Source organism: Festucalex cinctus, chromosome 20 (genome assembly GCF_051991245.1).
Source record: "Festucalex cinctus isolate MCC-2025b chromosome 20, RoL_Fcin_1.0, whole genome shotgun sequence".
Lineage (NCBI taxonomy): Eukaryota > Metazoa > Chordata > Actinopteri > Syngnathiformes > Syngnathidae > Festucalex > Festucalex cinctus.
In genome coordinates, this window is record NC_135430.1 from 19,631,337 (window position 1) to 19,858,749 (window position 227,413).

General features: G+C 34.9%; 5 protein-coding genes across 7 annotated transcripts; 2 read left to right on the forward strand and 3 right to left on the reverse strand.

Annotated features, from left to right (window-relative positions):
• Nucleotides 1-108,064: 108,064 nt before the first annotated feature.
• mtrr (5-methyltetrahydrofolate-homocysteine methyltransferase reductase) lies at nucleotides 108,065-134,730 on the reverse strand. Of its 2 annotated transcripts, none has more exons than XM_077509543.1 (15): nucleotides 133,109-134,730; nucleotides 132,613-132,757; nucleotides 132,325-132,478; nucleotides 132,110-132,227; nucleotides 131,178-131,583; nucleotides 130,835-130,948; nucleotides 130,553-130,709; nucleotides 130,305-130,393; nucleotides 129,107-129,287; nucleotides 125,947-125,989; nucleotides 122,584-122,764; nucleotides 121,155-121,273; nucleotides 114,738-114,830; nucleotides 111,314-111,508; nucleotides 108,065-109,615 (listed from the first exon to the last, which is right to left on the reverse strand). In XM_077509543.1, exons 2-15 carry the CDS (start codon nucleotides 132,754-132,756, stop codon nucleotides 109,471-109,473), a joined length of 2,139 nt encoding a protein of 712 aa, XP_077365669.1. In that variant the 5' UTR covers nucleotide 132,757; nucleotides 133,109-134,730; the 3' UTR covers nucleotides 108,065-109,470. The 2 variants fall into 2 exon arrangements, with proteins under 2 accessions (XP_077365669.1, XP_077365668.1); XM_077509542.1 differs by having other exon boundaries at nucleotides 132,865-134,729.
• On the forward strand, nucleotides 133,395-137,010 carry cct5 (chaperonin containing TCP1, subunit 5 (epsilon)). Its single transcript, XM_077509544.1, has 11 exons — nucleotides 133,395-133,648; nucleotides 134,034-134,094; nucleotides 134,204-134,368; nucleotides 134,571-134,769; nucleotides 134,860-135,052; nucleotides 135,133-135,282; nucleotides 135,355-135,474; nucleotides 135,747-135,932; nucleotides 136,024-136,161; nucleotides 136,255-136,435; nucleotides 136,523-137,010. The coding sequence occupies exons 1-11, from the start codon at nucleotides 133,544-133,546 to the stop codon at nucleotides 136,648-136,650; spliced, it is 1,626 nt and encodes a 541-aa protein (XP_077365670.1). The 5' UTR covers nucleotides 133,395-133,543; the 3' UTR covers nucleotides 136,651-137,010.
• cmbl (carboxymethylenebutenolidase homolog (Pseudomonas)) lies at nucleotides 135,583-141,619 on the reverse strand. Its single transcript, XM_077509715.1, is given in 8 exon segments — nucleotides 135,583-138,386; nucleotides 138,389-138,530; nucleotides 138,623-138,640; nucleotides 138,642-138,683; nucleotides 138,685-138,716; nucleotides 138,798-138,930; nucleotides 140,288-140,355; nucleotides 141,541-141,619. Coding segments are annotated over 8 exon segments (537 nt in total). The 3' UTR covers nucleotides 135,583-138,363.
• LOC144009701 (uncharacterized) lies at nucleotides 140,988-142,977 on the forward strand. The gene is made up of 3 exons (XM_077509547.1): nucleotides 140,988-141,117; nucleotides 141,596-141,777; nucleotides 142,655-142,977. Exons 2-3 carry the CDS (start codon nucleotides 141,618-141,620, stop codon nucleotides 142,858-142,860), a joined length of 366 nt encoding a protein of 121 aa, XP_077365673.1. The 5' UTR covers nucleotides 140,988-141,117; nucleotides 141,596-141,617; the 3' UTR covers nucleotides 142,861-142,977.
• Nucleotides 142,978-143,048: 71 nt separating this feature from the next.
• On the reverse strand, nucleotides 143,049-226,591 carry LOC144009695 (rab effector MyRIP-like). Of its 2 annotated transcripts, none has more exons than XM_077509541.1 (17): nucleotides 226,495-226,591; nucleotides 219,990-220,249; nucleotides 192,970-193,191; nucleotides 171,556-171,692; nucleotides 164,196-164,282; nucleotides 162,935-163,032; nucleotides 162,247-162,327; nucleotides 161,831-161,992; nucleotides 159,952-160,120; nucleotides 158,273-158,808; nucleotides 156,700-156,834; nucleotides 154,067-154,804; nucleotides 150,320-150,508; nucleotides 149,070-149,231; nucleotides 148,897-148,992; nucleotides 148,766-148,826; nucleotides 143,049-146,293 (listed from the first exon to the last, which is right to left on the reverse strand). In XM_077509541.1, exons 2-17 carry the CDS (start codon nucleotides 220,097-220,099, stop codon nucleotides 146,250-146,252), a joined length of 3,027 nt encoding a protein of 1,008 aa, XP_077365667.1. In that variant the 5' UTR covers nucleotides 220,100-220,249; nucleotides 226,495-226,591; the 3' UTR covers nucleotides 143,049-146,249. The 2 variants fall into 2 exon arrangements, with proteins under 2 accessions (XP_077365667.1, XP_077365666.1); XM_077509540.1 differs by having other exon boundaries at nucleotides 150,320-150,511.
• Between the last annotated feature and the right edge of the window lie 822 nt (nucleotides 226,592-227,413).

The following is a 227,413-nucleotide window of genomic DNA, read 5'->3' on the forward strand; positions in this document are numbered from 1 at the left end:
TCGGAAAAAAAAGCCTTACTATACATGGTCGTTTTTTTGTCGGAAAAAAAAGCCTTACTATACATGGTCGTTTTTTTGTCGGAAAAAAAAGCCTTACTATACATGGTCGTTTTTTTGTCAGAAAAAAAGCCTTACTATACATGGTCGTTTTTTTGTCGAAAAAAAAGCCTTACTATACATGGTCGTTTTTTTTGTCGGAAAAAAAAGCCTTACTATACATGGTCGTTTTTTTGTCGGAAAAAAAAGCCTTACTATACATGGTCGTTTTTTTGTCGGAAAAAAAGCCTTACTATACATGGTCGTTTTTTTGTCGGAAAAAAAAAGCCTTACTATACATAGTCGTTTTTTTGTCAGAAAAAAAGCCTTACTATACATGGTCGTTTTTTTGTCGAAAAAAAAGCCTTACTATACATGGTCATTTTTTTTGTCGGAAAAAAAAGCCTTACTATACATGGTCGTTTTTTTGTCGAAAAAAAAGCCTTACTATACATGGTCGTTTTTTTTGTCGGAAAAAAAAGCCTTACTATACATGGTCGTTTTTTTGTCGGAAAAAAAAGCCTTACTATACATGGTCGTTTTTTTGTCGGAAAAAAAGCCTTACTATACATGGTCGTTTTTTTGTCGGAAAAAAAAGCCTTACTATACATGGTCGTTTTTTTGTCAGAAAAAAAGCCTTACTATACATGGTCGTTTTTTTGTCGGAAAAAAAAAGCCTTACTATACATAGTCGTTTTTTTGTCAGAAAAAAAGCCTTACTATACATGGTCGTTTTTTTGTCGAAAAAAAAGCCTTACTATACATGGTCATTTTTTTTGTCGGAAAAAAAAGCCTTACTATACATGGTCGTTTTTTTGTCGAAAAAAAAGCCTTACTATACATGGTCGTTTTTTTTGTCGGAAAAAAAAGCCTTACTATACATGGTCGTTTTTTTGTCGGAAAAAAAAGCCTTACTATACATGGTCGTTTTTTTGTCGGAAAAAAAAGCCTTACTATACATGGTCGTTTTTTTGTCGGAAAAAAAAGCCTTACTATACATGGTCGTTTTTTTGTCAGAAAAAAAGCCTTACTATACATGGTCGTTTTTTTGTCGAAAAAAAAGCCTTACTATACATGGTCATTTTTTTTTGTCGGAAAAAAAAGCCTTACTATACATGGTCGTTTTTTTGTCGGAAAAAAAAGCCTTACTATACATGGTCGTTTTTTTGTCGGAAAAAAAGCCTTACTATACATGGTCGTTTTTTTGTCGGAAAAAAAGCCTTACTATACATGGTCGTTTTTTTGTCGGAAAAAAAAGCCTTACTATACATGGTCGTTTTTTTGTCAGAAAAAAAGCCTTACTATACATGGTCGTTTTTTTGTCGAAAAAAAAGCCTTACTATACATGGTCGTTTTTTTTGTCGGAAAAAAAAGCCTTACTATACATGGTCGTTTTTTTGTCGGAAAAAAAAGCCTTACTATACATGGTCGTTTTTTTGTCGGAAAAAAAAGCCTTACTATACATGGTCGTTTTTTTGTCAGAAAAAAAGCCTTACTATACATGGTCGTTTTTTTGTCGAAAAAAAAGCCTTACTATACATGGTCGTTTTTTTTGTCAGAAAAAAAAGCCTTACTATACATGGTCGTTTTTTTGTCGGAAAAAAAAGCCTTACTATACATGGTCGTTTTTTTGTCGGAAAAAAAGCCTTACTATACATGGTCGTTTTTTTGTCGGAAAAAAAAGCCTTACTATACATGGTCGTTTTTTTGTCAGAAAAAAAGCCTTACTATACATGGTCGTTTTTTGTCGGAAAAAAAAGCCTTACTATACATGGTCGTTTTTTTGTCGGAAAAAAAAGCCTTACTATACATGGTCGTGTTTTTGTCGGAAAAAAAAGCCTTACTATACATGGTCGTTTTTTTGTTGGAAAAAAAAGCCTTACTATACATGGTCGTTTTTTTGTCGGGAAAAAATGCCTTACTATACATGGTCGTTTTTTTGTCGGAAAAAAAAGCCTTACTATACATGGTCATTTTTTTATGAAAAAAAAAGCCTTACTATACATGGTCATCTTTTTATGAAAAAAAAAAAGCCTTACTATACATGGTCATTTTTTTATGAAAAAAAAGCCTTACTATACATGGTCATTTTTTTATGAAAAAAAAAGCCTTACTATACATGGTCATTTTTTTATGAAAAAAAAAAAAGCCTTACTATACATGGTCATTTTTTTGATTAAAAAAAGCCTTACTATACATGGTCATTTTTTAATGAAAAAAAAGCCTTACTATACATGGTCGTTTTTTTGTCGCAAAAAAAAGCCTTACTATACATGGTCGTTTTTTTGTCGCAAAAAAAAGCCTTACTATACATGGTCGTTTTTTTTGTCGGAAAAAAAAGCCTTACTATACATGGTCGTTTTTTTTGTCGGAAAAAAAAGCCTTACTATACATGGTCATTTTTTTTGTCGGAAAAAAAAGCCTTACTATACATGGTCGTTTTTTTGTCGGAAAAAAAAGCCTTACTATACATGGTCGTTTTTTTGTCGGAAAAAAAAGCCTTACTATACATGGTCGTTTTTTTGTCAGAAAAAAAAGCCTTACTATACATGGTCGTTTTTTTCTCGAAAAAAAAGCCTTACTATACATGGTCGTTTTTTTTGTCGGAAAAAAAAGCCTTACTATACATGGTCGTTTTTTTGTCGGAAAAAAAAGCCTTACTATACATGGTCGTTTTTTTGTCGGAAAAAAAGCCTTACTATACATGGTCGTTTTTTTGTCGGAAAAAAAAGCCTTACTATACATGGTCGTTTTTTTGTCAGAAAAAAAGCCTTACTATACATGGTCGTTTTTTTGTCGAAAAAAAAGCCTTACTCTACATGGTCATTTTTTTTGTCGGAAAAAAAAGCCTTACTATACATGGTCGTTTTTTTGTCAGAAAAAAAGCCTTACTATACATGGTCGTTTTTTTGTCGAAAAAAAAAGCCTTACTATACATGGTCGTTTTTTTTGTCGGAAAAAAAAGCCTTACTATACATGGTCGTTTTTTTGTCGGAAAAAAAAGCCTTACTATACATGGTCGTTTTTTTGTCGGAAAAAAAGCCTTACTATACATGGTCGTTTTTTTGTCGGAAAAAAAAGCCTTACTATACATGGTCGTTTTTTTGTCAGAAAAAAAGCCTTACTATACATGGTCGTTTTTTTGTCGGAAAAAAAAGCCTTACTATACATGGTCGTTTTTTTGTCGGAAAAAAAAGCCTTACTATACATGGTCGTTTTTTTGTCGCAAAAAAAAGCCTTACTATACATGGTCGTTTTTTTTTTGTCGCAAAAAAAAGCCTTACTATACATGGTCATTTTTTTATGAAAAAAAAAGCCTTACTATACATGGTCATTTTTTTATGAAAAAAAAAAAAAGCCTTACTATACATGGTCATTTTTTTGATTAAAAAAAGCCTTACTATACATGGTCATTTTTTAATGAAAAAAAAGCCTTACTATACATGGTCGTTTTTTTGTCGCAAAAAAAAGCCTTACTCTACATGGTCATTTTTTTGTCGGAAAAAAAAGCCTTACTATACATGGTCGTTTTTTTTGTCGGAAAAAAAAGCCTTACTATACATGGTCGTTTTTTTTGTCGGAAAAAAAAGCCTTACTATACATGGTCATTTTTTTTGTCGGAAAAAAAAGCCTTACTATACATGGTCGTTTTTTTGTCGGAAAAAAAAGCCTTACTATACATGGTCGTTTTTTTGTCGGAAAAAAAAGCCTTACTATACATGGTCGTTTTTTTGTCAGAAAAAAAGCCTTACTATACATGGTCGTTTTTTTGTCGGAAAAAAAGCCTTACTATACATGGTCGTTTTTTTGTCGGAAAAAAAAGCCTTACTATACATGGTCGTTTTTTTGTCAGAAAAAAAGCCTTACTATACATGGTCGTTTTTTTGTCGAAAAAAAAGCCTTACTATACATGGTCGTTTTTTTTGTCGGAAAAAAAAGCCTTACTATACATGGTCGTGTTTTTGTCGGAAAAAAAAGCCTTACTATACATGGTCGTTTTTTTGTCGGAAAAAAAGCCTTACTATACATGGTCGTTTTTTTGTCGGAAAAAAAAGCCTTACTATACATGGTCGTTTTTTTGTCAGAAAAAAAGCCTTACTATACATGGTCGTTTTTTTGTCGAAAAAAAAGCCTTACTATACATGGTCATTTTTTTTGTCGGAAAAAAAAGCCTTACTATACATGGTCGTTTTTTTGTCAGAAAAAAAGCCTTACTATACATGGTCGTTTTTTTGTCGAAAAAAAAAGCCTTACTATACATGGTCGTTTTTTTTGTCGGAAAAAAAAGCCTTACTATACATGGTCGTTTTTTTGTCGGAAAAAAAAGCCTTACTATACATGGTCGTTTTTTTGTCGGAAAAAAAGCCTTACTATACATGGTCGTTTTTTTGTCGGAAAAAAAAGCCTTACTATACATGGTCGTTTTTTTGTCAGAAAAAAAGCCTTACTATACATGGTCGTTTTTTTGTCGGAAAAAAAAGCCTTACTATACATGGTCGTTTTTTTGTCCGAAAAAAAAGCCTTACTATACATGGTCGTTTTTTTGTCGCAAAAAAAAGCCTTACTATACATGGTCGTTTTTTTTTGTCGCAAAAAAAAGCCTTACTATACATGGTCATTTTTTTATGAAAAAAAAAGCCTTACTATACATGGTCATTTTTTTATGAAAAAAAAAAAAAGCCTTACTATACATGGTCATTTTTTTGATTAAAAAAAGCCTTACTATACATGGTCATTTTTTAATGAAAAAAAAGCCTTACTATACATGGTCGTTTTTTTGTCGCAAAAAAAAGCCTTACTCTACATGGTCATTTTTTTGTCGGAAAAAAAAGCCTTACTATACATGGTCGTTTTTTTTGTCGGAAAAAAAAGCCTTACTATACATGGTCGTTTTTTTTGTCGGAAAAAAAAGCCTTACTATACATGGTCATTTTTTTTGTCGGAAAAAAAAGCCTTACTATACATGGTCGTTTTTTTGTCGGAAAAAAAAGCCTTACTATACATGGTCGTTTTTTTGTCGGAAAAAAAAGCCTTACTATATACATGGTCGTTTTTTTGTCAGAAAAAAAGCCTTACTATACATGGTCGTTTTTTTGTCGAAAAAAAAGCCTTACTATACATGGTCGTTTTTTTTGTCGGAAAAAAAAGCCTTACTATACATGGTCGTTTTTTTGTCGGAAAAAAAAGCCTTACTATACATGGTCGTTTTTTTGTCGGAAAAAAAGCCTTACTATACATGGTCGTTTTTTTGTCGGAAAAAAAAAGCCTTACTATACATAGTCGTTTTTTTGTCAGAAAAAAAGCCTTACTATACATGGTCGTTTTTTTGTCGAAAAAAAAGCCTTACTATACATGGTCATTTTTTTTGTCGGAAAAAAAAGCCTTACTATACATGGTCGTTTTTTTGTCGGAAAAAAAAGCCTTACTATACATGGTCGTTTTTTTGTCAGAAAAAAAGCCTTACTATACATGGTCGTTTTTTTGTCGAAAAAAAAGCCTTACTATACATGGTCATTTTTTTTGTCGGAAAAAAAAGCCTTACTATACATGGTCGTTTTTTTGTCGGAAAAAAAAGCCTTACTATACATGGTCGTTTTTTTGTCGGAAAAAAAAGCCTTACTATACATGGTCGTTTTTTTGTCAGAAAAAAAGCCTTACTATACATGGTCGTTTTTTTGTCGGAAAAAAAAGCCTTACTATACATGGTCGTTTTTTTGTCGGAAAAAAAAGCCTTACTATACATGGTCGTTTTTTTGTCGCAAAAAAAAGCCTTACTATACATGGTCGTTTTTTTTTGTCGCAAAAAAAAGCCTTACTATACATGGTCATTTTTTTATGAAAAAAAAGCCTTACTATACATGGTCATTTTTTTATGAAAAAAAAAAAAAGCCTTACTATACATGGTCATTTTTTTGATTAAAAAAAAGCCTTACTATACATGGTCATTTTTTAATGAAAAAAAAGCCTTACTATACATGGTCGTTTTTTTGTTGCAAAAAAAAGCCTTACTCTACATGGTCATTTTTTTGTCGGAAAAAAAAGCCTTACTATACATGGTCGTTTTTTTTGTCGGAAAAAAAAGCCTTACTATACATGGTCGTTTTTTTTGTCGGAAAAAAAAGCCTTACTATACATGGTCATTTTTTTTGTCGGAAAAAAAAGCCTTACTATACATGGTCGTTTTTTTGTCGGAAAAAAAAGCCTTACTATACATGGTCGTTTTTTTGTCGGAAAAAAAAGCCTTACTATACATGGTCGTTTTTTTGTCAGAAAAAAAGCCTTACTATACATGGTCGTTTTTTTGTCGAAAAAAAAGCCTTACTATACATGGTCGTTTTTTTTGTCGGAAAAAAAAGCCTTACTATACATGGTCGTTTTTTTGTCGGAAAAAAAAGCCTTACTATACATGGTCGTTTTTTTGTCGGAAAAAAAGCCTTACTATACATGGTCGTTTTTTTGTCGGAAAAAAAAAGCCTTACTATACATAGTCGTTTTTTTGTCAGAAAAAAAGCCTTACTATACATGGTCGTTTTTTTGTCGAAAAAAAAGCCTTACTATACATGGTCATTTTTTTTGTCGGAAAAAAAAGCCTTACTATACATGGTCGTTTTTTTGTCGAAAAAAAAGCCTTACTATACATGGTCGTTTTTTTTGTCGGAAAAAAAAGCCTTACTATACATGGTCGTTTTTTTGTCGGAAAAAAAAGCCTTACTATACATGGTCGTTTTTTTGTCGGAAAAAAAGCCTTACTATACATGGTCGTTTTTTTGTCGGAAAAAAAAGCCTTACTATACATGGTCGTTTTTTTGTCAGAAAAAAAGCCTTACTATACATGGTCGTTTTTTTGTCGAAAAAAAAGCCTTACTATACATGGTCATTTTTTTTGTCGGAAAAAAAAGCCTTACTATACATGGTCGTTTTTTTGTCGGAAAAAAAAGCCTTACTATACATGGTCGTTTTTTTGTCGGAAAAAAAGCCTTACTATACATGGTCGTTTTTTTGTCGGAAAAAAAAGCCTTACTATACATGGTCGTTTTTTTGTCAGAAAAAAAGCCTTACTATACATGGTCGTTTTTTGTCGGAAAAAAAAGCCTTACTATACATGGTCGTTTTTTTGTCGGAAAAAAAAGCCTTACTATACATGGTCGTTTTTTTGTCGGAAAAAAAAGCCTTACTATACATGGTCGTTTTTTTGTCGGAAAATAAAGCCTTACTATACATGGTCGTTTTTTTGTCGGAAAAAAAGCCTTACTATACATGGTCGTTTTTTTGTCGGAAAAAAAAGCCTTACTATACATGGTCGTTTTTTTTATGAAAAAAAAGCCTTACTATACATGGTCATTTTTTTATGAAAAAAAAGCCTTACTATACATGGTCGTTTTTTGTCGCAAAAAAGAGCCTTACTATACATGGTCGTTTTTTTGTCGCAAAAAAAAAGCCTTACTATACATGGTCGTTTTTTTGTCGCAAAAAAAAGCCTTACTATACATGGTCATTTTTTTATGAAAAAAAAGCCTTACTATACATGGTCGTTTTTTTGTCGGAAAAAAAAGCCTTATTATACATGGTCGTTTTTTTGTCGGAAAAAAAAGCCTTACTATACATGGTCGTTTTTTTGTCAGAAAAAAAGCCTTACTATACATGGTCGTTTTTTGTCGGAAAAAAAAGCCTTACTATTCATGGTCGTTTTTTTGTTGGAAAATAAAGCCTTACTATACATGGTCGTTTTTTTGTCGGAAAAAAAAGCCTTACTATACATGGTCGTTTTTTTGTCGAAAAAAAAAGCCTTACTATACATGGTCGTTTTTTTTATGAAAAAAAAGCCTTACTATACATGGTCATTTTTTTGATTAAAAAAAGCCTTACTATACATGGTCATTTTTTTTATGAAAAAAAAGCCTTACTGTACATGGTCATTTTTTTGTCGCAAAAAAACGCCTTACTATACATGGTCGTTTTTTTTATCGCAAAAAAAAGCCTTACTATACATGGTCGTTTTTATGTCGGAAAAAAAAGCCTTACTATACATGGTCGTTTTTTTGTCGGAAAAAAAAGCCTTACTATACATGGTCATTTTTTTATGAAAAAAAAGCCTTACTATACATGGTCGTTTTTTTGTCGGAAAAAAAAGCCTTACTATACATGGTCGTTTTTTTGTCGGAAAAAAAAGCCTTACTATACATGGTCGTTTTTTTGTCAGAAAAAAAGCCTTACTATACATGGTCGTTTTTTGTCGGAAAAAAAAGCCTTACTATTCATGGTCGTTTTTTTGTCGGAAAATAAAGCCTTACTATACATGGTCATTTTTTTGTCGGAAAAAAAAGCCTTACTATACATGGTCGTTTTTTTGTCGGAAAAAAAAGCCTTACTATACATGGTCGTTTTTTTTATGAAAAAAAAGCCTTACTATACATGGTCATTTTTTTATGAAAAAAAAGCCTTACTATACATGGTCATTTTTTTGATTAAAAAAAGCCTTACTATACATGGTCATTTTTTTAATGAAAAAAAAGCCTTACTATACATGGTCATTTTTTTGTCGCAAAAAAACGCCTTACTATACATGGTCGTTTTTTTATCGCAAAAAAAAGCCTTACTATACATGGTCGTTTTTTTGTCGGAAAAAAAAGCCTTACTATACATGGTCATTTTTTTGTCGGAAAAAAAAGCCTTACTATACATGGTCGTTTTTTGTCGGAAAAAAAAGCCTTACTATACATGGTCATTTTTTAATGAAAAAAAAAGCCTTACTATACATGGTCATTTTTTTATGAAAAAAAAAAAAGCCTTACTATACATGGTCATTTTTTTGATTAAAAAAAAGCCTTACTATACATGGTCATTTTTTAATGAAAAAAAAGCCTTACTATACATGGTCGTTTTTTTTGTCGGAAAAAAAAGCCTTACTATACATGGTCGTTTTTTTGTCGGAAAAAAAAGCCTTACTATACATGGTCGTTTTTTTGTCGGAAAAAAAAGCCTTACTATACATGGTCGTTTTTTTTGTCGGAAAAAAAAGCCTTACTATACATGGTCGTTTTTTTGTCGGAAAAAAAGCCTTACTATACATGGTCGTTTTTTTTGTCGGAAAAAAAAAGCCTTACTATACATGGTCGTTTTTTTGTCGCAAAAAAGAGCCTTACTATACATGGTCGTTTTTTTGTCGGAAAAAAAAGCCTTACTATACATGGTCGTTTTTTTGTCGGAAAAAAAGCCTTACTATACATGGTCGTTTTTTTGTCGGAAAAAAAAGCCTTACTATACATGGTCGTTTTTTTGTCGGAAAAAAAAGCCTTACTATACATGGTCGTTTTTTTGTCGAAAAAAAAGCCTTACTATACATGGTCATTTTTTTTGTCAGAAAAAAAAGCCTTACTATACATGGTCGTTTTTTTGTCGGAAAAAAAAGCCTTACTATACATGGTCGTTTTTTTGTCGGAAAAAAAGCCTTACTATACATGGTCGTTTTTTTGTCGGAAAATAAAGCCTTACTATACATGGTCATTTTTTTGTCGGAAAAAAAAGCCTTACTATACATGGTCGTTTTTTTGTCGGAAAAAAAAGCCTTACTATACATGGTCGTTTTTTTTATGAAAAAAAAGCCTTACTATACATGGTCATTTTTTTATGAAAAAAAAGCCTTACTATACATGGTCATTTTTTTAATGAAAAAAAAGCCTTACTATACATGGTCATTTTTTTGTCGCAAAAAAACGCCTTACTATACATGGTCGTTTTTTTATCGCAAAAAAAAGCCTTACTATACATGGTCGTTTTTTTGTCGGAAAAAAAAGCCTTACTATACATGGTCATTTTTTTGTCGGAAAAAAAAGCCTTACTATACATGGTCGTTTTTTGTCGGAAAAAAAAGCCTTACTATACATGGTCATTTTTTAATGAAAAAAAAAGCCTTACTATACATGGTCATTTTTTTATGAAAAAAAAAAAAGCCTTACTATACATGGTCATTTTTTTGATTAAAAAAAAGCCTTACTATACATGGTCATTTTTTAATGAAAAAAAAGCCTTACTATACATGGTCGTTTTTTTGTCGCAAAAAAAAGCCTTACTATACATGGTCGTTTTTTTGTCGGAAAAAAAAGCCTTACTATACATGGTCGTTTTTTTGTCGGAAAAAAAAGCCTTACTATACATGGTCGTTTTTTTTGTCGGAAAAAAAAGCCTTACTATACATGGTCGTTTTTTTGTCGGAAAAAAAGCCTTACTATACATGGTCGTTTTTTTTGTCGGAAAAAAAAAGCCTTACTATACATGGTCGTTTTTTTGTCGCAAAAAAGAGCCTTACTATACATGGTCGTTTTTTTGTCGGAAAAAAAAGCCTTACTATACATGGTCGTTTTTTTGTCGGAAAAAAAGCCTTACTATACATGGTCGTTTTTTTGTCGGAAAAAAAAGCCTTACTATACATGGTCGTTTTTTTGTCGGAAAAAAAAGCCTTACTATACATGGTCGTTTTTTTGTCGAAAAAAAAGCCTTACTATACATGGTCATTTTTTTTGTCAGAAAAAAAAGCCTTACTATACATGGTCGTTTTTTTGTCGGAAAAAAAAGCCTTACTATACATGGTCGTTTTTTTGTCGGAAAAAAAGCCTTACTATACATGGTCGTTTTTTTGTCGGAAAAAAAAGCCTTACTATACATGGTCGTTTTTTTGTCGGAAAAAAAAGCCTTACTATACATGGTCGTTTTTTTGTCAGAAAAAAAGCCTTACTATACATGGTCGTTTTTTTGTCGGAAAAAAAAGCCTTACTATACATGGTCGTTTTTTTGTCGAAAAAAAAGCCTTACTATACATGGTCGTTTTTTTTGTCGGAAAAAAAAGCCTTACTATACATGGTCGTTTTTTTGTCGGAAAAAAAAGCCTTACTATACATGGTCGTTTTTTTGTCGGAAAAAAAAGCCTTACTATACATGGTCGTTTTTTTGTCGGAAAAAAAAGCCTTACTATACATGGTCGTTTTTTTGTCAGAAAAAAAGCCTTACTATACATGGTCGTTTTTTGTCGAAAAAAAAGCCTTACTATACATGGTCGTTCTTTTTGTCGGAAAAAAAAGCCTTACTATACATGGTCGTTTTTTTGTCGGAAAAAAAAGCCTTACTATACATGGTCGTTTTTTTGTCGGAAAAAAAGCCTTACTATACATGGTCGTTTTTTTGTCGGAAAAAAAAGCCTTACTATACATGGTCGTTTTTTTGTCAGAAAAAAAGCCTTACTATACATGGTCGTTTTTTGTCGGAAAAAAAAGCCTTACTATACATGGTCGTTTTTTTGTCGGAAAAAAAAGCCTTACTATACATGGTCGTTTTTTTGTCGGAAAAAAAGCCTTACTATACATGGTCGTTTTTTTTGTCGGAAAAAAAAAGCCTTACTATACATGGTCGTTTTTTTGTCAGAAAAAAAGCCTTACTATACATGGTCGTTTTTTTGTCGAAAAAAAAGCCTTACTATACATGGTCGTTTTTTTTGTCGGAAAAAAAAGCCTTACTATACATGGTCGTTTTTTTGTCGGAAAAAAAAGCCTTACTATACATGGTCGTTTTTTTGTCGGAAAAAAAAGTCTTACTATACATGGTCGTTTTTTTGTCGGAAAAAAAAGCCTTACTATACATGGTCGTTTTTTTGTCGGAAAAAAAGCCTTACTATACATGGTCGTTTGGTTTGACTCAGCCTGGGATCGAACCCACAACCTCAGTGTCAGACTGTAGACACTCTACCACTAGACCACGGGGCTGTTAGTCTGTTTACTGGAAAGAGGAGCAATGAGTTGAGTAATTATGACTAGGAATTTAAAAAAAAATAAAAAAAATAAAAAATCCTTACTATGCATGGTCGTTTTTATGTCGGGAAAAAAAGCCTTACTATACATGGTCGTTTGGTTTGACTCAGCCTGGGATCGAACCCACAACCTCAGTGTCAGAGTGTAGACACTCTACCACTAGACCACGGGGCTGTTAGTCTGTTTACTGGAAAGAGGAGCAATGAGTTTAGTAATTATGACCAGGAAAAAAAAAAAAAAAAAAAAAAAAAAAAAAAATCCTTACTATACATGGTCGTTTTTATGTCGGAAAAAAAAGCCTTACTATACATGGTCGTTTTTATGACTTAAAAAAAAGCCTTACTATACATGGTCGTTTTTTTGTCGGAAAAAAAAGCCTTACTATACATGGTCGTTTTTTTGTCGGAAAAAAAGCCTTACTATACATGGTCGTTTTTTTGTCGGAAAAAAAAGCCTTACTATACATGGTCGTTTTTTTGTCGGAAAAAAAAGCCTTACTATACATGGTCGTTTTTTTGTCAGAAAAAAAGCCTTACGATACATGGTCGTTTTTTTGTCGAAAAAAAAGCCTTACTATACATGGTCATTTTTTTTGTCGGAAAAAAAAGCCTTACTATACATGGTCGTTTTTTTGTCGGAAAAAAAAGCCTTACTATACATGGTCGTTTTTTTGTCAGAAAAAAAGCCTTACTATACATGGTCGTTTTTTGTCGGAAAAAAAAGCCTTACTATACATGGTCATTTTTTTATGAAAAAAAAGCCTTACTATACATGGTCATTTTTTTATGAAAAAAAAAAAAGCCTTACTATACATGGTCATTTTTTTGATTAAAAAAAGCCTTACTATACATGGTCATTTTTTAATGAAAAAAAAGCCTTACTATACATGGTCGTTTTTTTGTCGCAAAAAAAAGCCTTACTATACATGGTCGTTTTTTTGTCGGAAAAAAAAGCCTTACTATACATGGTCGTTTTTTTGTCAGAAAAAAAGCCTTACTATACATGGTCGTTTTTTGTCGGAAAAAAAAGCCTTACTATACATGGTCGTTTTTTTTGTCGGAAAAAAAGCCTTACTATACATGGTCGTTTTTTTGTCGGAAGAAAAAGCCTTACTATACATGGTCGTTTTTTTGTTGGAAAAAAAAGCCTTACTATACATGGTCGTTTTTTTGTCGGAAAAAAAGCCTTACTATACATGGTCGTTTTTTTGTCGGAAAAAAAAGCCTTACTATACATGGTCGTTTTTTTGTCAGAAAAAAAGCCTTACTATACATGGTCGTTTTTTGTCGGAAAAAAAAGCCTTACTAATCATGGTCGTTTTTTTGTCGGAAAATAAAGCCTTACTGTACATGGTCGTTTTTTTGTCGGAAAAAAAAGCCTTACTATACATGGTCGTTTTTTTGTCGGAAAAAAAGCCTTACTATACATGGTCGTTTTTTTGTCGGAAAAAAAAGCCTTACTATACATGGTCGTTTTTTTGTCAGAAAAAAAGCCTTACTATACATGGTCGTTTTTTGTCGGAAAAAAAAGCCTTACTATACATGGTCGTTTTTTTTGTCGGAAAAAAAGCCTTACTATACATGGTCGTTTTTTTGTCGGAAAAAAAAGCCTTACTATACATGGTCGTTTTTTTGTTGGAAAAAAAAGCCTTACTATACATGGTCGTTTTTTTTGTCGGAAAAAAAAGCCTTACTATACATGGTCGTTTTTTTGTCGGAAAAAAAAGCCTTACTATACATGGTCGTTTTTTTGTCGGAAAAAAAAGTCTTACAATACATGGTCGTTTTTTTGTCGGAAAAAAAAGCCTTACTATACATGGTCGTTTTTTTGTCAGAAAAAAAGCCTTACTATACATGGTCGTTTTTTTGTCGAAAAAAAAGCCTTACTATACATGGTCGTTTTTTTTGTCGGAAAAAAAAGCCTTACTATACATGGTCGTTTTTTTGTCGGAAAAAAAGCCTTACTATACATGGTCATTTTTTTATGAAAAAAAAAGCCTTACTATACATGGTCGTTTTTTTGTCGGAAAAAAAAGCCTTACTATACATGGTCGTTTTTTTTGTCGGAAAAAAAAGCCTTACTATACATGGTCGTTTTTTTGTCGGAAAAAAAAGCCTTACTATACATGGTCGTTTTTTTGTCGGAAAAAAAGCCTTACTATACATGGTCGTTTTTTTGTCGGGAAAAAAAGCCTTACTATACATGGTCGTTTTTTTGTCGGAAAAAAAAGCCTTACTATACATGGTCGTTTTTTTGTTGGAAAAAAAAGCCTTACTATACATGGTCGTTTTTTTGTCGGGAAAAAATGCCTTACTATACATGGTCGTTTTTTTGTCGGAAAAAAAAGCCTTACTATACATGGTCATTTTTTTATGAAAAAAAAAGCCTTACTATACATGGTCATCTTTTTATGAAAAAAAAAAAAGCCTTACTATACATGGTCATTTTTTTATGAAAAAAAAGCCTTACTATACATGGTCATTTTTTTATGAAAAAAAAAGCCTTACTATACATGGTCATTTTTTTATGAAAAAAAAAAAGCCTTACTATACATGGTCATTTTTTAATGAAAAAAAAGCCTTACTATACATGGTCGTTTTTTTGTCGGAAAAAAAAGCCTTACTATACATGGTCGTTTTTTTTGTCGGAAAAAAAAGCCCTACTATACATGGTCGTTTTTTTTGTCGGGAAAAAAAGCCTTACTATACATGGTCGTTTTTTTGTCGGAAAAAAAAGCCTTACTATACATGGTCGTTTTTTTGTCGGAAAAAAAAGCCTTACTATACATGGTCGTTTTTTTGTCGGAAAAAAAAGCCTTACTATACATGGTCGTTTTTTTGTCAGAAAAAAAGCCTTACTATACATGGTCGTTTTTTTGTCGAAAAAAAAGCCTTACTATACATGGTCGTTTTTTTTGTCGGAAAAAAAAGCCTTACTATACATGGTCGTTTTTTTGTCGGAAAAAAAAGCCTTACTATACATGGTCGTTTTTTTGTCGGAAAAAAAGCCTTACTATACATGGTCGTTTTTTTGTCGGAAAAAAAAGCCTTACTATACATGGTCGTTTTTTTGTCAGAAAAAAAGCCTTACTATACATGGTCATTTTTTTTGTCGGAAAAAAAAGCCTTACTATACATGGTCGTTTTTTTGTCAGAAAAAAAGCCTTACTATACATGGTCGTTTTTTTGTCGAAAAAAAAGCCTTACTATACATGGTCGTTTTTTTTGTCGGAAAAAAAAGCCTTACTATACATGGTCGTTTTTTTGTCGGAAAAAAAAGCCTTACTATACATGGTCGTTTTTTTGTCAGAAAAAAAGCCTTACTATACATGGTCGTTTTTTGTCGGAAAAAAAAGCCTTACTATACATGGTCGTTTTTTTGTCGGAAAAAAAAGCCTTACTATACATGGTCGTTTTTTTTGTCGGAAAAAAAAGCCTTACTATACATGGTCGTTTTTTTGTCGGAAAAAAAGCCTTACTATACATGGTCGTTTTTTTTGTCGGAAAAAAAAAGCCTTACTATACATGGTCGTTTTTTTGTCGCAAAAAAGAGCCTTACTATACATGGTCGTTTTTTTGTCGCAAAAAAAAGCCTTACTATACATGGTCGTTTTTTTGTCGGAAAAAAAGCCTTACTATACATGGTCGTTTTTTTGTCGGAAAAAAAAGCCTTACTATACATGGTCGTTTTTTTGTCGGAAAAAAAAGCCTTACTATACATGGTCGTTTTTTTGTCGAAAAAAAAGCCTTACTATACATGGTCATTTTTTTTGTCAGAAAAAAAAGCCTTACTATACATGGTCGTTTTTTTGTCGGAAAAAAAAGCCTTACTATACATGGTCGTTTTTTTGTCGGAAAAAAAGCCTTACTATACATGGTCGTTTTTTTGTCGGAAAAAAAAGCCTTACTATACATGGTCGTTTTTTTGTCGGAAAAAAAAGCCTTACTATACATGGTCGTTTTTTTGTCGGAAAAAAAGCCTTACTATACATGGTCGTTTTTTTGTCGGAAAAAAAAGCCTTACTATACATGGTCGTTTTTTTGTCAGAAAAAAAGCCTTACTATACATGGTCGTTTTTTGTCGGAAAAAAAAGCCTTACTTGTATGGTCGTTTTTTTGTCGGAAAAAAAAGCCTTACTATACATGGTCGTTTTTTTGTCGGAAAAAAAAGCCTTACTATACATGGTCGTTTTTTTGTTGGAAAAAAAAAGCCTTACTATACATGGTCGTTTTTTTGTCGGGAAAAAATGCCTTACTATCCATGGTCGTTTTTTTGTCGCAAAAAAAAGCCTTACTATACATGGTCGTTTTTTTGTCGGAAAAAAAAGCCTTACTATACATGGTCGTTTTTTTGTCGGAAAAAAAAGCCTTACTATACATGGTCGTTTTTTTGTCGGAAAAAAAAGCCTTACTATACATGGTCGTTTTTTTGTCGGAAAAAAAGCCTTACTATACATGGTCGTTTTTTTGTCGGAAAAAAAAGCCTTACTATACATGGTCGTTTTTTTGTCGGAAAAAAAGCCTTACTATACATGGTCGTTTTTTTGTCGGAAAAAAAAGCCTTACTATACATGGTCGTTTTTTTGTCGGAAAAAAAAGCCTTACTATACATGGTCGTTTTTTTGTCAGAAAAAAAGCCTTACTATACATGGTCGTTTTTTTGTCGAAAAAAAAGCCTTACTATACATGGTCATTTTTTTTGTCAGAAATAAAAGCCTTACTATACATGGTCGTTTTTTTGTCGGAAAAAAAAGCCTTACTATACATGGTCGTTTTTTTGTCGGAAAAAAAGCCTTACTATACATGGTCGTTTTTTTGTCGGAAAAAAAAGCCTTACTATACATGGTCGTTTTTTTGTCGGAAAAAAAAGCCTTACTATACATGGTCGTTTTTTTGTCAGAAAAAAAGCCTTACTATACATGGTCGTTTTTTTGTCGAAAAAAAAGCCTTACTATACATGGTCGTTTTTTTTGTCGGAAAAAAAAGCCTTACTATACATGGTCGTTTTTTTGTCGGAAAAAAAAGCCTTACTATACATGGTCGTTTTTTTGTCGGAAAAAAAGCCTTACTATACATGGTCGTTTTTTTGTCGGAAAAAAAAGCCTTACTATACATGGTCGTTTTTTTGTCAGAAAAAAAGCCTTACTATACATGGTCGTTTTTTTGTCGAAAAAAAAGCCTTACTATACATGGTCGTTTTTTTTGTCGGAAAAAAAAGCCTTACTATACATGGTCGTTTTTTTGTCGAAAAAAAAGCCTTACTATACATGGTCGTTTTTTTTGTCGGAAAAAAAGCCTTACTATACATGGTCGTTTTTTTGTCGGAAAAAAAAGCCTTACTATACATGGTCGTTTTTTTGTCGGAAAAAAAAGCCTTACTATACATGGTCGTTTTTTTGTCGGAAAAAAAAGCCTTACTATACATGGTCGTTTTTTTGTCAGAAAAAAAGCCTTACTATACATGGTCGTTTTTTTGTCGAAAAAAAAGCCTTACTATACATGGTCGTTTTTTTTTGTCGGAAAAAAAAGCCTTACTATACATGGTCGTTTTTTTGTCGGAAAAAAAAGCCTTACTATACATGGTGGTTTTTTTGTCGGAAAAAAAGCCTTACTATACATGGTCGTTTTTTTGTCGGGAAAAAATGCCTTACTATCCATGGTCATTTTTTTGTCGGGAAAAATAGCCTTACTATACATGGTCTTTTGGTTTGACTCAGCCTGGGATCGAACCCACAACCTCAGTGTCAGACTGTAGACACTCTACCACTAGACCACGGGGCTGTTAGTCTGTTTACTGGAAAGAGGAGCAATGAGTTGAGTAATTATGACTAGGAATTTAAAAAAAAAATAAAAATAAAAAAAAATCCTTACTATGCATGGTCGTTTTTATGTCGGGAAAAAAAGCCTTACTATACATGGTCGTTTGGTTTGACTCAGCCTGGGATCGAACCCACAACCTCAGTGTCAGAGTGTAGACACTCTACCACTAGACCACGGGGCTGTTAGTCTGTTTACTGGAAAGAGGAGCAATGAGTTTAGTAATTATGACTAGGAAAAAAAAAAAAAAAAAAAAAAAAAAAAATCCTTGCTATACATGGTCGTTTTTATGTCGGAAAAAAAAGCCTTACTATACATGGTCGTTTTTATGTCTTAAAAAAAAGCCTTACTATACATGGTCGTTTTTTTGTCGGAAAAAAAAGCCTTACTATACATGGTCGTTTTTTTGTCGGAAAAAAAGCCTTACTATACATGGTCGTTTTTTTGTCGGAAAAAAAAGCCTTACTATACATGGTCGTTTTTTTGTCGGAAAAAAAAGCCTTACTATACATGGTCGTTTTTTTGTCAGAAAAAAAGCCTTACTATACATGGTCGTTTTTTTGTCGAAAAAAAAGCCTTACTATACATGGTCATTTTTTTTGTCGGAAAAAAAAAGCCTTACTATACATGGTCGTTTTTTTGTCGGAAAAAAAAGCCTTACTATACATGGTCGTTTTTTTGTCGGAAAAAAAGCCTTACTATACATGGTCGTTTTTTTGTCGGAAAAAAAAGCCTTACTATACATGGTCGTTTTTTTGTCAGAAAAAAAGCCTTACTATACATGGTCGTTTTTTGTCGGAAAAAAAAGCCTTACTATACATGGTCATTTTTTTATGAAAAAAAAGCCTTACTATACATGGTCATTTTTTTATGAAAAAAAAAAAAGCCTTACTATACATGGTCATTTTTTTGATTAAAAAAAGCCTTACTATACATGGTCATTTTTTAATGAAAAAAAAGCCTTACTATACATGGTCGTTTTTTTGTCGCAAAAAAGAGCCTTACTATACATGGTCGTTTTTTTGTCGCAAAAAAAAGCCTTACTATACATGGTCGTTTTTTTGTCGGAAAAAAAAAAGCCTTACTATACATGGTCGTTTTTTTGTCGGAAAAAAAAGCCTTACTATACATGGTCGTTTTTTTGTCGGAAAAAAAAGCCTTACTATACATGGTCGTTTTTTTGTCAGAAAAAAAAGCCTTACTATACATGGTCATTTTTTTTGTCAGAAAAAAAAGCCTTACTATACATGGTCGTTTTTTTGTCGGAAAAAAAAGCCTTACTATACATGGTCGTTTATTTGTCGGAAAAAAAGCCTTACTATACATGGTCGTTTTTTTGTCGGAAAAAAAAGCCTTACTATACATGGTCGTTTTTTTGTCGGAAAAAAAAGCCTTACTATACATGGTCGTTTTTTTGTCAGAAAAAAAGCCTTACTATACATGGTCGTTTTTTTGTCGAAAAAAAAGCCTTACTATACATGGTCGTTTTTTTTGTCGGAAAAAAAAGCCTTACTATACATGGTCGTTTTTTTGTCGGAAAAAAAAGCCTTACTATACATGGTCGTTTTTTTGTCGGAAAAAAAAGTCTTACTATACATGGTCGTTTTTTTGTCGGAAAAAAAAGCCTTACTATACATGGTCGTTTTTTTGTCAGAAAAAAAGCCTTACTATACATGGTCGTTTTTTTGTCGGAAAAAAAAGCCTTACTATACATGGTCGTTTTTTTGTCGGAAAAAAAAGCCTTACTATACATGGTCGTTTTTTTGTCGGAAAAAAAAGCCTTACTATACATGGTCGTTTTTTTGTCAGAAAAAAAGCCTTACTATACATGGTCGTTTTTTTGTCGAAAAAAAAGCCTTACTATACATGGTCGTTTTTTTTGTCGGAAAAAAAAGCCTTACTATACATGGTCGTTTTTTTGTCGGAAAAAAAAGCCTTACTATACATGGTCGTTTTTTTGTCGGAAAAAAAAGTCTTACTATACATGGTCGTTTTTTTGTCGGAAAAAAAAGCCTTACTATACATGGTCGTTTTTTTGTCAGAAAAAAAGCCTTACTATACATGGTCGTTTTTTTGTCGGAAAAAAAAGCCTTACTATACATGGTCGTTTTTTTGTCGGAAAAAAAAGCCTTACTATACATGGTCGTTTTTTTGTCGGAAAAAAAAGCCTTACTATACATGGTCGTTTTTTTGTCAGAAAAAAAGCCTTACTATACATGGTCGTTTTTTTTGTCGGAAAAAAAAGCCTTACTATACATGGTCGTTTTTTTGTCGGAAAAAAAAGCCTTACTATACATGGTCGTTTTTTTGTCGGAAAAAAAGCCTTACTATACATGGTCGTTTGGTTTGACTCAGCCTGGGATCGAACCCACAACCTCAGTGTCAGACTGTAGACACTCTACCACTAGACCACGGGGCTGTTAGTCTGTTTACTGGAAAGAGGAGCAATGAGTTGAGTAATTATGACTAGGAATTTAAAAAAAAAAAAAAAAAAAAAAAAAAAAAAATCCTTACTATGCATGGTCGTTTTTATGTCGGGAAAAAAAGCCTTACTATACATGGTCGTTTGGTTTGACTCAGCCTGGGATCGAACCCACAACCTCAGTGTCAGAGTGTAGACACTCTACCACTAGACCACGGGGCTGTTAGTCTGTTTACTGGAAAGAGGAGCAATGAGTTTAGTAATTATGACTAGGAAAAAAAAAAAAAAAAAAAAAAAAAAAAAAATCCTTACTATACATGGTCGTTTTTATGTCGGAAAAAAAAGCCTTACTATACATGGTCGTTTTTATGTCTTAAAAAAAAGCCTTACTATACATGGTCGTTTTTTTGTCGGAAAAAAAAGCCTTACTATACATGGTCGTTTTTTTGTCGGAAAAAAAGCCTTACTATACATGGTCGTTTTTTTGTCGGAAAAAAAAGCCTTACTATACATGGTCGTTTTTTTGTCGGAAAAAAAAGCCTTACTATACATGGTCGTTTTTTTGTCAGAAAAAAAGCCTTACTATACATGGTCGTTTTTTTGTCGAAAAAAAAGCCTTACTATACATGGTCATTTTTTTTGTCGGAAAAAAAAGCCTTACTATACATGGTCGTTTTTTTGTCGGAAAAAAAAGCCTTACTATACATGGTCGTTTTTTTGTCGGAAAAAAAGCCTTACTATACATGGTCGTTTTTTTGTCGGAAAAAAAAGCCTTACTATACATGGTCGTTTTTTGTCGGAAAAAAAAGCCTTACTATACATGGTCATTTTTTTATGAAAAAAAAGCCTTACTATACATGGTCATTTTTTTATGAAAAAAAAAAAAGCCTTACTATACATGGTCATTTTTTTGATTAAAAAAAGCCTTACTATACATGGTCATTTTTTAATGAAAAAAAAGCCTTACTATACATGGTCGTTTTTTTGTCAGAAAAAAAGCCTTACTATACATGGTCGTTTTTTTGTCGAAAAAAAAGCCTTACTATACATGGTCGTTTTTTTTGTCGGAAAAAAAAGCCTTACTATACATGGTCGTTTTTTTGTCGGAAAAAAAAGCCTTACTATACATGGTCGTTTTTTTGTCGGAAAAAAAAGTCTTACTATACATGGTCGTTTTTTTGTCGGAAAAAAAAGCCTTACTATACATGGTCGTTTTTTTGTCAGAAAAAAAGCCTTACTATACATGGTCGTTTTTTTGTCGGAAAAAAAAGCCTTACTATACATGGTCGTTTTTTTGTCGGAAAAAAAAGCCTTACTATACATGGTCGTTTTTTTGTCGGAAAAAAAAGCCTTACTATACATGGTCGTTTTTTTGTCAGAAAAAAAGCCTTACTATACATGGTCGTTTTTTTTGTCGGAAAAAAAAGCCTTACTATACATGGTCGTTTTTTTGTCGGAAAAAAAAGCCTTACTATACATGGTCGTTTTTTTGTCGGAAAAAAAGCCTTACTATACATGGTCGTTTGGTTTGACTCAGCCTGGGATCGAACCCACAACCTCAGTGTCAGACTGTAGACACTCTACCACTAGACCACGGGGCTGTTAGTCTGTTTACTGGAAAGAGGAGCAATGAGTTGAGTAATTATGACTAGGAATTTAAAAAAAAAAAAAAAAAAAAAAAAAAAAATCCTTACTATGCATGGTCGTTTTTATGTCGGGAAAAAAAGCCTTACTATACATGGTCGTTTGGTTTGACTCAGCCTGGGATCGAACCCACAACCTCAGTGTCAGAGTGTAGACACTCTACCACTAGACCACGGGGCTGTTAGTCTGTTTACTGGAAAGAGGAGCAATGAGTTTAGTAATTATGACTAGGAAAAAAAAAAAAAAAAAAAAAAAAAAAAAAAATCCTTACTATACATGGTCGTTTTTATGTCGGAAAAAAAAGCCTTACTATACATGGTCGTTTTTATGTCTTAAAAAAAAGCCTTACTATACATGGTCGTTTTTTTGTCGGAAAAAAAAGCCTTACTATACATGGTCGTTTTTTTGTCGGAAAAAAAGCCTTACTATACATGGTCGTTTTTTTGTCGGAAAAAAAAGCCTTACTATACATGGTCGTTTTTTTGTCGGAAAAAAAAGCCTTACTATACATGGTCGTTTTTTTGTCAGAAAAAAAGCCTTACTATACATGGTCGTTTTTTTGTCGAAAAAAAAGCCTTACTATACATGGTCATTTTTTTTGTCGGAAAAAAAAGCCTTACTATACATGGTCGTTTTTTTGTCGGAAAAAAAAGCCTTACTATACATGGTCGTTTTTTTGTCGGAAAAAAAGCCTTACTATACATGGTCGTTTTTTTGTCGGAAAAAAAAGCCTTACTATACATGGTCGTTTTTTTGTCAGAAAAAAAGCCTTACTATACATGGTCGTTTTTTGTCGGAAAAAAAAGCCTTACTATACATGGTCATTTTTTTATGAAAAAAAAGCCTTACTATACATGGTCATTTTTTTATGAAAAAAAAAAAAGCCTTACTATACATGGTCATTTTTTTGATTAAAAAAAGCCTTACTATACATGGTCATTTTTTAATGAAAAAAAAGCCTTACTATACATGGTCGTTTTTTTGTCGCAAAAAAAAGCCTTACTATACATGGTCGTTTTTTTGTCGGAAAAAAAAGCCTTACTATACATGGTCGTTTTTTTGTCAGAAAAAAAGCCTTACTATACATGGTCGTTTTTTGTCGGAAAAAAAAGCCTTACTATACATGGTCGTTTTTTTTGTCGGAAAAAAAGCCTTACTATACATGGTCGTTTTTTTGTCGGAAAAAAAAGCCTTACTATACATGGTCGTTTTTTTGTTGGAAAAAAAAGCCTTACTATACATGGTCGTTTTTTTGTCGGAAAAAAAGCCTTACTATACATGGTCGTTTTTTTGTCGGAAAAAAAAGCCTTACTATACATGGTCGTTTTTTTGTCAGAAAAAAAGCCTTACTATACATGGTCGTTTTTTGTCGGAAAAAAAAGCCTTACTAATCATGGTCGTTTTTTTGTCGGAAAATAAAGCCTTACTGTACATGGTCGTTTTTTTGTCGGAAAAAAAAGCCTTACTATACATGGTCGTTTTTTTGTCGGAAAAAAAGCCTTACTATACATGGTCGTTTTTTTGTCGGGAAAAAAAGCCTTACTATACATGGTCATTTTTTTATGAAAAAAAAAAAAGCCTTACTATACATGGTCATTTTTTTGATTAAAAAAAGCCTTACTATACATGGTCATTTTTTAATGAAAAAAAAGCCTTACTATACATGGTCGTTTTTTTGTCGCAAAAAAAAGCCTTACTATACATGGTCGTTTTTTTGTCGGAAAAAAAAGCCTTACTATACATGGTCGTTTTTTTGTCAGAAAAAAAGCCTTACTATACATGGTCGTTTTTTGTCGGAAAAAAAAGCCTTACTATACATGGTCGTTTTTTTTGTCGGAAAAAAAGCCTTACTATACATGGTCGTTTTTTTGTCGGAAAAAAAAGCCTTACTATACATGGTCGTTTTTTTGTTGGAAAAAAAAGCCTTACTATACATGGTCGTTTTTTTGTCGGAAAAAAAGCCTTACTATACATGGTCGTTTTTTTGTCGGAAAAAAAAGCCTTACTATACATGGTCGTTTTTTTGTCAGAAAAAAAGCCTTACTATACATGGTCGTTTTTTGTCGGAAAAAAAAGCCTTACTAATCATGGTCGTTTTTTTGTCGGAAAATAAAGCCTTACTGTACATGGTCGTTTTTTTGTCGGAAAAAAAAGCCTTACTATACATGGTCGTTTTTTTGTCGGAAAAAAAGCCTTACTATACATGGTCGTTTTTTTGTCGGAAAAAAAAGCCTTACTATACATGGTCGTTTTTTTGTCGGGAAAAATAGCCTTACTATACATGGTCGTTTGGTTTGACTCAGCCTGGGATCGAACCCACAACCTCAGTGTCAGACTGTAGACACTCTACCACTAGACCACGGGGCTGTTAGTCTGTTTACTGGAAAGAGGAGCAATGAGTTGAGTAATTATGACTAGGAAAAAAAAATAAAATAAAATAAAAAAAAATCCTTACTATGCATGGTCGTTTTTATGTCGGGAAAAAAAGCCTTACTATACATGGTCGTTTGGTTTGACTCAGCCTGGGATCGAACCCACAACCTCAGTGTCAGAGTGTAGACACTCTACCACTAGACCACTGGGCTGTTAGTCTGTTTACTGGAAAGAGGAGCAATGAGTTTAGTAATTATGACTAGGAATTAAAAAAAAAAAAAAAAAAAAAAAAAAAAATCCTTACTATACATGGTCGTTTTTATGTCGGAAAAAAAAGCCTTACTATACATGGTCGTTTTTATGTCTTAAAAAAAAGCCTTACTATACATGGTCGTTTTTATGACGGAAAAAAAAGCCTTACTATACATGGTCGTTTTTTTGTCGGAAAAAAAGCCTTACTATACATGGTCGTTTTTTTGTCGGAAAAAAAAGCCTTACTATACATGGTCGTTTTTTTGTCAGAAAAAAAGCCTTACTATACATGGTCGTTTTTTGTCGGAAAAAAAAGCCTTACTATACATGGTCGTTTTTATGTCTTAAAAAAAAGCCTTACTATACATGGTCGTTTTTATGACGGAAAAAAAAGCCTTACTATACATGGTCGTTTTTTTGTCGGAAAAAAAGCCTTACTATACATGGTCGTTTTTTTGTCGGAAAAAAAAGCCTTACTATACATGGTCGTTTTTTTGTCAGAAAAAAAGCCTTACTATACATGGTCGTTTTTTGTCGGAAAAAAAAGCCTTACTATACATGGTCGTTTTTTTGTCGGAAAAAAAAGCCTTACTATACATGGTCGTTTTTTTGTCGGAAAAAAAAGCCTTACTATGCATGGTCGTTTTTTTGTTGGAAAAAAAAGCCTTACTATACATGGTCGTTTTTTTGTCGGAAAAAAAAGCCTTACTATACATGGTCATTTTTTTATGAAAAAAAAAGCCTTACTATACATGGTCATCTTTTTATGAAAAAAAAAAAGCCTTACTATACATGGTCATTTTTTTATGAAAAAAAAGCCTTACTATACATGGTCATTTTTTTATGAAAAAAAAAAGCCTTACTATACATGGTCATTTTTTTATGAAAAAAAAAAAAGCCTTACTATACATGGTCATTTTTTTGATTAAAAAAAGCCTTATTATACATGGTCATTTTTTAATGAAAAAAAAGCCTTACTATACATGGTCGTTTTTTTTGTCGGAAAAAAAAGCCTTACTATACATGGTCGTTTTTTTGTCGGAAAAAAAAGCCTTACTATACATGGTCGTTTTTTTGTCGGAAAAAAAGCCTTACTATACATGGTCGTTTTTTTGTCGGAAAAAAAAGCCTTACTATACATGGTCGTTTTTTTGTCAGAAAAAAAGCCTTACTATACATGGTCGTTTTTTTGTCGAAAAAAAAGCCTTACTATACATGGTCATTTTTTTTGTCGGAAAAAAAAAGCCTTACTATACATGGTCGTTTTTTTGTCCGAAAAAAAGCCTTACTATACATGGTCGTTTTTTTGTCGAAAAAAAAGCCTTACTATACATGGTCGTTTTTTTTGTCGGAAAAAAAAGCCTTACTATACATGGTCGTTTTTTTGTCGGAAAAAAAAGCCTGACTATACATGGTCGTTTTTTTGTCGGAAAAAAAGCCTTACTATACATGGTCGTTTTTTTGTCGGAAAAAAAAGCCTTACTATACATGGTCGTTTTTATGTCTTAAAAAAAAGCCTTACTATACATGGTCGTTTTTATGACGGAAAAAAAAAGCCTTACTATACATGGTCGTTTTTTTGTCGGAAAAAAAAGCCTTACTATACATGGTCGTTTTTTTGTCGGAAAAAAAGCCTTACTATACATGGTCGTTTTTTTGTCGGAAAAAAAAGCCTTACTATACATGGTCGTTTTTTTGTCAGAAAAAAAGCCTTACTATACATGGTCGTTTTTTGTCGGAAAAAAAAGCCTTACTATACATGGTCGTTTTTTTGTCGGAAAAAAAGCCTTACTATACATGGTCGTTTTTTTGTCGGAAAAAAAAGCCTTACTATACATGGTCGTTTTTTTGTTGGAAAAAAAAGCCTTACTATACATGGTCGTTTTTTTGTCGGGAAAAAATGCCTTACTATACATGGTCGTTTTTTTGTCGGAAAAAAAAGCCTTACTATACATGGTCATTTTTTTATGAAAAAAAAAGCCTTCCTATACATGGTCATCTTTTTATGAAAAAAAAAAAGCCTTACTATACATGGTCATTTTTTAATGAAAAAAAAGCCTTACTATACATGGTCATTTTTTTATGAAAAAAAATGCCTTACTATACATGGTCGTTTTTTTGTCGGAAAAAAAAGCCTTACTATACATGGTCATTTTTTTATGAAAAAAAAAGCCTTCCTATACATGGTCATCTTTTTATGAAAAAAAAAAAAAGCCTTACTATACATGGTCATTTTTTTATGAAAAAAAAGCCTTACTATACATGGTCATTTTTTTATGAAAAAAAAAGCCTTACTATACATGGTCGTTTTTTTGTCAGAAAAAAAGCCTTACTATACATGGTCGTTTTTTTGTCGAAAAAAAAGCCTTACTATACATGGTCATTTTTTTTGTCGGAAAAAAAAGCCTTACTATACATGGTCGTTTTTTTGTCAGAAAAAAACCCTTACTATACATGGTCGTTTTTTTGTCGAAAAAAAAGCCTTACTATACATGGTCGTTTTTTTTGTCGGAAAAAAAAGCCTTACTATACATGGTCGTTTTTTTGTCGGAAAAAAAAGCCTTACTATACATGGTCGTTTTTTTGTCGGAAAAAAAGCCTTACTATACATGGTCGTTTTTTTGTCGGAAAAAAAAGCCTTACTATACATGGTCGTTTTTTTGTCAGAAAAAAAGCCTTACTATACATGGTCGTTTTTTTGTCGAAAAAAAAGCCTTACTATACATGGTCATTTTTTTTGTCGGAAAAAAAAGCCTTACTATACATGGTCGTTTTTTTGTCGGAAAAAAAAGCCTTACTATACATGGTCGTTTTTTTGTCGGAAAAAAAGCCTTACTATACATGGTCGTTTTTTTGTCAGAAAAAAAGCCTTACTATACATGGTCGTTTTTTGTCGGAAAAAAAAGCCTTACTATACATGGTCGTTTTTTTGTCGGAAAAAAAAGCCTTACTATACATGGTCGTTTTTTTGTCAGAAAAAAAGCCTTACTATACATGGTCGTTTTTTGTCGGAAAAAAAAGCCTTACTATACATGGTCGTTTTTTTGTCGGAAAAAAAAGCCTTACTATACATGGTCGTTTTTTTGTCGGAAAAAAAAGCCTTACTATACATGGTCGTTTTTTTGTTGGAAAAAAAAGCCTTACTATACATGGTCGTTTGGTTTGACTCAGCCTGGGATCGAACCCACAACCTCAGTGTCAGACTGTAGACACTCTACCACTAGACCACGGGGCTGTTAGTCTGTTTACTGGAAAGAGGAGCAATGAGTTGAGTAATTATGACTAGGAATTTAAAAAAAAAAAAAAAAAAAAAAAAAAAAAAAAAAAATCCTTACTATGCATGGTCGTTTTTATGTCGGGAAAAAAAGCCTTACTATACATGGTCGTTTGGTTTGACTCAGCCTGGGATCGAACCCACAACCTCAGTGTCAGAGTGTAGACACTCTACCACTAGACCACTGGGCTGTTAGGCTGTTTACTGGAAAGAGGAACAATGAGTTTAGTAATTATGACTAGGAATTTAAAAAAAAAAAAAAAAAAAAAAAAAAAAAAAAAAAAAAATCCTTACTATACATGGTCGTTTTTATGTCGGAAAAAAAAGCCTTACTATACATGGTCGTTTTTATGTCTTAAAAAAAAGCCTTACTATACATGGTCGTTTTTATGACGGAAAAAAAAGCCTTACTATACATGGTCGTTTTTTTGTCAGAAAAAAAGCCTTACTATACATGGTCATTTTTTTATGAAAAAAAAAGCCTTACTATACATGGTCATCTTTTTATGAAAAAAAAAAAAAGCCTTACTATACATGGTCATTTTTTTATGAAAAAAAAGCCTTACTATACATGGTCATTTTTTTATGAAAAAAAAAGCCTTACTATACATGGTCATTTTTTTATGAAAAAAAAAAAAGCCTTACTATACATGGTCATTTTTTAATGAAAAAAAAGCCTTACTATACATGGTCGTTTTTTTGTCTGAAAAAAAAGCCTTACTATACATGGTCGTTTTTTTTGTCGGAAAAAAAAGCCCTACTATACATGGTCGTTTTTTTTGTCGGAAAAAAAAGCCTTACTATACATGGTCGTTTTTTTGTCGGAAAAAAAAGCCTTACTATACATGGTCGTTTTTTTGTCGGAAAAAAAAGCCTTACTATACATGGTCGTTTTTTTGTCGGAAAAAAAAGCCTTACTATACATGGTCGTTTTTTTGTCAGAAAAAAAGCCTTACTATACATGGTCGTTTTTTTGTCGAAAAAAAAGCCTTACTATACATGGTCGTTTTTTTTGTCGGAAAAAAAAGCCTTACTATACATGGTCGTTTTTTTGTCGGAAAAAAAAGCCTTACTATCCATGGTCGTTTTTTTGTCGGAAAAAAAGCCTTACTATACATGGTCGTTTTTTTGTCGGAAAAAAAAGCCTTACTATACATGGTCGTTTTTTTGTCAGAAAAAAAGCCTTACTATACATGGTCGTTTTTTTGTCGAAAAAAAAGCCTTACTATACATGGTCATTTTTTTTGTCGGAAAAAAAAGCCTTACTATACATGGTCGTTTTTTTGTCAGAAAAAAAGCCTTACTATACATGGTCGTTTTTTTGTCGAAAAAAAAGCCTTACTATACATGGTCGTTTTTTTTGTCGGAAAAAAAAGCCTTACTATACATGGTCGTTTTTTTGTCGGAAAAAAAAGCCTTACTATACATGGTCGTTTTTTTGTCGGAAAAAAAGCCTTACTATACATGGTCGTTTTTTTGTCTGAAAAAAAAGCCTTACTATACATGGTCGTTTTTTTGTCAGAAAAAAAGCCTTACTATACATGGTCGTTTTTTTGTCGAAAAAAAAGCCTTACTATACATGGTCATTTTTTTTGTCGGAAAAAAAAGCCTTACTATACATGGTCGTTTTTTTGTCGGAAAAAAAAGCCTTACTATACATGGTCGTTTTTTTGTCGGAAAAAAAAGCCTTACTATACATGGTCGTTTTTTTGTTGGAAAAAAAAGCCTTACTATACATGGTCGTTTTTTTGTCGGGAAAAAATGCCTTACTATACATGGTCGTTTTTTTGTCGGAAAAAAAAGCCTTACTATACATGGTCATTTTTTTATGAAAAAAAAAGCCTTACTATACATGGTCATCTTTTTATGAAAAAAAAAAAAGCCTTACTATACATGGTCATTTTTTTATGAAAAAAAAGCCTTACTATACATGGTCATTTTTTTATGAAAAAAAAAGCCTTACTATACATGGTCATTTTTTTATGAAAAAAAAAAAAGCCTTACTATACATGGTCATTTTTTAATGAAAAAAAAGCCTTACTATACATGGTCGTTTTTTTGTCGGAAAAAAAAGCCTTACTATACATGGTCGTTTTTTTGTCAGAAAAAAAGCCTTCTATACATGGTCGTTTTTTGTCGGAAAAAAAAGCCTTACTATTCATGGTCGTTTTTTTGTCGGAAAATAAAGCCTTACTATACATGGTCGTTTTTTTGTCGAAAAAAAAGCCTTACTATACATGGTCATTTTTTTTGTCGGAAAAAAAAGCCTTACTATACATGGTCGTTTTTTTGTCGGAAAAAAAAGCCTTACTATACATGGTCGTTTTTTTGTCGGAAAAAAAGCCTTACTATACATGGTCGTTTTTTTGTCGGAAAAAAAAGCCTTACTATACATGGTCGTTTTTTTGTCAGAAAAAAAGCCTTACTATACATGGTCGTTTTTTTGTCAGAAAAAAAGCCTTACTATACATGGTCGTTTTTTTGTCGAAAAAAAAGCCTTACTATACATGGTCGTTTTTTTTGTCGGAAAAAAAAGCCTTACTATACATGGTCGTTTTTTTGTCGGAAAAAAAAGCCTTACTATACATGGTCGTTTTTTTGTCGGAAAAAAAGCCTTACTATACATGGTCGTTCTTTTGTCGGAAAAAAAAGCCTTACTATACATGGTCGTTTTTTTGTCAGAAAAAAAGCCTTACTATACATGGTCGTTTTTTTGTCGGAAAAAAAAGCCTTACTATACATGGTCGTTTTTTTGTCGGAAAAAAAAGCCTTACTATACATGGTCGTTTTTTTGTCAGAAAAAAAGCCTTACTATACATGGTCGTTTTTTTGTCGAAAAAAAAGCCTTACTATACATGGTCGTTTTTTTTGTCGGAAAAAAAAGCCTTACTATACATGGTCGTTTTTTTGTCGGAAAAAAAAGCCTTACTATACATGGTCGTTTTTTTGTCGGAAAAAAAGCCTTACTATACATGGTCGTTTTTTTGTCGGAAAAAAAAGCCTTACTATACATGGTCGTTTTTTTGTCAGAAAAAAAGCCTTACTATACATGGTCGTTTTTTGTCGGAAAAAAAAGCCTTACTATTCATGGTCGTTTTTTTGTCGGAAAATAAAGCCTTACTATACATGGTCGTTTTTTTGTCGAAAAAAAAGCCTTACTATACATGGTCATTTTTTTTGTCGGAAAAAAAAGCCTTACTATACATGGTCGTTTTTTTGTCGGAAAAAAAAGCCTTACTATACATGGTCGTTTTTTTGTCGGAAAAAAAGCCTTACTATACATGGTCGTTTTTTTGTCGGAAAAAAAAGCCTTACTATACATGGTCGTTTTTTTTGTCAGAAAAAAAGCCTTACTATACATGGTCGTTTTTTGTCGGAAAAAAAAGCCTTACTATACATGGTCGTTTTTTTTGTCGGAAAAAAAGCCTTACTATACATGGTCGTTTTTTTGTCGGAAAAAAAAGCCTTACTATACATGGTCGTTTTTTTGTCGGGAAAAAATGCCTTACTATACATGGTCGTTTTTTTGTCGGAAAAAAAAGCCTTACTATACATGGTCATTTTTTTATGAAAAAAAAAGCCTTACTATACATGGTCATCTTTTTATGAAAAAAAAAAAAAGCCTTACTATACATGGTCATTTTTTTATGAAAAAAAAAGCCTTACTATACATGGTCATTTTTTTATGAAAAAAAAAGCCTTACTATACATGGTCATTTTTTTATGAAAAAAAAAAAGCCTTACTATACATGGTCATTTTTTTGATTAAAAAAAGCCTTACTATACATGGTCATTTTTTAATGAAAAAAAAGCCTTACTATACATGGTTCTTTTTTTGTCGGAAAAAAAAGCCTTACTATACATGGTCGTTTTTTTTGTCGGAAAAAAAAGCCTTACTATACATGGTCGTTTTTTTTGTCGGAAAAAAAAGCCTTACTATACATGGTCGTTTTTTTGTCGGAAAAAAAAGCCTTACTATACATGGTCGTTTTTTTGTCGGAAAAAAAAGCCTTACTATACATGGTCGTTTTTTTGTCGGAAAAAAAAGCCTTACTATACATGGTCGTTTTTTTGTCAGAAAAAAAGCCTTACTATACATGGTCGTTTTTTTGTCGAAAAAAAAGCCTTACTATACATGGTCGTTTTTTTTGTCGGAAAAAAAAGCCTTACTATACATGGTCGTTTTTTTGTCGGAAAAAAAAGCCTTACTATACATGGTCGTTTTTTTGTCGGAAAAAAAAGCCTTACTATACATGGTCGTTTTTTTGTCAGAAAAAAAGCCTTACTATACATGGTCGTTTTTTTTGTCGGAAAAAAAAGCCTTACTATACATGGTCGTTTTTTTGTCGGAAAAAAAAGCCTTACTATACATGGTCGTTTTTTTGTCGGAAAAAAAAGCCTTACTATACATGGTCGTTTTTTTGTCAGAAAAAAAGCCTTACTATACATGGTCGTTTTTTTGTCGAAAAAAAAGCCTTACTATACATGGTCATTTTTTTTGTCGGAAAAAAAAAGCCTTACTATACATGGTCGTTTTTTTGTCGAAAAAAAAGCCTTACTATACATGGTCGTTTTTTTTGTCGGAAAAAAAAGCCTTACTATACATGGTCGTTTTTTTGTCGGAAAAAAAAGCCTTACTATACATGGTCGTTTTTTTGTCGGAAAAAAAGCCTTACTATACATGGTCGTTTTTTTGTCGGAAAAAAAAAGCCTTACTATACATGGTCGTTTTTTTGTTGTAAAAAAAAGCCTTACTATACATGGTCGTTTTTTTGTCGGGAAAAAATGCCTTACTATACATGGTCGTTTTTTTGTCGGAAAAAAAAGCCTTACTATACATGGTCATTTTTTTATGAAAAAAAAAGCCTTACTATACATGGTCATCTTTTTATGAAAAAAAAAAAAAGCCTTACTATACATGGTCATTTTTTTATGAAAAAAAAGCCTTACTATACATGGTCATTTTTTTATGAAAAAAAAAGCCTTACTATACATGGTCATTTTTTTATGAAAAAAAAAAAAGCCTTACTATACATGGTCATTTTTTAATGAAAAAAAAGCCTTACTATACATGGTCGTTTTTTTGTCTGAAAAAAAAGCCTTACTATACATGGTCGTTTTTTTTGTCGGAAAAAAAAGCCCTACTATACATGGTCGTTTTTTTTGTCGGAAAAAAAAGCCTTACTATACATGGTCGTTTTTTTGTCGGAAAAAAAAGCCTTACTATACATGGTCGTTTTTTTGTCGGAAAAAAAAGCCTTACTATACATGGTCGTTTTTTTGTCGGAAAAAAAAGCCTTACTATACATGGTCGTTTTTTTGTCGGAAAAAAAGCCTTACTATACATGGTCGTTTTTTTGTCGAAAAAAAAGCCTTACTATACATGGTCGTTTTTTTTGTCGGAAAAAAAAGCCTTACTATACATGGTCGTTTTTTTGTCGGAAAAAAAAGCCTTACTATCCATGGTCGTTTTTTTGTCGGAAAAAAAGCCTTACTATACATGGTCGTTTTTTTGTCGGAAAAAAAAGCCTTACTATACATGGTCGTTTTTTTGTCAGAAAAAAAGCCTTACTATACATGGTCGTTTTTTTGTCGAAAAAAAAGCCTTACTATACATGGTCATTTTTTTTGTCGGAAAAAAAAGCCTTACTATACATGGTCGTTTTTTTGTCAGAAAAAAAGCCTTACTATACATGGTCGTTGTTTGTCGAAAAAAAAGCCTTACTATACATGGTCGTTTTTTTTGTCGGAAAAAAAAGCCTTACTATACATGGTCGTTTTTTTGTCGGAAAAAAAAGCCTTACTATACATGGTCGTTTTTTTGTCGGAAAAAAAGCCTTACTATACATGGTCGTTTTTTTGTCTGAAAAAAAAGCCTTACTATACATGGTCGTTTTTTTGTCAGAAAAAAAGCCTTACTATACATGGTCGTTTTTTTGTCGAAAAAAAAGCCTTACTATACATGGTCATTTTTTTTGTCGGAAAAAAAAGCCTTACTATACATGGTCGTTTTTTTGTCGGAAAAAAAAGCCTTACTATACATGGTTGTTTTTTTGTCGGAAAAAAAAGCCTTACTATACATGGTCGTTTTTTTGTTGGAAAAAAAAGCCTTACTATACATGGTCGTTTTTTTGTCGGGAAAAAATGCCTTACTATACATGGTCGTTTTTTTGTCGGAAAAAAAAAGCCTTACTATACATGGTCATTTTTTTATGAAAAAAAAAGCCTTACTATACATGGTCATCTTTTTATGAAAAAAAAAAAAGCCTTACTATACATGGTCATTTTTTTATGAAAAAAAAGCCTTACTATACATGGTCATTTTTTTATGAAAAAAAAAGCCTTACTATACATGGTCATTTTTTTATGAAAAAAAAAAAAGCCTTACTATACATGGTCATTTTTTAATGAAAAAAAAGCCTTACTATACATGGTCGTTTTTTTGTCGGAAAAAAAAGCCTTACTATACATGGTCGTTTTTTTTGTCGGAAAAAAAAGCCCTACTATACATGGTCGTTTTTTTTGTCGGAAAAAAAAGCCTTACTATACATGGTCGTTTTTTTGTCGGAAAAAAAAGCCTTACTATACATGGTCGTTTTTTTGTCGGAAAAAAAAGCCTTACTATACATGGTCGTTTTTTTGTCGGAAAAAAAAGCCTTACTATACATGGTCGTTTTTTTGTCAGAAAAAAAGCCTTACTATACATGGTCGTTTTTTTGTCGAAAAAAAAGCCTTACTATACATGGTCGTTTTTTTTGTCGGAAAAAAAAGCCTTACTATACATGGTCGTTTTTTTGTCGGAAAAAAAAGCCTTACTATACATGGTCGTTTTTTTGTCGGAAAAAAAGCCTTACTATACATGGTCGTTTTTTTGTCGGAAAAAAAAGCCTTACTATACATGGTCGTTTTTTTGTCGGAAAAAAAAGCCTTACTATACATGGTCGTTTTTTTGTTGTAAAAAAAAGCCTTACTATACATGGTCGTTTTTTTGTCGGGAAAAAATGCCTTACTATACATGGTCGTTTTTTTGTCGGAAAAAAAAGCCTTATTATACATGGTCATTTTTTTATGAAAAAAAAGCCTTACTATACATGGTCATCTTTTTATGAAAAAAAAAAAAAGCCTTACTATACATGGTCATTTTTTTATGAAAAAAAAGCCTTACTATACATGGTCATTTTTTTATGAAAAAAAAAGCCTTACTATACATGGTCATTTTTTTATGAAAAAAAAAAAAGCCTTACTATACATGGTCATTTTTTAATGAAAAAAAAGCCTTACTATACATGGTCGTTTTTTTGTCTGAAAAAAAAGCCTTACTATACATGGTCGTTTTTTTTGTCGGAAAAAAAAGCCCTACTATACATGGTCGTTTTTTTTGTCGGAAAAAAAAGCCTTACTATACATGGTCGTTTTTTTGTCGGAAAAAAAAGCCTTACTATACATGGTCGTTTTTTTGTCGGAAAAAAAAGCCTTACTATACATGGTCGTTTTTTTGTCGGAAAAAAAAGCCTTACTATACATGGTCGTTTTTTTGTCAGAAAAAAAGCCTTACTATACATGGTCGTTTTTTTGTCGAAAAAAAAGCCTTACTATACATGGTCGTTTTTTTTGTCGGAAAAAAAAGCCTTACTATACATGGTCGTTTTTTTGTCGGAAAAAAAAGCCTTACTATCCATGGTCGTTTTTTTGTCGGAAAAAAAGCCTTACTATACATGGTCGTTTTTTTGTCGGAAAAAAAAGCCTTACTATACATGGTCGTTTTTTTGTCAGAAAAAAAGCCTTACTATACATGGTCGTTTTTTTGTCGAAAAAAAAGCCTTACTATACATGGTCGTTTTTTTGTCAGAAAAAAAGCCTTACTATACATGGTCGTTTTTTTGTCGAAAAAAAAGCCTTACTATACATGGTCGTTTTTTTTGTCGGAAAAAAAAGCCTTACTATACATGGTCGTTTTTTTGTCGGAAAAAAAAGCCTTACTATACATGGTCGTTTTTTTGTCGGAAAAAAAGCCTTACTATACATGGTCGTTTTTTTGTCTGAAAAAAAAGCCTTACTATACATGGTCGTTTTTTTGTCAGAAAAAAAGCCTTACTATACATGGTCGTTTTTTTGTCGAAAAAAAAGCCTTACTATACATGGTCATTTTTTTTGTCGGAAAAAAAAGCCTTACTATACATGGTCGTTTTTTTGTCGGAAAAAAAAGCCTTACTATACATGGTCGTTTTTTTGTCGGAAAAAAAAGCCTTACTATACATGGTCGTTTTTTTGTTGGAAAAAAAAGCCTTACTATACATGGTCGTTTTTTTGTCGGGAAAAAATGCCTTACTATACATGGTCGTTTTTTTGTCGGAAAAAAAAGCCTTACTATACATGGTCATTTTTTTATGAAAAAAAAAGCCTTACTATACATGGTCATCTTTTTATGAAAAAAAAAAAAGCCTTACTATACATGGTCATTTTTTTATGAAAAAAAAGCCTTACTATACATGGTCATTTTTTTATGAAAAAAAAAGCCTTACTATACATGGTCATTTTTTTATGAAAAAAAAAAAAGCCTTACTATACATGGTCATTTTTTAATGAAAAAAAAGCCTTACTATACATGGTCGTTTTTTTGTCGGAAAAAAAAGCCTTACTATACATGGTCGTTTTTTTTGTCGGAAAAAAAAGCCCTACTATACATGGTCGTTTTTTTTGTCGGAAAAAAAAGCCTTACTATACATGGTCGTTTTTTTGTCGGAAAAAAAAGCCTTACTATACATGGTCGTTTTTTTGTCGGAAAAAAAAGCCTTACTATACATGGTCGTTTTTTTGTCGGAAAAAAAAGCCTTACTATACATGGTCGTTTTTTTGTCAGAAAAAAAGCCTTACTATACATGGTCGTTTTTTTGTCGAAAAAAAAGCCTTACTATACATGGTCGTTTTTTTTGTCGGAAAAAAAAGCCTTACTATACATGGTCGTTTTTTTGTCGGAAAAAAAAGCCTTACTATACATGGTCGTTTTTTTGTCGGAAAAAAAGCCTTACTATACATGGTCGTTTTTTTGTCGGAAAAAAAAGCCTTACTATACATGGTCGTTTTTTTGTCAGAAAAAAAGCCTTACTATACATGGTCGTTTTTTTGTCGAAAAAAAAGCCTTACTATACATGGTCATTTTTTTTGTCGGAAAAAAAAGCCTTACTATACATGGTCGTTTTTTTGTCAGAAAAAAAGCCTTACTATACATGGTCGTTTTTTTGTCGAAAAAAAAGCCTTACTATACATGGTCGTTTTTTTTGTCGGAAAAAAAAGCCTTACTATACATGGTCGTTTTTTTGTCGGAAAAAAAAGCCTTACTATACATGGTCATTTTTTTGATTAAAAAAAGCCTTACTATACATGGTCATTTTTTAATGAAAAAAAAGCCTTACTATACATGGTCGTTTTTTTTGTCGGAAAAAAAAGCCTTACTATACATGGTCGTTTTTTTGTCAGAAAAAAAGCCTTACTATACATGGTCGTTTTTTTGTCGGAAAAAAAAGCCTTACTATACATGGTCGTTTTTTTGTCAGAAAAAAAGCCTTACTATACATGGTCGTTTTTTTGTCGAAAAAAAAGCCTTACTATACATGGTCATTTTTTTTGTCGGAAAAAAAAAGCCTTACTATACATGGTCGTTTTTTTGTCCGAAAAAAAGCCTTACTATACATGGTCGTTTTTTTGTCGAAAAAAAAGCCTTACTATACATGGTCGTTTTTTTTGTCGGAAAAAAAAGCCTTACTATACATGGTCGTTTTTTTGTCGGAAAAAAAAGCCTTACTATACATGGTCGTTTTTTTGTCGGAAAAAAAGCCTTACTATACATGGTCGTTTTTTTGTCGGAAAAAAAAGCCTTACTATACATGGTCGTTTTTATGTCTTAAAAAAAAAGCCTTACTATACATGGTCGTTTTTATGACGGAAAAAAAAAGCCTTACTATACATGGTCGTTTTTTTGTCGGAAAAAAAAGCCTTACTATACATGGTCGTTTTTTTGTCGGAAAAAAAGCCTTACTATACATGGTCGTTTTTTTGTCGGAAAAAAAAGCCTTACTATACATGGTCGTTTTTTTGTCAGAAAAAAAGCCTTACTATACATGGTCGTTTTTTGTCGGAAAAAAAAGCCTTACTATACATGGTCGTTTTTTTGTCGGAAAAAAAGCCTTACTATACATGGTCGTTTTTTTGTCGGAAAAAAAAGCCTTACTATACATGGTCGTTTTTTTGTTGGAAAAAAAAGCCTTACTATACATGGTCGTTTTTTTGTCGGGAAAAAATGCCTTACTATACATGGTCGTTTTTTTGTCTGAAAAAAAAGCCTTACTATACATGGTCATTTTTTTATGAAAAAAAAAGCCTTCCTATACATGGTCATCTTTTTATGAAAAAAAAAAAAGCCTTACTATACATGGTCATTTTTTTATGAAAAAAAAGCCTTACTATACATGGTCATTTTTTTATGAAAAAAAATGCCTTACTATACATGGTCGTTTTTTTGTCGGAAAAAAAAGCCTTACTATACATGGTCATTTTTTTATGAAAAAAAAAGCCTTCCTATACATGGTCATCTTTTTATGAAAAAAAAAAAAGCCTTACTATACATGGTCATTTTTTTATGAAAAAAAAGCCTTACTATACATGGTCATTTTTTTATGAAAAAAAAAGCCTTACTATACATGGTCGTTTTTTTGTCAGAAAAAAAGCCTTACTATACATGGTCGTTTTTTGTCGGAAAAAAAAGCCTTACTATACATGGTCGTTTTTTTGTCGGAAAAAAAGCCTTACTATACATGGTCGTTTTTTTGTCGGAAAAAAAAGCCTTACTATACATGGTCGTTTTTTTGTTGGAAAAAAAAGCCTTACTATACATGGTCGTTTTTTTGTCGGGAAAAAATGCCTTACTATACATGGTCGTTTTTTTGTCTGAAAAAAAAGCCTTACTATACATGGTCATTTTTTTATGAAAAAAAAAGCCTTCCTATACATGGTCATCTTTTTATGAAAAAAAAAAAAGCCTTACTATACATGGTCATTTTTTTATGAAAAAAAAGCCTTACTATACATGGTCATTTTTTTATGAAAAAAAATGCCTTACTATACATGGTCGTTTTTTTGTCGGAAAAAAAAGCCTTACTATACATGGTCATTTTTTTATGAAAAAAAAAGCCTTCCTATACATGGTCATCTTTTTATGAAAAAAAAAAAAGCCTTACTATACATGGTCATTTTTTTATGAAAAAAAAGCCTTACTATACATGGTCATTTTTTTATGAAAAAAAAAGCCTTACTATACATGGTCGTTTTTTTGTCAGAAAAAAAGCCTTACTATACATGGTCGTTTTTTTGTCGAAAAAAAAGCCTTACTATACATGGTCATTTTTTTTGTCGGAAAAAAAAGCCTTACTATACATGGTCGTTTTTTTGTCAGAAAAAAAGCCTTACTATACATGGTCGTTTTTTTGTCGAAAAAAAAGCCTTACTATACATGGTCGTTTTTTTTGTCGGAAAAAAAAGCCTTACTATACATGGTCGTTTTTTTGTCGGAAAAAAAAGCCTTACTATACATGGTCGTTTTTTTGTCGGAAAAAAAGCCTTACTATACATGGTCGTTTTTTTGTCGGAAAAAAAAGCCTTACTATACATGGTCGTTTTTTTGTCAGAAAAAAAGCCTTACTATACATGGTCGTTTTTTTGTCGAAAAAAAAGCCTTACTATACATGGTCATTTTTTTTGTCGGAAAAAAAAGCCTTACTATACATGGTCGTTTTTTTGTCGGAAAAAAAAGCCTTACTATACATGGTCGTTTTTTTGTCGGAAAAAAAGCCTTACTATACATGGTCGTTTTATTGTCGGAAAAAAAAGCCTTACTATACATGGTCGTTTTTTTGTCAGAAAAAAAGCCTTACTATACATGGTCGTTTTTTGTCGGAAAAAAAAGCCTTACTATACATGGTCGTTTTTTTGTCGGAAAAAAAAGCCTTACTATACATGGTCGTTTTTTTTGTCAGAAAAAAAGCCTTACTATACATGGTCGTTTTTTGTCGGAAAAAAAAGCCTTACTATACATGGTCGTTTTTTTGTCGGAAAAAAAAGCCTTACTATACATGGTCGTTTTTTTGTCGGAAAAAAAAGCCTTACTATACATGGTCGTTTTTTTGTTGGAAAAAAAAGCCTTACTATACATGGTCGTTTGGTTTGACTCAGCCTGGGATCGAACCCACAACCTCAGTGTCAGACTGTAGACACTCTACCACTAGACCACGGGGCTGTTAGTCTGTTTACTGGAAAGAGGAGCAATGAGTTGAGTAATTATGACTAGGAATTTAAAAAAAAAATAAAAAAAAAAAAAAAAAATCCTTACTATGCATGGTCGTTTTTATGTCGGGGAAAAAAAGCCTTACTATACATGGTCGTTTGGTTTGACTCAGCCTGGGATCGAACCCACAACCTCAGTGTCAGAGTGTAGACACTCTACCACTAGACCACTGGGCTGTTAGGCTGTTTACTGGAAAGAGGAACAATGAGTTTAGTAATTATGACTAGGAATTTTAAAAAAAAAAAAAAAAAATCCTTACTATACATGGTCGTTTTTATGTCGGAAAAAAAAGCCTTACTATACATGGTCGTTTTTATGTCTTAAAAAAAAGCCTTACTATACATGGTCGTTTTTATGACGGAAAAAAAAGCCTTACTATACATGGTCGTTTTTTTGTCGGAAAAAAAGCCTTACTATACATGGTCGTTTTTTTGTCGGAAAAAAAAGCCTTACTATACATGGTCGTTTTTTTGTCAGAAAAAAAGCCTTACTATACATGGTCGTTTTTTGTCGGAAAAAAAAGCCTTACTATACATGGTCGTTTTTTTGTCGGAAAAAAAAGCCTTACTATACATGGTCGTTTTTTTGTCGGAAAAAAAAGCCTTACTATACATGGTCGTTTTTTTGTTGGAAAAAAAAGCCTTACTATACATGGTCGTTTTTTTGTCGGGAAAAAATGCCTTACTATACATGGTCGTTTTTTTGTCGGAAAAAAAAGCCTTACTATACATGGTCATTTTTTTATGAAAAAAAAAAGCCTTACTATACATGGTCATCTTTTTATGAAAAAAAAAAAAGCCTTACTATACATGGTCATTTTTTTATGAAAAAAAAGCCTTACTATACATGGTCATTTTTTTATGAAAAAAAAAGCCTTACTATACATGGTCATTTTTTTATGAAAAAAAAAAAGCCTTACTATACATGGTCATTTTTTTTATTAAAAAAAGCCTTACTATACATGGTCATTTTTTAATGAAAAAAAAGCCTTACTATACATGGTCGTTTTTTTTGTCGGAAAAAAAAGCCTTACTATACATGGTCGTTTTTTTGTCGGAAAAAAAAGCCTTACTATACATGGTCGTTTTTTTGTCGGAAAAAAAGCCTTACTATACATGGTCGTTTTTTTGTCGGAAAAAAAAGCCTTACTATACATGGTCGTTTTTTTGTCAGAAAAAAAGCCTTACTATACATTGTCGTTTTTTTGTCGAAAAAAAAGCCTTACTATACATGGTCATTTTTTTTGTCGGAAAAAAAAAGCCTTACTATACATGGTCGTTTTTTTGTCCGAAAAAAAGCCTTACTATACATGGTCGTTTTTTTGTCGAAAAAAAAGCCTTACTATACATGGTCGTTTTTTTTGTCGGAAAAAAAAGCCTTACTATACATGGTCGTTTTTTTGTCGGAAAAAAAAGCCTTACTATACATGGTCATTTTTTTGTCGCAAAAAAACGCCTTACTATACATGGTCGTTTTTTTATCGCAAAAAAAAGCCTTACTATACATGGTCGTTTTTATGTCGGAAAAAAAAGCCTTACTATACATGGTCGTTTTTTTGTCGGAAAAAAAAGCCTTACTATACATGGTCGTTTTTTTTGTCGCAAAAAAAAGCCTTACTATACATGGTCGTTTTTTTGTCGCAAAAAAAAGCCTTACTATACATGGTCATTTTTTTATGAAAAAAAAGCCTTACTATACATGGTCGTTTTTTTGTCGGAAAAAAAAGCCTTACTATACATGGTCGTTTTTTTGTCGGAAAAAAAAGCCTTACTATACATGGTCGTTTTTTTTATGAAAAAAAAGCCTTACTATACATGGTCATTTTTTTATGAAAAAAAAGCCTTACTATACATGGTCGTTTTTTTGTCGCAAAAAAGAGCCTTACTATACATGGTCGTTTTTTTGTCGCAAAAAAAAAGCCTTACTATACATGGTCGTTTTTTTGTCGCAAAAAAAAGCCTTACTATACATGGTCATTTTTTTATGAAAAAAAAGCCTTACTATACATGGTCGTTTTTTTGTCGGAAAAAAAAGCCTTACTATACATGGTCGTTTTTTTGTCGGAAAAAAAAGCCTTACTATACATGGTCGTTTTTTTGTCAGAAAAAAAGCCTTACTATACATGGTCGTTTTTTGTCGGAAAAAAAAGCCTTACTATTCATGGTCGTTTTTTTGTCGGAAAAAAAAGCCTTACTATACATGGTCGTTTTTTTGTCGGAAAAAAAAGCCTTACTATACATGGTCGTTTTTTTTATGAAAAAAAAGCCTTACTATACATGGTCATTTTTTTATGAAAAAAAAGCCTTACTATACATGGTCATTTTTTTGATTAAAAAAAGCCTTACTATACATGGTCATTTTTTTTTATGAAAAAAAAGCCTTACTATACATGGTCATTTTTTTGTCGCAAAAAAACGCCTTACTATACATGGTCGTTTTTTGTCGGAAAAAAAAGCCTTACTATTCATGGTCGTTTTTTTGTCGGAAAATAAAGCCTTACTATACATGGTCGTTTTTTTGTCGGAAAAAAAAAGCCTTACTATACATGGTCGTTTTTTTGTCGGAAAAAAAAGCCTTACTATACATGGTCGTTTTTTTTATGAAAAAAAAGCCTTACTATACATGGTCATTTTTTTATGAAAAAAAAGCCTTACTATACATGGTCATTTTTTTGATTAAAAAAAGCCTTACTATACATGGTCATTTTTTTTATGAAAAAAAAAGCCTTACTATACATGGTCATTTTTTTGTCGCAAAAAAACGCCTTACTATACATGGTCGTTTTTTTATCGCAAAAAAAAGCCTTACTATACATGGTCGTTTTTATGTCGGAAAAAAAAGCCTTACTATACATGGTCGTTTTTTTGTCGGAAAAAAAAGCCTTACTATACATGGTCGTTTTTTTTGTCGCAAAAAAAAAGCCTTACTATACATGGTCGTTTTTTTGTCGCAAAAAAAAGCCTTACTATACATGGTCATTTTTTTATGAAAAAAAAGCCTTACTATACATGGTCGTTTTTTTGTCGGAAAAAAAAGCCTTACTATACATGGTCGTTTTTTTGTCAGAAAAAAAGCCTTACTATACATGGTCGTTTTTTGTCGGAAAAAAAAGCCTTACTATTCATGGTCGTTTTTTTGTCGGAAAATAAAGCCTTACTATACATGGTCGTTTTTTTGTCGGAAAAAAAAGCCTTACTATACATGGTCGTTTTTTTGTCGGAAAAAAAAGCCTTACTATACATGGTCGTTTTTTTAATGAAAAAAAAGCCTTACTATACATGGTCATTTTTTTATGAAAAAAAAGCCTTACTATACATGGTCATTTTTTTGATTAAAAAAAGCCTTACTATACATGGTCATTTTTTTTATGAAAAAAAAGCCTTACTATACATGGTCATTTTTTTGTCGCAAAAAAACGCCTTACTATACATGGTCGTTTTTTTATCGCAAAAAAAAGCCTTACTATACATGGTCGTTTTTTTGTCGGAAAAAAAAGCCTTACTATACATGGTCATTTTTTTGTCGGAAAAAAAAGCCTTACTATACATGGTCGTTTTTTGTCGGAAAAAAAAGCCTTACTATTCATGGTCGTTTTTTTGTCGGAAAATAAAGCCTTACTATACATGGTCGTTTTTTTGTCGGAAAAAAAAGCCTTACTATACATGGTCGTTTTATTGTCGGAAAAAAAAGCCTTACTATACATGGTCGTTTTTTTTATGAAAAAAAAGCCTTACTATACATGGTCATTTTTTTATGAAAAAAAAGCCTTACTATACATGGTCATTTTTTTGATTAAAAAAAGCCTTACTATACATGGTCATTTTTCTTATGAAAAAAAAGCCTTACTATACATGGTCATTTTTTTGTCGCAAAAAAACGCCTTACTATACATGGTCGTTTTTTTATCGCAAAAAAAAGCCTTACTATACATGGTCGTTTTTATGTCGGAAAAAAAAGCCTTACTATACATGGTCGTTTTTTTGTCGGAAAAAAAAGCCTTACTATACATGGTCGTTTTTTTTGTCGCAAAAAAAAAGCCTTACTATACATGGTCGTTTTTTTGTCGCAAAAAAAAGCCTTACTATACATGGTCATTTTTTTATGAAAAAAAAGCCTTACTATACATGGTCGTTTTTTTGTCGCAAAAAAAAGCCTTACTATACATGGTCGTTTTTTTGTCAGAAAAAAAGCCTTACTATACATTGTCGTTTTTTGTCGGAAAAAAAAGCCTTACTATTCATGGTCGTTTTTTTGTCGGAAAATAAAGCCTTACTATACATGGTCGTTTTTTTGTCGGAAAAAAAAGCCTTACTATACATGGTCGTTTTTTTGTCGGAAAAAAAAGCCTTACTATACATGGTCGTTTTTTTATGAAAAAAAAGCCTTACTATACATGGTCGTTTTTTTTATGAAAAAAAAGCCTTACTATACATGGTCATTTTTTTATGAAAAAAAAGCCTTACTATACATGGTCATTTTTTTGATTAAAAAAAGCCTTACTATACATGGTCATTTTTTTATGAAAAAAAAGCCTTACTATACATGGTCATTTTTTTGTCGCAAAAAAACGCCTTACTATACATGGTCGTTTTTTTATCGCAAAAAAAAGCCTTACTATACATGGTCGTTTTTATGTCGGAAAAAAAAGCCTTACTATACATGGTCGTTTTTTTGTCGGAAAAAAAAGCCTTACTATACATGGTCGTTTTTTTTGTCGCAAAAAAAAAGCCTTACTATACATGGTCGTTTTTTTGTCGCAAAAAAAAGCCTTACTATACATGGTCATTTTTTTATGAAAAAAAAGCCTTACTATACATGGTCGTTTTTTTGTCGGAAAAAAAAGCCTTACTATACATGGTCGTTTTTTTGTCGGAAAAAAAAGCCTTACTATACATGGTCGTTTTTTTGTCAGAAAAAAAGCCTTACTATACATGGTCGTTTTTTGTCGGAAAAAAAAGCCTTACTATTCATGGTCGTTTTTTTGTCGGAAAAAAAAGCCTTACTATACATGGTCGTTTTTTTGTCGGAAAAAAAAGCCTTACTATACATGGTCGTTTTTTTTATGAAAAAAAAGCCTTACTATACATGGTCATTTTTTTATTAAAAAAAAGCCTTACTATACATGGTCATTTTTTTGATTAAAAAAAGCCTTACTATACATGGTCATTTTTTTTATGAAAAAAAAGCCTTACTATACATGGTCATTTTTTTGTCGCAAAAAAACGCCTTACTATACATGGTCGTTTTTTTATCGCAAAAAAAAGCCTTACTATACATGGTCGTTTTTATGTCGGAAAAAAAAGCCTTACTATACATGGTCGTTTTTTTGTCGGAAAAAAAAGCCTTACTATACATGGTCGTTTTTTTTGTCGCAAAAAAAAAGCCTTACTATACATGGTCGTTTTTTTGTCGCAAAAAAAAGCCTTACTATACATGGTCATTTTTTTATGAAAAAAAAGCCTTACTATACATGGTCGTTTTTTTGTCGGAAAAAAAAGCCTTACTATACATGGTCGTTTTTTTGTCAGAAAAAAAGCCTTACTATACATGGTCGTTTTTTGTCGGAAAAAAAAGCCTTACTATTCATGGTCGTTTTTTTGTCGGAAAATAAAGCCTTACTATACATGGTCGTTTTTTTGTCGGAAAAAAAAGCCTTACTATACATGGTCGTTTTTTTGTCGGAAAAAAAAGCCTTACTATACATGGTCGTTTTTTTAATGAAAAAAAAGCCTTACTATACATGGTCATTTTTTTATGAAAAAAAAGCCTTACTATACATGGTCATTTTTTTGATTAAAAAAAGCCTTACTATACATGGTCATTTTTTTTATGAAAAAAAAGCCTTACTATACATGGTCATTTTTTTGTCGCAAAAAAACGCCTTACTATACATGGTCGTTTTTTTATCGCAAAAAAAAGCCTTACTATACATGGTCGTTTTTTTGTCGGAAAAAAAAGCCTTACTATACATGGTCATTTTTTTGTCGGAAAAAAAAGCCTTACTATACATGGTCGTTTTTTGTCGGAAAAAAAAGCCTTACTATTCATGGTCGTTTTTTTGTCGGAAAATAAAGCCTTACTATACATGGTCGTTTTTTTGTCGGAAAAAAAAGCCTTACTATACATGGTCGTTTTATTGTCGGAAAAAAAAGCCTTACTATACATGGTCGTTTTTTTTATGAAAAAAAAGCCTTACTATACATGGTCATTTTTTTATGAAAAAAAAGCCTTACTATACATGGTCATTTTTTTTTATTAAAAAAAGCCTTACTATACATGGTCATTTTTTTGTCGCAAAAAAACGCCTTACTATACATGGTCGTTTTTTTATCGCAAAAAAAAGCCTTACTATACATGGTCGTTTTTATGTCGGAAAAAAAAGCCTTACTATACATGGTCGTTTTTTTGTCGGAAAAAAAAGCCTTACTATACATGGTCGTTTTTTTTGTCGCAAAAAAAAAGCCTTACTATACATGGTCGTTTTTTTGTCGCAAAAAAAAGCCTTACTATACATGGTCATTTTTTTATGAAAAAAAAGCCTTACTATACATGGTCGTTTTTTTGTCGGAAAAAAAAGCCTTACTATACATGGTCGTTTTTTTTATGAAAAAAAAGCCTTACTATACATGGTCATTTTTTTATGAAAAAAAAGCCTTACTATACATGGTCATTTTTTTGATTAAAAAAAGCCTTACTATACATGGTCATTTTTTTTATGAAAAAAAAGCCTTACTATACATGGTCATTTTTTTGTCGCAAAAAAACGCCTTACTATACATGGTCGTTTTTTTATCGCAAAAAAAAGCCTTACTATACATGGTCGTTTTTTTGTCGGAAAAAAAAGCCTTACTATACATGGTCATTTTTTTGTCGGAAAAAAAAGCCTTACTATACATGGTCGTTTTTTGTCGGAAAAAAAAGCCTTACTATACATGGTCGTTTTTTTGTCGGAAAAAAAAGCCTTACTATACATGGTCGTTTTTTTTTCGGAAAAAAAAGCCTTACTATACATGGTCGTTTTTTTGGTCGGAAAAAAAAGCCTTACTATACATGGTCGTTTTTATGTCGGAAAAAAAAGCCTTACTATACATGGTCGTTTTTTTGTCGGAAAAAAAAAGCCTTACTATACATGGTCGTTTTTTTGTCGTAAAAAAAAGCCTTACTATACATGGTCGTTTTTTTGTCGCAAAAAAAAGCCTTACTATATATACATGGTCGTTTTTTTGTCGGAAAAAAAAGCCTTACTATACATGGTCTTTTTTTTATGAAAAAAAAAAAGCCTTACTATACATGGTAATTTTTTGATGAAAAAAAAAGCCTTACTATACATGGTAATTTTTTTATGAAAAAAAAGCCTTACTATACATGGTCGTTTTTTTATCGCAAAAAAAAGCCTTACTATACATGGTCGTTTTTTTGTCGGAAAAAAAAGCCTTACTATACATGGTCATTTTTTTGTCGGAAAAAAAAGCCTTACTATACATGGTCGTTTTTTGTCGGAAAAAAAAGCCTTACTATACATGGTCGTTTTTTTGTCGGAAAAAAAAGCCTTACTATACATGGTCGTTTTTTTGTCGGAAAAAAAGCCTTACTATACATGGTCGTTTTTTTTTTCGGAAAAAAAAGCCTTACTATACATGGTCGTTTTTTTTCGGAAAAAAAAGCCTTACTATACATGGTCGTTTTTTTGGTCGGAAAAAAAAGCCTTACTATACATGGTCGTTTTTATGTCGGAAAAAAAAGCCTTACTATACATGGTCGTTTTTTTGTCGGAAAAAAAAGCCTTACTATACATGGTCGTTTTTTTGTCGGAAAAAAAAGCCTTACTATACATGGTCGTTTTTTTTGTCGCAAAAAAAAGCCTTACTATACATGGTCGTTTTTTTGTCGCAAAAAAAAGCCTTACTATATATACATGGTCGTTTTTTTGTCGGAAAAAAAAGCCTTACTATACATGGTCTTTTTTTATGAAAAAAAAAAAGCCTTACTATACATGGTCATTTTTTGATGAAAAAAAAAGCCTTACTATACATGGTCGTTTTTTTTTCGGAAAAAAAAGCCTTACTATACATGGTCGTTTTTTTGTCGGAAAAAAAAGCCTTACTATACATGGTCGTTTTTTTGTCGGAAAAAAAGCCTTACTATACATGGTCGTTTTTTTGTCGGAAAAAAAAGCCTTACTATACATGGTCGTTTTTTTTGTCAGGAAAAAAGCCTTACTATACATGGTCGTTTTTTGTCGGAAAAAAAAGCCTTACTATACATGGTCGTTTTTTTGTCGGAAAAAAAAGCCTTACTATACATGGTCGTTTTTTTGTTGGAAAAAAAAGCCTTACTATACATGGTCGTTTTTATGTCGGAAAAAAAAGCCTTACTATACATGGTCATTTTTTTGTCGGAAAAAAAAGCCTTACTATACATGGTCGTTTTTTTGTCGGAAAAAAAAGCCTTACTATACATGGTCGTTTTTTTATGAAAAAAAAAAGCCTTACTATACATGGTCATTTTTTTATGAAAAAAAAGCCTTACTATACATGGTCGTTTTTTTTGTCGCAAAAAAAAAGCCTTACTAATATACATGGTCGTTTTTTTGTCGCAAAAAAAAGCCTTACTATACATGGTCATTTTTTTATGAAAAAAAAGCCTTACTATACATGGTCGTTTTTTTGTCGGAAAAAAAAGCCTTACTATACATGGTCGTTTTTTTGTCGGAAAAAAAAGCCTTACTATACATGGTCGTTTTTTTGTCAGAAAAAAAGCCTTACTATACATGGTCGTTTTTTGTCGGAAAAAAAAGCCTTACTATTCATGGTCGTTTTTTTGTCGGAAAAAAAAGCCTTACTATACATGGTCGTTTTTTTGTCGGAAAAAAAAGCCTTACTATACATGGTCGTTTTTTTTATGAAAAAAAAGCCTTACTATACATGGTCATTTTTTTATGAAAAAAAAGCCTTACTATACATGGTCATTTTTTTGATTAAAAAAAGCCTTACTATACATGGTCATTTTTTTTATGAAAAAAAAGCCTTACTATACATGGTCATTTTTTTGTCGCAAAAAAACGCCTTACTATACATGGTCGTTTTTTTATCGCAAAAAAAAGCCTTACTATACATGGTCGTTTTTTTGTCGGAAAAAAAAGCCTTACTATACATGGTCATTTTTTTGTCGGAAAAAAAAGCCTTACTATACATGGTCGTTTTTTGTCGGAAAAAAAAGCCTTACTATTCATGGTCGTTTTTTTGTCGGAAAATAAAGCCTTACTATACATGGTCGTTTTTTTGTCGGAAAAAAAAGCCTTACTATACATGGTCGTTTTATTGTCGGAAAAAAAAGCCTTACTATACATGGTCGTTTTTTTTATGAAAAAAAAGCCTTACTATACATGGTCATTTTTTTATGAAAAAAAAGCCTTACTATACATGGTCATTTTTTTTATTAAAAAAAGCCTTACTATACATGGTCATTTTTTTTATGAAAAAAAAGCCTTACTATACATGGTCATTTTTTTGTCGCAAAAAAACGCCTTACTATACATGGTCGTTTTTTTATCGCAAAAAAAAGCCTTACTATACATGGTCGTTTTTATGTCGGAAAAAAAAGCCTTACTATACATGGTCGTTTTTTTGTCGGAAAAAAAAGCCTTACTATACATGGTCGTTTTTTTTGTCGCAAAAAAAAAGCCTTACTATACATGGTCGTTTTTTTGTCGCAAAAAAAAGCCTTACTATACATGGTCATTTTTTTATGAAAAAAAAGCCTTACTATACATGGTCGTTTTTTTGTCGGAAAAAAAAGCCTTACTATACATGGTCGTTTTTTTTATGAAAAAAAAGCCTTACTATACATGGTCATTTTTTTATGAAAAAAAAGCCTTACTATACATGGTCATTTTTTTGATTAAAAAAAGCCTTACTATACATGGTCATTTTTTTAATGAAAAAAAAGCCTTACTATACATGGTCATTTTTTTGTCGCAAAAAAACGCCTTACTATACATGGTCGTTTTTTTATCGCAAAAAAAAGCCTTACTATACATGGTCGTTTTTTTGTCGGAAAAAAAAGCCTTACTATACATGGTCATTTTTTTGTCGGAAAAAAAAGCCTTACTATACATGGTCGTTTTTTTGTCGGAAAAAAAAGCCTTACTATACATGGTCGTTTTTTTATGAAAAAAAAAAGCCTTACTATACATGGTCATTTTTTTATGAAAAAAAAGCCTTACTATACATGGTCGTTTTTTTTGTCGCAAAAAAAAAGCCTTACTATACATGGTCGTTTTTTTGTCGCAAAAAAAAGCCTTACTATACATGGTCATTTTTTTATGAAAAAAAAGCCTTACTATACATGGTCGTTTTTTTGTCGGAAAAAAAAGCCTTACTATACATGGTCGTTTTTTTGTCGGAAAAAAAAGCCTTACTATACATGGTCGTTTTTTTGTCAGAAAAAAAGCCTTACTATACATGGTCGTTTTTTGTCGGAAAAAAAAGCCTTACTATTCATGGTCGTTTTTTTGTCGGAAAAAAAAGCCTTACTATACATGGTCGTTTTTTTGTCGGAAAAAAAAGCCTTACTATACATGGTCGTTTTTTTTATGAAAAAAAAGCCTTACTATACATGGTCATTTTTTTATGAAAAAAAAGCCTTACTATACATGGTCATTTTTTTGATTAAAAAAAGCCTTACTATACATGGTCATTTTTTTTATGAAAAAAAAGCCTTACTATACATGGTCATTTTTTTGTCGCAAAAAAACGCCTTACTATACATGGTCGTTTTTTGTCGGAAAAAAAAGCCTTACTATTCATGGTCGTTTTTTTGTCGGAAAATAAAGCCTTACTATACATGGTCGTTTTTTTGTCGGAAAAAAAAGCCTTACTATACATGGTCGTTTTTTTGTCGGAAAAAAAAGCCTTACTATACATGGTCGTTTTTTTTATGAAAAAAAAGCCTTACTATACATGGTCATTTTTTTATGAAAAAAAAGCCTTACTATACATGGTCATTTTTTTGATTAAAAAAAGCCTTACTATACATGGTCATTTTTTTTATGAAAAAAAAGCCTTACTATACATGGTCATTTTTTTGGCGCAAAAAAACGCCTTACTATACATGGTCGTTTTTTTATCGCAAAAAAAAGCCTTACTATACATGGTCGTTTTTATGTCGGAAAAAAAAGCCTTACTATACATGGTCGTTTTTTTGTCGGAAAAAAAAGCCTTACTATACATGGTCGTTTTTTTTGTCGCAAAAAAAAAGCCTTACTATACATGGTCGTTTTTTTGTCGCAAAAAAAAGCCTTACTATACATGGTCATTTTTTTATGAAAAAAAAGCCTTACTATATACATGGTCGTTTTTTTGTCGGAAAAAAAAGCCTTACTATACATGGTCGTTTTTTTGTCAGAAAAAAAGCCTTACTATACATGGTCGTTTTTTGTCGGAAAAAAAAGCCTTACTATTCATGGTCGTTTTTTTGTCGGAAAATAAAGCCTTACTATACATGGTCGTTTTTTTGTCGGAAAAAAAAGCCTTACTATACATGGTCGTTTTTTTGTCGGAAAAAAAAGCCTTACTATACATGGTCGTTTTTTTAATGAAAAAAAAGCCTTACTATACATGGTCATTTTTTTATGAAAAAAAAGCCTTACTATACATGGTCATTTTTTTGATTAAAAAAAGCCTTACTATACATGGTCATTTTTTTTATGAAAAAAAAGCCTTACTATACATGGTCATTTTTTTGTCGCAAAAAAACGCCTTACTATACATGGTCGTTTTTTTATCGCAAAAAAAAGCCTTACTATACATGGTCGTTTTTTTGTCGGAAAAAAAAGCCTTACTATACATGGTCATTTTTTTGTCGGAAAAAAAAGCCTTACTATACATGGTCGTTTTTTGTCGGAAAAAAAAGCCTTACTATTCATGGTCGTTTTTTTGTCGGAAAATAAAGCCTTACTATACATGGTCGTTTTTTTGTCGGAAAAAAAAGCCTTACTATACATGGTCGTTTTATTGTCGGAAAAAAAAGCCTTACTATACATGGTCGTTTTTTTTATGAAAAAAAAGCCTTACTATACATGGTCATTTTTTTATGAAAAAAAAGCCTTACTATACATGGTCATTTTTTTGATTAAAAAAAGCCTTACTATACATGGTCATTTTTTTTATGAAAAAAAAGCCTTACTATACATGGTCATTTTTTTGTCGCAAAAAAACGCCTTACTATACATGGTCGTTTTTTTATCGCAAAAAAAAGCCTTACTATACATGGTCGTTTTTATGTCGGAAAAAAAAGCCTTACTATACATGGTCGTTTTTTTGTCGCAAAAAAAAGCCTTACTATACATGGTCATTTTTTTATGAAAAAAAAGCCTTACTATACATGGTCGTTTTTTTGTCGGAAAAAAAAGCCTTACTATACATGGTCGTTTTTTTGTCGGAAAAAAAAGCCTTACTATACATGGTCGTTTTTTTTATGAAAAAAAAGCCTTACTATACATGGTCATTTTTTTATGAAAAAAAAGCCTTACTATACATGGTCATTTTTTTGATTAAAAAAAGCCTTACTATACATGGTCATTTTTTTTATGAAAAAAAAGCCTTACTATACATGGTCATTTTTTTGTCGCAAAAAAACGCCTTACTATACATGGTCGTTTTTTGTCGGAAAAAAAAGCCTTACTATTCATGGTCGTTTTTTTGTCGGAAAATAAAGCCTTACTATACATGGTCGTTTTTTTGTCGGAAAAAAAAGCCTTACTATACATGGTCGTTTTTTTGTCGGAAAAAAAAGCCTTACTATACATGGTCGTTTTTTTTATGAAAAAAAAGCCTTACTATACATGGTCATTTTTTAATGAAAAAAAAGCCTTACTATACATGGTCATTTTTTTGATTAAAAAAAGCCTTACTATACATGGTCATTTTTTTTATGAAAAAAAAGCCTTACTATACATGGTCATTTTTTTGTCGCAAAAAAACGCCTTACTATACATGGTCGTTTTTTTATCGCAAAAAAAAGCCTTACTATACATGGTCGTTTTTATGTCGGAAAAAAAAGCCTTACTATACATGGTCGTTTTTTTGTCGGAAAAAAAAGCCTTACTATACATGGTCGTTTTTTTTGTCGCAAAAAAAAAGCCTTACTATACATGGTCGTTTTTTTGTCGCAAAAAAAAGCCTTACTATACATGGTCATTTTTTTATGAAAAAAAAGCCTTACTATACATGGTCGTTTTTTTGTCGGAAAAAAAAGCCTTACTATACATGGTCGTTTTTTTGTCAGAAAAAAAGCCTTACTATACATGGTCGTTTTTTGTCGGAAAAAAAAGCCTTACTATTCATGGTCGTTTTTTTGTCGGAAAATAAAGCCTTACTATACATGGTCGTTTTTTTGTCGGAAAAAAAAGCCTTACTATACATGGTCGTTTTTTTGTCGGAAAAAAAAGCCTTACTATACATGGTCGTTTTTTTAATGAAAAAAAAGCCTTACTATACATGGTCATTTTTTTATGAAAAAAAAGCCTTACTATACATGGTCATTTTTTTGATTAAAAAAAGCCTTACTATACATGGTCATTTTTTTTATGAAAAAAAAGCCTTACTATACATGGTCATTTTTTTGTCGCAAAAAAACGCCTTACTATACATGGTCGTTTTTTTATCGCAAAAAAAAGCCTTACTATACATGGTCGTTTTTTTGTCGGAAAAAAAAGCCTTACTATACATGGTCATTTTTTTGTCGGAAAAAAAAGCCTTACTATACATGGTCGTTTTTTGTCGGAAAAAAAAGCCTTACTATTCATGGTCGTTTTTTTGTCGGAAAATAAAGCCTTACTATACATGGTCGTTTTTTTGTCGGAAAAAAAAGCCTTACTATACATGGTCGTTTTATTGTCGGAAAAAAAAGCCTTACTATACATGGTCGTTTTTTTTATGAAAAAAAAGCCTTACTATACATGGTCATTTTTTTATGAAAAAAAAGCCTTACTATACATGGTCATTTTTTTGATTAAAAAAAGCCTTACTATACATGGTCATTTTTTTTATGAAAAAAAAGCCTTACTATACATGGTCATTTTTTTGTCGCAAAAAAACGCCTTACTATACATGGTCGTTTTTTTATCGCAAAAAAAAGCCTTACTATACATGGTCGTTTTTATGTCGGAAAAAAAAGCCTTACTATACATGGTCGTTTTTTTGTCGGAAAAAAAAGCCTTACTATACATGGTCGTTTTTTTTGTCGCAAAAAAAAAGCCTTACTATACATGGTCGTTTTTTTGTCGCAAAAAAAAGCCTTACTATACATGGTCATTTTTTTATGAAAAAAAAGCCTTACTATACATGGTCGTTTTTTTGTCGGAAAAAAAAGCCTTACTATACATGGTCGTTTTTTTTATGAAAAAAAAGCCTTACTATACATGGTCGTTTTTTTGTCGGAAAAAAAAGCCTTACTATACATGGTCGTTTTTTTTATGAAAAAAAAGCCTTACTATACATGGTCATTTTTTTATGAAAAAAAAGCCTTACTATACATGGTCATTTTTTTGATTAAAAAAAGCCTTACTATACATGGTCATTTTTTTTATGAAAAAAAAGCCTTACTATACATGGTCATTTTTTTGTCGCAAAAAAACGCCTTACTATACATGGTCGTTTTTTGTCGGAAAAAAAAGCCTTACTATTCATGGTCGTTTTTTTGTCGGAAAATAAAGCCTTACTATACATGGTCGTTTTTTTGTCGGAAAAAAAAGCCTTACTATACATGGTCGTTTTTTTGTCGGAAAAAAAAGCCTTACTATACATGGTCGTTTTTTTTATGAAAAAAAAGCCTTACTATACATGGTCATTTTTTAATGAAAAAAAAGCCTTACTATACATGGTCATTTTTTTGATTAAAAAAAGCCTTACTATACATGGTCATTTTTTTTATGAAAAAAAAGCCTTACTATACATGGTCATTTTTTTGTCGCAAAAAAACGCCTTACTATACATGGTCGTTTTTTTATCGCAAAAAAAAGCCTTACTATACATGGTCGTTTTTATGTCGGAAAAAAAAGCCTTACTATACATGGTCGTTTTTTTGTCGGAAAAAAAAGCCTTACTATACATGGTCGTTTTTTTTGTCGCAAAAAAAAAGCCTTACTATACATGGTCGTTTTTTTGTCGCAAAAAAAAGCCTTACTATACATGGTCATTTTTTTATGAAAAAAAAGCCTTACTATACATGGTCGTTTTTTTGTCGGAAAAAAAAGCCTTACTATACATGGTCGTTTTTTTGTCAGAAAAAAAGCCTTACTATACATGGTCGTTTTTTGTCGGAAAAAAAAGCCTTACTATTCATGGTCGTTTTTTTGTCGGAAAATAAAGCCTTACTATACATGGTCGTTTTTTTGTCGGAAAAAAAAGCCTTACTATACATGGTCGTTTTTTTGTCGGAAAAAAAAGCCTTACTATACATGGTCGTTTTTTTAATGAAAAAAAAGCCTTACTATACATGGTCATTTTTTTATGAAAAAAAAGCCTTACTATACATGGTCATTTTTTTGATTAAAAAAAGCCTTACTATACATGGTCATTTTTTTTATGAAAAAAAAGCCTTACTATACATGGTCATTTTTTTGTCGCAAAAAAACGCCTTACTATACATGGTCGTTTTTTTATCGCAAAAAAAAGCCTTACTATACATGGTCGTTTTTTTGTCGGAAAAAAAAGCCTTACTATACATGGTCATTTTTTTGTCGGAAAAAAAAGCCTTACTATACATGGTCGTTTTTTGTCGGAAAAAAAAGCCTTACTATTCATGGTCGTTTTTTTGTCGGAAAATAAAGCCTTACTATACATGGTCGTTTTTTTGTCGGAAAAAAAAGCCTTACTATACATGGTCGTTTTATTGTCGGAAAAAAAAGCCTTACTATACATGGTCGTTTTTTTTATGAAAAAAAAGCCTTACTATACATGGTCATTTTTTTATGAAAAAAAAGCCTTACTATACATGGTCATTTTTTTGATTAAAAAAAGCCTTACTATACATGGTCATTTTTTTTATGAAAAAAAAGCCTTACTATACATGGTCATTTTTTTGTCGCAAAAAAACGCCTTACTATACATGGTCGTTTTTTTATCGCAAAAAAAAGCCTTACTATACATGGTCGTTTTTATGTCGGAAAAAAAAGCCTTACTATACATGGTCGTTTTTTTGTCGGAAAAAAAAGCCTTACTATACATGGTCGTTTTTTTTGTCGCAAAAAAAAAGCCTTACTATACATGGTCGTTTTTTTGTCGCAAAAAAAAGCCTTACTATACATGGTCATTTTTTTATGAAAAAAAAGCCTTACTATACATGGTCGTTTTTTTGTCGGAAAAAAAAGCCTTACTATACATGGTCGTTTTTTTTATGAAAAAAAAGCCTTACTATACATGGTCATTTTTTTATGAAAAAAAAGCCTTACTATACATGGTCATTTTTTTGATTAAAAAAAGCCTTACTATACATGGTCATTTTTTTTATGAAAAAAAAGCCTTACTATACATGGTCATTTTTTTGTCGCAAAAAAACGCCTTACTATACATGGTCGTTTTTTTATCGCAAAAAAAAGCCTTACTATACATGGTCGTTTTTTTGTCGGAAAAAAAAGCCTTACTATACATGGTCATTTTTTTGTCGGAAAAAAAAGCCTTACTATACATGGTCGTTTTTTGTCGGAAAAAAAAGCCTTACTATACATGGTCGTTTTTTTGTCGGAAAAAAAAGCCTTACTATACATGGTCGTTTTTTTTTCGGAAAAAAAAGCCTTACTATACATGGTCGTTTTTTTGGTCGGAAAAAAAAGCCTTACTATACATGGTCGTTTTTATGTCGGAAAAAAAAGCCTTACTATACATGGTCGTTTTTTTGTCGGAAAAAAAAAGCCTTACTATACATGGTCGTTTTTTTGTCGCAAAAAAAAGCCTTACTATACATGGTCGTTTTTTTGTCGCAAAAAAAAGCCTTACTATATATACATGGTCGTTTTTTTGTCGGAAAAAAAAGCCTTACTATACATGGTCTTTTTTTTATGAAAAAAAAAAGCCTTACTATACATGGTAATTTTTTGATGAAAAAAAAAGCCTTACTATACATGGTAATTTTTTTATGAAAAAAAAGCCTTACTATACATGGTCGTTTTTTTATCGCAAAAAAAAGCCTTACTATACATGGTCGTTTTTTTGTCGGAAAAAAAAGCCTTACTATACATGGTCATTTTTTTGTCGGAAAAAAAAGCCTTACTATACATGGTCGTTTTTTGTCGGAAAAAAAAGCCTTACTATACATGGTCGTTTTTTTGTCGGAAAAAAAAGCCTTACTATACATGGTCGTTTTTTTGTCGGAAAAAAAGCCTTACTATACATGGTCGTTTTTTTGTCGGAAAAAAAAGCCTTACTATACATGGTCGTTTTTTTTTCGGAAAAAAAAGCCTTACTATACATGGTCGTTTTTTTGGTCGGAAAAAAAAGCCTTACTATACATGGTCGTTTTTATGTCGGAAAAAAAAGCCTTACTATACATGGTCGTTTTTTTGTCGGAAAAAAAAGCCTTACTATACATGGTCGTTTTTTTGTCGGAAAAAAAAGCCTTACTATACATGGTCGTTTTTTTTGTCGCAAAAAAAAGCCTTACTATACATGGTCGTTTTTTTGTCGCAAAAAAAAGCCTTACTATATATACATGGTCGTTTTTTTGTCGGAAAAAAAAGCCTTACTATACATGGTCTTTTTTTATGAAAAAAAAAAAAGCCTTACTATACATGGTAATTTTTTGATGAAAAAAAAAGCCTTACTATACATGGTAATTTTTTTATGAAAAAAAAGCCTTACTATACATGGTCGTTTTTTTATCGCAAAAAAAAGCCTTACTATACATGGTCGTTTTTTTGTCGGAAAAAAAAGCCTTACTATACATGGTCGTTTTTTTGTCGGAAAAAAAGCCTTACTATACATGGTCGTTTTTTTGTCGGAAAAAAAAGCCTTACTATACATGGTCGTTTTTTTGTCGGAAAAAAAAGCCTTACTATACATGGTCGTTTTTTTGTCGGAAAAAAAAGCCTTACTATACATGGTCATTTTTTGATGAAAAAAAAAGCCTTACTATACATGGTCGTTTTTTTTTCGGAAAAAAAAGCCTTACTATACATGGTCGTTTTTTTGTCGTAAAAAAAAGCCTTACTATACATGGTCGTTTTTTTGTCGGAAAAAAAGCCTTACTATACATGGTCGTTTTTTTGTCGGAAAAAAAAGCCTTACTATACATGGTCGTTTTTTTTGTCAGGAAAAAAGCCTTACTATACATGGTCGTTTTTTGTCGGAAAAAAAAGCCTTACTATACATGGTCGTTTTTTTGTCGGAAAAAAAAGCCTTACTATACATGGTCGTTTTTTTGTTGGAAAAAAAAGCCTTACTATACATGGTCGTTTTTATGTCGGAAAAAAAAGCCTTACTATACATGGTCATTTTTTTGTCGGAAAAAAAAGCCTTACTATACATGGTCGTTTTTTTGTCGGAAAAAAAAGCCTTACTATACATGGTCGTTTTTTTATGAAAAAAAAAAGCCTTACTATACATGGTCATTTTTTTATGAAAAAAAAAGCCTTACTATACATGGTCATTTTTTTATGAAAAAAAAAGCCTTACTATACATGGTCATTTTTTTATGAAAAAAAAAGCCTTACTATACATGGTCATTTTTTTATGAAAAAAAAGCCTTACTATACATGGTCATTTTTTTATGGAAAAAAAAGCCTTACTATACATGGTCATTTTTTGATTAAAAAAAAAGCCTTACTATACATGGTCATTTTTTTATGAAAAAAAAAAGCCTTACTATACATGGTCATTTTTTTATGAAAAAAAAGCCTTACTATACATGGTCATTTTTTTTATGAAAAAAAAAGCCTTACTATACATGGTCATTTTTTTATGGAAAAAAAAGCCTTACTATACATGGTCATTTTTTTATGAAAAAAAAAGCCTTACTATACATGGTCATTTTTTTAATGGAAAAAAAAGCCTTACTATACATGGTCATTTTTTATTAAAAAAAAAGCCTTACTATACATGGTCATTTTTTTATGAAAAAAAAGCCTTACTATACATGGTCATTTTTTTTTATGAAAAAAAAAGCCTTACTATATATGGTCATTTTTTTTTTATGGAAAAAAAAGCCTTACTATACATGGTCATTTTTTTATGAAAAAAAAGCCTTACTATACATGGTCATTTTTTTATGAAAAAAAAAAAGCCTTACTATACATGGTCACTTTTTTTTATGAAAAAAAAAGCCTTACTATACATGGTCATTTTTTTTATGGAAAAAAAAGCCTTACTATACATGGTCATTTTTTGATTAAAAAAGAAAAGCCTTACTATACATGGTCATTTTTTGATTAAAAAAAAAAGCCTTACTATACATGGTAATTTTTTTATGAAAAAAAAAGCCTTACTATACATGGTCATTTTTTTATGGAAAAAAAAGCCTTACTATACATGGTCATTTTTTGATAAAAAAAGAAAAAACCTTACTATACATGGTCATTTTTTTATTAAAAAAAAAAAGCCTTACTATACATGGTCTTTTTTTTATGAAAAAAAAAAGCCTTACTATACATGGTCATTTTTTTATGGAAAAAAGCCTTACTATACATGGTCATTTTTTTAATGGAAAAAAAAGCCTTACTATAAATGGTCATTTTTTGATTAAAAAAAAAGCCTTACTATACATGGTCATTTTTTTTATGAAAAAAAAGCCTTACTATACATGGTCATTTTTTTAATGAAAAAAAAGCCTTACTATACATGGTCATTTTTTTATGGAAAAAAAAGCCTTACTATACATGGTCATTTTTTTTATTAAAAAAAAAAAAGCCTTACTATACATGGTCGTTTTTTTGTCGGAAAAAAAAGCCTTACTATACATGGTCGTTTTTTTGTCAGAAAAAAAGCCTTACTATACATGGTCGTTTTTTGTCGGAAAAAAAAGCCTTACTATACATGGTCGTTTTTTTGTCGGAAAAAAAAGCCTTACTATACGTGGTCGTTTTTTTGTCGCAAAAAAAAGCCTTACTATACATGGTCATTTTTTTATGAAAAAAAAAAAAGCCTTACTATACATGGTCTTTTTTTTTTATGAAAAAAAAAGCCTTACTATACATGGTCATTTTTTTATGAAAAAAAGCCTTACTATACATGGTCATTTTTTTAATGGAAAAAAAAGCCTTACTATAAATGGTCATTTTTTGATAAAAAAAAAAAAAGCCTTACTATACATGGTCATTTTTTTTATGAAAAAAAAGCCTTACTATACATGGTCATTTTTTTTATGAAAAAAAAGCCTTACTATACATGGTCATTTTTTTATGGAAAAAAAAGCCTTACTATACATGGTCATTTTTTTTATTAAAAAAAAAAAAGCCTTACTCTACATGGTCGTTTTTTTGTCGGAAAAAAAAGCCTTACTATACATGGTCGTTTTTTTGTCAGAAAAAAAGCCTTACTATACATGGTCGTTTTTTGTCGGAAAAAAAAGCCTTACTATACATGGTCGTTTTTTTGTCGGAAAAAAAAGCCTTACTATACATGGTCGTTTTTTTGTCGCAAAAAAAAGCCTTACTATACATGGTCGTTTTTTTTTGTCGCAAAAAAAAGCCTTACTATACGTGGTCGTTTTTTTGTCGCAAAAAAAAGCCTTACTATACATGGTCGTTTTTTTGTTGGAAAAAAAAGCCTTACTATACATGGTCTTTTTTTTATGAAAAAAAAAAAAGCCTTACTATACATGGTCATTTTTTGATGAAAAAAAAGCCTTACTATACATGGTCATTTTTTTATGAAAAAAAAAAAAAGCCTTACTATACATGGTCATTTTTTGATGAAAAAAAAGCCTTACTATACATGGTCATTTTTTTATGAAAAAAAAGCCTTACTATACATGGTCGTTTTTTTGTCGGAAAAAAAAGCCTTACTATACATGGTCGTTTTTTTGTCGGAAAAAAAGCCTTACTATACATGGTCGTTTTTTTGTCGGAAAAAAAAGCCTTACTATACATGGTCGTTTTTTTATGAAAAAAAAAAGCCTTACTATACATGGTCATTTTTTTATGAAAAAAAGCCTTACTCTATACATGGTCATTTTTTTATGAAAAAAAAAAGCCTTACTATACATGGTCATTTTTTTATGGAAAAAAAAGCCTTACTATACATGGTCATTTTTTTATGAAAAAAAAAGCCTTACTATACATGGTCATTTTTTTATGAAAAAAAAAGCCTTACTATACATGGTCATTTTTTTATGGAAAAAAAAGCCTTACTATACATGGTCATTTTTTGATTAAAAAAAAAAGCCTTACTATACATGGTCATTTTTTATGAAAAAAAAAAAGCCTTACTATACATGGTCATTTTTTTATGAAAAAAAAGCCTTACTATACATGGTCATTTTTTTATGAAAAAAAAAAGCCTTACTATACATGGTCATTTTTTTATGAAAAAAAAAGCCTTACTATACATGGTCATTTTTTTATGAAAAAAAAAGCCTTACTATACATGGTCATTTTTTTAATGGAAAAAAAAGCCTTACTATACATGGTCATTTTTTTTATTAAAAAAAAAGCCTTACTATACATGGTCATTTTTTTATGAAAAAAAAAGCCTTACTATACATGGTCGTTTTTTTGTCGCAAAAAAAAGCCTTACTATACATGGTCGTTTTTTTTTGTTCGCAAAAAAAAGCCTTACTATACGTGGTCGTTTTTTTGTCGCAAAAAAAAGCCTTACTATACATGGTCATTTTTTTATGAAAAAAAAAAAGCCTTACTATACATGGTCTTTTTTTTTTATGAAAAAAAAAAGCCTTACTATACATGGTCATTTTTTTATGAAAAAAAGCCTTACTATACATGGTCATTTTTTTAATGGAAAAAAAAGCCTTACTATAAATGGTCATTTTTTGATTAAAAAAAAAGCCTTACTATACATGGTCATTTTTTTAATGAAAAAAAAGCCTTACTATACATGGTCATTTTTTTAATGAAAAAAAAGCCTTACTATACATGGTCATTTTTTTATGGAAAAAAAAGCCTTACTATACATGGTCATTTTTTTTATAAAAAAAAAAAAAGCCTTACTATACATGGTCGTTTTTTTGTCGGAAAAAAAAGCCTTACTATACATGGTCGTTTTTTTGTCAGAAAAAAAGCCTTACTATACATGGTCGTTTTTTGTCGGAAAAAAAAGCCTTACTATACATGGTCGTTTTTTTGTCGGAAAAAAAAGCCTTACTATACATGGTCGTTTTTTTGTCGCAAAAAAAAGCCTTAATATACATGGTCGTTTTTTTTTGTCGCAAAAAAAAGCCTTACTATACGTGGTCGTTTTTTTTGTCGCAAAAAAAAGCCTTACTATACATGGTCGTTTTTTTGTCGGAAAAAAAAGCCTTACTATACATGGTCTTTTTTTTATGAAAAAAAAAAGCCTTACTATACATGGTCATTTTTTGATGAAAAAAAAGCCTTACTATACATGGTCATTTTTTTATGAAAAAAAAGCCTTACTATACATGGTCGTTTTTTTGTCGGAAAAAAAAGCCTTACTATACATGGTCGTTTTTTTGTCGGAAAAAAAGCCTTACTATACATGGTCGTTTTTTTGTCGGAAAAAAAAGCCTTACTATACATGGTCGTTTTTTTATGAAAAAAAAAAGCCTTACTATACATGGTCATTTTTTTATGAAAAAAAGCCTTACTATACATGGTCATTTTTTTATGAAAAAAAAAAGCCTTACTATACATGGTAATTTTTTTATGAAAAAAAAAAGCCTTACTATACATGGTCATTTTTTTATGAAAAAAAAAAGCCTTACTATACATGGTCATTTTTTTATGAAAAAAAAGCCTTACTATACATGGTCATTTTTTTATGGAAAAAAAAGCCTTACTATACATGGTCATTTTTTGATTAAAAAAAAAAGCCTTACTATACATGGTCATTTTTTATGAAAAAAAAAAAAAGCCTTACTATACATGGTCATTTTTTTATGAAAAAAAAGCCTTACTATACATGGTCATTTTTTTAATGAAAAAAAAGCCTTACTATACATGGTCATTTTTTTATGGAAAAAAAAGCCTTACTATACATGGTCATTTTTTTATGAAAAAAAAAGCCTTACTATACATGGTCATTTTTTTAATGGAAAAAAAAGCCTTACTATACATGGTCATTTTTTTTATTAAAAAAAAAGCCTTACTATACATGGTCATTTTTTTATGAAAAAAAAGCCTTACTATACATGGTCATTTTTTTTATGAAAAAAAAAGCCTTACTATACATGGTCATTTTTTGATTAAAAAAAAAGCCTTACTATACATGGTAATTTTTTTATGAAAAAAAAAGCCTTACTATACATGGTCATTTTTTTAATGGAAAAAAAAAGCCTTACTATACATGGTCATTTTTTTTATTAAAAAAAAAGCCTTACTATACATGGTCATTTTTTTATGAAAAAAAAAAGCCTTACTATACATGGTCGTTTTTTTGTCGCAAAAAAAAGCCTTACTATACATGGTCGTTTTTTTTTGTCGCAAAAAAAAGCCTTACTATACGTGGTCGTTTTTTTGTCGCAAAAAAAAGCCTTACTATACATGGTCATTTTTTTATGAAAAAAAAAAAGCCTTACTATACATGGTCTTTTTTTTTTATGAAAAAAAAAAAGCCTTACTATACATGGTCATTTTTTTATGAAAAAAAGCCTTACTATACATGGTCATTTTTTTAATGGAAAAAAAAGCCTTACTATAAATGGTCATTTTTTGATTAAAAAAAAAGCCTTACTATACATGGTCATTTTTTTAATGAAAAAAAAGCCTTACTATACATGGTCATTTTTTTAATGAAAAAAAAGCCTTACTATACATGGTCATTTTTTTATGGAAAAAAAAGCCTTACTATACATGGTCATTTTTTTTATAAAAAAAAAAAAAAGCCTTACTATACATGGTCGTTTTTTTGTCGGAAAAAAAAGCCTTACTATACATGGTCGTTTTTTTGTCAGAAAAAAAGCCTTACTATACATGGTCGTTTTTTGTCGGAAAAAAAAGCCTTACTATACATGGTCGTTTTTTTGTCGGAAAAAAAAGCCTTACTATACATGGTCGTTTTTTTGTCGCAAAAAAAAGCCTTAATATACATGGTCGTTTTTTTTTGTCGCAAAAAAAAGCCTTACTATACGTGGTCGTTTTTTTTGTCGCAAAAAAAAGCCTTACTATACATGGTCGTTTTTTTGTCGGAAAAAAAAGCCTTACTATACATGGTCTTTTTTTTATGAAAAAAAAAAGCCTTACTATACATGGTCATTTTTTGATGAAAAAAAAGCCTTACTATACATGGTCATTTTTTTATGAAAAAAAAGCCTTACTATACATGGTCGTTTTTTTGTCGGAAAAAAAAGCCTTACTATACATGGTCGTTTTTTTGTCGGAAAAAAAGCCTTACTATACATGGTCGTTTTTTTGTCGGAAAAAAAAGCCTTACTATACATGGTCGTTTTTTTATGAAAAAAAAAAGCCTTACTATACATGGTCATTTTTTTATGAAAAAAAGCCTTACTATACATGGTCATTTTTTTATGAAAAAAAAAAGCCTTACTATACATGGTAATTTTTTTATGAAAAAAAAAAGCCTTACAATACATGGTCATTTTTTTATGAAAAAAAAAAGCCTTACTATACATGGTCATTTTTTTATGAAAAAAAAGCCTTACTATACATGGTCATTTTTTTATGGAAAAAAAAGCCTTACTATACATGGTCATTTTTTGATTAAAAAAAAAAGCCTTACTATACATGGTCATTTTTTATGAAAAAAAAAAAAAGCCTTACTATACATGGTCATTTTTTTATGAAAAAAAAGCCTTACTATACATGGTCATTTTTTTAATGAAAAAAAAGCCTTACTATACATGGTCATTTTTTTATGGAAAAAAAAGCCTTACTATACATGGTCATTTTTTTATGAAAAAAAAAGCCTTACTATACATGGTAATTTTTTTAATGGAAAAAAAAGCCTTACTATACATGGTCATTTTTTTTATTAAAAAAAAAGCCTTACTATACATGGTCATTTTTTTATGAAAAAAAAGCCTTACTATACATGGTCATTTTTTTTATTAAAAAAAAAGCCTTACTATACATGGTCATTTTTTGATTAAAAAAAAAGCCTTACTATACATGGTAATTTTTTTATGAAAAAAAAAGCCTTACTATACATGGTCATTTTTTTATGGAAAAAAAAGCCTTACTATACATGGTCATTTTTTGATAAAAAAAAAAAGCCTTACTATACATGGTCATTTTTTTATGAAAAAAAAGCCTTACTATACATGGTCTTTTTTTTTATGAAAAAAAAAGCCTTACTATACATGGTCATTTTTTTATGAAAAAAAGCCTTACTATACATGGTCATTTTTTTAATGGAAAAAAAAGCCTTACTATAAATGGTCATTTTTTGATTAAAAAAAAAGCCTTACTATACATGGTCATTTTTTTTATGAAAAAAAAGCCTTACTATACATGGTCATTTTTTTATGAAAAAAAACCTTACTATACATGGTCATTTTTTTATGGAAAAAAAAGCCTTACTATACATGGTCATTTTTTTATGAAAAAAAACCTTACTATACATGGTCATTTTTTTATGGAAAAAAAAGCCTTACTATACATGGTCATTTTTTTTATTAAAAAAAAAAAGCCTTACTATACATGGTCGTTTTTTTGTCGGAAAAAAAAGCCTTACTATACATGGTCGTTTTTTTGTCAGAAAAAAAGCCTTACTATACATGGTCGTTTTTTGTCGGAAAAAAAAGCCTTACTATACATGGTCGTTTTTTTGTCGGAAAAAAAAGCCTTACTATACATGGTCGTTTTTTTGTCGCAAAAAAAAGCCTTACTATACATGGTCGTTTTTTTTTGTCGCAAAAAAAAGCCTTACTATACGTGGTCGTTTTTTTGTCGCAAAAAAAAGCCTTACTATACATGGTCGTTTTTTTGTCGGAAAAAAAAGCCTTACTATACATGGTCTTTTTTTTATGAAAAAAAAAAAAGCCTTACTATACATGGTCATTTTTTGATGAAAAAAAAGCCTTACTATACATGGTCATTTTTTTATGAAAAAAAAGCCTTACTATACATGGTCGTTTTTTTGTCGGAAAAAAAAGCCTTACTATACATGGTCGTTTTTTTGTCGGGAAAAAAGCCTTACTATACATGGTCGTTTTTTATGAAAAAAAAAAAGCCTTACTATACATGGTCATTTTTTTATGAAAAAAAGCCTTACTATACATGGTCATTTTTTTATGAAAAAAAAAAAGCCTTACTATACATGGTCATTTTTTTATGAAAAAAAAAAAGCCTTACTATACATGGTCATTTTTTTATGATAAAAAAAAAGCCTTACTATACATGGTCATTTTTTTATGAAAAAAAAGCCTTACTATACATGGTCATTTTTTTATGGAAAAAAAAGCCTTACTATACATGGTCATTTTTTGATTAAAAAAAAGCCTTACTATACATGATCATTTTTTTATGAAAAAAAAAAAGCCTTACTATACATGGTCATTTTTTTATGAAAAAAAAGCCTTACTATACATGGTCATTTTTTTTATGAAAAAAAAAGCCTTACTATACATGGTCATTTTTTTATGGAAAAAAAAGCCTTACTATACATGGTCATTTTTTTATGAAAAAAAAAGCCTTACTATACATGGTCATTTTTTTAATGGAAAAAAGAGCCTTACTATACATGGTCATTTTTTTTATTAAAAAAAAAGCCTTACTATACATGGTCATTTTTTTATGAAAAAAAAGCCTTACTATACATGGTCATTTTTTTTTATGAAAAAAAAAAGCCTTACTATACATGGTCATTTTTTTAATGGAAAAAAAAGCCTTACTATACATGGTCATTTTTTTATGAAAAAAAAAGCCTTACTATACATGGTCATTTTTTTATGAAAAAAAAAAAGCCTTACTATATACACATGGTCATTTTTTTATGAAAAAAAAGCCTTACTATACATGGTCATTTTTTTATGAAAAAAAAAAAGCCTTACTATACATGGTCATTTTTTTATGAAAAAAAAAAGCCTTACTATACATGGTCATTTTTTTATGAAAAAAAAAGCCTTACTATACATGGTCATTTTTTTATGAAAAAAAAGCCTTACTATACATGGTCATTTTTTTATGGAAAAAAAAGCCTTACTATACATGGTCATTTTTTGATTAAAAAAAAAAGCCTTACTATACATGGTCATTTTTCTATGAAAAAAAAAAAGCCTTACTATACATGGTCATTTTTTTATGAAAAAAAAGCCTTACTATACATGGTCATTTTTTTTTATGAAAAAAAAGCCTTACTATACATGGTCATTTTTTTATGAAAAAAAAGCCTTACTATACATGGTCATTTTTTTATGAAAAAAAAAGCCTTACTATACATGGTCATTTTGTTATGAAAAAAAAAAAAGCCTTACTATACATGGTCATTTTTTTATGAAAAAAAAAAAAGCCTTACTATACATGGTCACTTTTTTTTATGAAAAAAAAAGCCTTACTATACATGGTCATTTTTTTTATGGAAAAAAAAGCCTTACTATACATGGTCATTTTTTGATTAAAAAAAAAAGCCTTACTATACATGGTCATGTTTTGATTAAAAAAAAAGCCTTACTATACATGGTAATTTTTTTATGAAAAAAAAAGCCTTACTATACATGGTCATTTTTTTATGGAAAAAAAAGCCTTACTATACATGGTCATTTTTTGATTAAAAAAAAAAAGCCTTACTATACATGGTCATTTTTTTATGAAAAAAAAAAAGCCTTACTATACATGGTCTTTTTTTTATGAAAAAAAAAAGCCTTACTATACATGGTCATTTTTTTATGAAAAAAAGCCTTACTATACATGGTCATTTTTTTAATGGAAAAAAAAGCCTTACTATAAATGGTCATTTTTTGATTAAAAAAAAAAGCCTTACTATACATGGTCATTTTTTTTATGAAAAAAAAGCCTTACTATACATGGTCATTTTTTTAATGAAAAAAAAGCCTTACTATACATGGTCATTTTTTTATGGAAAAAAAAGCCTTACTATACATGGTCATTTTTTTTATTAAAAAAAAAAAAGCCTTACTATACATGGTCGTTTTTTTGTCGGAAAAAAAAGCCTTACTATACATGGTCGTTTTTTTGTCAGAAAAAAAGCCTTACTATACATGGTCGTTTTTTGTCGGAAAAAAAAGCCTTACTATACATGGTCGTTTTTTTGTCGGAAAAAAAAGCCTTACTATATATGGTCGTTTTTTTGTCGCAAAAAAAAGCCTTACTATACATGGTCGTTTTTTTTTGTCGCAAAAAAAAGCCTTACTATACGTGGTCGTTTTTTTGTCGCAAAAAAAAGCCTTACTATACATGGTCTTTTTTTTTTATGAAAAAAAAAAAGCCTTACTATACATGGTCATTTTTTTATGAAAAAAAGCCTTACTATACATGGTCATTTTTTTAATGGAAAAAAAAGCCTTACTATAAATGGTCATTTTTTGATTAAAAAAAAAGCCTTACTATACATGGTCATTTTTTTTATGAAAAAAAAGCCTTACTATACATGGTCATTTTTTTAATGGAAAAAAAAGCCTTACTATACATGGTCATTTTTTAATGGAAAAAAAAGCCTTACTATACATGGTCATTTTTTTTATTTAAAAAAAAAAAGCCTTACTATACATGGTCGTTTTTTTGTCGGAAAAAAAAGCCTTACTATACATGGTCGTTTTTTTGTCAGAAAAAAAGCCTTACTATACATGGTCGTTTTTTGTCGGAAAAAAAAGCCTTACTATACATGGTCGTTTTTTTGTCTGAAAAAAAAGCCTTACTATACATGGTCGTTTTTTTGTCGCAAAAAAAAGCCTTACTATACATGGTCGTTTTTTTTTGTCGCAAAAAAAAGCCTTACTATACGTGGTCGTTTTTTTGTCGCAAAAAAAAGCCTTACTATACATGGTCGTTTTTTTGTCGGAAAAAAAAGCCTTACTATACATGGTCTTTTTTTTATGAAAAAAAAAAAGCCTTACTATACATGGTCATTTTTTTACGAAAAAAAAGCCTTACTATACATGGTCGTTTTTTTGTCGGAAAAAAAAGCCTTACTATACATGGTCGTTTTTTTGTCGGAAAAAAAGCCTTACTATACATGGTCGTTTTTTTGTCGGAAAAAAAAGCCTTACTATACATGGTCGTTTTTTTTATGAAAAAAAAAAGCCTTACTATACATGGTCATTTTTTTATGAAAAAAAGCCTTACTATACATGGTCATTTTTTTATGAAAAAAAAAGCCTTACTATACATGGTCATTTTTTTATGGAAAAAAAAGCCTTACTATACATGGTCATTTTTTGATAAAAAAAAAAAGCCTTACTATACATGGTCATTTTTTATGAAAAAAAAAAGCCTTACTATACATGGTCATTTTTTTTATGAAAAAAAAGCCTTACTATACATGGTCATTTTTTTTTATGAAAAAAAAGCCTTACTATACATGGTCATTTTTTTATGGAAAAAAAAGCCTTACTATACATGGTCATTTTTTTATGAAAAAAAAAGCCTTACTATACATGGTCATTTTTTTAATGGAAAAAAAAGCCTTACTATACATGGTCATTTTTTTTATTAAAAAAAAAAAGCCTTACTATACATGGTCATTTTTTTATGAAAAAAAAGCCTTACTATACATGGTCATTTTTTTTATGAAAAAAAAAAGCCTTACTATACATGGTCATTTTTTGATTAAAAAAAAAGCCTTACTATACATGGTAATTTTTTTATGAAAAAAAAGCCTTACTATACATGGTCATTTTTTGATAAAAAAAAAAAAGCCTTACTATACATGGTCATTTTTTTATGAAAAAAAAAAAGCCTTACTATACATGGTCTTTTTTTTTATGAAAAAAAAAAGCCTTACTATACATGGTCATTTTTTTATGAAAAAAAGCCTTACTATACATGGTCATTTTTTTAATGGAAAAAAAAGCCTTACTATAAATGGTCATTTTTTGATTTAAAAAAAAGCCTTACTATACATGGTCATTTTTTTTATTAAAAAAAAGCCTTACTATACATGGTCATTTTTTTAATGAAAAAAAAGCCTTACTATACATGGTCATTTTTTTATGGAAAAAAAAGCCTTACTATACATGGTCATTTTTTTATGGAAAAAAAAGCCTTACTATACATGGTCATTTTTTTTATTAAAAAATAAAAAGCCTTACTATACATGGTCGTTTTTTTGTCGGAAAAAAAAGCCTTACTATACATGGTCGTTTTTTTGTCAGAAAAAAAGCCTTACTATACATGGTCGTTTTTTGTCGGAAAAAAAAGCCTTACTATACATGGTCGTTTTTTTGTCGGAAAAAAAAGCCTTACTATACATGGTCGTTTTTTTGTCGCAAAAAAAAGCCTTACTATACATGGTCGTTTTTTTTCGTCGCAAAAAAAAGCCTTACTATACGTGGTCGTTTTTTTGTCGCAAAAAAAAAGCCTTACTATACATGGTCGTTTTTTTGTCGGAAAAAAAAGCCTTACTATACATGGTCTTTTTTTTATGAAAAAAAAAAAAGCCTTACTATACATGGTCATTTTTTGATGAAAAAAAAAGCCTTACTATACATGGTCATTTTTTTATGAAAAAAAAGCCTTACTATACATGGTCGTTTTTTTGTCGGAAAAAAAAGCCTTACTATACATGGTCGTTTTTTTGTCGGAAAAAAAGCCTTACTATACATGGTCGTTTTTTTATGAAAAAAAAAAGCCTTACTATACATGGTCATTTTTTTATGAAAAAAAGCCTTACTATACATGGTCATTTTTTTATGAAAAAAAAAAGCCTTACTATACATGGTCATTTTTTTATGAAAAAAAAAAGCCTTACTATACATGGTCATTTTTTTATGAAAAAAAAAAGCCTTACTATACATGGTCATTTTTTTTATGAAAAAAAAGCCTTACTATACATGGTCATTTTTTTATGGAAAAAAAAGCCTTACTATACATGGTCATTTTTTGATAAAAAAAAAAAGCCTTACTATACATGGTCATTTTTTTTATGAAAAAAAAAAAGCCTTACTATACATGGTCATTTTTTTATGAAAAAAAAGCCTTACTATACATGGTCATTTTTTTTATGAAAAAAAAGCCTTACTATACATGGTCATTTTTTTATGGAAAAAAAAGCCTTACTATACATGGTCATTTTTTTATGAAAAAAAAAGCCTTACTATACATGGTCATTTTTTTAATGGAAAAAAAAGCCTTACTATACATGGTCATTTTTTTTATTAAAAAAAAAGCCTTACTATACATGGTCATTTTTTTTATGAAAAAAAAAGCCTTACTATACATGGTCATTTTTTTTATGGAAAAAAAAGCCTTACTATAGATGGTCATTTTTTTATGAAAAAAAAAAGCCTTACTATACATGGTCATTTTTTTATGAAAAAAAAAAAGCCTTACTATACATGGTCATTTTTTTATGGAAAAAAAAAAAGCCTTACTATACATGGTCATTTTTTTATGAAAAAAAAAAAGCCTTACTATACATGGTCACTTTTTTTTATGAAAAAAAAAGCCTTACTATACATGGTCATTTTTTGATTAAAAAAAAGCCTTACTATACATGGTCATTTTTTTATTAAAAAAAAAAGCCTTACTATACATGGTCATTTTTTTATGGAAAAAAAAGCCTTACTATACATGGTCATTTTTTTATGAAAAAAAAGCCTTACTATACATGGTCATTTTTTTATGAAAAAAAAAGCCTTACTATACATGGTCATTTTTTTATGGTAAAAAAAGCCTTACTATACATGGTCATTTTTTTATGAAAAAAAAAGCCTTACTATACATGGTCATTTTTTTTATGAAAAAAAAAAAGCCTTACTATACATGGTCATTTTTTTTATGAAAAAAAAAGCCTTACTATACATGGTCATTTTTTTATGAAAAAAAAGCCTTACTATACATGGTCATTTTTTTATGAAAAAAAAAAGCCTTACTATACATGGTCATTTTTTTATGAAAAAAAAGCCTTACTATACATGGTCATTTTTTTATGGAAAAAAAAAGCCTTACTATACATGGTCATTTTTTTATGGAAAAAAAGCCTTACTATACATGGTCATTTTTTTATGAAAAAAAGCCTTACTATACATGGTCATTTTTTTATGGAAAAAAAAGCCTTACTATACATGGTCATTTTTTTATGAAAAAAAAAAGCCTTACTATACATGGTCATTTTTTATGAAAAAAAAAAAGCCTTACTAACCATGGTGATTTTTTTTTATGAAAAAAAAAGCCTGACTATACATGGTCATTTTTTTTTAATAAAAAAAAAAAAAAGCCTTACTATACATGGTCATTTTTTGATTAAAAAAAAAAGCCTTACTATACATGGTCATTTTTTGATTAAAAAAAAAGCCTTACTATACATGGTCATTTTTTTATGAAAAAAAAGCCTTACTATACATGGTCATTTTTTTAATGAAATAAAAGCCTTACTATACATGGTCATTTTTTCATGAAAAAAAAGCCTTACTATACATGGTCATTTTTTTATGAAAAAAAAGCCTGACTATCCATGGTCATTTTTTTTTATGGAAAAAAAAGCCTTACTATACATGGTCATTTTTTTATGGAAAAAAAAAGCCTTACTATACATGGTCATTTTTTTATGGAAAAAAAAGCCTTACTATATATACATGGTCATTTTTTTATGAAAAAAAAGCCTTACTATACATGGTAATTTTTTATGAAAAAAAAAAGCCTTACTATACATGGTCATTTTTTTATGAAAAAAAAGCCTTACTATACATGGTCATTTTTTTAATGGAAAAAAAAAGCCTTACTATACATGGTCATTTTTTGCTTAAAAAAAAAGCCTTACTATACATGGTCATTTTTTTATGAAAAAAAAAGCCTTACTATACATGGTCGTTTTTTTTTGTCGCAAAAAAAAGCCTTACTATACGTGGTCGTTTTTTTGTCGCAAAAAAAAGCCTTACTATACATGGTCATTTTTTTATGAAAAAAAAAAGCCTTACTATACATGGTCTTTTTTTTTTATGAAAAAAAAAAGCCTTACTATACATGGTCATTTTTTTATGAAAAAAAGCCTTACTATACATGGTCATTTTTTTAATGGAAAAAAAAGCCTTACTATAAATGGTCATTTTTTGATTAAAAAAAAAGCCTTACTATACATGGTCATTTTTTTTATGAAAAAAAAGCCTTACTATACATGGTCATTTTTTTAATGGAAAAAAAAGCCTTACTATACATGGTCATTTTTTTAATGGAAAAAAAAGCCTTACTATACATGGTCATTTTTTAATGGAAAAAAAAGCCTTACTATACATGGTCATTTTTTTTTATTTAAAAAAAAAAAGCCTTACTATACATGGTCGTTTTTTTGTCGGAAAAAAAAGCCTTACTATACATGGTCGTTTTTTTGTCAGAAAAAAAGCCTTACTATACATGGTCGTTTTTTGTCGGAAAAAAAAGCCTTACTATACATGGTCGTCTTTTTGTCGGAAAAAAAAGCCTTACTATACATGGTCGTTTTTTTGTCGCAAAAAAAAGCCTTACTATACATGGTCGTTTTTTTTTGTCGCAAAAAAAAGCCTTACTATACGTGGTCGTTTTTTTGTCGCAAAAAAAAAGCCTTACTATACATGGTCGTTTTTTTGTCGGAAAAAAAAGCCTTACTATACATGGTCTTTTTTTTATGAAAAAAAAAAAGCCTTACTATACATGGTCATTTTTTTATGAAAAAAAAGCCTTACTATACATGGTCGTTTTTTTGTCGGAAAAAAAAGCCTTACTATACATGGTCGTTTTTTTGTCGGAAAAAAAGCCTTACTATACATGGTCGTTTTTTTGTCGGAAAAAAAAGCCTTACTATACATGGTCGTTTTTTTTATGAAAAAAAAAAGCCTTACTATACATGGTCATTTTTTTATGAAAAAAAGCCTTACTATACATGGTCATTTTTTTATGAAAAAAAAAGCCTTACTATACATGGTCATTTTTTTATGAAAAAAAAAAGCCTTACTATACATGGTCATTTTTTTATGAAAAAAAAAGCCTTACTATACATGGTCATTTTTTTATGAAAAAAAAGCCTTACTATACATGGTCATTTTTTTATGGAAAAAAAAGCCTTACTATATACATGGTCATTTTTTGATAAAAAAAAAAAAAGCCTTACTATACATGGTCATTTTTTATGAAAAAAAAAGCCTTACTATACATGGTCATTTTTTTTATGAAAAAAAAGCCTTACTATACATGGTCATTTTTTTTATGAAAAAAAAGCCTTACTATACATGGTCATTTTTTTATGGAAAAAAAAGCCTTACTATACATGGTCATTTTTTTATGAAAAAAAAAGCCTTACTATACATGGTCATTTTTTTAATGGAAAAAAAAGCCTTACTATACATGGTCATTTTTTTTATTAAAAAAAAAAAAGCCTTACTATATACATGGTCATTTTTTAATGAAAAAAAAGCCTTACTATACATGGTCATTTTTTTTATGAAAAAAAAAGCCTTACTATACATGGTCATTTTTTGATTAAAAAAAAAGCCTTACTATACATGGTAATTTTTTTATGAAAAAAAAGCCTTACTATACATGGTCATTTTTTGATAAAAAAAAAAAGCCTTACTATACATGGTCATTTTTTTATGAAAAAAAAAAAGCCTTACTATACATGGTCTTTTTTTTTATGAAAAAAAAAAGCCTTACTATACATGGTCATTTTTTTATGAAAAAAAGCCTTACTATACATGGTCATTTTTTTAATGGAAAAAAAAGCCTTACTATAAATGGTCATTTTTTGATTTAAAAAAAAGCCTTACTATACATGGTCATTTTTTTTATGAAAAAAAAGCCTTACTATACATGGTCATTTTTTTAATGAAAAAAAAGCCTTACTATACATGGTCATTTTTTTATGGAAAAAAAAGCCTTACTATACATGGTCATTTTTTTTATTAAAAAATAAAAAGCCTTACTATACATGGTCGTTTTTTTGTCGGAAAAAAAAGCCTTACTATACATGGTCGTTTTTTTGTCAGAAAAAAAGCCTTACTATACATGGTCGTTTTTTGTCGGAAAAAAAAGCCTTACTATACATGGTCGTTTTTTTGTCGGAAAAAAAAGCCTTACTATACATGGTCGTTTTTTTGTCGCAAAAAAAAGCCTTACTATACATGGTCGTTTTTTTTCGTCGCAAAAAAAAGCCTTACTATACGTGGTCGTTTTTTTGTCGCAAAAAAAAGCCTTACTATACATGGTCGTTTTTTTGTCGGAAAAAAAAGCCTTACTATACATGGTCTTTTTTTTATGAAAAAAAAAAAGCCTTACTATACATGGTCATTTTTTGATGAAAAAAAAAGCCTTACTATACATGGTCATTTTTTTATGAAAAAAAAGCCTTACTATACATGGTCGTTTTTTTGTCGGAAATAAAAGCCTTACTATACATGGTCGTTTTTTTGTCGGAAAAAAAGCCTTACTATACATGGTCGTTTTTTTATGAAAAAAAAAAGCCTTACTATACATGGTCATTTTTTTATGAAAAAAAGCCTTACTATACATGGTCATTTTTTTATGAAAAAAAAAAGCCTTACTATACATGGTCATTTTTTTATGAAAAAAAAAAGCCTTACTATACATGGTCATTTTTTTATGAAAAAAAAAAAGCCTTACTATACATGGTCTTTTTTTTATGAAAAAAAAGCCTTACTATACATGGTCATTTTTTTATGGAAAAAAAAGCCTTACTATACATGGTCATTTTTTGATTAAAAAAAAAGCCTTACTATACATGGTCATTTTTTTATGAAAAAAAAAAAGCCTTACTATACATGGTCATTTTTTTATGAAAAAAAAGCCTTACTATACATGGTCATTTTTTTTATGAAAAAAAAGCCTTACTATACATGGTCATTTTTTTATGGAAAAAAAAGCCTTACTATACATGGTCATTTTTTTATGAAAAAAAAAGCCTTACTATACATGGTCATTTTTTTAATGGAAAAAAAAGCCTTACTATACATGGTCATTTTTTTTATTAAAAAAAACGCCTTACTATACATGGTCATTTTTTTTATGAAAAAAAAGCCTTACTATACATGGTCATTTTTTTTATGGAAAAAAAAGCCTTACTATAGATGGTCATTTTTTTATGAAAAAAAAAAGCCTTACTATACATGGTCATTTTTTTATGAAAAAAAAAAAAGCCTTACTATACATGGTCATTTTTTTATGGAAAAAAAAAAAGCCTTACTATACATGGTCATTTTTTTATGAAAAAAAAAAGCCTTACTATACATGGTCACTTTTTTTTATGAAAAAAAAAGCCTTACTATACATGGTCATTTTTTGATTAAAAAAAAGCCTTACTATACATGGTCATTTTTTTATTAAAAAAAAAAGCCTTACTATACATGGTCATTTTTTTATGGAAAAAAAAGCCTTACTATACATGGTCATTTTTTTATGAAAAAAAAGCCTTACTATACATGGTCATTTTTTTATGAAAAAAAAAGCCTTACTATACATGGTCATTTTTTTATGGTAAAAAAAGCCTTACTATACATGGTCATTTTTTGATTAAAAAAAAAGCCTTACTATACATGGTCATTTTTTTATGAAAAAAAAAAGCCTTACTATACATGGTCATTTTTTTATAAAAAAAAAAGCCTTACTATACATGGTCATTTTTTTATGAAAAAAAAAGCCTTACTATACATGGTCATTTTTTTATGAAAAAAAAAAGCCTTACTATACATGGTCATTTTTTTATGAAAAAAAAGCCTTACTATACATGGTCATTTTTTTATGGAAAAAAAAGCCTTACTATACATGGTCATTTTTTTATGGAAAAAAAGCCTTACTATACATGGTCATTTTTTTATGAAAAAAAGCCTTACTATACATGGTCATTTTTTTATGAAAAAAAAGCCTTACTATACATGGTCATTTTTTTATGAAAAAAAAAAGCCTTACTATACATGGTCATTTTTTATGAAAAAAAAAAAGCCTTACTAACCATGGTGATTTTTTTTTTATGAAAAAAAAAGCCTGACTATACATGGTCATTTTTTTTTAATAAAAAAAAAAAAAAGCCTTACTATACATGGTCATTTTTTGATTTAAAAAAAAAGCCTTACTATACATGGTCATTTTTTGATTAAAAAAAAAAGCCTTACTATACATGGTCATTTTTTTATGAAAAAAAAGCCTTACTATACATGGTCATTTTTTTAATGAAATAAAAGCCTTACTATACATGGTCATTTTTTCATGAAAAAAAAGCCTTACTATACATGGTCATTTTTTTATGAAAAAAAAGCCTGACTATCCATGGTCATTTTTTTTTATGGAAAAAAAAGCCTTACTATACATGGTCATTTTTTTATGGAAAAAAAAAGCCTTACTATACATGGTCATTTTTTTATGGAAAAAAAAGCCTTACTATATATACATGGTCATTTTTTTATGAAAAAAAAGCCTTACTATACATGGTCATTTTTTTATGAAAAAAAAAAGCCTTACTATACATGGTCATTTTTTTATGAAAAAAAAAGCCTTACTATACATGGTCATTTTTTTAATGGAAAAAAAAAGCCTTACTATACATGGTCATTTTTTGCTTAAAAAAAAAGCCTTACTATACATGGTCATTTTTTTATGAAAAAAAAAGCCTTACTATACATGGTCATTTTTTTAATGGAAAAAAAGCCTTTCTATACATGGTCATTTTTTTATGAAAAAAAAAGCCTTACTATACATGGTCATTTTTTTATGAAAAAAAAGCCTTACTATACATGGTCATTTTTTTATGGAAAAAAAAGCCTTACTATACATGGTCATTTTTTTATTAAAAAAAAAGCCTTACTATACATGGTCATTTTTTTATGGAAAAAAAAGCCTTACTATACATGGTCATTTTTTTATGAAAAAAAAGCCTTACTATACATGGTCATTTTTTTTATGAAAAAAAAAAAAAGCCTTACTATACATGGTCATTTTTTTTATGAAAAAAAAAGCCTTACTATACATGGTCATTTTTTTTATGAAAAAAAAAGCCTTACTATACATGGTCATTTTTTTATGAAAAAAAAAAAAAGCCTTACTATACATGGTCATTTTTTTATGAAAAAAAAGCCTTACTATACATGGTCATTTTTTTTTATGAAAAAAAAAGCCTTACTATACATGGTCATTTTTTTAATGGAAAAAAAGCCTTTCTATACATGGTCATTTTTTTATGAAAATAAAAGCCTTACTATACATGGTCATTTTTTTATGAAAAAAAAAGCCTTACTATACATGGTCATTTTTTAATGGAAAAAAAAAGCCTTACTATACATGGTCATTTTTTGATTAAAAAAAAGCCTTACTATACATGGTCATTTTTTGATTAAAAAAAAAAGCCTTACTATACATGGTCATTTTTTGATTAAAAAAAAGCCTTACTATACATGGTCATTTTTTTATGAAAAAAAAGCCTTACTATACATGGTCATTTTTTTATGAAAAAAAAGCCTTACTATACATGGTCATTTTTTCATGAAAAAAAAGCCTTACTATACATGGTCATTTTTTTATGAAAAAAAAGCCTGACTATCCATGGTCATTTTTTTTTATGGAAAAAAAAGCCTTACTATACATGGTCATTTTTTTTATGGAAAAAAAAAGCCTTACTATACATGGTCATTTTTTTATGGAAAAAAAAGCCTTACTATATATACATGGTCATTTTTTTATGAAAAAAAAGCCTTACTATACATGGTCATTTTTTTATGAAAAAAAAAGCCTTACTATACATGGGCATTTTTTTATGAAAAAAAAAGCCTTACTATACATGGTCATTTTTTTAATGGAAAAAAAAAGCCTTACTATACATGGTCATTTTTTGCTTAAAAAAAAAAGCCTTACTATACATGGTCATTTTTTTATGGAAAAAAAAGCCTTACTATACATGGTCATTTTTTTATGGAAAAAAAAGCCTTACTATACATGGTCATTTTTTTATTAAAAAAAAAAGCCTTACTATACATGGTCATTTTTTTATGGAAAAAAAAGCCTTACTATACATGGTCATTTTTTTATGAAAAAAAAAAAAGCCTTACTATACATGGTCATTTTTTTATGAAAAAAAAAGCCTTACTATACATGGTCATTTTTTTTATGAAAAAAAAAAGCCTTACTATACATGGTCATTTTTTTTATGAAAAAAAAAGCCTTACTATACATGGTCATTTTTTTATGAAAAAAAAAAGCCTTACTATACATGGTCATTTTTTTTTATGAAAAAAAAAAGCCTTACTATACATGGTCATTTTTTTAATGGAAAAAAAGCCTTTCTATACATGGTCATTTTTTTATGAAAAAAAAAGCCTTACTATACATGGTCATTTTTTTATGAAAAAAAAAGCCTTACTATACATGGTCATTTTTTAATGGAAAAAAAAAGCCTTACTATACATGGTCATTTTTTGATTAAAAAAAAGCCTTACTATACATGGTCATTTTTTTATGAAAAAAAAAGCCTTACTATACATGGTCATTTTTTTATGAAAAAAAAGCCTTACTATACATGGTCATTTTTTTATGGAAAAAAAAGCCTTACTATACATGGTCATTTTTTGATTAAAAAAAAAGCCTTACTATACATGGTCATTTTTTTATGAAAAAAAAAAAGCCTTACTATACATGGTCATTTTTTTTATGAAAAAAAAAAAGCCTTACTATACATGGTCATTTTTTTATGAAAAAAAAAGCCTTACTAACCATGGTGATTTTTTTTTATGAAAAAAAAAGCCTGACTATACATGGTCATTTTTTTTTATTAAAAAAAAAAAAAGCCTTACTATACATGGTCATTTTTTGATTAAAAAAAAAAGCCTTACTATACATGGTCATTTTTTGATTAAAAAAAAAAGCCTTACTATACATGGTCATTTTTTAATGAAAAAAAAGCCTTACTATACATGGTCATTTTTTTTAATGAAATAAAAGCCTTACTATACATGGTCATTTTTTCATGAAAAAAAAGCCTTACTATACATGGTCATTTTTTTATGAAAAAAAAGCCTGACTATCCATGGTCATTTTTTTTTATGGAAAAAAAAGCCTTACTATACATGGTCATTTTTTTATGGGAAAAAAAAGCCTTACTATACATGGTCATTTTTTTATGGAAAAAAAAGCCTTACTATATATACATGGTCATTTTTTTATGAAAAAAAAGCCTTACTATACATGGTCATTTTTTTATGAAAAAAAAAAGCCTTACTATACATGGTCATTTTTTTAATGGAAAAAAAAAAGCCTTACTATACATGGTCATTTTTTTATGAAAAAAAAGCCTGACTATCCATGGTCATTTTTTTTTATGGAAAAAAAAAGCCTTACTATACATGGTCATTTTTTTTATGGAAAAAAAAAGCCTTACTATACATGGTCATTTTTTTATGGAAAAAAAAGCCTTACTATATATACATGGTCATTTTTTTATGAAAAAAAAGCCTTACTATACATGGTCATTTTTTTTATGAAAAAAAAAGCCTTACTATATATGGTCATTTTTTTATGAAAAAAAAAAGCCTTACTATACATGGTCATTTTTTTAATGGAAAAAAAAAAGCCTTACTATACATGGTCATTTTTTGCTTAAAAAAAAAAGCCTTACTATACATGGTCATTTTTTTATGAAAAAAAAAGCCTTACTATACATGGTCATTTTTTTAATGGAAAAAAAGCCTTTCTATACATGGTCATTTTTTTATGAAAAAAAAAGCCTTACTATACATGGTCATTTTTTTATGAAAAAAAAGCCTTACTATACATGGTCATTTTTTTCATGGAAAAAAAAGCCTTACTATACATGGTCATTTTTTTATTAAAAAAAAAAGCCTTACTATACATGGTCATTTTTTTCATGGAAAAAAAAGCCTTACTATACATGGTCATTTTTTTATGAAAAAAAAGCCTTACTATACATGGTCATTTTTTTTATGAAAAAAAAAAAAGCCTTACTATACATGGTCATTTTTTTATGAAAAAAAAAGCCTTACTATACATGGTCATTTTTTTTATGAAAAAAAAAAGCCTTACTATACATGGTCATTTTTTTTATGAAAAAAAAAGCCTTACTATACATGGTCATTTTTTTATGAAAAAAAAAGCCTTACTATACATGGTCATTTTTTTATGAAAAAAAAGCCTTACTATACATGGTCATTTTTTTATGAAAAAAAAAAAGCCTTACTATACATGGTCATTTTTTTATGAAAAAAAAAAGCCTTACTATACATGGTCATTTTTTATGAAAAAAAAAAAGCCTTACTAACCATGGTGATTTTTTTTTATGAAAAAAAAAGCCTGACTATACATGGTCATTTTTTTTTATTAAAAAAAAAAAAAGCCTTACTATACATGGTCATTTTTTGATAAAAAAAAAAAGCCTTACTATACATGGTCATTTTTTTATTAAAAAAAAAGCCTTACTATACATGGTCATTTTTTAATGAAAAAAAAGCCTTACTATACATGGTCATTTTTTTAATGAAATAAAAGCCTTACTATACATGGTCATTTTTTCATGAAAAAAAAGCCTTACTATACATGGTCATTTTTTTATGAAAAAAAAGCCTGACTATCCATGGTCATTTTTTTTTATGGAAAAAAAAGCCTTACTATACATGGTCATTTTTTTATGGGAAAAAAAAAGCCTTACTATACATGGTCATTTTTTTATGGAAAAAAAAGCCTTACTATATATACATGGTCATTTTTTTATGAAAAAAAAGCCTTACTATACATGGTCATTTTTTTATGAAAAAAAAAAGCCTTACTATACATGGTCATTTTTTTAATGGAAAAAAAAAGCCTTACTATACATGGTCATTTTTTTATGAAAAAAAAGCCTGACCATCCATGGTCATTTTTTTTTATGGAAAAAAAAAGCCTTACTATACATGGTCATTTTTTTTATGGAAAAAAAAAGCCTTACTATACATGGTCATTTTTTTATGGAAAAAAAAGCCTTACTATATATACATGGTCATTTTTTTATGAAAAAAAAGCCTTACTATACATGGTCATTTTTTTTATGAAAAAAAAAGCCTTACTATATATGGTCATTTTTTTATGAAAAAAAAAAGCCTTACTATACATGGTCATTTTTTTAATGGAAAAAAAGCCTTTCTATACATGGTCATTTTTTGCTTAAAAAAAAAGCCTTACTATACATGGTCATTTTTTTATGAAAAAAAAAGCCTTACTATACATGGTCATTTTTTTAATGGAAAAAAAGCCTTTCTATACATGGTCATTTTTTTATGAAAAAAAAAGCCTTACTATACATGGTCATTTTTTTATGAAAAAAAAGCCTTACTATACATGGTCATTTTTTTATTAAAAAAAAAAGCCTTACTATACATGGTCATTTTTTTCATGGAAAAAAAAGCCTTACTATACATGGTCATTTTTTTATGAAAAAAAAGCCTTACTATACATGGTCATTTTTTTTATGAAAAAAAAAAAAAGCCTTACTATACATGGTCATTTTTTTATGAAAAAAAAAGCCTTACTATACATGGTCATTTTTTTTATGAAAAAAAAAAGCCTTACTATACATGGTCATTTTTTTTATGAAAAAAAAAGCCTTACTATACATGGTCATTTTTTGCTTAAAAAAAAAAGCCTTACTATACATGGTCATTTTTTTAATGGAAAAAAAGCCTTTCTATACATGGTCATTTTTTTATGAAAAAAAAAGCCTTACTATACATGGTCATTTTTTAATGGAAAAAAAAAGCCTTACTATACATGGTCATTTTTTGATTAAAAAAAAGCCTTACTATACATGGTCATTTTTTTATGAAAAAAAAAAGCCTTACTATACATGGTCATTTTTTTATGAAAAAAAAGCCTTACTATACATGGTCATTTTTTTATGGAAAAAAAAGCCTTACTATACATGGTCATTTTTTGATTAAAAAAAAAGCCTTACTATACATGGTCATTTTTTTATGAAAAAAAAAAAGCCTTACTATACATGGTCATTTTTTTTATGAAAAAAAAAAGCCTTACTATACATGGTCATTTTTTTATGAAAAAAAAAGCCTTACTATACATGGTCATTTTTTTATGAAAAAAAAAAAAGCCTTACTATACATGGTCATTTTTTTATGAAAAAAAAAAGCCTTACTATACATGGTCATTTTTTATGAAAAAAAAAAAGCCTTACTAACCATGGTGATTTTTTTTTATGAAAAAAAAAGCCTGACTATACATGGTCATTTTTTTTTTATAAAAAAAAAAAAAAGCCTTACTATACATGGTCATTTTTTGATTAAAAAAAAAAGCCTTACTATACATGGTCATTTTTTGATTAAAAAAAAAAAGCCTTACTATACATGGTCATTTTTTAATGAAAAAAAAGCCTTACTATACATGGTCATTTTTTTTAATGAAATAAAAGCCTTACTATACATGGTCATTTTTTTCATGAAAAAAAAGCCTTACTATACATGGTCATTTTTTTATGAAAAAAAAGCCTGACTATCCATGGTCATTTTTTTTTATGGAAAAAAAAGCCTTACTATACATGGTCATTTTTTTATGGGAAAAAAAAGCCTTACTATACATGGTCATTTTTTTATGGAAAAAAAAGCCTTACTATATATACATGGTCATTTTTTTATGAAAAAAAAGCCTTACTATACATGGTCATTTTTTTATGAAAAAAAAAAGCCTTACTATACATGGTCATTTTTTTAATGGAAAAAAAAAGCCTTACTATACATGGTCATTTTTTGCTTAAAAAAAAAGCCTTACTATACATGGTCATTTTTTGATTAAAAACAAAGCCTTACTATACATGGTCATTTTTTTATGAAAAAAAAAGCCTTACTATACATGGTCATTTTTTTATGAAAAAAAAGCCTTACTATACATGGTCATTTTTTTATGGAAAAAAAAGCCTTACTATACATGGTCATTTTTTGATTAAAAAAAAAGCCTTACTATACATGGTCATTTTTTTATGAAAAAAAAAAGCCTTACTATACATGGTCATTTTTTATGAAAAAAAAAAGCCTTACTAACCATGGTGATTTTTTTTTATGAAAAAAAAAGCCTTACTATACATGGTCATTTTTTTATGAAAAAAAAGCCTTACTATACATGGTCATTTTTTTATTAAAAAAAAAAGCCTTACTATACATGGTCATTTTTTTCATGGAAAAAAAAGCCTTACTATACATGGTCATTTTTTTATGAAAAAAAAGCCTTACTATACATGGTCATTTTTTTTATGAAAAAAAAAAAAGCCTTACTATACATGGTCATTTTTTTATGAAAAAAAAAGCCTTACTATACATGGTCATTTTTTTTATGAAAAAAAAAAGCCTTACTATACATGGTCATTTTTTTTATGAAAAAAAAAGCCTTACTATACATGGTCATTTTTTTATGAAAAAAAAAAGCCTTACTATACATGGTCATTTTTTTTTATGAAAAAAAAAGCCTTACTATACATGGTCATTTTTTTAATGGAAAAAAAGCCTTTCTATACATGGTCATTTTTTTATGAAAAAAAAAGCCTTACTATACATGGTCATTTTTTAATGGAAAAAAAAAGCCTTACTATACATGGTCATTTTTTGATTAAAAAAAAGCCTTACTATACATGGTCATTTTTTTATGAAAAAAAAAAGCCTTACTATACATGGTCATTTTTTTATGAAAAAAAAGCCTTACTATACATGGTCATTTTTTTATGGAAAAAAAAGCCTTACTATACATGGTCATTTTTTGATTAAAAAAAAAGCCTTACTATACATGGTCATTTTTTTATGAAAAAAAAAAAGCCTTACTATACATGGTCATTTTTTTTATGAAAAAAAAAAGCCTTACTATACATGGTCATTTTTTTATGAAAAAAAAAGCCTTACTATACATGGTCATTTTTTTATGAAAAAAAAAAAAGCCTTACTATACATGGTCATTTTTTTATGAAAAAAAAAAGCCTTACTATACATGGTCATTTTTTATGAAAAAAAAAAAGCCTTACTAACCATGGTGATTTTTTTTTATGAAAAAAAAAGCCTGACTATACATGGTCATTTTTTTTTATAAAAAAAAAAAAAAGCCTTACTATACATGGTCATTTTTTGATTAAAAAAAAAAGCCTTACTATACATGGTCATTTTTTGATTAAAAAAAAAAAGCCTTACTATACATGGTCATTTTTTAATGAAAAAAAAGCCTTACTATACATGGTCATTTTTTTTAATGAAATAAAAGCCTTACTATACATGGTCATTTTTTTCATGAAAAAAAAGCCTTACTATACATGGTCATTTTTTTATGAAAAAAAAGCCTGACTATCCATGGTCATTTTTTTTTATGGAAAAAAAAGCCTTACTATACATGGTCATTTTTTTATGGGAAAAAAAAGCCTTACTATACATGGTCATTTTTTTATGGAAAAAAAAGCCTTACTATATATACATGGTCATTTTTTTATGAAAAAAAAGCCTTACTATACATGGTCATTTTTTTATGAAAAAAAAAAGCCTTACTATACATGGTCATTTTTTTAATGGAAAAAAAAAGCCTTACTATACATGGTCATTTTTTGCTTAAAAAAAAAGCCTTACTATACATGGTCATTTTTTGATTAAAAACAAAGCCTTACTATACATGGTCATTTTTTTATGAAAAAAAAAGCCTTACTATACATGGTCATTTTTTTATGAAAAAAAAGCCTTACTATACATGGTCATTTTTTTATGGAAAAAAAAGCCTTACTATACATGGTCATTTTTTGATTAAAAAAAAAGCCTTACTATACATGGTCATTTTTTTATGAAAAAAAAAAGCCTTACTATACATGGTCATTTTTTATGAAAAAAAAAAAGCCTTACTAACCATGGTGATTTTTTTTTATGAAAAAAAAAGCCTGACTATACATGGTCATTTTTTTTTATTAAAAAAAAAAAAAGCCTTACTATACATGGTCATTTTTTGATTAAAAAAAAAAGCCTTACTATACATGGTCATTTTTTGATTAAAAAAAAAAAGCCTTACTATACATGGTCATTTTTTAATGAAAAAAAAGCCTTACTATACATGGTCATTTTTTTAATGAAATAAAAGCCTTACTATACATGGTCATTTTTTTCATGAAAAAAAAGCCTTACTATACATGGTCATTTTTTTATGAAAAAAAAGCCTGACTATCCATGGTCATTTTTTTTTATGGAAAAAAAAGCCTTACTATACATGGTCATTTTTTTATGGGAAAAAAAAGCCTTACTATACATGGTCATTTTTTTATGGAAAAAAAAGCCTTACTATATATACATGGTCATTTTTTTATGAAAAAAAAGCCTTACTATACATGGTCATTTTTTTATGAAAAAAAAAAGCCTTACTATACATGGTCATTTTTTTAATGGAAAAAAAAAGCCTTACTATACATGGTCATTTTTTGCTTAAAAAAAAAGCCTTACTATACATGGTCATTTTTTTATGGAAAAAAAAGCCTTACTATACATGGTCATTTTTTTATTAAAAAAAAAAGCCTTACTATACATGGTCATTTTTTTATGGAAAAAAAAGCCTTACTACACATGGTCATTTTTTTATGAAAAAAAAGCCTTACTATACATGGTCACTTTTTTTATGAAAAAAAAAAAAAGCCTTACTATACATGGTCATTTTTTTTATGAAAAAAAAAGCCTTACTATACATGGTCATTTTTTTTATGAAAAAAAAAAGCCTTACTATACATGGTCATTTTTTTTATGAAAAAAAAAGCCTTACTATACATGGTCATTTTTTTATGAAAAAAAAAAGCCTTACTATACATGGTCATTTTTTTTTATGAAAAAAAAGCCTTACTATACATGGTCATTTTTTTAATGGAAAAAAAGCCTTTCTATACATGGTCATTTTTTTATGAAAAAAAAAGCCTTACTATACATGGTCATTTTTTTATGAAAAAAAAAGCCTTACTATACATGGTCATTTTTTAATGGAAAAAAAAAGCCTTACTATACATGGTCATTTTTTGATTAAAAAAAAGCCTTACTATACATGGTCATTTTTTTATGAAAAAAAAAGCCTTACTATACATGGTCATTTTTTTATGAAAAAAAAGCCTTACTATACATGGTCATTTTTTTATGGAAAAAAAAGCCTTACTATACATGGTCATTTTTTGATTAAAAAAAAAGCCTTACTATACATGGTCATTTTTTTATGAAAAAAAAAAAGCCTTACTATACATGGTCATTTTTTTTATGAAAAAAAAAAGCCTTACTATACATGGTCATTTTTTTTATGAAAAAAAAAGCCTTACTATACATGGTCATTTTTTTTATGAAAAAAAAAAAGCCTTACTATACATGGTCATTTTTTTATGGAAAAAAAAAGCCTTACTATACATGGTCATTTTTTTATGGAAAAAAAGCCTTACTATACATGGTCATTTTTTTATGAAAAAAAGCCTTACTATACATGGTCATTTTTTTATGAAAAAAAAGCCTTACTATACATGGTCATTTTTTTTATGAAAAAAAAAAGCCTTACTATACATGGTCATTTTTTATGAAAAAAAAAAAAAGCCTTACTAACCATGGTGATTTTTTTTTATGAAAAAAAAAGCCTGACTATACATGGTCATTTTTTTTTATTAAAAAAAAAAAAGCCTTACTATACATGGTCATTTTTTTATGGAAAAAAAGCCTTACTATACATGGTCATTTTTTTATGAAAAAAAGCCTTACTATACATGGTCATTTTTTTATGAAAAAAAAGCCTTACTATACATGGTCATTTTTTTATGAAAAAAAAAAGCCTTACTATACATGGTCATTTTTTATGAAAAAAAAAAAGCCTTACTAACCATGGTGATTTTTTTTTATGAAAAAAAAAGCCTGACTATACATGGTCATTTTTTTTTATTAAAAAAAAAAAAAAGCCTGACTATACATGGTCATTTTTTTTTATTAAAAAAAAAAAAAAGCCTTACTATACATGGTCATTTTTTTATGAAAAAAAAGCCTTACTATACATGGTCATTTTTTTTATGAAAAAAAAAAGCCTTACTATACATGGTCATTTTTTCCATCCATCCATCCATCTTCTTCCGCTTATCCGGGGTCGGGTCGCGGGGGCAGCAGCTTCAGGAGGGAAACCCAGACTTCCCTCTCCCCAGCCACTTCAACCAGCTCCTCCGGCGGGATCCCAAGGCGTTCCCAGGCCAGCCGAGAGACATAGTCTCTCCAGCGTGTCCTGGGTCGTCCCCGGGGCCTCCCGCCAGTGGGACATGCCCGAAACACCTCCCCAGGGAGGCGTCCAGGAGGCATCCGAACCAGATGCCCGAGCCACCTCAGCTGGCTCCTCTCAACGCGGAGGAGCAGCGGCTCGACTCTGAGTCCCTCCCGGATGACCGAGCTTCTCACCCTATCTCTAAGGGAGAGCCCGGACACCCTGCGGAGGAAACTCATTTCGGCCGCTTGTATCCGGGATCTCGTTCTTTCGGTCACGACCCACAGCTCGTGACCATAGGTGAGGGTCGGAACGTAGATCGACCGGTAAATCGAGAGCTTTGCCTTTTGGCTCAGCTCTTTCTTCACCACGACGGACCGATACAGAGTCCGCATCACTGCAGACGCTGCACCGATCCGCCTGTCGATCTCCCGCTCCATCCTACCCTCACTCGTGAACAAGACCCCAAGATACTTGAACTCCTCCACTTGGGGCAGGATCTCGTCCCCGACCTGAAGACGACACTCCACCCTTTTCCGACTGAGGACCATGGTCTCGGATTTGGAGGTGCTGATCCTCATCCCAACCGCTTCACACTCGGCTGCGAACCGCTCCAGTGAGAGCTGGAGGCCCCGGCCTGATGAAGCCAACAGCACCACATCATCTGCAAAGAGCAGAGATGCAATGCTGAGGCCACCAAACCGGAACCCCTCCACGCCTCGGCTGCGCCTAGAAATTCTGTCCATAAAAGTTATGAACAGAATCGGTGACAAAGGGCAACCTTGGCGGAGTCCAACCCTCACAGGAAACGAAATCGACTTACTGCCGGCAATGCGGACCAAACTCTGGCAACGGTCGTACAGGGACCGAACAGCCTGTTGGTCATTTTTTGATTAAAAAAAAAAGCCTTACTATACATGGTCATTTTTTTATGAAAAAAAAGCCTTACTATACATGGTCATTTTTTTAATGAAATAAAAGCCTTACTATACATGGTCATTTTTTTATGAAAAAAAAGCCTTACTATACATGGTCATTTTTTTATGAAAAAAAAGCCTTACTATACATGGTCATTTTTTTATGAAAAAAAAGCCTGACTATCCATGGTCATTATTTTTTATGGAAAAAAAAGCCTTACTATACATGGTCATTTTTTGCTTAAAAAAAAAGCCTTACTATACATGGTCATTTTTTTATGAAAAAAAAAAAGCCTTACTATACATGGTCATTTTTTTATGAAAAATAAAGCCTTACTATATATGGTCATTTTTTTTATGAAAAAAAAAAAAGCCTTACTATACATGGTCATTTTTTGATTAAAAAAAAGCCTTACTATCCATGGTCATTTTTTTTTATGGGAAAAAAAAGCCTTACTATACATGGTCATTTTTTGATAAAAAAAAAAAAAAAAGCCTTACTATACATGGTCATTTTTTAATGAAAAAAAAGCCTTACTATACATGGTCATTTTTTTATGACGAAAAAAAGCCTTACTATACATGGTCATTTTTTTATGAAAAAAAAAAAGCCTTACTATACATGGTCATTTTTTTTATTAAAAAAAAGCCTTACTATACATGGTCATTTTTTGATGGAAAAAAAAGCCTTACTATACTTGGTCATATTTTTATTTAAAAAAAAAGCCTGACTATACATGACTGGTCATTTATTTATGAAAAAAAAAGCCTTAGTATACATGGTCATATTTTCTTTTGAAAAAAAAGCCTTACTATACATGGTCATTTTTTTATGAAAAAAAAAAAAGCCTTACTATACATGTCATTTTTTTTATTAAAAAAAAGCCTTACTATACATGGTCATTTTTTGATAAAAAAAAAAAAAAAAAAAAGCCTGACTATACATGGTCATTTTTTAATGAAAAAAAAAGCCTTACTATACATGGTCATTTTTTGATAAAAAAAAAAAAAAAGCCTTACTATACTTGGTCATCTTTTGAATAAAAAAAAAAAAAAGCCTTACTATACATGGTCTTTTTTTTTTTTATTATAAAAAAAACAAAACAAAACAAAAAGCCTTACTATACTTGGTCATTTTTTGATTAAAAATAAAGGCCTTAATATACATGGTCATTTTTTAATTGAAAAAAAGCCTTACTATACATGGTCACTTTTTTTTCTTTTTTTAATATAATGAAAGACTTATAAATGGTCTTTTTTTTTTTTTTTTGTTAAAAAAAAGCCTGACTGGATGTTCTGAAGATAGATAAAGAGATTGAGCTATTCACACCTGCCTTGTGAATTATTTTGCTTACAATTTCTATGTATTGCGAAGTTGGTTCATAATTTATATTCAAAATAAATCAGCTTTGACATCATCAAATTGAACTGTTTCTCTCCAACGTGTAAAATACATCAAATGAAGCATCTGGGGAAGTCACGGCGGTGGGGGGGGGGGAAGAATATGATTTTGACAAATATTGTCCGACTTTGTGAATCCGCATTGGTTCTGTCTCATTAGCGGCAGAGTGGAGGTCAGTGTAAATGTTTCTCCTCACCTGCTGGATGACAAATGAGCTTTTCACAAGTCACTGCATGAGTAAAATAGAAGTGGGCGGATTCTGGAAAACAAAGCAAAAGGAAGAACTCTTTGTAACTTTCCTATTTTTCCTGTTTTACATCCAAGGTTTTTTTTTTTTTTTTGTGTCTCACTGGCATTCTGGGATGTAGAATTGAATATCCCACCAGGGTGCAGTTTGTGATTAATGGAAGCACTTTAGCATACTTTAGACGGTGAACACGCGCAGGACTTGAGCTTGTAAGAAAATTGATTATCTTTAACTAGAAAACGATGCAAAATGAGGAAGTGTAAGACCGGATACGTGTTTTAACTCCAACACTCATTACAGATTCCAAGAATGCAATCAAATTGTCTCAGCTAAAACGATGCTGCTTTTATAGTGAGTAAAACATCACCTATAGAAAACGGCTAAAATCACATAAGTGCAAGTACCAACTTAGTTCAAAATACAAAGGATAAAGAACTAACCAAGACACTCCTGACACTCCAGAACACAAGGACCTGATTGGCTGTTTACACGAGGTGAGCAGGAATGATGAGACTAGAAGGGAGACAAACATAATGACCAGACAGGAAAGGCACAAACAAGAGACACGGGAGAAACCAAACTCCAGAAACAAAATTAAATTAAATCTGCTGAAAAGAATGCAAAGCGAATCCAAGATGTCAACAAAAGTGCAGCTCAAGACAATATTTACTTGGCTGTTTAATTTCACACTTGATGGGTGAGCAAACACTCCACAGAGATTTGATAACGAGCAATTGTGAAATTTGACATTTTATTTACACACAATCTATCACGTGGTTTCAACTAAAGCCGCTGTCTATTTTTTTTTATCCGCTCTCCGTTCTTTTCACACGAGCATGACGATGGACATTATGTATGGCGATTTGTTCCAAAAATAGCAAATAATCTATCTGCTGTACTTCCTTACAGCGAACAATTGGACTCATGCTTTACTGCCCCTATTTAACCAACTCCTCATTTCCTTACATCATTAAATCCATCTTGTCTACTAATGAGCCTTGTGATGAGCTATTGATCTATGGCGAGAAGTCAAAAGACTAAAATAAAACAGTTGCTAAAAGCGGTAGTAGGAAGTAACAAAGTGCAAATACTTCATTACAGTTGAGTAGATTTTTTTACATTTTTTTTTTAAGATGTATCTACTTATATGTATTTTTCTGATCACATTTTATTTTTATTCTCCATGTAAAAAAAACTAGACTAAGTGCAATTTCTGGAGAAATTGCGTGGGAATGCTGAAAGCTGAATGCTAAGATTTGAATGCACGTGGAATGCTTATGAAGTAAATTGAGAGATAAATTATGAAATTATTATAACCTCCTGGTTACCGGACAATGCGCTTTACCAACTGTGCCACCGAGCAGTATCAGACACCTGGTAATAATGATAAGATATACGTATGGAAGTGGGCGTGGAAAGTGACACTTAAAAAAAAAGTTCAATGTCTGTCCCATTGAAAATGAATGGGGAAAAGTTGATATTAAATGTTAAATTGTGCAAATAATGTAAGTAATGCGTAATCAGACGATATAGACGCCAGGAGGCGTGAATTTCTGAATCTAGTTGAAATTTGAACAACGTTAATTGGATGTACTACCAATAAATAAATAAATCAATAAATATGGAAAATGAAGGTTGCCTGCAACTGTCATGTCATAATGTTAGTGAAGCTAACTTGCTATTTTCTTCACAGAAAGGCACTTGCACTAAAGGTTAATCTAAAAAGTTTCACTTTTTTTCTTCTGGACTTAATTAAGAATGATTAAATTTAATTTCCTATTCAAAAAAATAAATTAACATAGTAGCGAAGCGTGTCTGCAACAGGATAGCAAATTTAGTTTGTTCCATTTTGTATGTTATTAAGGCAACTATGCTTGATAAAGTTACTGAGATTTGAAAGGGGAAATGATTAATAAATGTTCAAATGGTTCCGATTCATCGGCGCATGTGTGTGTGTGTGTGTGTGTGTGTGTGTTCTACTTCAGAGGTCGCAACACGAGAACACGAGTGTTAATCACTTTTTAAACGGAGCTGCATGAATGCGGGCAAACAAACGATAATTTACTGATGGAAGACTTGAACCTATCAAATGAGGAAAAATATCAATAAAAATCACTGAGAATCCGTCTTACTTAGCAAAACTCCTCCGCAGTTTGATATGTTATTAATGATGACGTTTTTTCATTTCCAGACGAGGACGAGATGGATGATGAGCGCGAGTGAGTGATGAGGGTAATTAGGGTGGAGGTTGTCCCATCGTGACCTCTGCACTTCCACTTTCCGCAGCCCTTTAAGGACTTTGGACTTTGACTTTGGACAGCAACGAATGAAAGATTAATAACATCCATCCGCAGTTTGTGATGAAGCTCTGATCATTAGTGAAGCTTTCCCACTTGGCTGGACCGACATCCTGAAGGAGACGACAGCGGTGTAATTTATTCATATGTCACAATGTGTCAAGAAAGCAAAATGATATAAAACGATGACATTCAACTTGAGCAAGGACAATCGGCTCAACTGGTTATTAAGTATCGTGTATTTTATTTAAATGTTTTATGTTTTGAGCATGATATTAGATACTGAAGGCTCAAGCACTAAATACGAGGGATGTAACAATATCCAAACATAATAATAATAAATGTCTCAATACGATAATTAGCACAATATTGTGGGGAGGTTGGTGATATAAAAAAAAAAAAAAAAAAAAAAACTCACAATACTCTAAAAATTCACGAAATTGTAAAATAATAATAATAATAATAATAATAATGGGGAAGAAAATATTGTGTTTTTGTACATAGTATGGGAGTGATAACTGCCGCAGTGGCCAAAACATCTCTAATTCAAATTAAACTGCACTATTAAACTAACCACAAGAGGGTGCCAGAACTGCACAAATGAAATACAACCTTGCCTTTTTAACAGATGCGCCGCTTTTAATATCATGACGACCATATTGTGGCAATTTTAATATCGCGCTAATGTTCTCGTTGTTGTAGTACCACAATTTTTCTAGCGTAATATGCATTTTTTTATTTTGCGGTTTGTTTGTTTTTGTTTTTTTTTTGCTTCGATTTTTGTTTTATTTCTTATTTTTGCCCCCCAAAAATATCACAAATCGATAGCTACTAAACCAGCAAAATTAATAATAAAATTTGTCACATTGAATATACGTTCACTGGTACCTGGGTTTTTTTGAAAAAGATGTATTTATATTTAATATATAATGTTGCAACTTTATATACAGGGTCAGGCAATAGGATCTGAGACATTTGACAAATAAATTAAACAAAAGTAAAGAAACAAAAAAAAAAAAAAAAAGTTGTTTCATTGTTTCTGCCGAGTGTATTCGGCGTGTGTCCGGACCTGTGCTGCTCCGTTTAGATTTGCAAGGCGTTGGAATTTGATCCCCCCCGGAACAAATTGGGATGCGCCGCACCTGCGGTGCTCAGCAGTCCGGCAGCTCAGCGAGGCCGCTTTGTGCTGACCAGAGTTCTCGCGCACACCTACACAATGGACCTTTATTCCCAGGAAGCCGCGGGGCGGAATGGAGTTATAACGCGTTTCCTGCATGCAGATGCGCGTCAAAAAAAGTAAGAGGTGAAGGTTTTGTGGCGTTTATTTTCGTACTCGCCAAAATCGGTTTCACGTTGGCAAAAAGAGCGTCCAGGTGAGTGCGAGCGCAGGATGATGCCGGGCGGGTTTTAGACTCATAAACACCTCGGGGAGCCAGCCAGGGCGCTTTAAGTTCATCGGATTGATGTTGCAAATCCCCTTGACGCACACACACGAAAATCCCGTTTTCGGCCTCCATTGCTTTCTTCCGCCTCTCCTTCTGCCCTCGCGTCTCACCTTGTTTCATGATTAGATTGACTTGGCTTTGTGATGGGCAGTGCAGCAAAAAAAAACAAAAAAAAACGAAGAGGAATTGCCTTTAACCGGTGATGACGGTCATCTGGACTGTAGTTGGTAAGCCACAGGGTATTCTGTGGGTATTGGACCTCCGCTTCGCAGCTAACCTGGAACACAAATTCATTCTCTTTTATTTATTTGTGACTTAGTGGCTCCCCGGATCCGCTTTTTGATACAGCCGTGACATTGCGGCGTCCTCTAAGTCCACTCATAATGAGCAATGGACGCGCGAACAAAAACCAACACGAGCACTACATCAGCAGATTTATGCCAACAGTCGACTCACCGCACGCACTTTTACCATTTATTCCTCACCCTTTTGGCTGCTTTCCATGGGATTTGTATCAATTTGTCCTCATTTTCGCTCATCCTGTTTTAGCGGCGACGCGAACGGAGGCGGGTCGGAGAGCGAAAGAGTTTCGCGGGAAGGAAAGATTGCGGCCCGGCAAAACGAAAATGCCAAGCAAATGAGGACGGATCAGGGGCCTGAGAGTTAGCCACCCTGAGCCGCCATTACCAAGACGGATAGGACCGCTCATACTGAGAACGCGCTCATGAATACGCACTCAAGGACACGGTCACATACACAATAACATGCATTCGTAAGATGCTGCCTTTTGAGAAATCCAGACATTGAACAGATAGAGAGGCTCAGTCTTGACAGGTGGATTGGAATAGACACAATATAGTCTCTCTCATAAAACTCACACATACACATTTTTTTTTTTTTTTTATCTATTTACAAACATAAAAATTATAGTACAATTAAATTGAATTATATGAAGCACTGAGCAGTACGGAAAAAGTGTTTAACGCATCTGCTTCACAGTCAAAAGGACAACAAAAACAAACAAATCAGGTGAGGTTAAATTAAATATTCTACCTAGTCTGTAGATGTGAACGTAAATATACGCTGGGATTGGCAATGGAAAATTATTGGAAGAATAAATTAAATCCCAGGACTGGGTACCTGTCCATCATAGTACAAATTGTCATGACTGGGTCATGCAAGGGTCATGTTTGGGTCATGACCGTGCGGTCAAGTGTCTGTTTTGAACTGATGTAACCAGCATCTAGTTTCAACTGGTAAGACGCTATGTGATGTCAGGAATCTTTAATCTCTTTATCTGGTCAACAGCCAATCAGATAATTCCATGTCAGTCCTGTTACCCACATGTCTAGCCACAGCCAATCAGATCGATTTGCTGTCTATATAAGCCTGACTGAGAAGTGTGTGTTTTTTGTCGGATTATTTTCCTCTATTTCCCTGTGCATCTCCACAGCCCAAGTTAGCTTAGCATCTCTTGATTCTTGATATATTTTCGTTGTTTCTGCTTTAGTCAAGTTAGTTCCACACCTCTCGATGTTGTGCAAATAAAGAGTTAAAATCTTATTTGTGTCTGCGTTTTTGGGGTCCAATTCCAGAGCCTAACACAAATACACTGTCATGATCTGTTTTCTTGAAATATATAACATAAAAAAGGCAGAAATATCGAGAGGTAATGTCAAAGATGATTTACATATTGGAGACTTAAGCACCATAAAAACAGGGAGTATTAAGATACAAGAAAAGTATTTGATGTTGGCTGTTCTATACTTAATTAAGAACGGTTAAATTGAATTTCTGATTAAAAAATAAATAATTCAACATAGTAGTGAAGCGTGTCTACAACTGGATACTTTTTGAGCAAATTTAGTTTTTTTTTGTTTGGACTCTATTTTACGGAAGTGTGGAACTGCCAATGTAAACGTTTTTGATTGGCACATACATTCGAAAATACTTGTAGATAAATGTCAAAAACTCTTAACACCATGTGGTATTGACTTGCGCATGTGCATACCCCCAAAAATGCCAAACAGGAATCATGCACTGCAAACATAATATAGCATAAAAATTAGGCATAAACAAAAGTTACTATAATGTAGGCCAAGTGCTAAAATAAGAGCATTTTTTTTTTTTTTTAACTTGCACATGCACAAGTCAATACCCTGTGGTTTATTTGGGGGAGGGTCTACATTTTTAGCATTTAGCATACAACGTTTGAACATTTTTGCAAGTAAGTTCGAACATATTTGCCAGTCGAAACTGTTTACTTCACATTGGCAGTTCCACACTTCCACAGTATTTCAGTCACTCGTATGCGGTGCTCCAGTTGCTCCTTGTTGTCTCGTTTGTATTAATTTTGCATTCGAGGAAGGTCAGATTTATCCCACTTCCGACCTCAAATCATTTGAGGTGTATGTAAACAATAACGATGCCTGTTGTCGTTATTCGGGTTAACACAGTCAGCACAAATTACGTTATCTTACGTGAAGGTACTTATTCCAAATAATTAATTTAATGTATAAATGCCGTATATTGTTTGCTGCTTCTGTTTCTGTCGCTGTCAGTCAGAGCTACTCCAAGTCATGACTTGTTTACTTTTTTTGATTAGTTCATGCTAAGTTTCGGTTTATGGCTTCAAATCTCGTTTTAGACTTTCTTAATTTAGTTTTTGATCCTGCCCAGTGTTTGTCTTTTTGGTTCTTTCAAAATGAAATTCTTTTTATAGATTTTTTTTTCTTTCTTCCCCCAGCTGAATGATATATTTACAGTCACTCAAGTGGCGTTAGGTCCATAGCAAACAGCATGCAAGCTATCAAGCCTTTTATTGCAATCGCAAGACATCAAGCAGTTCTCACGGGGTAAACGCGATTATCAGGCCCTGCTGAGGCAAAAGGTGCACAAGGTGGTAGCACCTGATTCAGCAAGTTTAACTCATTTACTCCCAATAACGTATAAATACGTTTTTTTAATGCTCTAAGTGTCCCAAAGACGTATTTATACGTTTTTATTTTATTTATTTTTTTATGCTAGAGCATGCAGAAGGTTTTGATGCAGCCTCTCAACTGCAAAGAACGGTTGCAGAAATGGTAGTTATTACACAAACGGCCAGCAGGTGGCAGCAGAGCAAAGGAGATCAATCAGGGCCATGTAGAAAAAAAAGCTCACTTACTTACAATTTTAAATAGATTTGCGAAAACTGATGAAACTTATCTCTCTTCTAATGCTAATTGCTGCAAAACAATTTTTTTTCCTGATGAAAGAAGAGACTTTAATCTTTCTTTTGATAGGTTTCATGCTTTTATAGCAATTGAACACAATATTCTGTGGGCCTTGCAAAATCAGTCAAAATCCAGTAAAACAGCCGGGAGCGAATGGGATTGCGAAATGTGAAAATGGCTGGGAGTGAATGAGTTAACGGCTGCGCACAAGGCGTCGTATCAGATATATGAACTGCAGTCCTTGATATCACCGCGAAAGCGAATGCGGTCATTAGTTATGGATGCCTGCACGTGTACTGTCAACATTTAGCATCGTCCAAATGTGCAACTTCTCGCCGCTATCGCTCCGTTCCCAGGAGGCCTGCTTCATATTTCAATTAATTTCTAATCAAGCAAGGGAGCAGCAAATACGATGCGATTGGGCCTGACGCGGTGACGCTCGAATCGCTTTCGCAGCCAAACGGCATTTGGACGGAGGCCAACGGGACACCAACGCTCTTTGTTTTAGAGGTCAGCCTTTTGAGGTGTTAACGCCCACTGCTGACACACCCGACCAACTGTCACCTCACAAAGTCAAGTGACATTTAACGGCGATATTAAGGTCATACAGAACACTGGAAATGATGCTTGAGTCATTAGCCGCAAAGAAGGGTAGTTAAGTTATTTTACCAAATATTATTCACACCCTTTCTGAATACATGCATAACCAATGTTATTAAATTCTGTCGTAGCGTTTTTGGAATCAGGAAGGAACCCAGATTATCTACATTATGTGGTTACTTGAAGAATCTAAATTGTCCTTTAGTGTGAATTTAGTGCCTGGACTCATAGCCCAAAAATTGCTGTTCATTTCCTTGTTTGGCCACCGCATCCCAAATCATTCATATGGTTTACTAATTGCACGTTTACCGAAAAAAAAAAAAACACGTCTTAGTGAAAAGAAAAATCCTATAAACCTATAATCCTCATAATGGTGAATGAAGTACACTTTTATTGTGCTTTATTTACACCACATGTTGGTCCAAACAGCTTGAACACTAAAGGTCACGAAGCATAAACTGTTCGTTTAATATAACTTACGTTGACCGTCGCTATACACCAGGGGTGTCCAAACTTTTTCCTCTGAGGGCCACATACAGAAAAATAGAAAGCCGCAAGGGCCACTTTGATTTTTTTTTTTTTTAAAGTTATTTATTAACACATTCATTGCCAGACAGCAAAAAAATGCATCATTTGACGTTTTTTTTCCGTCAATGGCAGTGAATGAGTTAAACATGGTAAAAATCAATGAAACAATTATAAATTGTTGATATAATATACAGTTACTAATTGAAAACTGCTAACAGTCACAAGGCAAATAGTGACCCCTGTGTGCCACTATAATAAATATGCCTCTCCACTGAGCAGCAGCCGATCCCAACTTGACATTCTGAACCACAAGAACAATCGGTCGTCAACTGACCACACTTAACAACCATTAATGTGACGTTTTCACATTTTTTTCATTAATAATTAACCATTAATTAACGTGATGTTTTCACAAATCGGACGTTGACACGAAGAAACAAGTGGATGAAACTATTTTTATTTCTGGAACTGAATTATTAGCTGACAATTTGTGTCTTTGCGTAGCTAGAAATGTTTAATCCACCCTCTTTTTATTGTATTTGTTTTTAAACGGCATTGAAAAATTATTTTTAGTATTTGCCGCGGGCCACCAAAAAATGTATGGCGGACCGCAAATGGCCCCCGGGGCCGTAGTTTGGACACCACTGCTATACACAATCGCACGACAAAACTCGTGTTCGGTCCTAGCATCCATTTCGATACTCAATTCGAGCCAACACCGATTCGTAAACAGCCGTAAAATATACTATATAGAAAATGGATGGTTGGGATATCCGTGCAGCTGTTGAGAAGCCTACTAATAAAATGATCAATAATATTAATTCATATGGTGACATTTCCCATTGCTACGGCTATTGCCATTGAAACATCTCATCAGGGACATCAGTCATTTCCCTGGCGGCGGGACAAGCGAAGAAACAACATCCCAAGGCCACAACTTGAGCAGCAATAAAGGACAAGAAGCAGCTGCAGAGCGCCTTGAGAGCACTTTACATCAATCCATTAAGAGGCTGAGACGCAGCACGGGCCAACAAACGTGCACAGTGTAACACAGAAAGGTGGCGCGCGAGAAGCAAATGACGGCAAAATGAAAAAGAGTCGCGCAGGAGGGCTGAAGCAATGAAGAACAACAAGCCCATGAGGCCAACACTGAAGCAGCGGGACTTAATTAGGAGGAGGAAGGAAGGAAAGGTTAGAGCTGAAAAGTGCTGGTTAAAAAAAAAAAAGGCACTTCCATTAACATTACTTAGTTGAGTTGAATAACACCATCAGTGTTAATCTTTTTTTTTTTTTTTTCCCTCCAAAAGAATATCTTTGCATAGTCAAGTCAAGTCGGTAGATGTACTTACACTTGATAAATGGGCTATAGTCCATTTAGAAAACGCTGTACATGTAAAGCAGGGGTGTCCAAACTTTTTTTGATTTGAGGGCCACACACAGAAAATCAGAAGGACGCAAGGGCCACATCACGTTATGAAGAGAAATTGTGTTTAGTCCTAAAAATTGTACAAATGATTTATTTGTGCTTTTGCATATTTAGAAAAATGCTACAGTATATAAACCAATTTATTTGTAATATGGCAGTAGGGTTATTATAGTTTTGGAATTTTTCATTTTAGTTTTTATTTTGTTTTGAGTTTTTTTTTTTAAATTTAGTTAGTTTTCATTAGTTTTCAGGGTGGTTCTGTTAGTTTTTGTATTGGTTTTAGTTCTTTAATAAATGCTTAGTTTTAGTTTAGTTACTTTCAGTATTAGTTTTAGTTTTTTTGTGTATTACTTGTGCGCAATATTTATTCATTATTCCGGTTTATATCAAAATAAATCACATTTAAAATCATCCCCAAAGGCTCATGCATTCAATTAATTACCAAAGACTAAAATGAAGGACATGTTTGCTATCATTATAGTTTTAGTTAGTTTTGTAAATATAAAATGTAGTTTCAGTTAGTTTTCCTTTTTAAAAAGCATCTTTTTTTTATTTATTTTATTTTGTTAATGAAATTGTTTTTTAATTTTTTTTTTGTTAGTTTAACTAAAATAACCTTTAATGGTACCTGTGTTTTTCGACACCTTCCCTTCTTACTTTGACCATCTTCAAACATTTTTGGTCTTCATTTTATTTGAACTGAGTCAAATGCCATTTTTAGCATATGTCGCGGGCCACTGAAAAATGCACGGTGGGCCGCAAATGGCCCCCAGGCCGTAGTTTGGACACCACTGATGTAAACTGTCAGTTCGGTATATTCAGCGTTTTTGTGCAGTATATGTTTTTTTTTTTTTTTTTTTTAACTGCTGGTACCACTCCATTCTGTCGTTAGGAGGCTTTGCGGTTTTTCTCTCATCTTTTTGGCAAAAGGCCTTGGAAGCCGTCTACTTCACATTTAACAGTAAAGACGCTAACAAATCGTAGCCGTAAAGTTCACACGTTCACGTCAGAAGTTGCAGCGATCAAAGACGGCCTCCTGGTTCTTTTCAAGCGGTCATGCGCAATCAAAGTGCGCTCGGGAAAACAAAACACCCACTTCACTCACTCCACGCGAGTAAAGCGAGCGCCTCATTTATCAAACCCCGGTGGGCCGACGGCGGGTGGGCATCGCCGTCAGAAAGGCCAATTAACAAAGAAGCCCGTTGTGAGCGCATAGAAGAGGCTAACCGTAAAAAAAAAGAAAGAAAATTGTGGGTAGGGACATGGCGGCATCAAAACAGGAAATAAGGCTGAAGCTCAAGTTTGTCTGTTCCTTCATGTTGAACATTTTAGCAGCTTCAGGCTTACTAATATATCCAGAAAGGATAAACGACTCTTTGTTTCATGTTCCCTTACAAAATCCCATTTTGCAGACACAGCAATGTCGCCGTCTAACCACAAACGGTGGTTTTGTGTGAAACTCCAATATAGTCCCCGCCAAAGAAAAACACTTCACTATTTAACATCATACGATTAGATTCCTGTTAAAAGTACGTAGCCAACCACTAAACGGATATTTTATGATGCGATGTTTATAACTTATCTCTATTCATTGACAGAACTGGCCTTCAAAACACAAAATAAAACCATCACGCAACCAATTAATTCACTTGGTGTCGAAAGTTAAGCGCGAGTTTTAATGAATCAAATGTCAGCAACTTTGGCTAATGAACATAATGACTGACTTGCCGTAAAACTTTGAATGATGCTGGCTGGAAAGGAAAATGTCACCGCGATACGTTGGTGGATTTATACGTTTGATAGAGGATAAAGGAATATAAACAGTAAGTATTTCTTTGTGTAAGACGCCAGACAGGAAGGAATATATATATATATATATATATAAATATATATATATATATATAAATATATATATATATATATATATATAGAGGTACAGGCCTGTCAGTCTGTGTATCAAATAAATATATTACTGAATTTTTAAAAAAAAATAAGTCACTCCAATAATTTGAGTGAAGCCTTGCCATAGGCGCTGTGGCATGACTCCTTCTTGTGATTGGCTCCACCTCAGCCCTTAAAAGTTACAAGACAAGTTAAAAGACACAAAATCACATCATAAATATTTCCAGGGTTGATAAATCACATTGTGCCTGTTCAAATATTATATTTGCATATGCTCCTTCCTGAACATGCGAAATTAACTATAAATTTTGTGCTTGGCAGACGCAATCCAGGTGCTTCCGGTTCGAAGATCTGTTTCCACATCCCACAGTCTGTTGACATTTTTTTTCAATTGCAAACCTCTAATTCATCTTGTTTAGGGTCAATTACAGAACTTCAAACGTATGCTTCTTACAGAACTTTTTTTTTTTTTTTTACAGACGGTTACCCCGGGTTTTCACTGGATGCGGTTGCGGTGCGGTTGCAGTGCGGTCCGGCGACGCAAGCAATTAGATTCCATTCATTCGAATGGTGCAGTCTACACCGCTTGCGGGTGCGTTGCGTGTTGACTGCGGAAGGCTTGCGGCGTGCCGCAAGCCTTCCGCAAGGATAGCCTATTTTCTATTTTTGCCGGACGCCGCAGCGGTAGGCCTCCGGCAAATGGCAAGCTAGCACAAAACACATCGAGCGCGACAGGAAGACCGAGGCAGTTTCAAAATAAATTTCCGGTTACCTTTCAGAATAAAATACTCGCCAGCTCCTATTTCGCAAGTTTTTCAGCAAAACGTGACGTGGGCGTCGCCGGGCCATGTGCTCATTCACGGTTTAGACACCAGCGAACATGGACGAGGAGAGGTTTATATTGGAGGTGGAAAACCACAAAATAATATATGACACGGCACATCCTTTTTATAAGGACTGTAATGTATTGTGAGTTTGATGTTCGCGATTGCTTGTTGTGCCCGTCTCGCTTGCCGTACTGAGCGGCAGCCGGACCCGGAAGACAGAAATAAAGAGTGGACCCGCACTGACCCGACTCTCGTTATTAATATACTTTACAAGGACAACCAAAAAAAGGATGCTGCATGGAATATCATATCTTTCTGCTTCTCTGTTGAGCAGACTTTCTGTATGTTTGTCGTTGTGAAATGCCACATGATCGCGCGCGCGCGGTCCCGCGAGACACGTTGGGAAGTGGGCGGCGACGGAGCTGCCGGACCGCAGCTGTGCGGAGCCGGTGTGGATTGACAAAAAAATTGACCCGTCCGGAGCACGCAGTCAAGACGCACCGCACCGCAACCGCACCGCAACCGCATCCAGTGAAAACCCGGGGTTAGATTTTTCGAAATAGATATATGAGACAATGTTGGCTTTAGCCCTGAATATGCACTTCTACAATTTTAATATATCTTTTTTTTTTAATAGCTGCTGACTCTAGGGAATGTCTTCCTTCTTACCTGAAGCATTTTAGTTGGCAGTAAAATTGCTTCTCTGGAGCGGTGCCAGTCCTTAATAGATATCGCCGAATTCTGAACTGCCATCAATTAGCGAGGATAGCGTCGCTCAGCAGCTGTGCACAGAATCAGAATGTGGTCACACAAATTATCGAAATATTTCCCGTTGTTACAGTTCTTTCCGGACTTTTTTTTTTTTTTTCCCCCGTATGTCCTCCAATACGCTACTTAGGTCTGAACAAATCAGAACTATGTCTTTTGTCATTCATTTTGTGTGTTCCGTCTACTTGTCTTTGTGCTAAGCATCAAGTGTACTTTTGGGCTGTTCGATTGTTCAGCACCGGCATTCAAATGCAATCTCTTTGTGCATCCATACCATCTGTCCCGTTTAAGCAAGAAAACGAAGAGATACGTCCTTTCCCAGCTTTGCCCTTCACGCTCCATAATTGGCTTTTGTTCGGGATTTAGCAATCGAACGCACGCGTGTACGGCGTGCGCGCATGTTGCTATAACGAGGCTTAGACCGAACTTCATGTCGAGCTTGCGTGTTTTGCCCCCCCCCAGAGACAACGAGTGATTAAGGGACTTTGTAGAGCTTAGTGGTCGTTTTACACCCGTTTTAGTCCGTCATACTGCTTAAGAACACATCTTATTATGCCACCTTGGCTTGTCTGCATTGAACCTCCCAAGCTAAACGTTACAGCTATTAACTCATTTACTCCCAATAACGTATAAATACGTTTTTTTATGTTCTAAGTGTCCCAAAGACGTATTTATACTTTTTTTTTTTTTTTTTTTTTTTTTTATGCTAGAGCATACAGAAGGCTTTGATGCAGCCTCTCAACTGCAAAGAACGGTTGCAGAAATGGTAGTTATTACACAAACGGCCAGCAGGTGGCAGCAGAGCAAAGGAGATCAACCAGGGCCATGGAGAAAAAAAGCTAAATTACTTACAATTTTAAATAGATTTGTGAAAACTGATGAAACTTAGCTATATTCTAATACTAATTGCTGCAAAACGGAAACAGATAGAAACATACTTTTTTTTTTCCTGATGAAAGAAGAGACTTTAATCTTTCTTTTGATAGGTTCCATGCGTTTATAGCAATTGAACACAATATTCTGTGGGTCTTGCAAAATCAGTCAAAATCCAGTAAAACAGCCGGGAGCGAACGGGATTGCGAAATGTGAAAATGGCGGCGAGTGAATGAGTTAACCTTTTTGCGAATGTTGCTATCATACCGGCATATTTTTTGAGAGACTCAGAGCTTTTTTTTGGAGCGAGGACAGTCTGACAACTGTTTAGGCTAAATCAATTAATTAAAAGTGTGCAAAGCGGCTGAGGTGACCTTGACACATAACAGCTAGCATCATCTGAACAAAAAAAATTGCTAACAAGGGGTTGCTGGACAGACAAAACTGGCACAAAAGTGCTGTGTAAATGCACTTTTCACTCACACAACAAATTGCTGTTTTCAACCAATGTAGTACACTTTCGACAATATTTTTCCCATGGATTGTGACCGTTATCGCTGCCAGTCAATGTTTGATCTTCACCACTTTGTTTTATGGCAAACATCTGCTCAACAGCTGTAAACCAGAAACCGAGTATATTTCACAACTTTGGGAAGAAAACCTTCTTAAAACACACCAACAACATCTGCACACTAACCAAGAAGTTTAAAAGGGGGGAAAAATTTTTTAAAGAGAATATTGTGGAACCTCCAAAGTTATGCCTCAAAAGTAGTACAACTTGAAGCATAAACAAAATTGTCTGGAAAAATATGACACAAAGTTAAACAAAAACCATCATCTTGCATAAGAAATGTGAAAAAGGAATATGTTAGATGAAAGTACAGGAAGGACGTATGAGTTTGAATGTTTTCAGCAAGCAAATATTATAGTTTGGTGATTACATTTAGCGATAGTTTTAGGATGCATTAGCGGTCTTTTCTCCTATTAAGTCATACTTGTCCGTGATAGCGATAAATGTCAGAATTGGGTACAATTATGCCGTCATGGAGGTAATAATTAGTGACTTTTAGAGGAGTGGCTGCTGTTTAGCTAGCTACAACCTGCATCGTCGTCAGATGGTCTTGAAGCTAGTTTTTTCATCAATAAACGCTATCGCAATTGGCTGGTTGAATTAAAGGACAAGTTTTACTTTAGTTTTATTATACAAGTTTTTTTGTTGTTGTTGTTGGTAACAGTTTGACCCTGAAAAAAAAAAAAAGTTTTTATGTGAGCAAAAAAAAAAAAAAAAAAAAAAAGTTGAAATTAGAACAACTTAGAAGTCAACCGGTGTCATAAAACGTGTTCAACGTTGGAATTTTAGGCTACTACGACAGCACAAGCATGGCAGACTTAATGTATACACCTTCATATAGCTCCTGCATGATCATCTTTATGACGGCAGAATTGCTATACAGCGTGTTGAAATGGATCTAATTTACTTGTTTGGGAATGAGGACATTTGGGTTCCTTATCTGTTATGGTGATCATAATATAAAAAAGTATTTTCTCATTTCCTTTCGGTCACATTTTTTCTCACTTTTGAGGGCAATGAGGATATTCCTGAAGGTGAAAGTACGGTTCGACCGCCTGGAACCGACGGCAATTGCGCCATTCATTATGAAAGAAAATGGAATTAGATTTTTCAAAAAAATAAAATAAAATAAAATAAAATAAGACTTTTGGAGTCAGAATCTCTGCATCTTTAATGACTCACCGAGGTAAATATTTACGATATGAATAAAGCCTAAATTGAAAAACGAGTTAAATATGGACTGAATACCGTAGCGTAGGTGTTCTGTATTAATTTGAAAGCTGTTTTCGCTCGGTCACTCTGTAAATGTTCCCATTTATTCCTCATTCTATTCAAGCATATAAATGCTGTGACACGATAATATACAGTTTAGTGGAGCTTAAAAAGGTGAACAAAATAATTGTGTTAAATTCAATTTGATGCTCTCGCATCTTTTAAATCAAAACGTTTTTTTTTTTTCTTTTAACACCCCTTCCAGTCAGTCATCAAAGCTGCCTGAGTCGAGGCAAAAAGACTCCTACTTTACTGCGAAAACTACTCGACAGTCACTCCCACAGAGCAAAATCAAATGAAGTGGTGAAGTGCATGCGTCAAAACGCTGATTAGACTCCCCAACCTCATCACTACATGTCGAACTCTGCACACCCAACAGAGACCACACAGTGTCAAGCGGGTCTCGTGCCGTTCATTGACACAAACCTCCCCACCGCTCTCATTCAACACTTTCATAATAAGAGTCATTAACGATAGCGCACATCTTTCTGCTTCATTTAGCCATTTTTTTAACAAGGGGCATCTATCACTGGGGTGTTAACTGCTCTCCGGTCGCTCTGACCTCCGACAAAGCTCTGATTTATTCGAAACGGTTGCCGTCCTTTTGCTGCAGGACAATATCGACACCGTGGACCTTTTTTTTTTTTTTTTTAATTATGAAAGCATAACTTTAAACTCGCCTCAGCCCCTTGTTGGACGCAGGACAGGGTGAAATGAGCCGCAGGAAGCACGCAAGGCTCTCAGTTGTGAGAGAACACTTGTTGGCGTCACATTTTGAAGATGATTAAGTGGATGAGTAAAGGTAAAGTAGTGACAATCATCACAGCTGTGCAGCTTTTTTTCCTTTTTGCCCCGTTTGACAATATGGTATTAAACCAATTAGTCACAGTCAGGGGTGGTTTTCTAGGACGGTGACAGTTTTGTTTACCCGGCTTGAGAACAAATTAAATGGCGTGTCAACAGCAGTGCAGGCAGTGGAAGATTGTAAACATGTTTTTTTTTTCCCTTCTACCCTCCCTTCAAAACGAGAACTAAAACGACCGCTGTTAGAAGATTTAATTCTGAGGAAGCCTCTCTCTGGGGTTCTGCATCACACTAAGAAGCACCACCACAAACAAACAAACAAACAAAAACAAAAAAAGACTTCAATTAGCAGACACTTTCATTCTGGAACCAAAGGCACCTTCAACTTAGCAAGTTTTACATTTTAAAAAGCAACAACTACAAATTTCACATACAGTGCCTTGCGGAAATATTAGCAACCTTTGAACTTTTTTTGACCTTTTTTTTTTTTTTTTGTGTAGCATCAACACCAAGTTGGACACAATCATTAAGTGGAATAAAATGTATATATTATAATTTATTTATTTTTTTTAACAAATAAAACACTAAAAAGTGGCACATGCAAAAATATTCACCCCCTTTTCTCTCAGTGCAGACAAGTGACTCTTGAAGTTCCCTGATGATTTCCAAATGATTGAATGTTGACCTAAATGACTAATGATGATAAATAAAGTCTGCCTGTGTGGACACTTGCATTTTCTTTAACATGGACATTTTACTTCTCGTACATGATGATAGCACAGTATGACCTTGGCAGATAATATTGCGCAACAGAGAAAAGTACCTCTTTGTTTTTAGACTTTAGACCCTAAACCTAACCAGGCAGCATAAGAATTTTCCCATGATAATTTACTGCACACTCTCTCATAGACCCCTACCATAATAATAATAATAATAATAATAATAATAATAATACTTGTGCATATTTGAAACTTCAAATATAAAGAAACCCCAAAAAATCCACAATTTTTTCAAATCTTATTTTATATCTTTGAAAACGGCAATGTGACAAAAGTTAAAAAAAATAAAAAATAAAAAAATAAAATAAAAAAAAAAGATGGCACTGTACTTCCCCTATTGCTGCTCAAATTTGATCAAATCAGGTAATTCGCACCTGAAGACCCACGAGATTCAATTTGAGCAATAAAATGTCAAAATAGTAGACAACTAAAGTTGATTCTTGAATTTATTTTATCTCCAGACCACACAAGATGGCGGGCGGTGTTTTGTATGCGAGATTGTAGCCCAGCTGAGGCGACATTTGGAGTCTAAAATAACATTGTGCATGCGGGCAGGTCCAAACAAACAAACAAAGTCAAGTCAGATGAATTATTCTGAGAGCTCAGGGCTGAGCTTTACGATGGATCTTTATGCCCTCTCTATGCTCACTCTGAACTTCTCACTTTTATCATCCATCCATCATCTCTACCACTTATCCTCACTTGGTCATGAAAAAAATAAATAAAATAAAAACAAGCCTTGTTATTGTGTAATCAAGAAAAGTTTTTGTTTTGCTCAAACTTACTCTTTAAAAACTGATGCAAGAAAAGTCCATAATAGTTCGATATTATGCACAATATAAATCAGCATAAAACAAATTCAAGTGTTTTATGTGGAGTTATTGAAGTTCTTTGCAAATGCGGTGTATTACACTGGCAGTGGGTTTCGCACGTCCAAAGAAAATGCCAAAATACTAAAAAAGAAAAAATCTATTTCTAAAAACTGCACAATCCTTTCATATTTGTGCATGTGTGCGTACATGATTTTGTTGTTTATCTCGGGAGGAAGCCAATCCCAGTTTCAGTCTCAATGAAATCCCTCCATTAAAGCTGACTTAAATGCTTCGCAAAGGTCATTTTTGCTCAACATGAGATGATGTCAACACGCCATTTTCTCATGTTGAATTTTGGATCACGATTAATTTTTTTTTTTTTTCTCCTCGTTTATCCCCAAATGTCCTTTAAGTAGCGTTTCTCCTCCCTCAGGCCAGCCAGTCGCTTCATGGCCTCCAGTTGGTCCGCCTGGAGCTCACTCTTGATCATCTCCATCAGGGTGTCGTTTACGTCTTTAGCCATGTTTTTCGCATCCCTGGTGAGGGTGGAATAGATGGGAAGAGAAGGGAAATATCGCATGTGTCAGAGCTCGGGGGGAACATCTTGCCAGGAATTTCTTTTTAGGTCCAAACATAATGAAAAATTGATGCTGTGTATAAAATGTCTGTGTACCCTGCACAGACATTTTACAATGTATTCTTCTTATTGCACTATTAATCTACTAGTTTCTATCACATCGCACAATGAACATTATTCATTAGCATACACTGTTGCTTTTGTGTGGTTACAATTCTCTACTTTTAAGTTCTATCATTAACATCGCAACTGAAAAATTGCATCGCCCCCATGTATGCGGTTGCACGTAATGAATGACGGTCTCAATAAATCAAAAATTCTGACATTGCCTATCTATTGCAAATGCAGCATTTTGGTGAGAGATTCATCATTCGGTTGACGTAGAGGTGGAATTTGTTTTAATTAATTTAGTCCGGATGTTTCAAAGATCATTTAGGAGAAGCAGGTAGCCCCGCAGTGATGAAAAGTGAGACCCTCTCGATAAATCATGAGACTCTGAGCCATAAAACTGTTGGCGTGGTTCATTGTTATGCATCATTCATTGTCTTCCTGAAACTACACTGACAGAAACAAATATATGGCAAGTGCATAAAGCTGGAGGTATGCAGAAAATAATATTTAAGCTGCTTTGTTATTGTAGCCGAGGAAAAAGTGCCTCAAAACTTTCCGTTGGTCCGCAGCAACAACACGATAACGTGCATTTGCATTCTTTGCAGGAGATTCATCAACGAGTTTATTTAGCATGCATGTGCACGGCCTTCTTTTATTAATCTTAATCAGTGTGAAGTGGATGAAAAATAATATTTCCACTCCAATCAAGACTGGCTTACAGTCTTGTAATAAATTATTTCTACCTAATTTATTCAAAACCGTTGTAAATCTCTTTTTCTATCGGTATCTTTTTAATATTTCTGAAATTAAGCCCATATAAACTCCATATTATTTATATATATATATATATATATATATATATATATATATATATATATATATATATGGGGGGTGATATTTAAAAAAGATCACAATATTGTAAAAAAATAAATAAATAAAGAGCTAAAAAAAACAAAAAAGCACAATATTGTGCTTTTGTACATAACAGCAATGCATATAAACCACCTACAATCTTTAATAACAATATTGAGGCACTTACTTGCTAAAGCAAGCACACATTGATCGCTTCACAAGCAAATTAGGTTCCCCTTCATCTGACAATTAGCATAGATTTTAAACATAGAAGGCCAAAACATCCCTAATTAAAATTAAATTGCACTAATAAACTAGCCACTAAAGGGTGCTAGAACTGCCCAAATGGAAATTAACCTGACTTTTTTTTTTTAACAGCTGTGTTCCTTTAAAATATTGTGAACACGACGACGACGATATTGTGGCAGTTTTAATATCACGATATCACAAAATTGCGATCATCGTTACATCACTACTGTAAATGTTCAAATAAAAGACATTTTTTTAGCACAGACAGGAAGTATTGGTGCAGACTTCTTAATGAAGTAATCAATAAGGGCTTGGAGATCCCTTCTGAATCTTAATTCTACTTCATGCCAAGACATTTTGGTTCCACTGTATCATAAAGTCACAAGATTTAAAAAAAAAAAAAAAAAAGAAAAAAAAAAAAAAGAAAAAAAAAAAAAAGTCTTACCCACAAACATAGAGGCAACCGCTGTGTTTGAGCAAGATGTTGATAATTTTGTGGCTGTATAGCAGCAGGTTGTGTTGGACATATCTTGGAGGTCCTCCTGAGACGACGTCCTCCTCCTCCCTTCGGTTGTCTCTGGAGAAACACACCTTGAGGTGGTCCAAGGTACCACTGGAAACAAAACCCTCCAGCGCCTCTCTGCGGGGGAAATAGAGGGGAAAACAATGAGGTCATCATCATCATCAAGTACTTTTTCTACAGGCTCTCGAAACGCATCTGCTTAGTATCTGTGCCCTGTGAGTGTAGTAAAAATATATCAAGTAGGCACACTCACAATTACAAATGCACACAATCGGCGGATCGGGAATGCCTGTAATGTCAGTACTTGTACAAGTATTCCTTTTCCAAGAGCCTTGCGGCGTGTTTTTCCGTCCTCGTGAGGACAAACTAAATCTGGATATGCAGAGAAAATGGCCTTGAGACGCCGCACACCAACACTCGCAACATCCCCTTAAGATATTCCGTGCAGATCTCCTCACCAAATATTTGCAAAAAGAACAAAAACAACTGTCAGGCTCAATCGAAAAACAACCCCGATGAGCAAAAGGTCCAAGTAAAAGCCGTGCCAGACAGCTAATTTATTTTGCGTAACAAGAAAAGTAGAAAAGGTCAAGGCGCTGTTCCAAACGCATTTTTCTAATCAATCCTGCTGTTGGGTGCACCCTTGCTCCCGACCAGGCGAGGTGAGCTTGCCAACTTGTCTCCTCCGCTTCGCTATCTACACGGCCCGAGGTGGGAGATGAGCACAAACACTCTTCAGGGAAACTATGGAGATAGGGAGTCAAGGTGTGTGCCTCAGGTAAACAAATGACTTCTTTAAAACACAATAGTAGAAGGAAAAAATGATTCATCTGTTGTGTTGTATTGTTTAGCATATATATTTTTTTTAAATTCTGACCAACACTGCTTAAATCAGCACGAAGCGCTGTCTGGAAAAGCTGACAAATGTCAGACAGGTGTATGATTAGACTTGGCAGGCTAGAGGTTGCCATGGTGATACCATGCTGAGCTCCATGACAGAGGTGAGCTCGGCACCAAGAACTTTATCTTTCTTTATCATTCTTGCTCTGTGCAGCTGTTACAGGTGAGGACTTGAGTTAGTAATGCCGCCAGTGTACTTCATTGCAATACTGCATATTTTTATTCTGATATTTTCTGTGCTGTGTTTAGACTCACAATAGTTAGACTGCTGAGAGTCTTGATGACTGGCAGCAGGGAGATGATTAAAAGTTTTTTTTTTTTAGTACCAATTACATGGGGAAGAAAATAGTTTTCACCCATTCTAATACATTTTCACATTCTTAACGCTTTTGCATTTGTATATTGCAATATGTTATTTTTGATAATTTAGCACCAAAATGTGATTTGATTTATTTTTCAAGATTGTGATTGGTTTAATAGTACCTGACAGCCGGTAAATTTTTAAATGATTGTGTGATTCTAGACAAATTTGACTCCCACAGTGAGGATGATTTAAAAATAATGTGCATGCAATCCTGAATTGATTAAAATAAAGCACACGCACACGCACACAGGTCCATACATTTTGGGATATTGGACAATTCTCATCTTTTTGGCTTTGAAATGATGGGCATTAATCGATCAGAGGATGTTTATATTTAAATCTGTTGAAGCGTGTTGAAATTGCAGTTGGTATATGAGCCCCCCCCACACTTTTTAACACATTCACTGCCAGCCCAGCAAAAATGCATCATTTGACGTCTTTTTCCGTCAATGGCAGTGAATGAGTTAAAGGACCAAAAGTAAAAAAAAAAATACAATTGGTTGCTCAGCTGTTTCATGGCCAGGTGTGTGCATGTTTTTATCCCATTTACAAGGAGCAGATAAAAGTTCATTTCAAGTGTGCTATTTGCATTTGGAATCTGATGCGGTCAACCCTCAATATGAGATCTGAAGAGCTATCACTATCAGTAAAGCGAGCCATTATTAAGCTGAAAAATCAAAACAAACCAACCCCAGAAAGACAGCAAAAATATTGAGTTTGGCCAAGTCAAACGTTTGGAATTTTTTTTTTTAAACAGACAGACCGCACTGGGGAGCTCAGAAACACACACACACACAAAAAAGCTATTGGCTATTAAAAATAATAATAATAATATATTGGATGACCAAAGAATTCTTTCCCTGGTCAAGAAAAAAAAAAAAAACATTCACCGATGACCAGGTCAAGAAAACTCAACAACAAAAATTTTGCCTAATAAAACAGGAAGGCCCGTTTAGACCTGACTAAATAACATTTAACATGTGACAGCTGACAAAAGCAGCAGGTTGAAAGTTTTAAATTAAATTAAGTACGTACAAGTCATGGTTGTATCATACAGTACAACACAGACTGATAGCTTTTGTCAACAATGATGATGTTGTTCAGAGAGCTCCACAAAGTGGGCAAACACTACCTCGCTGTTTGGCGATATTGACCAAACACACAGGAAAACAAAGGGGATCAAATCACACCGCCTGTGATCTATTCTTGTGATTAAGGCCGCTAATCCATGCACACTATTAATCCTGTGGAACAACTTGATCAATGCACCAGTGCTGAGCAAACGTTGATAGTAGGCGGACGGCCAGTTGCAGACACGAGAGTTTCGCGAAATACTCCACCCACGCTGATGTATATTCATTCAGTCATTTACATATGTGCTGGAATCATCAATTTCACAGGGCAGCGGCAGCCATACGCTCGGTTACTGCGTCTTTAAGGCATTCAAATGAGAGAACTGTTATTCACAAAATGTGAGACATTTTGCCACTTATTGTCAACTGAAAATTACATCACAATTGCACAGGGCTCAGGTAACGAGATGACTAGGGATGTCACGATAAGCGCGATATCGTGATATTAAAACTGCCACAATATCGTCATCACGTTCACGATATTTCACATCTGTTCAAAAAAAAAAAAGTCAAGTTGATTTCCATTTGTGCGGTTCTAGCACCCTCTGGTGGCAAATTTTTTTTTAGTGCAATTTAATTTTCATGTTTTGACACTTCTATGTTTAAAATCTACACTAATTGTCAGATGAAGGGGAACGTAATATGCCTGTGAATCAAGTCAATATGTGGAGCAACTCAATCTGTGCGTGGATTAACAACATAATAACATATTAATAAAACATAATAATAATAATAATAATAACACCAAAACACCAAAAAATTGCATTAATGAGAGAAAGAAACGGCTTAGGACCAAGTATAGACCCTTGAGGCACACCAGATGTGATATGAGTTCATTCAGAATTAGATGTATATACTGTAGCAGAATATGTGATTAACAAAAGGTTAGGAAAAGTATGCAATTGTGTATATATACACTGGAAATATATAAACTTCACACCAACCTCACCTGAACAGGTAGTCTCGGTCTCTGTAGCGACACCCAAAAAACAACCAGGTCTCGCCAAACACGGCATCAGGATTCCGTTGCCTCTCCTTTTCTCTGAAAGTCAAATAGGGACCGTTATCAGTCAGTCAATCTTCATTCACAGCGAGAGAAGCAGATGGACGAGTGAGAATCCATTCTCGCGGCAGAGGTTAAAGAAGACTGGTGACACAGTTAAGCAACATCTGCAGTGACAGCAATTGCCTTATGCGCAGAAACGACTGCTGCAAGGACGTTATGTGTATAACTAAAGAGGGATACGTTCCATCACTGTAAACAGGGGGAGAACATTAAATATCATACTGTGTGTGTCCAACAGTGATTGAGTGCACACAAACAGCAAATGTCCATGAATTCTATTTGGGGTTGTGGAATTTGGAAAATCATTTTTTAGCAGGTGGAAGCAAAAGAGTGACAGCCCCCTCTTCTATTCCACACCTGGTGGAGAGGTGCTAACTATATCCCGGATTAAAAAAAGAAAAAGAAAAATATTGACCGCGTCAACCTTTCATGATGCCATCATCAGTCAGCAGAATCTCAAAAGCATTATCTGTTCCTGCCATCTGCAAAGAGAGAGGTGACTGGAGAGAGTGGAAAACATACCAAAGACATCCTGACCATGGCCCATTTTTGCCTGCTGTGAGTCCTGTAGAACAACGTTTCACCAAACTTTGCAATCTCGTTCAATTATAAACATCAAAATAAGTCATCAATAGCAAAACAATTCAATTGAGCTCGTTACATCATCTCTTTTGGGAAATGCTTGTTATCCTTGGGCGTCCTTTACAATCCACGAAGAATGAATCATCCGCTGTGTGTGTGCGTGCGCTACAATTAAGCAGCTAACTCCTAAATGGTCTGCTGCACAATGCATATAAATGAATGTGATAATTTAGTAGCTGATAAACCATTTATGGTGTTTGGAAGTTTGAATGAGTGAGAACCACATGAAGCGATATTTTTTTTTTTTTTCAAAAATGTGTCATCTCAATTTTTAAACATCAGATGAAGAAGCTCTCACTTGCGTGCCCGCTTATTGGGTGAACGTGTCAAACGTACAGAATAGCATTTCAAGCAATGATAACGGCATTCGAGTGACCAGCTGCACATAATATACATTTAGCACAAACTTTTATGCAATCACCAGCCTGCTCGCAAGGATAAAAAAAATAAAATAAAATAAAAAATAAAAAAAGCATTTACGAACAGTAAACAAACGTGATTGCTTCTACATTTAGTGGAGGATTCAGGTGCGCGTATTTCTCCCCTGACAGCATGATGAAATGTGCAAAGAGGAGACAGGCAAGAAAAGCGAAGAGGAGCCGTCTATCAAGCCTGCCAGAATTGGAAACAAAAGTCAGTTGGAAGCAGAATCGCTCTCTCTCAGCTTCGCTGTCATGTAGTGAGCGACCTCAAAGTATAACTTCCATTTAAATAAACTTCATTGTTGCTCAATACTCCACTGCAGTGGTACGCAAACTTTTTACATCAAGTGCAACCTAAATTATTAGAAATTAGATATTAGATTAGATATTATTCATAATCTTGTCACAGCCAGTTTCACCTCAGAGCATTTTTTACTTGTTGGCTACTATTTTGTCTAAGGGTGTCAAGCAATTAAATTTTTTTAATCATAATTAACGCATTCAATTCCAAAAACGTATAAAAAAAAAATGCTTTTTAATACTTTGTCCTTCCCTCCTAAAACTGTGTTTACACTTTTTTTTGTTTATTAATTTATGTAAGAGTATACAGAATGTTTTCATGCAGCTTCTGACATGAATAGGTGGCTTAAAGAAATGGTAGTTATTACAAAAAACAAACAAAAAAAAAACTAGCAGGTGACAACAGAGTATAAGAGATCAGCCAGGGCCATGTTGCAACAAGCTCTTTTCGTCAGTGTTTTCACCAGAAATGTGAATATTGACGAAAACCTAGCTATATTCTAATGCTAATTGCAGACAAATGGAAACAGATATAACAGCATCTTTTATTCATAAGAATGAGTTAAAAAGATATATTGTACTGTAAAAAAAAAAAAAATGCCTCTAGATGGCATAATCGTATTTTTAAGACAGTGACAGCTCAGTGCATTTTTTCTTTTCATATTAAGAGCTATCTAATCTTTAACTTGGGAAATTCTGCACATTTTTTAAATTGCAAAATCCGTTCAAAGTCTTTCATTTGGATCTGGTAACAAAGCCGTCTGGCTGTAATTCCAATTCCTTCCATTTTGCATCCCGGGCAAGATTGTTCTGATCCGCAAACAGCCTCAAGTAAACTCATTTTAGTGTGCTCGTCTCCACTCACCGCCTGCCTGAAGGGATCAATACCAATATGAAAAAAACCCGGGTTCCATTCTGAGCAGGCCACACCGGCGCCTTTCCCTGAATACAAATTATATCATTGCATCTGCGCGATCTTAACAGCATGCAACACAATCCCAAGAGGAGAGCAGCAACTGGAGCGCTCCATTTGGTCGGTACTCGAGGCGCGCCATTTAGAAGCGGGAGGGCCGAAGGTTAAGACTCGGTAAACATCCCAATTATCTCGTACGCCGCATTTCATTAGGTCACTGATGGTTCAATCGCCTGACTTCCGAGCAGGCAGACTTGCTTCCATTTGCATTCGGTGACAGTGGAAATGTCTCTGTCTTTATATGTGATCTGTAATTGACTGCCAAGGATTTTAAGATGTACAGTAGTCGTACGGGTAAAATAAAAATAAACTTTTTGGGGATTTGAGAATCTCCAAACTTTTAAAACTTCAGTTTCTAATGCTGGTTATGTAGTGAGCAGAAAAATGATGCATAGACGAGTTAGACGGCAAACTACCCAGAGTTTGAAGTAAACATGGTGAAGCTTTTTCCTGTTATGCGCACACAAATGGAGTCAACTCCAAAATCACAATTGTCAATTAATCAAATTGATTACTCATTATACACTGATACAAATATGCAACATAAATCGATTGAAGCCCTTTTGCATAGTTCTCTGCTAACAAACTATAGGAAACAGCAGAAAATCAGAAATAAATAACCAAATCAGTATTATCATATGGAGAATTACTTCCCAAAATTCAGAATAAATTGCAAATATTTTTGTGTGTCAGTATGTGGAGTGAAACTTTGGAATAGTCCGAGTATTCAACATAAACAATCCCAAAATATTTTTAGATTTAAAATGTTATATAAAAACATGTTTTGGTCACAATATTTCAGAGAGAGGGCCTTGAATTTATAAATACTTGCTGTTACTACTGTTGGTATGTATGTTTATGTCTTTTTCTTACTATGATATTCTTGGAATATATAATGTACTACCATTGCTGGTATGAACGATAAGAATGTGATAACTGTTGCCGATGGTAACATCACCATTATTAGCACTTAAAAATTAAGTTAATGATACGCCACGATATTGTTTATATATTATGATAAAACTGCTTATTTTTTTTCCTGTTCATATTATGAAACTACAGTATAAATTGTTGCTCCTGTGTTCAACTGTAAGTTGTTGCCTGAAATTAATGAAAAACGAAATGAAATTATAGTATAAAAGCAAAGAATTCAACCTTTAATAATTTCTTTCTTGTATTGGATTGTCCTACACAGGCTTTAGCTGGTTGTCATCCTTGTCAGATTTAGCCCCTGGCATCAATTTTCTCTTTAACATCGTAAAGGATATGACAGGTGACGGCTCAGTGTTATATTTATTTCACTGTCGTCACTGCTGTGAGCAGGAAAAAAAAACAAGCAGACATCACATGATTCAACATAGAATCTTGCGCAGAGATCAATGCCAGACAACTGAGCTCGGAAGCTTGTTTCAAAAAATAATAATAAATTCGGCACCACCTAGTGACTCTGTGACCTTTACGAGAGGCTTCTTCCAGGAGCAATCTGAATTCAAAGATGTATTTTTACAAACAAGCATCGATTAGCATTCAAAGTCGAGATGGAAGGGTCTCAGCGTGACTGCGTACTGCAAACAGGATGCTTTTCAGGCCCAGGGGCAGATACGGCGCCCCTGTTGACAAACCGGTGATTGTTATCGCGGAGGAGACGTCAATCGGCCGGGGTCGTATTTGGAAACGACGCCGCTTCACTACGGGACAGATTTACGCAACCCACCTGCGCTCCATGCAGACAACAGCGTGAGTTGCAAAGGAGGAGGTGGGAAGACTTGCTCAATTCTGTACGTGTGAGTTTAAGCTCCAACCGGGGAAAGGAAAACAAAACATACAGTCACCACAACAAAAGCGCAGCGAGGAGGCATTTGCTTCGGGGTTCTTGCCTTTGTATTTAAGAGAAACAAACCTGAAGTCATGATTTGAATATTGCTGTCTAACAAACAGATTTGCATAAATAAAATGTTAAAATGCTAATGTTGATATTTCAAATTGTTTTGCAATGTTGATTCATTGTGTTTTGTTCCTCTAATCCATTTAGTTCATGAATAAGAGGTGGCGCGAAAACAGAGGTATCCAAACTACGGCCCGGGGGCCATTTGCGGCCCGCCGTCCATTTTTTAGTGGCCCGCGACATATGCTAAAAATGGCATTTGACTCAGTTCAACTAAAATAAAAACAAAAATGTTTGGAGATGGTCAAAGTAAGAAGAGAGGGTGTCAAAAAAAACACAGGTGCTATAAAAGGTTATTTTACTTAACTAAAACTAAAGAAAAAAATTAAAATTCAAAAAACAAAGGCTCATGCATTAAATTAATTACCAAAGACTAAAACAAAGGACATTTTTTGTTATAGTTGTTTTTTTTGTTTGTTTTTTTTTAAACATAAAATGTAGTTTCAGTTATTTTCTTTTTTTAAAAAGCATCTTTGTTTTTATTTTATTTCGTTAACGAAATTGTTTTTTGAATTGTAATTTTTTAAAAGACATTAAGCTCTGAATTTTCTACAGTACAGCCCGTCTGTATTGTCGCCATGATTTTTTATTTTTATTTTTTGCTTAAGCAGGTTTTTTTTTTTAAGCTTACTATATTTTTAGAACATAAAAAAAATGAGTGCACAACCTGACATCATAAAATGTTTTTAAAATACGACGCAATTTTACACTCATTTATCAAGTAAATGTCTTTAAATGTCCATCCATCAAAGTGACATGTCAGATATACGGCTTTAACTACAGTCACTGCCAACGCACCCCAGCCTCCAAAAAGCAGGACGGCTTTCCAGGTGGGTTGGAGACAATCGGAGCCGACTGGGGCGCCACCTCATCTGCGCAAAAAGTCACCCGTGACTTAAACGTGTCAGTCACACTAAAAAGGTTTGCGCTGTTTCCTGACAAGTGCAGGGCGACGCGGCCTCGGTCCAATGCGCAGCCATCAGCTCGGGCGAGGGAAGCGTCGCGCGGTCACATTAACGCTTTATGACAGGTCATCTTGCAATCGTGGCCTCGCCATCATTTCAGAACCTCCCCAAATTTTGGAGGGTTACATCCAAATGTTCCTGACATCTATAATTAGAGTTTAAATTAGGAAATCTGCAAGCAACAGCTCGTACAAAACATCCTTACGTCAGCATTAGCTTACAATGATTTACTCCATGACTATTATAATTAGTGTATATTAAAATCAATATGCATCCATGTGCTGCAGTGAGTCCTGGCTACTCATTACACACCAAATCATGTACAGACGTGCGAATGTGTACATTGTAAGCGACCTCATTTATTCCTAATGAGATGACTAAAACAACCGCTGGCATGATTCAGCGTTTATATTTATTATGCCTCATGAGATAGAATGACGTCAACAGCTATGAAGCTTGAGGAGGGACTCATTCATCTGTCAGAGCAGATTAGTTGGAGATGTGCAGTGATTAGTGTCGCCACAAGATACCTTGAAATGTAACTTAGTTACTTTACTGATTACTTGCTTTAAAAAGTAACAGCCTTTAAAGCACCCTGCGATCCGTTATTGAAACTTCGTAGACAACACTGTTGACCTTAATATATATATATATTTTTTTTTTTTATGCTGACACACACTCAAAATAATGACTGTACTTGACATCTTCAAACCGCGAATCTCTCTCCTTCCTCTTGCCGTGCATGGACACGCGAGTCGCAACGCGCTGAAAACGATGATGTCAGACGTATATGTTAATTTAAATACTCCCACAATGCATTTCACTATGTTCAATTAAGAGTCTTTACTGTGATTACTTTTCAGGGGAAAGTAATGATGAGTCATTGCTAAAATGTGCTTATATTATATGAACGCACAACTTTGTAACCTGTTCTCCAACACTGCTTCTAAATATTGCACGAACATTTGTGAATATCTATTACCAAGTCTGGAAAGGTCAGAGCCGCAATCTGCACAAAAGCAGTCAAGAAGGCATGAATATACATGTGCTCACCTTTGCTGGAGGAAGCCAATGAAGGGTGCGACACCTGTGCCAGGTCCAACCATTACGAGAGGCACTGATGTGTCAGGTGGATGTCGAAAGGAGCAGTTGGGCCTCAAGCTCACATGGATCTGAGGCGTGAGGGTCACAGAACATTAGTGTGCATTCGAAATAATGGAAGTAATTAGAACACTGCTGAGGAGCAACTGCGGGCCTCCCAATCTATTAATTGATCTACTTAACATTCTAAGACAGGCTAATGAGAAAACTTATGAGCTCCAACTAAAATCCACAGTGTGTGATGGAGAGGATTTAGCCGCTTTAATTCAAATTCTATTTGATTTTAATCGACCCCACATAACAGGCCCAAACCCGGGTAATCAGTGGAGTCTCAGGAGAAAACACAAATAAGGCATTCAAAGACCTCCACCAAGGCAAAAATCCTACACTGCTATCCCTTGTTTTTTGTTCACCTGGGGCCAAATGATCCTATGTGCATAAGAGAGGAAAAAACGCACAGCTATATGATTTTCTGCTAGGCGCATTTTCTCACATCAACTGCCAGATGTGCCAGATACACGCTCTGGGTGGAGCAATCATAAATTGTGGACGTTCCCTTGTCAAATCTAGACTTGTGCATCATCTCCAGTTGACTGAAGCACGTTTTTTGCGCTTCAGAGGTTGTAAACAAGTGATGGGCGAATACTGATACCAAGTATTAGTTTCAATGTATCGGTAATTGAAATGGTAATTTATAGCCATTTTGAGGGAAAAAAATGCTATATTGGTATATATAGATCTTTCGTTAAAAGAAAAATATGTTTTTTATTGGGGTGGGGGTAATTTCGTGTACCAAAAGTACTTATGGTATTGGTACTTGGTATCGTTAGTACTCATACTGGTATTGGTCTGAAAAAAGTGGTATTTAACATCCCTACTGTACTCCAACATTGGCTTTAAAATTCTGACCACTGATACATATGTGAAATAGAAATAGATATAAAGTGGATAAACGGCAAACTGATGGTGATGAAATTTAAACTCTACCATAAGTACACACATAATAGACAGCTAAAAATATATACAATAAAATAAAATAAGGTAGAAAATAAAATAAAACCAATACTATTTTATTTTCTACCCTATTTTATTTTATTGCATATATTTTTATCTGTCTATTATGTGTGTACTTATGGTAGAGCTTAAATTTCATTTCATTGTATAATGACAATAAAGGCTAATCTAATCTAATCTAATCTAATCTGATCTGATTAGTACACTCTAAAACTTTCGTTTGTTATTTGCTGCTCTTTGCCACTGTTGACTGCTTTTATTTTTATTAAATTTGAAAAAAAACAACTTTTTTTGTGAAATTTTCTCAAGTATACAAACATTTATATACTTGTATTGTTTCAATTTGATCTTTTTCATGTGTACTCACCCGCGGTGCGGCCACGTGACACTGCGATTCAGCCTTCCCCGGGTGAACCAGAAGAGGCGCGACGAGGTCAAACAGCCAACCAGTACACAAGCCCCGCCTCCCCACAGGACGACCTGAACATGGTGGGAACTCGACCACGCTGAAGACAAAATTCAGCTTGCCCGGGTGCTGAAGGCGGGAGCTGCGAGTTTGAGAGACGACAGACAAAGAAAAAAATGAAAAAAATGGTAGTGAGAAGGAAGACGATGATGACAGGGAGATCTAGTGAAAAAGAAGAGGAGCGGATGGAAAACAGAGAGGTACAGAAAAGCACGATGGAAACCATTCAGACAAAAAACAACTTATGAAAAAACCCATTTGGACAGCAGCTGATCAAAGTACAAGAGATGAAAAGACTTTAAATGTGATGTGAAAATAAGATGTGGCAGAGAAAATGAGGGCGCTATCTATATGTCTACCCGGGCTGTCCAAACTTTTTCCCCACCGAGGGCCTAGAGAACATTTGAAGGATTCAGGATCCATTTTATATCATTCACTTTTTGCTTAAATACCAGTATAATATGATGAATGTCCATCCATCTGTCTACATTTTACTGCTTTTCTGAGCTGACTGTAATACAAAAAAATTCCTTTAAAAAATAACATAACTTTAAAGAAAGATATGTTGTTGTTTTTTATGTAAATTTGACGATTTATTCAAACCTGCCTGGCCAAAAAGGACATCCTTGTTCTATGCATTGATTTTCTATAGTGTTTGTCCTTTTCAGGGTCAAAGGTGAGCTGGAGTCTGTCCCAGCTGACTTGGGCAAGAGGCAGACTACACCCTGGACTGGTCGCAGCCAATTACAGGGCACATTTAGATAAGCAACCTTACACATGATGCTTCTCAAATCACAAAAATTACATCCAAGAGAGTTAAAAAAAAAAAAAAAAGTTACATCCTCCCCGAGGACCCTCGCACCTGTCAATTTTTCTCCTTCCTACTTCCTGTTTGCTGCTGGAGACTCCATTGACTCGAACATCAATAATGCAAGCCTCTAATGTCTGGAGTCTGCACTATCTGCTAAACTACAGTCGCCTTCTCCCTCCCTCGCACGCGCCCTTTTCACAATCAAGGAAGCAGCAAAGCGAGTAGGAGAGCAGCTGATAAGTTCTGACCTTGTCTTCGACGCTCATGTTCCTCGCGAGCTCTAAAGCAGGCCCTAATGGGTACTAGCTTAACAGGAAGCGCAAATCGATGACTGGCTAAGTGAGGCAAAAAAGATGGAACGCTGATTTGAATAAAAGACTCGCAATAGTCCATTTGTTTTGCTCCAAGTTCTCCCATCATAGAGTTCATTAGCGAATCACATCTATGCACTGAAGTGCACTTAACATGGGCTCCAGAGTAGGCAGGTTGGAGAAGGTGACCCTAAGTTTCTTTCTTTCAGGTAGAAAGTTAGACCAGTAACACGAGTCAATACCTTAATGGTTCTTGTAAATGTCAAGTCAAGTCTTCTTTATTTATATATTTAAATGTTCAGAAACCACAAAAATATACCGTCACCAGAAACAAATTTTAGGTTACACATACACAATCAGACATGATGGTTTTGTCAAAAGTTTTCATGCCACAATATACTTTCATTTGAATGATTTGTTTTAGAAAGTCACAGTGTCCTGACTGGTGAGCTATTTTTAGAACGGAGCCATAGGCTACTCATATTGTCCTCGGAGTTAACTAGTACACGCTGGCACCATTTTTTTTTATTTTTAACTCATTTACTCCTTCACATTTTCACCGTAGAAAAACCTTTGTTCCCGGCTATTTTTCTGGACTTTGACTGATTTTGCAAGGCCAACAGAATATTGTGTTCTATTGCTCTAAAAACATGGACTTACCAAAAGAAAAATTAGAGTCTTTTATTTTGTCTGAAAAATTTTTTTTTGTATCCGTTTCCGTTTTGAAGCAATTAGCATTATAGCATATAGCTAAGTTTCATCAATATTCACATTCATGGTGAAAACATTGTCAAAAAGAGCTTGTTGCAACATGTCATTGGCTGATCTCTTATACTCTTCTGCCACCTGCTGACCGTTTTTTTTTTTTTTTTTTAATAAGCATCATTGCTTTAAGCCACCTCTTCATGTAATAAGATACAGCAAAGCCGTCTGTATACTCTTGCATAAAAAAAAAAAATGTGGGAGGGAAGGACAAAGTATTTAAAAAGGTTTTTAGACGTTTTGAGACTGAATGAGTTAAAGACAATGCACATTTAACTATAACTATCTTTTTGCGTCTAGCTTCCCTTCGTCACCCCTCCTCCTTCTCCCCTCACTGATTGCCAAGAATAAAGAATTTTAAACAAGTTAATTGGCGGAAATGTACTTCCATGAAGCAGCTCAACTCAACTCTGTGAGCAGCCAATCACATTGTGCTATGACATCCCTTAAAAGAGAAAAGAAGAGCTCATTAACAGTCACAGCCAGTATTGGCGGTTATTGAAACCTTTACTTTTTAAAACCACCGTCAAACCACGAATGGGACCATGTCGAACACTGAGACACATTTCTTACAATTTGGTTACCCTAGCAACATGGCATGGCAAAATATGAATACTGTATAGCTCAGTATGATGCAATGCAGTTCTACACCATGACAAACAAGCACAAAAAAAATAATAAAAAAAATAAATAATAATAATAATAATAATAATAATAATAAATGTAAATAGCACATGTCGAAAATGAACATTATTATCTCTAAATAAGGCAGAACATTTGATGTAGTATTGGTTGCATTAGTAGATTGTACAGATCATCAACTAAATCATAAAACCCATCAAGTATCACTAATGCGTATTTTATGAAATGTTTGACCCTCGCGAATTATCCACCGAGGTGCATTTTTAATTGCGAGTGTCGGTTCGAATTCATATCATTTCCTTTAGGAGTGAAATACTGTAATCCAATCTCTTCCAAACAAATGAGAACAATACATATTCACTTCAGTGTATAATATTTGATGAGTTTATTGTGCGCAAAGCAGATGTATCAACTATCCCCTTGGAAAGCCATTCATTCATTCATTCATCCATTCATTACTAGAACAAAACTGCATTTTGGTTAATTAAGACATTTGTCAACGTTTCAGTGTAATTCCCATATGCAAAAATTGCTAATAATCACTGTCGAAACAAATTCAGGATTATCTTAATTTCAATTACCTATTGCTAGCATTAAACTATTTTTCGCCAGAGAGGAAATGAGAGCCGGAATATTAAGGTTGGAATAAGACAGACATTCATCATTGTGACTAGGCCATGTTAATGCTAACAAATGATGTCATAGTTGTGAAAATGATGCTCTTTTCCGTCTCCTTACCTGGCAGCTGAATAAGGCCTTGGCTGCAACTTGGGGAGATGCTCTAAAAATAAAAAAATAAAAATAAGAAAATGAGCATTTTTCAGTTAACTCTCACCCAAAACATTTCAGTCTGCTTTTTAAGTCGTTTACGAAAATTACAAAGTCAGGCCATTTGAATCCCAAGCGGCCAGATGTGAAGCCGGCGGGGAACAGACTGCTTAATGCGAACCTTATTGCAAAGTCAGCCATGAAGGTGCCCTCTTTTCGGTAATAAGCAGTGCTCACCGCATTAGCGAGGGTGGGTCGCCGGAATTGAGAAAACGTTACAAGGAGCGCCGCTTCCGCTTGCTGCACCGCCACCGATTTGATGTGGGCAAAGTTGGATGACTTTGGAACTCGGATGTGAATAATAGATGAACCCGAAAGAGTAATATACCAAAGCAGCTGAGGATCCGCCAAAAAAAAAATAAAAAAATCATTCAGTTAAATTGCTCGGAAAGATCAACAGCTGGACAAAATCTGCTCACACTCTTACTACCCTGACACCTGCTAACAGCTCATGGTGTTCGGGAAACAGCTCAGCAGGTTGATGTCAGAGTCGCTTAAAGTGAATGGCATGCACAAAACTAACTTTGGAAGACAATCTAACAGATTGACTCAGCAAAAACATTGGCTTTCTAAAAAAATAAAATAAAATAAAATAAAAACCTATGCTAATCAAACTGTCTGAATTTTGTCAAAAAGATCCTTGTATTATTTAATGCCTAGCAGACAGAAATATAGTGTCAAAAAAAAAGTTGTTTACATTTGGGAGCAAGTAGTTTTTGCGTAATCCCATTCTCTAAAAACCAAACAATGAGGCGTTGACCTCCACCAAGGCCAAACAATCCTTATTTTGATTTTGATCAGCACTCTGGACCGCCACAGTTGTGGCCATAAATTTGTATTGTTATGATCAATACTATTGTATTGAAAGATAAATCCCATGAGCACTCAATTATAAACACAGCTCAACCTTGGGAAAACAACAATTTCATTATTTGTTCATAAAAATAAAAGTGCTTTGGAATTGATCATCTCATACCTCAATAAGCAGCTTATGAAATATGCAGTACACCCCATTCGTAATTGAGGAAGAGAATTTAAAGTTTATATTTTAAAAAAAAAATGGAAAGCCTTCAGAAATCTTCATTTTGTATCTGCGAGACACTTAATCTTTACCATCTTTCCATTCAACTTGCGTGCAAAATGGAAAAAAAGGAGCTCTAGAAATATGGTCAAATATTGACGTATGAATAGTTCCCTCGCCTGCAGATGAATGGGAAGGTTGTTACACATTTCAAAGAAGCGTCCTTACCTTTTATATTACTTACTTTTGTTAATACCACACACGTCTTTTAGTTCATTTTGGAAGCGAGGCCTTGTAAGTTCATAGACTTTCACTAAGCAGCTTTTCAAATGTTTTTTTTTTTTTTTGTCGATGAATAACAAGCAAGTAGTGAGTGGCGGTGAAAAAAAAGAAAACTTCATTTTCAATGTTCATGTTTTTGTGGACTGAGGAGCAAGTTCAAGCTAAGGATGGTTACAGATGGGAAAGAAATCATTTGTCTCCAACCTGGCACAAGTACCTTTGAGCCCTGCAGTATATTATAATGAAAAAGATGCTTACGGACAGCAGTCTGCTATGACCTTTTCACATATGGGGGGAAAAAACTAAATAATAAATAGGATCATATAATAAGAGAACGGAGGCAGTGTATTCTGTAGTCTTATGTGCTCTCGGATGCTCTCCTCATTATTTATAGTTACTGTCAAACCATAAGTATAAACCCTGATCTTGCAGTCTAATGAACACGGAGGAGTGCATAACGCAATGTCCTTGGCGCGCTGAGTCAGGCGTCACTATTAACCTCTGCCCCAAGATCAGCCCTGCACTTCGCAGGGGTGCCCTGTGCTCCATCCACCAACAGAACATCTGTTGATCTGAGAAGGCGTCTAGCTCCGCACTTTCTCATATAATGATGGCTGATTTCTACATCAGATCTCTGCTACAGAGGGGGGGGGGGGGGGCACTGTAGCAAGAGGACGAACATGAAAGCCAAAAATAGCTGTGACATACAGTATAGATGTTTTAGAGGACAACTTGTATGTAAAGCTGCCGCTAACTCATTTCACTGGCAGCTAAAATTTGGTCTACTGAACACAATATCACCTGGTTAATGAACAACGGTGTGATAAACATAAGACAGCACTTATCAAATAATACTAATATTGCGGGGGGAGGAAAAAAAAAATCACAAAAATGAATAACTTGCTGAAAGGAAAGAAAGGAATGTTTCCGTACTGAGGAGACCTCAGTTGTGTGCTATCTGTGTAAAGCTGTTTCTATCGAGAAAATAAAAACAAACAAAAAAACAGCCTCAATAACGCTTACTTTATTGAGGCAACAGCGCCCCTTTCTGGATGGAAATTGCATTACCCTACACATGGAAACGTGAGACTGTTCAAACTGCAATTTTCTTGAAAATGACTCATGCATGTTGAGAAGAAAAAAAGGAATTAAAAAAGACCCAACATTGTTTCTCCAAAAGGTTATATTTTCATTGATATTTGTTGTTTAGTTAGGATTATTTAAAAATGCATTTAACAAAACTTTGTGGAAGAATAGAGCATTGACCAAGGATGTTTTTTGTATATGTGGATACAAATGCAGAGCCAGGACAACCCCCCCGCCCCACTATAGAGATTTAGCAAAGTGTCAATTAGTTTTGCTTTGTGGAAGGTCATAACTGTATTTTTAATAAAAATAGAACATACAAATGCAGGAGGCAAGTATTTACCGAGGTAGAAAAACTTGGTCATGATCTAATCAAGATTGTACAACATGGATGTCGTTCTGTACTTTGTTAAGTTCCCTTACTGTTACCCTTCCAATGCAGAAGAAGGTTTAGAATGGATCTAAAAATTAAAAAAAATAAAATAAAAAATATCAACCATAAGTTGAACAGTTTTTCATAGCAAATCCTTGACTTTCAGCAACTAATTACAGGATTATTTTAAGCCTACATAATATTTATACAGCAAAAAATACAACTATGAAAGACTACGTGACGGTACCACGTCAACGCAAACAACTCCTGTTTGCAAAATGACTGAAGACCAAAGAAATTGAACTGACCTATAAAGATGCTGAAGGGAGGCGAGCAGGATGGGAAGGCATCGAGAAGCTCCAAAATACTGACGCTGGACTCTCTCACAAACCGGTTGTAGTCAGCACTGCCTTGTTTGCTGCAAAGTTCCTGCAATCTCCTCCTCTGCCCGCTGTCTGCTGTATGCTCAGCAAGCGCTCGCAAGAAGGCCTAACGGAAGGAAACACGGCTGAAAGTGGCATGGAGAAACTGGCATCGCCATGAAATCCATTTGAATTCATGCGGGGTAACACAAAGCTATTGAGTGACAAGTTAGAATACAATAAAGTGACACTATCTCGTGCTTAAATGTTTATATGCAAATTATAAAAATAGGGATAACTGAAGCAAAATTAAGCTATGGTATCTCACGTTAATACAAGCATTTTGACATTTGTCTGATATTATAGTGAGGTTGAACACTACTAAATGGTTGTCCTGATTTTTTTACGAGTAAAAATTCTAAGCATGACGGAGCTTTATTAAAGCACCTTAAGACCCGTCTTTACACGGATGGAGGTGTAAAATAAAACATTTATTGCCTTCAGATTTATGGTGCAAATGGGGTGTGTGAATTCAATAAAATTTAAGAGAAATTGTCTGCACAGAAACCCTGCATAAATTATATTTATAGTCAAGGTTAATAGTGGGTATTTTTAATATCTTTCTGGCAAAAGATTCTGTTTTTTATAACCATTTTTATTTTTAATATGTCTTGACATACTTTCCGTGTCAAACTTGTCGACAATTCTAACTCGTAATTTTTTTCCCCCCCATTTACATTTCCACTCTATTGAACATCTTCAATAGAAATTTGCTATTCAGACTTAATACTAAGATTACCAAATGTCATTTTGTTTGGTTTAAATTAAGAAAGAATTTACTCTATATCCATCCACTTTTTGACAGATTTTAGTTCCCTGTTCATATTACTACAGTTACTAGCTCTTTATAATTACTGCTGTAGAATGTTTGTATCATCTGCAAATAAGTTTTAGTGATTATCATACATTAAATATGTCATTTGTATATACAATGAAAAGCTTTGGAAGCAACACGGAGCTCTGGGGAACACCACAAACAACGTCAAGTTCTTAACATTTAAACATAAAATGAAAAACACAATATGTATATACCTGAGCTTGAGAACTTTTGAAACCAAAATGAATGTTTAATATTTGTACATACCTTCTTCGGAACACTTCGAATCTCCAGACACCATGTGAGCAGGTACAGCAAAGAAATGTTCTGAGGGATAAAGGAGGGCACCTGAGCACCTGTGACCCAGCAGGAAAAAATATATATATATCAGAGCTGGTAGTAAATTAATGCTGCATGATTACCAATAACATAAAAGAAATCCTGCTCATTTTATGTTCTTGCTTGCTCATTTCAACACAATTCATGCTACATATAAGTGTCAAGTGTATATTGACCTTTTTTCTTTGTGTTTTCAAGTAAAGAAACTTGCACGTGATGATTCTTCTGATCCTCAAGACCCAACCTTCGAAGCAGTTGGTTGACTTCAGAGCCTCTATTTGGGCAGAAAACATCAAATGAATCCCCAGGTTGGTAGGTCAACATTGGGTAAGCCTTGAGAGGGGGAAAAAAAAAAGAAACCTTTTAAAAACTAAACTGTATTTATTTTGAATGGAATAAAGAAGTCATAGAGGAATGCAAAAAAAAAAAAAAAAAAGAGCAGATTTTATAAATCTTACAGTGACGTCAAGCTCAATAAGGATGGCTGTCTTCACTGACTCGCCTGTTGTTAAACAAACTGCACGGGATACAGGAACCTCGTTGAGGGTTTCACTGTTCAATGGCCCAAAAAGCTGAAAGAAACAGGTGCTCAATTTAAAAAAGAAAAAATGCACAAAATAGACAGGCATTATTATCATATAAACACTTTCAAGATCTCGAAGAGAGTGCATGAATAATGTATAATTGCATAGCTAGCTACCAAGCCATCATAGCTAGATAGATAGCTAGCATAGCTAGCATAGATAGCTAGATAGCTAGATAGATAGATAGATAGATAGATAGATAGATAGAAATCCTCACCTCATCCACAGTGTCGCCTTCCTGAAGAGACACATCTAGAAAAGGTGGCGGTAGACTAGGAACATTGAGAGACAAGTCAGACAGTGGAGGCACTGATTGTGACAGTGAAGGTGCATTCGATATTCCAGGATCCGCGTTTTGTATCTCCGCTGGTGGTGTGGTTAAAATGACACCTTCAACAAACGGGGATGACACGTGTGAACCCGTAGATGCAAATTTGGGGTCCAAATCAGGAGGCTGATGGTTAGTGAGACTTAGCAGGTTTAGTTGGACGTCTGGTATGGATGAATCTGAAATTGTCTGCCCTGAATCCTCTTTAAAACTCCGATCAGAAGCCATTTTCGTTAACGCTGCTTTGACGGCTTTCCACAGTCCTTCAAGCCAAGGGTCCACAACCACCTCCAACCTTGGGAAAACAGAAGCACATTAAAGCTGCATAATTAAGTGTTTGTTTGGGGGTGTACCAGATGACTTTGGATTTTAAAAAAGAATTGTTTTAAACCTTCACGGATAACTTTAGATGTATCTTTTTTGCTAAATAGATTGAGTTTTATTTTTTGTAGGAAAAGAGGAAATTACATGAAATATTTTTTAAGATTCTGTGCAAATACGGCATACATACTAAGACTACTATGAAAACCAGCACTGTGTATTGTAGAAATTAATTATTTTGCTCTTAGAAGCCATAACGTTTTATGACTTAAAGTTCACAAGGTCTTTTCTAGTAGAAGTACTTTTTTGAGTTAGTCTTTAAATGTTGATTAAGTTATGTGGTAAAATGGCAGGCGGAGTACTAAAAGTACCGTATTTAAAATGTAACCAAATGGCCAAAGAGGCAAATAAATCTACCATATAATTACAACATTTATGATCAATGTCCCACTCATGAAAACCAGTCTTAGATGTTTTTCGCATTTATTTGCCAGACTTACCCTGTTCCGTCATCTGCATAACCTGTTGCATAGAATTTTTGGGCTCCGAGTTCCTGTAGACGGCGTTCAATTGTCTTGCCGCAGTTGCAAAAGTTTTCATAATTGGTGTCTCCTAAAGCTTGGAGGAGACAGACAGAGCAAATAAGAAATCAAAACAGAGAACTCAGCAATTTCATGATTTACGCAAAAGACACTCCAGATCAAGCTTCGTTTACCTAAAAGTGCATAGTGAAGGTGTTTGTAGTGATCCGAGGTGTGGGCCTTCTTCTTGATCTGCTTGACGAATTGCAGGGCATTGTCTGGTGGCTCCCCATCTCCAGTAGTTGACACAATAAAGACCACTGGGGACTTCTCCTTCTCCAAATTGTACTGAAACGTATTAATGAACCAGACACGAGTTCTTCCATCAAGCAGAGCAAACACACTGTAAGTCACTGCATTCGATGCAATATGGCATGGAAGCAGCATGAGCTAAGAAAACAACTTCCATGTGCCATCTCTACCTTATCTTTCTGGTCCAAGCAGCTGAGCTCAGCAAGTAGTCCATGCCCCTCAGCCTCTTCAGCTATCCCCTCTGCTATGGACTGGGCTTGACCTTTTTGAGAGCCATAGAGAACCACAATTCGAGGCTTGACTTCAATGGGCATTCTAGAGGAAAACACAACATTGAGAAAAGCATCGTAATGAAATGATATAGCGGAGCAACGTAGCTTGGTAAAGGAGAACTTTATCACAGTGCTTTACTCTAAGTTTACCTTCAAGAGATGAAACCAGACGAATAAAGTGGGCACTCCACAACAATCTAAACAAAAACTCAGACACTGTCATACACTCGCTGTTTCGTCATACTTGACAGCTTCACACGTGGAATCTCGAAGGCTACAGTTTTAGGTGTCCAAAACGGAAAACGTGCATTACTAAGCGATCGCTAAAATATAATAGACTCAATAGTATGGTAACAGAATCATATTAAGCTAATGTTTAAAACAAATAGTCTACCTTTCCAAAAAGGCAAGGAAAATTGTCCAACCAAGCCCACTTGTTTAATTCACGCGAGAATCTTCTTCTTGCGGTGCAGTTCACGCGAGATGATGGAACATCGCGAGATACAACGTGATCGGAAGAGCCCACAACCAAACACAACTAATGTTCTATTAACTTTGTTTTTTTAGAGATAATTTAAAAGACTGTTAATACTTTGAAATATCTAATTTTAGCATTTACATATTTGTGTCGTCTGCCAGTGCGAAATTCAGTACATTTGTAAAAGTTAAATATTTCTACATGGTCCCGCCCTTCTCGCCCGTGGAGTCTTCCAGAAGTCGCCGGCAGATCCGTGCGGCTTGAAACTCCCCAGCACTCCAGAATCTCACCTCTCAAACTCGTTATTTTACCTGCGACAAGTTAACTTGGTTCCCCAATTCTCCCGTCAACATGTCAACGTTGGGCACGCTTGCCTTCGATGAATATGGAAGGCCATTTATCATCATTAAAGACCAGGATAGGAAGACGAGGCTAACGGGCATTGACGCACTGAAGGTACAAAGGGCTAGCTAGCGGGGCTTGGTCTGGCACGTTTGCTAGCATATCGCCGATTTACTTGCAGTGTCATGTTCATCAGATCAACTTGACATTCTGTAGCTATTGGTGAAATGATCCGAATGTTAACTCTTTAACCAGCCCACGTAAGATTAATGCGGTGGTGGAAGCGTGATCGCATTTATAAAAGACTGGCTGTGCCGTTTGCTAGCCACCATGCTAACATGAGGCCCATGTGCTCCAAGGCGTCCTATTGGCGGGTGTTGCTTAGGCTGTGGCCCGTGTCTTTATAGAGTCGAATGATTTCAGTTGCATCCACCATTGCTATTAATGAATTTTACCAAGCACACTGGCTTCAGTTAACCTGCTCGTTGCGTTTTTGCAGTCTCATATTATGGCAGCCAAGGCTGTTGCGTCCACGCTGAAGACATCATTAGGACCTAATGGTGGGTTATAAACTAAATGCTGACAGTCATTTTTAAAATAAAACCTATTTTGGGGACACAATTTATTAGAATCCCCTTATAAAATGCAATAAATGATTCTCGTGACTAGGACTGGACAAGATGATGGTTGACAAAGATGGAGAAGTGACTGTCACCAATGATGGAGCCACTATTCTCAGCATGATGGATGTGGACCATCAGATTGCAAAACTTATGGTGGAACTGTCCAAGTCCCAAGATGATGAGATTGGTGATGGGACCACTGGCGTTGTTGGTATGTAAACCCAAAATGAGATTCTTTTACTGTAGCTGGAAACTGGGTTGACCATCTGGCCACACCAACTTAGTTATGTTTAATTGAATTGAATATAACAGTGATTCCCAACCAGATTGTGCTCCCCAGTGTGATACAAGTCAGTTGTCTATCGTTTTGCCTTTATAAAAGTCTGCTATACATTAATTCCTTGTCTTGCCAGTACTGGCTGGGGCTCTGCTTGAGCAAGCTGAGCAGCTCCTGGACCGCGGAATCCACCCCATCAGGGTTTCTGACGGTTACGACCAGGCCGCACGGATTGCAATCGAGCAGCTCGACAAAATCGCAGAAACCTTCCCCTGCGATCCCAGCAACACGGAACCCCTCATTCAGACCGCCATGACAACACTGGGGTCGAAAGTGTGAGTCTTCTTCACCAGTTATGTTAATGCTTTCTGAAAGAATCATTTTTAGGTTGCTAGGCTAAGCTTTTTTTTCTCTTCGTATTTCAGTATCAACCGGTGCCACAGGCAGATGGCAGAGATTGCAGTGAATGCCATTCTCACCGTGGCTGACATGGGGAGGAAAGACGTTGACTTTGAGCTTATCAAGATGGAGGGTAAGGTGGGAGGCAAGTTGGAGGACACGCAGCTCATCAAGGGTGTCATTGTCGACAAAGAGTTCAGTCACCCTCAAATGCCAAAGGTACAAATGTCACAGGATTTGGAATTTCACTGGCAGTGTGACCGTGACGCTAATTCCGACTTCACTTTATCGCTATTCAGGTCCTGAAAGATGTTAAAATTGCAATCCTTACCTGCCCATTTGAGCCCCCTAAGCCCAAGACCAAGCATAAGTTGGATATTACCTCTGTTGAGGACTACAAAGCTCTCCAGAAATATGAAAAGGAGAAATTCGAGGAGATGATCCAACAGGTTAGTTGCCCAAAAAGACAGCTCTTGTTGATATTCATATGGTTGAAGCCCAAATCCTCATTGTTGTTGTAGGTCAAGGACAACGGCGCCAACTTGGCCATCTGCCAGTGGGGCTTTGACGACGAAGCCAACCATCTTCTGCTGCAGAGCAAGTTACCGGCTGTCCGCTGGGTCGGAGGACCTGAGATTGAGGTTAGAGACACGGTTCTCGTTTGAATTATTTTGTTCACATGTTCACATTGGTCACTGTGTGATGCAGTTGAACAGAAATTTCACATTAAGTCCATGTTGTGAGGTTATAAAGGGAATGTTTATCAGGTCAAGTCGTACTAACGGTATATGTGCATCCTTAAAAAGATTCTCACAATATTTCCACACTCAATTTGCAGCAAACTAGCACATCAAAGGCAAAAGCAGGGAAGCTTGTGGGATTATTGACCGTTTCTTCGTTTTCCATTGTGTAGTTGATCGCCATCGCCACTGGGGGGCGCATCGTGCCGAGGTTCTGCGAGCTGACTCCAGAGAAGCTGGGCACTGCTGGCCTGGTGAAGGAGATCTCCTTCGGCACCACAAAGGATCACATGCTGGTGATCCAGGACTGCAAAAATACCAGGGCTGTGACCATTTTCATCCGAGGAGGCAACAAAATGGTAAATTGTGTAGAATTAAGGGTGAGGACTTCTAAGTTGAATGTGGCATGTTAATCATCTCCATCTGTTTTTTTTGTTTGTTTGTTTTAAGATTATTGATGAGGCCAAGCGTGCGCTCCACGATGCTCTCTGTGTTATTCGTAACTTGGTCAAAGACAACCGTGTTGTCTATGGAGGAGGAGCTTCAGAGATATCTTGTGCTCTGGCTGTCAATCAGGCTGCTGACAAGGTAACTTGTCATCTTTTCCACAAGAAATAATGCAGCAAAAACATTTATTTTTATGTTGCTCAATCATAATTTTTTTCCTTTCCTGACTTCAAGTGCCCATCATTGGAGCAGTACGCGATGAGGTCATTTGCGGACGCTTTGGAGGTCATTCCAATGGCGTTAGCTGAGAACAGCGGACTAAACCCCATCCAGACAATGACAGAGGTCAGAGCCAGACAGGTCAGGGACAACAACCCGTGCCTGGGCATCGACTGTCTGCACAACAACACCAACGGTGAGCAACCACATGGAACTGTGCCTTCATTCAAGCATACCTGCTCTTCATACTGCTGTTACTTGACGTCTTTCTTCTTCAATGCAGACATGAAGCAGCAGCATGTGATCGAGACCCTCATCGGCAAAAAGCAGCAGATCTTGCTGGCCACTCAAGTCGTCAAGATGATCCTCAAGATCGACGATATCCGAAGCCCAGGAGAGTGCGAAGACTGAAGGTGCCCCCAGGACACCTGAAAACTCGATTGTGCTCTAGAATGTTGCAGCCTGTCTGAGTGGTTCGAGATTGGAGGCACTTCCCGAGCACTGCATCCAAACCGCACTGCTTACTGCTATTTATCATTTGAATACCGAGTGGCCATTAAAATGTTGGTCTATAGAAATGTCTCAATATTGTTTTATTGCATACATTATGTTGAATACTCAGAAACTACTGGTATATAACTCATACTATATACCAACGTTATTTTGGAGATGTAGTTTTTTTTTTTTTTTTGTGATTTTTCGGCCTATTGTTCACATTCAAACTGCAAAAATTTGACAGAACTGTGCAGAATAAAGAAATCCTGACAATTACGGATCGATCAATCAGCCCCAATGTTCAGCATCTTGATGAATATCAACATCTGCATTTTTGAAGGAACATACGGTTGATAATTAATCAATTAAAAACTTAACTTTAGGCAGTTCTTTATTTAAATTTACAGTTAACTTTATACGAGATGGCACTGACCCTTGGAACTCTTTGCACCACTAAGTTAAAAAAAAAAAATGCATTTCAGATATTTTGGAGACCTTTTTAAGAGCACAGTATCTCCTAAATGAAATTTTGGGTGTGCAATTTTAAGAAATGGTGGTACACTATAAATTAGGGGTGTTAAAAAAAATCGATTCGGCGATATATCGCGATACTACATCGCGCAATTCTCGAATCGATTCAATAATCGGCAGAATCGATTTTTTTTTTTTTTTTTTAGGATTCACACCTTGAGCATGGAAGAATGTTATATGAACGGCACATTAAGCCTTAATATTTTTATTTTAATGCTGTTCAAACATGAAACAGATTACAACCTCTATAAGACTGAAATTTCAGATTAATAAATAATACATTTTCATATAAATCTTACACTCTACAAGCTTACTGATTAGTATTTTCTAAATATGAATGAAAAAAAATCGCAACAATCGACTTATAAATTCGTATCGGGATTAATCGGTATCGAATCGTGACCATTCGTATCGGGATTAATCGGTATCGAATCGAATCGTGACCTGTGAATCGTGATACGAATCGAATCGTCAGGTACTAGGCAATTCACACCCCTACTATAAATTGACTTCCAAAGTAAATATTCATCCCACTAATTTTCAGTATTACTGATAAATAGGCTGAAGTTTGACAATGAAAGATACTCTACAGTAATTATTTTAAAAATAAATAATTTTAATTGCACTGTCTCAAATTTTAGGGTAAAATTATTTTTTTAAACATGCTAATGACCCTGGAAGGTCCTTGAATGTTTTACTAGAATTTCAAAACAAATATATCTCTTGAAAATATATTTTTAAAAATAAAAACATTTTGCAAATATTTTTTGACACCAATATTTTCCCTTTGAGTGAAAATATCGGCCCCCTTAACTACTAATAAACCGTTAATAAAAATGTATACATTGTATATATCGGTCTATTTTTACTGACAAAATTAGCATATATATATATATATATATATATATATATATATATAATTGTATTTTTTTAAATAGAGTGGTATCTATTTTCAAGTTAGTCACTGCTTTGTCAACCCCTTATATTTGATTTATTATTATTATTTTTTAATCACACTGGAAAAAAATCTGATCGAGTGATCATGTGAAGACACCAAAGCTCCTCCCACTCACACTTGACGTTCCACTTAGCCGTTATTTAAACGTACTTGTTCAGCCAGCTCTGGCCTCCTGAATTCTCGGCTCATCTGCCGGGCTGATGTCCTCTCTCTTTCGGTGGGCGAACCCGTGATTCTGCCCGGGAAAGATCTTCACCTGGTAATCCATAGTGCATTTCTCCTTCAGTTTTGCTTCAAGACCTCTCACCTGAGGAGCACAAGTTGCCAGTGATTGTATTGCAATATTCAAGATAATACGAGATGGATGCTTTTGTTATCCTTGTGAAAATTAATTCTGACTTGATCCAATGGTATTAATATTGTCCTTCTCCCCAAAGATAAAAAGGGTCGGGCTCTTCAAGCTCATACCTGTCTTCTCCTTCTCGTATGATACCTACCGGTATATGATATTAGCTACATTAATCACATTTAACCTCAGCACAGAATTAGTCGTGTCACACTTCACGTGCCATACCATAAAATGATACTCCAGCTTTAACTTCCGGGTTGTGCAGGGCCAGATAATGTGTGGCAATCCCTCCCCAACAGAAGCCTGCCACTCCAAAGCGTTTGATGCCGCATTGCTCCTTCACAGTGGGTTCACCTCTCTTTAAGGCAACAACAAGACTTTAATACAACCTAAAATCAGAGTTAAAGTAGAACGACTCTCCTTCCTGAGTCCTGACTATGGAAGCCCAAAAGTGTCAAAATTCAATAAATAAAAAGGCATTTTTGAAATAACTGTCCTTTTGATAAAGAACAGACAATATGTAAAATGGACATTACATTTTAAAATGAGGTGTTAGTATTATTACGAAAAGTGTTATGCTATTCTTTAATATGTAAACAAATATTTTTTTGGGGTTAAATATTTCATAATGATTATTTTAACAACGTCATACTATTTAAAAATAATGACATTTAATTTATTTTCAAGGTTTTATAAGATAAGAAAACGTTGTTTTACAAAGTCAGTTTTTATTTCATAATGTCCTTTTCCACAATGGTCTTCTTTTACATAATGGCGTTGAATGCACTATATGCTGAGTACCATGGAGATGTGTCTCGGTCACGTATTGAGAAAATGTTCATGTCCTGAACTGTTATTAATAAAGATTGAGAAGATTGATTTAGAGAAGATATGTTATTATTATTATTATTAGTATTATTAGTATTATTAGTATTTTAATATGAATACTTGACAGACACACCCAGACTATATCTCCAGCGGCCCGCCTCATTTGAAATTGAGCCGTTCTACAGTGAAAGGATGAATTATGTTAAGGTAATTGTTTACCCGATACTCACCACAAGGGGGCAGCAAAGTTTGACAAAAAAAAACAAAAAAAGGAAACGTCATATGTTGCTATTCTATCTACTGCTGGTGAAATATTTCCCTTGATTTTATTGTGTATTAAACACCGTTTATGCAGTTAATTTTAAATACAATACAATACAATACAATACGTTTTTCAGATTGCATGAGTCATAGGATTTGAACCAACTTTTTTTTTTTTTTTTTATCTCACTGAGTGAGGTTATCCATAAGCCACTACACCCATTAAGAACACTGTGTGAATACAAATATTTTCATTTGTTATGCTTAGTGAATGCTTAGTCACTATTAACCACTTATAGCCGACTATTTTATTATTATTTTTTTTTTTTTCAGGTAAGAGGGTGATCCAAACAAGGAAGGCCAAGCCCCCGCCATGTTTCTGCTACAATTTATGAGGCAATTAACAAAATATACTGTAGCAGGTAGAAGGAATGAGTTAGTGAACGCAGGTTTGGCTGTGAATCACTCGCCCAAGCTGGACTTTCTCAATCAATAGCACATTTCTCAATGGCTTGAAGCAGCACAATGGGAGGATGCGACCAGGCAAGTCGTGACATTCCAATTCACAATTTTTACAAAAGAAGAAAAAGGACTTGTGATGTAAAAAAAAAAAAAAAAAATCTCACGTGGCAGCAGTCATCGCGATGTGGTCCATATGTTGTGACTTTCCCAGGTATCGTGTGTGGTCCCGTTCAGGTGAAGACATTCAATGAAGTGCTGATGACACAGTGAACAAACAAGACATGAAGCAATGCATTATGGTACAAGAGATAAGAGTAGTATTTAGTCTCCGTATGCTAAGAAATGCTAATGATTTCTAAGGTAAGAAATAGTTACACATATATGTAGTAGCAGTATTTTTAAATTTTTTTTTTTTTCAACATGCCCGATGACACACATGGAAAAAGTTGTTTTGGTTTAAAAAAATAAAAAAATAAAAAATTATCAACACTTTCCGTTCACACTCCGATCAGAAAACACCGATTGTGTCCTGACTCCTGCTAGCAATCAAAAAGATTGATGACAGGTCCATGGAAAAAGAAAAAAAAAAAAAAAAAAAAAAAAGACGCCCACCACAGTTGTGGATCACAGCCTGACAGAGATGTACTTGAGGGCGCTGGGTTTCCCCCCATGTTGACTTAGTTTAAAGTTGTCTTCACGTCATCAACTTGCTGATGGACGCCTCTGCTGCGTGACAGACGGGAGGACGGCTCAAAAAAAGGACATGTCCATTTGCAAAGGGCTTCCAGGGAGTGGGAAGGTAAGGGCATGGGGAGGTGGAGGAGGAGGTGGCGGAGGGGGTTGGGGGGGACGTGTCCTCTGCGTGCGTGTGCGTGTTTATTCATCACCCCACAGGCACATGAGAAGCAACAGATATATAAGATGTAGCACACCTGCTTCGCTCAAACAACGACAGACCTCGCCAGGTGACCTCAGCCTCTTACCAAAGTTTAGGGTAAGCTTTTTGTTCTTATTGCACTTTTAAATCATTTTTAAAACAATTTTTTTGAAATATTGATTTGTAGAGAGAATTTCATTTCATTTACTGTTTTATTCCCACAACCTGGATTTTTTTTTTTTAAATACTGAATTTCATTCACTTACACTTATTTTTAACGATGGATAGATATTGAATGGATGTTAACATGAAATCTTGACCAGAAAAAAAAAAAAAAAAAAAAAAAAAAAAAAAAAAGACTCATTGTGTATTATTGTAAATCCAGATAAAAAACAACAACACCTCTCTATTGTAATTACCATATCAATTTGATAACTAATTTTGGATCCGTTCAAAATGTGTCATTATGGAAAATTTGACATTACATTTTAAATGATGTGGTGACAAGTGCATGATTAAATCAGCAGACCTTCCCCCCACCTGTTTGTTGCATGGGAGTTGTGTACAAGGTGACTGACCAGCCCTTTTCCTGCAGTGCCTTTGACTGACTCCTCAGCATGTTGCCCGGGAGCGTGAGCAGCATCCAGGTGAGGAGCGGGTTGCCTGCATCCGTGGCTCTTTGCCTCCTCATCCTGCTCCTCCTGTTCTCCTCCTGCAGCGCGCACAGCACCACAGTGGAGCACGACTTCCACATTGTGCACAATGTGGACAACAGAAGTAAGTGCAAGTTGAATTTCATGGGTTTATATAGGATGTATTTGTTTAATAGCGTTTTCTAAATTGAAAAGGAAGGATTTACATATTTTAATGATATATGAAGTAGTTTATAATTCAATGAAACAATATTTATTCAATTTCATATTTAGTCAGTATTTATTCATTTTATTTTTTTAGTTATTAAAATTAGAAAATTCGTTATTTTTATATTTTTCATTTTTTTTAATTTATTTTACATTTATTTGTTATTTTAAAAATAGTCAATATAATGTAGTCAATATTTATTTTACATTTTTATTACATTTAGAAATTAATTTTATATTTTTATATATTTCATTTTATTTTTGTTTATTTAATTTTTTTTTATGTTAATAGTTTTAGTAATAGAACGTATTCAATATTTATTCATTTTAAGTTTTTATTTATTAAATTTTAGAAAATAATTAATTATATTTTTATATATTTCATTTTAAACTTTATTTTTAATAAGCTTTAATAATATAACGTAGTTTAATAAGGATTATGACTGAAACAAAGTAAAATGTGCATTCATTATTAGTTTTTATTTATTACATTTAGAATTTAATTAATTTTAATATATTTTTTTATATATTTAATTTTATTATTTATTTATATATGTATGTATGTATGTATGTATTTATTTATTTATTTATTTATTACTTTTTACCCAATATACTTTGACAGTGAGTGTATTTTATATATACTGATGTTTATGTACAGCACTTTGTATACAACAACGCCTGTTCTTAAAGCGCTTTATAAATAAAGTTGAGTTGAGTTGAGTATATGAAAGAACCCCCCCGTGAAACTCCGCTCTTCAACATATGATCTTAGTAACGGAGATTTTGTCATCCAGGTCCCGAGATTGACCCCTTCTGGTACGTGGGCCGCGGCGTGAGACCCATCGGGCGTTTCGGCAAGCGACAAAGCCGCGCGGAGGCGACGGGTGACGTGCGCATGGAGCCCGTCGTCAGGTTGCTGGAGCTGCTCTTCGACAGCCTGCGGAACAAGGAGGACCTTGGCAAGGTGCTGCATGGCGAGGACGGGGACTGGTTACCATGACAACGTGCATCTCTCCCTTGCATCAACCGACAAACTGAGGCTTTGCTTTATACAACACTCATTCTGTGTGGTTCTCTATGGTGATTGTTGTTAAAAAAAATAAAAAATAAAATCAACCCGCCAAAATGTGTTGTGTACATACGGAAATGCCGTTTATATTGATGAATAAATATGAACTTATCCAAAAGCGTGTTTCAACTTGCAAATTTATTTTCATTCATAATACATCTTTCTCCAAGTGCACAGTGGCACATATAGGTGTATTATTTATATATACGTTTTTTTGTTTTTTTTGCATGGTAATATTTTCCCCAACATGGCAAATGGACGGCAACAAACAACAGCACATAAAGTGAATGTGGCACTGTGCACGGTAAACTTCAACCTCGTCAGACACACTGCGGTGAAACAGGAAGTGATTTCATTATTAACTTCGTTATTAACCTTGGATGCGGTTTTCCTGCGTCATACTACATTGAACTATGATTGGGCAAGATACACATTTGATATCATATCTATTTTTTCCATACATATGCATACCGTATTTTAAATTCTGACATTTCTTTTTACAAAAAATACAGGACGTTGATAATTGGACCCTTGCAGCTGTGCTTATCATGACATTGTACATCACAAACATGCTTTTTATATACTGTATCAACACTTCCAAGAATGACAAAAGATAACAGCATGTGCAAATAAACAAAATGTGGAAAAGATTGCAAGGAAGTATCGCTATTGTTTTTTTTTACCTGCCAGTCAGGAAATCAACACTGCACGCCTGTGGTTTGCTAATGACTATTATGAGGGGGGGGGGGGGGGGGAAAATAAAGCAGTATTCTCACATTTAATAAGATGATAATCTAGTTTTGAATGCAGACGTTGACAGAAAGCACTTGGCGTAATGTCTCACTGAGGATAAAATAAAGCTTTGTCATTTGCGATCATGTGCATAAAAAAAAAAAAAAAAAGTTCTGTGAGTACAAAAATAAATTGCTTGTAACAAAAAAATGGTGGTTTCATGACACTGACAAAACCAGCCCATTAAAATCCGTGTGACGGGAAAATATCCGTCGCGCAAACAAAAGGCCACTAAGTTGGAAAGTGAGAGCAGGAGAAGAGAATACTGCAGCGAATGGGTGGCTCGTGTTTCACTTTCACGCTAAAGATGAATGTCAGACGATCGCGGTTTAATTACTTCTGATTAACCGCTAGCATTTCATTCATCTTGATCATTTTGACCATTTCCATTCGAGTAGGAACGTTAGATGAGAAAAGGTGACATGATGCTGAAGAGCTCACGGCACAAAGTGGAAACAATTAGAAAATATGTCTGAATATAAAAATACATATAAAACAACATGATGGGTCAATCATAAGCTAATCGTCGCAGGTGTCATTATTGTAATTTGTTAGCTTCATGCTAAGCTAGCCAGCGACTGGCTAGAAATCCCATCTAAAGTTCTACAAGAACATTTTTTTTGTTGTTGTTACATGGTAGGAAAAGAATGTTGACGTCAGACCCCTGTTGACACAAAGAAGTCAGACATTTTTGCCCCTCCCCATATTTGTGAACCACGACTCTCACTTAATCGCAGGCGTTTTTGCTAACCTAGCCTGTGCTATTCACTTGAATACTCACATATCTGCATTACTTTGCTGCCATCTAGTGGCGTCTTAGTCCCACTAAATAGTGTTTAAGTTAAGGGGAGGAGCTTCATTTGGACAGGCCAATGAGTGCTTTGAGTCTGATAGGAGGCGGTTAATCACATCACTTTTTTCTATTTGTGACAGCGCTCGGCAAGGGTGTCCAAACATTTTTTTTTGTATTGTTTTATTTTAGGAAGGCCATTTGTTATTGTTGTTGTTTTTTTTTTTTAGTTCTTTTTAACACCTGTTGAAAATGACGGTTCGGTATTTCGTGATTTTGGGGTGGCCAATAAGCCCTGCAACCACTAGAATAGAGCCACCACTGTCCATAACAGATCTCTCTTCAGAACCAAAGCAAGAGTAATAGGATGACAATTTTTTTTGAAAGCAGTGTCAATCATTAAAGTGCGATGTGATCACAAATTAGACTTTGACAGACAGCAAAAAAGTGGAGGAAATAATAGTTTGAACCAGAAAATACTGTATCTTAATTCATCAAAATTAAGAAAAGAGATCTTTTATTTGCAATTTTCTTTCATAGAGAAAAGCTGTAAAAGTCAAATTTATGATTTACAGTAGTTGCAACAACCACTTTTTCCAAAAGCAGACATTTGCAGGCCGTGTCAAAAATCTTTTCTTTTATTTACATATGCTGAGGGTCGCGAGAAAAAAAAAAGGACAGCAGGCCACGAATGGCCCCCCGGGCTGTAGTTTGGAAACCACTGCTATAAAAGATGAATTATAATTAACTCATTCACTGCCAATGACAACTATCTACGTCAAAATCCAAGCAAACAGGCAGTGTTAATTTTGAAAAAAAAAAAAAATAATAATAATTTAGTTTTAGTTAATTAAAAAAATAATTTAGTTTTAGTTATAGTCTTCTGACTAAATTTAATTAACGCCTTAGTCATAACTCAGTCACCTGATTGTATTTTAGTTTTAATCCAATTTTAGTCAACAAAAATAAAGAGCAATTTTAGTCGACTAAAATTGGCTTTTGGAGGGCGAGACCCAGTATGTGGTCTCAGTAAGACCAAGACCGATCACAAGAACGTCAACGCCCGTGTTGTAGGCTAACAGGAATCCGTACGCACGATGGTAGCACTTCGCAATGAAATTGTTGTCATCGTTGTTATTCAGAACAACAATGATTAATAACTATGAATGAAAACAATGAATAACTAAAACTAAATTCAAATTTCTTGTCAAAATTTGCACTGGCTGTTTGCTTGGATTTTTGACGTCTATAGTCGTCATTGGCAGGGAATGAGTTAATTGTAAATATTTATATCAGCTCCAAGTTGGAGATTTCCAACTTCCCAGCAGCCTGATCTGAGCTTAAAATAACAATCCTGAATGGGAATTACAATCATTGATGAAATCTCAAAAGGGGGGCTTAACAGTTGGAACCCTGGTGGATAAATGGCTCATATTTCTGACTTCATTGTCCATTTTAATCACGGTAGAAATGAAAGATGTATATTTGACCACAGAATTTTTTTTTGTTTGTAGCAGTTTTAAGGCAGAGACTGTCCACTCATCTTTACCGTATGCAATCCTGTCAATGGCGTGAAAGGGGCCGAGTGCTTCGTGGGCCGCAACAGGGCAGGTGGAGGCTCTGGCAAGGCACTGGATGATTGTGGGGTGGGGGGCCCTTGTCCACGGGGCTCTGGTGCGTGGCCCTGAGGGACTTGTGCTGCTGCTGCTGCTGCTGCTGCTGCTCCTCATCGACGACGCTACGGTCGAAAGATTTCCACCGACTGCTCTGGCTCCATCTTATCTGAAATGTGACAATGCAGAAAAAAACAAACAAAAAAAACATCAGAATTTACAGATAAAAATCAAGGAATGTGTTCATGAATGAGCTTTTTGTTTGTTTTAATATTTTCATCCGGGACCATTTGTATTCTGGGGATAACTTTAAACCAGGGGTGTCCAAACTTTTCCATTTGAGGGCCACATACAGAAAATCAGAAGGACGCAAGGGCCACATAAAAAGAGAAATTGTGTTTAGTCCTAAAAACTGTACAAATAATTTATTTGTTCTTTTGCATATTTAGAAAAATGCTACAGTATATAAACCAATTTATTTGTAATATGGCAGTAACGGTTATTATAGTTTTGTTGGAATTTTTCATTTTAGTTAGTTTTTATTAGTTTTCAGGGTGGTTCTGTTATTTTTTATTAGTTTAGTTCTTTAAAAAATGCTTAGTTTTAGTTTAGTTTGTTAGTGTCAGCATTAGTATTATTATTATTATTTCTTAAATGTGTATTACTTGTGCGCGATATTTAAAAAAAACAAAAAAACAGCATGGGAGCGTCATCATCTTTTGGTGCTTTTCTATTGGCTGCTGCAAGATGATGTCACTTCTGTGTGACATACTTTCAAACGTCATTATTCCGGTTTATATCAAAATAAATCACATTTCAAATCATCCCCAAAGGCTCATGCATTAAATTAATTAGCAAAGACTAAAACGAAGGACGTTTGCTATAATTATAGTTAGTTTTGTAAACATAATTTAAAAAAAAAAAAAGGTTTTTCGTTTTTATTTTATTTTGGTAACAATATTGTTATTTTTTTTGTTTTTTTTAAGTTTCTGTTTTTTTTGTTTTTTGTTTTGTTTTAGTGAACTAAAATAACCTTTAATGGCAGCAGTTTTTCGATACCCTCCCTTCTTACTTTGACCATCTCCAGACATTTTTGTTTTGTTTATTTTATTTGAACTGAGTCAAATGCCATTTTTTTTTTTTTAGCATATGTGGCGGGCCACTGAAAAATGGACGGTGGGCCGCAAATGGCCCCCGGGCCGTTGCTGTAAACAAATCAAATCATTGAAACGGTAATCAAAATAACATCTTGTCTTCCTGCTTTGGCGGAGGTAATTAATCTAAAATCAGCCATGTGACTAAGATGCCTTGGTCACTGCTCGTTTCATGCAACTAGCATGAATCAGAGCTGCATATGAGATGATGCTGGTTATTTAAAAAAAAAAAAAAAAAAAGCCATTCATTGGTATTAAAAGGCAACGACGACTTGTTGGTTGATAAAACAGCCTTGGTCTCTTGTTGTGCAAGTTTCCATTTGGATGCTTTACATCTAATGGAGCTTTTCAGCTAATTAGACCACTGGCCAGCAGATGCATTCACTTTTACTTCCATTCAGCAAGCAAGCTTTTGTCTTTGCACAATAAGGGAAATTTGTAATATCCAGCAAAAGTGAATAAAGTGCCTCTCCCTGTCACACGCTGACCGAAGATACACATATGAGCACACACATGCGTGCACACTCGCACGTATGCACTTACCAAGTACCAACACTAATATTACTTTCGATACATAAATTTACCCCAAAAAACAGTGACATCATTTTAAAGAAAGACATATTTATCACAAAATTGCATTTCCCTTAACTCATTTACTCCCAATGACGTATAAATACGTTTTTTATGTTCTAAATATCCCAAAGACGCATTTATACGTTTTTGTTTTTTTTTATGCTAGAGCATACAGAAGGCTTTGATGCAGCCTCTCAACTGCACAATTTTCACAAATCTATTTAAAATTGTGAGTAATTGAGCTTTTTTTCAACATGGCCCTGGTTGATCTCCTTTGCTCTGCTGCTACCTGCTGGCCGTTTGTGTAATAACTACCATTTCTGCAACCGTTCTTTGCAGTTGAGAGGCTGCATCAAATCCTACTGCATGCTCTAGCATAACAAAAAACAAAAAAAACAAAAAACGTATAAATACGTCTTTGGGAGACTTATTTAAAAAAAACGTATTTATAAGTTATTGGGAGCAAATGAGTTGAATAAGAAAAAGGAAAAAGACAAAGAGAAACAAGTAAGCACATATTGTGTAGGTTACATTAAAATCTTTTTAAAAATAAATAAAATACTCCAAATGAAAGTGAAAATCTAAAAAAAAAATGTTGCAGTGCTATTTGTGTTGCACTTGAAAAAAAAAATGTTTAATCAATATAGGAGATTTGCAAATATCTGTTTCTGCTAGTCAGTTTAAAAAAAATGTTGGCGAGTACGACATCAATCCCCCTTTTTAATTACTGTACAAAACAGTACAAAATAAACAATCATTGCCTAATAAAACACTTTCTAATTATAATACACCGTAATGCAAAATAAAAACAAATCTGATGATTCGCTTGATCAAGTTAATCGACAGAATAAGTGATCCTAAAAATAATTGATTAGTGACAGCGCTCATTGAAACAGGAAGCACTTTATTGTTACCTTGAAGTGGAGGGGCTGGCAGCTTCCTCCTCTGATGGCGCGATGAATCCAGGGTTTGCGGCTGCATTGTCGGGAAAACGACGTACGTTACTCGTCGTCAATTATGAACGTACGGCTCCGTGATTCCATACCTTTGCTGTTGGCTTGAACTTGGAGAAATGATTGCAAACAGTCACATTTAACCCTGCAGTTTTGAGAGCTGATATCCTGGCCTCAATGTTGGATATCTAAAAGTGGACGTAACAGGAAAGATAATTGAATAAGACGTAAGGCACATATGGCAAATCTCCATCTCCATCCGTACCTGCATTTCAGATTGTTGGACCTGAGCAGCAGCAGTCGCCACCTGGTCTTCCAGGAAAGCCAGTTCCGTGTCTGTGGTCCCACTGCTGATATTGCGGGCACACTGCTCCAAGTCCCCCAGCGCCCCCTCGAGGCCATACACAGCACCAGCAGCCAGGTAAACCTGAACCAATGAGGCCCTGTTAGGACTAGGGATGTAACGATATCCAAACATCACGAAACGATATCACGATACGATAATTATTATGACATTGTGATATTTAACTCATTCACTCCCAGCCATTTTCACAGAAGCAATTCCATTCGCTCCCGGCTGTTTTCCTGGATTTTGTTTGACTGATTTTGCAAGGCCCACAGAATATTGTGTTCGATTGCTATAAAGGCAAAAGAAAGATTAAAGTCTCTTCTTTCATCAGGAAAAAAAAAGTATGTTTCTATCTGATTCCGTTCTGCAGCAATTAGCATTCGAAGAGAGCTAAGTTTCATCAGCTTTCACAAATCCATTTAAAATTCAAAGTAATTTAGTTTTTTTTCGACATGGCCCTGGTTGATCTCCTTTGCTCTGCTGCCACATGCTGGCCGTTTGTGTAATAACGACCATTTCTGCAACCGTTCTTTGCAGTTGAGAGGCTGCATCAAAGCCTTCTGTATGCTCTAACATAAAACACAAACAAACAAAAAAAACGTAGAAATACGTCTTTGGGACATTTAAAACATTAAAAAACAAAACAAAAAAACATATTTACACGTTATTGGGAGCAAATGAGTTAAAAAAGATCTCAATATTGTAAAAAAAAAAAAAAAGAGCTCATACTAAAAAAAAAAAGCACAATATTGTGCTTTTGTACATAACAGCAATGCATATAAACCACCTACAATCTCTAATAACAACAGTGAGGCTCATTGATCGCTTCATGGGCAAATTAGGTTCCCCTTCATCTGACAATTAGCATGGATTTTAAACATAGAAGGCCAAAACATCCCTAATGAAAATTAAATTGCACTAATAAATTAGCCACTAGAGGGTGCTAGAACCGCACAAATGGAAATCAACCTGACTTTTTTTTTTTTTTTTTTTTTTTAAATCAGATGTGTTCCTTTTCAATATTGTGAACATGACGACGGCGATATTGTGGCAGTTTTCATATCACGATATCACGATATTATTGCCCTTATCGTGACATCTCGAGTTCGGACTGGGCAAACAATTTCGAGAGCCATTGAGGTGAGACCAAAAGCATTTCGAGTTACATTCTCCTCCATCTTGGTGAGCCTCTGGTCCAGTTTGCGGGTCTCCGAGTTGCTGGAGACGGCGGTCACGCTTTGAGGTTCCGCGGGTGCGCAGCCGTCCCCCCCCGCCTCGCTGATCAGCTCCTCGGTGGCGTTCAAAACCTTCAGCACCTCCGTGGTGATGCTGCAGAGAGAAGCCGCCGAGTACTTCTGCTTCATTTGAGGAACACACAACAACAACATTGGCATTTTATTACAAGGGTATCCACAAAAAAAACACTCAAAATGAAGTTTTCAGGCATAAAGTTCATATGTACCTGAGGCTAAAAACCGTAGCAGGCCATAATGCAATAATGGAGTGCGGTCAATAAATGGATCAATCATTGCCAACAAGCCTCCAATAGTCACAAGATGAAAAACTATCATAAGTCGACAGTGTTCAAACAGTCAATATGGCGGGTATCCACTTCCGTAAGTACACCGTGTCTTGCTTTATGATGTTTCATGCTCACGAAAAACAAACAACCGAACATGAAAGGGAAGCGAGGCAGATCTTTGCTCAATATGAAATGAATCACTGGCTGAAGCTTTAATCAGTAGATGTATTGATCACTCTCAGCACGCACTGTTAATGTGACAAAAAAAAAAAAAGGCACGGCTTGAGCTGCGAAGATGGAAGGGAGGATGCGGAGAAGCGCAGACACGTCGCATTAGCAAAGTATGAGCGGTTTCCTATGTTTAGGAAAGGCATATTTTGGTCGAATTAAAACTCATTCGCTCGCCGCCATTTTCACGGAAGCAATCCTGTTCGCTCCCGGCTGTTTTATTGAATTTGGACTGATTTTGCAAGGCCCACATAATATTGCTTATAAAAAACATGGAACCTATCAAAAGAAAGATTCAAGTCTCTTCTTTCATCAGGGAAAAAAAAAAAAAAAGGATATTTTAATCAATTTCCGTTTGGCAGCAATTAGCATAAGAATATAGCTAAGTTTCATCAATTTTCATAAATCTATTTACAATTTTGAGAAACTGAGCTTTTTTCAACATGGCCCTGGTGGATCTCCTTTGCTCTGCTGCCACCTGCTGGCCGTTTGTGTAATAACTACCACTTCTGGAACCGCAGTTGAGAGGCTGCATCAAAGCCTTCTGTATGCTCTCGCAGCATAAAAGCAAAAAAAAACAACAAAAAAAAACAACAACAACGTATAAATACGTCTTTGGGCAATTAAAACATAAAAAAAACGTATTTCTATGTTTTTGGGAGCTAATGAGTAAATGCGATTAGTGTTGATAACCTGCAGTTTATGTATTGTACTATGTTTGCTTTGTACTATGTCTGCTTTACTTAGAACAGGGGTGTCCAAACTTTTTCATTTGAGGGCCACATACAGAAAATCCGAAGGACGCAAGGGCCACATCATGTTATGAAGAGAAATTGTGTTTCGTCCTAAAAATTGTACAAATAATTTATTTGTGCTTTTGCAAAAATGCTATAGTATATAAAACATTTTATTTGTAATATGGCAGTAGGGTTATTATAGTTTTGGAATTTTTCATTTTAGTTAGTTTTTATTAGTTTTCAGGGTAGTTCTGTTAGTTTTTATTAGTTTAGTTCATTAAAAAATGCTTAGTTTTAGTTTAGTTTGTTAGTTTCAGTATTAATATTATTATTATTTTTTTTAAATGTGTATTATTTGTGCGCAATATTTAAAAAACATCATGGGAGCAACGTCATCTTTTGGTGCTTTTCTATTGGCTGCCGCTAGATGACGTCACTGCTGTGTGACATACTTTCAAACGTCATTATTCTGGTTTATATCAAAATAAATCTACTAAAAATCACATTTAAAATCATCCCCAAAGGCTCATGCATTAAATTAATTACCAAAGACAAAAACAAAGGACATGTTCGCTATCATTATTGTTAGTTTTAGTTTTGTAAACATAAAATGTAGTTTTTTTTTTAAAAGCCTTTGTTTTATTTTATTTCGGTAACAATACATTTATTTATTTTTTATTTTAATTTTAGAAACAATTAATGAAACAATCACAGTTTTGCTCCCAAGGATAATAATCTGGTATTCAATTCATTTTTGATAGAAATCATTTGACTATTTTCTTTGAGAGAATAATGTGAACAACATGGCTGCCACATTGTGACGGTTGCGTTATTTCTTAGGTGCGGATGAGAACCGTAACACCCTGGACTACTCCGTCTCCTCCCGATGTGAACCCGTTGCCAACTGCGGGACCACATTTGAGGTAAGGCTGAGTCATTGCCACCTGAGAAAAATCAGTGACGCCATAGAGGGAACGATACTGACACGTCGAAGTGTACCTGTGGTGCTCAGAAGGAGAAATACATTTGATTTATCAAGAAAAACTGCATTCAAAAGTGTTATTTTTGTTCCACTACTTGTACTAAAGCTTGTAATAGCTCCCGGAACGTATTTGTCGGCCATGCCAGCGACTACTCGCAGCCATATTCACCGGCGAGGGGCCAAGCAGTGACGTCACCTCGTCGAACGCCGGTCTCGGCTCGACCGACTTCCCCCGATTAAACGCGCCATTTTTTTATTTTTTTTTGACGAATGTGAGCCATTCACGACTCTCCAGAGTCAATGGGGAACCGCACGAAAGCTATTTTTAGAACGCAAAAGGCCACGTGACTTCAGCAGCTCAAGGCGGAAGGAGGTCAAGAAGAAGCTCGTTCATTGACGAGCCGAGCAAAATAGTGCTTGCAGGTGACTTCACAGCTGCCCTCAACATGAGTATTAAAATTAACAGGCTGATTCAATTTATTATTATTATTTTTTTTTAAATTATATTTATTTGTATTTTTTTCAATCAAACTTTACAATAGCCTATATCAGTGGTATCTAAACTACGGCCCGGGGGCCGTTTGCGGCCCGCCGTCCATTTTTTAGTGGCCCGCGACATATGCTAAAAATGGCATTTGACTCAGTTCAAATAAAATAAAAACAAAAATGTTTGGAGATGGTCAAAGGAAGAAGGGAAGGTGTCGAAAAACAGGTGCCATTACAGGTTATTTGAGTTAAAACTGATGAAAAAAATAAAATTCCAAAAACAATATTGTTACCGAACTAAAATAAAAACGAAGATGCTAAAAAAAAAAGAAAAAAAGTAAAATAAAACTATAATTATAGCAAACACGTCCTTCGTTTTAGTCTTTGGTAATTAATTTAATGCATGAGCCTTTGGGGATGATTTTAAATGTGACTTTTAGTAGATTTATTTTTGATATAAACTGGAATAATGACATCGCTCCCATGTTTTTTTTTGTTTTTTTTAATTTTGCGCATGAGTAATACACATTTAAAAAAAAAAAAAACTAATAGTGAAACTAACTAAACTAAAACTAAGCATTTATTAAAGAACTAAAACTAATACAAAAACTAACAGAACCACCCTGAAAACTAATTAAAACTAACTAAAAAAAAAAAAAAAACTAAAATGAAAAATTCCAAAACTATAATAACCCGACTGCCATATTACAAATAAATTGGTTTATATACTGTAGCATTTTTCTAAATATGCAAAAGAACAAATAAATTATTTGTGCAATTTTTAGGACTAAACACAATTTCTCTTCATAACATGATGTGGCCCTTGCGTCCTTCTGAGTTTCTGTACGTGGCCCTCAAATGAAAAAAAAGTTTGGACACGCCTGCTGTAAAGGAAAGGTACAAAGAAGATATATTTCAAACAGACAGCAAGACAAACAGAGAAGCAGCATAACTCTACCTGGTTGTCAGACAGCACCACCTGCTGGGAAGATGGCGTAACAGCGGGCGAGCCGACCGCGCCGGCGGCGCTCTTCCATTCTGTCATCTCCTTCTCCAAATCTCGCCGATGTTGTCGCTTGCTTTTCCTTCTCTCTCCTCTCTTCTGCTCCTTCTCATCGAGCGCCTCCTCCGAACTCCCCGCTCGCAAATCCAACCTCCTCTCTGTCGCTCGGCCGTCCCCGCTCGCCGTTGGACCTTTGACCGACCTCTCGCTTCTTGTCATCTCTTGACCGTTCACGTCGCTTGCCTTTTCTCTTAATCTGACGCTCGACCTCGGCTTCTCTCGTTCCGTGTCTTTCGGCTTTGGCTTGCCGCTTTCTTTCTCCGTCTGTCTGCGTGCGGGCCACTCCTCCTCCTCCTCCTCCGCCTCCTCCGCCGCCGACGACGAGCTGCTCTCTCTGCTGCTGGTGCGGCTCCTGACCAGCCGACTGATCCTGGACCGCAGTTCTTCCTCCAGTGGGTCGCCGGTGCCAGACGCGGGCCCCGACCCGGCACGACGGGGCCCCGGCGGCGAAACGGGGCTGTTGGGGTCCGCCGCGTCCGGGGCGGCTTTGTCCAAGTCTTGGGACTCGGGTGTGATGGCGTCTAACGTGAAGGCATCTGGTGCTGCTGTGCTCATTGGCACTGTGTCAGGTGCAGGCTTATCCTCGCTTAAGCTCCTCTTCAGTAGGTCATTGAGAAGAAAACCGCTGCTCTCCTTCAGGGGTAAAGCATCAGCACACAAATTAACTCATTCACCCGCCGCCATTTTCACATTTCGCAATCCCGTTCGCTCCCGGCTGTTTTACTGGATTTGGACTGATTTTTGCAAGGCCCACAGAATATTGTGTTCAATTGCTATAAAAGCATGGAACCTACCAAAAGAAAGATTAAAGTCTCTTCTTTCATCAGGAAAAAAAGTATGTTTCTATCTGTTTCTGTTTTGCAGCAATTAGCATTAGAAGAGAGCTAAGTTTCATCAGTTTTCACAAATCTATTTTAAATTGTAAGTAATTTAGCTTTTTTTCTCCATGGCCCTGGTTGATCTCCTTTGCTCTGCTGCCACCTGCTGGCCGTTTGTTTAATAACTACCATTTCTGCAACCGTTCTTTGCAGTTGAGAGGCTGCATCAAAGCCTTCTGTATGCTCTAGCATTAAAAAACAAAAAAACAAAAACGTATAAATACGTCTTTGGGACACTTAGAACATTAAAAAACGTATTTACACGTTATTGGGAGCAAATGAGTTAAACAATTAAATATTCAACAATAAAGACTTTTAGTGACAAAAAAGTCAGGATCTGTAACAAAATTGATCACAAATTATAATATTAAAACTACGGGTGTCAAAATTAGTGTGTTAATTTGGAGTTAATTTAAATTTATTCGCCACTAAAAAATTTTAACGTGTGATTAATGACATTGATTAATGATTAATTAATTAATTTCTGGAAAAGCCTGTACTGGGGGAATTCCTAGTTGACATGTCCACATCAAAAATATAGCAGTAATAAATTGAATAATAATGCATATATTTGTGGAGAGTGGGGACAAGTTTTAGTTCATGTAAAATTTTAGATAGCTCTTAATATAAAAAGAATAATGCACAAATGCAATTAAAAATGAAAAAAATGACCTCAACACAAATCAATATCAATCTTTTTTTTTTTACACTACATCTTTTTTAATTTAAACTCAATTTTATGAATGATTGTGAAATTATTGTATCAATGACTGAAAGATGCAGACCTATTTCTATTAGTTGAACATTTTTTTCCCCACTTTTATTTTATTTTTAATTCAACAAGAGGATGAAAACTTGTGCTGAGATGTCATGTTAGTTAATGAACACATTGTTTGTTATAAACACACAATTTTTCAGTATTATGACAACCGCTGTTGGTTAGTGCAAGTTTGTAGGGAAGTAGCTACATTTGTTTTTGATACTAATGATATATTGGGGGTGGGACTTAATAAGTTTTTCTTCCTGCCACTCCTTTTCAGGCTAGGTTTAGAAAAATTTGTCTAGAAAAATTGATATATTGTTAATGTTGATTATTGCCTGAAATAAATGAACCAAAAAAAAAAAAAAAAACTTGGAAAAATTATTTTATTGTACATTTACAACAGATGAAAAATTTGACATGAATCCTGAATTAACTATTGAAGTCATGTGATTAATTACAATGAAAAAAAAATAATAATACACCTCAAATTAAAACTGTTCCATCTGTTCAATTTAAAATTCAAATGTATTCCTAAAATATGTGCCCTATTATTATCAGGCGGGCATTTCAGAGTGTATCCTGTCCGCCGCCTCATTTCGGCTTGGATAGGCTCAAGCTCACCTAGAAATACGACCCTAATGGGGATAAGTGAGATAAAGGATGGATGATAGTATCATGCATTTTGCCAGAAAAAAAAAAAAGAAAAAAAAGAATGAAACTGTATATGTTTTGCGCCTCCCGGTGTCGTTTCACAATAACATTTCAAATTTAAAGCAATATCGCCGTGTAAATTGAGGTAAGCGGTCCTCTATTCATTCCTTTGGCCCTTTGGCTCAACTGCATTTCTCAACATTCACGTACATCATTTGAAGTTGCCGTCGTGTTACCTGAATGGACTGCGAGTAGTTGTGGCTCCCGGACCTGCTGTCGTTTGATGAATCTCTCTTGCTTTTGCGCCGCCGCCGTGACCTTCGAACTTGCTCCTTTTGCCTTTCTTCTGCCTCGCTGCTGTCCCCCATCACCTGCAAATGTGGATGGGGTAAGTAAGCGTCATCTTTACGAGTCAGCATTTGGCTGATCAAAGACTTTTTTTTGTAGTATCTGATCATTTGATTCAATTTGCTGAAATGCCACTTCCAGTTGTGATCGACAAAGTTAGAAAGGTATTTCATTGAACGATTGAATTTTTAACAATATCATTGGTTGTAGATTGCAGTAGTGTAGAAGTGCAATGCATCAAAGATTGTAAATATTAGGGGTGTGCCAAAAAAATCGATTCATAAAAGAATCGAGATTCTCATTTATTAATCGAATCGATATTAATATCCAAAAATCGATTTTGTTTAAATTAGAAACGAAGAAGAAGGGGAAAAGGCAGTTGTGGCCCACATGCTGTTTTTGTGGGAAAAGGCACTTACAATACAAAATTAATAAATGTTTAAAAAAAAAAAAAAGAAAAAGAAAAAAAAACACTTTAATGTCTCTATTTGTCTTTTTGTCTTGCAAAGCCGACTGGAGTCGATCATGACAATGTTGTGCATATCTGTCAATTGAAGCAGAAATCATTTGTCAATCAAATCATTTTGAATCGGAAATCGTTTGAATCGAATCGTAGACCCAAAAATCATAATCGAAACGAATCGAGAGACAGTCAAAGATTCCCAGGCCTAGTAAATATACCTAATATTTTTTACTTTATTTTTCTTATTATTATTAATTCAATCTCTGGTGTAATAACCATATTTATTGATTGATTGAATTTGTATTTTTCATTTTATTTATTATTATTATTAATAATATTAATTCAATCTCTGGTGTAATAACCTTATTTATTGATTGATTTAATTTTTATTGTTCATTTTATTATTATTATTATTATTAATTCAATCTCTGGTGTAATAACCTTATTTATTGATTGATTTAATTTTTATTGCTCATTTTATTATTATTATTATTATTAATTCAATCTCTGGTGTAATAACCTTATTTATTGATTGATTGAATTATTTATTTTTATTTTATTATCTGTTCTCATTGCTGCTGGACATGTAAATTTCCCAAAGGGATCAATAAAGTCAAGTCTAAGTCTAAGTCTAATACTAGGTATATACAATACTTTTTTTTCCGGACCGATACCAGTACGAGTATTCAACTTGAGTACTCACAAGTACTCATACAGATACAAAGTACTGCAACTACTACTTTTTGATACCTAAAATGTTCCCTAAAAATGACTTCTTTTTTTTTTTTTAAATAAACTATATATTCCAAAATAGCATTTTCCTTGCATTACACTAAGGGCAAATTTATACTGATCATAAGATGGCCACAAGGGGTCCCCACCGTCACAAATTCCGACGCCTTGAAATAAGGCCTAGTGCAGCCCCCCCCACCAAATATAATGTCTGGTGGTGAAGATAGTTTTTGGATTCTTCCCCAAACCAGAATCTGTGCACACACCTTGGGGTTAAAGTTCACATCCAAAGCCCCTGAGAGAAGCGGATATGGAGAGAGGTTTTGGTGTAGGTGTTGTTGGTACAGCGGTTGGTGGTAAGGGTGAAGGTGCGTGTCCGATGGTCCTTTTTTCCAAAGCGGGTTTTGAGGTGGCTTCCGAGGACACGAAGAGCGCGCCGATGACGCCTCCGAGTCGGAATTGAGGGTCTCCGTGTTGGTGTACTGCCCAGAGGAAGGCGAGGTCACGGGCGGGTGCCGCGTATACGTCCATTCCGGGTCGTGCTGCGAGTCCGTGTAGTAGGTCTCGTCCGACAGCTTGCGGCGGAACTGTTGCAACGCTGCGCCCCAGCTGCCGCCTCGGTGGTCGTCGTCGTCCTCCGAGTCGGAACCCATCTCGTCGTAGGCCGAGACCACGCCGGACTCCTTTTCCAAGACGCTGAACACCAGGCTTTTCCGCTTGGTCAGGAGGCTGGGACGAGAGAGCTGCGAGCTGTGGAGGGCGATCCAGTTGCCGTCCGGACTTTGGAGGACTGAGGATGCGCCTGGGATGAAAAAAAAAAAAAAAGGCAAAACAGGAAGGACGCGTTTCATCCATAACAAAAGAGCTTACACAAGTGAGAGAGAGAGAGAGAGAGAGAGAGAGAGAGAGGAAAAAAAAACTTTAATTGGAGTAGAAATGCATGGTAGATGACCAAAATGATTAAAAAAATAAATAAATAAAAATTTTAAAAAAAAGGAGGCAAAAGAAGGTCAGAATATTGTTAAAAAAAAAAAAAAAAGCTCATACAACAAAAATAACAAAAAAAAATAAAAATAATATATATATATATATATATATATATATATATATAATACTAGGGATGTTCAATACCACTTTTTTTCAGACCGATACTCAGACCCTCAGTACTCACCGATAACGATACCAACTGCCGATACTAGTGTTGTTCCGATACCGATACTGGTATCGGCAATACTGCATTAAAACAGTGGTATCGGTATCGGTGACTACTCACAAGTAACATGCCGATACCATTAATTCCAACGCTAATATAGGACTTTGGATGCAGCATCTTGTGTCTTGCTCGTTGCACGACATTCACTGGTATGTGACATGTTCACTGCATGCCGATCTAAGATATCCTATTGGCCCTTGAATGCTCTGAACCAATAGCAGGACAGCTTTTTCATCTTGGGAAAAAAAAAACTTAAGTATCGGTATCGGCCGATACTGCAAAACTGGGTATCGGTATCGGGGGCCAAAAAAACCGTATCGGAACACCACTAGCCGATACCAGTAGTTCATTTTGACAAATAAAAAAAATCTAAAAAATCTATTCCAAATTGTAAGTAATTGAGCTTTTTTTTTCTACATGGCCCTGGTTGATCTCCTTTGCTCTGCTGCCACCTGCTGGCCGTTTGTGTAATAACTACCATTTCTGCAACCGTTCTTTGCAGTTGAGAGGCTGCATCAAAGCCAAACAAAAAAAAAAACGTATAAATACGTCTTTGGGACACTTAGAACATTAAAAAACAACAACGTATTTACACGTTATTGGGAGCAAATGAGTTAAAAATAATACCATCGCTTATATTTTACACACAGACACTAAAATGATGGCTCTAAATCTCGACTATAAAACTTGGTTAGGCTACAAAAAAAAAAAAAAAAAAGAAACTGTCATTACTGGAATTGTCCAGACGGTCGACACTCTTCCAGGTGGGCAGGGACGTGGCCTTGGCTTCTCTCTTCAGAGACGAGTACTCCTGCGGGCTGCCGCCTGCGCCGACAGCCTCGTCCTGAGGAACTTTTTCGGGAGAGTCGTCACTGGTGAGGGAGAAGGCTGAGCGTGAGCGCTGAAAATACACACACACACATAAAAACACAGGTAGAAATGCACATGAACAATTCATCTCAATACATCCACTAAGAAGGAGAAACTCAGTGAGCCTAAAATTTCAGTAGGTGGCGCTAAAAGCAAGCCAATAAACACAAGTAACCGAAAGCATATTTGCATGCAAGCGTGTCTTCAATTGAGCGCGCCCGAAGGGAAAGCTGATAAACAGGAAGGCCGTCCCGCGGCGGGCTGAGCTGCCGATGGAAGGATCCAAGCGCGTTCCGCGCGACTTTGATCACCACGCAGTTAAAACAGCGGGAAACGGAGCAGGGAGTGCCCCCGGGAGTGCCGCTTTGATGCTTTGCTCAGTACGGGATGATGACGAATGTCACTGTTGACAAAAAAAAATTAAAAAAAAGGCCCTGCCGGCAAAGTTGCGAGAATGTAATAAGTGTTTATGTGCAACTGGAAAGCGTGTGCTGCATATTTCGATTCAACTGTTTTATTGTGGCCTCCATCCATTTTTTTTTTAATTGTTTTTTTTTTGTGAAATGTGATTTAAAACATAATATGCAAAGGGAAAATAACAGGTGTTAGACACCTGTAGGTTTTTTTTTTCTCAATGCCTCCCACTTGCTAAGTTATTTTAATATTTTATATATTTTTTTTTAATCAGCATTTAAAAATGCTACATTATATAAACCAATTTATTCCAATTCATTTGTAATATGGCAATAGGGTTATTATAGTTTTGGGGGAAAAAAATTTTTTAGTTTTTATTTTGTTTTGAGTTTTGCTTTTTTAAATGTTAATTTTAATTAGTTTTCAAGGTGGGTCTGTTGGTTTTTTTTAATTAGTTTTAGTTCTTTAATAAATGCTTATTTTTATTTTTTATTCTTTTATTATTATTTTTTATGTGTAGTACTTGTGCGCAATATTTAAAAAAAACACCATGAGCGCAACGTCATTATTTCGGTTTATATCAACATTAATCTACTAAAAATCCCATTTAAAATCATCCCCAAAGGCTCATGAGTTAAATTAATTAATTATTATATTAATTAGACTAAAACAAAGGACATTTTTGCTATAATTATAGTTAGTTTTGTAAACATAAAATGTAGTTTCTGTTAGTTTTTTTTTTTTTTTTAAAGCATCTTCGTTTTTAATTTATTTTGTGAACAAAATTGTTTTGAATTTTTGTTTTTTCATTAGTTTTAGTTAACTAAAATAAACTTTAGTGGCACCTGTGTTTTTCGACACCCTCCCTTCTTATGTTGCCTATCTCCAAACATTTTTGTTTTTATTTTATTTGAACTGAGTCAAATGCCATTTTTAGCATACGTCTCAGGCCACAAAAAAAATGGACGGCGGGCCACAAATGGCCCCCGGGCCGTAGTTTGGACACCCTGCTCTTTTTTTAAAAAAAATGTTGTTTTTTATTGTTGCAACAAGGAAACGTCAAACTGGCCTTTGATTCTAACCCCTATCAACCACTCACAAAATCATCCAGACAATTAACACATTCATTGCCAGACCAGCAAAAAAAAAAAAAAAAAGCAAAAAATAAAAAGCAAAAAATAAAAAAAAGCATCATTTGACGTATTTTTCCGTCAATGGCAGTGAATGAGTTAATTAACAACAACGCACAACTTCACACTCAAAGACGGACTTTGCGTTGCTTGGGATCCGTCTGCATGGCGTGCATCGTGTGGAGGCGTTGACTCACCGAGAGGGTGGAGGATGCTTTGAGGGGGTCCGAAGATCCTTGCGAAGACGTTTGAGGTTGCGACGGTGAGGCTTGATCACTGGTCTGAATCACGGACTGAGGCTGAGACCAGACAAAGTCATACTCTGTCTGCATTTCCGAGCGCTTCCTCCTTTGGATGATCTAGCCAAAACGGGGGGGTTGTGGTGGGCGGGGGGTGCATTACAATTTTGTGCACAACTTTATACTAAGAAGAAGTTACAGCAAAAATGCAATGCAAAAGTCTGGGGAGAACTCCATTTTAGCTATTACATTTATGTCTTCACTGTGAATTTACATTTTAATAGAGTTAGCCAAGCTTGTGTTTACTTCTCTACCTATTAGAGAGCGCTATATTAAAAAAAAAAAACACGAGGAAATAAACCAACTCAAAATACCTTTTGTACAATGGTTGTGGCAAGTTCCTCTATCAGTTCTTCTTTATGGTCCCGCAGATACCGAGCTTCATTCTGCTTCTCCTATCCGCACATATAACCATTAAAAATGTTAGCACAATTTAGCGGTCACCAAAACATATACCATATTTTCCGCATTATAAGGCGCACCTTCAATGAATGACATATTTTTAAAACTTTTTCCATATCTAAGGCGCTACAGTAGAGGCTGGGGTTACGTTATGCATCCATTAGATGGTGCTGCGCTAAAGGGAATGTCAACAAAACAGTCAGATAGGTCAGTCAAACTTTATTCATAGATTAGAAACCAGCTTTCTGACAACTCCATTCACTCCCAAAATGAATAAACAAACAGCTGTTTTATTATTTTCTCTGAGGTCAAGTATTAGTATTAGCTAGCGATCCAAGATGGCGGGATCTTCTGCCGATCGTGCAGGGTCACTGATAGCGTCGACAGCGAGACCTGTTGCGGCTCAATATTAATCCATATATAAGGCGCACTGGATTATAAGGTCAGCTTTTGAAAAAATTGAAGGCTTTTCGGTGCGCCGCATAGTGCGGAAAATACGGTAATTACGGTTATTTTTTTTTTTATGTAGAAAAAGCAGACTTTCTGCTGATCACAGCGAAGAGAGAGACTGACGGGAGTAAGAGAGGTCAAAGGTCTCACCAAACTGTCGCTGAACTCCTCTGCCTTGGCAATGGCTTCCTCTATGGCTTCCTCAGCAACGCGCAACGCGACCGTGAGCGTCTCAGCCATACTGTGTCCTGATGTGACAACACATGAAGAACGCTCAGACCAAGTGATTCACAACCAGGGTGTGCCAAGAAGATCTTGGCAAATGATCCATTTTCACTTCATTGGATCAATATTCATCTATCTCTCTATGCTAATAACATACAGTACAGGCCAAAAGTTTGTAAACCTTCTTATTCAATACATTAGCTTTATTTTCATGACTATGCACATTGTAGATTCTCCTTCTCAATAAGGGCTGGAAAACAATAACTGTTTACATAACAGAGCACACAAATATATGGATGTTTGAAACCATGTTTTTTTTTTTTGGTTTGTTTGTTTTTTCAGACCAACCACTATGAATACTCAAATATTCTGTAGTCACCAATACCAAGAGTACAAAAAAAAAAATTCCTCCAAAAAATAAGATAATTTTAAAGAAAGACCAGCATTTTTCCTTAAATTGCGTGGAATTAATGATCATTTTCTATTTTCATTTCTAGTTCCTGATTGTAAAACGTCCACAAGAGGGCGGCCAATACACAAATACTGACAACTTGAAGTAAAGCCTGGTATGGTCTGATACACAAACATATCATGTGGTTTGGATGTGAAAATAAGTGAATGCTTTTCACTGAAAGCCTTGTAAAGGTGTTAAAAAAAAAAAAGACAACTAATTGCCATTAATGGTGTGATGGGCGGAGCATGGGCCAAAGACGAGTAGATAATACAAATCCTGACACGTTTGAGATTATTCGCCTGTAGTATTTTCAATAATTTCTCTTGTTTGGATCTGACAAAATTCAGGAATATGATGGGAGGTGGATAGCTATCAACTTGCAAAATATGGCGTCTGATTAGGACTGTTCTGCCTCGGTAAGAAGCAACTTGGCCGCCCCCCCTCCCCGAAATGGATAAAAAAAAAGTGATGGATTGAAGCTCCACTGTAAATGTCAAACTTGGACGCAAGTTTACTGATGCGCAACCGCCAGTAGATGACATCATAGCCCCATTTTATATGAAGTAAACACAGTTTGAGAGTCTATGAGAAGAATGGATTTTTCTACACATTGGCATGTGTTAAACAATATACACGATGTGCTTCCCTCTTCATGAAAAGGCAGAAAGAAAAAAAAAATTGTCAATGGTGAATAAACAAGAGTGGGAAATCTCAACGAGGCCGCGTCGTCACCTTCACTCTGTTTGTAGAAGACGGAGTCACTGCCGCATATGCTGCCATCGTTGTCATTGCCAAAACTTCCCTCGTGGACGCTGCTTTCTGAGGGAAAGAGATGGAGAAGCTGCGAGTCAAGCCGCCAATCTGACACCTTGTCACATTAATGCCAACGCTGCGTTCATATTTAAGTCTCCCTTGCTTGTGCTGCTGCCGCCGACGCCGCCGACGACGACGACGACGACGACGATCCCCTCGGCCCCTTTGTACTCTTGTCATCTCAGTTCCCAATTTCGGTTTTCTTATTTGAACAAAAATCCCAAATGACAATTCGCATGATGATACATCACTCAGACAATTCAGGACAGGTCTCTTAAGGAAGCTGCTATATTTACGTGTAAAACTCGGCAATCTTGGAGATATTCATGTGACCTGAATGCAAATGTTGTGATGACAATTGATTGAAAAATTATATGAATAATGTTAAACTGCTTCTTACATCATTACCACACTGGCTCACTCTCATATTAACATTCGCTCGCCGCCATTTTCACATTTCGCAATCCCGTTCGTTCCCGGTTGTTTTACTGAATTTTGACTGATTTTGCAAGGCCCACAGAAAATTGTGTTCAATTGCTATAAAAGCCTGGAACCTATCAAAAGAAAGATTAAAAAGTCTCTTCTTTCATCAAGGAAAAACAAAGTATGTTTCTATCTGTTTCCGTTTTGCAGCAATTAGCATGATTACTAAGTTTCAGCAATTTTCAAAAATCTAATTTAAAATTTTGAGTAATTGAGCTTTTTTTCAACATGTCCCTGGTTGATCTCCTTTGCTCTGCTGCCACCTGCTGGCCGTTTGTGTGGTAACTACCATTTCTGCAACCGTTCTTTGCAGTTGAGAGGCTGCATCAAAGCATTCTGTATGCTCTAGCATAAAAAAACAAAAAAACGTATAAATATGTCTTTGGGACACTTAAAAAAACAACGTATTTGCACGTTATTAGGAGCAAATGAGTTAACATCAATCCAGGTGTATAAATACACGGGATAAATGGACACACAGTTTCAGACGCAAACAATCTGAATCTGCCATAGCGAATTATGCGTTTACTATTTCATCGCACTGTCAAACCCGAATACAAATTCCAGAGCAAACACAGCAGCCATAATTCAGAGTCATCGTTCCAAACCGAAATCCACACAAGACTCCTCATTCTTGACTGGTCTTCCAGCTGGATCGGCGGTCGTTTCAGTTTGAGAGTCAAGATTCTGTTTTGTGGTTTGGGTGTGATTTTGCCGTCACCGAGCCAGACGCACTTAACCGTCTCTGCCATAACAAACTGTCACCCAGTCTAAGATGATGAGTCGAGCTTCCTGCTTCAACACCGTGTTGCCATTGGACGAGAGCTCAGCCTTCCCATAAATGTTCATCTTCGGAAAATATGCAGTGAGGTGATTTTACTGCAATATGAATCTCATGTTTACCAAAGTGCAGCGGCAGTCGTCGCAAAGCTTCACAGTCTCCCAAAGATTCGTGACACGTTTCGTGTTTGAGCCCAATTAACTCATTAGCTCCCAAAAACGTATGAATGCGTCATATTTTAAATGTTTTAAGTGTCCCAAAGACGTACTTATACGTTTTTTTTGTTTGTTTTTATGCTAGAGCATACAGAAGGCTTTGATGCAGCCTCTCAACTGCAAATAATGGTTGCAGAAATGGTAGTTATTACACAAACGGCCAGCAGGTGGCAGCAGAGCAAAGGAGATCAACCAGGACCATGTAGAAAAAAAAAGCTAAATTACTTACAATTTTAAATAGATTTGTGAAAACTGATGAAACTTAGCTCTCTTCTAATGCTAATTGCTGCAAAACGGAAACTGATAGAAACATACTTTCTTTTCCTGATGAAAGAAGAGACTTTAATCTTTCTTTTGATAGCTTCCATGCTTTTATAGCAATTGAACACAATATTCTGTGGGCCTTGCAAAATCAGTCAAAATCCAGTAAAACAGCCGGGAGCGAACGGGATTGCGAAATGTGAAAATGGCGGCGAGTGAATGAGTTAAAGGATATTACCATGTGGGCTCAGGAAAACAGCTAAGTTAAAAAATGCACCGAGAACAATAAAATTCATATACTGAATCAACAACAGCCGGCCTTAGCTCGGCGAATATGGATTTACACGCAAAAGTGGGCAAAGTATTAACTGCGGTCTGATGAGTTCACCTGTCAAATTGATTTTGGAAATCATAGATCAGGTTTCGGAGCAACACATTCTACACATGTAGCTTTCTAGTTAAAGAGCGCGGATACTAGATTGGCCGGCTGCCAGTATTCCAAATCTGTTTGTTGGATATGCAAAATATGACAACAAAGACCTCCAACTGTGAAGCAAAGGAAGTTGTACAGCAAGCTAGAATTGGGAAAAAAAAAAAAAAAAAAATCAAAGCTTTTGAAGTAGAAGTAGAGAGAGAAAAAAAGTTTTTAAGTTTGAACGTCTGTGTCAAATTGAGCCATTTTATTCACTTTTTATTTACATCACATCCCAACCGTACTGGAATTGTGTTGCGTTCTTACGCTGCACTGAGAGTGCTGTGACCAATGTTCATCAGTGTGTCAATTCAACTATATGACAAAATACACATTTAGTTGCTGTGCTATTATGGCGCCAATGTGTTTCCAAACACTTCCCATATTATTGATTACCATATCGAGAGAAAACAAAATACAAAATGAGACCGTATCGCTTCCCTTCACGCTAAAATTCCTGAAGTTGCCGGCAGCATTTGAGATCAGCCGGAAGACGGCGGAAAGAGTCCAGACGCTTTCTTTCCTTTCAATTATAATGGAGCATCTGGCAGCAAACGTCTTATTAACAATGCTTTCACAACAACGGGCAGGCGATCCGCTAACATCACAAAGAGATGAGGAAAGTAAACAAGCTGCTATCCGGAGCTACTTTATTATTTTTTTTCTTCGCTATGATTTTTCTCTCTTATTCCACTGAAGCGATGCCTATTTAATTGCAATCTGTCATAACATTAAACCACATGCAGTAGACTCAGTTGACTGTTTTAGTGTTCATTTTCACCATTTTAGTGTAGCCAGGAAGAGCTATAAAACACACTTTAAAACCACTATACAAGTTAACACAAACGTTGCAATTTAAAAAAAAAAAATCTTGAAGAACTATTAAACAACAACAGTAGCCTTACTACTGCTACTTCTACTACTGCTACTAATAACTAGAGCTGCAAACAACTATAAAGTAGGGCTGGGAATCTTTGACTGTCTCACGATTCGATTCGATTACGATTTTTGGGTCTACGATTCGATTCAGAATCGATTCTTGATTCAAATGATTTTTTGATTCAAATGATTTCTGCTTCAATTTACAGATACGCAAAACATTGTCATGATCTACTCGAGTCTGCTTTGCAAGACAAAATGACAAATAGAGACATTAAAGTGTCTTTTTTTTGTTTGTTTTTTGTTTAAACATTTATTAAATTTTGTATTCTAAGTGCCTTTTTCCACAAAAAGCATGTGGGCTACAACTGCCTTAGGACAAGAGCACACTAAAATAAAATTTAAAAAAAAAAAAGAAAAAAGAAAAAGTTTTAAGTTTTAGACCCTCAAAAACAATATTTTTCTATGCAAACAGCACATCGCCATGGCAACAGCGTGCAACGAAATAAATCATTTAATAACAATTCATCTTAAACATCTTTAGATGAAACACCCAAAATTTGAAGATGATCGGACGCATTTTTTTAGGATTTCATTCAAATTTGACCGCTCCAAAAATGGCGCCAAATTCTGCAATAAAGTTAAAATGGCGCATTGTCTGTTAGGTTTTTTAGCCTATGGCTCCAAGCAACTTTTTTTTTTTGTAGCTTGTGGGCTGTTACATATGACTCTCAATTTTGTCAAATATTTCTTTCAATGTTTTCTTCGTTTTGAAGAAAATATGACATGCAGAATTTAATAGCATGTGTAAAACTCAATTTATTCCCCTGTTGTCTTAGGTGTTGATATGGTACAGCCCAATTTGGAAGTCAATCGGGTTAACCGGAACTACGGGTAACCACAAAAATAGAAACGATTCATCATGTGATGCAGTCGATCTCTACAACGGCCGCAATTATAAACATCCAGTCGTTTAATTTCAATTAAATGTGAGTGACATTTGCGTATAATACACAAAATTATAAGTCGAGACTCGTCAACCCATCGCACGACAGCAAAAGCTGCTTCTTGAAAAGTTGGCTCTTCTTCTTCACTACTGGCTGGGGATCAGTCGAGGAACCGGCAACACGTGCGTAATTCAATCTGGCAGCGAATGTCAAGTGAGCAAAATCGGCTTCAGCCGACAAAGGTCAGGAGTTTCAGTTCGCCCTCTCATGTTCAAATGTCCCCTATGCGGGCGAGCAGACTTTTTTTTTTTTTTTTTTTTGTCCAATTATTGCACCAACTGTCACTTTCATTGCAGACGTCCGAGTGACTCCGGGCTTCTATTTAACATTCTGCCCATCACGCGCAACACTCTGAGGAACAAAAGCTTTCAGATGAAAGAACAGACAAGAGAAATGATGACGTCCTTCTGGGTGTCTGAGCATCTCAGGCCCTCTCTAATGATACGACCCAGCATGGGAAGACAATCATTTCAAGCCATTTTTTTTTTTTTTGCTTCCAACTTGTACGCTTGTGACATAATTGAGCGTGGAAACGTGACTTTACTGGCTAGTTGCCTTCCAGTTTGATCTTTTTTTTTTTTCTTTTTTCTTTTCCAGTGCAGTATAACTGACATTGCAACTGACTTCCTATTAAAAGAGTTCAAGTTTTCTTGCCTCGGTTTGGGTCAGATTTCCTCTTCAAATGAAGTTAAAGAGGAGACTTCACTTCACAAATATGGCACTTTATTGTACTTTAATTATTTAATTCAATCTCCGGTGTAATAACCTTATTTATTGATAGAATTTTTATTTTTCTTCTTCTTCTTATTATTATTATTATTAATTTGATCTCTGGTGTAATAACCTTATTTATTGATTGAATTTTTATTTTTTATTTTTCTTCTTATTATTATTATTATTATTATTATTATTATTACAATATCTGGTGTAATAACCTTATTTATTGATTGATTGAATTTTTATTTCTCATTTTATTATTATTATTATTAATTCAATCTCTGGTGTAATAACCTTATTTATTGATGATTGAATTTTTATTTTATTTTTCTTCTTATTATTGTTATTATTTCAATCTCTGGTGTAATAACCTTATTTATTGATTGCTTGAATTTTTATTTTTTTATTTTATTATTATTATTATTATTATTATTATTATTAATTCAATCTCTGGTGTTACCATATTTATTGATTGATTGAATTATTTTCTATTTTATTATTTGTTCTCATTGCTGCTGGACATGTAAATTTCCCAGAGGGATCCATCCCAAAGGGATCAATAAAGTCAAGTCGAAGTCTATAATCCCCCAGTCTGAAACATTCGAATCAAGTAAAACACAAGCTGCTATTAGCATACATGGTGAAGTAATAATAACAACAAAAAGTGAATACATCACCTACTTTTTATTTAAAAGGGTTTGTGAGCCACAGAGGAGAGTAGCACAAAAAGCACTTTTCTCCACTTTTTCCTTGGCTCACTCCCACAGGCCCTCAAATAAACTTGTTTTGAACTATTTGGGAGGGTTGTTTAACATTCTGTGAAACGAAACTTCTGTGAGATGAGAAGGTCAACTCAATGTTAGCACTTTCATGTGGAACAAGATCCAGTGGCTACTTTTCCTAGCTTAGCATAAAAATCGAACAACTACCTTGAATGCTTGACTTTGGCGTGCTTTTCACGTCACAGTCGACTTTAAACTTTAATCCTCTATCGGCAGAAGACATTTTTCCCAGCCAGGCAGAAAAAAAAGAAAAAAGAAAAAAAGTGTTTTTTGTTTTTTTTAAATATTTATATAAGGTCAAATGATTGTTTTTCAGTACTCCAACTTTCCGGGCTCTATATACATTCTCTGATTCAGTATGTGTTTAATTCCATTTTGTGCTGCATTGGGAAGAAAAATGGATTCAATAACATTGTTGTTACATCATCTTTGTTGCTCTACTTCCAGAATGGGATTTTATGATGTGGCCCAGAAACTCAAAATAATGGACTCTCATGCAAATAGGGGCAACGCCTCAGGAATGTAAAACATTCTCATAAACTCATCCATTGCTGAAGCTTGGGCGGATTTCACATGCACTGCAGTAACGCTGGCTTTTATACTGTATTCTTTATTCATCACCAAGGGACCGATCTTTCGCAAAATCAATTGTCGGGAGACGCGGAATGGCGGCTGACATGACTGCCGTCGAGAGAGCGGCGGCTGTTTTACATCAGTCACGTGCCCGTAGTGAATGCGTGACCTTCAAACAGACAGCGAGAAAGAAAAGCGAGCGAGCCATTTGGGTCTTTCATGTACCGGGTACGTGACGTCATCTTCAGTGGAAGAAGAATTGTGAATTTCAAACATTATTATTATTATTATTATTATTATTATTACTACAATTTTTATTTATGTATTTTATTATTATTATTATTATTATTATTACAATTTGTATTTGTGCATTTTTAGTTATGTATTTTATTATTATTATTATTATTATTATTATTATTACAATTTGTATTTATGTATTTTATTTATTATTATTATTAAAAATTTTATTTATGTATTTTATTTATTGTTATTATTATTATTATTATTATTATTGTTATTATTATTAAACTTGCACATCACTCAGGCCTGCAATTATTATTATTATTATTACAGTTTTTATTTATGTATTTTATTTATTATTATTATTATTATTATTATTATTACCACAATTTTTATTTATGTATTTTATTTATTATTATTATTATTATTATTATTATCATAATTATCATTATTATTATTATTATTATTATTATTAAACTCGCACATCACTCAAGCCTGCAATTGTCTCACAGCCAACACACTGAATTTCCCCCCTCATCCAGTTTAGCCCAAAGTCTGACCTGATTTATCCCCTCAGTGCTCCCTTCATCCATTTAATCCAGCCTACCGGGGTTGGAAATAATGCCCGATGGAGACAGACTGATCATGTTGCAGCCGGGTCAAAACAATGCTATCGGGAGGGGCGCGGAATGCATGAAAAGCTGCCCTTCTGCTGCTGCTGCCCATCACAGAGCCAACCACTGAGGACAAAACAAAAATGGATGCAGCCTCTTGCGCGTATTTGCCAGCAGGGCGGGCGCAGCTGCAAGGAAACAGTCATCCACGTGCACTCAGCGAGGGTTCAAGCTGACGGCAAAGGACGAGTTTACCTGGGAGATCAGAGAGTGCTCCTCTCTCGATAATGTGCTTCCTGTATAAAGTCTTCAAAACCTTGGCGCTGCCGAACCTCTTGAAGCGCCTCTTCACATTGTTGTAATACCATTCCAGGGACTGTGTCCTCAAAATCCTGCAAAACACCAAACGACAGATTCGTTTTTCAGCTCCAATTGCATCATAAGTTGATTTCTTTAAGTCAACATAAAGTCATGCGGATATGATTGATATTGACAGCCTGTGTGTTAAAATTCATTATGATGCCGATGCGCTAGCCCGACACATTAACAGTGTTTATCGTCATTGTGTGACACGCGGTGGATGGTCAGCAAAACTACTTTTATAGGCAGTAAATTTGTCACCGTTAGTGCTGCGGCGGGATAGAACGAGAGCACGACGGCGTCATCAAGACAGCTTGAACCTCACAAATTTACATCGTCTTCAGTTCGTACTTAAAATCAATACCTAATAATACTGTCGTGGCCTCACTGCATCGTGTGACGATACTTCTTCATAGCTTGGAGGGCTTTAATTAAAGATCATATTTATGGTTTGTTTTGAAAAGCTCAGACCAACGTGTCAGCTTCTTCCTTTGCGCAATGTTGCCGTTTGGCAGCCCGCGTGTGCGGCTGCTTATATTTTGCACATGCCAGAAAGCGCTACTGGACCCCAGGCAGGAAATGAAGGAGGTGAGACTCATGAACCGCTCCCACCGAAAGATGCCGATGATAATAAATCCACTGGGAAGAAGGAAGGGTGTTTAAGAGGGAGGCGAGCAGTCAATGTGGTGGGCCATGGCGCCCCGGGGGCCACTCTGGATACTTTTAATAGTGTTGCTTTTTTTTTTTGTTTTTTTTTTCCCTTCTACTTCATTGAAGCACACGACAGTACAAATACCATGAAAGGACAGTCCATCTCAATGGCATGTTGGTTCCTATTCAGGATGCTTCATGTGTACGCAACTTTAGTAAAACACTATTTTTTATAGTCACTGTTTAGGAGTGCACACATAGTAACTTTTTTTTTTTTTTTTTTTTTTTTTTTAAGTTTAGAGAAAATTTTCTTCATGCCTATTAGGTAAGTGTTTTCACTCGATGCACATGTAGAATCTTGCTGTGTGACAAGGTTATTTTAGTTCACTTAAACCCACGACAAAATTAAAATAATTTTGTGAGCGAAATAAAATAAATGAAAATGCTCTTCAAAAAAAAAACGAAAACTGCCGTATTTTCCGCACTATAAGGCGCACCTAAGAGTCTTCAGTTTTTTCAAAAGCTGACCTTATAATCCAGTGCGCCTTATATATGGATCAATATTGAGCCGCAACAGGTCTCGCTGTCAAGACGCGGTCGGTGACCCTGCACGATCGGTGACGCGCATGCGCAGAAGATCCCGCCATCTTGGATCGCTAGCTAATACTAATACTTTACAAGTAGTAAGTTTAAATAATTGTTTGCGGTTATCGAATGATATGCAGGACAAACAGCACCTTCATAATTAAATATTACATTTGAAAAATGCTTTCTTGTATGTAATGCTGTTTTGTGCTGTCCCTGAATGTTTCTATCTGTTTCCGTTTTGCAGCAATTAGCATTAGAAGAGAGCTAAGTTTCATCAGTTTTCACAAACCAATTTAAAATTGTAAGTAATTGAGCTTTTTTTCCTACATGGCCCTGGTTGATCTCCTTTGCTCTGCTGCCACCTGCTGGCCGTTTGTGTAATAACTACCATTTCTGCAACTGTTCTTTGCAGTTGAGAGGCTGCATCAAAGCCTTCTGTATGCTCTAGCATAAAACAAAAAAAAACAACAACAAAAAAACCGTATAAATACGTCTTTGGGACACTTAGAACATTAAAAAACGTATTTATACGTTATTGGGAGTAAATGAGTTAAAAGCACGTATTATTATTGCACCACCGATTAAAAAAAAAAGAAAAAAAAGAAAAAGAAAAATGTGATCCCCTCTAGCATTTACTTCTAAATTGTCCATACCTTGGCTGGCTTATTTATTCCGAGCTGCCACAACTGGCTGCCGGACAGAGGACAAGGTGGTGGGTCAAAATGGTAAAAAGCAGATGAGATTTTTCTCCTTCTGTGCGAGGATGGTTTCAAACCATCTGGCCGTGAGCGGGCGCAAACGTGTCGCTCATAGCGACTAGCCCGACTTATGACCTTTGTGGGAAGCTGCCGGAATATTGATCACCTCTCTTGTGGCTCTGATTACCATTCACATAGACAGGAAAAACAAATGAAGAGAGAGGCCTTCTGCATTATACATGGACGTTAGCGAGAGATGTGATTACGCCACATAGGTGGAACGACTTGTATTCACCCGTGTCATTAAAATGTGTGTGTGGGGGGGGGGGGGGGAGCACCTGGCAACAGTTACAAAATTTTCCTTTTGCTTCAAAAAGATCTTTATTCGAAAATCTCAAGCTGTTTCTGCCTTTAGGCTAAACAGACGGACGACTTCCCAGAGCGCACCCACACCACACTTGCGGAATACTAACACGTGTCAAATGAAATAAAAATCAGTTAACACGGTTAGTAAGTAAGCTTTGTAACGACAAAATACAGGATAGTGAGATAACCTGTACGACTGCAGCACTGCATAAAATTTCCGGGAGACAACATCTGGGGAGGCACAGCTCCGCATTGTGGGAAATCGAGATACACGATAGCCTGCAGTTATGATTAGCACCAACACAGGTGTCTTTATCTGGCTCGTCTGTGTGGATTATGACACAATTCCATTCAAAACAATTCACTGGGGGCTTAATAACAACAACAATCTGTAAACAAAACTGGGTTTCTGCATACATTTTTTTTCTGTCTGGGAAGCAATGGCCAAAAAAAAAAAAAAAAAAGCCGTATATATTCTACGGAAGAGTATTGCATTCACTTGGGGAAAAAAAATCCTGTTTTTCTGACAATTTTTTTTGGGGGAGCTTTATTTTTTTGAGTAATATTTTTTCTTTTTTTCTGAATATTTTTTTTCCTGTTTTACTGGAAAAAATTTTTTCCAGAAAAACAGAAAAAAAAATTACTCCGAAAAATTATTCAAAAAAAAAAAAGGCGAGGCGGGGTGGTGTGTTTGTGCCGAGGTGGTCACTAAGATGGCCGCCCTGTGATTTCAAAGGCTTGCACTGGCGTGTATGGGCTTTCGGCTATCCAGTCATAAATACAGGTCAGTGGTCCGAAACAAGTCACTTGGAGTTCAGAGGTCCAAAAAAAAATTACTCCGAAAAACAGAGCACCGCCTTCTGTTTTTCGGAGTCATTTTTTTTTCTGTATTTTGGAATAGTTTTTTTCCCCTGTTTTTTGGAATAATGTTTTTCCCCCTGTTTTTCGCAGCAATTTCTTTTTTCGTTTTTTTGGAATATTTTTTTTTCTTCAGTTTTTTGGAATAATGTTTTTCCCCCTGTTTTTCGGAGTAATATTTTTTTCAGTTTTTCGGAATAATTTTTTTTCTGTTTTTTGGAATAATTTTTTTATGACGGAAAAAAAATATTCAGAAAAAAAAATAAAAATAAAAATAAAAACCTCAATAAAACAAAGCTCCCAAAAACATTAGTCAGAAAAACAGGAGTTCTTTTTTTTTTTTTTTTTTTTTTCAAGTAAATGCAATACGCTTCCGTCATTTTCAGTTGGTGCACAAGTGAACACAACACCGCGTTGCATACAGAGCAACATTTATTGAGACCGTTGTATCGATCAGGCGCCATGTTGAAGTGCAAGCTGTCACTTCACAATGGACTTGCACTGTTAGCTCAATTGATGACAAGAGTGATGAAAACAGCAGATTTAAAGGTCATAAACCCGGATCAACTTCTGACACTGATGGCACAGTGTTGCTGTCGGTGCCAATTTTGTTAGCCCGTTTGAAGCGGTCTGACGCAATTGAATGATAACAATACTTATAGCTTGGATTGACACTATCAGAGAGGTATTCACATGTTAAAATTGTGGTTGCAGCAACTGCTGAGTGAGCGACGAATACAAAGCAGCGGGAGGCAAGGGCAGGCCAAAAGGCGGCAGCCACATGAGAGCTCCCGAGTCAAAGGTCATTGCAGTGATCGGCATCATGAAAAACATTTTCAGCAGTCCTTTGCAAAAGTACAGCCCCCGTTTATATGTTCCAACTGCCAAAAGAAATAGTCGATCGACACGTAGGGGAGGCAGCAAACTGTCATTGGCTGATAACACTCTGCGAAAGAGACGATTTCAGGGAGGCTTTAAAGAATAGCTGCCGACGTGGAGTTTTTTTTTTTTTTTTTTTGGTACAAGCAGCCGGTAACTTCAAAGAGCAACGCAATGACCAGAGGCCAGCAACCGTGTAACCTGCAGACGTATCAGACGGGAAAAGTTTGAACTTCCTGTCAGTCCTAGAGCATGATGGGATTGGCGGCGGAAAAAAAAAAAAAAAAAAGTCTTTGAAATATCCTCTAATGCTACTATCAGTTTGGACCAGGGGAAAAAAAAAAAACATTGGTCCAGCTCTGTCTTGTAATTACAATTTACAAAGTTCAAAGTGTGACTCAGACAAATACAAGAATCAGACCCTATTTATGATGTAGTTTCGAATAAATCTTTGACTTGAAATCCGTAACCCAAAAAAATACCCACAGCAGCGCTTGTGTGACTATAAATTCAAAAAAAATACCCCAACGGAATCCGCCAGTTCCTTTTACAATTGTGACCCACATCTTTCACATCCCTTGAGAGCTTTTCACAGGAGAACAGGCTGCAAGGCAAGCCAATAAAGTGAGCGATATCACTACACTGCAGCCAATTATGAATGAAATGAATGGCCCAGCAGGCCTCTGGATGCCCTCACACACACGGGAGCATAAAGTGTCGCAGACGGGGTAAATTTGTCGGCTGCATCACGTCACAAAAAAACTAATAGTAATACTGAAACTAACAAACTAAACTAAAACTAAGCATTTTTTTAAAGAACTAAACTAATAAAAACTAACAGAACCACCCTGAACACTAATAAAAACTAACTAAAATGAAAAATTCCAAAACTATAATAACCCTATTGCCATATTACAAATCAATTGGTTTATATACTGTAGCATTTTTCTAAATATGCAAAAGCACAAATAAATTATTTGTACAATTTTTAGGACTAAACACAATTTCTCTTCATAACATGATGTGGCCCTTGCGTCCTTCTGAGTTTCTGTACGTGGCCCTCAAATGAAAAAGTTTGGACACCGACGCGCCCGCCTATGCAATGTATAAAAACTGAAGGGAAATTATGTTGGTAAATAACTAACAACATTCAAGTTTATTTTCATTTCAATTTCACAAAGAGATCCAGCAGGCTTGCGATCAAAGTTCACGCAGTCAGCAACGTATAATTTGCATGACTTGCCACCACAACGCTCCGATGTTCTGATGCATTCTGGGCTTAGTGGTAATGACACCCTTGTTTTTTGCACGTTACACCACCCGAACGCAGAGTCGGCGCGTCGCTCTGACAGATGCTTCGGAAAACGCTCGGTTCGCTGTACCATACGACAGCAGCGTTCAGGGCATTCGCATCCGAGCGAAGGTAAACGGTGAGCGTTCCTCGAAGCCATCACATGAGCCACGATCCAGAGAAGAACCGTCTCCCTTCTCAGTCCGGCAGACAGGACGCGGGAGCGAGCGACGGCCGTGATGAATCAGCGGCGTTACGGATCACAAAACAAAATACGCATGCGTGCGCGTACACACAATAATCCCCTCTCTCTTAGTCATCTCTCCTTTCCCATTCATCGCATGTACTTTCACAGGATTTTGACGAGACAAGACAGATGGTGGGAATGAGAGGGGGAATTACTCCGAAAAAAAAACAAAACGTGAATGTCATTGCTTGTGAAAGGCTCCGATCCTCAGGTCGAATATCACAAAAAGTGGTGGAATTCTAACGGTTGACGTACCGTACTGATAAATAGGGATGTAACGATATCCAAACGTCACGATACGATATTATCACGATATGAAGGTCACGATACGATAATTATCACGATATTGTGGGGGCGTTGGCGATATTTAAAAAAAGATCACAATATTGTAAAAAAAAAAAAAAAAAAAAAAAAAAAAATAAAAAAAAAAAAAAGCTCATACTAAAAAAAAAAAGCACAATATTGTGCTTTTGTACATAACAGCAATGCATATAAACCCCCTACAATCGCTAATAACAATATTGAGGCACTTACTTGGTAATGCAAACGCTTCACAAGCAAATTCGGTTCCCCTTCATCTGACAATTAGCATACATTTTAAACATAGAAGGCCAAAACATCCCTCATGAAAATTAAATTGCACTAACAGCCACTCGAGGGTGCTAGATCTGCACAAATGGAAATCAACCTGACTTTTTTTTTTTTTTAACAGATGTGTTGCTTTTAAATATTGTGAACAAGACGACGACGATATTGTGGCAGTTTTCATATCACGATATCACGATATTGCCCTTATCGTGACATCCCGACTGATAAATAAGTGGCCGATGGCCATGATTTCAATCACGCTTGTGTTAAAGATCAGAACGCTTCATGTGGAAGAAGGGTTGCGTTGCTATGAAGTCTCGGCGTGAGCTTAACGTTGCCTGTGGAGAAAATCTGACGCCGTCCATCAATTGTGAGCCCCATGACACTCTCGAAACCAATCACAAAAAAGAACATCCCTGCAATTTCCCCGACGGAGTGAGCTGCAAGAAATAAAATGTCATCGAAAGAATCCAATTTCCCAGCTAGCATACGCGGTTTATTTCATTTTGTCCTTTAATTATACTTGTCTTGTGTCAAAAGTTAAACGTACTTCACATCAAATGCTGCATGATGACAGCAAAGATCACAGGCTGCATGCTGAGATAATCGGAAGGAGTTCAGCGCTAAAGCCTCCACCGGTGGACTAGTTTAAACACTTCTACTCCGCTCAGACCGTCTTCGGTTCTTGAGCCCGCTCGCTTTCATGTCAAGCACAGCATGTGTGTGCAAACATCACATGAATGGCCAATGTGGGGGAAGCGCTGCATTATTCATACCGGTGCCGTCATCGTGAGCAATCATGAGAAGCCATGAGGAGGCGCAAGTGGCGGGGGCGTACGGACGCCGCCATCTCTCCTCGACTCTCGGGCGGAATACTTTCTGATCATTAGATCGACTTTCGGGGTGATGCGTGCCAAGCGTGCTGCTTCAGTAAGTTACACCAGCACATTCAAATAAGATGTACCGTATTTTCCGCACTATGCGGCGCACCTAAAAGCCTTCAATTTTTTTCAAAAGCTGACCTTATAATCCAGTGCGCCTTATATATGGATCAATATTGAGCCGCAACAGGTCGTGCTGTCAATATGCTATCGGTGACCCTGTACGATCGGCAGAAGATCCCGCCATCTTGGATCGCTAGCTAATACTAATACTTTACCTCTGAGAAAATAATAAAACGGCTGTTTATTCATTTTGGGAGTTGTCAGAAAGCTGCTTTGTAATCTATTAATAAAGTTTGACTGACGTAGCTGACTGTTTTGTTGACATTCCCTTTAGTGCAGCACCATCTAATGGATGCATAACGTAACCCCCGCTTCTACTGTAGCGCCTTATATATGGAAAATGTTTTAAAATATGTCATTCACAACTTTAGTAAAACACTTTTTTATAGTCACGGTTTAGGAGTGCACACATAGCAACTTTTTTTTTTTTTTTTTTTAGGTTAGAGAAAATTTTCTTCATGCTTATTAGGTAAGGGTTTTCACTAGATGCACATGTAGAATCTTGCTGTGTGACAAGGTTATTTTAGTTAACTTTAAACCCACGACAAAACTAAAATAAAAAATATATATATTTTGTTAGCGAAATAAAATAAATGAAAATGCTCTTCAGAAAAACGAAAACTACCATATTTTCCGCACTATAAGGCGCACCTAAAAGCCTTCAATTTTTTACAAAAGCTGACCATGCGCCTTATAATCCGGTGCGCCTTATATATGGATCAATATTGAGGCGCAGAAGATCCCGCCATCTTGGATCGCTAGCTAATACTAATACTTTACCTCAGAGAAAATAATAAAACAGCTGTTTATTCATTTTGGAGTGGTCAGAAAGCTGGATTGTAATCTATTAATAAAGTTTGACTGACCTATCTGACTGTTTTGTTGACATTCCCTTTAGCGCAGCACCATCTAATGGATGCATAAAGTAACCCCAGCCTCTACTTTAGCGTCTTATATATGGAAAATGTTTTAAAATATGTCATTCATTGAAGGTGCGCCTTATAGTGCGGAAAATATGGTAATTTAACAACTGTTTTAAATAGGTCATAACACTTAGAATTGACCCACATTGTTAGGAGACCAATTTCATCGCAAAACAGAATTCTCATTGAGAATCGATTTCGCTACTAGATACGAAAAAAAAAAAAAAAGAAGCTTCAACTACAATTCTCCGAGATTTGTGAGCTACTTCCAAACTGTAAATGTTGCTGTGTAAGCAACAAAACATTGGCAGCGGTTCGCGGATGTCCGTTTCACCCCACTGGCTTCCGCTGATAAGATGTCAGAATGGCTGATTTGATTTCAGAGGGGAAAGGAGAGCATGTGGCAAGCTTGGTGACATGCTCGGCTGATAAATGAGTTGTGACGACGTTGATTTGCACAAAAAGTCGAATGTGCTGTGGTAATGAACCAAAGCAAGTTTGAACAGATGAATACATATGCTGAACAGTGTTCATAATATTGGGTTCAATTATGTTTTAACAAAAATGGGAACGCCTACATGCTTTTGATAAGGACATTGATACAGCTCTAAAAACAGTTGGGTCAAAAATAACCCAACTTGGGTCAACTTGACCCAACTTTCTGGCTCATTTTGTATAAAACAACCCAGAAAAAGTTGAGTCAAATTGACCCAAGCAGCGGGTTGATATTGACCCAAAAAACTAAAAACAAACAAACAAAATGAAATATATAAATATATGAAAACCCCAGAAAAGTTGGGTCGGTCACTTTTTGACCCATACTGGGTTATTTTTGACCCAACTATTCTTAGTCTATGTCATGACTCGGGTCATGCAAGAGTAATGTTTGGGTCTTGTTCTTATGTCTTGGGGTCACGCCTGGGTTAAGTTTGAGTTGAGTTCTTGACCTGTTGAGTGTGAGGTCAAGTGTCTGATGTAACAATCATCTAGTTTCAACTAGTTTTAGGCTATGTGATGTCAAGAATCTTTCATGCTATGTGATGTTATGTGGTAACAAGAATCTTTAATCGCGTTACAGGCTCAACAGGTCGAAAGCCAATCAGATAATTCCATGTCAGTACTGGTACCCACATGTCTAGCCTTAACCAATGAGATTGATTCACTGTCTATATAAGCTGTCTGAGAAATGTGCGTGTGGCCGGATTATTGCTCTCTGTTCCTCTGTGCTTCTCCACAGCCCAAGTGTTTCTCGATGCATTCTCGTTTTTAGTTTAGTCAAGTTACGTGAAGAAAACCTTATTTGTGTCTGCGCTTTGGGATCCAACCCTTCAGCACATAACAGTCTACAACTTATAGGTGGGTCAATTTTTTTCTGGGTCATTTTGTACAAAACAACTCCCCCAAAAATTGGGTCAATTTGTAACAATGCAATCCAGAAAGTTGGGTCAAATTGACCCAAATAGCGGGTTAGTCCCATTTTGACCCAAAGTGGGGTTTTTTTTTTTACCCAACTGTTTTTAGAGTGTATATGGTAACGTGACCATATTTTGATTTCTAAAAAAGAAAAAAGAAAAAAGAGGGCACTCAACACATGCTATTTGGCCCTGTGAAAAAAAATGAAAAACTGACATTTTCATGAATTTTTTATAGTTAAAAAAAATAAAAAAATAAAAAAATAATAATAATAATAAAATAAAAAATAAACGTGGACATGTCTGGGTAAAAGGGAACGTTTGGTCATCCTCCTAAATAGGACCCAATCGATTTTATCTAATGACCAGCAAGAATAATCACGCAAGACTACAAGGAGTAGTTTGCGTTGCATACAAGAGTGTTTGACAAAAGGGGTCATGTTGAGACAAGTTTAGCTAACATCGTCCTCCCTTCTCTTTCTTGTGTAAATTTAATGCTTCCCTGCCTGTTTGAGCAAGCTCATAATTGCATCCATGCGCCAAGTGTCACGTGCGCACAAACGAAAGCCACTTTCGCACTGCTTTCCTCGTAAATTGATGCAACAGAGACATACCAGTAAAACCAGGATTTATTTTTGACCGTCCCTTTCAGACGGGAGCTGCAAATTGCCGGGAAACGTACGCTATGACGGAATCCCATTTTCAGATAACTTGATGCGTGATGATGCCATCAGCACAACAGTGACGATCGCTTTCAAAACATCGTCTTCAATGCATCGGTCCTTTAACACACAAGTCTCGCCTCTGCTCATCTGCAGTCGAATAAATAAATGCCACCTTAGCCATTATTTGTGAGAATGCAGTAATTACAAGGTCCTATAAAAAGTGAAGTGAGCTGTATTTTATCTGTCTGGCTAAAATCACTTTGTCATAAATTGAGTTGACATGCACAGTTATTAAAAATGCTCGACTATCTCAACACCAGCAACTGTAATAAGTGATGCCTGAGGAGTATTTGTCTGTGAAGCTTCTCAGTCCTCCATCTGGAATACCGGAGGACTCCACACTGACTTTCGAACTGAACACAGCTTTTTTTGTCCACTTGCCTCAATTCAACTTGTGCGACTTACTTGAAAATACGCACTGCACTCTAGCTGATGGACGCAAAGGGACAAGCGTATTTGGGATGTGGCCAGCGCCGAGCTGCTCCTCCCAGGAGACCCCAAGACTTAAACGCACACTTAATAACATCACATTCTTTTTAAACTTAATGAGTTCAAACAGCTCTCGTCACTCGTGCGGAAAATCACTACGGAACGCACAGCCCGGCCGCTCTGCAGCAAAGCCTCATTTGAAATGCTGCATAACTGGAGAAGGAGGCGCAATGAGACAAAGGCCCGGAGCGATGCGCAAACATGCACGGCGGCGCCAGAGAACGCGTGCAAATGAATGTGTGCCAACCATCTGCGGTATAGAAAAATCTGTATGTTGTTTTTAAATGCAGTACATTGAAAATAGTTCAAGACCACTTTGCTTCCCATCAATCCATATAAGACTTCTCACTAGAGTGGCACAAGTCAATACCGGGCACACTCTAAATTGCAATCAGGCGCACTCAAATTCATACCTATAAAAATTTGAAGTAGTTGTAATCCAACACGCAAGCTCAGGAAAAAACAACTCTTCCGTCCCAATACTTTTGTTCCACAATACTTTTTTTTTTTTTTTTCAACCCTCAATTCTATCGAGATATAATGGAAAGTAATATACCTCACTCTCATGAGAGTAGAATTTCAAGTAGATGCGGGGAAGATCATTTAATGAGTATGAAAATGGCTGCCAGTTGTTTCAGTACTAGGGAGGAAAATGATTGTGGTGGGAGACAGATGATGATGATGATGATTTGCCTGGGGGATGGTGTGAAATATCCATTCAACAGCTTTCCGTCGATAAATTATTAGAAAGATGTAAGGAGAAAATAATTACATGTGACAATAATGGGAAAAAAAAGTGCATTTATTTATAAAAATTAAAACTCCACTTGATTGATAGGACCATCACATGACTAATCGTCTGTTTGGAAATGCTGCGAACCGATTCGGAAATGAGACACGGCTCACTCCGGTACGTCTTCCCCTGCAGATGAAATTCATCTTTAGGCCAAGATAGTTGACCCCAGCGCAAACAGCACTGGCAGCAAATGATTTATCAGGCTAAAAAAAACAAATTAACTCATTCACTCCCAAAAACGTATTTATACGTTTCTTAGGTTTTTGTATGCTAGAGTTTTTGTATGAAGGCTTTGATGCAGTTTCTGACCTGAAGTGGTCGCTTAAAGCGATGGTAGTTATTACAAAAAAAAAAAAAAAACGGCCAGCAGGTGGCAGCAGAGTATAAGAGATCAACCAGGTCCATGTTGCAACAAAATTTTCCCAGTATTTTCAACAGGTTTGTGAATAATGATGAAACTTAGCTCATTCTAATGCTAATTGATACAAAACATAAAAACAGATAGAAAAAAATATACCGTACTTTTTTTTTTCCCTGATGAAAGACGAGACATTTTTTCTAATTTCTATTGGTAGGTTCCATGTTTTTATAGCAATAGAGCATGAAAATGGCTGGGAGTGAATGAGTTAAATGGGAAGTCAACCCCAAATTTTTCTTTACGATACGTTGTATGGGATGCCACGAGTCTAAAAACAATTTGCGTTTGTGGAAAATGAATTAAGCAGCAAAAGCCGCCGGTTTTTATTTATCTCGTGGGCGGCCATTTTGCCGCTGTCGACTAAAAATGACATCACAGTTGCTCAGGGCTCAGCAAGATGGGCCAAAATGAAATCTTGCTGCCCCTTTTTAATATCTAGCTTTTTAATCAAAGGGCTTTTCTTTTTTTCGTACTTGATGGCCGCAATGAAGAAGAAAAAAAAAGCTGACAAAATTAAAGAGTTAACAATGGAGATTAATTACAATTCTTTAAAGCATAAAAAAATAAAATAAATAACTCAGTTACACAGTTTAAGTGCATGTCTTTAGCAGATCAACCATCCATTCATCCATTCATCCATTATCTGAACTGCTCCTCCTCACGCAGGTCGAGGGAGCAAATGATTTTTCATCAATTCCAATATTTTACTCAATACTCAAATATCTGTTACACGCTTTGTAGAACATAGTACTAGAAAAATGTGATTAAATAGTGATTAACTATGTCATTTGCACAATTTAGCACTAGAAAAAAATAATCTATTTTCTGTATCCAACTTTATTGCACATTTCTAACAAAGTGGAGCTTCTTCTTTACTGAATGAATTGACATGCATTTCCAAAGGAGCGGAGTTGTTATGCCTTTTTGCAATTGTGACTTTGCAAGCATTCAAGTGAATTCCAGATAATGCGTTGCAAGTGGGCCATTAAAAATCCATCATTTGTTCTCATTTCCATTTGACATCTGCGGATGAGGATAAGCGCTCCCACCAGAAGGCCAAGAGGTGCGTACCGTCCATCTGCTTGATTCACGACCCCGATTGGTGGAGCGAAGCCTTCGAAAGCGACAAAAACTGTCTGAAGAACATGTTTAGGTGTTAAGACGAGGAAAAAAAGGGCTGATAACGTCAATATTGTAACGGCATTATAAGCGGCAAAAAAAAAAAAAAGTTCTCTCGCCAATTCCGCCAAGTGTTTTTTGCTTCTGTTCTGACCCGCTCGTCATTTCACAGCATAAAGCGCTTGAAGAATCATGAGATTTCAAATCGCTTGCGTTAGCACCGCCAGCCGCAGAATCACCCGGATCACGTGGACAGTCAAATTGACACAGTCACTTTCCAGGGATCATCAACTGGTAACAGGCGGGCTGCAGTGACTCGGGCTCACAAATTGAAGCCAAGAACCGAATCCACTCGGTCCGGGCCACAATAAGTGTACATTACGTGGAAAACCTGCCCGAGCACTGTAAAGCCAACCAATGAGATTCTAGAGACACAAATAGCTCTGAGGAAAATCTGCAAAATGACACAAGCTATTTAGGCACGGCTGACAAAATTCACACACCCACGAGGAGCAAACGGCCTCTCTTGTGTCGCGAGCGCATGCCCACTTGTTTACCTGGGACAGCGGTGATTTATCACCCGCTACGCAACCTGGTCCCCCATCATGCAGCACAGGGGGGCCCTCACAGCAAGAAGCACTCACAAAGCGGGAATCGACACAAACTCCCGGTGAAACACAATAAGGACAGAGACCGATCGCTCAGAAGTTGGCAGCCAATTAGCTTTGAGCTACGCCTTTCACGCAGACGCTTTGGATGCAGGTTATGTTTCAATAAACCGGAGCAAAGCCATTTAAATGATTGTCTGAACTTAAATCTTCGTTTTGTGTCACGGCTGACTGTGCCACCACCAGGAAATACAATCACCTGCGCGGAATGATATAGTGACCAGGTAGTTGGGCTAACAGGGGATAGTGAGGCAAAGTATATGATTAGTGGTGCACCTGGCAGGTTAAAAATAGAGGATTTATTTCATTTTTTCTGGATTTTTTTTCCCCCTTTTATTCAAGAATAGCTGTAATTTATACTTCAACATCTTCATCTCCACCACATTCAGCTGTGATGCCTGTCATCCCTAAATCCTTACTGGACACCAGGGGTGTCCAAACTACGGGCCAGGGGCCATTTGCGACCCGCCGTCCATTTTTTTAGTGGCCCGCGACATATGCGATGAATTTATGGCCACATAATGTTATGAATTTAGTCAGTTTTAATTAGTTTTCGGGGTGGTTCTGTTAGATTTTTATTCGTTTTAGTTCTTTAATAAATGCTTAGTTTTAGTTTAGTTTCAGTATTAGTTTTATTTTTTTTGTGTTTTTTCATGTGTATTACTTGTGCGCAATATTTAATTAAAAAAACACCATGGGCGCATCGTCATTATTCCAGTTTATATCAAAATAAATCGACTAAAAATCACATTTAAAATCATCCCCAAAGGCTCATATATTAAATTAATTACCAAAGACTAAAATGAAGGACATGTTTGCTGTAATTATAGTTAGTTTTATTGTAGTTAGTTTTGTAAACATAAAATGTAGTTTCAGTTAGTTTTCTTTTTTAAAAAGCATCTTCGTTTTTATTTTATTTCGTTAACGAAATTGTTGTTTTGAATTTTAGTTTTTTCGTTAATTTTAGTTGACTAAAATAACCTTTAATAGCACCTGTGTTTTTCCATACCTTCCCTTCTTACTTTGACCAAAACATTTTTGTTTTTATTTTATTTGTCAAATGCCATTTTTAGCATATGTCGCGGGCCACATAAAAATGGACGGCGGGCCGCAAATGGCCCCTGGGCCGTAGTTTGGACACCCCTGCTGTAGTCCGTAACTCATCCAGTCTTAAATTGCGCTAATCTTCACTCCTACATTTTCCAGTGCATGCCTCAATACTTCTTACCATTTCCTCCACCTGATCCAGACTCTCAATGCAGATCACAATTCACCTCGAGGTACCCCAATACTTCTTCTAACTTCTTCATCAACAGCCTCAAGGCAAGTACTACATCTGCAGTCCTCTTTCTTGGGCATGAAACCACACTGCAGCTGAGAAATGCTCACTTCTGTCCTGAGTCTAGCCTTCGTTAACTTTTTCTTGTAACTTCCTTGCATGGTTCATCAATTTTATTCCTAATTAGTTCGCACAACTCTGCAGGTCTTTCCTTGTCCTGAACTCATTCACTCGCCGCCATTTTCACATTTCGTAATCCCGTTCGCTCCCGGCTCTTTTTCCTGGATTTTGACTGATTTTGCAAGGCCCACAGAATATTGTGTTCTATTGCTATAAAAGCATGGAACCTATCAAAAGAAAGATTAAAGTCTCTGCTTTCATCAGGAAAAAAAGTATGTTTCTATCTGTTTCCGTTTTGCAGCAATTAGCATTAGAAGAGCTAAGTTTCATCAGTTTTCACAAATCTATTTCAAATTGTAAGTAATTGAGCTTTTTTTCTACATAGCCCTGGTTGATCTTCTTTGCTCTGCTGCCACCTGCTGGCCGTTTGTGTAATAACTACCATTTCTGCAACCGTTCTTTGCAGTTGAGAGGCTGCATCAAAGCCTTCTGTATGCTCTAGCATAAAAAAAAACAAAACAAACGTATAAATACGTCTTTGGGACTCTTTGAACATAAAAAAAAACATCTTTATACGTTATTAGGAGTAAATGAATTAACCTGTGCCACAACCAATCTGATATGAAATTGTTAGGACGAACGTTCATAATAAGCAAAATCCCACATTAGATGGCAATGGGAAAATGGCTGAATTGTTTGCTTGTTTTCCCTCCCATCTATGCAGGTACAAATAGCCTAAGAGTAAAAACACAGGGCAACTTAGCAAACGGTGGGCCAGAGAAGAGACACAGACATGTAAATTATTAAAGTTGAGACGTGGGCGGCGCCTGCTTTGTGGCGCTGTCGGGCACAGCCTCCCTCGGAGAGCGCAGTCTTGCTTGCTGGAGCTGATAAAAATACTCCCCGAAGGATGACCAACCACCCCCAAAAAAAAGAGCATCCCACCTCTCGCATTGCTGCAGGTGCTCGTCTGGAGGCAGCCAAAGAGCAAAGAGTTCACTTACCGGCGGCGTATAAAGACACAGCAACACTTACAACGCTAGTCGAATCTTTCTGGGGACGCTTCAGTACATAATGCAACATGCAGGCGAGTGTAGCAAACTGATGGGGAATATTTTAATACTAACTAAAGGGCTTAACTCATTTACTGCCAATAACGTATAAATACGTTTTTTTTATGTTCTAAGTGTCCCAAAGACGTATTTATACGTTGTTGTTTTTTTGTTTTTTTTAATGCTAGAGCATACAGAAGGCTTTGATGCAGCCTCTCAATTGCAAAAAAACGGTTGTAGAAATGGTAGTTATTACACAAACGGCCAGCAGGTGGCAGCAGAGCAAAGGAGATCAACCAGGGCCATGTAGAAAAAAAAGCTCAATTACTTACAATTTTAAATAGATTTGTGAAAACTGATGAAACTTAGCTCTCTTCTAATGCTAATTGCTGCAAAACGGAAACAGATAGAAACATACTTTTTTTTTCCTGATGAAAGAAGAGACTTTAATCTTTCTTTTGATGGGTTCCATGCTTTTATAGCAATAGAACACAATATTCTGTAGGCCTTGCAAAATCAGTCAAAATCCAGTAAAACAGCCGGGAGCGAACGGGATTGCGAAATGTGAAAATGGCGGCGAGTGAATATATGTAGCATAAATTAGCCGAATGGCCACATAATTAGCTAGGTGAAAATGCTACATGCTAATTCGTAATAGATAACGTGAGAACCACCACATAGTCAGACTAACGACGGTGAAAGGAAGCTCTCTGCGATTTATGACAATTTCCTGTTTACTTCAAAATAAAAGCGTGCAATATTAATAATAACTTCTAAATTAGTGCTAAGTGATTGTATTTGTGTGCGAGTGTATATTCTACTGTACGTTAGTGTATTGTCATTGCAGTAAATGCTATACTCTCCTCAAAGTCAAGCTTACAATGTAATTATGAAATGGAAAAAAAATGGTTTTGACACTAAGTGTATTGCACACGTATGCACACATTCACAAACCAAGGCATATAATTAGATTATTTCATGGCCTAAAGAATGTAGGCTACTGTATATATATATATCCTTTTCTGCAGATAATATGAGTGAAACTGCTCTAAATGTAAATGTGTCAAGTTAAGGACATTGCTGGGTAGGTAAAGACAGAAAGCAATTCAATATCTAAATAAGCAGATCAAACAACCAGAAATGGCGTCAGAGAGAAAAGAAACGGTCGTTGACCGAGCATTCAAGATGTGCATTCATAAATGTGTTCCTAATTAGGACAGACTACTCGCACGTCCTATCCCTGCTGCCCTCTCCCCCTCGACCTGCGGCACTCATCTCTCTTAATCATCTGCTCTTTCGCCTTAACACTTCCCCGGCTGCCTGTAGCTTGGGGGCCTAAACAGGAAATGGGGGTGGGATGGTGGAGTTTTCATATTCCACTGAAAATGTTATGGCGTGTGTGCTGTTACTGGTCGATGTGACATTATTTTTTTTGGGGGGGGGGGGGGGGGGGGTCTTAATTGCTGCAGCCTAGAAACGGGCAGGCTTGCTCAGGTGTGAAAAGTCACGCCTCATTCTCTCCGTGTTCTATTTTTTTTTAACCTTAACACGCCAACCTCCAATAGTGGTCAGAACAACTCAAAGCCCAATCAATATTTCTTCAATTTTTTTTTTTCTCAAGCTCCTCATTAAAACAATTCATTTTAATCACTATAAGTGTGCAGTTGTTTCCAGACGATGTCATTAAAGTTCCAGGACTATTTTTTATTTATTTATTTATTTATTTATTTTAAGATATATTGCAAAAATATATGATCCTCTGCAGCTCTGTTGTCTCAAACATTTTGAAGTCATCCACATCTTCACGTTTAATGACCTTGTTTAATGAGCTTGGGAGAGAGAGAGAGAGAGAGAGAGAGAGAGAGAGAGAGAGAGAGAGAGAGAGAGAGAGAGAGAGAGAGAGAGAGAGAGAGACCATTTGGCCTCTTCCATTGGGAATTGGATTTACATTTGGATTCTGCAGAATGCAGTTAGGAAATTGCAGAGTGATAAATGGGGATTTGATAACAGAGGCCACGATTTTCAAAGAAACCCAACATGTTGTTGTTGCTTTATAGCAATTACTGTACATAGATCACTGTAATTTGACTATTTTACAGCAATGTGAATGGTGCCTGTGAATACTTTGTGGGCGTGTGCACAGCAAATCCTGGTGCAACATGTTTGATATGTTGGGTGCGAAAAGCACATTTTATTAAAATATTCTATACATTTTTTTAACACACTTAGGGTTAACTCATTTGCTCCCAAAGACGTATAAATACGTTCTATTTTAAATATTACCAGTGTACCAAAGACATATATATATATATATATATATATATATATATATATATATATATATATATATATATATATGTATATATATATATATATATATATATATATATATATATATATATATATATATGTATATATATATATATATATATATATATATATATATATATATATATATTTATTTATTTATTTTTATTTATTTTTTTATTTTTTTAATGCTAGAGCATACAGAAGGCTTTAATGCAGCCTCTGAACTGAAGATAACGCTTGAAGCAATGGTGGTTATTACAAAAACGGCCAGCAGGTGGCAGCAGAGTATAAGAGATCAACCAGGGCCATGTTGCAACAAGCTGTTTTCGCCACAGTTTTAAACAGATTTGTGAATAATTTGTGAAACTGGGCTATATTCTAATGCTAATTGCTGCAAAACGGAAACAGATGGATAGAAATATACTTTTTTTTTTTTTTTTTTTTTTTTTACCCCTGATGAATCAAATCAAAATCAGTCAAAAAAATCCAGCAAAGCAGCAGGGAGCAAAGGGGGTTTGCTTCAGTGAAAATGGCTGGGAGTGAATGAGGTAATCATTCATAGTTACACAAATATATACATAAACATTCTCCATTATGATTGCATGCTTCTTTTTTTCCGGACGTTGCACACAGTCCGAAGTTAACATTTACAAACAACTGAAACATAATCCCAGTCATCTTTCTGTAAGTGCTAATATGCTCAACAAAATATTTCCAAGCCTATAACTCTTGGCCAAGCGGTAAACGGTCGTTTCCGATGACACCACACCACCCGGAGAGAGTAATTCATGCTAAGAGCGGATTTAAGGCCGCTTAATGCGCTCATGATAAGTTCTGCGTTTACATGACGCCGGCCGATGACACTGTTGTGACATCAGGCCCATCTGCGACCAGCCTAATGAGAACATTTGAGCCCATGGGAAGAAGCAGCCAATAAAAGGTGTGTGCCAGGGTTGAGATCAAACCTCGCCCACCTCATTCAGACTCGGGCCAACCTCACGATACGATACGTATCGCGATACATATGTGTCCCAATACGTGATCTTCAAGGCGATACGGATCCCAATATGTTACATTAAAGTCATATGTATGCCTAAAGGATATGTTTGTTATGCTGACTGACAAAAATATTTTTGTTAACAGCTCTTCTGGTTTACTGCCAAAAGCGGCGTGCCTGGTCTAAATTTGCAGCTTTCACAAACACACCGGGAACTCATTTGCTCCCAAAGACGTATTTATACGTTTGTTTTTGTTTTTAATGTTTTTTATGCTCCAGCATACAGAAGGCTTTGATGCAGCTTCGGAACAGAAGAAAACGCTTGAAGCAACGGTAGTTATTACAAAAACAGCCAGCAGGTGGCAGCAGAGTATAAGAGATCAAACAGACCCATGTTGCAAAAAAAAAAACACAAAAAAAAAACAAAAAACTCTTTTCCCCCACTGTTTTAAACAGATTTGTGATGAAACTTGGCTATATTCTAATGTTAATTGCTGCAAAACGGAAACAGATAGAAATAAACATTTTTTTCCTGATGAAAGAAGAGATGCTAATTTTTCTTTTGGTAGATTCCATGTTTTATAGCAATAGAATACAAGACTCTGTGGGCCTTGCAAAAGCAGTCAAAATCCAGTAAAGGGGTTGCTTCAGTGAAAATGGCCGGGAGTGAATGAGTTAATAGGCATGAGCCGATATAAGCAAAAATATCATAGTATTAAAATTACAGCTCTAAAATGTGCTTATGTGAAATATTTGGGGAAATAAATACAGCATTTTTTTTTTCATGTAACACATTCTATCTCGTTTTTCAACAAAATATAGCAAAACTGGTACATTAAGACACATGTGCCATGTTAAGTTTCTAAGTAAATAAATATTAATATTCTTCCTCTGCTTGAATTTTTCTTACCAAGACAGTGTCCAATCACGGATGAGCTATTTTTGCATTAATTGAAGGCAATTAACTTCAAAGACGTTGCTGGTTTTTATTTTTTAGCTACAATGCAGGCTGCAACGTTAACTGCCTATTGAAAGTTAACGGGCAATATCGATTCTGACGCCTGCGTATCCATACGTGTATTGTAACGAGGCCCGCAACGATATATTGCCGTATCGATTTTTTGTGGCACACCCCAAATTCGGACACCTCCCATTTCTTCTCCCTTTTGCGTCTTATATACCAGCACAAGGGCAGTAACACCGCAAAAAAAAAATCAATGAAAGTCAAATAGAGGCAGCGTCAGGGGGATGGAAGGAGAAAATAGGGCCAAGTGGAGGGGCAACACATTTTTGGACAGCATCCTGTCAAAACCAAAGCACCTTGACTTCGCCAATTTGACATCTGCTGCCGCTGATTCCCCCCCCCCCCCCATTAGCATATGAATTCCTCCACTCTGGAAAAAAAGCCGATTCATTCGGTGAGAAGTGTGGGGCACTAACACCAACAAAAGCATCGGTGCGCAAAACACACACACACGCCTACCAAATATTAGCCGTCTTTCAAGTCTAAATGTTGACTGAGATGCGATTGGAAGACAAACAAGCATCCATCGAAACCAGGAAATCAGTCAAGCGCTAAACATTTACACTTGTGCTTTTTTTTTTTTTTTATCATAATCTTATCTCCCATACTAGTAAGGATGTTCAAAGAATTAAATGACATAGTTGCATGACAACAAAAGTCACACAGCAAGTAATTAAATAAAAAAAATAAATCACATCCCTCTTCTCTTTCATAATTGCCTCCAGAGTATTTTCAGTCCAATCCCCCCCATTCCAATTCCGAGCTCCCATTCACCCCTTCCCGGCCGGCGCGCACGCGAGTACCAACCTGCCCTTCTGGCACGCCGAGCACAGCCAGGCTTTGTCCTTCTTGTTGTACGCGCAGCAGGTCTTGCACACGTTGAACTGGCAGTCCAGGCACTCGCGCTTGGGGTTGAGCAGGAAGGTGAAGGGCGCGCAGCAGCGGATGCAGCAGTGCTCGTTGAAACGCTGCTGCTTGGAGAGGATGGAGCATCTGCTGCCTTCCTCCGCCAGCTCTTGCTTCATCTCGCTGGAGCGGGGAGAGAGAGAGAGAGAGAGAGAGAGAGAGGAGGGGGGAGGGGCAGGAGAGCATCTGGTCAAATGGTAGAATATGACTGAGATGTGGAATAATCAGCGATGCTATAGCAAAATTAAAAATGCATAAGCAAGGGGACAGGGTGCAATGGCAGCTTCTACTTTCTCTCTCTGACCCGCTTTTGTACATCGGTTCTATGTAACGATGGGCCGACATTTCAGTCAAGTTTGCGTTTGCCCACAGTATCAGAAGACAGCAGCAAACTATAGAACGAGGCGCTTCAATGAAGAAATAGGCAGCATGAGAGTAATGTTGCTTTGAAGGCCACTTGCACAAAAGCAGCCTGGAATGAAAAGATCCATTTCAGAGTGTTTAGCAGCTTTCAGAAGAAAGAAAAAAAATATACGACTGAAGGACACCACACTCTTTTGATACTAATTAGCTGCAGCTGACATAAACATTGACAAATTAAATTACGCACGAGTTTTACTTTGTTATGAACATTTTGAAATGAGTATTGTAATATTTTTTACATTTACTCTTTGTTACGTTATCAACTCCCACAAGGCCGAGCCGATTTTGAGCATTTTAACTCATCTTTCAAGGCAAACAGAATAATGTGTTCTTTTACTACATATACAATGTGGGTACCACATGAAAGACCCTGTTTGATTCTTTCATTAGAAAAAAAAAAGTACGTTTCTATCTTATTCCGTTCTTTAGTAATCAGCATTTGAAAAATAGGTCATTTAAGTGACATTAAGCGGGAAAAAAAAAAAAAAAAAAAGGTAAGGAGAAAACAAGCTTTTTGTGAAAAACACGTTTTCTCCACAACAGTGACTTTGACACTAATATTTTGTTGTTTATCAGATTCCATCATGTTTCATTATAATTCCCTACCCCGGCAGCCCATTGAAAAGAGATACAATGCTGCCATCTGCTGGCCATGTAGTTAGTAGGTGTTTTTGCTTCCACAACCCATTGACCAGGCAGCGCTGTACTTAGACGTTCCACTTCCCATTGATTTAAAAAAAAATAAAAAATAAACCTTGTTGTTGTCATTTAACGTTTATGGCGGCATACATCGTCATTTTACGAATCGTTATTAAACGGTTTTGGTGGTCAAAGCAATTCATTCGCAAACCAAGTTACTTTTGAAGGCAAATAATCATTAAAGTAACGACGTTACTTTTGAAAGCCAGTAATCAGTAAAGAATTAAGTTACTCCATAAAGAAACTAATTAGTCAAGTAACTAAGTTACTTTTAAAGCAGTAAAGTAAGTTACTTTTTCAAGCTAACTGCGGCAACACTGCTCAGCAATTTTTTTGTTGACAATTACAGTATTTCCAATACCATTTATTAATCCCTGGGCTTGTAATAAATAACATGCAAAGTACATATTAGCTGGACGTGCGAAAGTGAGGTAAGCAAACCCCGTTTATCGAACATGTCAAGACATTATGCTGCTATGTTAACGAGAGGGAATGGTAAGTGTGTTTGTGTGTGTGTGTGTGTGTGTTGCTGCGGCAATCTTCAATAAATTATAAAGGTTGCTCGTCAACAACATCCGCCCCCGACGCGCTGATTGCTTTTCTTATGCATCATTAGCTGCAGAATGCTAACAAGATGAGCAAACCGTTTCACGCACTCTGTCAGCAGGTGAGGCGGAAATACATGCCATGAATGTATCATGTTTACAGAATCATTTAAAGAAGCATTGGGTTTGTTTTTGTCCCTCCCTTCTTCCTCATCTTTGCTTTCTTTCATCAAAGATCTTGGGACGCTAAGTGGCAAACCGCCAGGCTTCCTGATTCACAATATTTTTACATACATAAACATCCACATTCGTTCAAGGACAAGTCGGGGTTTGTCCTTCATCCGTGTCACAAAAGCGCTTCTCAAATAAAATATCATACATGGTCACGCTACGTGGTACTTGCCTATTAATAGTCAGGCACTCATCCAGCGTCGGGTCATTATTAAGCGGAGATAAAAGCTTGAAATGGACAAAGTGAAGTTGTGGCAGAGATTTCTATTGTCGCGCGTGAACTTTGGCTTAAAAGCTAACGTGCGAGAGCCCTTTAAAGCCGCTTGGATGGTTAGACTGGTTTGACCTTTTTTGGATTGTTTAGCTGAAGATTTTTCACGTTAATGCACCTTTTACAGTGTTTTCGCACATGAATGCTGTCCATGGTTCTGAAATTATGAGAGCCTCTTACTTTCAGGTTTGCATCATATATTCATTGTTGTTTTGTGTAGTCATATTCATTATGTATGTCGTAATAGTAACACATGCAGTAGCTGTCACTTAACTCATTAACTCCCAGCAGTTTTCACATTTCGCAATCCCGTTCGCTCCCGGCTGTTTTACTGGATTTTGACTGATTTTGCAAGGCCCACAGAATATTGTGTTCAATTGCTATAAAAACATGGAACCTACCAAAAGAAAGATTAATGTCTCTTCTTTCATCAGGAGAAAAAAAAAAGTATGATTCTATCTGTTTCTGTTTTGCAGCAATTAGCATTAGAAGAGAGCTAAGTTTCATCAGTTTTCACAAATCTATTCAAAATTCTAAGTAATTGAGCTTTTTTTCTAGATGGCCCTGGTTGATCTCCTTTGCTCTGCTGCCACCTGATGGCCCTTTGTGTAATAACTACCATTTCTGCAACCGTTCTTTGCAGTTGAGAGGCTGCATCAAAGCCTTCTGTATGCTCTAGCATAAAACATAAACAAAAAAACGTATAAATACGTCTTTGGGACACTTACAACATAAAATAAAAAACGTATTTACACGTTATTGGGAGCAAATGAGTTAAGCATTCCTTCCATTTTGAGCGACATTGTCATCGGTTATTGTGGTCGATTTCACGTTTTGCTTGCACAATATGCCAAAGTAAAAACGTATGCGTCCAATCCATCGATTTACCAGTGTAAAAATAAAAAATAAAAATAAAAATTAAAAAAAAAAGTAACATTGTGAATTAATAGCCCTTCAAAAATATAACACAAAGGCAACACTGAGAATAATGTGAGTTTAAAAGATAAGAAACTCGATTAGAAACATTGTGCCAACATTATAGCAGGGAAATCTGCAGTTAAAGATAAGTAATAATTCATGTTGTAAATGAAAGCAAGCAGAATCGGAGTTGGAGTGGGATGCAGACAGCTTATCACAAATATGATCTCTCAATCTCATTTTCTATAAAGTATGCCCTGTGGTGGCTTCTCTTCTGACAGTATCTGTGATCGCAATCTATTAGGAAGGTTATTTGTCTTATTATTGCATACATACACAACACAAAGCCGGCTTATGCTCAAGCTTCAAGGTAAAATTGTGGTCAAAATTTATTGGTAGGCTCAGACTTCATTAAGCGCATTGTCAAAAACACTTTTTGTCTTTTTTTTTTTTTTTTTGACATTTTTTTTGTGGATGAAACTGAATGCAGACATCCTCAAAACATAAAAATATAAATTAAAATAAATAAATAACATTAATTAATTAATTTTTTAATAATTAATAATTAATAATAAAAATGTCAAAAATGGACATACGTGTTTTTCACATAGCAGCGACGATATTTTCCATTTCCATTTATTTGGATAATTAGCTTTGACTGACACTTACGGCTCATTTATTAACAGTTTTTTGTCCAGAATGTGATTTATTTTGTGTTAAAAAACGTGAATTAAATATTAATTGTTGTTGGCACTCTACTGTACTTTAATTTATTTAATTCAATCTCCGGTGTAATAACCTTATTTATTGAATTTTTATTTTTTAATGGTAGCTCATTAGTAAATATTGAGAATTGCAACGGACCTAGACAAGTTCTCTGTGGCACTCAATCAGATTTATAATTTTAGCTAATTGTCAGGCTCTTTTTTTTAATTTATTTTTTTATGGAGATTTCAAGACAGTATAGAAAATGTCAGTTCATTGATGCACAACTCAAACATACTTTCATGGTGAGTTGAGTAACATTTAGAAAATACAAATAATGAATATTGTGCATTCTCCACTTAAGTGTTTTGCTCGTTTATGCTCCGAGAAACCGCCCTCAATTCATTACTTTAATTACATCAGACGTCACGATAAAAATGCTAAAATTCCATCAGGATGATGTATGAGGCAAGAGAGTGGCCGGGTTGGAGAAACATCATCTGTTTATTTAGTGCACAAGGATGCCACTAACCTAATCAGCAATTGCATGTTTAAAAAAAAAACAAAAAAAAAACACACTTGTCACTGATTAAAGTAATTTATAATGAATTCTTGAATACTGAATGCATGATTGGTGATTAAAAATAAGCCACGTCTGTGTCTCAATGGATCCATGAAAGCATGAAAACAAAATACTTGAAAATCAACTCTGACCTCATTCCTTCCTGAACCCGACTTGCTGATCATGTTCAGGATGTCCCACTACTAAAATTTATTGCTCGTTTGTCAATCACTTGGCGGCCTTGCCTGCTCTCACATACTCGACCTTCTCACCTACTGCACGCCGAGAGAGAGAGAGACCACATAACATCTGCCACTGTCCTTGATTCTGTCTGCACTAAGTAAAGTCCTTTATAAATAAATTGGAGGATAAATACATTGAAAAAAATGTTACTCTTATTAAATGTTATCATGGACAAGCAGATTGCCATAGAGCAGGGGTGTCCAAACTTTTTTCCTCTGAGGGCCGCATCCAGAAAAATAGAAAGCTGCAAGGGCCACTTTGATTTTTTTCGTTTTTTAGTTATTTATTAACACATTCATTGCCAGACCAGCAAAAAAAAAAAAAATGCATCATTTGACGTCTTTTTCCGTCAATGGCAGTGAATGAGTTAAACATGGTAAAAATCAATGAAGCAATTATAAATTATTGATAATAATGTACAGTTACTTATTGAAAACTGCTAACAGTCACAAGGCAAATAGTGACCCCTGTGTGCCACTATAATAAGATATGTCTCTCCACTGAGCTGCAGCTGATCCCAACTTGACATTCTGAACCACAAGAACAATCGGTCGTCAACTGACCACACTTAACAACCATTAACTCATTTGCTCCCAATGACGTGTAAATACATTTTATTTAATGTTTTAAGAGTCCCAAAGACGTATTTATACGTTTTTTTTTGTTTTTTTTATGCTATAGTATACACAAGGCTTTGATGCAGCCTCTCAACTGCAAAGAACGGTTGCAGAAATGGTAGTTATTCCACAAACGGCCAGCAGGTGGCAGCAGAGCAAAGGAGATCAACCAGGGCCATGTAGAAGAAAAGCTAAATTACTTACAATTTTTAACAGATTTGTGAAAACTGATGAAACTTAGCTCTCTTCTATTGATAATTGCTGCAAAACGGAAACAGATAGAAACATACTTTTTTTTCCTGATGAAAGAAGAGACTTTAATCTTTCTTTTGATAGGTTCCATGCTTTTATAGCAATTGAACACAATATTCTGTGGGCCTTGCAAAATCAGTCAAAATCCAGTAAAACAGCTGGGAGCGAACGGGATTGCGAAATGTGAAAATGGCGGCGAGTGAATGAGTTAATGTGACGTTTTCAATTTGTTTTCATTAATAATGAACCATTAATGAATGTGATGTCTTCACAAATTGGACGTTGACATTAAGAAACAAGTGTATGAAACTATTTTTTATTTCTGGAACCGAATTATTAGCTGCAAATTTGTGTCTTTGCATAGCTAGAAATGTTTAATCCACCCTCTTTTTCTTTTCTTTTTTTTTTTTTTTTTTTTTTTTAAACGGCATTGAAAAATTATTTTTAGTATTTGCCGCGGGCCGCCAAAAAAAATGTATGACGGGCCGCAAATGGCCCCCGGGCCGTAGTTTGGACACCCCTGCCATAGAGCGATAAAGCATATAGGAATTTCAACAGTCTTTGATCGTGTACTGTAAAATTGATCTTGGGTACACTCTACTTTGAGGAGTATACAGTAATAGGAAAAAAAAAAAAAAGGCACTTAGTAATTGTGAATTGATCGCGGGCTCTCCAACAGCCAAGCGGAGCAATTTCAAAATGTTGCTTTGATTTCGAGTGCGCGCCTGCTATAAAAGCACAGACGCTTACTTGTTGTTCCTGCGCAGAGAGTCAGATAATGAAAATACCCGAAAGAGGCTCCAAATGAGAAGCTTCTTAAGTGCCCCATCCATTTCAATTGGATGTTCATGCTGCTTTTCCTTTCTAAATGCTTTTTATGAGTGCTGGGAAGGATAGAAAATTCAAAATAATTACCAGGCCCCAATTTTTAGGAGAGCAGATGGCCTATATGAATTCATCCACAATGATTTTTGAAAAAAATAAAAAATAAAAAATGAGTATACACTATACAGCAGGGGTGTCCAAACTTTTTCATTTAAGGGCCACATCCAGAAAATCAGAAGGACGCAAGGGCCACATAATGTTATGAAGAGAAATTGTGTTTAGTCCTTCAAATTGTACAAATAATTTATTTGTGCTTTTGCATATTTAGTTATATATATATTTAGTTTAGTTTAAGTTTTGTTTTTTTGTTTTTTATTTAGTTTTAATTCTTTTTCAGGGTGGTTCTGTTAGTTTTAGTTCATTAATGAAACAGATGAAGCAAAAAAAAAAAAAAAAAAAAGTGTGCTTCATCTGTTTCATTAATGAAACACTTTTTTTTGTAATAACTACCATCGCTTTAAGCTTCCACTTCAGGTCAGAAACTGCATCAAAGCCTTCATACAAAAACTCTAGCAAACAAAAACCTTAAAAAAACGTATAAATACGTCTTTGGGAGTGAATGAGTTAATGCCTCGCCGGTGGAATTGGGTCGCACGAGAGGGACGGATGTATTCACTTCCTCAGTCTGAACCGTGTCTAACCTTGAGATGAAAAACGTGAGTTTTGTGCACTGAAAGGAAATGTGGCCAAGTTCTACAATATACATAATTAATCATTAGTTTGTTTTTGTCTGGCTTGATTCATCCACTGCATGAATAAAGAGCTATTATATTTTATATCGGCTCATGTTTTGTTTTGTTTTTTCTCTCCTTTCATTCATTCACAAAATCGATGTTTGTGTGTCTCTATAGCTTTGCTATCTTTACTGTTTTAATAAACTGTTTGAATTGGAGCTCATTAGATTGTGTAACCAATAAAAAGAGAGGACACAAGCTACTTTCTAAACTATATCAACAAATAATCAAGTCAAGATAAGAGAGAAAAAAAAAATGATGAGAACTCATGTGACAAGCTCAGGATGTGTGTCAAATGTTTTTAATACAAGGACCAGAAAGCTGGAGGCTATCCAATTTTTTTTATTTTTTTTTTATTTTTTTTTAAATAACACTTAGATCAACACGCTAGCCAAGAGCCCCGAGGTTATTATTAATTGGCCTGGGCTCATTAAGACATATAAAGTCAAAAAAAAAAGTTTTAACTACAACTTAAGCTCAGACGAGGTAATGCTTTAATTGGCTTCAAAACTTACTGCAGCACAAATGTATTCATATTGTGCACACCGACATGATGCAATACGTTGAAATCAAATGGCAAAAAAAAAAATCGATATTACTTTCTTTAATTACGCCAGTAAATGAATCCTCTAAACTCGGGACTTTCTCAGCCAACTAAGCCCAAAATGAGCCCTCAATTTGGGAAACAATTCTAATCAAATGTGTGTTCTGCTGATAAGGTTTTCCAATCAGAGTGGCCCGCCTGGCATACGAGTTATGCCGGGTTTGGCGGGGGGGGTGAGCGATAAGGAGCGGGAAGAAAATAATGTGCAATCTCAGCAAGGTGGGATCATTTATAGAAGAAGGGATTATATTTTGCATTTGGATGATAATGTTTTGACCCTGAAATTACTTGAGAGAGAGAAAGAACGGGCTCCCAATTTAATTTGTCTGTGTGATGGGCGCATTCATTTCGCAGAAAGTAAGCTGCAGCCATCCGCGGGATTTAGTCTGTCTCAAGACGCATGACGGGTGGAAAATGCTGGGATTGTTTTAGATTGAAAAGATTTGGGGAAGCTGGGGGGGTTGGATGCAGCTCGAAGAAGGCTCTTTATCTTGTTCCATGTGAGGTTTCATTTAAAGCAGGGGTGTCCAAACTTTTTCCTCTGAGGGCCACAGACAGAAAAATAGAAAGCTGCAAGGGCCACTTTGATTTTTTTTTTTTTTTAAGTTATTTATTAACACATTCATTGCCAGACCAGCAAAAAAAAAAATGCATCATTTGACGTCTTTTTCCGTCAATGGCAGTGAATGAGTTAAACATGGTAAAAATCAATGAAGCAATTGTAAATTGTTGATATAATGTACAGTCACAAGGCAAATAGTGACCCTTCTGTGCCACTATAATAAGATATGTCTCTCCATTGAGCTGCAGCTGATCCCAACTTGACATTCTGAACCACAAGAACAATCGGTCGTCAACTGACCACACTTAACCATGAATGTGATGTTTTCGCACTTCTTTTTCATTAATAATGAACCATTAATGAATGTGATGTTTTCACAAATTGGACGTTGACACTAAGAAACAAGTGGATGAAACTATTTTTATTTCTGGAACTGAATTATTAGCTGCAAATTTGTGTCTTTGCGCAGCTAGAAATGTTTAACCCACCCTCTCTCTTTTTTTTTTTTTTAAAAACAGCATTGAAAAATTATTTTTAGTATTTGCCGCGGGCCGCCAAAAAATATATGGCGGGCCGCAAATGGCCCCCGGGCCGTAGTTTGGACACCCCTGATTTAAAGCTTCATTTAACAATTAGGAACTTCTGTCCTCTTACTTTGAAGTCTTGGTTTAAATAATAATAAAAAACAAATTCAAGCATCATCATGCGACTTGTTTGATCATGACATTACCTGCAAACATGTTCACAGCGAGCTGCGGGCTACAAGTGTCGGGGATGAGAGGATGTGCTGCGGTATATTAAAGAGGAGGAGGCCTGCGATAGCCGCCAGGGAACAAGAGGCTATTTCTGTGGCGGCCAAGAAGAAGAGATCACAAATGTGCAACGTTCACGGAATTCCTGAGTGAGAAAGAGTCACTGCAATGCCAGGTTGCTTCAAAACATACAAATGGTGGAAACCTCCTAAGTTGGATGCATTCCGTTCAATGTTCTGGTCATTTTTAAATAATAATCATAAAAAAATATGCGGGAATTATTGTAAAGTGAAATAATTTCACCCAGATTCATATTGTCTCCATGATAACATTAGATCGCTGTTAACCGTCACATGAATGTCAAAAGATAATAAATACTGTTAAATAACACTAAATGAAACTAATTACTCACTTTTAAATAAATGTCTGGCAGACAAATGGTGGAGAGTAGGGGTGTTAAAAAAAATCGATTCGGCGATATATCGCGATACTACATCGCGCGATTCTCGAATCGATTCAATAAAAAAAATCAATTTTTTATTTTTTTTTTTTTTTTTTTTTTTTAAGAGCTCAGAATTGTTCATTCGGTAGTCTTACCGATTCAACGTCTTATCATCGTTGCCTTTTTTTTTTTTTTTTTTTTGTGTGTGTGTGAATCGATTTTTAAACTTCCATTTTTAATGGAAAAATATTCAACAAAACGTCTGACTTCGGGTTAGGATTCTCACCTTGAGCATGGAAGAATGTTATATGAACGGAACATTAAGCCTTAATATTTTATTTTAATGCTGTTCAAACATGAAACAGATTACAACCTCTATAAGACTGAAATTTCAGATAAATAAATCATACATTTTCATATAAATCTTACACTCTACAAGCTTACTGATTAGTATTTTCTAAATTTGAATGGAAAAAAAAAAATCGCAACAATCGACTTATAAATTCGTATCGGGATTAATCGGTATCGAATCGAATCGTGACCTGTGAATCGTGATACGAATCGAATCGTCAGGTACTAGGCAATTCACACCCCTAGTGGAGAGAGATAAATAATTTGGGATTTTCAATCGAGATAGTTATTTAATTTTGACTTTAGTTTTCCAAATTCATTTTTTTAAATTAAATGTTTATTTTTATTTATTTATTTATTTAAAAAAAATATTTTAGTGTAGCTTCAATTAGTTTTTTTTTCTGTATATGGCGTATTTGTCAAGTGCCAAGTTAAAAAAATAAAAAATAAAAATAAAAGGTATAATGTGAAATAATATAAACTACAGTTGAATGACATGTCAGAAATTTGACAGAAAAACAACAAAGTCTAAAAATGTATGAAAAACAAAGTCTGAAAAATTAGAAGGCAAACAATTGCTTGAAATGTTATTTTATTTTTATTTTTTAAAAAGGCATAAAAGAAAACAAATAAAGTAACTATAAAATATCCAAACAAAAGAATACCAAAAATTACCATAAAATGACCACAAAATATCAGAAAATTGACAAAAAAAAAAGAGCAAAAAAAGTTTTTTAAAAAAAAGCCAAAAAATGTCCAAATAAAGAATGAGAGACAAAAAAAAAGACCATATCCATAAAATTGCTAAAAATGTCAGAGACTTGACAAAGACAACAAAGTCTAAAAATGTATGAAAAGCAAAGTCTAAAAAATTACACACAAAAAAAAAAAATGGATGATGAAATGTTGAAGAAAATAAATCCCTACTTATACTGCAGCTCTAATGATCTCTTTGGCCCTCAGCTACGTGACATGAACACACTGTTAACCTTCATCACAATGTTCAATGTTTTGCAGCTCCAGACAGATTTGTTGTTTTTTTAAATTATTCTTTATTTGGCTTAAAATGGCTGTTTTGACATTTAAGGCCACATATGGACAGGTTGATCTCATGTACAATGCACTGGAGAGATACACAACCATGTGACAAGCTGAGAAAATCTCACAATCTAAGCTGAGGCAACTAATCCAAACATCCGTCATTTCTTTACAGCTATGAGCCACGTGCAGTAGAATAACAATAAAATGTTCCCCACGAATGCCACCATTTTGTTGGACCCGTTTCACTCGACTTGAGGCGGTCTAGACTCGAGCTGTGGAACGAAGACGTCCCTGGCCAGTCATCTGGTCAATAACTCATTTTAATGAAGCATCCGACGGCGTGACAGCGATGACGGCGAGCGACACGCTCACTCATGCAGCCGCCTTCATTGCCTACCTGACATTGACTCATAGGGTACGTTGTGGGATGTTGTCAAAAATGGGATGAAATACATCCAATCCAAAAACGCCGGTATGGGCGTTCAAGGCTGCAAATGTAATGAACTGCGGGGGTGACTTTATTTGTGCAGTTAATTTTAATTCATTGGGGCAAAATGACGGTTTTTACGGCATTGTTGAGTCACAATCTTTACGTGGCAGTAACTCCTCGCTATAGCGGGATTGCTGACGGTTCATCAAGATTAACAAGAAGTCCAATTCAACAGAGCAGCACTGCATCCTTTTTTTTTTTTTTTTTTTTTTTGCCAGCACGAGAGCGGCGTCATCTTGCTCCTCACACGTACTTTCACACATAACGCGCACGTCTTATGAATGAGTCCAAATCCTGGCATGCAAACAGACTTGGCAGCTCTGAAGCCAGCACTCACGCTGGGGGGGGTTGCGTGTTTACTTCACCGACACAGTAGAGTGTCAACCCCCACAACCTCGACTCTTAACCCGACAGACAGCTTCCATGGCAGCCATTTATCTCGTCATCGGAATGCCTGAAAGTCCTCCCCGACTGTCTTCGAACCATACAGACGTTGAACAATTCGAGATGATGCAGTCGGTTGATGAAGGAAATAAACTGCCAATAGGCGTGTAGGGAGGAAGGAATAATAGAATGCAACCCCCTTCACTTCTGGCTATTTTACTGGATTTTGACTGATTGTGCAAGGCCCATGTTCTATTGCTATAAAAATATGGAACCTACCAAAGCAAAGATTCGAGTCAGGAAAAAAAATAATAATTTTATCCGTTTTGCAGCAATTAGCATTAGAATATAGATAAGTTTCATCATTATTCACAAATCTGTTTAAGAAATGAGCTTTTTGCAACATGGCCCTGGTTGATCTCTTATACTCTGCTGCCATCTGCTGGCCGTTTTTGTAATATCTACCATTGCTTCAAGCATTCTCTTCAGTTCAGAGGCTGCATCAAAGCCTTCTGTATGCTCGAGCATTAAAAAAAAACAAAAAAACAAAAAAACGTATAAATACGTCTTTGGGACACTTAAATTTTTTTTTTAAAGTATTTATACGTTATTGGGAGCAAATGAGTTAATCACAGTTATTCAGGATGAAATAAGAAGCGATGACACTTCATCTCGCCAGGCCTCCTTGCAACAGTTCTACGGTTCAGTTTTTAAAGGTGGACCGTAATTGAGATTCCTCTCAGGGTTTTTATATCTTTTGAGATGAAGGTAGAAGAATCAATACAACTATAAGACTGTAGCGTCTTGCACCATACTGCAGTTCCATGCCAATGCAGCCATCAAAAGTGGATCGCGAGTCTTCGGCAACAGCAGAAGCAACTGAAACTTATTGATGCAATTGGCCCGAACTGACCATATTTTAATAGATTCTTTATTTCACCAAACGCTACAAAAATATTGTGCACACCGTCGGATGTTAATTGCCCATTAGAGGGGGAATTAACAGCACATTGCTATTATGTGAGATGTTTTCGATTATCGCCTCGTGTAGCTTAAGTCTCATTATGGCGTCTCCATGGTAACATTTGAAATAACATCTTTAATCATGTGATGATATTTTGCGATTACAGTAAACATAGAACATGTTCGATCACGTAAAAAGGGAAAATAAACTTTTTAATGGTTGATTCTTGGGGTGTGTGTGTGTGGGGGGGTGGAGATTCCCATGGTTTACAACAATCTTTACAATATGTTTTGTTTTGTTTTTTTACCATAGTGTCGGAAGGGGCTCGATAATGTCTTGTAGGACTTCACAGTAAAAAGAAGTTTATGATTCATAATTCATCAAATAATGACTTGGCCTTATGTACAAGCCTGAAGGCATTGCCAGAAGTAGACCTCAGATGTTGCGCAATAACTACTTTGCATATATTCTAATATGTAACAGGATTTTTTTTCCCCCTCTCCAAATAGGACACAAATACTTTCTCATATAAATACTTTTGACTGATTTTGCAAGGCCCACAGAATATTGTGTTTTATGGCTATAAAAGCATGGAACCTACCAAAAGAAAGATTAAAGTCTCTTCTTTCATCAGGAAAAAAAAAAAAGTATGTTTCTATCCGTTTCCGTTTTGCAGCAATTAGCATTAGAAGAGAGCTAAGTTTCATCAGTTTTCACAAATCTATTTTAAATTGTAAGTAATTGAGCTTTTTTTCTACATGGCCCTGGTTGATCTCCTTTGCTCTGCTGCCATCTGCTGGCCGTTTGTGTAATAACTACCATTTCTGCAACCGTTCTTTGCAGTTGAGAGGCTGCATCAAAGCCGTCTGTATGCTCTAGCATTAAAAAAAAAAAAAAATAAAAAAAAAAATTACGTATAAATACATCTTTGGGACACTTAGAACATTTTAAAAAAACGTATTTACACGTTATTGGGAGCAAATGAGTTAATTATGTAGAAACATTAATATTCATTGAATGCTTACTTTCCAATAACATGAACAAAAATGAGTTGATTGGCGTGTGTTTGTTTAATTTGCGGAAACTTCATTAAGGTCTAACGGAAAACAAATAATTTTGATTGACACTGCCGGAGCGATATTGTTTTTGCAACGCATTAATATTGTGGTTGGTGTTTACGCACTTGCCTATCATACTTGAAAGCAGTTTCTGGTTTGTTAAATCAATGCCTCTCTGTCCCGATCCATCAAAACCGAAACTGTTTGTAGCAGTGTGTGTACCTAATGAAGTGACCAGTGAGCCTTTATAGGAAGACGGCAGCATCTGCGTGCTAATTCATTGGAGCATATTATTTCTGCCAGTGAAGGGCAAGCAGATAAGAACTTCGTGGATCCTCCTCCGTGCTCCATTATGGTGCAGTGACGCGGCCTCACAAATCATATCGCCATGAACATTAAGTACAACCCTCCAATTTAAATACGCGCAAACCACTGAGCATGTCATTGAATTGTTGTTTCATCAGTATAAAGACAAGCTAAACGAATTGTCAAGCGATCCTTCCCTGACCACTCCTCATGTCGGCTTTAAGTTTTATAATGTGTCAAGCTGACATTATTATTTTTTTATTATTATTATTATTATTATTTTTTTTTTTTTTTTTTTTAATAATTAGTAAATTAAAATTGTATTAATAATGAAATAAGTTTAAATATATTTAGTAAAAGGGGTAGGACTAGATAAGTTTTTAACTTCTTCCTACTCCCTTTTGAACATGTAAGTTATGATTAATTGAATGATTATGTTATTGGGATTTTCTTCTATTTTGATTGTTGTTGTTTTTTGTTTTATCTCTGCTGTTCATCTGTTTATATGTTCAAAAAATAATAAAAGGAAAGGAAAAAAGCTGATGACAATATAGTGACGTGAATACTGCCGACTGGTGCGATGACATTGACGTCCAGAGGAAGGCATTCAAATTAGTAGTTTACTAGACTCATTTAATTTCACATTAAAAAAATTTACCAAACAAGGAAATAATAACGTTAGAATACAGATTTACATTTTTTGTTTCACTTTCTTCACCATTATTGAAAACATGGGTGAGTGGAATAACAAAGGATTCAATGATCTAAAGTAGTGTTGGCCAATCCAGTCACAACATGCACAACCTGGGCAACAGCGCTCCCTATGGGTACTCTGAGAGAAGTTCCAAAACCGGTGCCCAGCTGGGAGAAATAAAAATTGCATTCAGGTTCATCTGAGGACTTAACCGCATCCTCTCAGTGAAAGAGAACTCACAATGTCGCCTTACTACGAGCACCAACCGCACTTGCTATCAATTGAATGCACTTGCGCGCAGTCATTATGGCTGACGGGGGGAAAAAAACAAAACAAAAAAACAGCTGAATGAGTTTGTCAGCTGTGGTTGTTAAAAAAAAAAAAAAATCATTACTTCCTTTGTTTTAACTCAGACTTTGCAATATTGCAACCCAGCAAGTTATAACATGAAAATATAACAGTTGGACCATCTTTATGAACCAAAAAGAAAAGCAGCAGGAGCTGTTGGCTCACTGTTAAAACATCACATGTGGATTCTCACTCCCTCTTTACTACTGCGGTGCCCCTTTCTGCAAGGCGAAATGTAAAATCCCAGCTAGTGTATATTTAATTTCAACTCAAGATGAACGATGGTTTTCCTTTAACAACCATAAGAAGTTGAAAATTGTATACTGCCCGTCTCTAGATTTCACCGCTGCTGCCCTTCACCTGACCACAACTACAGATGGCGAGCTTGGCGGGCATTCGACGTTGAGCTCAACGGCACATGAGAAGCATGTGCAGGGCTCGAAATTCAACATAGACTTAAATATTTACATTACATGTTTAAAATGTTTGAACAAAAGGAAGGGGATTGTAGGAAAAACGTTCAAATGAGGGTAGTGATACAATAGTTTATTTTTACTCATTTACTCTCAAAAACGTATAAATACGTTCTATTTTAAATATGACCATGCTCCCAAAGATGTAATTATACGTTTTGGCTTTGATGCAACCTCTGAACTGAAGAGAATGCTTGAAGCAATGGTAGTTATTACAAAAACGGCCAGCAGATGGCAGCAGAGTATAAGAGATCAAAAAGCTCTTTTTTCCCCACTATTTTAAACAGATTTGTGAATAATGATGAAACTTAGCCATGTTCTAATGCTAATTGATGCAAAATGGAAACAGCTAGACATACATTTTTTTTCCTGATGAAAGAAGAGACTTTAATCTTTCTTTTGGTAGGTTCCATGTTTTTATAGCAATAGGACACAACATGCTATGGGCCTTGCAAAATCAGTCAAAATCCAGTAAAACAGCGAAAATGTCCTGGGAGTGAATGAGTTAATCTACCTTTACAAAAAAAAAAAAAAAAAAAAAAAACAGTTTTTATTTTTAGTCAGTTTTAAAAGGGAAGTCAACCCCAAAATATTCTTTTGTTGACCTTAATTGAATCTTTTTTTGTGCCCTATGTTTATTTTACTATTTTATTTTTTGTTATTGTCTTTCTTGTTTCTGTATTATTATTGATATTTTTTTTCCATTATTGTGAATGTAGGTGAGATGGAAACTTAGATTTTGATGTTTATTGCTGTGATTGTTAAATGCAAGGTTTCAACAAAAAAAAAGAAAATTAAAAAAAGAAAAACGGCCACCCTGTTTGATGGATAAAAATTGCTGGATTTTGCCACTTAACTTATAATTTATCATTTGTTTATCCTGTCTAGTTACACAAGCAAGGCTAAATATTAGGCACACTTTTCAAACAAACACTAGTAATAAAATACACACACAAAAAATATATGAATGTCTCTTCGCCTGCAGGGGTGTAAAAAACACCAAAGAGGAATGGAAAGAATGTTGCTCCAAAATGTCATCGGAAGAGAAAGGATCAGGTGGCGTGAATGAATCCAAAAGTCAAGCACAAGCAAACCCGCAACTGTTCTATTTTGTGCACAGTCATCACCACAGCTTGGCCCGAGTTGGAAACGGTCCGGTGGTCTGACTCAGCGAATAAGTGGAGGATCACCACTGCAGCGTGGAGCTCCTCCATCCTGGCACGCTTCCTGACAACAAGAGTGGATTGAAAAGAAGAAGAAAACCAAAGATGGTGGATTTTTTTTTTTTTTGACAGCACGCGCTTCGTTTTTCCGCCCCCAAAAACATACGCATGATCAATCATAGTGAAGCAGGAGTGACTTCCCGAAGGACGTAATGACTCATCAGCCATCAGTTACATTTTATGTAATATCGCATACTTTGAACAAAGCCTTTCAGTGTGTGCACTAAATCACGCAGGGAGGTCTGAATGGTGCACTAAAACCACACACAGCTCTTTCAAACCTATTCAAGACGCTTGATATAAAATGCTCAAGGTTATTACGCAAACGTTTAGGAAGCATAAATCTGATTAGGACGTCGTTTCCTCTCCTTCAACTATCCACAGCAATATTCATCTCGAGTGTCTCATCGTGGAGAAGGATTCTACTTTGTCATTCTTTCACAACATGACCTGCACAATCCAAACAGGTAAGATTCGACAAAATGTGTAAATCTGGCCAGAAATAAAAATTATTATATTTTTGTTGTGCTACCTGGCTACCCCCCAATCCAAAATCATCTCATCGTATTATACATGGATTCTGAAATTAGAGAAAAACCTAGATTTTGTTATTTGTTTACTTTTTTTTTGTTTTTTGTTAAAGGACGTGCGTTCATTCAATCATAATATTTAATCAAGCCACCAGCAGCAGCAAAAAAATGTTTATGCTATCCACGACAGCTGATAAATAAAATAATATAAATAAAATATTTCTAAATCCATTAATATACTGACATCAGTGCCTTGGACGCTTTTATTTTGAAGTTGTTCCTGGCAGCGTATCGCGGCTTAACTTGACCGTTTATTTCGTATTATTGTAGTTGTGGTGTTTAACAAATCATCACCACCGACATAAACAACAACGTCCTGAAATCGAGCACAATCGCTAATTAATGATGCTAAAAAATATATACTTTATCACGCTGACATTGTATTTTACGGCACCTGTTGCCAGCATTTATCGCCGGCTCCAGCGTTAGCGGCTAGCTGCTAAGCGCTTACCACTAAGCAAGTGTCGCCTGTTATTAAGTTGTTATCGTGGCGTAATGGCTGACTAATTGTGTAAAAAATGCTGCCACCAATGTCAACAACACGTCCTGAAATAAAAGTTCAATCGCTAAGATCGCTGACTCACTATAAAAACTACTTAATACGATTGTATTATACAGCGCCTCTTTTAGCATTTAGCGATGGCTCTTTTGTTAGCGGCTAGCAGCTAGCCACTAACATAGCTTATACAGGGAGTCCTCGAGTTACGAACAAGTTCCGTAACACGAATTTCGACGCAAGTTGGATTTTAACGTTAAAGTCGACATCAAACTAGTTTGTACAGTAATTAAAAAAAACAAAAACAAAACATATTTGCGCCACCTGGAAGATGCCGGAACCAATATATTTTGTGGGGGGATTTTGAGGGGGTTCATTATACATACAAAGGATTTCACAGTAGTCTTTCTGATATTATCGAGAAAAAAAAAAAAAAAAATGAGCAGGACAGAGCCGGTTTACACCCCCACATGGCTTTCAAATTCGCATTGGATGCTAATGCGACGATGAGGAGTTCTCAAAAAACAAAAAAGTCCACTCGAGAAAAGGAGAAATGACACATTCACAGGTAGGCAAACGGATGAATGGGCCACCATCTTTGTGCTGCAAGCCGCTATTTCCCTCTGACTAAAAACAGCACTTGACATTTGGCCAGCAGCGGAAGTAATCACTGCAGACCTGAACAAATAGAAAGGTAACAGCTCGGCCCATCGCTCAGGGGCTTCGAGGAGATAACACCGCAGCCAGTTGGCAGAAATGCATCCCTGTTATTCGGGAGAAGGAGCAGCGTTACTTTGTTTGTGGACAAACTAACTAACTGTTGAGACATCCATCTACTGGCTCCATATATCCAGCCGGGAAAGCTGGAGGTGTGAGCCTCCAGTGGATTATTTTTCACCATCTCACCAGCCAATTCAAGCAGCACAAGCACATTGCTGATTTGTCACAGTCCAAAAAGTCAGAATCTTCCTCCCTCACACACCATAAACAACTGTGTGGCTCAGGAAAGATTTCATAAGGGGGAGGCTTCTTAAAGCAACAGTAACAACAACAACAACAACAACCTGTCGTTTTTTTTGCCTAAGAAGGTACTATTATTGTGCATCCACCTGTTGCCATTCATACAACAGAATAGCTCTGGGTTCAATTAACACATTCATTGCCAGACCAGCAAAAAATGCATCATTTGACGTCTTTTTCCGTCAATGGCAGTGAATGAGTTAAGTGGGCCCAGATTTCACACTGTTGCGAATAAGCCAACCCAAGAAATGCTTCGAACCACCCCCACATATTTAAATACAATTTCATGACACATTTCATGCATCTGCAGCATGAAATAAATAAATATGACCTAGCGTTTTTTTTGTTTAATTTGGTAGATATTTTATTATATTTCTATATTTATTTCCACATTTATATTTATTCTTATTTTTTGAATTTTGTTTTTTAATTTTTTTCATTTATTTTGTACTTTTATTTATGTATGTTTTTAATGCCATTAATATTTATTTTGAATTTCATTTTTTAATTATATATTTATATGCTTTTATTTTATTTTATTTTATTATTTGGGCAGTGTTGGTCCTCAATAGAATAAAAGCTGGGGAAAATACGCTCGAGTGACCCGCAGGTTGCAAGTGATAAAAGTGTATTGTGAAAATAATTTCAAAATTAATTTTCTGGTCATATGTTGTTTACTTATTTAACTCAGTGTGTTGACAATGCGGCTTTTTTTTCTTTTCTTTTTTTTTAACATTTTTAGGTTTATGGGATGATGAATCTTAATACAGACATCCCAAAAATGTCAAATAAGATAAAAAATAAAAAGAATATGGACGTGTTTTTTCATAGGATAGTGACAATATGATACATTTAGGGATAAAGAATACTTAAGTCCAATTCATGAGCGTGCAAGTTTGTGTCTGAACACAGTATGCACAAGCATACCCAGTTTAAACTGCTGTGGTCTTGGGAGCTTGATTCCCATTAGCTGATTAAGTTTTAATTATATTAAAACATCACCAAGTAGGAGCCGTATCAAACACTAATTACAAATCTTACAGTCCGAGTCCACTGTAGCGCCGATCTCAGTGGGATTAAAAAAAAAAAAAAAGCTCACGGTTCTGGTGAGCAGGATGTTGCATCATCACATCCCTTCTCTCAGAATATCATTTACATTTTTTGACCTTTGGAGCGCTTATCGTTTAAGTTCGCCGATAAGCGACATACTGGGGCTGGACTGGCCATCTGGCACACAGCGCTGTGTTTTTGTTAAGCAAGGTTCTGGATATGTACGAATACGCATGTATTGCGCCAGTCCCTTTTTTTTTTTCACATCTTGTGCTGAAAAGTCACACTGCTACAGAAACACAAGGGCAAGCCTTAATGTCATCAATCGATACGGATAAAAAAAAAAGATTCAGCGGACATCTCAAGATGAGATAAGCCGACGCCCACGCATGATGACATCATACACATGCTCTTCCACTTTTAAAAACAAACCGCATTAACATGACTCAGACGAATAACCCGTACCAGAACAGCAGCTAATCCCCCACTAATGGAATACTGTAAGCGGTTGCTCACTACTGAAACTAGGCAGGAAAAAAAAAAAAAAAAAAAAAAAAAAACTCAACTTGGATTGCATGAAAGTCCATGGAAAGAACATTGAATCTTTTGTAAAAGGGCGATGAGGAGATTAGCGCCTTCATGAGAGTGTTTCTGCGGTCAGATGGTCATTTTCGTTCCATTCAAACTGTTTCACGTGAGCGTCGTCGCATGTTGGACCAAATTTACAGTATCAAGAGTGAGCGCGAGTGAATAATTCACATTCATATACTGTAAACACAGTAACGATTCTGTTCAATAGCGCTAAACGTAAAAAGAAGACAGCCAGAGGCAAATGTCCTTGAATGAACGAGTCGTATTTGACCCCAACGGACAAATCGGACTCAGATTAGCCCCTTAAGTGCTTGAAACGTAGCTTGCCAATTCAAATACAAAGTGTAATGGACGAGAATAAACTGACTAACAGAAGCAAACGTTGACGGAAATGATACAGCGTCGTGTCATTATCATTGTCTGACACAATTTTTTAATGTACTATTCTCATTATGATTTCTTTCCATTATGATCAAAATATTTCCGTTGCACAATACCACACAAAAAAAGCAAAATGTCCATAACATCACATTTTAAAGCTATATGTGGATCATTCAGAGGAATTCAAATGATGGTTCATAAATCATGTTAGTTAAATATGTATTAAAAGAATTCTTCATTTAGAACGATAATGTTTACTGGGCAGCGCGGTGGACCTGGTGGTTAGCACATCTGCCTCACAGTCAAAGTTCTCAAACGCAGGCTTCCTGTGGGGAGTTAGCATGCGGTCCCCGTCATTATCTGCGCTTTTCTTTTGGAAGTCAACCTTAAACATTTCTTGACAATAATATCTCAGATGTCTAAACATGACATTGTGATTAATATTACATTTGCGGAATATGAGTTACGCAGCAAAATTCAGCTGTTTTTATCCATCTCAGGGGGGGACGGCCATTTTGCCACATGCCATTGACTGAAGATGGCATCGCAGTTGCTCAGGGCTCAGGCAACAACCAATCACAGCTCACCCGTTTTCTGAAGCCGAGCTGTGATCGGTTGCAAACTCGGACCCGAGCAACTGTGATGTCATTTTCATTTGACAGCTAGTGGCAAAATGGCCGCCCCCTGAAATGGATAAAAACGGCTGGGTTTTGCTTTTGAAAACTAATAACTAAACTATTTTTAGTTATTCTGCAGTTCAGTGTGAAATTTACAACCAAAAAGACGAGTTTTACGCTAACTGTACAAAATGGAACAGAGCCAACTAAAATATCTGATACCTTCTTTGACTATTTCGATCGATAATGATTTCCCAGAGCTGTTTGCTAACAAGTCCCAGGTCACGCCCCATCCGCGTCAGGCGGGTTCCATAACGAGCCTCTCCAAATGGATGACTGAGACGGCGAGGGCCAGGGGTTGAGCTGCTCAGGCTCTCTAATTGGACGAATGACGCTTGGACACGTTGGCAGCCGGGCCACTGAGGTCATTAGAATAAGTAACATTGCTCTAAAATTACAATTAATAATTGAAACTTGACCTTTTATGGGACAAACGATAAGAAAGACAACACGACAGTAAGATATACATTTGTTTACCATTGTTATGTTCTGCGGTTGGAACCCAAAAATGCAGACAGAAATACGATTTTAACTCTTTATTTGCATCACATCGAGAGGCTTAGAACAAACTTGACTAGACGAGAAACGAGGAGAATTTATCGAGAATCACGAGACGCTAAGCTAACTTGGGCCGTGGAGTTGCACAGAGGAACAGAGGTAATAATCCGACAAAAACACATTATATAGTCCGCAAATCGATCTGATTGGTTGTGACAAGACATGACAGTAACAGGACTGACATGGAATTATCTGATTGGCTGTTGACCAGATAAAGAGATGAAAGATTCTTAACATCACATAGCGTCTTACCAGTTGAAACTAGATGCTGGTTACGTCAGTTCAAAAACAGACACTCGACCTCACGGTCATGACCCAAACATGACCCTTGCATGACCCTAGTCAAGTATGATTGCATACTTGACTTGACAGATGTGAACCCTTTCACAATAGATTATTTTGGTAATAATAACACTGCAAAATATCACTTTTAGAACAACCCACATTCAAGTGATGTGCGGTCATATTAATCATAAATCAGCGCAATGGAGAAAATCTATGAATAGCAAGAAAGTAGTGTGGGAAGTGGGTGAAGTCAACACTGATCATTAGAACCATGGAAACAAACGTCAACAAAACCTCATAAATGTCCTAATTCATGACACAAGTTAGCATATTTGTTTACCTTTCCATCTAGGACCAGTTTAAATGTTCGATGCATAATTACAACATACCGACAAAGCTTTTTATATTCGCTAAGGAAGAAGAATTCCAAGGAAAAGCCTACCAAAGTTAATGTTGGCTTAGAAATTAATCAGCAGTCATGGTCAGTCATGTGTCATCATAATATTGCTGCGTGCGCGATGTTTTTTTTTTTTTTTTTTTTTTTTTTTTTGAAGAGCTCAGAATTGTTCATTCGGTAGTCTTACCGATTCAACGTCTTGTCATCATTGCTCTTTTCCTTTTTTTTTTTTTTTTTTTTTTTTTTTTTTTTTTTGTGTGTGTGTGTATGTGTGCGTGCGTTTGCGTGCGTGCGTTTGCGTGCGTGCGTGCGTTTGCGTGTGTGCGTTTGCGTGCGTTTGCGTGCGTGCGTGCAAATACGTATAAATTTATACTCATTCATTCACCTAAAACCTTATAAATATCCCATTACCCTTCGCCTTAACCAGGTACTTCAGAATCTTGCCAGAGTCATGAGATTTAAATGGTCAGGAGACCAGAGAAAAGGTCAGAAAAAAAAGAAATAAAGAGAAAAGAAAGGTAAATCAAAGTGACATCCAGCACCGACCAAACACTTCCTGCCTTCCCCATGATTACAAAATCAAAGTCTTACGCCAACCCCGGAAGCCTCTAAATTCCAGCAAATTTAGCGAGATCTCAAGAGCCCAGAGGAAAAACTAAAGAGAGGAAGGAGGGAAGGATCGATAAGGCAGAGTGAGATCAATAGAAGCCAGTACATCCAATCCATCAAAGTGAAGTCCAGCACCAACAAGACCCCTCCTGCGTGGTTACAAAACCGGAGTCTTATGCCAACCCCAGAAACCTCATACTTCTAATAAATTAAGATCTCAAGTGACCAGAGGAAAAACTAAAGAGAGGAAGGAGGGAAGGATAGATAAAGAAAAGTGAGAACCACAGACACCAGCACCAACTGATTCAAGGGGCTGTGGGAGGGAGAGGGTACTTCTGTTGAGTTTCAGTAGATGCTGGTGCGACGGATCTGGCATGCATAAGGACCACCACCAAAGAGAGAAGCCGTCAACCGCGGTCCAGCAAAGCGAGCACCCCCCCCCCCCCCCCCCCCCCCACCCCCCCCCCGGAATCCCCAGGCCGCGGCAGCACCAAGGCCACCCCCAAGCCACCCGAGCGGACACCGGTCAGCGAGCCGACCCAGATACCCGGAACACCCCCGCCCCAGCCCCGGCCCACACCCCCGAGCCCAAGGCCGCAGAACGAGGCCCAGCGGGCCCCCACAGCGCCCCACCGGTCCCCAGCCCCCATCCCCCCACGACCCCCCCGCACCCCACCCAAACCCGCCATCCACCACGACCCAGGCCCCACCACCCCCGACCCCCAAACCCCCGAACACACCCCGACCCCCAGCACCCAACCCCCCACCCACCCATACCTCCACCCCCCCCCCCAAACAAGCCGCCCCCCCCCGACGGCCGCCACCCCCCCCCCCGCGAACCCGGCCCCCCGCGAGAACCCCCCACCCCCCCCCGGAAACCGGCACCGGGCAGCAGCGCAGAGAGGGAAGATGTGCCCACCCCACCTCCAGCCGCGCGAGATTTGCAGCGTGCTGCGTGCGCGATGTTATTTACAATACATTCTCATTACCACTCAGTATTTGTGGAACCGGGGGTAGCGGAAGCCAAAAGTTTCATTTCTTATAATGCCGCATGGAGGAAATAAAATGGAGCATTAAAGCCCTGGCTGAGGCTTATTTACTTTTCCATGAATCCTTCAACTGGGTAATTGACAACTCTGCTCGGGCTGACTTTATTCAGGCAAGAAAAGCAAATATCAGCCATGCACGGAGAAGAGAAGCCCAGAGGGAGCTAAAATACCTGCTGAAACACTCGAGCGTGTACGGCACAAGTCAACCAGCTTTGATACAATATGTCTGCTCGTGTACCGTTGCAATTTCACTTCCTTTTTTTTTTGCAATATTACTAGGGAAAGCCAATTTGCTTTGGAAGAAAAAAAAACGTCCGAAATCTTCTAACAAGTAAAAGAAGCATGTTTTAGGGGGATCAGTCGCGACAGTGTGGGAGGGGAGCATTCACAGGCCAGTAATTTCGCAGAACAGCATCTTTACTTTGAAACTGGTTCTGGGAAAACGAGTTAAGGTTTAAGCAGCAGCGGCTTCTTCTGTGGTTCCTCTGTTGTGTTTTTTTAGCACTTCAAACCAAATCACCAACGGCCATCGTCTCAAGCAAAGCAAGAAACTGAAACTGAAGTGAAGAGCAGCATCCAGATCTGAAGAAAAAGACATCAAATTTCCAAAACGGATTAGCTTATGTTGGGGTCTGGTTGGTCGTCAAGGGAACATATTTGAGTTTAGGAAAATTATAGGGTCTAACCAAACTTGAGAACTGCAAATTACACTTTGGATTTGGTTGTGACAATACAGCCATTTTGATGCAAAGCCCCCCCCCAAATAGCTGCTGAGACATTACATGTAGACACCCGCAAATGACCACAAATTTGGCAGAACCCCCGACGAGGGGGTGGTCTGTCAAAAGTGAACCCTCCTCTGAGTTCAGCCTGTCACGAGAAGAGAAGAATAAGAGCCAAGGAAGGGACCAACAAGTCCTCATATGTCAAAAAAAAAAGACGCTGTGATAACAAGGGAGGAGAGTGCCAACCATTCTGACAGCCAACAAGCCAAAAAAACACAAAACGAAAGCCCCGACAAACACTAGGCAATGAAATGCAAAATAACATTTCTTTTCCTAATCAAACTCGCAAATATGTTAAAAAGGGAAGTCAACCTTAAACATTTCTCGACAACAACACATAAAACACGACAATCTGATTGATAATAATACATTTGCGGAATGTGAGTTGTTCAGCAAAATCGAGCCAGTTTTAGCCATCTCAGGGGGCGGCCATTTTGCCACTTGCTGTCAACTGAAGATGACATCACAGTTCAGGGCTCAGGCAACGACCAATCATAGCTCACCTGTTTGCTGAAGCTGATTTGTGATTGGTTGTGACCTGAGCCTTGCTATTGATCAAAAAAAAAAATGCTTGATTTTGCTGGATATCTCAAATTCCATTATTTCAATATTAATCAGAATAACATATTTCGATTAGTGGCGCTGCATAGAACATATTGTCAAGATTTTTGAGGGGGCTTGACTTCCTCTTTAAGTAAATAAGACAACAAATTTCTGGTTGACTAGAAATCCTGGCATAGATAACAAACACACTTAAATGATAATGATTAGCAACCTCAGGACGGAAAAAGTTCACAATGCATCATGGGAACCAAAAAGAGTCTGAAAAGCACACAAGAAACAGTGTTTGTTTTTCACAAGAACCGCTGATGGTTCATTGAAAACGATTCAAGTTGCCCATCCCTGGTCTAGAGTACGACAACTACTATTTTTTTTTTTTTTTTTTTAAATAGTGTGCACTTTTAACTCATTCACTCCCAGCCATTTTCACTTAAGTGTTTTCCTGGATTTTGACAGATTTTTCAAGGCCCGTGAAATATTATGTTCTATTGCTATAAAAATATGGAACATACCAAAAGAGAGATTAGAGTCTCTTCTTTTCTCAGGGGGAAAAAAAAAAAAAAAAGTATATTCCTATCTGTTTCCACTGTGCAGCAATTAGCAATAGAACATAGCTAAGTTTCATCGTTTTTCACAATTCTGTTTAGAACTGTGGTGAAATCAGCTTGTTTTAACATGGCCTGGTTGATCTCTTACACTCTGCTGCCACTCAACCATTTTCTGCAGTAGAAAGACTGCATCAAAAGCCTTCTCTATGCTCTGGCATAAAAAAAAACGTATAAATACGTCTTTGGGACACTTAAAACATTCAAAATATGACGTATTTATACGTTTTTGGGAGCTAATGAGTTAAAAGCCATTTCCAATGACGAATGAATTACTGGTTCTATGCTCAGATGACACTTCTGCTGGTACACTTTCGTGTTGGCATCAACAAAAAAAAGCCAAAGAAAAAGCATCTTACCATCCATAATGATGTTTTGAACTTGTCTCTTAAGACACATAAATTTCCAGAAAATGTTTGGTTAAGCTTTAAACTGTAGCGCATTTTGGAGCATCCGAGTTTTCGAGTCTCCACAACTTCAGAAGTCTTACCTCAACCGATCCTCCTCCTTCTTTCTCAGCTTCATGTCCCGTTGGACAACTTTCAGGACATGTTCGGCTTCGTCGTCCGTCAGGCCGGACAAGTCCAGCCTCCGGCCCATTTTCACTGGGCTTGCCACGCTGAGCTGCTCGTGGTCCAACACAGGATGATGATGATGATGATGATGATGAAGAAGATGAGGAGGAGGAGGAGGAGGAGGGAGAGCAGGTGGAAGAGGAGAGGCACTAGTATACTGTTGGCTGGTTCAACCCTGGAGAAAGACGAAGGGGATAAGAGACTCTTAAAAATAGGTGCAGATTAATTTTTTTTTTTAAACTATATCGTGAGCAAAATCAAGAGAAATGCTTCTTCGTCGTTCCATGTCAATGAATATTCAACTTACGATGAATATTTGAGGTATGAGTGTTTTCTGTATCGGTCGTAAAAACAAAAACAAAAAATCTCTACGTTTTAGAGAAGATCTGAGATCACATCATCTACAAGGTCAATCTCAAGGTCAAATTACTTGTCAAAAGGTCCAGTTATAAAATATGCACCAATATTCAAAAATGATTACTGATTTTGAATCCTTGTTGAACTCCCTTTCCAACAATACCCATTTTGTGACAACTGACCGAGTACTTCCTCTGATAAATGGGTTCAAAGGAAGACGGCCACGCCCCTTTTTTTTTTTTTTTTTACCAAAAGCTGTAGTTGCCACACCCCTGCTCCGATTGACCTAAAAGTTTAGATTTAGTTTTGTGCCATCACTCTCAACAAGTACACCAAGTTTCATTAAGCTCAAAATCTGTTTGGTTATCTGCTTGGGTGAGTTGGCATGCCGCCATTAGTCCAAAAATTCATACGTCTGCACAATCCAATCCAATTCAATACAAGAGCTGATAAATTGCTAGAATAAAATATTTATTTTAGACTTTACGCCGATCTATTGCTCCATATTCTGATCAAATCGATGAGCTGTTGTTATTATTTATTTATTTATGTATTTTTACTTGTTGGTCATTGATCGGCCAGAAAATCTATTGCAGAAAGCCTCATTTGTCCTGTTGGTCTTGCCCAACTGCGTCTCATTGTGTCAATTAGTGCGTGTGTGTATTTAGTCTCTTGTCTCCTGTCTGTCTGTGTCGATTCATTGTCCTTTTCCTCATGTCGTGCTGCCGCTTTGGTTCCACATCTTGTCCCGGTTTACCCTCTTGGATTTTGTTGTTTTTTGTTTCTTAGTTTGTAGCTCATTTTTGCCTCCTCATTTTTTTTTTTTGACATCATTCTTCGCCTCCTCGCCGTGGGTCCTCAACCACATCAAGAGCCTGACAGAAGCAAAAACAAAAAAAACAAAAAAACAAAAACAAAACAAACAAAACAAAACCCAACCCAAACCATTTTTCCCATCAACTTGGGTTTGCTTGTTTGTTTTTGTACAGCCACTTTTTATCTACACAAAGAATTCTTTGTACCAAGTAATTTGAAAGTGTTTTTAATTTATACTTTTATTCTTTTCTCAGCATCTGGTTTGAACAAAAAAAATAAAATAAAAAAAAATTCCCATTCTGCTCAATCTATGATCTTAATACGTAAGAGTTTGGATTCTTGTAATCTTTGAACGGCAGAATTTTTTGATACAACCCCTTTTGTATTGGGCCTCATTCAAATTAATTTTTCTCAGGACGCGAGGGAGACGGACAGGTTAAAAGGTAGAAAGTGAAGGAAAGATGACGGCAAGGCACACAGAAAACAGACCAAAAAAACAGACAAAAAAAAGAAAACTGACAAGGGGAAGGGCGGCTGCAGAGACAGATGAGTCCATGGCCAGATGTGGAAGGTCCATTAACCACAGTGTCCAAACAAGATGGGAGTGCACTTGCAGAGTGATGATGACTCAGAAGGCCAGACAATTACGCTTGATCTATTATTGGGCCGATAGCTTCATCGACTAAGTGCCTCCTCTAGAGCGGATATCACTCATTCCTTGAGTTAGAGGAAACCATCTACTAACTCTGTCAAAAAAAATAATCATTAAAAAGGAATACTTGACTTGGGTGTATGTTCCCCATCTGTATTCATTTTGTATTAAGTCAGGGGTGTCCAAACTTTTTCCATTTGAGGGCCACATACAGAAAATCAGAATGATGCAAGGGCCACATAATGTTATGAAGAGAAATTGTGTTTAGTCCTAAATAATTTATTAATGCTTTTGCATATTTAGAAAAATGCTACAGTACATAAGCCAATTTATTTGTAATATGGCAGTAGGGTTATTATAGTTTTGGGATTTTTTTTATTTTAGTTTTTGTTTTGAGTTGTGTTTTTTAAATTCAGTTAGTTTTAATTAGTTGTCAGGGTGGTTCTGTTAGTTTTTATTAGTTTTAGTTCTTTCACAAATGCTTAGTTGAGTATTAGTTTTAGTTTTTTTGGTTTGTTTGTTTATTTGTTTTTTAATGTGTATTACTTGTGCTCAATATTTAAAAAACACCATGAAGGTGCTTTTCTATTGGTTGCTGCTAGATGATGTCACTTCTATGTGACATACTTTCAAATGTCATCGTTCTGGTTTAGATCAAAAATAAATCTGCTAAAAATTTAATTTAAAGTCATCCGCAAAGTCTCGTGTATTAAATTAATTACCAAAGACTAAAATGAAGGAAATTTTTGCTGTAATTTTAGTTACATTTTCGTTAGTTTTGTAGACATAAAATGTAATTTCAGTGAGTTTTCGTTTTTTAAAAAGCATTTTCGTTTGTATTTTATTTCGTTAAGGAAATTGTTTTTTGAATTTTGTTATTTCGTTAGTTTTTGTACCCTTGTGAGGAATAAGTGGTCAAGAAAAGGGATGGATTATAAATATTTGAACTGAGTCAAATGCCATTTTTAGCATATGCCGCCGGCCACTGAAAAATGGACGGCGGGCCGCAAATGGCCCCCGGGCCGTAATTTGGATTAAGCCATACGCCTCTAATGGCGTGTGTGTGCCATCTCAGCACTGAAATCAAATGACTTTAAAATTGACCAAGTGGCATCATTTTGCAGAGAAAGCATCTCTAAATATTCTTTCTCAAGCCGTCGTCCCATTTCAGCCTAACAGATTTCTCCTTCTGGGGCACGCGTGTCATTCGTTTTCGGTTGGGAGCATTAAGCGTAAGCGGCAAAACGCGCAAGGGCGCCAGCGCGCAAGCTTTTTTGTCACATTGTCAAGCTCCGGACGAGATAAAAGCGGGAACCATCTTGGCATATCAGGTATCGGGCGGCGTAAATAAGGACGGTCACCGTGGCATTGGCGCACGCGCCTCGCTCAGACGCTGTGATGAGAGACGTTGGCCTTTGCCTCGGGAAAAGGCCAACTCTGACACGGTCGTATTTCACAACTGTTACACACTCGGCTGACGTGCGTGTACACAGCATGTTGTGAAATAAAGCTGTAATCTGCACCCGGTGATGTCCTAAAAGAGGTGGGGGGGGGGGGATAATAATTGTTTTTAAATGGGAGAATCTCTCTCTGAACTCCTGTTTGAACAAAAGTGTCATGTTGAGCAGAATAAAGCCACATAAAGGAAGTTCTATAATGGAGATCTGCGTTTATGTAGTGTGTGATGTTTGTCCAAAAAATTATATTAAGTAATAGGGGTGTTAAAAAAAAAAAAATCGATTCGGCAATATATCGCGATACTACATTGCGCAAGTCTCGAATCGATTCAATCGATTTTTAAATGGAAAAATATTCAACAAAACGTCTTACTTCGAGTAAGTTATATGAATGGAACATTAAGCCTTAATATTTTATTTGAATGCTGTTCAAACATGAAACAGATTACAACCTGTATAAGACTGAAGTTTCAGATCAATTCATACATTTTCATACAAATCTTACACTCTACAAGTTTACTGATTAGTATTTTCTAAATTTGAATGAAAAAAAAATCGCAACAACCGACTTATAAATTCGGATCGGGATTAATCGGTATCGAATCGAATCGTGTGACCTGTGAATCGTGATACGAATCAAATCGTCAGGCACGAGGCAATTCACACCCCTATTAAGTAAAGACTTTCACTGAGAGCACCTCATTTTTTTCTATTGTGTTTCCCCCCCCCCCCCCCCATATTTGTGAAAACACACGTTTGTTACCCGTTTCATTCAGTGTGTGGAGTCTCAGTCCGACCACTGGGGGGCACCCACATGATAACATGCACAGAGAAGAAGAACTGTTCTGACATCATTCATAGGCTAGCAGACTGCTAAGATGAAAATAAGAGAGGCTGGAAAATGCAAATACAAAAAAAAAAAAAAAAAGAAATATGAAACTGTTTGTTAAGAATGACAGCACAAGACCAATCCTGAATGTCTGGCACAGACACAGATAGCAACACCTGACCAACATCAAACTATTCGCGGCGATCGACATGCTAATCGGAAGCTAAGATGCTAATGTTAGCTATAGATTCTCTCGGCTACTATCACATCAATGATCAACAAGCTTTCAATGCCAAAGAGTGCTATCAATACATAAAATGCATTTTTTTATTTTTATTTGGTTTTAGTGAGGTCAATGAACATAACATTTGGCAGCAAGTGTCATATCTATTTGAAGCTATAATCCTCCAGCAATACCATAACACCATTCAACGTCTTACTTCTTAAAGCATTACTCATTGAAGATTAACATTCGCCTTTCGCAGCATTGTTACTATAATGGCCCAAGTAATCCAGTCACGTTTACTGCTATCAGGTCCCTCTAGTGAAGTACATACGCCAAATACACAGCAGCCGCAACGAGTGATGAGAGGACCAAGCAGTCCAGCAGGGTGCAGTCACCATGACAACATGAAAGGAGCATGCTGGAAGAAACCATCACAAGTCTGACAACTTATTCAAATGAGTCGGAGGTTTCTAGAGCAGCTTTAAGGAAGATTGGGGAGGGTTGTTTTTTTTTTAATACATTTGAAATCTTGCCCAGAAAATAATTACTTCATAAATTCATTTGAGTACAAAATTAAATCATGCAACATTTAGGTATGTAGCAATTTAAAATTTTGACTTAAATGCTAAAACATTCAGATATGACACTTGTTCTGGAAAGTACATGAAAAGTATCCGATTCGTTTGTATTGGATTCACGACTTTTCAACATGCGGGTGAGAAAAGGATGGCAGCAACGCGCGACAGCTCGCCAGGAAAAGAACGAAGAATGTTGGAAATTTGTCTAAATAGGCTGGAGGTTTCACAAAGTGCCCCAAAAATCGAACTTTTAGCGCTGCGGGGATCAGATCAAACGAGGTCACGCAGAGGTCATTTCCCAAGACGAGCTGAACTTGTTCATGCTTTTAAATGATGCAAAATTCACACAAGGAACACCAGCTCGAGCTGAAAGCCCGCTCAGGACGGCGGGCGTGATAAAATGGCAGGTGCAGCCGAGCGCTAAATGAACCGGCTTGTTTGGACCGACTCTGTTGGGTCAGCTGGTAAAAGTCACACGGTCGTACATTGGGAGCACTTCGAGGTTCTATTCCCAGCACATAATTCATGCATCAAAACAAAGTTTCGGCATCAGGATGAAATGACTCAATTATTTGAGAAATGGTGAGAAACAGCAAACCATCTAAAGCTTAAGTAATGAGTCATTCGATTGATTTTTGTCAAATATCCAACACTAAGGTAGCCGAAGTAGATTTCTTGCAGGTTGAATGATAGTTTGAAGTCCATTACCAGTCAAACCTTTAGAGAATGAACACTATTGATTTCATGCAAAAAAGTTTACACTATTCGCCTTTTTTTTTCCCCCTCAAAGATGACACTCAATGTTAGAGGATTCCATTTAAAATAATACACTTGATCTGAAGATGTTGAGTCATAAATGCGAGTAATCATGACAACCGCCACAATACAAATCAAACTTTGGTGACTTGCATGGCAGAGTGTTGATTATCAACAGGTAAAAACAGCCACCGCGAACAGATCAACTGTTCACCTAAATCTCCACAAACACGCGACGGATTTCCAGCTCGCATTCCGAAGGGATGAAGGTTTATTCTCCTGAAACAAAACATGACTTTGTTTTTTCTTAAAAGCTGCAAGCTCATTAAACCAATTCAGAAAAGCAATTTAGAAATATACTCCGTGTTTTCCTTTTCATCTCGAGCTCAACGCCGTGCAACATTTAATGTTGTTTTTTTGTTTTGTTTTTTGCACGCCCGCTTTTGCTAAATGACGCATTTTATCTTTTACTTTTTAAAGAGGAGCGTTCGCGCACTGCCACGTTAGTAAATACCGGCGTGAAAAAAAGGGAACGTCAGGTTGCTCGGTCGCACTTAAGGGAGAGAAGAAGAAGAAGAAGAAAAAAAAAGTAAAATCATCATCTCTGATGTATCTGCATGCAAAGCTGCAATGACAAGCAGAGCTCACGCCGGTGTTGTTTGCAGCCATCACACACAAACACAATCGCAATCACAATCACAATCACCGATATGAGTCCATAGCGTAGCGACTTGTTGTGGATCACTTACGCGGGATCAGCCGGTACCGGTGGACCGGATCAGCCACGTTCTTCCTGGCCAGCGTTAACTTCCACAACACCTGCCTGCCCCCCCCTCCTAATTTGCCCAACCTCCCCCCCCCCCCCTTTCTGTGCCTTATTATTTGCGAGGCAGACGCTTGCACAAGTGAATGGGTGATCACGAGGTTTGTATTACGCAGAGGTGGAGGAAGGGGGAGGGGGGAGGAGGGGGGAGGGGGAGGCGAGGTGAGAGTGGGGGCTGGCGCACAACCTGTTTACCGGTTCGTTGAGTGGCTGCTGTGTGCTATAAAAAGGGGCTGGAAAGCACATGCAATTGGTCAGAAGGGGGCTGATGTGATGGATGTTGGCACCTGTCCTCAAAAATGTTGGCACTGCAAGGAAGACGGGGGAGGAGGAGGAGGAGGAGGAGGAGGGCTGCGTTGGCTGGATGCTTCATTCACAAAGACAGTCACAGTTGCAATTAGCCTCCAGCCAGAGATGAAGACGTCCCAATCAGTCCTGCACCAACGTGTCACTTTTACATCATACTGGTGAAAACAGCAGCTCTATCTATCTATCTATCTATCTATCTATCTATCTACCTAGCTAGCTAGCTAGCTAGCTAGCTAGCTGAGGATCAAATATATAAGATTTCCCCACCCAAAAAAAAGATTTTAAAGAAAGACCAATATATCCCAAAACATGTATAGCATTTTTCCTGTAAAACTGCATGAAATTAATATCCATTTTATATTCTTCTAATTCCGAGTTCCTGATTGTATTGGCCGCTATCTTGAAATAAGGCCCGGTATCAGCTCAAAATTGATACCAGTTATCGCTACTGGCACATTACTAATATATATACAATGTATTTAAAACAAACAAATCAAAGCAACAGGAAATATTCGACTTTGAGAAATAGTCTTTGA

Bases quoted from the DNA above. Each gene is read 5' to 3' on its own strand.
- mtrr (XM_077509543.1), bottom strand. From the start codon at position 132,756: ATGCCCATTGAAGTCAAGCCTCGAATTGTGGTTCTCTATGGCTCTCAA. The intron at 130,949-131,177 runs GTGAGGATTTCT...TGTTTCTTTCAG, and splicing joins AAGGCGACACTGTGGATGAG to CTTTTTGGGCCATTGAACAG. The intron at 125,990-129,106 runs GTCAGTTCAATT...TTTTATTTTTAG, and splicing joins TCCCTTCAGCATCTTTATAG to AGCATCTCCCCAAGTTGCAG.
- cct5 (XM_077509544.1), top strand. From the start codon at position 133,544: ATGTCAACGTTGGGCACGCTTGCCTTCGATGAATATGGAAGGCCATTT. The intron at 135,283-135,354 runs GTTAGTTGCCCA...TTGTTGTTGTAG, and splicing joins TCGAGGAGATGATCCAACAG to GTCAAGGACAACGGCGCCAA. The intron at 135,933-136,023 runs GTAAATTGTGTA...GTTTGTTTTAAG, and splicing joins TCCGAGGAGGCAACAAAATG to ATTATTGATGAGGCCAAGCG.
- LOC144009701 (XM_077509547.1), top strand. From the start codon at position 141,618: ATGTTGCCCGGGAGCGTGAGCAGCATCCAGGTGAGGAGCGGGTTGCCT. The intron at 141,778-142,654 runs GTAAGTGCAAGT...TTTGTCATCCAG, and splicing joins GCACAATGTGGACAACAGAA to GTCCCGAGATTGACCCCTTC.
- LOC144009695 (XM_077509540.1), bottom strand. From the start codon at position 220,099: ATGGGCCGGAGGCTGGACTTGTCCGGCCTGACGGACGACGAAGCCGAA. The intron at 154,805-156,699 runs GTAACACGACGG...TTACCCCTGAAG, and splicing joins ACTACTCGCAGTCCATTCAG to GAGAGCAGCGGTTTTCTTCT. The intron at 149,232-150,319 runs GTAACTCGAAAT...TCATTGGTTCAG, and splicing joins TCACCAAGATGGAGGAGAAT to GTTTACCTGGCTGCTGGTGC.